The 283,583-nt window shown below is 45.1% G+C and overlaps 11 protein-coding genes, 1 long non-coding RNA gene and 2 pseudogenes across 28 annotated transcripts in view; 5 read left to right on the top strand and 9 right to left on the bottom strand.

Annotated features, from left to right (window-relative positions):
* The window catches only part of SNX27 (sorting nexin 27), a 103,786-nt gene extending 43,587 nt beyond the window's left edge, over positions 1 to 60,199 (top strand). For 2 of the 3 annotated variants that reach the window (XM_022564162.3, XM_089915449.1), the window contains 10 exons: positions 26,565 to 26,757; positions 28,368 to 28,432; positions 30,235 to 30,339; positions 34,016 to 34,094; positions 36,287 to 36,450; positions 44,016 to 44,105; positions 54,387 to 54,536; positions 54,866 to 54,994; positions 55,377 to 55,436; positions 56,335 to 60,199. In XM_022564162.3, coding sequence (XP_022419870.2) covers positions 26,565 to 26,757; positions 28,368 to 28,432; positions 30,235 to 30,339; positions 34,016 to 34,094; positions 36,287 to 36,450; positions 44,016 to 44,105; positions 54,387 to 54,536; positions 54,866 to 54,994; positions 55,377 to 55,436; positions 56,335 to 56,382 — 1,083 coding nt within the window. In that variant the 3' untranslated portion in view covers positions 56,383 to 60,199. The remainder of the gene's footprint in view (positions 1 to 26,564; positions 26,758 to 28,367; positions 28,433 to 30,234; positions 30,340 to 34,015; positions 34,095 to 36,286; positions 36,451 to 44,015; positions 44,106 to 54,386; positions 54,537 to 54,865; positions 54,995 to 55,376; positions 55,437 to 56,334) is intronic. The other variant, XM_089915448.1, reaches the window with a different exon arrangement.
* LOC111169739 (protein FAM117A pseudogene) lies at positions 21,018 to 22,578 on the bottom strand (annotated as a pseudogene).
* Positions 60,200 to 64,349: 4,150 nt separating the features above from the next.
* Positions 64,350 to 80,099, bottom strand: CELF3 (CUGBP Elav-like family member 3). The gene is made up of 13 exons (XM_089915524.1): positions 79,356 to 80,099; positions 78,042 to 78,124; positions 72,872 to 72,920; positions 72,310 to 72,438; positions 72,093 to 72,172; positions 70,858 to 71,001; positions 70,535 to 70,676; positions 70,134 to 70,288; positions 69,657 to 69,822; positions 69,213 to 69,353; positions 68,837 to 68,980; positions 67,973 to 68,109; positions 64,350 to 66,329 (listed from the first exon to the last, which is right to left on the bottom strand). Exons 1-12 carry the CDS (start codon positions 79,498 to 79,500, stop codon positions 67,982 to 67,984), a joined length of 1,506 nt encoding a protein of 501 aa, XP_089771650.1. The 5' UTR covers positions 79,501 to 80,099; the 3' UTR covers positions 64,350 to 66,329; positions 67,973 to 67,981.
* Positions 80,100 to 84,238: 4,139 nt separating this feature from the next.
* On the top strand, positions 84,239 to 97,633 carry RIIAD1 (regulatory subunit of type II PKA R-subunit domain containing 1). Of its 3 annotated transcripts, XM_022564171.3 has the most exons (5): positions 85,123 to 85,262; positions 85,758 to 85,834; positions 91,000 to 91,046; positions 92,172 to 92,299; positions 92,907 to 93,019. In XM_022564171.3, the coding sequence occupies exons 1-4, from the start codon at positions 85,179 to 85,181 to the stop codon at positions 92,240 to 92,242; spliced, it is 279 nt and encodes a 92-aa protein (XP_022419879.2). In that variant the 5' UTR covers positions 85,123 to 85,178; the 3' UTR covers positions 92,243 to 92,299; positions 92,907 to 93,019. The 3 variants fall into 3 exon arrangements, with proteins under 3 accessions (XP_089771618.1, XP_089771633.1, XP_022419879.2); XM_089915492.1 differs by lacking the exon at positions 92,172 to 92,299 and having other exon boundaries at positions 84,239 to 85,262; positions 92,907 to 97,633; XM_089915507.1 differs by lacking the exons at positions 92,172 to 92,299; positions 92,907 to 93,019 and adding an exon at positions 91,631 to 92,156 and having other exon boundaries at positions 84,239 to 85,262.
* Positions 97,634 to 117,371: 19,738 nt separating this feature from the next.
* Positions 117,372 to 123,965, bottom strand: MRPL9 (mitochondrial ribosomal protein L9). Its single transcript, XM_022564170.3, has 7 exons — positions 123,787 to 123,965; positions 123,471 to 123,627; positions 122,878 to 123,002; positions 122,616 to 122,666; positions 120,559 to 120,660; positions 118,007 to 118,090; positions 117,372 to 117,893 (listed from the first exon to the last, which is right to left on the bottom strand). The coding sequence occupies exons 1-7, from the start codon at positions 123,925 to 123,927 to the stop codon at positions 117,768 to 117,770; spliced, it is 786 nt and encodes a 261-aa protein (XP_022419878.1). The 5' UTR covers positions 123,928 to 123,965; the 3' UTR covers positions 117,372 to 117,767.
* Positions 123,538 to 154,651, bottom strand: TDRKH (tudor and KH domain containing). 7 transcript variants are annotated; one of them, XM_089915390.1, is made up of 14 exons: positions 153,976 to 154,497; positions 138,930 to 139,066; positions 137,745 to 137,851; positions 136,943 to 137,132; positions 136,085 to 136,224; positions 135,670 to 135,991; positions 134,625 to 134,785; positions 134,264 to 134,436; positions 133,980 to 134,044; positions 133,550 to 133,701; positions 133,217 to 133,318; positions 132,859 to 132,955; positions 132,568 to 132,655; positions 123,538 to 123,627 (listed from the first exon to the last, which is right to left on the bottom strand). In XM_089915390.1, the coding sequence occupies exons 1-13, from the start codon at positions 154,014 to 154,016 to the stop codon at positions 132,603 to 132,605; spliced, it is 1,740 nt and encodes a 579-aa protein (XP_089771516.1). In that variant the 5' UTR covers positions 154,017 to 154,497; the 3' UTR covers positions 123,538 to 123,627; positions 132,568 to 132,602. The 7 variants fall into 7 exon arrangements, with proteins under 7 accessions (XP_089771516.1, XP_022419992.1, XP_022419991.1 ...); XM_022564284.3 differs by lacking the exons at positions 123,538 to 123,627; positions 153,976 to 154,497 and adding exons at positions 132,227 to 132,394; positions 154,567 to 154,651; XM_022564283.3 differs by lacking the exons at positions 123,538 to 123,627; positions 153,976 to 154,497 and adding exons at positions 132,227 to 132,394; positions 154,529 to 154,628.
* Positions 126,926 to 130,643, top strand: OAZ3 (ornithine decarboxylase antizyme 3). The gene is given in 6 exon segments (XM_022564172.3): positions 126,926 to 127,090; positions 127,385 to 127,445; positions 127,447 to 127,521; positions 128,282 to 128,457; positions 128,944 to 129,029; positions 129,687 to 130,643. Coding segments are annotated over 6 exon segments (561 nt in total). The 5' UTR covers positions 126,926 to 127,070; the 3' UTR covers positions 129,830 to 130,643.
* A 63-nt stretch (positions 154,652 to 154,714) lies between the features above and the next one.
* Positions 154,715 to 254,742, top strand: LOC149750634 (uncharacterized). The gene is made up of 4 exons (XR_016393929.1): positions 154,715 to 155,353; positions 234,932 to 235,051; positions 243,126 to 243,265; positions 252,030 to 254,742. It is a non-coding gene; the product is annotated as an uncharacterized LOC149750634 (long non-coding RNA).
* On the bottom strand, positions 155,194 to 164,265 carry LINGO4 (leucine rich repeat and Ig domain containing 4). Its single transcript, XM_089915460.1, has one exon. It carries the CDS (start codon positions 164,198 to 164,200, stop codon positions 162,428 to 162,430), a length of 1,773 nt encoding a protein of 590 aa, XP_089771586.1. The 5' UTR covers positions 164,201 to 164,265; the 3' UTR covers positions 155,194 to 162,427.
* Positions 168,587 to 191,288, bottom strand: RORC (RAR related orphan receptor C). 5 transcript variants are annotated; one of them, XM_022564206.2, is made up of 11 exons: positions 191,160 to 191,278; positions 188,814 to 188,843; positions 177,600 to 177,685; positions 177,142 to 177,283; positions 175,372 to 175,884; positions 175,015 to 175,136; positions 174,011 to 174,143; positions 173,775 to 173,846; positions 173,453 to 173,563; positions 171,972 to 172,081; positions 168,587 to 168,852 (listed from the first exon to the last, which is right to left on the bottom strand). In XM_022564206.2, exons 1-11 carry the CDS (start codon positions 191,197 to 191,199, stop codon positions 168,691 to 168,693), a joined length of 1,521 nt encoding a protein of 506 aa, XP_022419914.1. In that variant the 5' UTR covers positions 191,200 to 191,278; the 3' UTR covers positions 168,587 to 168,690. The 5 variants fall into 5 exon arrangements, with proteins under 5 accessions (XP_022419914.1, XP_022419913.1, XP_089771566.1 ...); XM_022564205.3 differs by having other exon boundaries at positions 173,739 to 173,846; positions 191,160 to 191,277; XM_089915419.1 differs by lacking the exon at positions 168,587 to 168,852 and adding an exon at positions 168,865 to 170,182 and having other exon boundaries at positions 191,160 to 191,284.
* C2CD4D (C2 calcium dependent domain containing 4D) lies at positions 196,747 to 200,418 on the bottom strand. 2 transcript variants are annotated; one of them, XM_022564232.3, is made up of 2 exons: positions 198,962 to 200,418; positions 196,747 to 197,992 (listed from the first exon to the last, which is right to left on the bottom strand). In XM_022564232.3, exon 2 carries the CDS (start codon positions 197,915 to 197,917, stop codon positions 196,856 to 196,858), a length of 1,062 nt encoding a protein of 353 aa, XP_022419940.1. In that variant the 5' UTR covers positions 197,918 to 197,992; positions 198,962 to 200,418; the 3' UTR covers positions 196,747 to 196,855. The 2 variants fall into 2 exon arrangements, with proteins under 2 accessions (XP_022419940.1, XP_022419939.1); XM_022564231.3 differs by having other exon boundaries at positions 198,980 to 200,418.
* On the bottom strand, positions 207,844 to 215,111 carry THEM5 (thioesterase superfamily member 5). The gene is made up of 5 exons (XM_089915538.1): positions 214,560 to 215,111; positions 213,441 to 213,634; positions 211,954 to 212,092; positions 208,696 to 208,806; positions 207,844 to 208,403 (listed from the first exon to the last, which is right to left on the bottom strand). Exons 1-5 carry the CDS (start codon positions 214,688 to 214,690, stop codon positions 208,118 to 208,120), a joined length of 861 nt encoding a protein of 286 aa, XP_089771664.1. The 5' UTR covers positions 214,691 to 215,111; the 3' UTR covers positions 207,844 to 208,117.
* Positions 223,710 to 261,982, bottom strand: THEM4 (thioesterase superfamily member 4). Its single transcript, XM_022564117.2, has 6 exons — positions 261,389 to 261,982; positions 255,806 to 255,947; positions 236,001 to 236,157; positions 235,301 to 235,411; positions 227,864 to 227,988; positions 223,710 to 224,333 (listed from the first exon to the last, which is right to left on the bottom strand). The coding sequence occupies exons 1-6, from the start codon at positions 261,485 to 261,487 to the stop codon at positions 224,293 to 224,295; spliced, it is 675 nt and encodes a 224-aa protein (XP_022419825.1). The 5' UTR covers positions 261,488 to 261,982; the 3' UTR covers positions 223,710 to 224,292.
* On the top strand, positions 258,489 to 279,072 carry LOC111169722 (kelch-like protein 7; annotated as a pseudogene). The gene is made up of 5 exons (XR_016393928.1): positions 258,489 to 258,800; position 258,864; positions 258,933 to 262,470; positions 272,101 to 272,170; positions 276,425 to 279,072. The product of XR_016393928.1 is annotated as a kelch-like protein 7 (transcript).
* Positions 279,073 to 283,583: the final 4,511 nt, after the last annotated feature.

The following is a 283,583-nucleotide window of genomic DNA, read 5'->3' as shown; positions in this document are numbered from 1 at the left end:
TCTCCATTGTATATTTTTGCCTCATTTGTCATAGATTAATTGATCATAAGTGTGTGGGTTTTTTCCTGAGCTTTCTATCCTGTTCCATTGATCTATATGTCTGTTTTTGTGCCAGTACTACACTGTTTTGATTACTGTAGCTTTGTAGTACAGCCTGAAGCCAGGGAGCATGATTCCTCTAGCTCCATTCTTCTTTCTCAAGATTGTTTTGGCTATTTAAGGTGTTTTGTGTTTCCATACAAATAAAAAATTTTTTTGTTCTAGTTTTGTGAAAAATGCCACTGGTAATTTGATAGGGATTGTGTTGAATCTGTATATTGCCTTGGGTAGTCATGGTAATTTTAACAATATTGATTATTTCAATCCAAGAACATGGTATATTTTTCCATCTGTTTGTGTCATCTTCAGTTTCTGTTATCAGTGTCTTATAGTTTTTGTAATACAAATCTTTTGCCTCCTTAGCTAGGTTTATTCCTAAGTATTTTATTCTTTTTGATATGATGGTAAATGGGATTGTTTCCTTAATTTCTCTTTCTGATATTTCATTTTTAGTGTATAGAAATGCAACAGATTTCTGTATATTAATTTTGCATCCAGCAACTTTACTGAATTCATTGATGAGCTCTAGTAGTTTTCTGGTAGCATCTTTAGGATTTTCTATGTCTAGCATCATGTCATTTGCAAACAGTGACAGTTCTGTTTCTTCTTTTCCAATTTGGATTCCTTTTATTTCTTTTTGTCTCTGATTGCTGTGGCTAGGGCTTCCAAAACTGTGTTGAATAAAAGTGGTGAGAGTGGGCATCCTTGTCTTGTTCCTGATCTTAGAGGAAATGCTTTCAGCTTTTCATCATTGAGTATGGTGTTAGCTGTGGGTTTGTCATATATGACCTTTATTTTATTTTAAAATTTATTTATTTAATTTATTTATTTTGGGCTACATTGGGGCTTCGTTGCTGCGCGCAGGCTTTTCTCTAGTTGCGGTGAGTGGGGGCTACTGTTCATTGCGGTGTGTGCGCTTCTCATCATGGTGGCTTCTCTTCTTTCTTGTTGCCGAGCACGGGACCACGGGCTTCAGTAGTTGTGGCACGCGGGCTCAGTAGTCGTGGCTCGAGGGCTGTAGAGTGCAGGCTCAGTAGTTGTGGTGCATGGGCTTAGTTGCTCCACGGCATGTGGGATCTTCCTGGACCAGGGATAGAACCCGTGTCTTCTACATTGGCAGGCAGATTCTTAACCACTGCGCCACCAGGGAAGTCCCTATATGACCTTTATTATGTTGAAGTATGTTTCCTCTGTGTCCACTTTCTGAAGAGATTTTATCATAAATGGATGTTGAATTTTATCAAAAGCTTTTTCTGCATCTATTGAGATGATCATATGGTTTTATTCTTCAGTTTGTTAGTGTGGTGTATCACGTTGATTTGTAGATGTTGAAGAATACTTGCATCCCTGGAATAAATCCCACTTGGTCATGGTGTATGACCCTTTTAACGTATTGTTGGAGTCGGTTTGCTAGTATTTCTTTTAAATTAATTTATTATTTATTTTTGGCTGCATTGGGTCTTCGTTGCTGCGCAAGGGCTTTTCTCTAGTTGTGGCGAGCGGGGGCTACTCTTCATTGCGGTGTGCGGGCTTCTCATTGCAGTGGCTTCTCTTGTTGCGGAGCATGGGCTGTAGGCCTGTGGGCTTCAGTAGTTGTGGCATGCAGGCTCAGTAGTTGTGGCTCGCAGGCTCTAGAGCACAGGCTCAGTAGGTGTGGTGCACAGGCTTAGTTGCTTTGAGGCATGTGGATCTTCCCGCACCAGGGCTCGAACCCGTGTCCTCTGCGTTGGCAGGCAGTTCCTTAACCACTTTGCCACCAGGAAAGTCCCAGTTTGCTAGTATTTTGTTGAGGATTTTTGTATCTATGTTCATCAGTGATACTGGCCTGTAATTTTCCTTTTTTGTGATATCTTTGTTTGGTTTTGGTATCAGGGTGATGGTGGCCTCATAGAATGAGTTAGTAAGTGTTCGTTCCTCTGCAATTTTTTAGAATAGTTTCAGAAGGATAGGTGTTAACTCTTCTTTAGATGTTAGTAGAATTCACCTGTGAAGCCATCTGGTCTTGGACTTTTGTTTGTTGGGAGTTTTTAAATTACTGATTCAATTTCAGTACTGGTAATTGGTCTCTTTATATTTTCTATTTCTTCCTGCTTCAGTCTTGGGAGATTGTACCATTCTAAGAATATGTCCATTTCTTCTAGGTTGTCCATTTTATGGATGTATAGTTTCTCGTAGTAGTCTCTTATGATCCTTTGTAGAGGTGCTATACTTTTAATCATAAGACAAGTAAGAAGTAGAAATCAAGATTGGGCCCTAAAAATGGAGCAGCTTGGATATTGAGACCTTTGGGGAATTACCTAAGACCTCGAGAGGCTCTGTAGACTTAGAAAAGGAATGAAACTACGAATTGTCCTTTTTTTAAAAATCAACTTTATTGAGCATAATTTACTAACATTAACATTCACCCATGTTAAATGTCTAGTTTCATGAGTTTTAATTAAAGCACATAGTTTTATAATCACCACAATCAAGATATAGAACATTTTCATTGTCCCAGGAAGTTCCCTCATGCCCCTTTGTAGTCAGTCCTCTTTCCCTTCCACTGCCTCTGTCAACCACTGATCACCTTTCTGTTACTGTATTTTGCCTTTTTTAGAATGTCAAATAAATGGAAGCATACAATATGTAGTCTTTCATGTCTAGCTTTGTTCACTTAGTGTAGTCCTTTAAGATTGATACATGAGGGCTTCCCTGGTGGCGCAGTGGTTGAGAGTCCGCCTGCCAATGCAGGGGACACGGGTTCGTGCCCCGGTCCGGGAAGATCCCACATGCCGCAGAGTGGCTGGGCCTGTGCGCCATGGCCGCTGAGCCTGCACGTCCGGAGCCTGTGCTCCGCAACGGGAGAGGCCACAACAGTGAGAGGCCCGCGTACCGAAAAAAAAAAAAAAAAAAAAAAAGATTGATACATGTTGTTGCATATATCAATAGTTTATTCCTTTTTAATTACTGATAGTATTCCATTAGATGGATTTACTACAGTTTATTTATCTGTTCGCTTGTTGTTGCCCATTTGTGTTGTTTCCAGTTTGGGGCTATTATTACTGAAGCTGCCATGAAATAACATTAATGTACAGGTCTTTATGTAGATTTATGTTTTCATTTCTCTTGAGTACATACGCAGCTAGAAGTGGAATTGCAGGGTCAAATGAGAAATTGTCAAACTGTTTTCCAAAGAGGCTGTACTGTTTTTGTATTCTCATCTGTAGTGGAGAGTTCCAGTTGCTCCATAACCTCTTGAACACTTGGTATTTTCAGTTTTTTAAATTCTAGCCATTCTAGTGAGTATAGTGGTGTTTCATTCTGATTTTAATTTTGCATTTGCCTAATGACTCATGATGAGTGTATTTTCATGTGCTTAATGGCTTTTCTTATATCTTCATTGTTAAAGTATCTGCTCTGCTCTTGCCCATTTAAAAAATTGGGCTGGGGCTTCCCTGGTGGTGCAGTGGTTGAGAGTCCGCCTGCTGATGCAGGGGACACGGTTCGTGCCCCGGTCCGGGAAGATCCCACATGCCGCGGAGCGGCTGGGCCTGTGAGCCATGGCCGCTGAGCCTGCGTGTCTGGATCCTGCGCAAAAGGGCTGTTTGTCTTATTTTGTTTTAAGTGTTATTTATGTATACTGTATATAAGTCTTTTATCAGATAAATGCTTTGTAAAATATTTCTCCCAGTCTGAGGCTTGCCTTTTTATTTTATTTTTAACAGTGTCTTTCAAAAAAACAAGTTTTAAACTCTGATGAAGTGTAGTTTGTCAATTTCTTTCTTTTATGAATAACGCTTTTTGTGTTCTAAGAAATCTGCCTACCTCAAGAACACAAATTTTTATGTTTTCTTCTAAAAGTTTTATAGTTTTAGCTTTCTGATTTTGTAATAACTTTATTTCGAGGTATGATTCACATACCATAAATTCACCCATTTAAAGTGTACAATTCAGTGGTTCTTAATACGCTCACAGAATTGTGCAACTATCACCACAATTTTAGAACATTTCCATCATCTCAGAAAGAAACTCTAGGGGCTTCCCTGGTGGCGCAGTGGTTGAGAATCTGCCTGCCAATGCAGGGGACACAGGTTTGAGCCCTGGTTTTGGAGAATCCCACATGCCGTGGAGCAGCTAGGTCCGTGAGCCACAGCTACTGAGCCTGTGCGTCTGGAGCCTGTGCTCTGCAACGAGAGGCCGCGACAGTGAGAGTCCCGCGCACCGCCATGAAGAGTGGCCCCCGCTCACCGCAACTGGAGAAAGCCCTCTCACAGAAACGAAGACCCAACATAGCCATAAATAAATAAATAAATTTATTTAAAAAAAAAAAAAAAAAAAGAAACTCTGTACCCTTTAGCCATCATTCTCCAAACCTCCTATCCCCTCTAGTCCTAGGCAACCACTAATCTACTTCCCATCTCTATAGATTTGCCTATTCTGGATGTTTCATATAAGTGAAGCCATATGTATTTTCAAGGTTTATCCATGTTGTAGCATGTATCAGCCAAATGACACTCCATTGTATGAATATAGCACATTTAATTTATCTGTTCTTCAATTGATGGACATTTGGGGTTCTTTATATTTTTTGCCTCTTGTGTATATTGCTGGTATGAGCATGTGTGTACGAGTTTTTGTGTGGACTCCTGTTTTCATTTCTCTTGGAAAGAAATACTTAGGAGTAGAATTGCTGGGTCATGTGGTAACTCTTACGTTTAACCTTTTGAGGAAATGCCAAACTGTTTTCCAAAGTGGCCGCATCATAGTTTTATTCTTACGTTTAGGTCTGTGATCCATTTTGAGTTGCCAAACTGTTTTCCAAAGTGGCCGCATCATAGTTTTATTCTTATGTTTAGGTCTGTGATCCATTTTGAGTTGATGGTTGTATATTGTATGATATAAGGGTCAAGGTTATTTTTTTCCCCCATATGGGTATCTAGTTTTAGCAACTTGTGTTGAAAAGAATATTCTTTCCGCACTGAAGTACCTTGACATTATTGTTGAAGATCAGTTGAACATATATGTGTGGTTTTATTTCTGTATACTGTTCTGTTCCATTGAGTGTATGTCTGAACATTTTAATATTTATGTCATTTTGATGTTGTTCTCTTTTTAGTGTCTTTTTCATTGGGAATGGGTCATATCTTCTTGGTTCTTTGTACAGTGAGTAATTTTAGATTGTATCCTGGGTATCGTGAATGTTGCATTGTGTAGACTCTGGATTCTGTGATATTCCTCTGAGGAATATTGATGTATTTGTTTTACTTGGCAGTTAACTGTAAGCTGTGTCAGCTGCTGTGAGTTGCACTTCAAGTCTCATTTCAATTCTTTCAGCTTTTGCTGTGCTACTTTTGAGTCTGTCTTGCATATATATCTTTTAGGGAGGGATCAGCCTGAGATGTGTGTGATGTTCGTTCATGGAATTAAGGCATCCCCTTTTCTGGTTCTGTCTCTTTTGGGATTCTCTACTCATTTTGGTGGCATCCATGATTGCCCAGAACCTTTCTCTCTTTCCTCTGGCCAGAAAGATGTCACAGTTTTCCTTGGAGTTTTAGTTGCTTAAGTTATGCTAATTTGTGACTGATGCCCACTATCAGGGCAAAATCCCCTAAAAGCAGGAAACTCCCCAACTCTGTCAATTGCTTCATGTTTTGACTCCCCTTTACAATTTTAGTGTACCATTCAGAATCCTCAGGTTATTGGTTTTTGTATTTTTCCAGAGCTTTTAGTTGTTCACTGGGAGGGTTGGTATATAGAGAGTTTACCTGAAGCAGAATCTTCAGTTCTATCCATTTTTTCTTTATGTATAATGAAGTCATTATGTCTCCTTGATGAATTGACACCTTAAACATCTCTTGCATTGTTCTTTGTTCTGAAGTCTCTCTCTAATATTAACATATAGCCACTAATAGCCACTTCAGCTTTCTTTTGGTTATTGTTTTCATTGGATATCTTTTCCATTCTTTTACTTTTAACCTATCTGTATAATTATACTTAAAATGGGTTTCTTGTAGACACCATATAGTTGTGTCTTGCTTTTTTTGTGCAATCTGGCAATCTTGGTCTTTTACTTGGAGTGTATAGTCTGCATACTTAGTATAATTATTTTATTTATTTATTTTTAAATTAATTAATTTATTTTTGGCTGCATGGGGTCTTCTTTGCTGTGCGCGGGCTTTCTCTAGTTGTGGTGAGCAGGGGCTACTCTTCGTTGTGGTGTGCGGGCTTCTCATTGTGGTGGCTTCTCTTGTTGTGGAGCACAGGCTCTAGGTGCGTGGGCTTCAGTAGTTGTGGCTCGCAGACTCTAGAGTGCAGGCTCAGTAGTTGTGGCACATGGGTTCAGTAGCTGTGGCTCGCGGGCTCTAGAGCGCAGGCTCAGTAGTTGTGGCGCACGGGCTTAGTTGCTCCGCAGCATGTGGGATCTTCCCGGACCAGGGCTCGAACCCGTGTCTCCTGCGTTGGTAGGCGGATTCTTAACCACTGTGCCACCAGGGAAGTCCCAGTATAATTATTGATGTAGTTAGATTTAAATCTACCATATTCTTTATTATCTATATCTCATGTGTTCTTTATTCCTTTTTTCCTCCTTTCTTGCCTTCATTTCGATTAATAGAGTATTTTTAATGATCCCATATTATCTCCATATAATTGTTTTATTTTGTTAGTGGTTGTTCTACATTTACAGGATACATCTTTTTAAGTATTATCTTCAAATAATACAATATTACTTCTCATTTAGTATAAGAATTTTATAGCAATACATTTCATTTCCACCTTCTATCCTTTGTGCTGTTGTTATACATTTTACTTCTATATGTACTATAAAGTCCATGATATTTTGTTGTTGTCTTTGCTTTAAATAATTAAAGAGGGGACTTCCCTGGTGGTCCACTGGGTAAGAATCTGCACTCCCAGTGCAGGGGGCCTGGATTCGATCCCTGGTCTGGGAACTAGATCCCACATGCATGCCACAACAAGGAGTCTGCATGCCGCAACTAAGAGTCCGCACGCTGCAACTAAGAGTCCACGTGCGGCAACTAAGAGTCCACGTGCTGCAACTAAGAGTCCACGTGCGGCAACTAAGAGTCTGCATGCTGTAACTAAGAAGCCCGCATACTGCAGCTAACGATCCCGCATGTGGCAACTAAACACGCCACAACGAAGATCCCGTGTGCCACAGCTAAGACCTGGCACAGCCTAAGTAAATAAATATTAAAAAAAAAATTAAAGAGATTGAAAATGAGAAGAGTTTCTTTATATTCAAGCACATATTTACCATTCCTGGTGTCCTTCATTCCTTTGTGTAACTGCAGTTTCCATCTGGTATCATATTGATTCTGCCTGAAGAATTTCCATTAATATTCTTGTAGTGTAGATCTGCTGGCAGTGAATTCTCTCAGCTTTTGTTGATCTGAAAAAGTCTTTATTTCACCCTTATTTTATTTTATTCTTTTTCGGAGTTTGTAAGTTGTGCTCTGACACCTTTTTAAAATGTGCAGTTATGTCAGGGACACAACTTGACCCAAACTAAGCCTGTGGTAAGAGCTGGGTTTAAAAGGGTCTAGTTTCATTTTCCCTTAGGAGGTTTTTATTTATTTATTTTAAAAATTTTATTGGGGCTTCCCTGGTGGCACAGTGGTTGAGAGTCCGCCTGCTGATGCAGGGGACACAGGTTCGTGCCCCGGTCTGGGAAGATCCCACATGCCGCGGAGCGGCTGGGCCCGTGAGCCATGACAGCTGAGCCTGCGTGTCCAGAGCCTGTGCTCCGCAACAGGAGAGGCCACAACAGTGAGAGGCCTGCGTACCGCAAAAAAAAAAAAAAAAAAAAAATTTATTGAAGTGTAGTTGATTTACAATGATGTGCCAGTTTCTGCTGTACAGCAAAGTGACACAGTTATACATACATATATCTATATATATATCTATATATACTCTTTTTCATATTCCTTTTTTCTTTTTAAATTTTTGAATTTTTATTTTTTTATACAGCAGATTTTTATTAGTCATCAATTTTATACACATCATTGTATACATGTCAATCCCAATCGCCCAATTCATCACACCACCATCCCCACCCCCCACCCCCCCGCTGCTTTCCCCCCTTGGTGTCCATATGTTTGTTCTCTACATCTGTGTCTCAATTTCTGCCCTGCAGACTGGTTCATCTGTACCATTTTTCTAGGTTCCACATATATGCGCTAATATATGATATTTGTTTTTTTCTTTCTGACTTACTTCACTCTGTATGACAGTCTCTAGATCCATCCACGTCTCAACAAATGACCCAATATCATTCCTTTTTAGAGCTGAGTAATATTCCATTGTATATATGTACCACATCTTCTTTATCCATTCGTCTGTCAATGGGCATTTAGGTTGCTTCCATGACCTAGCTATTTTAAACAGTGCTGCAATGAACATTGGGGTGCATGTGTCTTTCTGAATTATGGTTTTCTCTGGGTATATGCCCAGTAGTGGGATTGCTGGGTCATATGGTAATTCTATTTTTAGTTTTTTAAGGAACCTCCATACTGTTCTCCATAGTGGGTGTATCAATTTACATTCCCACCAACAGTGCAAGAGGTTCCCTTTTCTCCACACCCTTTCCAGCATTTATTGTTTGTAGATTTTCTGATGATGCCCATTCTAACTGGTGTGAGGTGATACCTCATTGTAGTTTGGATTTGCATTTCTCTAATAATTAGTGATGTTGAGGAGCTTTTCATGTGCTTCTTGGCCATCTGTATGTCTTCTTTGGAGAAATGTCTATTTAGGTCTTCTGCCCGTTTTTGGATTGGGTTGTTTGGTTTTTTAATATTGAGCTGCATGAGCTGTTTATATATTTTGGAGATTAATCCTTTGTCTGTTGATTCATTTGCAAATATTTTCTCCCATTCTGAGGGTTGTCTTTTCGTCTTGTTAATGGTTTCCTCTTTTTTTTTAAATTTAATTTATTTATTTATGGCTGTGTTGGGTCTTCGTTTCTGTGCGAGGGCTTTCTCCAGTTGCAGCAAGTGGGGGCCACTCTTCATGGCGGTGCACAGGCCTCTCACTGTCGAGGCCTCTCTTGTTGTGGAGCACAGGCTCCAGATGCGCAGGCTCAGTAACTGTGGCTCACGGGCCTAGTTGCTCCGTGGCATGTGGGATCTTCCCAGACCAGGGCTGGAACCCGTGTCCCCTGCATTGGCAGGCAGGTTCTCAACCACTGCGCCACCTGGGAAGCCCTGTGGTTTCCTTTGCTGTGCAAAAGCTTTGAAGTTTCATTAGGTCCCATTTGTTTATTTTTGTTTTTATTTCCATTACTCTAAGGAGGTGGATCAAAAAAGATCTTGCTGTGAGTTATGTCAAAGAGTGTTCTTCCTATGTTTTCCTCGAAGAGTTTTATAGTGTCTGGTCTTATGTTTAGGTCTCTAATCCATTTTGAGTTTATTTTCATGTATGGTGTTAGGGAGTGTTCTAATTTCATTCTTTTACATGTACCTGTCCAGTTTTCCCAGCACCACTTATTGAAGAGACTGTCTTTTCTCCATTGTATATCCTTGCCTCCTTTGTCATAGATTAGTTGACCATAGGTGCATGGGTTTATCTCTGGGCTTTCTATCTTGTTCCATTGATCTGTGTTTCTGTTTTTTGTGCCAGTACCATATTGTCTTGATTACTGTAGCTTTGTAGTATAGTCTGAAGTCAGGGAGTTGAATTCCTCCACCTCCGTTTTTTTCCCTCAAGACTGCTTTGGCTGTTCGGGGTCTTTTGTGTCTCCATACAAATTTTAAGATTTTTTGTTCTAGTTCCGTAAAAAATGCCATTGGTAATTTGATAGGGATTGCATTGAATCTGTAGATTGCTTTGGGTAGTATAGTCATTTTCTCAGTATTGATTCTTCCAGTCCAAGAACATGGTATATCTCTTCATCTGTTGGTATCATCTTTAATTTCTTTCATCAGTGTCTTATAGTTCTCTGCATACAGGTCTTTTGTCTCCCTTGGTAGGTTTATTCCTAGGTATTTTATTCTTTTTGTTGCAATGGTAAATGGGAGTGTTTCCTAAATTTCTCTTTTGGATTTTTCATCATTAGTGTATAGGAATGCAAGACATTTCTGTGCATTAATTTGTTTCCTGCAACTTTACCAAATTAATTGATTAGCTCTAGTAGTTTTCTGGTGGCATCTTTAGGATTCTCTATGTACAGTATCATGTCATTTGCAAACAGTGACAGTTTTACTTCTTCTTTTCCAATTTGTATTCCTTTTATTTCTTTTTCTTCTCTGATTGCCGTGGCTAGGACTTCCAAAACTATATTGAATAATAGTGGTGAGAGTGGACATCCTTGTCTTTTTCCTGATCTTAGAGGAAATGCTTTCAGTTTTTCACCATTGACAATGATGTTAGCTGTGGTTTGTCATATATGGCCTTTATTATGTTGAGGTAGGTTCTCTCTATGCCCACTTTCTGGAGAGTTTTTATCATAAACGGGTGTTGAATTTTGTCAAAAGCTTTTTCTGCATCTATTGAGGTGATCATATGGTTTTTACTTTTCACTTTGTTAATATGCTGTATCACATTGATTGATTTGCGTATATTGAAGAATCCTTGCCTCCCTGGGATAAATCCCACTTGATCATTGTGTATGATCCTTTTAATGTGTTATTGGATTCTCTTTGCTAGTATTTTGTTGAGGATTTTTGCATCTATATTCATCAGTGATAATTGGTCTGTAATTTTCTTTTTTTGCAGTATCTTTGTCTGGTTTTGGTATCAGAGTGATGGTGGTCTCATAGAATGAGTTTGGGAGTGTTCCTTCCTCTGCAATTTTTTGGAAGAGTTTGAGAAGGATGGGTATTAGCTTTTCTCTAAATGTTTAATAGAATTCACCTGGAAAGCTGTCTGGTCCTGGACTTTTGTTTGTTGGAAGATTTTTAATCACAGTTTCAATTTCATTACTTGTGATTGGTCTGTTCATATTTTCTATTTCTTCCTGGTTTAGTCTTGGAAGCTTATACCTTTCTAAGAATTTGTCCATTTCTTCCAGGTTGTCCATTTTATTGGCGTAGAGTTGCTTCTAGTAGTCTCTTAGGATGTTCTGGATTTCTGTGGTGTCTGTTGTAACTTCTCCTTTTTCATTTCTAATTTTATTGATTTGAGTCCTCTCCCTCTTTTTCTCGATGAGTCTGGCTAATGGTTTATCAATTTTGTTTATCTTCTTAAAGAATCAGCTTTTAGTTTTATTGATCTTTGTTATTGTTTTATTTGTTTCTATTTCATTTATTTTTGCTCTGATCTTTATGATTTCTTTCCTTCTGCTAACTTTGGGTTTTGTTTTTTCTTCTTTCTCTAGTTCCTTTAGGTGTAAGGTTAGATTGTTTATTTGAGATTTTTCCTGTTTCTTGATGTAGGCTTGTATAGCTATAAACTTCCCTCTTAGAACTGCTTTTGCTGTATCCCATAGGTTTTGGCTCATTGTGTTTTAATTGTCATTTGTCTCTAGGTATTTTTTGATTTTCTCTTTGATTTCTTCAGTGATCTCTTGGTTATTTAGTAACCTATTGTTTAGCCTTCATGTGTTTGTGTTTTTTACTTTTTTTCCCTGTAATTCATTTCTAATCTCATAGCATTGTGGTCGAAAAGATGCTTGATATGATTTTAGTTTTCTTAAACTTACTGAGGCTTGATTTGTGACCCAAGATGTGATCTCTCCTGGAGAATGTTCCATGCACACTTGAGAAGAAAGTATAATCTGCTGTTTTTGGATGGAATGTCCTAAAAATATCAATTAAATCTATCTGGTCTATTGTGTCATTTAAAGCTTCTGTTTCCTTATTTATTTTCATTTTGGATGATCTGTCCATTGGTGTAAATGAGGTATTAAAGTCCCCCACTATAATTGTGTTACTGTCGATTTCCTCTTTTAGAGCTGTTAGCAGTTGCCTTATGTATTGAGGTGCTCCTGTGTTGGGTGCATATATATTTATAATTGTTATATCTTCTTCTTGGATTGATCCCTTGATCATTATGTAGCGTCCTTCCTTGTCTCTTGTAACATTCTTTATTTTAAAGTGTATTTTATCTGATATGAATATTGTTACTCCAGCTTTCTTTTGATTTCCATTTGCATGGAATATCTTTTTCCATCCTGTCACTTTCAGTCTGTATGTGTCCCTACGTCTGAAGTGGGTCTCTTGTAGACAGCGTATATATGGGTCTTGTTTTTGTATCCATTCAGCAAGCCTGTGTCTTTTGGTTGGAGCATTTAATCCATTCACGTTTAAGGTAATTATCGATATGTATATTCCTGTGACCATTGTCTTAATTGTTTTGGGTTTGTTTTTGTAGGTCCTTTTCTTCTCTTATGTTTCCCACTTAGAGAAGTTCCTTTAGCATTTGTTGTAGAGCTGGTTTGGTGGTGCTGAATTCTCTTAGCTCTCGCTTCTCTGTAAAGCTTTTGATTTCCCCAGCGAATCTGAATGAGATCCTTGCTGGGTAGAGTAATCTTGGTTGTAGGTTCTTCCTTTTCATCACTTTAAGTATATCATGCCACTCCCTCCTGGCTTGTAGAGTTTCTGCTGAGAAATCAGCTGTTAACCTTATGGGAGTTCCCTTGTATGTTATTTGTCATTTTTCCCTTGCTGCTTTCAATAATTTTTCTTTGTCTTTAATTTTTGCCAGTTTGATTACTGTGTGTCGGCATGTTTCTCCTTGGGTTTATCCTGTATGGGACTCTGCTCTTCCTGAACTTGGCTGGCTATTTCCTTTCCCATGTTAGGGAAGTTTTTGATTATAATCACTTCAAATATTTTCTCTGGTCCTTTCTCTCTCCCTTCTTCTTCTGGGACCCCTATAATGCAGATGTTGTTGCATTTAATGTTGTCCGAGAGGTCTCTGAGGCTGTCTTCACTGCTTTTCATTCTTTTTTCTTTATTCTGTTCTGCAGCAGTGAATTCCACCATTCTGTCTTCTAGGTCACTTATCCATGCTTCTGCCTCAGTTATTCTGCTATTGATTCCTTCTAGTGTAGTTTTCATTTCAGTTATTGTATCGTTCATCTCTGTTTGTTTGTTCTTTACTTCTTCTAAGTCTTTGTTAAACATTTCTTGCATCTTCTTGATTTTTGCCTCCATTCTTTTTCCGAGGTCCTGGATCATTCTCACTATCATATTCTGAATTCTTTTTCTGGAAGGTTGCCTATCTCCACTTCATTTAATTGTTTTTCTGGGGTTTTAGCTTTTTCCTTCATCTGATACATAGCCCTCTGCCTTTTCATCTTGTCTATCTTTCTGTGAATGTGGTTTTTGTTCCACAGGCTGCAGGATTGTAGTTCTTCTTGCTTCTACTCTCTGCCCTCTGGTCCACCCTTATGTTTGAAAGATATTTTTACAGGGCATAATATTCTGGGATGATGATTTTTTCTTTCAGTACTTTAAAAGTGTCACACCAAGGAACCAGCTCTTAGTTTTGTCAATTTTTTCTATTGTTTTGTTGTTGTCATTGTTGTTATTTAGTCTCTATTTCATTTATTTCTGCTCTGATCTGTATGATTTCTTCTACTAACTTTGTTTTGTTTGCTCTTTTTCTAGTTACTTTAGGTGTAAAATTAGCTTGTTTATTTGAGATATTTCTTTTCTCCTGTGGTAGGCTTGTATCGCTATAAACTTCCCTCTTAGAACTGCTTTTCCTGTGTCACATAGATTTTGGATTGTTGTGTTTTCATTTTCATTTGTCTCCAGGTATTTTTAAATTTCTTTGATTTCTTCAGTGACCCATTGGGTGTTGAGTAGCACATTGTTTAGCCTCCATGTGTTTGTGATTTTTGCAGGTTTTTCTTGTAGTTCATTTCTAGTCTTATAGCATTGTGGTCAGAAAAGATGCTTGATATGGTTTCAGTTTTAAATTTACTGAGACTTGTTTTGTGACCTAGCATGTTATCTATTCTGGAGAATGTTCCACGTGCACTTGAAAAGAATGAGCAGTTTGCTGCTTTTGGATGGAATGTTCTATATATATCTAATCCATCTAGTTAAGTCTATCTAATCTAATGGGTCATTTAAGGCTAGTGTTCTGTTATTGATCTTCTGTTTGGATCATCTGTCCATTGTTGTAGGTGGGGTGTTAAAGTCCCCTACTGTCTTTGTGTTACTGTCAGTTTCTCCCCCTCTGTGTCTATTAATGTTTGCTTTATGTATTCAGTGCTCCTATGTTGGATGCATATATATTTATAGTTGTTATATCTTCTTCTTGGATTTATTCATTGATCGTTATGTAACGTCCTTCTTTATCTCTTATTACAGACCTTGTTTTATAGTCTATTTGGTCTGATATAAGTATTGCTATTCTGGCTTTCTTTACATTTTCATTTGCATGGAGTACCTTTTTCTATTCCTTCACTTTCTGCCTGTGTGTGTCTTTATATCTGAAGTAAGTCTCTTTTAGGCAGCATATATATGGTTCTTGTTTTTGTATCCATTCAGCAACTCTATGTCTTTTTTTTTTTTTTTTTTGCGGTACGTGGGCCTCTCACTGTTGTGTGCTCTCCTGTTGCGGAGCACAGGCTCCGGACGTGCAGGCTCAGCAGCCATGGCTCACAGGCCCGGCCGCTCCGCAGCATGTGGGATCCTCCCAGACCGGGGCACGAACCTGCATCTCCTGCATCAGCAGGTGGACCCTCAACCACCACGCCACCAGGGAAGCCCAACTCTATGTCTTTTTTTTTTTTGCTGTATGCGGGCCTCTCACTGTTGTGGCCTCTCCCGTTGCAGAGCACAGGCTCCGGACGCCCAGGCTCAGCGGCCATGGCTCACGGGCCCAGCCGCTCCGCGGCATGTGGGATCTTCCCAGACTGGGGTACAAACCCGTGTCCCCTGCATCAGCAGGCGGACTCTCAACCACTGCACCACCAGGGAAGCCCATATGTCTTTTGATTGGAGCATTTAGCCCATTTACATTTGAAGTAATTATTGATAGGTTTGTACTTATTGCCATTTTATTGTTTTGGGGTTGCTTTTATTGCTCTTATTGTTCTTTTCTTTTTTTTTTGGCTCTCTTTCCATATCTTTAGTGTTTTGTTTGGATTCCTTTCTCTTCTTTGTGTGTATATCTTTTATAGACTTTTGGTTTGTGATTACCATGAAGTATATATGTAGCAATCTATCTGTCCATCTATTTATATGATTATTTTAAGTTGCTGATCTCTTAATTTCGAATGCATTTTAACAATCCTGCATTTTTACTCCTCGCCACATTTACTGTTTTTTTTTTTGCGGTACGTGGGCCTCTCACTGTTGTGGCCTCTCCCATTGCGGAGCACAGGCTCCAGACGCGCAGGCTCAGCGGCCATGGCTCACGGGCCCAGCCGCTCCGCGGCATGTGGGATCTTCCCAGACTGGTGCACGAACCCGTGTTCCCTGCATCGGCAGGCCGACTCTCAACCACTGCACCACCTGGGAAGAACCACGTTTACTGTTTTTTTTTGTTTTGTTTTTTTTTTTTGCGGTACGTGGGCCTCTCACTGTTGTGGCCTCTCCCATTGTGGAGCACAGGCTCCGGACGCGCAGGCTCAGCGGCCATGGCTCACGGGCCCAGCCACTCCGTGGCATGTGGGATCCTCCCGGACCGGGGCACGAACCCGCGTCCCCTGCATTGGCAGGCAGACTCCCAACCACTGCGCCACCAGGGAAGCCCACGTTTACTGTTTTTAACATCATCTTGTACATCCTTTTTTGGTGTGTGTATACATTAACTGCTTATTGTGATATTGATGATTACGATACTTTTGTCTTTTAACCTTCCTACTAGCTTTATAAGTGGCTGATCAACTACCTTCATTGTATGTTTGCCTTTACCAACGAGATTTTTCCTTTCATAATTTCTTCTTTCTAGTTGTGGTCTTTTCTGCATAGAGACATCCCTTTAACATTTCTTGTAAAGTTGGTTTCATGGTGCTAAACTCTTGCAGCTTTTTCCTGTCTGTAAAACTTTTGATTTCTCCTTCAAATCTGAATGATTTGAATAATTATTCAAATTATTGAATAATTTGCCAGGTAGAGTATTCTTGGTTGTAGGTTTTTTCTTTTCATCACTGTAAATATATTGTGCCACTCCCTTCTGGCCTGCAGAGTTTCTGCTGAAAAGTCAACTGATAGCCTTATGGGAGTTCCCTTGTGCATAACTAGTTGCTTTTCCCTTGCTGCTTTTAATATTCCTTCTTTATCTTTAATTTTGGCTATTTTAATTACAATGTGTCTTGGTGTGGTCCTCTTTGGGTTGATCTTGTTTGGGACTCTGTGCTTCCTGGATATGGATGTCTGCTTTCTTTCCCAAGTTAGGGAAGTTTTTAGCTATTATGTCTTCTAATACGTTCTCTGCACCTTTTTCTCTCTCTTCTCCTTCTGGGACCCCTGTTATGTGAATGCTATAAGCTTGATGTTGTCCTAGAGGTGTCTTAAACTGTCCTCATTTTTAAAAATTATTTGCCCTTTTTTCTGTTCAGCTTGAGTGATTTCCTCCACTCTGTCTTCCAGTTTTCTGATCCATTCCTCTGTATCATCTAATCTCCTGTTGAATCCTTCTAGTGTATTTTTAATTTTAGTTATTGTATTTTTCATCTTGGTTTGGTTCTTCTTTATATTTTCTAACTCTTTGCTAAAAACTTCTAACTTCTTACTGTGTTCATCCAGTCTTCTCCAAAGTTCTTTGAACATTTTTATGATCATTACCTTGAACTCTGTTGCATAAATTGCTTATCTCCATTTCACTTAGTTCTTCTTCTAGGGTTTTGTCTTGTTTCTTTGTTTGGAACATATTCCTCTATCGCCTCATTTTGCCAAATTCTGTGTTCTTATTTCTATGTATTTGGTAGGTTGGTATGTTTCCTGATCGTGGAGAAGTGGCCTTATGTAGGAAATGCCTATGGGCCAGCAGCATACTCCCCTCTGGTCACCAGACCTCTATGCTTTAGGGGTGCCATCTATGTGGGCTGCATGGGCCCTTCTGTTGTGTCAGGCTGACTACTATGGGTGCCTTGGTAAGCATGGGTGGCCCTTGATCAGGTTGGTTGCCAGGCCTTGCCTAGTGCAGAAGTTGCCAGTGACTGGTGGGTGGGGCCATGTCCTGGGAAGGTTCTGGGGCTGGTGTCAGCCTGCTGATGAGTGGGGCCAGTTCCTGACTTCGCTGGCTGTGGGGCCCAGGGTTTCCCAGAGTTGATATTGACCCACTGGTAGGTGGGGCTGGATCCCTGGGCAGCTGGCCGATAAATATATGGAGAGGTGATGATCAGCATCATTACTAATCATGGAAATGTAAATTAGGACCATAGTGAGAAATCTTTTCATACCCATTCCACTGGCAAAAATTAAGAGGATCTTTTTATATTATTACTGAAAGGAGTAAAAATTGATGTAACTGCTTTAGCTTACAGTTTGGCGTTATCTCCTTATGTTGAATATTCACATACCTTATAACTCTGCAGTTCCTCTTGTAGGGTATACCCAGGAGAATCTCTTATATATGTACTACAGGGGACATATGCACAAATGTTCATAGCAGCATTGTTCATAATAGCCAAAACTAAGAAGTAGTAAAACCCAGAAACAACCTGAATACCCATCAACAGAACAGATTTTTGAAAAGCGAAACAACAAAGTGTTGTATACAACAGAATAAACAACAAAGATATATAACGTTGTGGATGAGACTAAGTGAAAAAATAAGTCCCAAAAGGTCTCATTCTGCATGATAGCCTTTTCATAAAACTAAAATACCCTTCAAAAATTAAAATAAAAAATATAAGGATTACATATAAATGCAGGAAAAAAACTATAAAAAGAAAAACAAGGGAATAATGAAACATGGTTGAGCATAATAATTTTGGGAGTTAGAGAAACAGGGAGATAGGGTGAAGGAGGCAGAGACTATATGGTTAGAAATGTTTTTGTCAAGGTCTTAGCTTTTAGTTTGTTTTTCACAATGTTAAAAATAACTAAATTGGGACTTTCGTGGTGGTCCAGTGGTTAAGACTCTGCGCTTCCACTGTAGGTGGCACAGGTTCAATCCCTGGTTGGGGAACTAAGATCCCACATGATGTGTGGCATGGTCAAAAAAATAAAAGTAAAATAAAAATAACCAAATTAAATATCCAAACAAAGAGTTTGCCAAAATGAGACTGTGTTATGAACCAAGGATTGTGATTAATCCAGTTCTGTACACCTGAGGTCCAAATAAAGAAAATAGATACCATTTATGACCCACATTAGGGAAAACACACACACACACACACACACACACTAAACCTTAGTTTTTTGTTTTTTTGTTTTTTTTTTGTTTGAGCATCACTGAATCTTTTTTTTTTTTTTTTTAAACCTTAGTTCTTTAGGATCATGTTGTTTCCTTTTGCTTTTTTTCTTTCCAAGAAGAAGCCTAAATACTTCAGTATTTGGGAAGAATGCCTTAGTTAAGGATCTCACACCTTTCACCCAGAAATCAGCTAAGAGTGCTGTATCTCCTTTTGCTATTATAAGCAGCTTATGAATAGCAAATAATGTGTCCTTTTGAAGATGACTTTTCAGCTAAAAACAAGATTAAATGGCAAGGTAGCATTGGAAACAATTTGTTGATCATAATGTACATTGAAGATTCATTCAGATCAGTAGCATGGACTAGATCAGGGTCTGTTTGACATTTGTAAGCAGAACTTAGGTGATGTTATCATGGCCAAATTGTCATTCTTTTTTTCTAATCACTTTTGCATTGTATAAGGAGAGTCTCTTCTGTGTGTTCAGTAGCACAATTCCTGTTGGTTACTAGAGGTTTGAGAAAGTGAGAACATTTTAATATTCAGATCCTACATAGAATGAGATGTTACCATTTAAAAGCCTTAAGAAATCTGTAGGTGGGGATTAAGGAAGCAACAAAATAAAGATCTCTGATATCTGGAATTTTGGGTTTTGCTATTGAATACAGAGCCCAGATATTACTAGAATTGCTTTCCCTTCAGTGGTTTGTGCTATTGTGAGAATTTATCAGTTACTGTCTTCTGGCATTCATTCCATAGAATTAATTCATGAGGATAAAGAGAGAAATGGCATGGCGTGGATTTTCAACATTTACATATTGTGAAATTTGGAAATTATTTCAAAGCTGAAGTTTGAAACTTTGACTTGCAGAATCCAGAGAGACAAAATTAGATCACTGATCAGATAAGTTGTACACTTTGCCCACTCGTAATTCATTCCTTTTCCCTTATTGGGGTCTAACTCAGCAAAGAGTATCTCAGGAGGGCTGTAACTTGTTACCCTTGGAAACTGGCTTTGCAATCTGAACATTCTCACTTTTTTTTTAATAGATCTTTATTGGAGTATGATTACTTCACAATACTGTGTTAGTTTCTGTTGCACACCAAAGTGAATCAGCCATATGCATACATATGTCCCCATATGCCCTCCCTCTTGAGCCTCCCTCCCATCCTCCCTATCCCACCCTTCTAGGTCATCGCAAATCACCGAGCTGATCTCCCTGTGCTATGCTGCTGCTTCCCATAACTGTTTTACATTTGGTAGTGTATATATGTTGATGCTAATCTCACTGCGCCCCAGCTTCCCCCTCCCACCCTGTGTCCTCAAGTCCATTCTCTATGTCTACATCTTTATTCCTGCCCTGCAACTAGGTTCATCAGTACCTTTTTTTTTTTTTTTTTAGATTCCATATATATGTGTTAGAATACGGTATTTGTTTTTCTCTTTCTGACTTACTTCACTCTGTATGACAGACTCTGGGTCCATCCACCTCACTACAAATAACTCAATTTTGTTTCTTTTTATGGCTAAGTAATATTCCATTGTATATATGTGCCACATCTTCTTTATCCATTCATCTGTCGATGGACATTTAGGTTGCTTCCATGTCCTGGCTATTGTAAATAGTGCCGCAGTGAACATTGTGGTACATGTCTCTTTTTGAATTATGGTTTTCTCTGGGTATATGTCCAGTAGTGGGATTGCTGGATCATATGGTAGTTCTATTTTTATTTTTTTAAGGAACCTCCATACTGTTTTCCATAGTGGTTGTATCAATTTACATTCCTACCAACAGTGCAGGAGGGTTCCCTTTTCACCACAGCCTTTCCAGCATTTATTGTTTCTAGATTTTTTGATGATAGCCATTCTGACTGGCATGAGGTGATACCTCATTGTAGTTTTTTTTTTTTCCCCGGGAATACTTATTTATTTGGTCTATTAACACCAAGATCTGCAAAAAACAAAAAACAAACAAAAAAACACAACTTCTAAACACAGGATAATAAAACTTGAACATTAACATTCTTCTTCGATTTTGTGTAAGCTCTGCAGTATGGAAAATATACAGACTTCAAACAGCTGCAAAAATAGTGTCTTTGGGAGAAAATAGAGTTTCTACATCGATACAAGAAAAATAGGCATTTTTCTAATCCAGCCCAGTCCTGGGGCAGGTGGAGGGTGGAGAGTCACCACTTGCCACCCGGAGGAATGCCAGTTCTCCCTCTCCCCTACTACCCACCTGGGGCTGGGCAGGCTGGGCTGCTGCTTAAGACAATCTTAGGGTGAAAGCGAGATGAAAATGCCACTTAGAAAAACGCTTGGTTCCCCCTCTGCCAGCAGCTGGATTGGTCAAGTGTTATGGCCCTTTCGAGCTGCTTTGGTCAGCTCCTCCAATGAGAGGGAGGTAGGGGGATGGGACTGAGAGGATCGGGGAATCTATTCGGGTCTCCTCATCTGTGTCTGGGGAGGAGAGGTAAGGAAATCTGTGGTGTCCCCTCTCCTTTAATCATGGCCAGCTTGCTCCATGATAAAGACAAGGGCCCCATACACTGTCCTTCGGACTCACACCCAGGGGTGGGGGACCCAAGACCTTCTGGTTGAGTTTTCCACCAAGTGAGAGGGGTGACAAGAACACGGGTGTGACTTGTGAGCTGCCCAGCTTCTAGTGGAGGAGGCAGGTCCCCTCACATTCGAAGGGGCAGGGGTCCATCGGAAAGAGGACCCAGGGCTTTGACACAATAAATGAAAGTGCTCAAAGGCCAGGAGGGAAGGGCTCCTTCATCCCCCATCTCAGGGGAGCTCGGGAGGGGCCTGCCACCAAGGCACTGGTCTCCATGGTGAAGTGGGGGTGGGGCCCTCAGACCACCAGGGAGCTCTGGAAAAGCGCAGGCTCTTCTGACGGTGGGGGGCACTGCCAAGGCTCGAATGGCAGCGAGGAGGCCTTGGGGGCCTCTGGATCCTTCCGAGGCGGTGGCCTGGGGCTGGCCGGGGGAAGGGGGGACCCCGGGCTTGAGGGGCAGTTACGGAAGATGAAGCCCATGCTGGGGAAGAGGGGCTTCATCAAGCTGACGGGGCAGAAAGCCGAGCCGGTTGGGTTGAAATGGACTTTGTTCTTGTCAGGACAGGAAGTCAGGAAGGCCAGGTCAGGACCTGGGGACGTGGCCTCTTCAAACACCCGCAGTTTCTCACAGCCTTACGGGGGTTCCCATTTGAAGATGTAGCTGTGATTGGACCGAGGGGAGGCGGCAAAGGCAAGGACTGGAGATGGGCTGCCCTCTTCAAGGAAGGCTGGGTGGCCTGGAGGGGAAGCTTTGTCACTGGGGATGGACGTCAGCTCCTCGGCTGCACCCTGGTGTTCCTCACGGCCAGTCTGGCCAGAAGGCTGGGGGGCTGCCAGGGGCATGGAGGGAGAGCTGGCAAGGTTTCCAGGCTCCAGGAGGAGGAGGGGATGATCACAGCTGCCGCTCTGGAGGGGAGCTGGGGCTCGGTGTCCGTCAGGGATTTCAAGGATCCGCAGCAGCTCCTCCTCACCCTGCTCTTTCACAAACACCTCCTGCAGCTCTTGGTTGAGCCCTTCCAGGCTCCGGTGCAGGCAGGGGCTCAGTCGCAGGACAGAGGACCCTGAGGGGAAGCTGGGAGGGGACGCCCTCAGTGCTCCCCGCACAGCATGGTCCCCTTGGAGGGGGGATGCCCGCTCCTTCTCTTTCCCACTGCGGCTAAGCTTTGTCCTCTGCAGCTGTTGCTTCAACTTGGTAATCTCGTTTCGGTGGTCTGTGCTGCCCCAGGACGCTGAGTGCTTGTGTGTACACGAGCTGGCCCGCTCACCTTCAAGCTGTGGCCAGGGCAGGGGGGTCTGGGTGGCCTTGTTATTGGTACAGCAGGTGAAGGCCCCATCAGCATCTCGTGGCCACTGGCCCAGAAGGGAGGAGCTGAGGATGGTGTCCAGGGAGAATGTACGCCGGACCTGGGGTGGCTGAGGCCTACACACTGGCTTTTCTGGGGCCACGGAACACGGGACGCTGGCTGCGCGGCCACCCCCGTCCCGGTGCTGCTGCGGCTGCTGCAGCTGGAAAGGGACGGTGGCCCTGAGCGGCTGCAGCCCAGCCCGGGGGGAGCCAGCGGGGGCTGGGGGAGAGCAGCCCCGCCGGAGGCCCCCTGCCCCTCCGTGCCCTGGCCCCTAGGCACCTCCGCCTCTGCCGCCCACTGCGGCCCCCGCCATCGCCCGCCCGCCTGACTGCTGGCCTGCCTCGGCCCCACAGCGAGCCCCACCCTCTCATTGTACTTTTGATTTGCATTTCTCTAATAATTAGTGATGTTGAGCATCTTTTCATGTGCCTCTTGCCCATCTGTATGAATATTCTAACTTTTGAAGTTTTGTAGGATATGGTCAGTTGGAGAAGACAGTGACCAGTGATCATTAAATTCAGCGTGCTATCGCAAGCTTGACAAACATCATCTAATTCCATGTATGAGCCAGCCAGTCTGAGGGTTTACACTGAGATGGAAAAATCCTAGAAGCACTGTCAGCCTGTGTATATCTTTAGTTCCTATTTGATAATCTTCCTTCAAGTCCAGAGAATATATTTTTTGATGGATGTTTTCATTTGTAATGAGACCATGGTCGTTTCTCATGGATCATGGACATTCATGAGTTGATTCAGCAGGGAGTCAATCATTTTCTTTGCAAATGAGTGTGTCCAAACCAGGGAAATGGATGCTAATGGATCTTGGTTAATTTTAAGGGCAAGTGAAGAACAAAGTAGTCTGTTGTGATCTCTTTTTGTATGTTTCTCATTTGCTAATAAGCACAGTTAACTTAAAAACAGTTTGTGTTTCCATACGAATTGTAAAATTTTTTGTTCTAATTCTGTGAAGAATGCCATTGGTAGTTTGATAGGGATTGCATTGAATCTGTAGGTTGATTTGGGTAGTACAGTCATTTTCACAATATTGATTCTTCCAATCCAAGAACATGGTATATTTCTCCATCTGTTTGTGTCATCTTTGATTTCTTTCATCAGTGTTTTAGCCTGAGAAAACCATAATTCAAAAAGAGACATGTATCACAATGTTCATTGCAGCACTATTTATAATAGCCAGGACATGGAAGCAACCTAAATGTCCATCGACAGATGAATGGTTAAAGAGGATGTGGCATATATATACAATGGAATATTACTCAGCCATAAAAAGAAATGAAATTGAGTTATTTTTAGTGAGGTGGATGGACCTAGAGTCTCATACAGAGTGAAGTAAGAAAGAGAAAAACAAATACCGTATGCTAACACATATATATATATATATGGAATTCAAAAAAATAAAAGAATGGTACTGTTGAACCTAGTGACAGGGCAGGAATAAAGATGTAGACATAGAGAATGGACTTGAGGACACAGGGCGGAGGGGGAAGCTGGGGCAAAGTGAGATTAGCATCGACATATATACACTACTGAATGTAAAATAGTTATGGGAAGCAGCAGCATAGCACAGGGAGATCAGTTCAGTGCTTTGAGATGACCTAGAAATGTGGGATAGGGAGGATGGGAGGGAGGCTCAAGAGGGAGGGGATATGGGGATATATGTATGCATATGACTGATTCACTTTGTTGTACAACAGAAACTAACAGTATTATGAAGCAGTTATCCTCCAATAAAGGTCTATTTAAAAAAAAACAATGGTTTGGCTCTTTTGGAAGCCATTCCTACCTGCATTAAAGTATTACTGAACTGTTAGGCATCCTATTTATAGTTCTGTTCCCTTTGACTTCACATCTAAGTGGAAAGCGGTGGGTGGTGAGAGGCTATTTGATATTACTCTTCTCACCTTATAAGAAACTGAAATTTTAGGATTGAAATTGTCACAAAGGCCTCTCAAGTTGTAGGGTTCTTTCTACCCTAGGAAATGTTTTTCTAGACTTGCGATCACTCAAGTCATCATCATTGAGGAAATCCAGTCATAGTCTTTCTGTGTGTTATCAAAGACCTAGTCTACTCTTCCCTGGAAAAAGACATTGGGGAATACCTAATTCACCAATGCCACTAAGCTAGCTTTACCTCCCTTCCTTCCTTCCTTGTGTGAGGAACTCAGACTGATTTTCAACACCAGTAGGGTTGTAGACTTGCTTTTTAAGCAAAGGAATGATGATGTTCTTGAGAAATTTAGTTTGAGAAGTAAGTATATAAGACCAGGTTGACTGAATAAGACTTTCTTAAGACTGCCTGCCCTTAAGAGAATGTGTGGTCTTGTCTGAGGGGAAGACTGTTTTCCTTTTAATGCTTTTGTACTTAAGAAGGAATACTTGGTAATATGTGTGATTCATTACAATCAGTTATAAATTTGAGCGATAATTATAAGAAGCAAACTCATTGATCAGGATCATACTCATCCCTGGACACTATTTGATAGTGGTTAGAGGCTTTGCTTTCAAGTAGGGGAGGGATCATAGGAGGAGAGTTGTGAGAGAGGAGTTTTTAAATTATTGTTGCATTTAATTTATACTTCCTAAATCACAGAAGCATGGAAAAGATTCTTCCTGAGATTGAAGGAAGGGCTTTGGTGTATACATTCTCAGTGACTAAGTCTTTATTGATTTATTTATTAACTTGAAGTATCGTTGATTTACCGTATTGTGCTAATTACTGCTGCACAGCAAAGTGATTCAGTTATACATAAATATACTTTTTTTTGTATTGTTTTCCATTATGGTTTATCATAGGATATTGAATATAGTTCTCTGTGCTGTACAGTAGGACCTTGTTGTTCATCCATTCTGTATATAAAAGCTTACATCTGCTAACCCCCACCTCCCACTCTATCCCTCCCCCAACCCCCTCCCCCTTGGCAACCACCAGTCTGTTCTCTATGCTCAGTGACTAAGTCTTGATTACATGAGTAGATGACCTATTCTGTGCACATTTAAATTTTTGAATGATTTTTGCTAAGCCAGTAAATGTGATTTGGAGCTAATTTTCCCATCTCTGCATAATTTGATATGTTCTGAGAATACAAAGTAACTTAGATTATTTAATGTTTTTGGATTATGCATCCCACCACTTTCCTTTATGAGGACACATATTTAAGAATTACACATACATACATTCATTTTTTTCATCAAATATTTACTGAGTGCCTACTGTGTGCCAGGCCCTGTTCTAGAAGTTTGGCATGCATCTGTGAACAGTAGACAGAAATCTCTACCTATTTCTTTTTTATTTTTTAAATATTTATTTAGGCTGTGCTGGGTCTTAGTTGTGGCACATGATCTTTGTTGTGGCATGCGGGATCTTTTAAGTTGTGGCATGCAGGATCTGTAAGTTGTGGCATGTGGGCTCATAGTTGCAGCATGTGGGCTTCTTAGTTATGGTGTGCGGACTCCTTAGTTGTGGCGTGCGGACTCCTTATTTGTGGCATGCGGACTCTTAGTCATGGCATGTGAACTCTTAGTTGTGGCATGCATGCAGGCTCTAGTTCCCTGACCAGGGATTGAATCCAGGGCCCCTGCATTGGGAGCTCGGAGTCTTACCCACTGGACCACCAGGGAAGTCCCTCTACCTATTTCTTTATGAGGATTATTAACTGTTTATATGAGGAGGTCCTTAGAGTACATTTATTCTTCAACTTTTTGTTAACCCTGTTTTAATGATGGAAGGGAGAAGAACAAAACTAGGGATATCTGACTTCAGGAAAGGAGTTTTTGCAAAAATGATCTATTTGGTAACAAAAATTTCACTATTGCTTACATCAATTTTAGATCTTTTCTTTGGAAGTGTGGTTCACACACAAATATCAGTCACATTGCTTTATAATCAATTCTAATTTTTTACATCTCTCTCCAAATTTGCCTGCTTGTTCATTCACTTTACTTACCACATTGGCTTTGAATGATCTTTAACTTTCTGAAAATAAAATCTACCCTTAAAATCTGGTAATTGTCTCTGAAGATATTTAAAACAATGTGTTGGAGGTAATTGTAATATCACAAATAAGATCATGGGCCCCCTGAAGGCAATAGCCTTCTTTTGTACATATAATTTCTGGCATCTTTATTAAAAGTAAATCTTGTTTTACAGTGACCTTGAACATATATTCTCTGTTAAGTATGTATCAGAATATACCTAACCGGTATCAATCTGAGCCTGACTGTAGGTGATTCTGTGATTTAATTTGCAGTAAGTAGGCTTTTTTTTCTTCTTCACCCTCACCAGGTATACAATGTTTACATGGCAGGGAGGCAGTTGTGTTCTAAGCGGTACCGGGAATTTGCCATCCTACACCAGAACCTGAAGAGAGAGTTTGCCAACTTTACATTTCCCCGACTTCCAGGGAAGTGGCCATTCTCTTTATCAGAACAGCAATTAGATGCCCGACGTCGGGGGTTGGAAGAATATCTAGAAAAAGGTAAGCCAGCCTATTAAACTCTACTATCTTGAGTAAAAATAGGGTCTAGGTATATATTGCAGCTCCTAAACTGCATAGCTAAGTTTCCTGAAACTCAACAGTGAAAGTAAATCAGGTTTTTGACTTAGATGTTGAATGATCTGAGCTTTGAAGCCAAGAGTAAAATGTTCAGTACAGCAATTAATAGCCTATTTTATTGACTCGCCAAACACTTAACAACAACAGAAAAATGCATAATTATTTTTTGATGCATTAAGGACCTTTATTTATTTATAGGGTTATATTTTTGCACGCAGCAAACGTATACAGACTCAGCAACATGCTAAATTGATTTGGGAACTAGATGGGCAGTATTTAAGACATTTTTATGAAAGTGATTCTTGGTTCACTGGCATGTCCTACTTGAAAATTCCTTATTCCTCTTACACGTGTCCATGGATAGGTTTGATGAGTTGTAGGTAAGCTAATGTTCCCTTTTTCTAAGTAGGTTATAGGTAGAAATATTAAAACTTATTTGTTATCTCAGGACCTCCAAACAATACATTAGGAATCTTTGGATGTGGATGCTGAAACGTTTGTCTAGAAAGGCAGGGAGAAATGACACAGATCTCCTGAATAAGATGGTTCAGTTTGTGGCTCAGAGAAGAGACCTTGTTTTGCTACATTATAGAGTTACATAATTTGCTAGGCATGCAATAGGCTTTTCTTTAAAGTACTAATTTAACAGAATAATGGTCTTATGTGGTATTTAATAATTCTGTGTCCTTGTAGAAGAACTAATTGACCTAGTTGAATTTTTTTTAAACTTTGGTAGAGAGCTTTATCCCTGAAGAAAAACCATTTCCCCCATAGAAGGTAGTTAAACTTCATCTATTTTTAGCTTTTCTCTAACATGGAATGGCCTCCTAACAAGCCTTTGGGAAATGAGAAAGAGTACAATTTTTTTTAATAAAATGAAGTAGAATCAGCAGTGTAATTTATTATCCTCAGGAGAATGTTAGGAAATTAACTCTCTTAGATTTAGATGATTACCTACCTACCTGCCTGTTTTCTTTTCCTTCCTTCTCCCTTTCTCTCTCTCTCTTTTTTTTAGTTGTAGTTGTTTTGAAGTTAAAGTTAGTGAGGTGAGAAGATGAGAAGATGTGCTCAGCTTAACACTTGATTACCTACCCATTTTTTTCCAAAGTGGCTTTAAATGCTTATGATTCTCTTACTGGCCTGCTCCTAGGCCAAATAGATATTTTTCTTTGTATTTTAATTTTGTGTTTATTCCTAATTGACCTTACCCTTGTTCTATTGTCTAGCTTATTAATAGTTAACACAAGACAGCAAAGTTAGATTTACTGAACTTTTATTTCTCTTTTACAGGTAACTTCCTTTGTCTATGTTTAATATTTTTAATAAGCTACATCTTTGTACGTCCTGTTATTCCTCTGTTCTGGTTCATATTTATATAAATGTTTGTTGTGCCGTAAAATATCGTGTCAGGGATGGCATACTACCTCAGCACTGCCTGCTAATGATGATTTATGCTTAAACCTTGATATGTTCTTGACTTTATATTCTTGATTTTAGGGCCTTATGCCAGATTCTGTCTTTGTTTTCTATAGTGTGCTCAATACGAGTCATTGGTGAGAGTGACATCATGCAGGAATTCCTATCAGAATCAGATGAGGTAGGTGAATACCCACTATAGTGACTATTTACCTCTTGGCTCCTTGTGGGGGAAAATAAGTTAAAGATATCAATGATGGATTGAATTGCCATAAATTCTCTAAATGACTGTTTTTTCAACTTCCTTTTGTTATGTGTCCTGCTTATCCTTCAAGACCTAGTGCTAGGTCCACCTTCTCTTTGAAGCCTCCCCTGATATTCAAGGGATACACATTGATTTTTCATTCCACCAAGAACTTCTGCAGTCAGTACACATAATTATCACCTTGTTGCTATCTCACTCTCTAATTTTTCTTTTTTTTTTTTTGCGGTACGCGGGCCTCTCACTGTTGTGGCCTCTCCCGTTGCGGAGCACAGGCTCTGGATGTGCAGGCTCAGTGGCCGTGTCTCACGGGCCTAGCCGCTCCACGGCATGTGGGATCTTCCCGGACCAGGGCACGAACCCATGTCCCCTGCATCGGCAGGTGGACTCTCAACCACTGCGCCACCAGGGAAGCCCTCTAATTTTTTATATATATAGTCAGATGACCCCTTTATAATTTTACTTTACTAGATCATGAGCTACCTGTAGGTAAGAGCTAAATCTTTTTTTTTTTCAGCTTTTTGAATATAATTGTCAAATATGAATTGTATATATTAAGGTGTACAACTTGATGTTTTGGTATCTGTATACATTGTGAAATGATCACCATAATCAAGTTAACTAACCTATCCATCATCTCATTACCATTTCCTCCTCCTTTTTCTCTTCTTTCCTTCCTTCCTTTCTTCACTTCAGATCTAACCCCTTAGCAAATTTCAAATATAGAATATAGTATTGTTAACTATGATCACCACGCTGTACATTAGATCTTCAGAGCAAGAGCTAAATCTTGAACATCTTTATATTCCCAGTGCCTTACCACAATGTCAGGCATTTTGTAGGTGCTTAATAAATATTAATTAAATAGAAGAATGACTATGTAATGCTGCTGTATTAAATAGTGTGTCATCCACTAATTATTTTATATGTATATGTTTTATTTCCCCAGCTAGATTATAAGTTTCTTGCAGACAAGGGCTTTTATAACAAAGTAATGCTTAGGATGGTTTTAGGCAATGAATAGTAGTTTTTTTAAAGTGGTAAATGAAGATGGACTTGTTTCTAAATAGTTGTTTCTCTGTAATAAAAATTACAGGGTCACAAATTTGTTAGAGGAATGTGTTAATTTTCAAAAGCAGTAAGAGAGAAAGACTTCTTTTGAATTAAGGAGGATAAGAATTGTTTACTCTGCTAGAAGAAAATTGGACATCAGACTAACTCAGATTCCTGAGTTTCATCAATTTTTCCTTTCAAAGGTGTCATGATTATTTCAGGGTTCAGAAAGGAACTTAGGATGCCTCTTGAGCCAATCTAGCATGCCTAACCATTTAAAACCAGAGAATATTTGTTGAAACTACTGCTTTTGGTTGTTTTCTTTTCTCATTTGTGAGTTCTGAATGTTTGAAAGTAAGCCAAAAATCTTATCTGTGTTTGACCTAGACTGATTCACACAAGTTTTCTGTTTTGAGATATGAACACATTGGGTTCAACATATTTCTTTCCTTCCTGTTCATCTTAAAGGTTAACTTCTGCTGCAGCCTAAAGTCAGCTTTATGACTTGAAATGTATTGACTTATGTCTTTTTTCCCCTTTTCATTGGAACTCATTTTCTTTCACAAGTTTAGGTTGTTTAGCTAGCATGTTGCAAGGAGAATGAGGATATACTGGGTCATAAATTCTTTTTTTTTTTTTAATTAATTCTTTTTCTGCCTTTTCCCCAGAACTACAATGGTGTGTCTGACGTAGAGCTGAGAGTAGCATTACCAGATGGAACCACAGTTACAGTCAGGGTTAAAAAGAACAGTACTACAGACCAAGTATATCAGGTAAATTAAACTTGAACAAGTAGGCTTGACATTGGTTGGTTTAAAACTAAGAAAGATAGATTAAATGAGTTAATACATATAAGGAGCTTGGAGTATCTGGCATGTAATAAATTTATTAAATGTTAGCTGCTGCTGTTGATGTTATGATTATTAACGTGGAAGTACTTTGTCCTCCTTGAAAGAAAGATACAATAAATATCCCCAGGTTGTAATGGTTGTGATTAGCACCCCCTCTTTTTAATTGTAAAAGACTTTCTAATGTATGTGAAAATAGAATAGTACAGTGAAACTCCATGTACTCATCACTCATATTTAATAATCCTCAAGATTTTGCCACATTTGTGTTATATATCCTTTTTTCCTTTTCTTTGTTTAAATATTTTAAAGCAAATTTCATGTTTTTCGACCTGTGTATATTTCAGTATACATCTCTAAAAAATATGGATGTTCCTCTTACATAATCACAAAGCCATTATCAAACCTAAAAAATTAACTACTTCCATGGTATTAACTAATAATAAATCCATAGTCAAGTTTTCCCAATTGTCTAAAAATGATTTTTAACAGTTGGTTTGTTATAATTTGGATCTAAACAAGGTCCTTATGTCCTTAAAAAACATTTGGTTTTTATGTTTGTTTTAATATAGAGCAGCCTGCCTTCCCTTCCCTTCCCCAACTTTTTTCCCTTATGTTATTGTTTTATTGCAGAAATTGGGTCTGTGTCCTGTGGAATGTCCCACATTCTGAATTTATTTGTTTGCTTCTTTTGTCTATTTGTGTCATTTAATATGTCTTTCTGTCTACTTATATTTTCTATAAATGGAATTTTTCTCTAGAGGCTTGATTAGATTCAGGTTCAGCTTTTTGATGAGAATACTTCATAATCGGTGCTATATACTTCATATTGCTTCTCAACCGGAGGAACACAATATCTGGTTATCCACTTTTAGTGATTAATCAGTAGGTTTACATGGTAATAACCCAATGTCTCCATCGTTAAGTTCTTCACTGATCTTTTATCCAATAAGTGTATCACTGATGATTACTGTCCTAACCAGTGATTTCATTAAGGGTTGCAAAATGCTGATTTTCCAATTTTCTCATTTCTTCACATTTATTTTTTTTTATTTTTTTTTTTATTTTTTTTTTTGCTGTACGCGGGCCTCTCACCGTTGTGGCCTCTCCTGTTGTGGAGCACAGGCTCCGGACGCGCAGGCTCAGAGGCCATGGCTCACGGGCCCAGCCACTCCGCGGCATGCGGGATCCTCCCGGACCGGGTCACGAACCCGTGTCCCCTGCATCAGCAGGTGGACTCTCAACCACTGCGCCACCAGGGAAGCCCTCTTCACATTTATTAACTAGAATTCTTCTGTAAAGAACTTTCCCTTATCAACTGAGACTATTTAGTATCCTGAAATACAGTTTATAGGAAAAGGGGGATAAATATTTAATTCTTCCCTTTTATTGCCAGTTTTTGGCATAAAGGATCAATGCCCTAGCTGATTCCAGTGATGTCCAATGAGATAATTATTTTTTGAGTATCATGTGGCTTTTTAGATACTCAGTATGATTTAATCAAGAACATATATTCTTTTTGGTGCTCACATTGTTCTGTCTTTGGTCAGTGGAATCTCCTTCACGTCTGCTCCTGTATTTTTGTGGTGCAACCCATTTGTTTATGATAGCATCCTTGCTTTTTGGTAGAACAAGATGCTCTGGGCTCATCTTTGTACATTTCCTACACTAGATCTTGAATCAGTCATTTCCCCAAGGAGTCTTTCCTTTCAGTGAGGAATGATATTTAAAGATCATGATCCGGGTGCTGGGTATAATTGTTTCTTTTAGGCCTTTTCATTGGTCTTTAATCCTGATTTGATCAAGATTTTCAGGGAGACTAGTGGGTTTCTGGATATTAGTACTTATTTCTCCTTTGTGGCAAACAAAAACTTTACCCCCCAGATATTTACTGTATACCATGGCAAAGGATATGTACAGGATCTGAGGTATTTCAGAACTTATAAAATGGTGGATTGATTGCAAGGAAAATTAATAAATATTAAATTATATTAATTATAAAATATAATTTTATATTTTATAATTTTCTAAATTTTATAATTTTATAATTATATAATTTATAAATAAATTTATAATAATTTATAAATAAATTTATAAATAAATAAATTTATAGTTTATAAAACTATAATTTTTATAAATTTTATAAATTTTATAAATTTATAAATAAATAAATTTATTTATAAATAAATAAATTTATAATAATTTATAAAATAATTTATAAAATTTTATAATTTTATAAAATTTTATAAAATATTTTATTTTATATTTTTATATATAAAATATAATTTTATAATTATATATTTAATATTATATTATATATTATAAAATATATATTATAAAATATATAATATTTTTTAAAATATATAATTTAAATTTTAATTAAATTAAATTAAATTTAAAATTTAATTTTAAATTATAATTTAAAATTATAAAATATAATTATAATTATATTAATTATAAAATTAATTTTATATAGCTTATTGATGTTTTGTTTCATTTTCAATACTTCTCTAGCAAGGCCTAACTTTTTCTTTCACTTCTCTCCTCACCCTGTTACTGAGACTTCTAGCTATAAGCCATTTTCCAAACCTTGAGAAGATTTCAGTTTCTATCTAGTGCAGTATAGAATGGTAACTTAGAACACTTAGAGTCTCCAGTTTCTGCCTCACATCAGGGATGAACCTAGGTCTGATATGTGAGTAGATACAGGAAGAAGGATATCATATTTGGTTTACTGAGACACTAATACTCAGTAATTTTCTCTTGTTTAATTAACACCTTATTTATACATTTTGGGATTGATCTTGAAAAGGAATTTTGGTACTACTAGTTTGTGTTTTTTGCTTTGTGTTTTCTTGCTGTTATTTGTATGTAATTTCAATTTTCCTTTATTTGCATATGGAGTCTTTCAATTTCTTTTTATTTATCATGTTGGGACCTTAGTTCCTAGAGAGAAGGACTGATACTTGTTTAAAATGTCTCTGTTGTCCCAACATTTTGCTATTTTCACATGGATAAGGATGATGATAATTCTTAGGATATAGAGGTCCCCAGCATGAGACGTGGATCATCTGAAAAGTAAACAAGAATAATTTGTGAAGTATGAGCAAAATTGATAAACAATGTTTTAAGCTCAAGAACCAAAGATATAGATCTTGTATGTTAACAGCCTGTATATTAAATGTAGGCTGAATGTGTGAGACTAGATATTTAAGAATTTATTTTCTTTTTAAAATCTGTCCTTATGTAGCACATTTTTTGTAAGTGCTATTCTAAAAGATCCTCATGATATGAAGTCCTATTTCAGAGAGCAAAGCTGATATTTAAGGAGAGACTGTTATCAGCTTTAATTGGAGGGGAGAAACTCATATTTAGAGATCATAGCTGTTTGGATCAAATAAAGGTATTTTTCTCTTTTATTTCATGCATATATATTCATACATACAAAAAAGAGTAGCTGTGGACCATGAATTTAGTTTATATGAAACCAAGACGGCAAAACCCTTCTCTTCTCCCCGCTCCTCATGCATATACCTGTCTTTTCCCACAGCACTGTCTGATTTTGTTTTCCTGAAACTAATCTATCCTGTTTACACTTTAGGCTATTGCAGCAAAGGTTGGCATGGACAGTACGACAGTGAATTATTTTGCCTTATTTGAAGTGATCAATCATTCCTTTGGTAAGTGCCAGTAACTAATATTAAGTTTTGTTTGAGGATATTTTATCCTAATACTAAGAAACTGAAGCTCCCAAAAGCTGTCAAATTGAAACTGTTTGCCTAGAGAAGAAGATCTTGAAGACAAGGGGCAATCCCACTAATTGGGACTGTTTCTAACAAGCAGACAGGACAAATCCCATTAAGCACAATCCCACTAAGGCTAGATACCTGATCACCCCTTTTTCCTCTGTTGGCAGTATCAGTTACTTACACCCAGCACTGAATCAGATACTTTCATGAGATTTTTAAAAATCAGAGTTCAAAATTAATATATTCCAATGAAACAGCCTTAAAAAGAGGGGATTTTCTACTTAGCCACAGCTTGTTTTAGCTTACTTTATGGTTTTTGTAGATTTTTAAGAATAGCTTTTTGTTTTCAGGAGTTAGAAAGAAATATGTTGATTAAAAGCCTTTGCTTTTTAAAAAAAATTAATTAGTTTATTTATTTTTGGCTGTGTTGGGTCTTCGTTGCTCCGTGCGGGCTTTCTCTAGTTGCGGCGAGTGGGGGCTACTCTTCGTTGCAGTGCGTGGGCTTCTCATTGCGGTGGCTTCTCGTTGTGGAGCACGAGCTCTAGGCAGGCGGGCTTCAGTAGTTGTGGCATGCGGGCTCAGTTACTCCGTGGCCTGTGGGATCTTCCTGGACCAGGGCTCGAACCCATGTCCCCTGCATTGGCAGGTGGATTCTTAACCACCGCTCCACGAGAGAAGTCCTGCAAACCACTTTTGACACGTTTGATCAGTCACAGCACCTTCTCCATACATTGCACAAATCTTTTTTTGCGTTTCAGTTGCACTTTTACCTTTCTTGAAATAATAAAGCATAATATGCCGAAAATGTTGCTTTTTTCTTCCATCTTCAATATTAAAATGACTATACAAAAATTCCCCAATTTTGATAAGTTTTTTTAAATGCATGCTGATATGATAGCTGTCACAGTACAGTCTGTTTCGAATGAAGTTAAAGACAACTAAGCGCTACTGGAGCCATTTTATGGAAAAGACCGAACGAACTTTTTGGCCAACCCGGTGTTTAAGTTTGTGTAAACAGATATCCTCTTCCTAGGAAGTTTTATTGCACTGTGACAGAGATTTTCTCTTATATATTCTTTTATAAAAGCTAGGGATAGTTGCACTGAGACCACAAAGGGGAGGAAGTTGGAAGCCTTGCTTTAAATGACAGATTTCCTACGGTTTATGGGTCTTTTCCACATCATATATATACAGGGCTAAGGCCAGAAACAACAGATAATATTGACTGATCAGAACTTCCTCATCCCGGAAAGGGAGAGAGTTTGGTAGATTTGAGTCGCCTTGCCATCCCAAGTCAAGGTAGAACAACTTTGATTCCCCCTAAAGCAGCTATCTCCCAATTGTTTATTGTCTTCCTAAGTCTCTACAGTCTAACTAGGCAGATATAAATATTACAAAGGATTGCTAAGGACCCAGGAGACTTGGATTCTAATCTTACCTTCTTCTCTAAGCTTTAGTTAACAAATAAAATGGGAAATATTTAATCTGTCTTTTGCTCTGTTATAAAGCCAAGTAAACATCAAGAGAAGAAAACTCCACCTTTTTAAAGAAAAACAATATAGAAATTAAAAGTGGTAGTGTTTTATACCTCTTGAGCATTGTTAGGAAGAGGAAGTAAGGCTACCCAGAAGTCACTTTTCTTTGGTAAATGTCTTAGACTTGTGGGGGGATGTGGAGAGCCGTTCAGCTCTTAACAATAAAAGCTGTTCATTGAGAACTGCCACATGAGAGACTCTGAATGCACCGTAACTGGGTAAGAGGGGGAGGCTTGCTTTAAAGATGTTCAGTGGACATTGCTGTAACTTAACTCCATTATGGATCAGATTTTTTAACTGACTTTGGAGTAGGTGATGTCTGCAAAGTCAGCATGTTAACTAAAAGGCATGTCATTCAGGTGAAAGATTTCAGTTAGCTTGAGGCTCAGTTGGCCAGTCATATTAGAAGGCGTAGATTTGGCTAGGCAAATGATATTTTGTGGTCCCAAGGCAGAGCTCCTGGATGGAACTAAGCTGATGTGCTGGTTAATGATAACCTCCATTCTTGTCTGCTTTACACAGTTCATACTAGGGAGATGCCTTGTATATCTTCTCACTCTAGCTTTCTTTGCTTTGTCTTCTCTTTAGTACGTAAGCTGGCACCTAATGAATTTCCTCATAAACTATACGTCCAGAATTACACATCAGCTGTGCCAGGCACCTGCCTAACCATTCGAAAGTGGCTTTTTACGACAGAAGAAGAAATCCTCTTAAATGACAATGACCTTGCTGTTACCTACTTCTTTCATCAGGTGGGTGAACTGATCTCCCTGGAAAGGCCTGATTTCTTTTTCTGTTTGTATGTAGTGGTCATTTGCCAATACAGTGTGAATCCTTGAGTAAGCTGTTTTGTCTCCTGGATCTTAGTTAAATTTGTAAAATGTTCTGTCCCATTTTGACAAAAGATAAGTTTAAGAAGGTGGGGGGACTTCCCTGGTGGTGCACTGGTTAAGAATCCGCCTGCCAGTGCAGGGGACACGGGTCAGAGCCCTGGTCCAGGAAGATCCCACGTGCTGCAGAGCAGCTAAGCCAGTGCACCACAACTACTGAGCCTGTGCTCTAGAGCCCACAAGCCACAACTACTGAGCCTGTGTGCCACAACTACTGAAGCCCACACGCCTAGAGCCTGTGCTCCGCAACAAGAGAAGCCATCGTGATGAGAAGCCCTCACACTGCATTGAAGAGTAGCGCCCACTCACTGCAACTAAAGAAAGCCCGTGCACAGCAATGAAGAACCAACGCAGCCAAAAATAAATAAATAAAGCCATTAAAAAAAAAAAAGTTTAATAAGGGGATATCCTGGAGTTCAAAATGTATTTATTATTATTTTTTAAAACAATAACAAATGAACATTATGGGGCTATGTTCTTTTTCAAAAAATTTTTCATCACAATTATACATACATAGAGCTTAAAGTATCAAATAGTTCTACACAGGTTATTATGAAAAATATTAGTTATTCCCACTTCTTTTCCTCTCATAGGCAACCACTTTCATCTCTTTTAGCTTGTTTTTTGTTTTATTTCATCTTTTTAAAAAATTTTATTGAAGTATAGTTTATTCATAATGTTGTGTTAATTTCTGGTGTACAGCAGAGTGATTCAGTTATACATATATATTCTTTTTCATAGTCTTTTCCATTACGGTTTATTACAAGATATTGAATATAGTTCCCTGTGCTATATAGTAGGTCCTTGTTGGTTATCTATTTTATATATAGTGGTGTGTACCTGCTAATCCTAAACTCTTAGTTTATCCCTCCCCCAGCCTGTTTCCCCTTTGGTAACCATGAAGTTTGTTTTTTATGTCTGTGAGTCTGTTTCTGTTTTGTAAAGAAGTTCATTTGTGTCATATTTTAGATCCCACATATAAATGATATCATATGATATTTGTCTTTCTCTGTCTGACTTCACTTAGTATGATAATCTCTAGCTCCATGCATGTTGCTGCAAGTGGCATTGTTTCATTCTTTTTTATGGTTGAGTAATATTCCATTGTGTGTGTGTGTGTGTGTGTGTGTGTGTGTGTGTATGTGTATACACACACACATACCACATCTTCTTTATCCATTCATCTGTCCACGGACATTTAGGTTGCTTCCATGACTTGGCTATTGTAAATAGTGCTGCTATGAACATTGGGGCGCATGTATCTTTTCAAATTAGAGCTTTCTTCATATGTATGCCCGAGAGTTGGATTGCTGGGTATTATGATAATTCTATTTTTAGTTTTCTGAGGAACCTCCATACTGTTTTCCATAGTGGCTACCCCAACTTACATTCCCACAAACAGGTATAGGAGGGTTCCCTTTTCTCCACACCCTCTCCAGCATTTGTTATTTGTAGATTTTTTTAATGATGGCCATTCTGATTGGTGTTAAGTGGTATCTTATTGTAGTTTTGATTTGTATTTCTCTAATAATTAGCGATGTTGAGCATCTTTCCATGTGCCTATTGGCCTTCTGTATGTCTTCTTGGGAGAAATGGCTGTTTAGATCTTCTGCCCATTTTTTGATTGGGTTGTTTATTTTTTTGTTATTGAGTTGTATGAGCTGCTTGTATATTTTGGAAATTAAGCCCTTGTCAGTAGCATGGTTCGCAGATATTTTCTCCCAGTATGTAGGTTGCCTTTTTGTTTTGTTTATGGCTTCCTTTGCTGTGCAAAAGCTTAAAAGTTTGATTAGCTCCCATTTGTTTATTTTTGCTTTTATTTCTATTGCCTTGGGGAGACTGACCTAAGAACACATTGCTACAATTTATGTCTGAGAATGTTTTGACTATGTTCTCTTCTAGGAGTTTTATGGTGTCATGTCTTATATTTAAGTCTTTAAGCCATTTTGAGTTTATTTTTGTGCATGGCGTAAGGGAGTGTTCTAACTTCATTGATTTGCACACGGCTGTCCAGCTATCTCAACACCACTTGCTAAAGAGACTATCTTTTCTCCACTGTGTATTCTTGCCTCCTTTTCAAAGATTAAGTGACCATAGGTGTGTGGGTTTATTTCTGGGCTCTCTATTCTGTTCCATTGATCCATATATCTGTTTTTGTGCCAGTACCACACTGTTTTGATTACTGTAGCTTTGTAGTATTGTCCAAAGTCTAGGAAGATTATGCCTCCAGCTTTGTCATTTTTCCTTTTGGATTTCTTTGGCAAGTCTGGGTCTTTTATGGTTCCATATAAATTTTAGGATTATTTATTCTAGTTCTGTGAAAAATGTCATGGGTAATTTGATAAGGATCACATTAAATCTGTGGATAGCTTTGGGTAGTATGGCCTTTTTAACAATATTAATTCTTCCAATCCAAGAATATGGGATATCTATTTCATTTTATATTTACTTCCATACCTCTATTATAATTTGATTATATTATTCCTACTTGATGTTTCCTATTCAAGCAATATTGCTTAATTACCTGCTATTGAAGATGGGACTTTAGCTCCATTTCCTCCCCCACTCCACTACATATTTGTACCTTTACATCTGTCCTATCTTCTTACTATAGTCAAATTACAATATTTGTTAGATTAATATTCAGTGTTTATACTGCTATGACTGTAAATAATGAATTTAGCAGAGCCATATAGAGAATACTATCCTTACTTTTTACTTTCTTTTAAACATGTTGTTTTAAAATTATTTTGAAAATAATTAACCCATTTTATAACACTTTATAAAGTATCCCATTACAATTCTAATTGGGTTTTTGTTAAATTTATAGTTTAACTGAAGAAGAGTCACCATTTTTATTAAATGTGGTATTCCCAACTAAATGTGTGATGTTTCTGTTTTATTCATCTCATCTTTTGTTTCCCCAAATAAAGTTTCTGTTTTATTCATCTCATCTTGTTTCCCCAAATAAAGTTCTGTCATTTTATGTTTCACATATGCCCCTTTAAATTATTCCCAAGTATTTTATATTTTTATTACAATTATGAATGGGATATTTTTTCTTTGTATTGTTGGAACGGAGTAATTATTTACCAGGAGTCAGAATATCTGGTTCAAGTACAAGCTCTCCATTGGGTAAATCCTTAACATAGCTTTGCTGAGATCTGTTTTATGATCTATTAAAGGGTAATAGTAGTACCTCACATTTTTAAATCAGTATCAAAATTTAAACAAAGCAGAGCTTGTGAAATTACTTTTTGAATTATAAAACTGTAAAGCAAAAATAAAATATTTAGGTATATAGAAAGAAAAGCTGTTATTTTTGTAGCAGTATCTCATATGCAACAACTTTTCTGAACTCTTCTGTTTCTTCAAACAATTTTTTAAACAGCTTTATTGAGGTATAATTGACATACAATAAACTGAACATATTTAAAATTTATAATTTAATACTTTTTTTTTACCCCCTTAACCATTTTAAAATGTACAGTTCAGTAGTGTTAAATATATTCACATTATTGTCAGTGGAATCTCAGAAATTTTTCATCTTGCAAAACTAAAACTCTACCCATTAAACAACTCATTTCCCCCTCCCCTACCTCTGGCAACTACCATTCTACACTTTGTGAATTTGACTACTTTAGGTATCTCGTGTAAGTAGAATCATACCTTATTTTTCTTTTTGTGACTTGCTTATTTCATTTAGCATAATGTCCTTAAGGCTTTTTCATGTTGTAGCATATGACAGGATTTCCTTCCTTATTAAGGCTGAATAATTATATTCCATTGTACATGTATATCACATTTTGTTTATTCATCTGTGGATGGACATTTAGGTTGCTTCCATCTCTTGGCTGTTATGAATAATGCTGTCATGAACATGGTTATGTAAATATCTCTTCAAACTTCTGCTTTTAATATACCCAGAATTGGGATTGCTGGATCATATGGTAATTCTATTTTTAATTTTTTGAGGAAATCGCCACACTGTTTTCCATAGCAGCTGTACCATTTTACATTCCCAGCAGTGCACAACAGCTCAAATGATTTTTTTGATTGACTAGGTAAACAGTTGTGCCTTTTGGAAAATAATACTAAATTTTTTCCCTCCCTTAATTTTAGTTTTTTTTTTGTATCATATGTTGATGTTGGGAATATCTCAGGCATCTCGTCAATCCTAAGATGCCATCAGTTGTAAGATGCACTAGTATTTTATGTACTGCCAAGAGAAAAAAGCTACCAATTAAACAACACACGTTGATTATAAGATGCATCCCAATTTTAGGAACAATAAAATGTGAAAAAATGTGCACCTTAGAATTGATGAAATACTGGATAATAATGATAGTAATGTGCCTTTTCCTTAAAAAATTGATAAGGTCAAAATCCATAGTAGGATATATTTAATTTCCGGCTAAGCCTGGCAGACTAAACATACTTTTAAGCTACTTCTTCCTGAAAGCTCACTAAAGTAACATTAATGGATTTTAAGAGGCATAAACCTGCAAAGAGAAGAGGATGAGACACAGCAGATGAGAACAGTCAACAGTTTTTAGAAAATGAATGTTTGAATGAATCAACATGACTTTGGTTATCATGGAAGAATTGGTGAGAGGCATGTGGAAGGTTACAAACAAACAGGCAGTTAACCTAAGAGGAAAAAAAAAATGTACAAGAGAGGAAGCCCTGGTACAGTACGTGATTTAGTTGTGAACAATGTTTACATGCTTACAATAATCAATACTCATTACTGATTTAATTAATTAATTAATTAATTTTTTTGGCGGTACGTGGGCCTCTCACTGTTGTGACCTCTCGCATTGCTCCGATAGCGCAGGCTCAGCGGCCATGGCTCACGGGCCCAGCCGCTCCACGGCATGTGGGATCTTCCCAAACCGGGGCACGAACCCGTGTCCCCTGCATCGGCAGGCGGACTCTCAACCACTGCGCCACCAGGGAAGCCCTTGATTTAATTTTTATTGAGGTGTTGAAGGAAGAAGAAGTGAGAGTGTAGGAGTGGTATAAGAAAGCTAAAACTTATTTATTTATTTTATTATTATTATTATTTTTGGCCGCACTGTGTGGCCTGTGGGATCCTAGTTCCCTGACTAGGGATCGAACCCATGCCCTCTGCAGTGGAAGCATGGATTCTCAACCACTGGACCTCCAGGGAAGTCCCTAAAACTTATTATTTTTAACAACAAGTCAACATTGTCTAAAATTGATAAGTTAGGAATTAGCAGCATAGGCATGACATTTAGAATTATGAAAGGAATATCACAAAAAACTGTTTACAGTGCTTTAAAGTATCTGTGTAATGAGGCTGTGGAATCAGGAGACTTATTTTTATTAGGCATTTCTTAGTAATACACATTTTAAAAAATTATGTATGTCTTTTACCTTAATAAAAAATTTTTAATTAAGGGAAAAAGGAATCTAGTGTGGTAATATTTATGTTTTTCACTCAGGGCTAGTCAAGCAGTATAATCTTGATTAGAAATGAGTGAGGAGAGAACATTTTACTGCCCCATGTGAAAATAGGTCACTTAGAGCTGCTGGAGTAGATGTTCACTCTGGGTAGATGACCCACCTCTGCCCTGGGGAAACATTCATCAATATTTAAGTGCTATTACTAGTCAGACACAGTTCTAGGTATTGGGGAAACTGAATAGATAAACCAGTATTCATTTGTTTGTTTTCCCTCTTTACTTCTCTCCCAGCTTTTCAGTAACTGATTTAAATTTGACCTGGAGCAGCTGAGTCTTTTGGTGATAAACAACAGAATGTTCAGGTTCTTCAGGACATTGGTGGCAGTTCTTATTGAGCATCGCCTCTGTGAATATAATCCTCTCTGACTAAGTGAATCCTTGCTTATACGGCTAGGACTGGGGAGACACTGGCATAATCTTTCCATTAGGCAGTCCCAGGCAGGATATTAATATCCTTGTGTGGTTCTTAGAGGAATTTAACAGCTAAATGATGCTAATATAAATGATAGTAATAGTAACTATTTATATATATTTATATATACTTCACAAAACTATTAACATCTTTTATCTCATTTTGTTGTCCACCTACAAGATGAATGTTATTCCTGTTTTACAGACTGAGAGGGTTTAAGTGACTTACTCAAGTGCATATTCGTCGCTGACAGCGAGAATTTGAACTAGTCTCTTAACTTCAGTCCTGAATTCATTCTGTTATGCAAATATTTTCCCTTAAAAGACTATGGGGAATGATTTCTGCCTTAAGGAAATCAGCAGTTTTCTGATAAAGATTCAAGTGGGCCCCTGCCTGGTGTCTGTGTAGAGTTGTCCTTTCAGTAACTCACTGAGGTTAGATCCTGAATGCCCTAGACAAATGGCTCTATTTGTTCTTTTTCTTTTTTTCCTCCCAAAGATCAGTTTTCCCTTCCATTAGATTTTTTAAGTTTTTCTTGGAGTGGAGGAGGAGTAGAGTAAGGTTGGAAAGGGGATGTATGTTTCATATGGCTGAACCAGGAATAGTTTAGAATTAGCATATTAGAATATTATATCTGGGTACCTTCATGCCTGTATCAAGTCCTCTTTGAAAGTTTTTCGGTTCATGGTCTCAGATTTATCACTTCCTCTCTTCCAGTTGTTACCACCCTAGATTAAGGTCTTGTTTCATTTCATGCTTAAAGTACCACAACATCGTTGATCTCCCTTGTTTCATTCTCTCCTTGGCTTAAATCATTTGGGCAGTCATATACAGATCAATCTTACTTAAAAAACAACAATAACAACAGTTTTTTTATTATTTATTTTAGCTCTCTACTCTCCTTAAGTCTAAATTCCTGTGCCTGCTCTTTAGGATCCTTCATACCCTATTAACCTACCCATTCAGAATTATTTTTCATTGTCCCCTAACATGTACCCTTTATTCAAATCAGGCAAGTCTGTCTCCTGAATGTATTTAAGGTCAAACCCATTCCTGTTTCCTGACTTTAGCTTGTAGTTTCTTCTATTCAACCTCTCCTTTGAGGTCCAACCGAGACTTCCTTGAAAACTACGGTTAGCAATAAGCTCTCCTGTTCTGGCTGCATGTATCACTTACTATTTATGTCACACATTTTTTTGCTACTTCACTATTATCTTTAATACAGTATTGTATACTATCTTGCAGTGTTCTGTAATTCTTTCTCATGTATAAATTAACCAGAATTTAAATCTCTTAACAGGAGAAACCAGATCCCTCATGTGCCTAGAAGAATCCTTGAGCACATACCAGACACTCATTAAATACTACTTATTCCAGTAAATATACCCATGTGGCAGAGTTTACTGGTGATAACCAGATGGATAAGAGTTATTGTGAAAATGAATCTATGTCTCTTTATTTTTATCAAGAATGTACTTGATACTAATTTTTACATTTCTTTCTTCCCTGCCTTGTTTTGGTGACAGGCTGTTGATGATGTGAAAAAAGGTTACATCAAAGCAGAGGAAAAATCCTACCAATTACAGAAGCTGTATGAACAAAGGAAAATGGTCATGGTAGGTTTATGTCCCCATAATCTCTTTATAAAATGCCCCTTTTTATCTCTTTTTTTTATTTTATTTAATTTTATATTGGAGTATAGTTGATTTACAAAGTTGTGTTAGTTTCAGATATACAGCAAAGTGACTCAGTTATACATATATCCATTCTTTTTCAGATTCTTTTCCCATATAGGTTATTACAGAATATTGAGTAGAGTTCCCTGTGCTATACAGTACGTCCTTGTTGATTATCTATTTATCCCTATTTTACATATAGTAAAATATAGAGTGTATATGTTAGTGTGTATATGTTAATCCCAAACCTCCTACTTTAATGCATATAGTGTGTATATGTTAATCCCAAACCTCCTAATTTATCCCTCCCCCCCACCGTTCCCCTTTGGTAACCATAAGTTTGTTTTCGAAGTCTGTGAGTCAGTTTCTGTTTTGTATATACATTCATTTGTATTATTTTTTAGATTTCACATATGAGTGATATCATATGGTATTTGTCTTTCACCTCCTGACTTCCTTCATTTAGTATGATAATCTCTAGGTCCATCCATGTTGCTGCAAATGGCATTATTTCATTCTTTTTTATGGCTGAGTAATATTCCATTGTATATATGTACCACATCTTCTTTATCCATTCCTCTGTTGATGGACATTTAGTTGTTTCCATGTCTTGGCTATTGTGAATAGTGCTGCAGTAAACATTGGGGTACATGTATCTTTCTGAATTTTGGTTTTCTCCAGATGCATGCCCAGGAGTGGGATTGCTGTATCATATGGTAGTTCTATTTTTAGTTTTTTTTTGGTTTTTTGTTTTTTTTACTTTTTTATTGACAGAATTTATAGCAGTTTCATATTACAGAAAAAACTAAGGAGATAGTACAGAGTTCCTATCTTACTTAATATGGTACACTTGTTATATATTAACTAAGGTCCAACAATTATTAATTTCCTTAGTTTTTTTTTACATCTTTATTGGAATATAATTGCTTTACAATGTTGTGTTAGTTTCTGCTGTACAACAAAGTGAATCAGCTATGTGTATACATATATACATATATCCCCATATCCCCTCCTTGTTGAGCCTCCCTCCTACCCTCCTTATCCCACCCCTCTAGGTTGTCACAAAGCATTGAGCTGATCTCCTGTGCTCTGCAGCAGCTTCCCACTAGCCATCCATTTTACATTTAGTAGTGTATATATGTCAATGCTACTCTCTTACTTCGTCCCAGCTTCCTCTTCCCTCCTCAAGTCCGTTCTTTATGTTTGCGTCTTTATTCCTGCCTTGCCACTAGGTTCATCAGTACCGATTTTTTAGATTCCATATATGTGCGTTAGCATACAGTATTTGTTTTTCTTTTTCTGACTTCACTCTGTATGACAGACTCTAGGTCCATCCACCTCATTACAAATAACTCAATTTTGTTCCTTTTTATGGCTGAGGAATATTCCATTGTATACATGTGCCACATCTTCTTTATCCATTCATCTGTCGATGGACATTTAGGTTGCTTCCATGTCCTGGCCATTGTAAATAGTGCTGCAGTGAACACTGGGGTCCATGTATCTTTTTGAATTATGGTTTTCTCCGGATATATGCCCAGGAATGGGATTGCTGGGTCATATGGTAGCTCTATTTTTAGTTTTTTAAGGAACCTCCATACTGTTCTCCATAGTGGTTGTATCAATTTACATTCCCACCAACAGTGCAGGAGGGTTCCCTTTTCTCCATACCCTCTCCAGCATTGATTGTTTATAGATTTTATTTTTCGATATATTTTTAATTGAAGTATAGTTGATTTACAATGTTGTGTTAATTCTGCTGCACAGCAAAGTGATTCAGCCATATGTGTGTGTGTGTGTGTATATGTATGTGTGTGTATGTATATATATATATATATATATATATATATACATACACACACTTTTTTTTTAAAACATCTTTATTGGAGTATAATTGCTTTACAATGCTGTGTTAGTTTCTGCTTTATAACAAAGTGAATCAGCTATACATATACATATATCCCCATATCTCCTCCCTCTTGCGTCTCCCTCCCACCCTCCCTATCCCACCCCTCTAGGTGGTCACAAAGCACTGAACTTATCTCCCTGTACTATGCGGCTGCTTCTCACTAGGTATCTATTTTACATTTGGTAGTATATATGAGTCCATGCCACTCTCTCATTTCATCCCAGCTTACGCTTCCCCCCCCCGTGTCCTCAAGTCCATTCTCTACATCTGCGTCATTATTCCTGTCCTGCCCCTAGGTTCTTCATAACCGTGTTTTTTTTTTCTTAGATTCCATATATATGTGTTAGCATATGGTATTCGTTTTTCTCTTTCTGACTTACTTCACTCTGTATGACAGACTCTAGGTCCATCCACCTCACTACAAATAACTCAATTTCGTTTCTTTTTATGGCTGAGTAATATTCCATTGTATATATGTGCCACATCTTCTTTATCCATTCATCTGTCAGTGGATACTTAGGTAGCTTCCATGTCCTGGCTACTGTAAATAGAGCTGCAGTGAACATTGTGGTACATGACTCTTTTTGAATTATGGCTTTCTCAGGGTATATGCCCAGGAGTGGGATTGCTGGGTCATATGGTAGTTCTATTTTTAGTTTTTTAAGGAACCTTCATACTGTTCTCCATAGTGGCTATACCAATTTACATTCCCACCAACAGTGCAGGAGGGTTCCCTTTTCTCCATACCCTCTCCAGTATTTATTGTTTTATAGATTTTATTTTTCAATATTTTTAATGAAGTATAGTTGATTTACAATGTTGTGTTAATTCTGCTGCACAGCAAAGTGATTCAGCTATATATATATATATATATACACACACACACACACACATATACACATACTTCATTTTAATATTCTTTTTCATTATGGTTTATCATAGGATATTGAATATAGTTCTCTGTGCTGTACAGTAGGACCTTGTTGTTCATCCATTCTGTATATAAAAGCTTACATCTGCTAACACCAACCTCCCACTCCATTTTTCCTTCAACCTCCTCCCCCTTGGCAACCACCAGTCTGGTCTCTGTGTCTGTGTTTCTGTTTCGTAGATAGGTTCATTTGTGTCATAATTTAGATTCCACATATAAGTGATATTATATGGTATTTGTCTTTCTCCTTCTGACTTCATTTAGTATGATAATCTCTAGTTGCATCCATGTTGCTGCAAATGGCATTATTTTGTTCTTTTTTATAGCACTGAGTAGTATTCCATTGTATATATGTAACACATCTTTATCCATTCATCTGTTGGTGGACATTTAGGTTGTTTCTATGTCTTGGCTATTGTGAATAGTGCTGCTATGAACATAGGGGTGCATTTTTTTAAATAAATTTATTTATTTTATTTATTTTCATTTTTGGCTGTGTTGGGTCTCTGTTGCTGTGTGTGGGCTTTCTCTTGTTGTGATGAGTGGGGCCTACTCTTCATTGAGGTGCGTGGGCTTCTCATTGCAGTGGCTTCTCTTGTTGCCAAGCACAGGCTCTAGGGGCACGGGCTTTAGTAGTTGTGGCACTCCAGCTCAGTAGTTGTGGCTCGCAGGCTCTAGAGCACAGGCTCAGAAGTTGTGACACACGGGCTTAGTTGTTCCGCTGCATGTGCGATCTTCCCAGACCAGGGCTCTAACCCATGTCCCCTGCATTGGCAGGCGGATTCTTAACCACTGCACCACCAGGGAAGCCCGCATATATCTTTTTGAATTACGGTTTTGTATAGATATATGCCCAGGAGTGGGGTTGCTGGGTCATATGGTAGTTCTATTTTTAGTTTTATGAGGAACCGCCATACTGTTTTCCACAGTGGCTGCATCAGCTTACATTTCCACCAACAGTGTAAGAGGGTTCCCTTTTCTCCACACCCTCTCCAGCATTTGTTATTTGTAGACTTTTTGATGATGGCCATTCTGACTGGTGTGAGGTGATACCTCATTGTAGTTTTGATTTGCATTTCTCTAATAATTAGTGATGTTGAGCATCTTTTCATGTGCTTTTTGAAAATGCCCCTTCTTATCTCTTAAATCTATTCTAGTCATTTTTGAAAGATGTTTACAACCTGGTCAGTGGCTTAACTGATTTAAAAAGAAGGAGGGAGATACAGACCTTGATATAAAGTCCATTGTGTTCCTCCATTTAGCACACAGAAAGCTTATTGTGGTATATATAGGTATATAACTTTATTATTAATAATAACCAAACAGTATTCTTTTTGATAATAAAAAGTCCTAAAATTAGATGTGTAAAACATTTAATATGATAAAAATAAGATTCTGTAAGAATTAATATTTGGATGTTTAACATTAGAAATTATTTTAGTTGTGATTTAGCAATCACAAAATCATTTGTTTTCCTAACTCCCATCTGTGCAGTTGCTTAAACATTTACGCTCAGTAGTGCGTTTGGTTAGTATGATATCCTAGAGCTGTGTTGATTCCATAGCTGCTAGCCTCATGTGGCTATTTAAATTTAATTTTAAATTCATTTAACTTAAATAAAATTTAAAATCCAGTTCTTCCGATGCATTAGCACATTTCAGGTGTTGAGTAGTCACATGTGGCTAGTAGCTACTGTATTGGACAGCCCAGATATGGAACATTTTCATCATCACAGAAAGTTCTGTTGGAGAGGGCTACCTATGATATTCTTGGAATATTTCAAAATTAGTTTTGAATTGGTATCTGCTGTAAATAGAGGGATGAAAATTGTCAAAAATAAAATTTGTGAAGAACACTTATGAAAACTTGCACCCATATCATCTTAAAACTTCTTTCTTGGCCAATTCAGATAGTTGAAAATTTTCCAGTTATAGTTTTTCATAATAGTTTTCGCACAGTTTTTACACAAGGCAGTAATTGCATTGGTAATAATTCTGATAGGTCACCTGAATTTCTTTTGTACTTTCTGAGAAGTTCTTAGGAGGGAATGTTGATCCATCTAAATTAATTGTATTGGGACTTTCCTAGTGGCACAGTGGTTAAGAATCTGCCTGCCAATGCAGGGGACATGGGTTCGAGCCCTGGTCCGGGAAGATACCACATGCCACGGAGCAGCTAAGCCCATGCACCACAACTGCTGAGCCTGTGCTCTAGAGCCTGTGAACCACAACTACTGAGTTGGTGTGCCACAACTACTGAAGCCTGTGCGCCTAGAACCTGTGCTTGGCAACAAGAGAAGCCACCACAATGAGAAACCCGCGCACTGCAACGAACACCCAACGCAGCCAAAAATAAATAAATAATTTTATTTATTTATTTTTTAAATTAATTGTATTGGAATAAGAATGGAAACAAGTTAGCCACTGAACTTAAGCCCATAGTCTTATATCTAGGTGGAATAGTTATTTTATCACTCATGTGACAAAAAGGGAACCATCCACCAATGTTCTGCATACCAACAGGCTGAAATAGACAACACAAAAATCTTTTAAATAGAATTAAGTTTTGGGACTTCCCTGGTGGTCCAGTGGTTAAGACTCCACGCTCCCAATGCAGGGGGCCTGGGTTCGATCCCTGGTCAGGGAACTAGATCCCACATGCCACAGCTAAGAGCCTCAACTAAAAAGATCCCGCACACGGCAACGAAGATCCCGCGTGCTGCGGGGCAGCCAAATAAATAAATATTTGAAAATAAATAAAAATGTTTTTTAAAAAATAGAATAAAGTCCTGGCAGAATTTTGGTAAAGGGAATTTTGCTATGTGGGAGACAGGATTTTAAAACTCAACTTCCACCTCTTCTTTAAGATAATGGTATTGTCTTCTATATATTAATGCATGATTCTGACCAACACATCTGCATCTTCTACTGAAAAGGGCTATCCACCTCTGCAATAGTTCTTTGCCTTTGTCAAAGCCAGCAGAATCAAAGTAATTTCATAAGGCCTTCTGAATATGGAATACAGATTGTTTCTTTGCACATATAGCACTCTAAACACACTAGCTTCCATTTATACATTTAACAAAAAGTATTTGTTGAGCACCAAGTGTGTGCCAGGCACAGTGCAAAGTGCTAGAGAAATAAATAGGTTTGGGTTGTTCTGTGGCAAAATATAGAAAATCTGAGTTTAACAAGCATAGTAATCTATTATGAAATTATTTTTTAGGCTCAAGTTTGTATCTTGTAATCCTCAGTTAAGAACGCAAGTGCAGTTAGTACATTGATAGGTTTCCCCATGGGTCATCTGAACTGAGTATAAAATATGCTTCTCTTGAAAACCTAGTGCCAGTGTACAAGTGTGTACCGGCCCCATAATACTGCAGTCCTATTTTAAAGACCTCCCCCCTGACAAAAGTTTGGGTTTTATTCAGGTATCAGTGTTCAAAGACATTAGCCTAGTCAATGGTCAATACATTGAAACTACCACCTCAGATGGACCCTTTAGAGCCCGTAGGTCTTGATACCATTATGATAACAACTTAGCACAGTTGATAGGCCTGAGATTAGGCCATATCACTACGATTAGTTGCCAGATCACTGTGAGACCTTCAGCAATTCACAAACTTGTCACTTTCAGTTTCTTTTCTGTAAATTGGGGATGTTCAGGTTGCTAGCTCTCAAGTAGAATCTTGACAAAATACTCCAAAGTTAACAGATAAATAAGCTTTGTGTAAGTTCCCTTGCTCTCCGAATACAGAGGACAGCTCATACCTTTGCCATAGTTTGTAATACCCAGTGTGATCAAAATGTTTTTGTTTTTTACCTGTTTGCAAAGTTAGATTGAATCTCAAATTAGGATGGTTGAGAATATAGTGTACATAAGACTTGTTTTTTCTTTTCTCTCTCTCTCTCTTTTTTTTAAGTCTTTAATACTTATTTATTTATCTTATTTTTGGCTGCGTTGGGTCTTCGTTGCTGCACGTGGGCTTTCTCTAGTTGCAGCGAGCGGGGGCTACTCTTCGTTGTGGTGCACGGGCTTCTCATTGCAGTGGCTTCTCTTGTTGCGGAGCACGGGCTCTGGGCGCGCAGTCTTCAGTAGTTGTGACTCGCGGGCTCCGTAGTTGTAGCTTGCAGGCTCTAGAGTGCAGGCTCAGTAGCTGTTGCACACAGGCTTAGTTGCTCTGTGGCATGTGGGATCTTCCCGGACCAGAGCTTGAACCCGTGTCCCCTGCATTGGCAGGCGGATTCATAACAACTGCACCACCAGGGAAGTCCCTCTCTTTTTCTTCAACTCTCACACAAGCAGTGAACATGTGTAACTTATGTCTTGCCATTGTTGAACTGACAAATAAGAAGTTCCTGGGTTTGGGGTTCCCTGGTGGCGCAGTGGTTAAGAATCCGCCTGCCGATGCAGGGGACGTGGGTTCGAGCCCTGGTCCAGGAAGATCCCACATGCCACGGAGCAAATAAGCCTGTGCGCCACAACTACTGAAGCCGCACGCCTAGAGCCTGTGCTCCACAACAAGAGAAGCCACTGCAATGAGAAGCCCGCACACTGCAACGAAGAGTAGCCTCCACCCGCCGCAAGTAGAGAAAGCCCGCACGCAGCAACGAAGACCCAACACAGCCATAGATAAATAAATAAAATAAACTTATTAAAAAAGAAAAAAAGTTTCTGGGTTTGTGTTTGTCAACATAATTTTTAATGATTTCACACAAGGCAGTATATGTGGAAGTCAGTGTTTCTCAAAGTGTAGTTGCCAGCCCAGTTACATGGGAATCACTTGTCAAGCCTGCTCAAAATGCAGATTTCTGGACCCCACCTCACATTTACTAAACCAGAACCTCTAGGGGTAGGATCTAGAAATATTTGTGAAGATTTTGACAGAAACACCCTAGTGAGTCTGCAACTTTAGGTGCTTGAGAAACACTACCCTTGGAATTTGGGAGAGTTGGCTTCCAAGTTTCCTCTCAGGCCTTTATTTCAATTTTAGATCTGGTTTGACCCTTGGCAGGTTGTTTGGGAGAACAGAGAGTTCTCCAGAGTGGACCTCCATCCCTCGCCTAAAGTGTTTTGCTCTGTTAAGTACTGTCTCTGCTTTAATAACCGTCCTATTTCAGTATTTACCTATCTTGCTGAACATTGAATATTTATAAAATGTCCCATGCCATACCTGTCCCCTTCTCTTGCCTGATGTGCACCATCATCTAAGTGGTATACAAATCAAGGAAGGTAATTTAGGATACATATTTAGCTTCTCAGAATTTAATATGAAAGGAGAATAGACAGGATAATTTTTTGTTTGAAGTACATAGCTACACCCTTATGTAAATATGTTTGAAAACAAAAATTAACTTTCCTTTGGAAATTTGGATGTATGTAAAATTTTAAATATTTCTTCTCTATGTTTTCTGCAAATCGAGGAATGTAGAGATTGCCCACTTAAAACTGAGAAATACTACCTGACCTGATAATCTCAGGAAAACCTTAAATTTCCCCGATGACACCTTACCTTAATGGAGCCTTTAAAATTTTTTTTTAAAGCTGTCATGTATTGAATACCTAATTATGTACTAAGTACTATGCTAGATACTTTTCAAGGTCACAAATAACTGTATGGTGTAGATGCTATTATTATTTCCCTTTTTATGGAAGAGGAAACAAAGGCTCCTAGGATTTAATAATTTGCTAGAGTTCAAATAACTTGCCCAAGGTTACAGAGTTAGGAAGTTATGGGTCCAGGATTCAAGCCTGGGGCGTTCTGGGCCCAGGCTCTTGATCACTACTCTGTGCTGTTTGCTGCTTGTTATAACCCCAGAAGAGTTCTCGCCTATATCATCCACTGCCTGTCATATTTACCAAAGTATAGATAGTAGCCAGAGATTTATTTTTGTTCATAGTGCCAGTAGAAGGCCTAAGCAGTTTATCACTGGTTCAGGATGGATGATGGTCAAGGGGGATGGATGGGGTAACGGAGGGAGACAGAGAAGAAAAATGATGCAAATGAAGTATTTTGGCACTTCTGTATTGACCCTGTCCCTGTGTTCTTGCTACCCCTTTATAAGTTTTCACCTTTAAAGTTGCTATTATTTTCCCCAAGCAGAAGTAAATACAAAGTAGGGAAGGGAGCCTGTGGTGTATTTTTTTTCCCCCTGGGCCCTTAGGTCTTCCCAGACAGTCCCTGGTGGCAGTAGAGACAGTCTTAGGTGCCATTCCTTGGTACCAGAGCCATAGGTTGCCTAGGGTCCTTTTTGTGCCTGTCTCTTCTTTTCTCCTGGTGAGGCGGAAGGCAGCTCTCCAGTGTATTCTAACCTCCGTACCCATCTAGTTGAAATCAACTAGGGTGCTATACCTTTGTCTTCTCTCTAACTCTCTGCGCACATCACCACTATGCCTTGTTCTTCCTGTGTGACATGCAGATGGGGGTGTCACACAGACTTGAGACTATTTGCTTGTTTCCCAGGCAATCACTGAGGAAACCAGGTCAGAGTCCCTGCATCTTCTTTTTTCCTTATCATCTTTCCCTATTTCTCTTCTCTCCTTCCCATTCATTATCTTTTACTCTCTCCCCTCTCAACTCAACATAGTGAGTTAAGTAAGAGAGAGGCCAGCCTTAACTGTAGAGGAGAAGGGACAAAGAGTTTAGAGACCTCTCTGGATCAGTCTTGGAGCATTGTACCTGTGAGGGTCACATATGTCACTTGTTTTGGGTCTAGATGCTTTTTAAGGAGACATATATGCTGGAGACCCAGGGGACAGTGGGGCTAAATGGGACTAGTTGGTAATAGAGAAAGGATCAGAGGCCTAGAAATTAAACCTGGCTTCTAATCCTGGTTGTGCCACTTACTATTACCTGTGACATTAAGCAAGTCTCATTATTATTCTGAGTTTCTGTAAAATGACTAACTTTTAAAGTTTCCTTCAGCTTAAACTTTTTATGAATATGAGATTTGGGATAGCTTAATCCTCATCACTGAGATCATTCTAACTTTTGATTGGAGAAGAGATGAGAAACATTAGCTCTCTTACCTTAATTATAAGGATAGATTTGATTGCATCCCTTAGGTACAGTGAAAATAGAGGGCTGGACTAAATGGCATTGTGAGTTCCCTCTAGTCCTAGGGCTCTTGGTTGCAGTATCTCTTCTGGCTTCATTTATATATAAGTAGAGAAAGAGAGCAGGGTTGGAAGTATGGAGTTGGAAGTTAGAAGGATAAAGGATCATCTAGGAGTCCTGTCCCAGCTTGGCAATGGATGTGAGACCAGAGGCAAGGTCTCCAGGTTGCGAGGTTTCTCTCGGTTCTTTTGTGTGCCATCGCAGCAGCTCCTGATGACGGTGTAGTTCCATAGTAACACTGCTTCTCTTTCCTTTTTTCTCTAGTACCTCAACATGCTAAGGACTTGTGAGGGCTACAATGAAATCATCTTCCCCCACTGTGCCTGCGACTCCAGGAGAAAGGGGCATGTTATCACAGCCATCAGCATCACGCACTTTAAACTGCATGCCTGCACTGAAGAAGGACAGCTGGAGGTGAGAGTTCATTTAGCATGTAGCTGGGAAGTCAGGGGGCATGGTCCAGGAACACCAGGAATACTTCGATACTCACTTGCTATGTTTTAATTCCTCCTTGTGGGGGAACTGATATCAAGACTGTTTTGACTGGGGTAAACAGGCTCTGGATCTACACTGCTCCTCACCTTCACTGGCTGCTTACACTGACTTTTATTCTTCTGTCACAGTCTTTTCCCTGAAATGATGTAGACATCTCTACTGATTTCTTTTCTGCTGTCTGGTTCAGAACCATCTTACCTAAGCTCCCCAGCATTCTCAAACTTATGCTCTTGTTCTCGGTTGTTTAGAACCAGGTAATAGCATTTGAATGGGATGAGATGCAACGATGGGATACAGATGAAGAAGGAATGGCCTTCTGTTTTGAATATGCTCGAGGAGAGAAGAAGCCTCGATGGGTTAAAATCTTCACACCATATGTGAGTGGTAGTTGGGGAAGCATGCACGGGGAAAGTAGATTGGGCTTAAAGTTCTCCTTAAGCTAAATGCGTAAATGGAGAGAGCTGTAGAGCAGTTGTTTTGAGATCTGAACCTGTTTGAATCCTAGAGCCCCAGGTTCTTCCTGGCTTTCCTTTAGGCCTGAGTAGGATTGGCAATTTCATATCCCACTTGACTCACAGTTAACCACTAGAAGGAGCCAGAGAATAGCAGATGAGCCAGGCCTGGGTTTTATGGAGCTTGTTAAGGTTTTTCTCTAGGCTGAGCAAGTTTGGAAGGTGACTCTGGGCAGGAGTTCAAAGGCATGGTCCTCTGGTGCCTGGTCTTGAGAAGCCAGTGAGTGTTGCTCTGTTTTTTTTTCAGTTCAATTACATGCATGAATGCTTCGAGAGGGTGTTCTGCGAGCTCAAGTGGAGAAAAGAGGTAATTCTAAACAATCTTGAATTGGCCTTTTCATCTTTTTTTGTTTGTTTGTTTAAAATGTATAGTCCTGTGGCCAAATACCTGGGGCCCTCATCTCCATCTGTCTAGGAGTATTAGTTAGAGACTGGTTATCCCATGTGAGCCAGGATATTCTTCCAGAGAGGTTATTAGCCTTGGACGCTAAACGGACTGTGCCAAAAAGCCCTCCTTCCATTGTCTAGAGATTGGCCATTGGCTACAGGCTATTCCATCTCTCATAACTTCATGCACCCTTCTCTGCTTGTTTTTTGTCAGTCGCCCTCCGTGTTCTTCCTGACCCAGAAGGGCAGCTGTCCTCAGTTTTAGCCATTCTGACTGGGTGAGATGTGAAAGAGTCTGTCTAGGCTAACCAAGAGTGTGTGTGCATGAGAAGGTTTTTGCTGCTGCTTTCCTGCTGTCTGTATATGCCAGTGCTGGAACAGAATTTAAAACATTCAGAATAATTAGCTACTTACTCTCAAAGAATATGTTCCCAAGGTTCAGAGGGTAAAGTCAGGAATAAGAAAATTTATATTCTTGGTATAGTAGAAAGAACATTGGGCTCTGGGAATCAGATCTGGATTCTCTCCCAGCTTTTTTTCTCTCTGTGATCTTGGACAAATCAGCCTCCCTGGATCTCAGTTTTCTCATCTTTCCTCATCTGTGAGACAGGAAGGCTGAACCAGATAGTTAATATCCTAGGTCCCTTCCAACTCTAAAAGGCTATGATTCTTGATGGAAAGTTATATCAAGTGAAGAGGCCAATCAGATCAAGTCATCCATCCAGTCATACATTTTCTGTGTGAGGGGTTGTCTCTAGATGGGAGGAGATGAGGACACCTAAGGCTTCCCAGTAACTCTTTTCTTTTTTTCCTTTCAGAACATTTTCCAGATGGCGAGGTCACAGCAGAGAGATGTGGCCACCTAGCCTTTCGTTACCCTCTTCCCTTCTCTTCACCCTCATCCTCTTATCCCTTTCGTCTCCCATGTCAGACAGAGTAACCATTAACACGAAAGAAGAGAAAAAGGAAAAAAGTCATTATATTCAAAAGCCCTAAACTAAATATTATTAATAATGCCTCTGAATTTCATATCTCTGGAATTGAGCTGGTAGAGAACAACAGATGGGTCAGCACCAGGAGTCAACTGAGTTAAGACAGGAAAAGAAGTAAGCCCAACCAACTCGCCAAAGGTATCTTTGTCTTTTCAACTGGGCCTCATACCAACAGACTCTCCTTGTACTATATTTTTAGAACTGGAACTATGAACTCCATCCATTTGCACTGTTCAGGCATATATATGTATGTATGTAAAAATTATATATACACAAATCAGCTGCACGTATATACATATATATATTTCTTTTTAAATTTCATATTGATGGCAGTACCTTTTTTAGCTTGTGTTTTTACACACCTTTCACTAGAATTCATGACTTCTCTCTTGCTCTCTTTATTTTGAAACAAACTTTAAAAAGGAAAAAAAAAATTTACAGGGAAAAATACCTCTCCTCATGAAGGACTCGAAAAGTTTACAACCTGCTTGGGTTTTTCCCCCCTTTTTTGTATTGAATGAAGATTCTGGATCATGGGTTGCCATAGAGTCTGAGGAGCAAGGAGCATAGTTTCTTTATCTTCCAAGAGGCTGCTGGGGAGGAGAAAGAGGTGTTTCTCAAGGGCAGCAAGGCTGCAGATTTGCAGCGAGAGTCTAAAGACTTGGTGTGGTCTCTCTTGATTCCAAGACAACTTTCCTGGTCCATCTCTGTCTCTTCCACTCATGGCTTTTAGCCACATTCCACATCTTCCTGCTTCCCGAGGGCCCCCTGTATGCTTTCCCTCAACAGGCCTAGAATGAAGGGGAGGGCGGGCTCAGGAGGTTGACGCCACAGACACCTGAAACACTTAGTGGTCATGATTTCCCATTTCCCTGCTCTTTCTGAAGCAGGGATGGTACTTGGGACCAGAGTTAAAGCTGATACCTTTAGGCACAAAGATTGGACTTAAGTAGGGGGAAGGAAAGAAGAAAGTCCCTATGAATATAAGCTTGTCCCTACTCCATTGCTGACCAATAACCACCCATAACTATTACATTCTCTGTGACTTCCTTAAACGCCCATGTTGGGGAAGGATCTGACAGCATCCCCAAGGCCTTGGGGAAACTTGGAAGGGTCGGTGGCCCGTGCCGGGCAAACCATACCCCGTCCAAGCCAGCTGAGGACCCAGGAAGGAGCAGTAGTAATATGGGTGATTTGGGTTGGATCTCAGCTTTGAATTAAAAGGAACCTGAAGGAAAATCTTTTTGTCCCTCAAAGAGCTCCTCATCTGATCTTGCAGTTAGACCTTTTGAGACCTGAGAGCTACATCCCAGGATCTGGGGCCAGGGCTGACTGGGGTAGAGCAACATTCTCAACCCCCAGCCTCCAAGGGTACTGCATTGGGAGCTCTGATGCAGTCAGGCTCCGATGCCCCTGAAACATTTTTGAGCCTTCTTTACTTTTTTCCTTCTCTACCTTCTAAACAGAAACCTCCATAGAATGGCATCTTTGCTTTGTCTAACTGGGAGGCAGCCATAGTTGGTTGTAGTCAACTCCACTGAGCAGTGTTGGGGTGGCTTGAAGCTTCTGTTTTTGTAACTTGTTTTTGCAGATTGTTGTGAGGCCACTTTGCTTTCCGTCTCACTCTGTTGTCTTGGCAGGCGCTTGCCCCAGGGGGTGTGGGATCGTATAGGACATCCTATCTTTCCTCACCTTCTCCAAACCCAGGTGGAATCACAGAGTGCAAAATGTAAGAAAGCTGAATGTTTAAAATTGCAGAGAGTGATCCCTGATTTGGAGGCTTTGGCACAGAATTAACTTCTTCTGGCTTAAATGAATTTAATAATGAGCCAAAGGACCCTGGAAAGAAGGTATGTTGATTGCCCACTCCAAGATGCTGAAGAGGCTTTTGGCACCAGCTTTGTTCAAACTTTAAAAATAGCAGTTTGCCCCTATTCCTTCAGAGTGGGAGAGGAATGAACAAATCTGGGAGTCCGTGGGAAGCTCAGATGCTGACCTGTGATGTGAGAGTAGCGGGGATGCCTTTAGCATGCATAGACGCTGCTCCTGTGTCGTTCTGACCTGGCACTCACTTGGTGCTTGGAGATTGGGTGAGGGCCCTGTAGGTAGTTAGCCTGTTTAGCCCCTGCTTGAGGCTGTACCACTAACAAAGCCCCAGCTACAGTGAGAAGGGGAAAGCAGGGAAGCCCTGGAGGACAGCGCCTTCTTCTCTCCCACCCACAGCAGCGTCCTGCAATGGAGGCAGAGGTCGCTGTGGCTGTACAGCTCCATCCAGTCAAGCTCTTCTTTGCACGAAGCAGTGTTAGTGTGATACCCTTTCCCCCTTGCTCTGCACTTCCTTTCTTGAATCCCTACCACCTTTCTCAGTCCAGGGTTCTGCCCAGGGAGTCTTCTGCTCAGTCTCTTTTTGCAGTTTGTCTCCGGGAAATAGAGAGGCTCCCCTTTCCCCCTGCTTTGCCCCAGCAGAGCCAGCAGGATCTCCCTGGTCTCTTGTTGTCCTCCCTTCCCAACAGAGAGTTTCTATCCATAAAAACTCAGAGTTTTTATGGATCAGGAGAAAATGCAGGCCCTGAGACACCTATCCCTGCAGAAAGGGTTCCCTTGGGCCATACTTTGGGTTTTCTGCTCCTTATATTTTTATTTTACTCTCCATTTTTCTGCCCTCCCCTTGCCCTAGGTCTAAGCTCAGCACAGGCGAGTGCTCGGGGCAGCTCCTAGGCCTGGACAGCTCTCAGGGAGGAATTAGAGAAATGTTCAGCATCCCCGTGCCTGGCCCATCCAGTTTCATCCTTTAGTTACGCAGGCCAGTAGCTTTGGGTTATCCCTTCTTACATCTCCAAACCCAGTGCTTGGAGCAGCAGCTCTAACAGGAGGTGATACCTCTCTCTTTCATTTCAGAATTTGCCAGCTTAGGGGCCTGGCTCTTGAAGGCAGTTTTCTTAAAGGGGACTGCATCCTGGGTGACCCGAAGTCTCCAGACCTAGAGGGACAACTGTGCCCTCCCTTCTCTGCTTCATGTTCTCTGGCTGGATTGATTCAGCGGTAGAAACCATTTGGTCTTTTGCACCCCAGCATACCGCTAGGTTCCTTCCAGAGTCACTGTGTCACATTAGCTTCCTTTTGGAGGGAGGGTGATGTGGGTAAATACTCAGATAGCAGAGGCAGTGGGTGTGCATCTTTAGTTCCCCATCTTCCAGTTTCACCTCCTGCCCTTCTCTTGCCCTAAACCTGAGCACATCATGCCAGGCCTCACTCATACAGGATGGTGTCAGCTTACTCCTCAGCAGTAATCTAGGGTGTGTGGGAAGCTTAAGGCTCTGGGGAAGAACAGAATCAAAGAGGGGATGATGTGGGTGGAGGCACTGGCCAACTAACTGCTAAACTTGGACACCAGTTTTATATCACATCCCCCTTTGTAAGCCAGTGAGCAGGGCTTCAGTTTTCCCCAGACCATGCACACTTTTAATTTATTTGAGAGAAACTCTAATTGTATTTTCACTGCAGTATCTTGTATTTTTTATTTGTGATTTAAGAAATGTGAAGAGAAAATACACAGACACATAATGGCTAACAGTGTTTCTTTCATTCCTTGTTCTAGAGCTAACCACTCTAAAATTGTTTGGTAATGTCACTTAGTGTAATTAATTGTAACATATTCTTTTAAATAAATTGATTTATTGATGAAACTATTTTTTGGTTTCCTAGACTTACAAATCCTTCGGGTTGTGTGGGAAGAGGTGAAGAAAGACGTTTGAGATTTGAGTTTGAATGATCAGTCTGAAAATGGGAAGGAACATCTGACTAGTTCTCCTGACCAACTAGCTAGTGAGGCGGTTGTTTGAGAGCAGGAGATGGGGAAGGGTGGGAAAAGGAGAAGCTGGGAGGCCCCTGGTCCAAAGTTCTATTTCCAGAAAATTCCTCCTTTGAAAATTCCTTCTTCCCCCTCAACCCTCAGGGTTGGTTGTGCCAGCTTGCACAAACTCCACGTTAAGACTCACAGGACTTCTGTTCCTCAGCCTTATGCAGACAGAGCCTGGCAGAGCCCTTGGGACAGATCTTAGCACTGTCCGCCTGCCCCCAGCCTCATGTATATACTTTTTCATTTTTCAAGTTACTTAGGAAACTTCTCTCTGGAATCTGAACTGAATGGTACCTATTACCCCTAACGAATGCCAGCTCAATACCGTGTCCTCTGGGTGATTATATTCTCCCCTCTGCCCACACTCCTGAGAATAAGCGTGGTCTTGCATGTTCTTTGCTTTTGCGGAGGAATCTCAGGTGTTGTAGCCTGAGTACCTACTCTTAAGGATACCTACCCTACTCTGTGTGTTAGTTTATGGGCTGAATCTATTCTGAAAAGCTCAGCATTTATGTTAGGTTGGATATTTTAAATTATTTTTTATAAACCTTCCTGTTTTGTTTTTCTAATCCCTAGCCATGTGCTTTTGCTCCTTGATTGGAGACCATAAGAGCAAGGTGTAGTTTGACATTTGGTTTGGCAGTTCGGGGGGAGACATTGTTGTGGGTCTCTCACTGAGCCGTTAGCATTCAATAATTGAAATCTGGTAAATATTACTGTGCTAATGGGGAAAAAAAATTTTTTTTTCTTTAACAAGGGAAGAATCCACAGAGAAGTAGAAAGTGGAACTCCAGAGTTAGAATTATAGAAGTTAAAGTCAAACATTTATTGAATGTCTACTGTGTGCAGGGTATTGTGTTAGATACTGCAATAGATACAAAAGCGAAGCAAGAGACACTGTGCTAACTTGCAGCCTCTCAGAGGAATGACCACATGACCTAGCTGTGGAAGGCTTAAGTGCCGGAGGGACTAGAAAAGGAGGGGAGAAAGATCTCTGGGTGAAGGCAATGAAGGAAATCTTTTTTTGCGGTACGTGGGCCTCTCACTGTTGTGGCCTCTCCCGTTGCGGAGCACAGGCTCCGGACGTGCAGGCTCCGCGGCCATGGCTCACGGGCCCAGCCGCTCCGCGGCATGTGGGATCTTCCCGGACCGGGGCACGAACCCGTGTCCCCTGCATCGGCAGGCGGACTCTCAACCACTGCGCCACCAGGGAAGCCCAATGAAGGAAATCTTGATGAAGAAAGTGAACTGTTTAGATTAAGCAGAATTTCAACAAGAAGGCATTCAGCAAGCTTTACTGAGCCATTATGTGCCAGACACTAGTAATTGGGAATGAAAAGACATGGGTGTGGCGGGGATCAAACTTGGCCAGATGAACAACAAATAGTCCTGTTTCATTAGAACTTAAGGTGTGTGTAGGAATAAAACAGAAGATAAGCCTTCGAAGAGCCTTAAATGCCAGGTGAAGTGCTCTACGTTAAAAAAAAAAAAAAAGGGAGGGGGGATTCCCTGGCGGCCCAGTGGTTAGGACTCTTCGCTGTCACTCCCGATGGCCCAGGTTCAGTCCCTGGTTGGGGAACTAAGATCCCACAAGCCACGGCACAGCCAGAAAAAAGAACCAGAGAAGTTTTGTTTTTCATCAGCTCCGCTTTAGAAACACTGATATTTCAGAATACATACAGAGGGATCAATTAGGAGACTGCCGTGATTAGTTAGTAAGTGGAGGCAGTGATAACTTGAAACGAGGGAAATGGGTATGAAAAAACTGTGGAAGTACAATCATTTATGATTTAGCATTAAACACTGAGTTGATGTGAGAGGAGTAAAAGACTCCCAAGATTTCATGGCTAGGTGAACTTTGGGGAAGAAAATATTTTAGCTTTGGACCGATTATAATTCAGGCATGTGTGAGAAATCTAGATACAGGTGTCCAGCAGTTATTTCTTAATTATTTGCTGAGCACCTTCTAATGCTCTGGGCACTGATGAGGATGGTGGGGATACAGTGGTGATAAGGCAGAGTAAATACCTGTGAATGAATTCGTAGACGACAGGTGTCTTCTCTGGAGAGCACGTTGTAGGAGAGGAGGGGAAATGCAGAGACGGGTAAGGAGGATACTGCAGGCCTCCAGTGGGCGAGGGTGACCTGGACAGTGTTGATGGCGGTGGAGATGGAGAGACAGACGTGAGTACATCACTGATGCATTTTAGAGAGAGAACCAGTAGGGCTTTGCAGTTGGGTTGGATATGAAACGTGAGAGAAAGGGTGTGATCAGAGTTTTGGCCTGGGTGGATACACAGTGGTGGTCTTTACGAGCGAGCAAGGAGGACTGAGGGAGGAAAGGCAGTACTGAAACTGAGTTCAGGAGAAACATTAGGTTAGAAACACATAGCTGGGAGTCGTTTTCACTGAGCAGATGGGAAGATGCAACCCCATTTATGGGGAGCAAGAGGGAGCTGACTACTCAGGGAGATAGACCGAAAGAGGGGCCAGAGAAGGGAGAGTCTAAGAGCCGGGAGCTTGAGCCAGGGCTGCTCAAGTTCTCAGATTTGGAGACGAGAATGAGGCTTGGCCATGAGTGGCAATTCCTTCAATCACAAATACAAGCAGCCAAGGCTGTGACAGCCTTTGAAATTTTAGCAGGAGGATGAAAAGACAAAGGCAACCCTGAAAGTCAGAGAGGGTGTCAAGCTACTGAAGGGCCCAATCCTAAGGAAGCAAGACACCTTGCATTACATTCATACATTTTAAAGCTCAGAAAATACAGACGGGATGAGAATGCATTGAAGGAACAATCCAGGGCTTTTCCCCTGCCACATTCTCATCACCACAGTCCCCCGAAGTGAGGATGTTTTTCTAAATGTCTGTTTTTGTTTCTAAAACTAGAAGCCTTCTCCCAATCCCTGCTATTAACCTGTCAGCTCCACTCTTCTGCCTCGAGAAGCTATTTTCCTTCTCTCTTCTCTTTATTCTGCCATTAACATTTGAACAGTAACTTGATTATTTTAGAAGAAACTGGTGCTGAGTTTCATCTTCTTTGGTCTGAAGTTAGGTGATCCTATTGTCATCATTTTCTGTTTCTTCTGCATTTTATTACTGAGGCCTCTTCTGCTCAGAAGAGATGTTAGTGAACTTTGGTAGTTAGCGGAACTATCCCTCCTTTATACCCTTTATACCCTTCCTACTACATTTGAAGCCAGTATGATGTGTGAAAAAGTCTGTGTTCATACAAGAAACAAGTTAGGAGCTTCCTTTTCCGTCTCAGATGGCCTCCTGTGTTTTGCTGTCAAAGGGCCTGGAGAATCCCTGCCCAGATGTTGTTTTGACTCCCCAGAAGAACCCTTTGTGTCTTCTTCATCCCCATCATTCAGCCTGACTTATCTACTGCTCCTCTGGAGAAAATCTGGCTGTAGCCTTGCAGAGAGAGGGGACAGCAGTGAGCAGTGACAGACAATAAGTGTAGTCTTCAATGTTTGTGTGAAGGGCTACCACACTGAGGGGCTGCCTGCGATCTGGAAAGATGCCAGGAAGGAGGAGCCTTCCGAGTCCCCCCAGCTCCCACATCTCAGGAGAACCCACCAGTCAGTAAATCACTCTGGGAGATGCCCTTTGGTTTAAACCCAACTTTCCATCTCTCTGTCCTGACCAGAAACTGTTGCAAAGCCATGGTGAGCAGCTCAGGGGAAAATTCATAGTGTTAATACCAACTCCTGTTACCTTCCTCCTTGCACACCTCTTCCCATCTCTGACTGCATGCACATGTACGTGCGCACACACACGCACACGCACACACGCACACGCGCACACACACACATCTCTATTTAACTGAGATTTGAGATGCTGCGTACTTGGCTCAGAATCCTGACTGGATTCTCTTTCTTCTGAGTAAGTCCCATCCCTGATGTCTTTCCAATCTGAGAGACGTTTTTTCCTGAAACAATGTCCACAGATAGTCCCTATAGTGCTGCACATGTTACTTCTGTTTTTAACTCTTCTTAGTTTGGGGCAGTTTAAGAGAAGGCAGAAGTATGGGGCAGAGTGAGGGGTGAGTTGTGGGGATTTACTCATCCTGGCCTCAGGCCAGATCTGGGCTGGAAAGTGAGCAACTTTATAAGCAGGACGTAATGAGGGTGGGGTAGCAGGTAGCTGCCTAGAAGCAAATGGCCCATATGTTGTGAAGTTAAAGACGATACCTGTGTGAAGCCCAGCCCGAAAGCAATTCACAGAGAGGAATCTAGAAACTGCATGGACCTTAGGGCTAATGCATCCACCTTCACTGCTCCAGCCTGCTAGATACTCCTTGGGATCTTTGCCTCAGGTCACAGAACAGGTAGTTGAAGCTATGAGACAAGCACCTCATGGGCTTTGGGGCCTGGGTTCTATTCCTGCAGCCATCCCTTAGTCGCTCTGTGACACTGGGTAAGTTAACTAACCTCCAAATCCTCCGTTTCCCTGTCTGTAAAATTCTATCCTGCCTCATAGGGCTGTTGGGAGGTTAAATGAGAAAATGCACATTACGGACCTAGAACAGAATCACGTGCAGAGCAGCTGCTTCATAAACGGTGGTGGTATAGTCAGCTCCCAGTAGCCCCACTGGCCGGGTGCTGGGACAGCTCCCTCACACGAACAAGGGAGAAGTGGAGGTCTGGAGTGTGAGGCTGCACGTCCTCAGCCTTCAGAAGGACAGGGCTGGATGCGGGAGAGAGGCCTGCTGACCTGCTTTCTTCCCTCTGTGCCCAGCTCTACAGAGCATTCCAGAATTAAGCCCAAAAGAAGGGCAGAAGAATAGGATCATGAAGCCGTGATCAGTGCCTGGACACTGCTCTAAGGCAAGGGCTGGGCCTTCCTGATAGAGTTTTCTCTCCCAAACCTCACTCTCCTCACGTCCCTCCCACCCCGTCCCCGATGTGCACCATCCCCTACCTTCAACCTCCCAAGACACTTATTTGATGCTTTTAAACTTTTTCTTTATTTAGACAGAAAAGACCAACTCTTTAAAAGTAAAATGCAATAAATAAATAAGTTAAGCATAGAGAAGTGTCTGAAACGGACTCCCCACTCTCCCCGGACCATTCCCACCCCCACCCCATTTCTCTTCCCTAAAACCTCTTTCTAGAGAAAATGATCAGGTAATAAACCCCTTTAGCCCGCCCCACACCCCTCCTCCCAAATACCCAATTACCCCCCAAAGCAAAGGGAGAACTCAAGAGAGAGAGAAAATCCAAGGGAAACATTGTCTAAACCCCCAGAAAGAGAAATGGCAGCGTCCGGGCTGGGCCGGGCTGGATAACGCACGGGTGGTAGTGCTATTTACACGGAGGGGCCAGCAGAGACTGTAAACATTTTTAGGGGTTTGGGGGAGGTCTTTTCCTCGTGAAAGGAGGAGGGTCTCTGTGGCTGACTGGCGGAGAGGCAGCCCTCAGGGCTCCTCCACGTTCTCCTTGGAGGGGGCCCTTGGGGGAGGCAGTGAGTTTTAGGGCTGGGAGCCCAGGGTTCAGGGATATCCTACCTCGAGCTGAGGGTGGCCACAGGGAGTGTGACAACCAGCTTCTGAGAAACCCCGAATATGAGGGCGAGGCTGGGGCGAGGGTGGGCAGGGAGCATGTGGGAGGCCCCTGCTGCCCTCCCGGGCCGCACAGGTAGAAGAGGCCCGCTGCTGGGGGAGGCAAGTGCGAAGGCTGGGCGCAGAAGGCCCGTCACAGGAGCCCCAGCAGAAGGCAGATACCCCAGAGCCTTCGAGCCTGTTCCTTGCTCCCTCACAAAGGCCAAAAGGGCACCTGGGAGGAAACAGGCCCTTCGGGGAGGCGGGGTGGTGGGAGTGGGCCGGTGTCCTGTGCCCCCAGGGCCATGAAGCAGCGTTTGCCCCAGAGCCCAATCAAGGCCCAGGGCAGATGTGCAGAGAGGGCTGGGGCCAGTCGTGGGGCGAGGGGGTGAGGCGCCCCTTCCTCTGGTGTCTCCAGGCCTGTGAAGGAAGGAAACGTGGGTGAAGCTGTGGAGAAGACGGCAGCTGAGGCAGGTCCAAGGCCCTGGGTGGGGAGAGGGAGCTGGGGCGGCTGAGGAAGGCAGGTCATCAGAAAGGCCTCGGTCCAAACTGAACCATCCGGCCCCCCAGCCATTCGACAAGGGGCAGGGATGGAGGAGACGGGAGGGAGGGGCGAATGACACAAGAAACCAAAGGATATTAGGAAGGAAATACTCAAACAGCCCGTGAGGGAAGGAACATGGAAGATCACGGAGACAGGGACTAGAGGAGGAGGGGCAAAGAAATGAGACAACAGGCAGGCAGAGGTGACTCAGAGAAAGGAGGAGGGTGCAGTGTCGGGACAGACACCTGGAAAAAGAGCAAGGGGGCACCCGCAAAAGGGCGGCCAGGGTGGAACCAGGGCTGGACTTAGGGCTGGAGTCTCGTGGGGGCGAGCGAGACCCCCCAGCCCCTAGGGGGCGCTCTCATTCCTTTTTGGAAAGGAACAAAGAAAGCGAGAGAGAAATGCACGGAACACAGACCACAGTCACCAACCACTGTTGACCAAGCACGTCCCGCGAGCTGCCCCCGGCCCTGACTCTGGGCTGGGGGGCGCTTCCCTCCGCGGCCCCCTCCCCAAATAACAAACAATCGGCTCCAAAGACAACACGCTCGTTCCATGCAACTTACAGGGGCCCGGAGCAGGGGTCCGGGGATGGGGGCTTCGGCCGACAATGGACACGGGCCCTGGGCTGGGGGGCCCCCAGGGTGGGAGGAGTTAAGCAGCCAGGATTGGGGGGAAAGGGGGAAAAACAGAAAATGTGGGTATTGTTCTTGGGTTGTTTTTTTTCAGGGGTTTGGTCCAAAGGAGATTAAACAACACAAAAGTAATGAAAGCTCACAGCTCTGTGGCCATGAGGTTGGCGGCTGCCGGGCAGTGGGGAGGAGGGGACCTGTTAAGTGAAATTCACAGGCAGTCCAGCATTCCAGCTGCCTCCACCTGAACCAAAGCTGCTCCCCAGAGCCCTGACACTCGGACTCCCCCCAGTCTGTTCTGTGTACTCTCCCCTGTCCCGTGGGTCTACTGCCACATGAGGGAAATCACCTGGGGTCCAGGGCACCGGGACCTGATGTCCCCACTTCTCAGGACAACAGATACTCTAGGAGCCAGTGATTCTAGGACCCTCCGGTACCTTAAACCAGCCCCCTATTCCCCAAACCCTACTCCCCTAATTCTATTCCAACCTAAAGGAAAACCAGAAAAAGAGACACACAAGACACATGGACACTGACCAGACAAACGAGACCAGATATTGGGGAGGTTCTAGGGAGTGGACACAGACATATACAGACCTGGCTCTCTCTGGGGTCACAGTGTGAGTGTGTGTGCACACGCGCACGCGTGTGTGTGTGCGTGTGCGTGTGCGTGTGTGTGAGAGAGTGAGAGAGAAAGTGAAAGAGAGAGAGACTCGGGTGATTGAAAAACAGCTGAGGAAGCTGCTCCAGATCCCTGCCTCAAGTGCCCAGAGTCAGGGGTGGGCATCCCTGAGGGTGGTGGGAAAGGGGGTGGGGGCAGTCCAAGTGAGGGCCCTGGCTGCCATGTGAAGGGGCTGGAGAGGTCACAGGACGGGAGCGGGACCCACCTGGGGCCCTCAGTAGGGCCGGTTGGCATCCTTAGGCCGCTTTAGCTGGACTTTGAGGCGCTTCATGCCAATCTGGAAACCGTTCATGGCCTGGATGGCAGCCTGGGCACTGGCCGGATTGTCGAAACTCACAAAGCCTGAGGTGAGAGGGGCATAAGGCCTGGCCCAGCGCCAACCCCCCCGCCCCCCCCGCCCTGCCCCACTGTCCTGTGCTTAGGCCGAGGCCTGCTCTTTGCTTTCCCGTCACCACCCTACTTCCTCCAGGTCTCCCAAATGCCCGGAAAACTGCCCAGCACACAGGAGGCTTTCGGTAAGTAGCTGTTGGTTGACAGGCTGAGTGAATGAGTCCAGTCCAGCCTCTCACACACCCTGGGACATTCCTTTCAGCATTCTTTGAGCGGCGGCAGCCCCTTCCTTGGCCTGGGTAGCTCAGAACCTGCCTTTTGAAACCTCCACTCCGGACCCTAAATGACTTCTGAAGCCCAGAGGACAAGCACGTCCCCTTTCTCCCCTGAAGCAGCCTTTCAAAGAGTGAAGGCAGCTAAACCCTGCTCCCTAAGCCTTCCTTTTGACAACTGAACTTCCCCAGTTCCCGAGCCTCTTCCAATCCTCACAGAGCATGGATCTGACCAGTTCTTAAGGAGAAAAGATGTGGTTTTCTGGAGGAAGAGATGGGCCTGGGCAGCAGCTGGTATGGGATGTCAGGAGTGTAAAAACTGGTCCTTTCAGACTCTTGGACAGTCTGGATTTCAACTACTGGGTCCATTGCAACCATAAGTGCCTGCAAATGCATCAGATCTTGACCTCATCTGGAGTTTGGCCAAAATGTGCTATATTTTATCTTTTAGATCATCATATTCTTACCAAAACACTTGCTCTGATTGGTGGCCCGGTCAACAAAGACTTTGGCTGAGATGACATGGCCAAAGGGGACAAACATCTGGAGGATCTCTGAGTCAGTGAACTCCTGGGGCAGGTGGTAGATGAAGATGTTGCAGCCATCAGGGCCTGGGTGGCAGCGGAGACGGAAGGAAGAGCTCAGTGACTGGGAGACAGACTCAAGGTGCAGGGGGCTGGGGAAGGCAGCCCCCAACATGTGGGCCAGGGCGCCAGCCACCTCACCTGCCGCCCTCCCCCCAGTTTCATCCCCACACATGGGGCCAGAGCTGGCCTTGGAGCCCACGACAAGGGCACCCCAGCCCTGAAGGCTCTTGGCTGGGACTCCCTGCCCAGGCCACACCTTCCCGTTGCTGCTGCTGCTGCTGCTGCTGCTGCTGCTGCTGCTGCTGCTGCTGGGGGGGAGGCGGAGGCTGCTGGGCCACCAGGGCAGGAGGCTGTGGGAACGCGGGTGCCACCAGGCTGTAGGCTGCCGGGTAGGCTGCTGCGGGGGGAGGACAGAGAGAGCTAATGGGGTTCCTGAGAGGCCCCTGCCCCACCTGGCCCTCCCAGCCACCCCAGTCCCCCTCTCCCTCGCCCAGGCCGATGGAGTGGACAGGGCTGAGAGGTGTCATAGGGGGAGCTGCCTCAGACTGTGCCCGTAAAGGCGTGTCCTCACAGGTATGGCCTGCTGGGAAGTCTGACGGGGTGGCTGGCAGACAGCACAAAGCCCAGGCCCAACTTCTGGGCCTCTTTTGCTCTTACCAACCCTTCCACCCAGGCCGGGGCCTGCGCTGGGGCTCCTCACCTGTATAGTGCTGCATCCCCGCGTAGGCCTGCTGCAGGGGGTCCACGGGGGCCGCGGGGCTCTGGGCTGGGGAGAGCAGCACTGACCGTGAGGGTGGGGCTGGGATGCTGCTGGGAGCCCCACCAGTGCCTCTTGGAGCAGAGGCCAGGCAGGTGGGGAGGAGAGCCTCATGGGAGAGCATGGGATGTGAAATGAGAGGGTGGAAATGCACAGAGCCGTAGGGAGAGGGGAGAGCCTGGCGTTAGCAAGACTTGAGTCTGTGACTGGCTGTGCAACCCTGGACAAACTCACTTCGCCTCTCTGTGCCTCAGCTTCCCTGGCTGAGACCAGGAAGGAACATCCCTGCCCAGGGTGACAGAGCAGGAGAAAGCGCCGTTATCACCCCACAGCCTGGAGAGGGAAGGTGTGTCATGCCTGTCGGCAGTGAGAGCAATAGCTGGGGCGGTTGCTGGGGAGAGGGGTGGGTAGGCAGAGAACCCCACCTGGGTAGGGGTGAACCCCGTTGGGATACAGAGCATCAGGGGCAGGCTGCCCAGTGGGCTGGGTGGGCACCGGGCTGTAGCCGTTGACGCCCAGGGCAGCAGGGATTGCAGAGACGGGCGTGGCAGCGATGGCAGGAGGGGTGCTGGTTCCTGGGGAAGAGAAAGCGGCAGAGACAGAACAGAGAAGCAGACACACACATACACACAAATGCAGAGAAGCAGTCAACAAGTCTGAGGGCAGAGGGGAGGAAGCAGGCTACTCTCTGACCCCTGAACCCCTCCCAGCCCCCATGGCTTCCCTGAGTGATGCCCTGTGCCCCCCTCCCCTCCCCCACCACGTGGTAGCTCCCCTGACCTGCCCCACTCACACCCAGCCCAGCCCTGCCTGGACCTTACCTGAGGATGGGGTGATGGGGGTGGCGATGAGGCCATTGGCATTGATGGCGGCCATGTGCTGCATCTGCACGGCAGCCATGGTGGCCATGGGGCTGAGGTAGGCACTGTGAGCCGCTACCAGGGCCGCCTGCTGCTGCATCAGCTGGGGACAGGGGAAGAGAGGAGAGTGGGGCCAGCCCCCCTGCACCCTGGCCTGGCTCCCCTCCCAACCCTGGTCCTGGGCATTGGTGGTGGGGGCGGGGGGGCAGGATGCTGGAGAGCGTGGGGATGGGCCCGGCCCAGCACAGGGAGGAGGGGTTGGGGGGCGTGAGGGCAGTGCTCACGGCCTGGGTGTAGGCGCTGTAGGCTCCGAACTGGAGGGCGATGGGGCTGAACATGCCCAGCTGGGTGGCCACCTGCTGCATTCGGCGGAGACCTCGCTCCTTCTCCGTGTCAGCAAACTTCACCACCAGGCTGGACGAGGCACCCTGGGCACCGGCCCCCCATGTGGTCAGAGGGACAGAGTCGGGGTCTCTCTTCCCCAGAGCCCTCACGACCTGGCCTCAGTTCCACCACGCATGGCTTGGCCTCTTTGGGAGGGCAGCCATCATTGTGCCTATGTCAAAGCGGGGAGACTTTCATCCCACCCTCCCCCTGTGCCAGACTGTACAAAAGACTAAAAAACGTAGAGGAATGTGCTGGGAAAGGGAAAGTGCTCCCAGAATGCAAAGGGCAGTCCTGGCTTCTCCATGAAGATTCTGAGCCGGAAATCCTCCCCAGGGTAGATCAAGCCACAGCAAACGTTTAACCTCAAGCTCGTCTTGTCTGGTAGCTACCCCACCCCCTTACCTCACCCCATGCTCCCACATCCCAGTCCTCACGGTGTGCTCAGGGATGCAGCCTTAAAGTTTCATACCAGCCTATGCCAAATAAAAACCAGCCTGGAACATCTGCAAGGACTGTTGTGGAATCCTAGGGTCTGGAACGCAGTTCTCTATCTGATGCTGCGTCCTCTCGCCCAGGTCCCTGCTAAGTGCTTGCCCAGCCTCTGCTGGAGAACCTCGAGTTATAGGAAGCTCACCTCCTTGGGAGCTAGCTAGTTCCTTTTTTTTTTTTTTAGCTAGTTCCTTTTGAGAGGTTTGTTCTGCTGGGGGAGCCCTCTGCGAGATCAGTCAGCTGACCCACTGCTAATGTGTGGGGCAGCAGGATGAATGTGCAGAGGGCACGTGGGGCCTCTAAACAAGTGTCCCGATGCCCAGCCAGTGAGGCGGGGAAGCGGGGGGGGGGGGGGGGATGCGATATGGGAAGGAGGGAGAAGAGGTGAGAGGTGACCAGGGCTGAGGGCTGGAGGAGGCAGGAGAGGAGGGGCTGGGAGATGTTATTGGAAAGGGGAAGCTGTCCCTAAGAGGTTTGATTCTTCTGCCAGAAAATTCTTTTTGAATAATAGTCATTCAATAATAGGCAGTCCATTCTGGATAGTAAAGACCCTATCCAAAATGGACTGCGCCCTCTGAGCCAGGGTCTGGCGTGGGCCCAGCCAGGCTGGAAGAGGCCTGAGGGCTGGGGCAACGGGACTCACCGGCAGGGTCCGGCTGCTGTGAAGGGTGTTGATGGCTGCCTGGGCCTCGGCGTGAGTCTGGAACTTCACGAAGGCGCAGCCTGGAGAGTTCAAGAGGGAGGAGGAAGGGGTGAGTGCCCACCCTTGAGGGCCCCGACAGTCCCCATTGCCCACGGAACCAGTGGGGGAGGGGCAGGAAGGCGGAGTGCCCTGCGGGGAAGGGGTATCGGTGGGCTACCTTTGCTGGTGCCGTCTGGGCCCCGGAGCACAGTGCACTCGTCTATGGTCCCGAAAGGCTCGAACATCTTCCGGACGTCCTCATCTGTCTGCTGCTTCCCTAGCATCCCCACAAAGAGCTTCCGGTCTTCTGGCGGGTAGGGCACAGGAGGAGGGGCAGGTTCAGGGCCTCCAGGCTGCTTTCCCAGCCCTGCTCCAGCTTGGGACAGGCAGAGAGACCCCTCCCCTTTGCCTTCAGCTCTTCCCTGGAACTCCCCTCACCCCTGACCGATGGCTCTAGGGCATGAAAGAAGGGATGGTTGGGGGATGGGCTGCAGATACATAGACTGTGCATACCAGTTCTGAAGGACTGACTTGCACTCCACTCTGGGCCTCAGTCTTGCCGTCTCTGCAATGGGCTGGATCACATCCCCTCTGGCCACCCTGACTCCTATGCCCATCTTGACTGGGAACCCTTCAGAATTCTCAGACTTTCTTCCTCAGAAAGCCTGCCCCTCAGCTACTCCAAGTCCTAGGCCTGCGGATTGAGGGAAAAGGATTGAGTCCCAAGGTACAGAACCTACCTCCTCGGCTCTCGCTGTCGGCTGGCTTGACCTGGATCGGCCTGTTCATCTAAAGGAAAGAAGAGAAAGCAACTGCTGGGGACCTCCTCTGACCACCCCAGGAGGCCTCCCCAGGCCAGGACCTGTGGAGAGGCTAGAGGGAGTAAGCCCCAGGCCCAGCCCTCTAAAGTGCTGATGGGAAGGGAGGGATGGGGCTTAATCTTGTTTAGGATTGGACCTGAGGGGATTAGAGGTAGTGGAAGGAGAGGATGTAGAGGAGGCTGCTCCTGGGGCACGACTCTAAGCTCAGGTAGGGCCCCAGATGATTCGGCCAGGGAGAGGTGCTGCCCTCCTTAGGGGGAGAGTGGGGCTGCCCATAGGACCCGGGTCCTGAGTTAGAGCCCAACTAAGGGCTGTTCAGCAAAAGCTGCCTCAGTTCTACAAAGTAGGAGCAACAGAGGCCACCCCCTCAAGCAGCCCCAAGGAAGACTCTAGACTGAGGGAGACCCCACAGATGCCCCGACTTCCTTCTGACCCCTAGAGGTGTGTTTGCCTCTCTTTCTGCCCCCCTACACCCCTTGACCCCAGGGGGAAGGCACTCGGGCAGCACAAAGGGAGCAGATGCCCAGTCTCCGTGGCAACGGGAGAATGCGCGCCATGGCAACCGCCCACTCAGCCTGATTTATCCGTCCCCGTCGCCCAGGCGACCATGGTGACGTCATCACTTCTGCTGCTCCACACACCCGGAGAAGGAGTGGGGAGGGTGGGTGGCAACAGGGTATGCTGGGGGTGGAGGATTTGGTGGGGGCTGGGAGGTGGGGGAGGGGCCCAGGAGAGCTTCCTGATTCTGGAGGGAGGCGCTGAGCAGGCCCTGCAGGGGCCATACTGTCCAAGCTCCTGCCTTCCTCCTCCAGATCAAATCCTTGATGTCTCACCACCAAGACAGCTCTAAAGGAGGAAATGCTGTCCTGTGCTCTTTCGCGATTCTCCGGGTACCCGGAAGTCCTCCTGAGCTCTACCCTCTGCCTACTCCTGCAGCATCTCCCTTTGTTCAGCCTCCAGTGGAAATGCAGACAGTTCCCCACTCCATGTTCCTGTCTGGTAAGAGGACTTGGGAATGACTCCCGCAGGTTGATTTCCTTAACCAGTGTGGGGAGCATCTTAGGAACTGGAGAGGGAGGGAAGGACTCAGTATTTCACATCTGAAAATATTTTGCTGTTGAAGGCTTTGACCCCTGGGGCCACACCTGGCCACCCCATTCATCTGATGGTGGGGCAGCCCTAGTTCTAGTGACCAAAATAATAAGTAAACAGAAGAAAACATTCATCCAAATTCTGAGGGTGGGGCCAAAGTTACCCTCAGGAAAGGCACTGGACTTTGAGGACTGGCTCTGCCACTCACTGGCTGGGTGACCTTGGACAAGTCATTTCTCTCCTCTAGGCCTCAGCTTCCTCATCTGTAAAATGGGCTGGATCAGGCGATCTAGAGTCAGGTTCCCCTCAGCTCTAGTATTCTATCCTTGAGGTCTTGTGTGTCAGCACTTAACACAGAGAAGTGCAGAAATGATAGTTGCCCCTGCCCCTTCTCACACTGCACCCTGTTCCCAGGTGTCACGCCATGCCAGTCAGTCTGGCTGGACTCTGCAGGTGAGGTATTTTCAGCCCGGATCAAATCTAGGCCCCGCCTCAACCAATACTTCCTCCCTGTCCACCCCTCCCCCCCAATCTCTGGATCTGAGAGCAGCTGGGGGTGGGGGTGGGGGTGGTGGAGGGGGAACAGTCACACAAATCCTCTGGCCAATCTGCCCCAGCTTTATCCTCCACCAATCTGGGATTATCCCATCGGAGGTTCAATCTCCTCAGGAGCGCGTGTGAGTTTGTGTGTGTGAGTTTGTGTGTGTGTAGCAAGGGGTGGGGGTCAGACACTCAGGACTCTTGGTCCTTCACTCCCCTTCTCTCCCGTACTCCGGTCAAAGCCATCAGGAAGTCCTCTTACAGGCAGGTCAGCAGCCAGCCCCCCAGCTCCCACTACAGGAGAGGTAGGATTGGAGTCACAGCTTCGGGGAATTCTTATGCTCGGCACTAACCCCTTCCCAACAGGCCCCTGGGGACTTGTTGCTCTAGTTGGGGATGGGGAACCTGGGATCCAGGGAGAAAGGATGGTGTTCCCTCCCTGCAAGGCTCCCAGGCACAAAAATAGCATATCAATAAGTATCCACAGCTGATATGGATTCGCACAAAAACACACACAAGTGCGCAGACCACAGCACAGACCACGTTGACGGAAGGCTCTCCCCACTCCCTCACAGACAGACTCCTCCCTCAGTGGCCCCCAGTGCCCCGTTCCCAGCCTCTCCTTCCTGGCCTGGCACTTCCTGTGGGAAGCTCGGCCTTTGTTAGCTCAGCTCGGGCACACCTGCCTCCTCCCCTGAGTCCAGCTGGGCCCTGTTTACCGGGCAACCTGGCGCCGGGCGCCTCTCTTCCCTAGCTACCACCCACCAGGTGATAAGCCCTCCCCAGGGCCTCCCAAAGAAGAAGGGGCTATTTATACTCCTACCAAGTATCCCTGAGGCCCCTACCAACATGATCACTTGTAAGTAAGTCCCTCTCACCAATAGCTAAGACCCCACTTCCAAGAAGAGCTCCCCATGCCTACAGATCTAATTTTCCTGAGGGCACAGCCCTGGTGCCCTGCCACTCCCGACTCCAGACTTGCGCCTGGTGTCCCAGACCACACACAGGTCCTCTCCATGGAGCCAGAATCCACCTGCCCAAAGGCAAGATGACGGGGAGGACCCATGTCCCCAGAGTGGGATTTTGGCCCAAGTAGAGGGGGAAGCGCAGGCCAGACAGGGGTCCTTCACACCACCACCTCCAGGAGGTCACACCCTGCTCCTAGGAAGAATCCAGGGACCTGTGACAGAGCCTCTCCTGGGAACTCTTAGGGGAGAGAGAAGGAAATGGGGTTCCATGGCCATAGGCCCAGCTCCCATTCTTTCTCTCTGCAGCCTGAATCATCACTCAAATATGGTGGCACCTTCCAGATTCTGAGCTGACAAAGATGGGGAGAAAGGAGAGCGGGTAAATGCCCCCATTAAAGAAAGAACCTGCAGTCAGAGGGCATGGAGATTAGACAGTAGGAGGAACTTCCCAACAGTTGTGCAAGAGCTGGCACACTGGACACACACACACACACACACACACTCACACTCAATGACTGTCTGAGGGGAAACACTGCTGCCAGAAAGGCAGGTGGCTGAGAAAAGATCTGGGGGCACAAAGGGTCAGGCAGAGCTTGGTTATAGACATCTGCTCCCCCAAACCCCCAGCACGGGGGTCCCCTTGGAGGATAGAACCCCTCATTTCCTACTAAAGGCTCTGTCAGGTGCCTCTGGATTCTGTCCCCTGGGGCAAGGGCCAAAGTGGAGGACTCAACCTCACCTGGGAGCTTGGGGCAAGGCTCAACAATTATTAACTGGGGCTCCCTTCTCACTCGCCTCCCACCCTGGGCCTTATTACCTCAGGAAGAGGAGGCAGCGCCTTTCCACACCCAGGGCGTAGCCCTGCCTGAGCCACACAGGCAGCTGGAGGGGGACAGAGCCAGGGCAGAAGCCCCCAGCTGGCACAGATGGCCCTGGGACTCCTGTGCACCCGGCGCCGTCTCTCTCACCCATGTCCCCACTCCAGTATCCCTGCTTTCTACCTTCTCCCTCGTCCCTCTCTGGTTTCCGCAGGGGCTCTGAGAGATAGGAGACAACAGAAAAAGACAGAGAAACGGCAATGGAAATGAAAACTGTTGATTTGTGGGGGGGCCTCCCCAGAGGAAAGAGAGAGGAGAGTTGTGAGGTCATGTGATGGGAACAGGGCTTCATGTGCCCAAACACACACACACACACACACACACACACACACACACACACGCTTCTTAGAGCCCGAGCCTGCTCACACATACACAGATCCTTAACTCTGTGGGTGATGGCTGTTCTGGGCTACCTTGCCCCCGACTGGATAAGATAGTGGGGTGAAGGTGGGGAGCTGGCAGCAGATCTGCTTTCCTATAGTGGTATTTAGGGTTGAGGGCCACAGAGGGTCACAGGGCCATGGAGGGTGTGAAGTTGGGAGTGGTGGAGACAGTTCTAATTTTCCTAGATCCCCCCCGCCGCCCTTCCCATCTGTTTTGTCTATTCCTCTCCCAGGAAGAGCTAGAGGATCGGGCTCCATCTCCATTCCCACACGAGGGAAGGAGAAGATGTGACAGGTGTGTCTCCAGCACTCAGACTGTGTTTAGCAAATGTTGGCTGGAGGGAAGGGTGGAGTTAGCTCTCAAGAGGTACTTTCCAGGGAAGACAACAGAAGCCGATAGATACAGAAAGGGAATGGCACATCCTTTCCCCACAGGATGGGTAACTGGGGGGCAGTCTGAGATTTTTTATTCCTGTCCGTGCCAGCCCAGGCCTGGGATGAGCTGCAAGGCTGCCTGGGAAGAAGACAAAGAGCTCTGACCTTGCAGGAGGGAGGCCATGTCAGAGGCACCCCCTGCCTCCCTGGGCACACTTGGTGGGGTCAGGCCTGATCTTCCACACTGATGGCTGCCCCTGCCCTTGTCTGCTGCCCGCAGCCCCCCTCCTCAGGGCTTACTCCCAGCCCAGGCCCACCAGGCCCTGACCACCCTGATGCCCTGTGGCACTGTTCCCGCGGCTTTTCCTGGGAGACGTGAGGTGAGCTTGTTCGACCTCAGAAGTCAGCACAGAGATGCCAGGCGGGCAGGCACCAGCTGCCCATCTCGGGCCGCAGGCACCCCTCCCCCATTTCACAGGCAGATTTCCTCCCCAGAGCCAGAAAGAGTGCCTCCTGCTCACTCGGCCCTGCACTTGGTGTCCAAAGTCTTCTCCCCATGCCTCCCAACCAGCTAAGTCCCTCCTCTAAGTGCTGCCCCAGGGGCAGGTTGGGAAGTGGGGAAAGGGCTACCTCTGCTCTTTGCAAGGGTTATATCTACTCTGCTCATCGCCGTTTTCCTTCTCTCTTGGTGAGAAGACATGCGTGCATCTTCAGCAAGGAGGCGGGGTGCTACAAGGAGGTAGGGGCTTCCCGGTGATGAGAGGAGGTGGAAAATACACTCAGTGTCTTGGGAAGGTGGTGCCCCTTCTAAGGCCCTTCTCAGCCCCCTGGCCTTGAAAAGGCCGGGACTCACCCCTGGAAGCGTCTTCTGTTCGTGCAGGGCGCTCTGGGCCTTCAGGGCTGAATCGCGGGCACAGTATGTCAGGAAGGCACATCCTGAGGAGGGGCAGGGGCAGAGAGACCGGGTCGGGGGTAAGTCCCCGGTCTCCCCTCCCTAAAAGGCCCCCTACCCCCCACGAAACTGAGGACTGGGAAGCTTGTCCCTTCTTGCCACCTTCTGCCTGCTGGGGTGGGGAGGTGTCTGAGAGGGGGTGCACATTCGTCCCCGGAGCCTCTGGGCTGATGAGCACAGGGCAGAGACCCCGAGACCAGGAGGCTTACATGGTGGGGTGATGGAAGAGGGAGAACGCCTGGGCTGTGGGAGCTGGGGCTTTGTGTGGGGGGAGGAGAAGGGGCATGTGATCTCCAGACAAGTACGTGTAGTGTGGTTTTCTGTCTTCCTTAGCTGGTCTCCTTTCCCCTTTCTCCTTTGCCTCCACCTCCCTCCATCTTGGTCATCATCAGCCCTGTCCTCTCCCATTTTCTCTATTTCCTCCTTTCTCTCCAGCTCCATGGGAGGCAGGTGGAGGGTGGAGAGCTGACTAGAGAAGGAAAGGGAAGAGTGGGGAGCCGGAGTCCCTGGGCCGGTGGAGGGGGAGGCAGCGTGGCCCCTCTGACTCCCAGTGTCTGGGGCTCTCCAAGGCCTGACCCCAGGCCTGACCCTGCTTAGCTGCACAGCCCTTTGGCCTGAGGCACATCCTCTTTCACCCCCAGCTCCCTTAAATTTCGAGTCCCTATGCTTCCCAGATCTTTACCAATCTCTGTCCTACACTGTTTCCCAGGTCCCCCTCTTTAGTTCTGGAGCTGCCCTGCCCACTCCACGAACATCCACTCTTTCCAGGTTGAGCACCTGACCCTGTGTCCCGACCCCCATCCCAATAGTATCTGAGGCTACTAAGACTCTCAGTCTTGTGCGTGCTGCCCCCCTCCACACACACACCCCTGCCCAGCTCCTTATCTCTCAAACCAGCTCTCTCGTTCCTCCATCCTTCCTTGAGTTCATCCACATCATCCCCCTCAACTTTGGGGTCCGCATCTCTGCAGCCACCTTGACAACTCTTCCCCCAGAGAGGCTCTCTTTGGTCCTCCACCTGGGGTCCCCTGGTCACCCTAGCTGAGTTCTCTTCTAGCTCCTCCATCCACACTCCCCAGCCCATGAACTCTTTTCCTTCCAGATCAGCCTTCTCCAGCCACTCCATCCCTCCAGCCTGGCTTCCCCACCTCCTCCCAGCCTCCCAACCTCCCAGCCCACTCCCTGAAGCCTCTCCAGCCTGGCCTGACCCCTCACCCTTGTGCAGCCCGGTGTACTTGTCCTTGATGACAGTCAGCTCGAAGATCCGACCAAACTGTTCGAAGATGGGTTTCAGGTCCTTTTCCTCCAGATGCCTCGGTATCTGCCCCACAAACAGCTTGATGGCATCCGGTTCCTTCATTGGGGCGGCCCAGGAGAAGGGGCCGAGGGGAGCAGGGAGAGGCCCGAAGGCCAGGGGGAGCTGCCCAGCAAGGAGGCAAGTGGCCGGGGCTGGCTTTCCCTTTGGCCTCAACCACAGTGCTGAGCGGAGGGGCCGCTCTTCATACAAAGGAGGCCCAGGGAGTTGAGGGCTCGGGGTCAGGGGTCTAGGCAGACACTGTCATGCCACCAGGGGGCATAGCCCAAGCAAACGATCTCCCTCCCAGAGATCTGGCAGATATCCCAGGATGGGGGGCAGTGTGGCCAAGACCTGGCGGGTTAGGGTGGTAGCAGGGGCGCTGGGAACTGGGGGTTGAGATTAGAGCTGGAGGTGGAGGAAAGGGCCTGAGGAGGGTGATTGGGTTTCAGGCTGAGGGGTTAGGGTCCTGGTATGGTTGCCAGCAGCGTTGGGGGTGGGGGGCACTCCTGATGTGGGGCAGGTGGAGCTCTCGTTGGCTTCCCTGGGAGGACACCTCCCCTGTGGCTGATCCTTCTGCTGGGTCCGAAGATCCCTGATGCCAGATGCTTGATCTCTGATGGCGGCAGGGCGCCGGGGGTCCCTTTGGCCCTGCCGCCTCCCTTCAGGTCCTCCCCTCAGCCCCCCTCCCACCCCCACCCCGGTCCCCGGGCCTGGGCTGCTGCTGGCTGCTCCCGCCGCTGGGGCTGCCTGCTTTCCCGGTCACCTGGGTCCCGGAGCTCTGCTCTCCGGCCGCGCTCTCCTCAACAAAAACCTCCCCCCTCCACACCCCCCTCCCCACTCCCACCTCCTTTCCCCTGACATCAGTGATGTCAGTCTCAGGGGTGGAAGACAAATTCTCTACCCTGGAGAGGGACGCACAATCCAGACAAGAGCCACGCCCTCTTCCTATCTCCTTCCTCCCTGACTCCCTTCCCACCCCCAGAAGAGCAGCTGGTCCTGTTGATAATAACCCTTCCCCCATCTTACTCCCTAATCACGAGTTGGGCATGGCACTAAGATGGAGAATTTATAGAGGAGCCCTAAGGTGGGTTTCATTGTTCCGGGGGCTGGAGCTGTCCCCGGTGCTGGAAGAGAAGACCCAGGAGAGGGGAGCAGGGGGGAGGAAGAGAGAGGAGCTGGCATCTGGGGAGACTGAGAGTGGGGAGCCAAGGGAAGAAAACAGGGAAAAGAAGATGGCATAGAGATGGCTGGGCAGATTAGGGGCGGGTGGGGAGAAGGGTGTAGCTGGGGAGGGAAGCAGGTCGCAGAGCCTGGGGGAAAGGGCAGAAGGGACCCAGAGAGAAAGATGGAAAGGGGGCTGTGGAAGAGGGAGCAGGGTGAGATGAGTGCAGAGAGGGAACTGTGTTTTCCAGAAAGGGAACCAAGAAAAACTCGATCTTGCTGGCATTTGCCGACGCCCCCTTCTCGCCCTCTGGGGCGTTTGTGTGTATAAGTGCGTGGGCAGGGAGGCAGCAGTGGTGACAGCGAGAGCTCGCACTTGGAAGCTGTTTGAAGACCAGGACACTGTTTAATTCAGCTTTTAGTGTCCAGCACAGTGTCTTGTTCACACGTAGTAGGAGCTTAACAAATATTTCTCGAATAAGTAGTCAATGCCAAGAGCCTCTGATGAGAGTAGATTCCTGATTCCTTCCATGGGCAGAATCACAGCTGGCAAGTTCCCCTTTAGGGCAGAGGAAACCCCAAAATTCCTTCCTTCTGCTTCTCCCCTCCCCCCCACCCCAGTTATGTTCCCTGACTGGGACTCTCTAGTTGAGTCAGGTAACAAAGAGGGATGGGGGAAGCATATTTGGGGGCCATTACTCCCCTAAACGGTTAAACTTCTACAGATGATCGGTTTGCCCTGTGATGCTGAGGGAGCTTGACCCCTCTGTACACCGCGCTCACTTACAGCTCCCCCTCAACGCAGGGAGTATCTGCTGGCATCAAACCTCTTGGACGGGGCAGCCCTTGCCTGCCATCAGGTGCTTGCCGACCTGGGCTCACAGCTTTTGTGGAACTCCTTGCCTCCTGTCACCCCTTCTTCACCCCAGAATGGGGCTGATGTCTCCACAGTGGTGCTGGTGTCTCTGAAATCTGTCCCACCTGAATCCCAGCAGCCCTGCCTCAGCTCTCTGGACAGGCAGGCTTTTCTTCTGGAAGGGAATTAATAGTACCATCACTTAGATGGCTCTTACGGTGTTGGTCCGTGTCATAGGCATTGTTTAAGTGCTTTATATTTACTAACTTGTTTAACCCTTAGCACCACCCTATGATGTAGGTTCTATTGTTACCTTCCAGTAAAGATGAGGAAACCAAGGCACAGAGAGATTAAATGACTTGCCTAAGGTCACACACTGGAAAGAGGTATAGCTGAGAGTGGAGCCCGGACAGTGTGGTTCAAAGTCCATGCGTTTAACTTCCCTGTCAAATCTCCTCTTGGGAATGGGGGGAGTGGTTGAGCCTGGCCTTTCTTCCTCTTGTGTCTTCATTTGAGCCCTGGGTGAGAGCTATCCTTCTTTCTACTGCTTGATTCTCCATTCACCACCATCCATCCTTCCCTAGCATCATTTCTGTGGCCTGAAGCCACATTCTGACAGGTATGTATGTTTGAGTGTGAGTGTGTGTGTGTGTGTGTGTGTGTGTATGTGTAGACGTGATTACACTTCATGGTACGGATGTCCAGATGCTCCCAATAGGGTCCTCTAAAATGGGTGGGTAGGGGGAGATGGAAGAGGACCCAGTGCAGGGTGGTCAGAATATGCGATGGCAGTGCCAGGGAGTCAAGAGTGCAAATACATCTGGAAAGTAACTTTCCACCCATCTCCCCACCCCCACTGCTCCTTCCCTTGCCTCCTAATCTGATCTTGGTATTTATGGAGATGCTAAACAGATCACGCCCTCTGAGGATGGAGCCTAGGAAGACCCCGTGGCCCTGTTGATCTCATTACTCTGTGTCTTGTCAGCAGATCTGCCGCCCTGCTGCTCATTCAGGCTTGGGGCTAATCATATTAATTGAAATATTAAACATTCACAAAAATGAATTATAATGAACTCCCCTCACTCCTCCTCCCAGTCAGCAATTGAGGAGACAGCTGCAGGCAGCAAAACGCCTCCAATCCTTCGCTTAGTTTGTGGTCCCCAGACGGAAGGCTTCAGTCTGAGAGGAGAGGTGGGGTTTAGGAGAGAAGATGTGGGAACTCTCTTCAGGCCCTCCTTGCTGGGCGACTGTGGGCACCTCTCTGTTGTCCTTCAGGCTGTAGGGGAGGAAGCCCTGTGGGGTGAAGACTGGGGGGGAAAATGACCCAGAGGCACATACCAGGGAATTGCTCTCCAGGAGGAGGTGAGGCTTCCAACTAGGTTCCTCCAAGGTACTTTCTCTGCCCACCATCCCCAAGCTCACCCTCTTTCTTATTCTCTGCACTCAATGTTAAGATGCCCTACATTAAAAGATTATTGACTTTATAAAGAGAGAGCTCACTCCTGGTTTTAGATTCTTAGGAAACGAGACATGCTAAATAATTGGGGTACTTTTCAGAAAGGTCAAAATGTAGTGATGGTATGTGTGGGCAGAATGGCTACTCATCAAATACTTGCTGGCCTCACTAATTGAAAACAGAGTGAAGACTTCTGTAGCAGAATCTGTGAGAGTGTACAAAGAATTGATTATATAATCTTCCTTCCCTCGAGTGGCTTCTACCTCAAGTGGAGAGGTAAGAAAGGCCAACACAATTTACAATAGTGAGAACTGAGGTGCTGTTAAAAAAAGAAAAGTAGCCTCTCTCATTTACACATATGTGTATTTGGGGTTTGGGCCATGGGATGTGGTGAGTCAAGAAAGGCTTGACTGATTCTCAAATCACAAGAAGACCATAGCTTAGCAGAAGGAAGACATTAATTATTTTATGCATGGGGGTGGGGGATGGAGGGAATTGTGCATGTATATGCCTCTGTGTGTGTGTGTGTGTGTGTATGTGTGTGTAGATTTGACAGTCCAGACCAGCACCATTTACTGTAATGCAAGCTGTATCTATAATTTAAAAGTTTCTAGTAGCCACATTAAAAAAGTGAAAAGAAAAAGTGAAATGACTTTTAATAATATATTTTATTTAACCAGTATATTCAATGTATTATTCAATGAGTTTATATGATATATCCAAAATATTCAACATGTAATCAATGTAAGGATTATTAGAGATATTTACATTTTAAAATACCAAGTCTTCAAAATCCAGTGAGTGATTTATACTTACAGCTCATCTGACACTTTCAGCAAATTTCAAGTGCTTAATAGCCACAGGTGGCTCGTGGTGACCACATTGGATGGTGCAACTTAGAGGTTCCAACACTAGCTTCTCTGGGGGGTGGAGGGGTGGGAAGAGACAGGTCTTAGCCAACAGGAACTATCACCTCTGATTAACCTCTGCTCCTGCCTAAAAAAATCACTTCTGACAGATGGCAGCTTATCTACCTCTCACTATAACTCTCGCTCCTAAAAAACAATCAAAATGATTACTACCCAGATGGGGTTTCTGAGAAGAGGTTTGTAGCCCACTATTTAATTTACCTCTTGAGGTGTTTTTCCTGGCTTGGGAACTGCCAACATTTTCACTTCTTTTCCTCAGTCTTTTTTTTTTTTTGGCCATGTTGTGCAGCTTGCGGGATCTTACTTCCCTGCCCAGGGATTGAACCCAGCCCCAGCAGTGAAAGCACGGAGTGCTAATCACTGGACCGCCGGCGAATTCCCTCCTAGTCTTTTCTGAGAGGCAGATGGCAGAGAGACCCCCTCCCAGGCCATGGCCTAATGCTGGGCTTGTTAAGCTCTTTCCTTGCTCCTTGGGCAGTTTTCTCAAATCTGAAAAGACTGCTTCCTTTTGGGCTCTTCTCTGCCTCTCACAAGGTCTCTGCTGCTCATGATCTCCGAGGGGGTGTAGAAATTCAGCACTTGCGTGTATTGTCAGACAGCCTCCTGCCCTTTCTAGGTGCTATTTTCAGCTCTCTGGCTTTCTGTCTCACGTTCTCTTCTTAATTAGATAGCAGAAGAACACATCTTGAAGACCAACTGCCTTTCCCCTCCCCTACTCCATTGGGAATGGGAGACATGATTTAGAATTTATAAGGAGCAGTTAATCTACACAAGAAAGTCAGTCCAAGAGGGGAAACTTCTGGCAGCATGTCCCCAGGTCCTTTCCAGCATTTTTAGTCTGAGAACACTCCTTCCTTTGTAGAACTCGGTTCATTCCATCCCATGGGGTGCTTTCATGTTGTGTTAAGAATCCAAGACTTCAGGGTCAAGTGTCTGCACTTGAAGGATGGAAAGGTTTGGCTCCCGGGCCGGTGGAAAGGGAAGAAGCCTAGATTTTCCTTCCCTACTACTAGGCTTTAAATGAGAGAGTCAGGAACCAGATTCTGGGAGACTCTGCCTTAGGAATCCCTTTTCCAGTTATGCTCTAGAGCTAAAGAAAAAACTATTTGAGGTTGGGTGGGGTCAAAAAGGGCTCATTTTCATATGCAGTCAAGCTGGGAATTCAGTCCCCGAATCTGGGGAAGGGGATCCTTTAGACACCCTCCTGAGCTTACTCCTCGGCTTCAGAGTGGCCCCCTTATTGCTTCCCTCAGCCCCGCCCCTTCTGGAGAGGGCGGGGCCAGGCCGGGGGTGGGTCCTCACCAGCCGCGCCTCCCGTCGCCTTGACGACCGCGACAAGATGGCGACCCTGCCGGGCGGGATTCAAGGGCTGTACCCCGAGGCGCTGAGTCCCGAGCAGCTGGAGAAGCTGCGCGGCTTCAAGGTGGGTGCGGCCCCTGACCCCCGCCTCCATTAGAGTGCAGCTCCCCCTGGGTAAGGGCCCCAGAGAAAAGGGACGTGGAGCCTGTTCCCAGATAAAGGGGCGGAAGGCTGGGTGGGTGGGGACACACCCGGCGGACCCTAGGCTTCTGGAGCCCTGAACAGAGCCCGACAGGCGCCTGAAAGTCCAGAAAAAAACTTAAACAGGGATGGGCCAGAGAAATGGACCGAAATTGACTGCCGGATACTTTAACTTAGATACAAACAAGAACTTCCCAACGGTAGAGACCCGACCTTAGTTAAGGCCCCTAAGCCTGAGCCGGAGGCAGCATTGAAGATGTTGATCTGTAAGAAGACAGATGGCTTAAATGTTCAAACGTCCTGGGAAGAGACCCGGCTTAAGTGCGCACGTTGTTTCCCCAAGCCCCCCACACCTCCAGGGCTTGAGCCCTGAAATCTTTCTCCTCATGAAGCATGACCTTTTGCTCTTCCCCTCCAGATTCAGACTCGGATTACTAATGAAAAGTACCTAAGGACCCACAAAGAAGTGGAGTTGCTCATAAGTGGTTTCTTCAGGTAGGTGGTTTTCAGACTGGCCTTGAGCAAATAGTGGAAATCTCGTTGGGGATAGATGAGTGTGAGTGACCTCTTTCTTTAAACACTACTTGTTGCTTCCTTTAGGGTCTGAAGTTTAGAAAATATCCTGAGATTGAATATTTTCTAGCGCCGGGGTCTGTGGCACCCAGGGTTTTCTTGTTATCTCTAGAGGTTTCCTTCAGTTATCTCAAAATTCTCAAAAAATATTAATATGCATTCACTTTAGCTCTAAGGATAAATACATACCTTCCAACACTTGGAAGAGGGAATTTGGCATTGAGAAACTCAGCAGACAGCCATTGGGTGTAGAACCCTATTCTCTATCAGAGGCCTTTAACAAGGTCACTAGAACTTAAAAAAAATTCAGACGTCTGGCCTTTCTCTACCTGAGAACACTGGTGTGGAAAGACTCCCAAGGGTTGGAAGCCACTCCCTTGTAAGTCATGGGGAAAAGAAAACCATTTTCCACCATGTCCTGGAGCACCTTTTTCCTTCCCCCACACTGCCTTTCAGCATGGCATTTGCTTGAGTGAAAATGTTCCTAATAGGATGAAAAGCAAAGAACTGAGGGGAAAAAAAATCATGGAGCATCAATGGATGAATACAATAGAGCTATGCCGAATACTGTTTGGCTACAAACAGATAGGCACGATTTAAATAATAATGGCTTCCATTTCCAGGCACTGCTGTTGGTTTCCTACATTAGCAGTTATCACATTGTATAATTGCATTTTCTTTCTCTCCCTGGACCAAAGCTCTAAGCTGGTGGAGCCATGTTTGTGTCCCCAGGGCCCACAGTGTATGACATTTTGGTACATTTTTGCTGATCCTCCTAGCAACTCTACAAAGATAGTTTATTATCACTTCCATTTTACAGGTGAAATACCTTCCCCAGATTGCTGAACCAGAATCCAAACCCCTGGTTTTTCCACTGTGTTGCACTGTAAGCACACAGGAGCTGGGGAGCCAGAGGTAGGGCTCTCCTTTGTCTTTTTAAAAGTAGGCCTGGAGGGGTGTCTTTTTTCCATGCTTCATTGTTCTTCAAAGTGGCACCCGATTCTCAGAGGGCAGATAGGGGAAGGGGAAAGGGAAAATGGAAACCTGTCTGTGAGGTTTGGTTTTTTTGGGCCAGGCTTAAGGCTTGGGCAAAAGATAGTTTAGGGGTCCTCTGTCAGTGTCAGCCCTGGAGATCAGGCCATCACTTTCTGTACCTTTTCTTCTAAAGGGAGATAAAGGATGACATCTTTCCTATCCTGGGGAGCTTGCAACCCAAGTTAGGAATGATTCCAGCAGCGAGATTGGGGATAGATGTTAAAACCTGAATTAACTCACCATTTGCAATGTTCACAAACAAAAGGATTAGAACCTTTGGGGGTGGTGAATAAAGAGGGTGTTGTTTTAGTCACATGGCAGGGGTGGCCCTGCTTCTCTGCCCAGGAACAGTTTCCAGGAGGAGATGGGTGTCTGCAAGGACAGCTCTAGGCATCTTCCCTTTCCTTCCTTATCATCCCCCTCCCTGGGCCAGATAGGCCACCAGGCTTCTCCTTTTGCTGTCCTGGAACTCCTCTGTGAAATCCTCCTGGCGCCTTTTAGGCCTTTCTCTTTCTGAGGGGGAGGGGAGAGGGGAGAGGAAGTGTTTGAACTTTGAGGGTTTGCTTTTGGTTTTCTTTTTGGTGTGATTGTTATTTCCTTTGGATAATACCAGAGTGAACCAGAATCAGCCCCTCGTCTGCACTGGATGCTTCGGATGGTCCTTCCTGTGAGAAAAGGGGACAGAGGGAGAAGGGGGGACAGAATCCTGGGCAGCATGCCTGTCCTCACCTGTCTGCAGGTCTCTGCTGTACGCTCACTGCAAGCCGTGAGAAGCCCCACTCTGTTTTTGTTGGGAGGCAAGCTTACCACTTGGGTTTTGCAGATCCTAATGATTTATGGCCATTCAGCTACAACTCTCCAGTCTATACTCATATATACAGTATATGGAACTCTTAATGCCTTGAATTTTAGAACCGAAAAATGTTAGAAATAGGGATCTAACTTATTTTAGGCATCCAGAGATCTCAGGTTTTAGGCTGGAGATATGATAACAAAGTGTGAAATTGTAGACAGGTTTTATTAGGTGTTTTTGTAAACAGCCAGGCAGATGAATCTTCCCAAACCATAGCACAGATCATATCATTCCTTGGCTGGAAAAATCTTCAGTGGATCCACAATATTGCCTTTTTTTTTTTTTTTAAACATTCTATTGAAATATAAAGTACAGACAAGTGGCATATCCTAAACTGGATGAACTTTCACAAGCTGAGAACACACATGATACTAGCGTCCAGATCAAGAACTAGAACCTGACTAGCACCTCAGACCCTTTGTGGCCCCTTTCAGTCACTTCCTCCAAAAAGTTAGCTAGTATCCTGACTTCTAATCGCACAGATTCATTTTGCGTTTTTGTGTACTTTATACAAATGGAATTCCACAATATGTGCTCTTTTGTGCCTGGCTTCTTTTGCTCAGCAGTATCTTTTTTTTTTTTTGCGGTACGCGGGCCTCTCACTGTTGTGACCTCTCCCATTGCGGAGCACAGGCTCCGAACGCGCAGGCTCAGTGGCCATGGCTCACGGGCCCAGCCGCTCCACGGCATGTGGGATCTTCCCGGACCGGGGCACGAACCTGCGTCCCCTGCATTGGCAGGCAGACTCTCAACCACTGCGCCACCAGGGAAGCCCCAGCAGTATCTTACATTCTCCATTCTCATTGCTGTGTAGTATTCCACTGTGTGACTCTACCACGCTTTGTTTATCCATTCCCATTGTCTCTTTTTTTTTAAAATTTTATTTTTATTTATTTTTGGCTGCGTTGGGTCTTTGTTGCTGCAGGCGGGCTTTCTCCAGTTGCGGCGAGCGGGGGCTACTCTTCATTGCGGTGGTGCATGGGCTTAGTTGCTCCGCGGCATGTGGGACCTTCCCGGACCAGGGCTCGAACCCGTGTCCCCTGCACTGGCAGGCGGACTCTCAACCGCTGCGCTACCAGGGAAGCCCGTCTCTCTCTTTTTTTAAAATATAAATATGTTTATTTATTTTTGGCCACGTTGGGTCCTCGTTGCGGTGTGCGGGCTTCTCATTGTGGTGGCTTGTCTTGTTGCGGAGCACGGGCTCTAGGCCCATGGGCTTCAGTAGTGTGGCACTCGGGCTCAGTAATTGTGGCTCGCAGGCTCTAGAGCGCAGGCTCAGTAGTTGTGGCACATGGGCCTAGTCGCTCCGCGGCATGTGAGATCTTCCCGGACCAGGGCTCGAACCTGTGTCCCCTGCATTGGCAGGCGGATTCTTAACCACCGCGCCACCAGGGAAGTCCCCCCATTGTCTCTCTCTTTTTTAAAATATTTATTTATTTATTTATTTTTGGCTGCGATGGGTTTTCCTTGCTGCGCGTGGGCTTTCTCTAGTTGTGGTGCATGGGCTTCTCATTGTGGTGGCTTCTCTTGTTGCAGAACACGGGCTCTAGGCACGCAGGCTTCAGTAGTTGTGGCACACCGGCTGAGTAGCTGTGGCTCGCGGGCTCTAGAGCGCAGGCTCAGTAGTTGTGGTGCACGGGCTTAGTTGCTCCACGGCATGTGGGATCTTCCCGGACCAGGGCTCAAACCCGTGTCCCCTGCGTTGGCTGGTGGATTCTTATCCACTGTGCCACCAGGGAAGTCCCCCCACCATTGTCTCTTGAACTGAGTATGAATGTCTCTCCCTGGTCTTCAAGGCCCTCCATACTAGGGCCTCCTTCGCTTCCCACTACTCCTTGCACGTGCCCCCACTCCAGCCAGACTGGACCTCTCTGATCATTCCACCACCCTCTGCAGGGGCACTGACACTCCCTGAGTGCTCTTCTAGACCCTGGGGAAACAAAGGTGGATACGACCCAGTTCCTACCCTCTGGAGTTCACTGTCAATAGGACATGGGCAGTTCCCTTTAATTTTGGGGCCTTTATTCCTGCTGCTCCTTGGTCTGGAAGGCTCTTGTCCCTCAGCCCTCGTCCCATGTGTACCTCAAGGGCGCTCTCAAACGCCAGCTGCTCTGTGAGGATTTGGGGGTCTTGCCGTAAGGAATCACTCTCTCTCCTGTGATCTCCCAGCACGCTATTTCGTACCCTCCTGTAGCACTACCTGGAGGTTACTTGGCCTTTTGGACATTTGGGAACTTACCCATTTCCTTTCACTTGACTGTAATTCCTTTGAGGTGGGGCTATATTTTATCTTTTTAAAATCAATCCCTCATATCTTAGTGACTTACACAGAATTTGTGCTCAACAATTCTCAAATTGAATTGAAGGAGAAGAAGGGAAGCAAAATTCTTGAAGCTTGGGAGGCAGAGGCCTCCTGGGCAGGGAGGGCCTTCCATGCCGGTGGGGCAGGGCAGCCACGGCCACAAGGCCATGTTGTAGAGCACTGGCCTTGGAACCACAAGACCTGGGCTTCCTCTGCTTTATTTACTTGCTTTATGAACTTGGGCAAATGGTCAACCTTTTGAAAGCTTGCTTTCTTCATGTGTAAAATGGGGCACAGTCATTGCTGTTTCACAGAGTGTAGAGTGAGATAATGTTTATGAACGAGCTTTATGAGCTATAAAAGTCGGTGGGCTATAAGGCAGTTTCAGATTCCCAGTGGCACCGGCGCCGTGGGTTTTGTCCCAGTGTCCACTGTATGCAGGGCCAACAGCCATCTCAAGTCCATCCTCTCAGCGTGGTTTACTGTGCCCTCCCCCCACCCGTGGCGATTCCTGGTTACACTTCCTTGGAGGGTGGTGGGTTGCACATCTGTCCCACCACACGTGAGTCCCTCGAGGAGGAGGCAGCGAGCTCTTCAACTTGCCGCCTGGCCTGGGCCTGGTCTCTGGTTCTGTGAAATGTTTGTGGAGTGAATGGCAAGCTTCACTTGGCTGCAGCACTTGCTGTCTTGTGAGGTGAGCATTCCCTAGGCTTCTTGCCATTTAGAATGTCTTGCTCCTGGCCTCAGATCCTGACTAGAAGGAAAATCACGAAGGAAAGGGTCCTTGGCAGGAGTCCTCTGGCTTTCCGCCTGCCAGGACGGGTGTGTCTCGGGTCATCTGCCCTGACAGTGCAGGACCTGCTTTACCTCCTCCCCTTATCCCTTGATGTTTTCCAGAGAAATGTTTTTGAAAAGACCAGACAACATTCAAGAATTTGCTGCAGGTGAGTAAGGCAGCATCCATTTTGGGCGTTTGATAAACGAGCACCACGAGTGTTACTGTGAATTTAGACTCGGACAAGCCCAGGATTCTCCCTGCAGAGTCTGGGGTGCTTCTTTATCCAGTGTCTCCCAAGGGAGCTTTTTTCAAAAGGCTCTTTCCTCAATGTCATTTCCTCAAAATGAGGACAGGTAAGAAACGAGGCAGAACTTCCTCGTGGTAAAGATTGTTAAGAATTTTGAGATTCCCTAAGGAACAGACTGGCAGCTCTTACCCTGGGAATCTTAAAGCGGGGTTCTCAACCCTGGCTGCACATTAAAATAATCTGGGGAATTAAAAAAAATACTGATGCCCAGGCCCACCCCCAGAGGTTTTTATTTAATTAGTCTGGGGTGGGGCCGGGCATCCACAGGTTTAAAGGCTCCCCAGGTGATTCTAATGGGCTCCGCTGCCCTGAGATGGCTTGAGGTCAATGGTATTTAAAGGGAAGGGGCTGGGCTCGATGATTTCTTGGGTCCTTTTAGCCCTGGGGTTACAGCCTCAAACCGTTTCTGACTGAATCTAAGTATGCCTTTGCTGTCGCAGCAGATGCTGCCCCTGATTCACGTTATGCTGGGTATATAAAAATCCTCTTCTGTCGTCATCCTGCAAGAGCCTGGCTCTCCTCTGAGAGGATATTCTCAGAGAGGGCGTGATGTCTCAGAGACAGGAGCCAGCAGGCCGAGCTGAGACAAGAATAACACTTGGTATTTATTTGGGCCCCAAGATGGGCCTGGAGCAGAAAGCCAGAAACTCCCTCAGCCCTCTCATGGCTCCCTGCGCGTCAGCAAGCTGACAGGCCAGCGGCAGGGCGGTGTGGAGGGGACAGGGGCTGCCCTGTCAGCCCTTGCTGGGAATGCTGGAGCTGGAGGCTCAGAACTTCTGGGTGGGGGGGGGGGTGGCACGGGGGCGGGGAAGACAGTGACCTTGGGATTTGCTGTGGCATCTCATATTACATTGTAAAGCAGGACCACCAGTAACAGTCCTGCTAAGACAGAGCCTTCCTGGCTTTTTAGCAGAGTGAGCTGTCTCTCGCCTAGTCTTTTTCCCTTGGGTTTAGATGATTTCTTCTTTTTAATTCTTATCCCAGACTATTTCACGGATCCAAGACTTCCCAACAAGATTCACATGCAGCTAATTAAGGAGAAGAAAGCGGCTTAATTAGCAAAATCATGATGCTCAGCTGTTGAGAGAGAACAGAAAGCATCCAGCCTCGGGGTGGGTGTTAACCTCACTTACAGTCAGAGGCTTCTTTACTCCTGTGAAAATAAGCACTGGTTCCTCGGCCCAGGGTGTGAAAGAAACCAAACAGAGATGCTGCAGAGAAGTTCCGTGCAAGTGTTTCATTTTCCTGACACTACTTTAGGGAATGTGAAGAGAGGCCCAGGGCTTGTCTGGCATGTCCGTGGCAGGGAGAGACATCCGTCTTCTTAATCTAGTGACATGGATCAAGAGAATGGAAGTTGAGTAGTTCTGGAGGAAAGAGAGAGCCAGGGAAATGGGGTGGGATCCATTAGTATCAAGAGCCTGCTCTCAGGCTGCAGAATTCCTGTGTGCTCCTGCAGGTGGCCTTTTCCTTGTGTCTTTGGCGGCGGGAGTAGAAGGGCTTTCCCACTGCTTCTGGAAAGGGTGGGGGCAGTTTCCCTCGTTGCATTTGGATTGGGCGCTTTCCTGCCCCCTTCATCGTCAAACCAGGCTACGCCGTGAGGGCCATCACACATTTTTCAGGCAGGATTTCTGAAATGATTTTGAAAGTTGGCATTTTTAAATGTGAGGTGGGAAAAAGCCACACTCCTGATTTAGCAGCACCATTTCTGTTTTGCAGGGTCATCTGGAAGCGAGAGAGCCCTGTTGCCATCAGTGTGGGTTTCCGGGCTGTGTTTGCTGTTGCAAAGGCTTTTAAAGATGCTCATTAAAAACAGACCTCCCTGTTCTCTCTGCTTTATTTCACTTAGAAGGAAGAAGACATCCTTCACGGGAGGCTGCTCTGCCCCCACTCTGACCGGGTAGGTAGCAGGCCTGTTTCTCTGTTCGTGGCAGAGGCCTCTGAGCTAGGTCAGTGGGTGTTTCCACATGTGCCTCAACCCCGTGTACTCCCTGCCCCTTCAGGCCACTCACTCCCAGAGCCAAGACCAGACAAAAGGGCAGGGGTGGGGAATCCTGAGAGGAACACAGCTGGTCATGGTTGTACTCAAGCAGAGTCCACGCTTCCAAGGTGGCTTTTGTTTTTTATCTTACCTCTGGGGTTACTGTACAAAGTGTACAGGTGATGATTAACTTTTATTTCCATAGAAGCAATAGAGGAATTGGGTTGGGTGGACGGCAAGAGCGAATGAGATTAGACACAGAAAACCCATTCAGGGCCATGAATATTGTGAAATAAGAGCCCCATGGGTGACTCAGAGGTGGTGGACTTTGTTCTTGAGGATTTTTAGGAACAAGCTGCCCATCCATTTGATTTTTAGCTTAGAGGCAGGAGAGTGGGCCGGTTGGCTTGGTAAGTCCTTTCCAGGCCTAGGAGGCGTGGAAGTCTTGCATGTGTGTGTGTCCTACCTCTCTGGCCTCCAAAACTCACTGGTTCCACTGTAGGAAGGACCTCTCACCTGTGTGTCACTTGTCAACTTCACTATGGCAACAGAAGCAACAAATAATACAGACCGAAGTGGGGGCTGTATTATTTTTATTTCCCTTGTCTCTGCTGTCTTGTTCCCAGCTACCGTCATCTGCAGTAGTAGAAAGGGCAACAAAATGGGGCGTTTAGAGAACTATTAAAGCTACACATAATAAGCTATGGGGTAGGAACCTGAGGAGTTATTTTCAGTGCTTTCAGAATCACACTTCAGCAGCCATGGCTCTGACAATGAGGTATCCCAAACACACATCTACTAAGGATCTCTGATGTGAAGTGTTATGTTAGACACTCTTGGAACCTTTTGTAGGGGAAGAGACCTGCAACAGTGTGGGGAGAGAGCAGAGTGTTTTTCAAGATGCTTGAGTGCGTGATTTAATACATGAGAGTACAGCGGCTCGTGCTTGGGGAGTTTCCTGGTAGAGATAAGAAATGCATTTTTAGGTCATAGTGCACCTTCTCTGTGTGAGACGGTGTGCTCGGTCCTGGGGGTAAGGCAGAGCGATCGTCCCTCCTGTGCAGCGGTTCATGGTCTGGGAGATGGGCTGCTTTTCTCCCCAAACCTTAACTGTCTGAATATCTCACTTTTTAGACTGAAAGCTCCACCAGGGCAGGGACCAAACCTAAAAATCGAACTTGGTCACTGTTGAGTTCCGGACCCCTAGCACAGTGTCTGAATGTAGCAAGTGCTTGGTATGCATTTGTGGAGAGAACGAATGCTTGTATAGTTGAATGAGCAGTCCCATTACGTCGACTGCTATCAAGACTGTTGTATACCTATGATGGAAGTAGGGACATGATACGGGAGGCGGTGGAAGAAGGAACACCTGGTCTTCTTGCGAAGTGAGGGAGTGAGGGAGGCCTCATGGAAACTGGCATGTGATGTGTAAGAAGGGATTTGCTAGGCAGACGTGGCAAGAGGCATGGGGTAGTCAGGGTGTCGCGGTGCTTACATTCTGCTGAGCAGGATGCTGGTGGCCTGCTGATTTTTTTTTTTTTAAATAAATAAATAAATTTATTTATTTATTTATTGACTGTTGGGTCTTCATTGCTGTGTGCGGGCTTTCTCTAGTTGCGGCGAGCAGGGGCTACTCTTCGTTGTGGTGTGCGGGCTTCTCATTGCGGTGGCTTCTCTTTGTTGCAGAGCACAGGCTCTAGGCATGCGGGCTTTAGTAGCTGTGGCGCGTGGGCTCGGTATAGTTGTGGTTCGCGGGCCCTAGAGCGCAGGCTCAGTAGTTGTGGCGCACAGGCTTAGTTGCTCCACGGCATGTGGGAATCTTCCCGGACCAGGGCTCAGAACCCATGTGCCCTGCATTGGCAGGCGGATTCTTTACCACTGCGCCACCAGGGAAGTCCTGGCCTGCTGATTCTTATTACTCCTTTCTTCCTTGCTTCCAGAGCTGAAGGGGGCAAGAGAAAAGGAGGGGGAGCAGCTGTTGGGTCAGTCCCGAAGCAGTGTCTGCCGTACCCTCCCTCCCTGACTCATTCTCCACGTGGTAGCTCGAATGATCTTTTAAGAAACCTAAATCTGTATGTTACTTTCCTGCCTAAACCCCTTTAGTGGTCTTCTGTGCACTTAAAGTCCGGATGGCCTTCCAGGGACTGCAAAGCTTCACGTAGCCCCTCCACCTCTCGGTCATCGGCTGCTCTTTTCCTCCCGCCTCACGGGGCTCCAGTCACACCAATCTTTTCTCTCCTCCCCGACCATGCCAAGGCAGTTCCCACTTTAGGGCCTTCGAACTCTGCCTGGATTTCTCTTCCCCAGAACCTCACAGAGCTAATGGTCCAAGTTAGGATGCTGTGTGCTGGAAGCAAGAGAAGACTCTGCTAAGCGAGCAGGCCGTGCTTTCCTCACGTGGCAGACCCGCAGGTGGCGGCTGCTGGCGTTGTTTCAGGGGCCACCTCTCTGCCGTTCCTTCCCTCCCTCATGGTCAGAGGAGACGCAGGAGGACCAGGAAGGGACTGTGCCAGTGGTACTTGTCTGTCTTCTCAGGAAAGCAAAAGCTTCCTCAGGACACCCACTTCTGCCCCCCAGCTTCCACTACCATCTCACTGGCCAGAACTGTGTACGTGGCCCCCTCTTGAAGGGAGGCTGGGAAGTTGAGGATTTAGCCATTGAACAGTGCCCTAGATAGCTTCTAGTCACTTCCTCAGAGAGCCCTTTTCTAGGGAGCAGACTGAAGTTGCTTCCCCCAGGCATTTAAACATTGGGTCGTGCGCAGAATTAATATGGTTATAGCTTCAGTGGGGTTGACACAAGTGCGACTGCAGTGGGCTTAGCAGCAATTGTGAGATGAGGTTGTGGAGGTGGATGCACGCTGCCCGTGGAGATGACCTTCTAGGGGCAAGGCTGTGAGGCGGACGGAGGAAGGGTAGTAGCTAGAAGGGGAGGCAGTGTTGAGGACGGCCTTTTGTAATGGGAGACGCTTGAGCATCCAGGGGTTTGACATTTTCCACATCTTCGGGTCTATTTTACTTTTAGGCTAAAAGACATTAGGGGCTTCTTGGAAGTGTTGTGCAGATTGGCCCTGATGTCCAGAAGTAATGGGAACTAATGGGCAGGCCTAACTTTGCCACCACGTGACCTAGAGTGACCTCTGTGTCAGGTTCCTGTCCTCACAGTTGGAGCAGAAGCTGTCACAGGCGTGCAGCAAGGATGGCCTCCGGCTGGCTCTCGCTGGGTGGGAAGGCAGGGCCAGAGCTGGAAAGCTCATCGCTCTCATCTCCCTGGATGGGCCTCTGCTGCCCTCTCCTGGGCAAGACACCGCTCCGCTCGGAGAATGCCCGTGCCAGGCCTGAGTGGAGTGAGCAGGAGGGAGAGAGACAGGGCTGGGAGTGGGAGAATGGTCACAAATTTCCAGATTCCTATAATAGAAAGTTTCCTCAGAAGTTGCAAAATCCAGGGCCTAATCTCTGGCAGTGCTGTTTCATGAGCTCCTTAGATGTTTCCTTCTTAGAAGTGTCATAAGAAAGAAACCTTGCAAGGTTGATTATTCATTCACTTGTTTGATCACTTATTCACTCGTTTATTCAGCAAACATTAGGGTACATTATATACTCAGGCTGCAAACTTTTGGAAGTCAGATACATTTTCCTCAAGGAACTCGAAGTCTAGTGAGTGGAGATGGATTAATAGATAATTATAATCAGTTTCAAAAGTGAAATGATAAGAGAAAAGGGCAAGCCACTGCAGGGGCACAGAGGAGGGATACCTGACTGGCGCTGTAGTGGCAGGTGGGCATGATGGGGGCTTGGCCAGAGAATGTTTCCCAGCGTGGGGGCTAAATGCTAACAGATGATTAGAAATTACAGGCACCAAGTTACTGTCTAATATCATATCTCCCCGTTATTAAATCTGAGGGACAAGTCTTGCTTCTTCCAAGGAAACTTCTTCCTGAAGCCTTTCCTCACTGTTATCTTAGATACCACTGTTATCTAACAGTCTCGTAGGGCCTTGGTTTTCATATCTGTAAAAAAAAAAAAAAAAAAAAAAAAAAAAGTGGGGCACGCTACTAGATTTTATCTTTGAGCTTTGTTGTCATCGTGAATCTGAAATCCATGAATGCTAACATTTGCTTTGTAAAAACAGCTCCCTGGGAGCAGGCTGGCACATGCATATGGACATACAAACCCAGAAATTTTTCAGCATCCATGGGAAAATTCGGCTTTAATCCAAAAGAATCAAATGTGCTTTGCATACAGTAGCTTTTCACTAAATGCTTGTTGCAAAAGAACAGGCTCTTGGCACTGTTAAAGCATTCCTGTTGTCCCCTTGGGCTGCTGAGTTTCTTCATCTATAAGGGGGATAACATGTCCCTTGTGGACTTGTGCAAGTGTCATTACACATGCAGGCACCATTCCCATGTCTGGCCTATGGTAGGCCTTCGTAGATAGCAGCTATTGTTTCAGTGAGGTAGTAATTTAACCTGGCACAGGGGACAGTCACTGAGGAGAGTCACAAGGAGAAGAGGGAGTACACGAAAATTAAATGCAAGTTGATATGTTGGAGTTTAGGGCTATTTTGTGTGAGACTGAAGACTTAGCACTTTCTCCAGAAAGCTTCTTCAAGGCCCAACACAACAGTTCACTAGTCACACTCCTGACCCGTCCCTCACAGGCCCCAAGTGGCCTGGAATCTGAGGCGGGTCCTTCAGGAGCAGGACTTCACAAAGTACCCTATTCTTCAGTCACTGGGCTGGATAAGTGACAGCACAGAGCCCTCAAAGAATTGCAGCGATAAGCACATCTCAGGAGACTGGAAGAACAAACTCCTAATGGCTGTCTGGTAGCTGTAGGATAGGTTAATTGTTCAATTAAGATGTATCTGCAAACTAAATCTGATGGAAAAAGGCTAAATGGATTACTGCGTTTTGTTTCCACACTTTATGATTAGAGAAATGAAAACCAGATGCCAAAGGGGAGGACTGAATTGTAGAATTTGTTCAAGTAGAAATTGCCTTAGAGATCAGCCAGTCCAGTCTTATTTTACAGATGAAGAAACTTATCCACAGATGACAGAGTGGCACAGGGGGCTGACACTCTCCTGATTTCCAATCTAATGTGATTCCAGTATTTCACGCTAGGAAAAAAAGTACCTAGACTCCTTTAGCTTGGAGAACAAAAAATGGCTGGATGACAGTTCAGGAACATGGATGTAGTACGCCTCTGGGCAATTAATCTATCATTCTAACTGTAGTTGAGGTCAAAATCCATTCGTTTATCAACAAACATTTTGAGTGCCAACTATCTCTCATTCAAGGTCATTTCCGTCTCCATGATTTTCATTTTTCAGTTTGCTGTTCTGTATATCGACTTGCACTAGATGTTATGGGACGATCTATTGAGTGTAAAGAAAAGTAGTCCACCCCTTAGAGAGGAAGGTAAGATGCACACTGTATTCTTGGTCACATGTATTCAATAGTTCATAGAGATGTTAGGACTAATATATAGTAAAATCTTAATACAATGTCTGTTTGGTTTTGGAATACACCGTTTTTCTCCCCTCGGCTGATGACCCTTCCAGTAGTAAAGTAACTGATTGTAAGACCCCACACACCAAACCATCTAAGAGGGGAGAGAAGTTGTCTATAGCTGTCCCAGGTGAGAAGTATCAAAAAATATATATATTCTACTTCTCGTATTTAAAGGTCCTATAGTGGATGCCATGGTGTGCCATCCAGATACCCCTCCTTAGGACTGAAACACTCAACCCTGTGGCCTTCCTTCCTGCGCAAGGTGTGGGTAGTTTTGGTGGCTAACATTTCTAAGCTGAGACCCCTCTAGAAATTGCCCTCAACTGAAAAATCATCCAAGGTAGTGCCCCATCCTTAGACGGCCTGTATTCACTGGTCAGTATGGGAGTTCAAAGGCCTGATTCCCTTGCCTCTATGGGGGACAGCACTGAAGGGTCACCACAGCTCCATGGCTCCTTCTGTCCAGTCCTGTGGCCTTCACTTCTAACAGGTGTTGTTGATCCTGACAGCACACCCTAATAAACTTCCTTTACTCAAATCTCCATCTCAAAGTATATTTCCCAGGGAACCCAGCCTGGCAACAGTTGGTGCCAAGAGTGCTGAGGAAGCAGATTCCAAAATGTGACTTTAAAGCCAAGTCACCTGCTGGCCAGCTGGCAATGAGGACCCAATCGCTGGTGGTGGGTAGAGCATGGATGGCCCCTGGCACACTGGATGGGTGCAACTGTCAAAACTTTCACTAGCGGTGCACTGGGATGGGATCCTGGTGGGAGGCAATGCATTAGTGGGGGAGATATATCAGGTTTGAGAAGTTAGAAAGACAGTGGAATTGGATGGCTGCTGCTGGAGGCCCTCAGTGCACTGGAGAAAGACAGTGAAAGGCTGAGGGTGATAGTCACTAATTGAAGCCTGTGAAAGCCAGAGGCCCTCCTTGGCAGCTTGTGAGAGACTTTTATTTCCTGCATCTAGAGGACCCAAAAAGCTGAGAATAAAGTCTAGGATTTAATTATAAGAGTAGCAGAACTCTAGATAAGTTTTTTGGTTTTTTAATTTATTTTATTTGTTTTTATTTTTGGCCATGTTGGGTCTTCATTGCTGCGTGCAGGCTTTCTTTAGTTGCGGTGAGTGGGGGTCACTTGGTATATGATGGAAGAAGGTATCAAAGGGGTCAAAAAAGTTGGCAAGTTAGAGCGAATATGCCAGTTTTATATGCTACATCAAGTGAGAAGAGTCACCAAATGATTATGTTCTATCAGAGGGCCCAAAGGATATTTTATTTACTGAAGTGAGAAAGAATGTGCTGGTGAGATGAGCACCAGTTTCATTGAGACACTCAGGGATGGCCTTGCTCCGTAGGCAGGACTGAACTGTCACAGAACCAGGCTCACTGATAGTAATGGGGACCATAGGACGCTGAAACGGGCAAGTGGTGGGTGCCTAGCCATTGGCATCAGAGTGGCTGAATTACTGTACTGAGCAGAAATGTTGGAGAGGCTGCTAGGGTCTGACCGGCAGAGGGCTTTGGAGATCATTAAAGAAATACAGCTCTCTTGGGAGCAAGATAGGTGGCACTCAACAAGGATATCGCCCAATCTGTACAATTAAGAGTAATTGAGGATGGATGATCAGGAGACTGAGGGCAGCCCCCCCGATAAAAAGTTGTAATTCCTTGCTGTTTCTATACCTGAGCCAGCTTAAAAAATAAATCTTTATTGAAGTATTTATTTACATTAAAGTTCACCAATTTAAAACATACCTTGGGCTTCCCTGGTGGCGCAGTGGTTAAGAATCTGCCTGCCAAGACAGGGGACACGGGTTCGAGGCCTGGTCCGGGAAGATCCCACATGCCACGGAGCAACTAAGCCCGTGCGCCACAACTACTGAGTCTGCGCTCTAGAGCCCACGTGCCACAACTACTGAAGCCCGTGCACCTAGAGCCCGTGTTCTGCAATAAGAGAAGCCACCGCAATGAGAAGCCCGTGCACCGCAATGAAGAGTAGCCCCCACTCGCTGCAACTAGAGAAAGCCTGCACGCAGCAACGAAGACCCAATGCAGCCAAAAATAAATAAGTAAAATAAATTTATTTTTAAAAATACCTTTAATAAGTTTTTCAAATATATACAGTTGTTTAACCATCACTACAAGATAGGTAACATTTCTGCCACCCCACAACATTCCCCTGTGCCCTGTGGTGTGCTGGAGCCAACTTATACCAGTTGTGGGATCCAATTGTTAGCTAGCATTCTCTCCCCTACTCAGTGTTCAGTGATGTCATATTGGTCATGTGAAACTGACAATGAAAGAGGTATTTACACCATAGACACTGGCAAATGCCACAAACCAGGGCTCCCTTCTCACTGAAAGCTGGTGGTTAAACATTTACCAGCCCATCACTGCTCATGCCCCTTTGCGGTCAATCCCCATCCAAAACTCTGGCTCCTAGCTACTACTGATATTTTGTCACTAGATTTTGCCTTTTTAATAATTTCACATAAATGGAATCATACAGCATGTAGTGTTTTGTATCCAACTTCTTTCATGTAGTATATATTTAGATTTATCGATGTTGTATGTATCATTAGTTTGTTCCTTTATCTGCTGAGTAGCATTCCATTCTTTATCTATGCAGCAGTTGATGGTCATGTGGGTTATTCCATTTGGGGAAATAAAGCTCCTACGAACATTAAATACATTATTAGTAACTTTTTATTTCTCTTTAGTAAATACATGGGATTGGGACTGCTGAGTTAAATGGTAAGTGTATGTTTAACTTTGTAAGGAATTGCCAAATTCTTTTTCTTTTAATTAATTTTATTTATTTATGGTTGCGTTGGGTCTTCGTTGCTGTGCGTGGGCTTTCTCTAGTTGCGGCGAGCGGGGGCTACTCTTCGTTGCAGTGTGCGGGCTTCTCACTGCGGTGGCTTCTCTTCTTGCGGAGCACGGGCTCTAGGCGCACAGGCTTCAGTAGTTGTGACTCATGGGCTCTAGAGTGCAGGCTCAGTAGTTGTGGTGCACGGGCTTAGCTGCTCCGCGGCATGTGGAATCTTCCCGGACCAGGAATTGAACCCATGTCCCCTGCATTGGCAGGCAGATTCTTAACTACTCTGCCATCAGGGAAGTCCACCGAATTCTTTTTCTAAGTGGTTACCCCATTTTGCATTCCTACCAGCAGTGTATAACCAGTTTCTCTGTATCCTCACCAGGATTTGGGTGTCACAATTTTTTATTTTAGCCATTCTGATAGGTATATAGTAATATTTCATTGTGTTTTTATTTTGCATTTTTCTGGATAATTATCTTGAACATCTTTTCATGTGCTTCCTTTCCCTTGATTATATCCTTTTTGGTGAAATATATGTTCATGTCTTTCGCCCGTTTTCTGATTGGACTGTTTGTGGATTTTTTTACTTTGAGTATTTATTTAGATATGTTAGATATATGGTTTGCAAATATTGTTCCCCAGTAGCTTGTCTTTTTATCCCCTTCACGTGGGCTTTCCAGGAGCACAAGTTTTTAACTTTGATGAGGTCTGAATTCTTGATTTTTCCTTTTATAGAGCATGCTTTTGGTGTCAGATTTAAGAACTCTAATTCCACGTCTTGAAGATTTTCTCCTTTTTGAAAGTTTTATAATTTTACAGTTTACATTTAAGTCTGTGGCCATTTTGAATTAATTGTTTTTAATAAATTAATTTATGGCTGCGTTGGGTCTTTGTTGCTGTGTGCCAGCTTTCTCTAGTTGCAGCGAGTGGGGGCTACTCTTCATTGTGGTGCATGGACTTACTGCAGTGGCTTCTCATGTTGTGGAGCACGGGCTCTAGGTGTGTGGGCTTCAGTAGTTGTGGCACGTGGGCTCAGTAGTTACGGCTTGCGATCTCAATAGCGCAGGCTCAGTAGTTGTGGTGCCCGGGCTTTGTTGCTCCGTGGCATGTGGGATCTTCCCAGACGAGGGCTCGAACCCGTGTCCCTTGCATTGGCAGGCAGATTCTTAACCACTGCACCACCAGGGAAGTCCTGAATTAATTTTTGAATAAGGCGTTAGACTTAGGTTGAGTTTCATTTTTTGCCTATGGCTGTCTAATTGCTTCAGCATCATTTGTTGAAAAAGCTATCTTTCCTCCATTGAATGGCTTTGGTATCTTTGTCAAAAAAAAAAAAAATGTTGGGCATATTTGTGTGGGTCTATTTCTGGGATCTCTATTCTGTTCCACTTATTGATGTGTCTATCCCTCCACCTATAATACACAGCATTAATTATTGTTGCTATATAATAAGTCTTAAAATTGGGTAGACTGATTCCTTACACTTTATTGTTCTTTTCCAAAATTATTTTAGCGATTCTAGTTCCTTTGCCTTCCAAATAAATTTGGAACAGTATTGTTTATGTTAACAAAAAATGTTGGAATTTTGATAGTAAATTTCATTAAACCTGCATATCGATTTGGGGAAAAATTGACATCTTTACTAAGTTGAGTCTTTTGACCCATGAACACAGAATGTCTCTCCATTTATTTAGATCTTTATTTCATCAACATTGTGTAGTTTTTGGAATATAAATTTGTATTTGTTTTTTTATTTATACCTAAGCAGTTTTTTGAGCAATTGTAAATAGTATTTTTAATTTTGGTGTCCACATGGGGGGTGTGTGTATGTGTACCATGTTAATTTGTTCCTAGGAGTTTTTTGGTTAGATTCATTAAGATTTTCTACATAGAAAATTACAGCATCTGCAAATGGGGACAGTTTTATTTTTTCCTTTCAAATCCGTATGCCTTTTTACTTCCCTTTCTTGTCTTATCGCACTGTCTAGAACTGCTAGCACTATTTTGAACAAGAGGGATGAGAGCAAATATACTTGCCTTGTTACTGATTTTAGGAGGAAAGCACTCAGACTTTTCACCATTAAGTATAATGTTAGCTGTAGGCTTTGTAGGTACTCTTGTCAAGTTGAAGAGGTTTCCCTGTTTTCCTGAGAGTCTTTTTTTTTTTTTAAATCATGAGTGGGTGTTGAATTGTGTCAAATAATCCTTCTGAATCAATTGATATAATCATGTGATTTTCTTCAGAGTCTTAATGGTGGATTACATGGGTTGATTTTTGTTTTTTTTTTTTGCCGTACGCGGGCCTCTCACTGTTGTGGCCTCTCCCATTGCGGAGCACAGGCTCCGGACGCGCAGGCCCAGCGGCCATGGCTCACGGGCCCAGCCACTCCCGCGGCATGTGGGATCCTCCCGGACCGGGGCATGAACCCGTGTCCCCTGCATCGGCAGGCGGACCCTCAACCACTGCACCACCAGGGAAGCCCCATGGGTTGATTTTTGAATACTGAACCAGACTTGCCTCCCTGGAATAAACTCCACTTGGGCATGATGTATAAATCTTTTTATACATCGCTAAAACCTATTTGCCGATAATTTGTTAAGGATTTTTTGATTTATATTCATGAGAGATATTGGTCTATACTTATCTTTTTTTTTGTACTGTTGTTGTCTGTCCCCTCCCCCTACCCCCCCCCCCCCGGGTAATATAGCTTCATAAAATGAATTGGGAGGCAATTCTTCTATTTTGTGAAAGAAATTATATGGAATTGGTGTTAATTTTTCTTTAAACATTTGGCAGAATTCTCCAGAGAAACTATCTGGCCCTGGAGAGGTTTTTTTCTTTTTGGTGGGGACGAGAAGGGGGCAGTTTAAAATTATTAATTTTCTTAATTGTTACAGGTCTATTCAAATGATGTATTTCATATTGGGTTAATTGTGATAGTTTTTTGCCAAGGATTTAATCTGTTTTGTCTAAGTTATCAAATTTATGTGTATAGTGTTCATAGTATTCCCTTCTTTTTTTAAAAAATAAATTTATTTATTTATTTCTGGCTGCATTGAATCTTCGTTACTACACGCGGGCTTTCTCTAGTTGCAGAGCGGGGACTACTATTCATTGCGGTGCGTGGGCTTCTTATTATGGTGGCTTCTCTTGTTGTGGAGCATGGACTCTAGGGTGTGCGGGCTTCAGTAGTTGTGGCACACGGGCTCAGTAGTTGTGGCTCGCGGGCTCTAGAGCGCAGGCTCAGTTGCTCCGTGGCATGTGGGATCTTCCCGGACCAGGCCTCGAACCCGTGTCCCCTGCATTGGCAGGCAGGTTCTTAACCACTGTGCCACCAGGGAAGCCCTCCCTTATTTTTTTGATATTTGTGAGGGCTTTAGTGATATGCCATGTTTCATTCCTATATTTGTAATTTGTGTCTTTTTCTTGTCACTCTTCCTAGTGGTTTGTCACTTTTATTGATTTTTTTCCTCAAAGAACCAACTCTTTGTTTCACGGATATTCTCTACTTTTCTTTTATAAGTTTCATTGATTTCTGTTCTTTTTCTTATCTTTTTTAAATTTCCTTGCTCATGATTGTTATGGGTTTAGTTTGATCTTCTTTTTCTAGGTTCTTGAGGTGGGAGTTTAGATGATTGATTTTTAGACCTTTCTTCTTTTCTAATGTATGTGTTTAGTGCTATAATTTTCCCTTAGCATTGCTTTAGCTGTGTGCCACAAATTTTGATATGTTTTCATTTTTATTCAGTTCAATGTATTAAAATTTTTTTTCTTGAAACTTCTTCATTGACCCATAGGTTATTCAGAAGTGTATTGTTCAGTGTCTAAGTATTTGGAGATTTTCCTCTTATCCTTCTATTATTGATTTCTAGTTTGATTCGTGGTAGTCAGAGGACACATTGTTTGATTCAATTCTTTTAAATTAGTTGAGATTGGTTTTATGGTCCAGGATATGGCCTATGTTGGTATATATTCTGTGGGAGAATAAAAAAATGTGTATTCTGCTGTTGTTGGTTAGAGTGTTCTATAAATGTTGATAAGGTCCTGTTGGTTGATGGTGTTGTCGAATTCTTCTGTATCTTTGCTGATTTTCTGTCTAGTTGTTCTATCACTTGTTGAGAGAGGGGTATTGAAGTCTCCAAATATAATTGTGGATTTGTCTACTTCTCTATTTAGTTCAGTTCATTTTTGCTTCACTTGTTTTTCAGCTCTTTTGTTTGGGGCGTATACGTTTAGGATTGTTATGTTTTCTTGGTGGATTGGTCCCTTTATTATTATGTAATGATCTTCTTGGTGGCTGGTAATTCTTTGTTCTGAAGTTTGCTTTATCTGATATTGATACAATGATGCCTGCTTCCCATTGCTTAATATTTGCATGGTATAACTTTTCCCATCCTTTTACTTTCAACTTGCCTATATCTTTATATATATATCTATCTTCCAGTTTTATTGAGATATAATTGACATACAGCACTGTATAAGTTTAAGGTGTACAACATAATGATTTGACTCACATATATCATGAAGTGATTATCACAGTAAGCTTAATGACCATCCATTATCTCATATACAAAATTAAAGAAATAGAAAAAAATATTTTTCCTTGTGATGAGAACTCTTAGGATTTGCTCTCTTAACTTTTATATATAACATACACCAGTGTTGATTATATTTATCATGTACATTACATCCCTAGTACTTATTTATCTTAAAACTGGAAGTTTGTACTTATTGACTGTTTTCATCCAGTTCCCCTTCCTCCCATTGTATCATTATATTTAAAGTGAGTTTCCTGTAGACAGTATATAGTTGGGTCACATATTTTTTCATCCACATTGTTGATCTCTGTCTCTGCTTGGTGTATTTAGACCATTTACATTTAATGTATTTATTGGTATGGTAGAGCTTAAGTCTGCCATTTTATTTTTTATTTTTGTTTGTTCTGTTTTCTTTTTCCTGACTTCCTGAGGATTTCTTGAAAAAAATTTTTTAACATCTTTATTGGAGTATAATTACTTTACAATGGTGTGTTAGTTTCTGCTTTATAACAAAGTCAATCAGCTATACATATACATATATCCCCATATCTCTTCCCTCTTACGTCTCCCTCCCACCCTCCCTATCCCACCCCTCTAGGTGGTCACAAAACACTAAGCTAATCTCCCTGTGCTGTGCGGCTGCTTCCCACTAGCTATCTATTTTACATTTGGTAGTGTATATATGTCCATGCCACTCTCTCACTTTGTCCCAGCTTACGCTTCCCCCTCCCCGTGTCCTCAAGTCCATTCTCTAGTAGGTCTGCATCTTTATTCCCATCTTGCCCCTAGGTTCTTCATGACCTTTTTTTTTTTAGATTCCATGTATATATGTTAGCATATGGTATTTGTTTTTCTCTTTCTGACTTACTTCACTCAGTATGACAGACTCTAGGTCCATCCACTTCACTACAAATAACTGAATTTCGTTTCTTTTTATGGCTGAGTAATATTCCATTGTATATATGTGCCACATCTTCTTTATCCATTCATCTGTCAATGGGCACTTAGGTTGCTTCCATGTTCTGGCTATTGTAAATAGAGCTGCAATGAACATTGTGGTACATGACTCTTTTTGAATTATGGTTTTCTCAGGGTATATGCCCAGTAGTGGGATTGCTAGGTCATATGGTAGTTCTAATTTTTGTTTTTTAAGGAACCTCCATACTGTTCTCCATAGTGGCTGTATCAATTTACATTCCCACCCACAGTGCAAGAGGGTTCCCTTTTCTCCACACCCTCTCCAGCATTTATTGTTTGTAGATTTTTTGAGGATGGCCATTCTGACTGGTGTGAGATGATATCTCATTGTAGTTTTGATTTGCAGTTATCTGATGATTAATGATGTTGAGCATTCTTTCATGTGTTTGTTGGCAATCTGTATATCTTCTTTGTAGAAATGTCTGTTTAGGTCTTCTGCCCATTTTTGGATTGGGTTGTTTGTTTTTTCGATATTGAGCTGCTTGTAAATTTTGGAGATTAACCCTTTGTCAGTTGCTTCATTTGGAAATATTTTCTCCCATCTGAGGGTTGTCTTTTCATCTTGTTTATGGTTTCCTTTGCTGTGCAAAAGCTTTTAAGTTTCATTAGGTCCCATTTGTTCATTTTTGTTTTTATTTCTCTAGGAGGTGGGTCAAAAAGGATCTTGCTGTGATTTATGTCATACGATGTTCTGCCTATGTTTTCCTCTAAGAGTTTGATAGTGTCTGGCCTTACATTTAGGTCTTTAATCCATTTTGAGTTTATTTTTGTGTATGGCATTAGGGAGTGTTCTAATTTCATTCTTTTACATGTAGCTGTCCAGTTTTCCCAGCACCACTTATTGAAGAGGCTGTCTTTTCTTCATTGTATATTCTTGCCTCCTTTATCAAAAATAAGGTGACCATATGTGCATGGGTTTATCTCTGTGCTTTCTATCCTGTTCCATTGATCTATATTTCTGTTTTTGTGCCAGTACCATACTGTCTTGATTACTGTAGCTTTGTAGTATAGTCCAAAGTCAGGGAGCCTGATTCCTCCAGCTCCGTTTTTCTTTCTCAAGATTGCTTTGGCTATTCGGGGTCTTTTATGTTTCCATACAAATTGTGAAACTTTTTGTTCTAGCTCTGTGAAAAATGCCATTGGTAGTTTGATAGGGATTGCATTGAATCTGTAGATTGCTTTGGATAATATAGTCATTTTCACAATATTGATTCTTCCAATCCAAGAACATGGTATATCTCTCCATCTGTTTGTATCACCTTTAATTTCTTTCATCCGTGTCTTATAGTTTTCTGCATACAGGTCTTTTGTCTCTTTAGGTAGGTTTATTCCTAGGTATTTTATTCTTTTTGTTGCAATGGTAAATGGGAGTGTTTTCTTGATTTCATTTTCAGATTTTTCATCATTAGCGTATAGGAATGCCAGAGATTTCTGTGCATTAATTTTGTATCCTGCTACTTTACCAAATTCATTGATTAGTTCTCATAGTTTTCTGGTAGCATCTTTAGGATTCTCTGTGTATAGTATCATGTCATCTGCAAACAGTTACAGCTTTACTTCTCTTTTCCGATTTGGATTACTTTTGTTTCTTTTTCTTCTCTGATTGCTGTGGCTAAAACTTTGAAAACAATGTTGAATAAGAGTGGTGAGAGTGGGCAACCTTGTCTTGTTCCTGATCTTAGTGGATATGGTTTCAGTTTTTCACCATTGAGGATGATGTTGGTTGTGGGTTTGTCATGTATGGCCTTTATTATGTTGAGGTAAGTTCCCTCTATGCCTACTTTCTGGAGGGTTTTCATCACAAATGGTGTTGAATTTTGTTGAAAGCTTTTTCTGCATCTCTTGAGATGACCATATGGTTTTTATTTTTCAATTTGTTAATATGGTGTATCACATTGATTGATTTGCATATATTGACATATCCTTGCATTCCTGGGATAAACCCCACTTGATCATGGTGTATGATCCTTTTAATGTGCTGTTGGATTCTGTTTGCTAGTATTTTGTTGAGGATTTTTGCGTCTATGTTCATCAGTGTTATTAGCCTGTAGTTTTCTTTCTTTGTGACATCTTTGTCTGGTTTTGGTATCAGGGTCTTGAAAATTTTTTAGAATTACATTTTGTTTTTGAGTGTATCTCTTTGTATAGCTTTTTAAAAAAATAATTGGCTGCTATATGTATTATATATACATAACTTATTATAGCCTACTGATGTCATTATTTACCAGTTTGAGTGAAGTATGGAAACCCTACCTCTCTTTAATTCTCTGTTCTCTCTCTCATTTATAATATAATTGCTTAACATGTTTCCTCTACATACCTTTAGAACCAGATCAGACATTGTTATAGTTTTTTCAACTGTCAAACATAATTTAGAAAACTTAAGAGGAGAAGGATGTCTGTTGATTTTACCCACATTTTCACCATCCCTGCTATTTCTTCCTTCCAGATATTCCAAGGTTTCTTTTTTATTGCTTCCCTTATGTTTAGAGAACTTCCTTTAGCCATTCTTTTAGAGTAGTAAGTCTACTGGTGACAAACTTTTAGTGTTTATTTGTCTGAGTGTCTTAATTTCCCCTTCATTCCTGAAGGATATTTTTTTCTGGGTATAGAATTCTTGGTCAACAGTCCTTTTCATCCAGCATTTGAAAAATAGGGTATCACTTCCTTCCTGCCTCCATGGTTTCTGATGAGAAATCTGCTATCATTTGAATTGTTTTTTTCCCTTATAGGTGAAGTGTCATTTTTCTTTAGCTGTTTTCAAGATTTTTTTGTCTTTAGATTTCAGAAGTTTAATTATGATCTGTCTTTGTGTGGATTTCTTTGGGGTTATCCTGTTTGGGGTTCGCTTAGTTTCTTGAATTTGTATGTTATGTCTCTTAACAAATCTGGGAAGTTTTCAGCCATTATTCCTTTGTGTACTTTTTAAGCCCTGCTTTTCTTTCTCCTCTCCTTCTGGGACTCCAATGACAGGAATTTTAGATCTTTTGTTATAGTCTCACAGGTCCCTGAGGCTCCATTCTTTTTTTTTTTTTTTTTTTTTTCAGTCTGTTTTCTCTGTGTTTTTCATATTGGGTAATTTCTATTGTTCTGTCTTTCAGCTCACTGATATTCTTTTCTCTTTCTTCTTCATTCTGCTCTTGAGTCCATCCACTGAACTTTTCATTTCCATTATTACATTTTATAGTTCTAATATTTCCACTTGGTTCTTCTTTATATCTTCTGTTTCTTTGCTGAAGCTATTTTTTCCCCATTTGTTTAAAGCATGTTCATAATTGTTTGTTGAAGCATTTTTATCATGGCCGCTTTAAAATAAGTCAGATAATTCTAATATCTCTCATCTCAGTACTGGTATCTATTGATTGTCTTTTATCATTGTTTGAAATCATATTGGTTCATGGTATGATGAGAGATTTTTAAAAATTGGAATCTGGACATTTTTCTATTATGACACTCTGAATCTTAATTTAAAACTTCTGTTTTAACTGACTTCTGTTTTAACTGACTTTCTCTTACACTGCTTTGGCATAGAAGGGAGAAGTAGGTCTTCATTGCTGCCAGGTAGAATTTCAGATTTCACACTTCACCTCCATTGACAACCAAGGGACATAGAGCTTCTCTTTGCTGTTAGGTGGGGGTGTGAGTTCCAGCTCCCTGCATGGTCTCCACTGATACTATGGTGGATGTGGCCTCATTACTGCTGGGTAATGGTGAAAGTGCTGACTCTCTACTAGGCTTCCTCTGACTTAACCATGTAGGAGAGGAGAAGGGTGCCTCTTTCCTGCCAGGTGAGAGTGAATTCCAGGTTCCCTGCTGACACCATGGTCTTTACTGACACCAGGGAGGGGTAGGAGGACTCATTACTGGCTGGTGGGGAAGAAAGTCATAGTTCCCTATTTGATCTTCTGTGACACCACCTGGCAGGGGTGTTGGGGCCACTTATAACCTTGTGTTATAACCTTGTGAGGATGGAAGTCTAGGTTCCCCACTCAGCCTTGGCATGGTGGGCAGTAGGACCACAGTGTTGTCTGTGGTGTTTGGCTAGAGTGGAGCAGTTATTGTCTAAAAGTTTTCTTGCTAGGCTGCCCCTTTCCTTTGGCTAGCAGGAGCAGGCTTTTATTGAGGCTTATTATTATTTTTATTTTATTTGTGGCCCAATTTGGCATTTCCAAATTGCTGGTTCTTCAGCTCAAAGTCCGGGATAAATGAGACAAAAAGAAAACCCAAGGGAATCACTGCAGTGTTGTTCCTTGGGTCCTGCCATTCCTAGGCAGTTTGCTTTCTTCTTTCCACCTCTCAAAGTTATCTTATGTTTGTTTTATGTATAATTTCTAGGGTTTATAGTTGTACTAGGAATGGTGAAGGTATATCTACTCTACCTTCCTAGAAGTAAAATTCCATCAGTGTATTTTTCATGTCAGGTATTGTATTTTTCATCTCCAGAAGTTCCATTTGGGTCTTTCTTATATTCCATTTCTCTCATTATATTTTATTTGCCTTTAGTCTTAAATGTGTGAAGCATATTTATAACTGTTTTAATTCCACCATCACTGTCATTTCTAGGAAGATTTCTCTTGGTTTGGGGTAACATTTTCCTGTCTCTCTTTATGTCTCTTTTTTATGGTAATATTTAATTGGGTATCAGACACTGGGAATTTTATGTTGTTTAGTGTTTATTTTTTTTAAAGATATAGCTGTTTATTTTTATTTTTTGGCTGCATCAGGTCTTAGTTGCGGTATGCGGGATCTTTGTGGCGGTGCATGGGCTCTTCATTGGGGTGCGAGGGTGTCTCTTTAGTTGTGGTGTGCGGGTTTTCTCTCTCTAGTTGTGGCGCATGGGCTCCAGAGCGCGTGGGCTCTGTAGTTTGCAGCACACAGGCTCAGTAGTTGCGGTGCGTGGGCCTAGTTGCCCTGTGGTATGTGGGATCTTAGTTCCCTGACCAGGGATTGAACTCGCGTCCCCTGCATTGGAAGGTGGATTCTTTACCACTGGACCACGAGGGAAGTCCCAGATTTTTAAACAAATATTTATTTATTTGGCTGCACTGGGTTTTTAGTTGCTGCGTGCAGGATTTTTGTTGTGGCATGTGGGATCTTTAGTTGCGGCATGCAGGATCTAGTTCCCTGACCAGGGGTCGAACCCAGGCCCCTTGCATTGGGAGTGTAGAGTCTTAACTGCTGGACCATCAGGGAAGTCCCTAGTGTTAGATTTTATGTTTGTTGCATTTCTTTCATGAGTGTTGGTCTTGGTTCTGGCATACTTGGTATTAGTTTGATCCTTTCAAGGCTTGCTTTCAAGCTTTGCATGATGGTCCAGAGTAGCCTTTATTCTAATGTCCTTTTGAGGACTCCACCTGGTGCTCTACCCACACTGGCTTGTCAGGAACACAAAACATTCCCAATATTGTGTGAGCTCTGGGAATTGTTTGGCTTACTTCTTTCTGGTGTTTCCCCCACGCCCGGCCTCATGGAGTTTCACCTGATGCACGCACAGATCAGTATTCAGACAAAGATTTGAGGGGACCCCGCTGCAGATCTTCAAAGCTCTCTGTATCATCCCCTCATCTACAGTGTTCTGCTTCTCAATTTCTCGCCCACTTATCCTCCATCAACTCTAATCTCTGTCTTCTCCACTCACTGAGACTGCTGGCTTTACTTGGGTTCCCCCTTCTGCACTGCCCACAACAGTACGGTGCAGGAAACTACCTCTAGGCTGTAAACTCAGGCAGTCAAAGGGCTCACCTTATTTGTTTCCCTTTTCTCAGTTAACAATGTTCTGCCCTACCTGCTTTCCAATACCTATAAACATTTCTTTTTAAATTTTTTTTCTGGCTTTATAGTTACTTCTAGTGGGAGAGCGATTTAGGTAGTGGTAATTCCTTTATGGGTAGAAGTGGAAATCTGAGTCAGTTTTTCAGCTGGAAACAACTAATGAAAGATGTGGTCCCCAGGAGAAAGGACCATGAAAGATCATGTCAAGAGTATAAGGTAATAATTCCCCCAGTCCTATCCTGTAGGGACTTATGACCATTTATTTGCATAATACACTTTGGAGAAAGAGGAATATCCAACTATTTCAAGACTGTTGGATACAGGGTCCTATTTGACTTTGAAACCAAGTATCTGAAACATCATCATGGCCCCCTGTTAGAGTGGCAGTGTATGGGGGCTAGGTAACAAATGTATTCCAGGCCCAGGTCTGGCTCTTAGTAAATCTACTGGGTTCACAGATCCACCCAGTGGTCATTTCACCTGTCCTTAATTGGACAATTGAGATGGACATAGTTAATAGTTGGTAGACCTACATTAACCACAACAGGTTAAGAGCTATCATAGTGAGAAAGGCCAGCATATGAAGTTCCTGAAATTGCCTCCACCATCTCAGGCTAAAATAATGAATTAAAAAATATCACATTAGTGCCCCTCTTGAAGACCTAAAGGATGCAGGGATGGTGGTCCCCACCATAATGGCATTTAATTCACCAGTCTGGCCTCTGCTAAAACCAGACAGTTCCTGGAGAATGACAGTGGATTATGGTAATCTCAGTCAAGTAATTTCAATTTTATCTGCCGTGCCAAATGTGGTTTCTTTGCTGGAGCAGATTAACAGCCTCAGGTAGGCAGTAGGTGACCGTTAATCTGAGCAATATATTCTTTTCCATCTCTATAAGAAACAAGGAGCAAAGTTTGCTTTCACTATTGAGATGAGCAATAAAATACAATTTACAGTCTTGCACCTGAAACATGTAAACGCTCCCACATCTGTTGTAATATAATCTGAAGAGACTTGGACCATCTGGACGTTCCACAGAATATCACATTACTCTATTGATGACATCATGGTAATTGTACAGGATGAGCAAGAAAGAGCAAGTCCACTGGAGGCCTTGATAGGATAAACATTCTCAAGTGGTGGTACATAAACCCTGCAAATGTTCAGGGACGTTTTTAGAGATTCAGTAGTTTGGACAATGCTAGGACATTTCCTCCAAAGTAAAGGAGAAATTTTATATCTCACACATCTCGCCACTAAGAGGGGGCACAGTGCCTGGGTAACATCTTCAAGGTCTACAGATAGCTTATTCCCCACTTGGGAATACTGCTCTGACTCATATATTGGGTGCCACAAAAGATAGTGAGGCCTAGAGCAGGAGGACTCTGCAGCAGGTCCAGACCGTGGTGCAAATGTTCCTGTTGCTTGGTCCACAAGACACCCTATTAAAGGCGTCAGTGATGGGAAAAGATGCCACATGCTGTTTACGGCAAGCCGCAATAGCAAGTCACACATAGACCCCTACCGTGCTTGAGCAAGGCCATGCCTTCTGAAAGGGTATTATATACCTTTGAAAAGATAGCTCCTGTCGTGCTACTGAGTCCTAGTTGAAACAAAGTGCTTCAAGTGATCATGTAGCCAAAAATGCCTGCTATGACCTGGGTTCTGTCAGACCCAAGTCATAAGATTGGATGGGTCCATCAGCAGTGCTTCATAAGATGAAAGTGCTATGCATAGCACTGGGCATAAGCTGGGCTGGAAGGTCAAAGTAGCTGCATAAGCAGGTGGCCAGACCCCTGTTACCCACCACTATTGCACTGCTGCTGCTTTTTCAGTTCACATCTATAGCCACATGGAGTGGAGGAATCCCTCATGACCATATGACAAAAGGCTGGGCTTGGCTAATATATGGGTTGTCTCTGTAGGTGGAAGTAAGCTGAAAATACTGTGGATGTACTATGGCCCCACTTTGGGGTAGGCTTGAAAGGCAGCAGTGAGGGGAAATCTTCCCAATGGGCAGTGCTTCAGGCAGTACACCTGCCTGAGGAAAGAACATAGACTCACAGACAATGGTGAATGACTTGGCTGGTGGATCAGGAGCCTAGAAGAAAAATTTGAAGGCTGAAGACAGGGAAGCCTGAGAAAAAGGTATGTAGTTTACTTGGGAATGGGTATAGTGTATGATGATCTTTGTACTGCATGTTAATTCCCACCAGAGAACATCCACCACAGAAAAGTTACCAACCAACCAAGTAGATTGAATGACTTAGCCAGTTGATGTTAGCCAGTCTCAGTCATTGGCACCCCAATGATGGCAAAATGGGCCTGTGAATGGAGAAGCCAGGATGGAAGCTATGCATGGGCCCAACATCATGGCCTCACCAAGGCTGATCTAGCTACAGCTACTGTGACTGACTGTCCAACTCATCAGCAACAGACACCAACATTAAGTCCCTGACATGTCACCATTCTTCAAGGAAACCATCCAGCCACTTGGTGGTAAGTTGATTACATTGACTCCCTGCTACCCTGGAAGGGGCATTGTTCCATCTTGACCTAAATTGATGTGTATTATGGGTATGGGTTTACCTTTCCTGCCACCATCATCTAAGGGCTTACAGAATATTTGATCCGCTGGCATGAGATCTTGCATAACAGTGCACTGGAACAAGAGACCATGTTATAGCAAGGAGGTACAGCACTGGGTACATGATCATAGGATCCATGGTCTGATCATATACCACACCATCCAGAAGCAACCCACCTGATACAATAATGGAACATCTTGTTAAAGGCACAGCTGAGACACCAGCTTGGAGATGACACCCTGTGAAGATGAGACACTGTCCTCCAGGATGCAGTATATACCCTGGATCAACAGACAACCTAGAGTGCTATCCCCAAGTAAAATATATGGGTCTGGGAAACGGGGGCTGGATGTAGGAGCAGCCCTCCATTATCATCACTCTCAGTGACCCAACTGGGGAAAACTACACCTCCTATCCCAACTCTGGGCTCTGAGGACTTGATCAGGTAACCCATGTGGACTAACAGAAGTATAAATTGGGGGTGGGGTTAGGAAGAATCTAGAATGGGTAGTGGGAGGTAAGTACCAGTTGTAGACTTAAGCTACAGCAGCAGGGGCTGTAGTCTGTCCCAGATCTTCCTCTAAGTTTTCCCAGGAAAGGAAGCCCATCAGGATCCTGAAGGGATCGTTTTAGAACTTATGAACAAACTGACCTGACAGCACAAGAAGTGGACTGTAGTGGAGACTGTGGTGTGCTGCCCAGATTGCTCCCTTCAGCACCGAAGCCCTCACTTCCCAAGCTGCTGAGAATGTGCACAGCTCTCATCTGAGTTCCCCTCTGGGAACTGCCTGTGCCTGAAATCAGTCACCTCACCCAAGACCCTTTCCTGGTCAGCATGGGGTTCTATAGGCCTGGCCACTTGCCTCAACATGGTACACACCTAGATGGCTCAAGCCACCCTAGCTTGAGCTCCCTGGGGGACTAAGGCCTTTGTTGAGACTGCGTCAGCTCAACTTCTCCCTCTACCGAATTTTGCTTCCTTCATGCCCCAACAGGTGTTAATCTAGAGGACACCCCCAGTAAACTTCCTGCGCCTAAATCTCCAACTCAGTCTGTTTTACCAGGAACTCACCTCATGACAAGTATCTGAACACTTTTTGAGATTCGCTATGTGGACTGTTGTCCTGTGCTCAGTTTCAGAGAGCGTCATCGTGGTGGTGGTGTGGAAAGATGCAGTGTTCAGTGAGCTTTCCATTTCAAGGACAGCAGGGATTGATGGCAAATCTGACAATCAAATGGCAACTGCAAACAATACCAGTGCTCGACCTGTCACAGAGTTCTGGCAAGTGTGAGGTTGGATACAGATATTAGTACAACTACTGACGACAGAACGCCCAGTAGCAGGGATGGCTTTCTGTGCATGAAAGTAGTTGGCTTGGCAAGGCAGGTGAGCTCAAATAGGATGATAGAAACCAATTTCTCTGGTAAGGGTAGCAGTAGAGTCAATGGTCTCATCTTTATCCTTCCTAAACTGCAAAGTCTCATATTTATTTGAGTGACTCTGGCACAATCCGCTTGTCAACAGTTGGTCTTTTTTCCAGGAATGGACCTTGAACTTACACAGAACTATCTACTTGCCTCATCTCCTATTCCGTAATTACCTACGAACTAGCCCCATATCTTAACCTTGGTCTGGAAACCAAGGTATTTTCTTTTTCAAAATTTCAGGAAGTGGTTGAAGAAATAAAACAGAAGTTCCCTTTTTAAACTTCTTTCATCCCAGCGTCATTTTCTCCGACAATTTCCCTTAGGCCTTATTCACACTCCACTGTGCTTATTTGTACTGAGGGCTGTATTAGCGTACCTAATAAGTTTTAAGACCATAAAAGGCATATCAACTTGTTGAGTAATTTTGTCCATAGCAACTGTGGGCTGTAGCCTGCAAATGTATTCTCTTTTTTTCTTTTTAGCAGTAAACCCCAGTGGCTCAAGAGGACATCCCACACAGAGGTCCTGTCCCCAGTCTACTCAGTCCAGTAAACAACACCTAAAAAGAACACAACCTCTTTATTTTTTTTTTCAGATACAAACGTTTAGTTTGGATGATGAGAATGAGCTATCTCTATCATTTATTCCAATGAATTCCAATGTAGGACGAGGCTAAATAGATCTAGACTCTTTTGGTCTATTAATATTTAGCTTATCAAATCTACAGCCTGGTATTTCTGGAGTAGGCCTGCCCCAATAACGCTAGATGTGATAACTGCTGAAGATGGCAAATATGGACAATTCAACGTATATTCAGTCTAGTCTGCTGTCGCTGTCTCCACATGCTTTCTAAAATTCCATGTTTGGTCAGAGCTGGGAGTGATATCACGGTGCTGGCCCATCTTCGCTCCACCTCTCCTCTGATTCTGCTTTGCTGCTTTCGAGGTAGAACAGGTTCAGATGGTCTGGGAGCCTGTGGAGCTGGCAGCTTGCTGGGCTAACCAGTACTTATATCTTTTGGTCTTGGGCCTCTCAAAGTTCACCACAGACATAGGTACCCTCACAGTGTCAAGCCCATTTACCTGTACACAAAACAACAGGAATCTTCAGATCAGTGGGGCAGATACGAACTAACACCACCCAATCCCAGCTTTCTACCCAGTGAGAAAAAGGAGACAGGATGTGAAACACTCACCGTCACCTCACACCAGTACTCGCCCCTCTGTGTGATAGGCTCTTCTGGTAACTTTAATGCATGTGGGGCAACCACAACACCAAGCTGCAAAAAAAATCAATCACAGCCAAAGGGAACTCTGTTTACATGGTTGCCACTCCAGGCAACCTCTAGATTTTCCTGTACATGGGTGAATATAACGGGGGGGGGGGTTACCCTGGCTGATCCCATGGAAAGGCACAAACCTCCATAAATAGTGGCAGAATAACTCAGTCCTAATTTCTCAGAAAGGGAGGTGGATTCACAAAGAGAAACAGGGCTTGAGATCAAACTCACTTCACCCACAAAAGTAAAAATTCTCCAGTGAGTCACATTTCCCCAGGTTTTCCCTAGCTAGAGAAAATAAATGATCCCACCATCTTCTCCTATCAGTCTTCAGAATCTATGTGACCATCCTCAGTTATTTCCCTCCCACACCCCTGCAAACCAATCAAGAACGCTTTCCCTAAGTTGGACAGCCGCATGTAAATCAGCGACGTTAGAACACTTCCTCACACCATACACAAAAATAAACTCAAAATGGCTTAAAGACTTAAAATGTAAGACAGGACAACATAAAACTCCTAAAAGAGAACGTAGGCAAAACATTCTGACATAAATCGTACCAGTGTTTTCCTAGGTCAGTATCCCAGGGCAATAGAAATAAAAGCAAAAGTAAACAATTGAGACCATTTACAAGCTTTTGCACAGCAAAGGAAACCATAAACAAAACGAAAAGACAACCTATGGACTGGGAGAAAATACTTGCAAATGAAGCTACTGACAAGGGCTTAATTTCCAAAATATACTATCAGCTCAAACAACTCAACAAAAAAACAACCTAATCAGAAAAATGGGCAGAAGACCTAAATAGACATTTCTTCAAAGGAGACATACTAATGGCTGACAGGCACATGAAAAGATGCTCATCATCGCTAATTATCAGAGAAACGCAAATCAAAAGTACAATGAACTACCACCTCACACTGGTCAGAATGGCCATCATTAAAAAGTCTACAGATAACAAATGCTGGAGAGGGTGTGGAGAAAAGGGAACCTTTCTACACTGTTGGTGGGAATGTAAATTGGTACAGCCACTATGGAAAACAGTATGGAGGTTCCTTAAAAAACTAAAAATAGAGCTACCATATGATCCAGCAATCCCACTCCTGGGCATGTATCTGGACAAAACTATAATTCAAAAAGATACATGCACCTCTCTGTTCACGGCAGATCTATTCACAATAGCCAAGACATTGAAACAACCTAAATGTCCATCAACAGATGAATGGAAAAAGAAGATGTGGTACGTATATACAATGGAATACTACTCAGCCATAAAAAAGAATGAAATAATGCCATTTGCAGCAACACAGATGGACCTAGAGATTATCATACTAAGTGAACTAAGACAAATGCCAGGGCTTCCCTGGTGGCACAGTGGTTGAGAGTCCACCTGCCGATGGGGGAGGACGTGGGTTCATGCCCTGGTCTGAGAGGATCCCACATGCCACGGAATGGCTGGGCCCGTGAGCCATGGCCGCTAAGCCTGCGCATCCAGAGGCTGTGCTCCGCAATGGGAGAGGCCACAGCGGTGAGAGGCCCGCATACCACAAAAAAAAAAAACAAATGCCATATGATATCACTTATATGTGGAATCTAAAATATGACATAAATGATGTATGAAACAGAACTTCCCTGGTGGCACAGTGGTTAAGAACCCACCTGCCAATGCAGGGGACATGGGTTCGAGCCCTGGTGCGGGAAGATCCCACATGCCACGGAGCAACTAAGTCCATGCGCCACAACCACTGAGCCTGCACTCTAGAGCCCATAAGCCACAGCTGAGCCTGCGTGCCACAACTACTGAAGCCTGCGTGCCTAGAGCCCGTGCTCCACAACAAGAGAAGCCACCACAATCAGAAGCCTGCGTACCGCAACTAGAGAAAGCCTACGTGCAGCAACGAAGACCCAACGCAGCCAAAAATAAATAAATAAATAAATTTATATTAGAAAAAAGATCTATGAAACAGACTCACAAACGTAGAGGACAGGCTTGTGGTTGCCAAGGGGCAGGTTGCATTGATTTACATGAGGCTGTCCAACTTAGGGAAAGCGTTCTTGATTGGTTTACACGGGTGTGGGAGGGAAATGACTTGTGGTTGCCAGGTGGGGGAGGGATGGATTGGGAGTTTGGGATTAGCAGATGCAAACTATTATGTATAGAATGGATAAAAAACGAAGTCCTACTGTGCAGCACAGGGAACTACATTCAATATCCTGTAAAAAACCATAATAAAAAAATATGAAAAAGGATGTATATATATGTATAACTGAATCACTTTGCTGTACAGCAGAAAATTAACACAACATTGTAAACCAACTATACTTCAATTAAAAACAAAAAATGCTTTCTGTAACTCCAGCTGGATGATCATACCCTTTCCTAACAGAGGGATCAATCCTGGGGTAGCTGCTTCTTCCCAGGGGTAGTTTCCACCCTCAGGGGTACAGCAGTGTTTGGGAATACTCACATTTCTGAGGAAGTGGCGGGCAACTATTTCAGGGTTTAGCTCCCATTTGACATTGTTCTTCATCCCTACCTGCAGGTGACATCTTCTCAGAAATTTCACTGTCTGAGAGGAATTATACACAGAAGATAGGTTAGAGTTGTAATCAAAGGAGAGGAAACATGTTAGCAAGAGGCCAAGAGGCACACAGTCAGAAAGGCTAAGCACAATTTCTGCCTCATAGCCAAGACAGGTGAGATGATGAATACGAAAGATAAAAATTCTCATTGTCTCAAGGCTGATATTATGGAAAGACGTTTTAGCGATGCTCTGAAAGGAAATGCTGCCTATACGTGGCTATTCCTAAGCAAGGAGAAACAGGCCATGTCAAAGTTAGGCTCATCAGGGACTTCCCTACTGGTCCAGTGGGTAAGACTCCGTGCTCCCAATGCAGGGGGCCCGGGTTCAATCCCTGGTCGGGGAACTAGATCCCACATGCACGCTGCAACTAAGAAGTCTGCATGCTGCAACTAAGACCTGGCACAGTCGAAAGAAAGAAAAATTTTTTTTAAATTTTAAAACTGTTTTTAAACACCGCCCCCCAAACCAAGGTTGGGCTCACCAGTGGGGGCTGCTGGTATATCTCAGGATGGAATGATTTTCACAGACTGTTTTAACACAATATTCTGGCCCTTCAATCCCACCCCTACACCATAACAATTCCTCCCTGCTTACAGAACGAAGTATAAATTCATTAGCTGAGGATTAAAGATGTTTTGTAAATCATGCCCCAACCCTCTTTCCAGTCATATATTTCCTAATAGAAGTCCTCTGTTTTAGCTAGACTGGTCTACTTTCTATTTTAAAACATGCTTTAACTGAGATATCACCTCACACCTGTCAGAATGGCTATCATTAAAAAGAACACAAATAACAAATGTTGGAGAGGATGTGGAAGAAAGGGAACTCTCATACACTGTTGGTGGGAATGTAAGTTTGTGCAGCCACTGTGGAAAACAGTATAGCGGTTTCTCAAAAAACTAAAAATATGACCTAGCAATTCCACTCCTGGGTATATGTCTGAAAAAACCAAAAACACTAATTTGAAAAGATACGTGCACCCCAATGTTCACAGCCGCATTATTTACAATTGCCAAGATATGGAAGCAACCTAAGTGTCCATCAACAGATGAACTGATAAAGAAGGTGTAGTATATATGTGTATATATACACACATTAAAAAATATGTATGTGCATACACATACACACACAATGGAATACTAAGCCATAAAGAAGAACAAAATCTTGCCATTTGCAACAACAAGGATGGACTTGGAGGGCATTATGCTAAGTGAAATAAGTCAGAGAAAGACAAATATTGTATGATAACTTATATGTGGAATCTAAAAAATACAACAAACCAGTGAATATAACAAAAAAGAAACAGATGCACAGATATAGAGTGTAAGACAGGCTACAAGGATGTATTCTACAACATGGGGACTATAGCCAATATTTTATAATAACTGTAAATGAAGTGTAACCTTTAAAAATTGCATAAACTTTTTTTAAAATTAAACAACAACAACAACAACGTGCCTTAACTATCTACTTTTTCTCCCTTAAGAATACCTTTCCCACCCTCCTGGTCTATCCAAAGCCTACTAATCCCATAAGGCCTAATTCAATCCCATCTGAAAAAAATCCTTTCCCAATGACCCTAATCCATTTTGGTCCATGTCACTCATAATTTACTGCCTTGAGTTTATCACTTTCTCATGTGTCTATTTTCTCTCCAACTTGTCTGTAAACAAGCCCGAAGGCAGAGTCCTCATCTCACTTTTCCATGGGTCCCCTGGTACCCAGGTTGGGGCCTCCCTCAATAAACTAGAGCACTTCACCCAACAGGTCAGGATATCCTAGGATATCTCAATACCAGTTATGGTAGCCACAACACTTCCCCTTGCCCCTACCTTGTGCTTGAAATCAGGAGACTTCAAGGAAATCAAGAAGTCTTTCAGGAAGAGGTTGGTGACTTTGTAGGTGACCCATAAATAAAGATTTTCTATGTTTCTACTCACCGTCTCACCTGCCTTGGTCTGGATCTTCTCTAATTTTCCTTCCTGTCTCAGCTAGAAAAGAAAGTTACAGATGAAAAAAAAAGAAAAATGAGTTTGTGGTAACTAATAACAAACTCTTGCTATGCTTGGCATAGGCTGGGCTTCTGAATTCCTGTTCTAGCCCCTACTTCATCTGAAAATGAAGTAGGGGCTAGAAGAAGTTGCTAGAGGTAATCTTAAGGTTTTAATTCCTCCAAGTCCCTCTGCCGTCTTCCGGGCTTACCAATTTCTCCTCTTCAAACAGCTTCCTGTTTTCAGGAGATGCATATACAGCCAGTCCTTGAGGAAGTAGTCGATTACGGCCTACAGATTTTTTCACTGAGACCAGGTCACCTCGGACTCCAAGTTCTGCCAACAGAGAACAGAGACACTGGATCAGAATTATCGAGCAGTCCCTAAAAAAGGAGATGATCAAAGGAAAAAAGACCTCTTATTCTCTCACAGTGCTTATTCTTCCTAGAAGAAATATTAATATTCGCTAGGACAACACTTAAGAGATTTCTAATTCATTTCTTTAGGACCTGATTTAGAAACTTAATATTCCCTGTACAAAGTGAAGCACTGTCCCATCACGGGATTTCAGTATCTGTAGCACATACTCTCAGGTCTCTTTCTCCCCACACACTGTTAATGATGCTGCTGCATTCATGTTCTGATTTTCTATGTAGGAGGCCAATGTCACCATCACAGTACTTCTTATGGCTTCCTCTTCTCAAATATGAGCTGGTCATTCCCCCAAATTAGTGAAAGGGCAGAAAAAAGCTGATGCCAAACAGGACCAGCCTGAGACAGGAAGCACCTCTGCCTGGGCCTTACCCTCCACCGACTGCGTGAGGATGAGCTCCAGGTTGTCTTTGGGCCGGTGTTTCGTGTCCTCCGCCAGCTTGTAGACGCGGTGCCGCCGGTGCAGGCGCGGCTTCCGGCCCTCTCCCGCTAGCGGCACCTTCCACCACCGCTCCACAATGACCGTGCCCTGGCGGCCGGGGGAGCGAGGGTGAGCGAGTCTCCACGGAGAAGCCTCCTCCTCTGGCCGCCGGGCCCTCAAGGAGAGCCCACCACCCGCAGGCCGGGGCCCCACCAGGTCTCAACGCGCCCCAGTCAAGGAGCCCCAGAACGCACACCCGGCCCTCACCCGACTGTGAGACAGGCTGAAGTCGCGCTCCAGGCCGGAGGTGCCCCCTTCAAGTCGCGGCCGGAGGAGCTCCCAAACCCCTCCTCGCACCAGCCGCTCAGTGCCCGCCCGCAGCAGAGCTCTGCCTGCGGCCGCCGCCATGTTCTCGGGCACGGATGGAGGCGTAGAAGGCCCCCGGCGCCGGTGGCAGGAAAGGCCCCCACCGGGTGCCCGCGGCGCGCCTGAGCCGGCGCGGCTCTGTCCGAGCTGAGCCCAGGGGAAGCCCGGGGAAAGCCCGGGCCCGGATTGGGCTGCGACTAGGCTGCCTCGAGACCGGAGATCTGGGATGAATGCTCCACGATTCAGCATGCCTCTACTCCCTTCTCCCAATTTCTTTTCGGGGGAGGGACACCCATAGCCACTGGCACATAGTGGAGTGACTGTTAGGTGCACTGACACCGGGAAAGACACCCTTTCCCTCTTGGCTTCACTTTGTCTTTAAGATGGGGGCTTCGACTGAGCTCTAGTAGCTCTCTGAGGGCACTTCCAATTCTGACATTCTGTGATAACTGGATGCTGAGGGGAGAGGGTGCTGCTCTCATTTTTCCTTACTTCAAACCTGCCTAAAAGTGGTGGAAGGATGGGATCCTCTGGAAAACTTGCAAGCCCCAGGAAGCCGTCTAATCCTTAATCGTGACACTGCAGTATTTAGGCTCATGTTTAAAGAATTCTAAATCACAAGGGAGACGGTTCCCTCCGTGGAGGGTCTCAGTACTGGGGAGTAAACCATATAAATGGAGTGAATAGGGTCTGTTTGGCAGAAGAGATTTATGGAGAGATGCTCTATACATCCTGTTATTTGACACATAAACAGCCTTTGACCATTAGTCCCTCCTCCTAATTACACTTTCTTAGCTTCCAGGACACCAATTTGTTTTTATTTCCTTCCTACTTCACTATTTTCCTTCACAGTCTCCTTTGCTGATTTCTCTTTTATTCCCCACTTCTCAGAGGGCCCCCAGGACTCAGTTTTTGGATCTTTACTCTTCTCAATGTACACACTCTTGGTGATCCCATTCAGTCTCATGGCTTAACGTACCATTTATACGCCAATGACTTCAAATTTCTGTCTTCACCCTAGTCTTCTAAACTCCAGACATGAATATCCAACTGCCTGTCATCTTCCCCTTACATGTCTAATGGACAATTCAAAGTTAACATGCTCCAAACTAAATCCATCTCTATACCCTGCCCCATAGTGCCTCACCTGCAGCCTTTCCCCTCTCAGTTGATGGTAACTCCATTCTTTCAGTTCTTGGACTCAACTTCTCTCCTACGCCAGGAAATCCTGTAGGTGCTACCTTTACTATTTCCAGAATCCAGCCACATCCCATCACCTCCAATGCTCCAACCTGGAATAAGACACTATCTTTCTCCTGGATTACTGCAATAGTCTCCTAACAAACATCGTTTAAAGCTCTACAGTTTATTTACAACAGTCAGAATCTTTCTAAAAACACAAGTCAGATCATGTCTCTTCTACCCAAAACCTGCAATGACTTTCCCCTTTACTCAGAGTAAAAGAAAAAGGCCAGACAATGGTCTATAAGGCCCTACAATGACCTGGCCCCATTAGCTCTCTTCTTTTTCTACTCTCCCTATAGCTTATACTACTCCACCCACAGTGGACTCCTGGCTGTTTGTGGAAAACATTTGACACATTCTCTTTAGGGCTTTTGCACTGGCTGTTGCTTTGACACAGAATGCTTTTACCCTCAGATGCTCGCTTGGCCTAAATCCCTCACCCCCTTCAGGTCTTTGATTAAATGTTACCTTTTCAATGAGGCCTATTTAGATCACCCTATTTATTACTGCAACTGCGCCACCTCCTTCACACCCCTGATCCTTCTTTATTCTACTCTATTTTCCTCCATAGCAGCTATCATCTAACATATGAAATCATTTTCTTGTGTTTAGTGTTTAGGTTTGTTCTTTCACTGTTAGAAGTTCCATGGGGCAGGGGATCTTTGTTTTGTTTACTGTGTATCCTAAGCTCATAGTAGGCCCTCAATAAATATTTCTTAAATGGATGAATAAATGAATATGCAGAAGTCTCAAACTGGTGGCCCCAGAACCAAATTTTACATACCATGTTGATTTTTTTAATCAACAATTTTTATTTTTTAAGTTAGTAGCCAATATTTTTTTGAAATTTGAGAAATTTATCACAAAAATCAATCTTTCCAGTTTCTGTTGAAAAATCATATGATCTGGTACCACTGAGTCTGCATTCCTGCATGGCAGCTGTTTGGAGCTATTGTGTCACTTGTTTTTAGGGTGTGAGCTTTTTGTTTTGTTTTGTTTTTTTCCGGTAGGCGGGGCTCTCACTGTTGTGGCCTCTCCCATTGCGGAGCACAGGCTCCGGACGCGCAGGCTCGGGGGCCATGGCTCACGGGCCCAGCCGCTCCACGGCATGTGGGATCCTCCCGGACCGGGGCACAAACCCGTGTCCCCTGCATCGGCAGGCGGACTCTCAACCACTGCGCCACCAGGGAAGCCCAGGGTGTGAGCTTTTCATTTGGCTTCAGTCCCGCCCAGCAGCTCCACTAATTTCCATTAGTTGTCCAGGTCCCTGCAGGCATTTAGTTTGCAATTCCTACCCTATAAGGCAATGAGAAAGTTCAACAATGGGTAGCACCACTGGCTTATTAAAGGTAGGGATGATAAAATATTTAACTGATAGGAACCAGGAACCAACCAGTCAGGTCAGATGCTGGATCAGGGCCTTAGAAGCTTCCTGCAGTGTCAGACCCCAACCCTTTAGTTGCTGAAGTGTGTGTTCGCACATGCACATGCCAGAGAGGAGCCCACATTGTGTGGGCACAAGTGGTCAGCCAGGGCTGTTTACCAACCACTACAGAAGCCAAAGTATTTTAACTTCCGGTGTAGCTGTGAAGTGCATACTAGTTGAACAGGAGCCTTGGGGCTACCTAAGAGGGTAACGGGGTAGGGAGCAGCAGAGAGGAGTCCTCAGGTGATGTAAGGGCTGACCCTTTGTCCATGTCATAGTGCTCACCGTGTCACAATGGCACCAGTTGCCTAAACCTCTGCCACCCATCCCTGAACCTCACTTTGCCTCGGGGAGGCACTGAACTAAGAAACTGCCTCGTAACAGGTTGCGCCCCTCTATCTACTCCCTTTCTTATATCAAGAGGGGAAAAACACGGAACTACCTCTACCCGATCTGGTCACCATACGCCTATTACCTTTACCGTTACAAATACCGGATCACCCTCCGGGAGAAGATGCTGCCTTGTTATAAAAGGTACTTGTTTTCATCTCTACTTGCAATTGTTTATATACACTGTAAAGAAAAAAGAATTCGAAAGAACTTCCCAAGTGGCAAAAGATGATAATAGCAAAATAAGGTAGAAGGCTGGCATGGAGCTTCATAAACGTTTTCTATCTGGCTGGCTTGGGAAAATGGAAACAGATAGGTTGGTTCACATAAGATACAGAAGGTGGTGCCAGAGCCTGGCCCTGTGTACCTGGAAGTTAAGAGTCTTTCCCCATCTCAGACTCAGAAATAAACTAATTTGGACCTCTTTTTCCCAATCAGCATCACTTATAAGGAACAGGAGGACTTGACACTCCGACCCCGTTGCTGTCTTCAGTGCTCCTGAGTCCCTAGTAGGCCTTCACAGGGGCAGAAGCAGCAAGCAGGGTGATCAAGACCAGCTTAAAGAGCTGTATTCGGTAAGTGGACTGGGAGCTGGTGCTGTGACATGGCAGCCCCTTGCGGTAATGATATCTTGCAAAGGGACATTAGCTAGTTGGAAAATAAATCATAAGAAGCTAGAGCTAGATGAGACCTCGGAGCTCATGTGTAAAAGCTACTTTATAGACAAGGATTCTGGTCCAGAGATCTTAAGGCAAGGTCCTAGGGCTGGTGGTGAAAAGCAGGATGGGAAAAGAGAAAGTGGAAACAAAGATAGACTGTATTAAGACATAGCTAAGCTGTGTCCAGCTTAGTCCAGCTAAGCTGGACTAGAACCCAGAACTCCTGCCCTTGCCTTTGTATCATATCTCAATAACATGCCTAGGTATGAGCTATGCATTTTAAATAAGAAATGGGAGAATTTAGAGAAAACATATGATGGAAAAAAGTAGAAGAGTATTATCAGTGAGACAGTAAATAGATGGCACAGCTTTAAGCTCTCTGATGTAAATATGTTTCTGAATGGTTAGAGCACACCGAGTGAGGTCAGCAGGCAGTAATACTCCATTGACTCCAGATTCCAAATTATTTGTATCAAAGAGGACTCCATGATAGGAACAGAGTTAGGTCCCAGGACTGAGGAATATTGAGTAAGACCTTGGCTCCACTTTTCCCAGGCTCTCCATCGGCCCCTGCCTTGCTTCCACAGACACACCCAAACTGGCCTGAGATATGATTTGAGGGTTAGGTGAGCACAGAAATAGGAGAATATTACTCTCATTTTTACTCCTTTTCCAGGCTGGGAACCTGACGGTGCTGGCTACTGACCCCCTGCTTCACCAGAACCCGGTGCAGTTAGACTTCCACTTCCGCCTCACCCCCCAGACCTCTGCCCATTGGCACGGCCTTCTTTGTGACCACAGACTCTTCCTAGATATCCCATACCGGGCCTTGGATCAAGGCAGCCGGGAAAGGTGACTGAGCCTGTATGGGGGAGAGGGGAGCAAAGAGGTTAGGGGATTTCGCTCTTATGTCATAGTCAGGTAGTGGGCATGCTAACCAGTGAGGGCTTATTCAGGAGCTGGATACATTCAAACCACTGAACAAGCCTGTGAGCTGAGCCAGGATCTGGGGTTCAAAGGGTAACAGCCCATGGGAGGTTGCTAAACTGATTCAGAAACACAAGTGGGAATGCATAAATAGTTGAAAGGAAGTGCTCTCTGTTTGTCTTTATAGAGTGGCCCCTTCACCCCAAGCCCCTTCCATGGCATGGGTGTCAGTCCAGTAGTGTATAATCCCTTGGCTTCAGAGAAAAAAATCTATCAAAACTAGTTTAGCAACTTTCATTTCCCGGCTTGGGTCAGGAAAAACTAGTAAGATTTCTTCTGCTGCAAGTAGGCATCTTTCTGGATTTTGAGTTTGCCGAACATTACATTGACCATTTTCCCTCTGGTCCCTAGTTTGACTGCAACACTGGAGTATGTGGAGGAGAAGACCAATGTGGATTCTGTGCTTGTAAACTTCCAAAACAACCGGAATGACAGAGGTGGGGATCTGCTCTGTCCTTCCTGGCCCTTTGTGCTGAAGCAGCTGACAAGTGACTTTTCCTTGGTAGACCTTCTTCCCCTCACTCTTTAAAAAAGGGCATGCTCAGGCAGTTCAGGGATTCAACACCCACCCCCTACTCCCCGCCAAGGAAATTAAGGCATCTAGCATTCCGTTCATTCAAGTCATAACTAGACTATCAGGAAGGCCCTGCACGTAGATTTCAGAATCTACACTGAAGGAGCACTGGTGAAACTACAAAGAAGCCATTCAAGGGATCTGGCTGGTAGGACAGAAAGGATCTCAAGTGTATTAAACACCTATAGAGTGAAAGGGTCAGGCATTAGGCCAGGAGGATAGGAATATAATTAACCAGATGCTAGGCACACGTTACGGAAACTACACCTCCTCCCTCAAGGAGTTTATACTTCATTGGATAAAAGACAAAGGTGGTCAAGAGTTTACTATACCTTCCTGGTATAGTAAACTCCAGCCAGGTTAGAGTCTAGGTTTGTTTGACTCCAAAGCACATCATCCCAGTGCCTGCACTACACTGTTTCCCACACCCCCCAAGTCATTCGCTACTGGAAGAAGCCAAGGCTGGGGGAACAGTTGTACTGAGTTTCAGAGTGTTCTAATTTCCTCTCTCTTTTCACAGGTGCCCTGCTACGGGCCTTCAGCTACATGGGCTTTGAAGTGGTCAGACCAGATCACCCGGCCCTTCCTCCCTGGAACAATGTCATCTTTATGGTGTATCCCCTTGAAAGGGACCTAGGCCACCTGCCCAGTGAAACTCCCTGAACATGCTTATTCTTACTCTGTGAAGGGCTCGGAGCCTTGATAAATGAGAACCAGGGGCCCAGGATGTGATTCAGAACACCTTCCATCTTAGGAATAAAGGGTAGTGCAATCCTCAAGTGTTCACTGTTTCTTTGAGCCTCACAGAGCTGAATTCATTGTAGGATAGATAGATAAACATTTGATGACTGAAAAGATCAAAGGGGCCTGAGCCAGAGAGAGAAAGGACCCAAGGATTTTAAGTTTTTGCCTTTCCTCATTTATTCTAACCATCTGAGCACCTGCCAGGAGCAAAACCAAGCACTAGGGAATTCAGGAAGACTTAAGCCTTACTGGGAGACTTTCACCCATATATTTTGGTTCAAATTGGAGACAAGTGCTATTTCCTTTCCTTTGATGTGCAGGAAATCAGAGAAGGTACATGGTTCCTGTGGCATTGGCTCAAGGGGAGGAGCATCCCAGGAAGCAGAAAACAGAGAGAGTTATACTGGAATAGGGAACCCATCAGAATGCAATGTAAACTGACAAGGCTTAAAGGCCATATTAAAGGAACAGGCTTTCATACACAGTAACAAACTACAGTTAAGAATGAGACGCGGGCCTCCCTCGTGGCACAGTGGTTGAGAGTCCGCCTGCCGATGCAAGGGACACGGGTTTGTGCCCCGGTCTTGGAAGATTCCACATGACGCGGAGCGGCTGGGCCCGTGAGCCATGGCCGCTTAGCCTGCACGTCCGGAGCCTGTGCTCTGCAACGGGAGAGGCCACAACAGTGAGAGGCCCGCGTACCGCAAAAAAAAAAAAAAAAAAAAAAAAAGAATGAGACACTACTCATTTTCCAGAGCAAGAAGTCCTATGAATGATTTCTATCAGGGGACCTCTCAAGAGTAAAGGCTGATAAGAAGGTCCTACTGTATAGCACAGGGAACTATATTCAATATCCTGTGATAAACCATAATGGCAGAGAATAGATAAAAAAAGAATGTCTCTATGTGTATAACTGAGTCACTCTGCTGTACAGCAGAGGTTGGCACAACAGTGTAAATCAACTACACTTCAATTAAAAAAATAAATATTCCAAAAAAAAAAAAAGGCGTAAAGGCTGAGGAGACTGCAGACTAACTGGCCTCATGACCCTGTTGTACAGCAGCTCCGATTCCAGGGCCGAGCCTGCTTCACTGAGTGAATGCAGCCAAGGTCTGAGATGTCGTATCAATGGCAGCCCTTCACTGATTCCTGTGGGACTGCCCAAGCTACTCAGAGATGCTCCTTCACTGAAGCCTTTCTGCTACTTGGTACTGAGACTTTTCTAAGACAATAAAATGTGAAAATTGTGTCTATGGGAAAATATAGTTACCATGTGTATAGGGGTGGACGTCACTAATTCCTAGATGTAAAAAATCCTGCATATGATAGCCTCACATACTAGTTTTAAGTCTTCTACGTTACCTTGCTGATCTTTAAAAACAAAAAAAAGTTCATTTGTCATCATTCTACCACCCACATTACTTCCAAATACCTTCACAGTTCTCACTGGATCCTCAAAATACTGTCAGAAACGGAGAGATGCTATAAGGAAACAGGCCCCATAAGTTCACAGCAAAGATCTATCCCTAGAACCCATGTTTCTAGAATCCTAGTCTACTCCTTTTAGGTGGGGTCTTAGTGAATGATTAATTCTGAAGTTGCTTTACGGCAAGAATATGATCTGTGCCTGAGAGGGACAGATGTTTCATAGATGGGCCCCTCTGTGTGAGGTGTTTGGCAATTTTCACCAGATTTCAGTTCACAAGATACCCACAGACTTGTTTCCACCTTGTGATTCAACCAGCATTTAGTTTTAAATAATTTTCTTGAGAACTTTATTCAGCAAAGGAACCCCAAATGATTTGAACAGCTACATGAGCTCTATGGCTGCGTGTGTATACATATATATTATAGATACTATACCAGCAATTTAGAATATTTCCTGAGTCACCTCTCTCCTTGTCTACTTGTATTTTAACCAGTTTACTGGGAAATAGTTGGAGCACTGTTTCAAAAACCTTGTCTCCAATAACATATCAGCAGTTGAGGCTGGGAGGCAGTATCCTCTTCCCACTTCCCGAGGCTTTTCAATATAATTATGCTGAGTTTTGCCTTTGCCTCCTGACTCAACTGCAGTCTTTGAGTTCACCACTTAAAAAACTCTCCTTAACCAGTCACCTGATGAGGTGAGTCAGGAGTCTGCAGACTCATCATTTCCAATAACCAAAACCTGGCTGTTTCCCAGCCTCCAAAGGACACAGCCTAGCAGTAGTGTGCTTTGTGAGTGGTCGAGGGGAGCTAGCTGCACACTGAGCAGGCTGGAAGTAGCGCAGCAGGACTCAAACACTGGAAGTGGCACAGGGGTGGCGGGGGAGTAGGGGCATGTGTTTGTCTCCCTCCACCCCTCACACTTTCTGGTAGTCCAGTGGAAGGAGCAAATGCATTTGGTCCACAGCAAGCCAGATCGTGTATATAATGAAGGAAGAACTGCACTGATCTCTATCACAGGCTCCTCTCTCCAGGCACCAAATCTTATGCCAAATCCTGCCAAAGACACAAAGACACAAAAAGCTTGAAAGGGCTCAGTCTGAAAGTAAAGCTACAGGAAAGCAGCTGCAGAGAAGTAGTAGTAAGATGGGCTATGGGGAAGAGGCAAGGCCCCTGTTGTCACCCTCATTACTTTCCTGTTGCTACAGATAGATGATAGCTCTACTTACCGCAAAGTGGATGGCTGAGGCAACTGAAGGTGACTTCAGACTACGTAGTCATCTTCAAGGTTATCATCACCAGACACAGAGGCAGCTTCTATTTAGCGGAAATGGGGATAAAGTTAGACACTGCCCTAATTTAGCAGGCACTGCCACTGAGGCTCAGGGGAAAAATGGGCTTCTTGGTGCTCGATGACCACCTTGGTTAAGAGGTAAGTCTTAACAACCTCCCTAGCTGGAGAGGCTGATTAAGAAATGGTAACTTCCAGAGATGCTCTAGGGAGAAAATGCTGTTTGTACCTAATAAACTGAGGCAGGACAGGGTATGTGCCATCTCTCCAGGGCTCTTCTTGGTCTCAGTGACCGTGCTGCGGAGAGAGACATCTGTTTCTGTGGCCTGAAGAGATGAAAACAAGAGAAAAAGGAAGAATGTGTTTGGCTGGTGGGAAAGGAGAAGCCGCCCCATCATTTTGCTCACAGAATCCGGTTTGGCTGCTGAGGCACACAAGGTCTTCTCTGAACAACTAGCGGAGCAACTCAGAGTCCTTAAGAGAAGAGAACGCTCTACAAACTCTCATGCACGACTAGAAGCCCTCTTGTCTCAAGGCACCAGATTTGCCCCAAAGCAGCACCCTGAATGACTACAATGCTCACTCACCACATTGTGCAACGTTACTGGGACGGCTCTGTTTTCTTCCATGTCTTCAGGAAGCTCAATTGCGTATCCTTTACGAACTAATTCTAACCCAATATCAAGTTTCTGAGAAGAAAGATGAAAAGGGAATGATGTTCTCTCTGAAGGAAGGGCAAATCAGAGGAAATAGGGCAGAAGAGCTAGGATTGATACTTTAAAAAATTCCTTTGGTGGTTCAGTAAGCAGGATCTTATGAGTTAGGAATATCATCAAATAAGGGTTTCTGGGAGAGAAAAAGTAAATGAGGCTATAAATACACTGAAGAGACAGTGAGCAACGTGTGAACCTCAGTCTTACCTTCCCATTGCTAGTGTCGTATAAGTGGATCTTGGGCCAAGTTGAGATCCCAGACTGGACGTAGCTAGAGATCTTGGCCACCAGGGGCTTCCACCCAGCACAGTGAGTGAGTCTGTCAAACTCATCCAAAGCTTCCTCTTCCCATTGTTCACCTCATAAAAAATCGTAGAGAGAGCCTAAGAAGGGGTCAGTGCTGACGGGGGTGGGATTATGTCCTGGAGGAAAACCGGAACTACCTTTGTCTACTTCAAAAGGCACCTATGTCTGACTGCCAGGCACGTTTCTGACCGTTGCTTTCTAGCACTGGTGATGAAAAGGCACCTGAGCCCCCAGAACTCAAAAAGCCTGGGAATGTGAGACTCCCTCCCACGTGCTCTATGAAAGTTATTCTATATGGAGGCAAAGTCAATAGGTAATAGGACTAATTTACCTGAGGGGGCTATCCGTGCCAGACTACACTCTATTGCTTGAAATGGAAGGCTTAGGAAGTCACTCCTAAAATGAAAGAAATTGAAATTAGAATCCTGGTGCCAGAAGGGCCTTCTTATATTCCTGGCTTCTAGACAGCAGTTAGCCCTGCAGAAGATGATAATCATCTGAGCACTGTAAAGAGGTTCTCTTCCAACGCCCCCTGGTGATAAGTGCCAACAGCTCACCACCCTACGGCCGGGACTGAGTCAGTAAGTGAGACTCCAGCCTGTCCCCCACGCTGACCTGAGCACCCTGAGGTCTCTCAGTGGACAATATCCATTATCTCCAAAGTCAACGAAGTAGAGGTCCAGGTTCCCATTCTCCAAGGTGCCAAGGACCCGGGCTCGATACCAGGAACCATTTGTAGGTAAAGGTGCTGCGACAATGTCTCCTACATGCACAGTCAAGTCTTCAGGCTACACAAGGGGATGAGGAGGCAGGAGAGGGCAGAGTTAGGAAGGGGTAGGCCAAAAAGTAAACCGTGGATACCAGAAGGAAGGAAGAACAAGCCGCTGCTCCACAGAAAAGGGAAGAGAATATGTCACAATGAAAAAGATATGCCCGCTTTCCATCAAACCCCTGCCCTGTCCCTATGGCAACTCACCAGACTATTTTCATAGTGCTGGGTCATCTCCCTGACAAGCTTATCCAGTTGCAGGCTGCGGGAGCCAATGATTTGGATCCAGAAGTGGTTAGGATGTTCAGAGGCAGAGACATAGACTTCTAGGAATTCATCAGCATGGAAACTGAAGTCTGGACTGGGGACTAACCACAGGGATAAGCAAGTTAAGCTGCAGAATCATTATTACCTAATATGGTGACCATTAGAATCATCTCTGGTTGAAATGGGAAGACTGCATCAGGAGGGTGAGAGGTACAAATACCCAGTGGCTACCACCATTTAAAAATGGCTAGAGTGACAACTAGATGCATCATACAAGAACATCCTGAAGAAAAATACTAAGCTATGTTCTGTTCCTTTCTATGTATCTGAGTAATAAGAGTTCGGTCACATTCTTAGTCATCTGCCACATATTCAAATCAGCCACCAGTTATAATGAAGGGAAATCCCCATATGCTAGCTGCAGCATGGACCAGGGAGAAGATACATGGACAGATGTGGGCCTGTTCCAGATCCCTTTCTACCACTGACTCATTATGTGACCCTGGACAAGTCTATGAACCTCTTAGGGGCCCTGGTCTTCCCTGCCCATCCTAGTACCTATACATAGAAGAAACAGCCCACAGCCTTTTTATTCTTCTTGAATGAGGTAGATTTTTTAAAACAGTAATGATTCAGGAAAAAAACTGGACTCAGTATTTTACTTATTTAAATAAATAGGTCTGGAGGAAGAATACCATGTAATTCAATTATTTGATCTATTACTCACAGACTAGTTTCCTGTGAACTAGCATATTTCTATATTGTTTTCTAAAATTATTAGCTGGTTTGTATTCAGAAAAAAAGTATTTGTGCTTAGTACTAATCCCAAGTAAAATACTGCCAGAAAGTCCTATCTGTGATTAAAGACTTGTAAGTGTAGTCGAGAAAATAGAATTTTTTTTGTTTGTTTGTTTCCTATTTTGGGTTATCTAAGCCACTTTTTCTATCTTCCATATGGCTCAGGGGTTCCCTCTTTCTTACATACTTTCAAACATGGATGTCTCTGGACTGGTCTGGGCTCCAAACTTCTGAAGGTTGTCATCATTAGGTTTCCTGCAGGAACGCTCTTCTGGTCCTACAACAGACGTGTCGCCACCTCCTTTGCGGGGAGGAACTGCCAGAGGTGCAGCCTGCTCCAAGCTAGTGCCAGTGTTTTTCCATAAAGCTGGCTTTCCAGCCCCAGCTGGCTCTGTCACTTCCTCTCTTCTTACGCTGATTGGCTGCTTCCGTGGGACTCTGGTTTCTGCAGAATGAGCAATTCTCTTCCTAAGTTCTTCATCTTCTGAAACTTTCTCCAGTATCAAATGCTGTGGAAAATAAGACAAGGGATGATATCTACGTGGCCAGATATTGACCTGGGATGGAGTCTTAGATACAATTCGAATCTATCAGCTACTTGCCTTAGCTGCTGCCACCTCCTTCTGTGTTCCTGAGATTTTTATAAGTCTTGATAGTAGCAATGTCCCCTCTGATTCTTTGTCACAGTTTATTTTGGCTCCCGAGGCCTTACAGATAGAACGAATTGTCTCGCCGCCTCTCCCTGCATTGAATAATACATAAAAACCTGTCCTTCCCTCCTCAGTAACCTTAACTACTAGAGACACCACTGTTTTGTACATACTAGGAGGGGAGAGTCAGTTCTCATTTTCAAACTAAACAGAATGGAAGATAGTGAATGGAAAGCAGGAGCTACTGAAATCTGTACTATACTAAGGGGAATACTGGATTATTTGCTCTATCCATTTTATTTAAATTCTACACATTGGCTAGGTTAATGTGGTCATGTCACTTGCATTTTTTGGCCACTCGGCATACTTTACATCCCCACTTCATTAGAAGATACCCTACACGGTGTGTGAAACACTGGACCAGGGACAGGACATTTCTCTGCTTCTGCCAGCAGCGTAAGGAATGCTCCATGGGAAGGCATAATAGGTGCTTTTTAGAGCATTGTCTTGAAAGATTTGGGATAAAATGAGCATCCTTAGCTTCCCTTTAAAAATCTGAGGTAAAAACATTTACCTGAACCCTTCTGGAACCTATCTGTAAGGTTCAGATCATACAACTTCTTGAGATAATGAGTTTTGCTTTACCACTGTTTTACTTCTGTAAAAAAGTAAAGCTCTGGTCTCAATGTCCCTGCCTTTTTTTCTCAGCAAGGTGAAGCGAAGTAGGTCAGGAGAAACCCTTGGGAAGGTGTGAAAGAAAGGCAAAGGTAAACAAAAAAGGAAACAGCAGAGGAAGCTGTCCAGTGGTACCTATGATTCTGCCCACAGATCTCTGGGGAACTGAGAGCTGCTCAGACACTGGGGTACTCTCAGTCAGGATCTGATGAATTGCTGCTTTGGCCTTGCACACCTGAACAGGAAAACCACTGATAAGCAGCACCCGCTCATCTCCTACATCCTCCGTGTCCACATCGATCCGAGCACCTGTCTGTTTTCGTAGCTGCAGAGAAAAGGATATGTGGTAGTACACTCTGGACGAGCTCTCATCTGGGTCAGCTAAGGATACTCTAAACCTACCCCTGGAGGTAGACGGAACTGGACACAGTAATCAGTGAAATCAGGGTGCTATAAGCAGTCCTCAATTACGTGTACTTATGGAAGGAGATTAGAGACAAAGGTAACCCCAAATAGCAGTTAATCCAAAACAGTTTCTCTGTGTTTAGAACACTCTTTCCCCCTAATTTGGATTAGAGAATCAATTATTTTATTTCATTGACATTCCAACTGAACAACAGGAGATGGTAAAAAGAATCAGGGAGCAATTAATTAGTTACTGTCAATTAATGAGAGTTCATAATTCCACAGTAGAAAGGAATGATTCAAGCTATACCAGGCTGAGAATCACCCAATTAAAAATCCCCATTTCAAGTTAAGTCACCCATTCTCTAGGGAGAAGTACTCATCTCTAGAAGGAAAATAGCAGTTACCTAATAAGTTCCTGTATTTTTTCTGTTTAAAATATACATAGTGTGAGTGGGTTTTATGGAATGGGGGCAAAGAAGGGAAAGCAGAATCAATCCCTGGGAAAGCCGTTGCCTGCTCACACAGTTACCTGTTTAATATTGGCTCCTTGCCGGCCAATGATGAGCTTCACAGCCTCCTGGGGGACTCGCATCTCTATCTCGATGTCATCCTCCCCAACAAATGTCAGCCGCTCTTCTGCATAGATCGTCAGATCATACTTAGATAATACCCAAAGCTACTACCTGCCCTCCCCTGAATCTAGCTATCAAAGAGATGTGGATGCAAGAGATAAACTGAGGATCTCAACCATAAAGAGAAGGAGAAGTAGCATCTGAGTGGGAATTAAAAGGTCCTGAAAGACCAGAAGATGGGCATTCTCTCTGGGCTACTGTTTTCATATGCTAAAACACGAAAAGTCATTTGGTTCTGCAAGGAAGGAGTGATGGATTCTGGGCAAACTACTTCCCCCAAGACACGACTCCTGGAGAAGAATGAAGGCTAGAAGTTGCCTGAGGAGCCCACTAGGTTCAGAATTTCTCTCGTCTGTACGTAAATCATTTCTCTAGGTTCTACTCTCTAGGTCCAACCTGTGGGGAAACTGGACCGGACAGTTAGCCTTCTAACAATAGAAGGAAAATATAAACAAGTGTATGGGTATAAAAAAAGGAGAAAGAAAGAACCCATTGTAGTGCTGGTATTGCTGAAGGGAAGAGATCAAAAGAATTATAAAATGAGTTCTTTATTTCACAGACTAGCTTCACACTAACATAGAAGAGAAAAAACTTTGTTTCAAAGATCCCTCACAGGGACTTCCCTGGTGGTGCAGTGGTTAAGAATCCACCTGCCAATGCAGGGGATGCGGGTTCGAGCCCTGGTCTGGGAAGATCCCACACGCTGCAAAGCAACTAAGCCCATGTGTCACAACTACTGAGCCTGAGCTCTAGAGCCCGCGAGCCACAACTACTGGAGCCCACGCACCTAGAGCCCATGCTCTGCAACAAGAGAAGCCACCGCAATGAGAAGCCCGTGCACCACAACGAAGAGTAGCCCCCGCTCGCCGCAACTAGAGAAAGCCCGCGCGTAGCAACGAAGACCCAATGCAGCCAAAAATAAAAAATAAATGAATTTATTAAAAAAAAAAAAGATCCCTCAGAGAAAGCCAATTACATCCCAACAAATGATACCCAGTCTGGAAGGAAAGTTTTCATTTCAATTTAACAAGGCCAGAACATAGTTTAAACATTTCCATATGTACAGTCACGGATTCACATACCTCTGCTTTCCCTATATCTGCGGTATAGGATATAGGCAACCACTGCACTGGCTGGGATCCCGAGGCCCAGTGCTATTTTCTGAATAGTGGACAAACTTGTCCAAGAAGTCTGTTCAGTGGACATTTTCTGCTGCCTCCTAAAATAAGCAAATGAAGGAAAAGGAGCTTTCATACAACTTTTATGACAGGTAGAGAATGGGAACACATTACAATATTAAGAAGAATATTACTGCCTAATTTCCCATTTCAAGAGCTTGAGCAGTCTCAAAGTCTACTTCATGTGAAAGTCTCGGTATTTTTGTTTTTTAAAGTTAGCTAAGGGACACATATACATACAACTAAATAGAAGGTTACTTCTCCCTCCCCAATTCCCCCAAAGAGAACTATACACTGATCAGTTTTAAAAGACAAAGGAACAAAAAATTAAAGGAATCAAATATTTTTAAAAATTTAGTTTTCATATCAAACTATTTAAAATTCCTTATATGTGCACTTCTATACCTCCTGGTCTTTCCAGAAGCTGTTGTCTCTGCAAGGAATGGCTTTCCAGGCCTAGTTTCGGGCTTTGCTACTTCTACTTTTCTTTCTTGCAAGTGTGGTCTATTTACTATCTGTACTCCGTATTTCTACTTACTCCTCATCTAACAGTGAAATGGGTTCTCTCCTGTTCCTTCACCAAAACTACAACTTCCCAAGTAATCAACCTAGATGGCACATATAAGCCTTAACTAATCTTACCTCTGTGCCCTCTTTCCCATGGTTCTTCCTGTTTACCTGGAGGAGTCTTCTGAGTTTTGAGCTTGTCATCCAGTGGCCTCTATCCATTGCTATTGTCAGTCTGCTCTCTTTGGGCAATTTTATCCATACTTGAAGCTTGAACTACTACCTATACGCTAATGAGCCCAATATTGTACCTGAATTGATTCAGAAGCTCATCAAATCTCATTTAGACCACTGCAATGCCCTTCTTGCTGTTAGTCTCTCTCTGACGCTGTATATTCATTTTGCTGCCTAGCATATATATTTTTAAAATTTATTTATTAAATTTATTTTATTTATTTATTTTTGGCTGTGTTGGGTCTTCGTTGCTGCGCATGGGCTCTCTCTAGTTGCAGTGAGCAGGGGCCACTCCTCGTTGCGGTACGCGGACCTCCCATCACGGTGGCCTCTCCTGTTGCGGAGCACGGGCTCTAGGCACGAAGGCTTCAGTAGTTATGGCACATGGGCTTCAGTAATTGTGGCGTGTGGGCTCAGCAGTTGTGGCTCGTGGGCTCTAGAGCGCAGGCTCAGCAGTTGTGGCACACGGGCCCAGTTGCTCTGCGGCATGTGGGATCCTCCGGGACCAGGGCTCGAACCCGTATCCCCTGCATTGGCAGGCGGGTTCTCAACCACTGCGCCACCAGGGGAGCCCTGCCTAGCATATTTCAATATGTCCCTCACTCTATTTCCTTATTCCATGTACTTTCTCACCCTCCCAATTATTTCATACCGCCTCTTCTCAAACCTCTAGTGCTTCCTTCTCCATCCTCCCTCTCAACTGATGTCTTTGCTTCCTATTTCACTAAGAAAGTAAAGCATTCAGAGAAAATATTAACAAACTTCCAAACTGACCCACCTATCTCCATCTGTGCCTAAATATTCTATCTTCTTTCCTGTGGCCATTGATGAACTATCTCTGCTCCATATAAATGTTGCTCTCCTTCCTTATCCTGCATCATTAATGTTTTCCTCTCTGCTGAATCTTTCTATCAGCAGACAAACATGCTATTATTTCTCCTTTCTTAAAGAAAATCCTTTCTCAATTCCACTTACTCCTCTAAATACAATGCATTTCTTCCCTTCCTTTTATAAGAAAACTCAAAGAGCATCAATACTTCTGTGTTCGATTTCTCTTCTCGAATCCACTCTTACTGCTCTTGTCAAGGTCACCAGTGACTTGGACTTGCTGAATCCAATTCTCAGTCCTCCCTTTAGCCCACACCCTTCCCAGGGTCTGGCACAGCTGGTGACTCCCTCTTCTCTGACACTTTCTTCCCTTGGCTTCACATCACTCTTTCCTGGTTCTCCTTCTCCCTTTCTGGCTGCTCCATCAGTCTGTTTTGCTGGTTCCTGCTCCTTTTTCTAACCTCTAAACACTGGAGTGCCCCAGGGCTCTGTACTTTGCCCTCTTTGTTCTACCTCACTTCTCTGGGGATTTCATCAAGTCTCAGTCAGTCTTGGCTTTAAACCTCATCTATATGCTGATTTAATCCCCAAATTCACAGATCTAGTTAGAACCATTCCTATGAACTCCAGGTCTGTGTATCCAACTGCCTATGAGATGTCTCCATTTGATGTTTAATAGGCATCTCAAACCTAACAGATGCAACACCTAGCTCCTGATGTCACCCTCTTCCTGTAGTCTTTGCCATCTCAGTTAATGGCAACTCCATTCTTTCAGCTCCTCAGGCTAAAAATCTTACTCTTCTTTCCCTCAAACAGCACATCCATCCTGTCAGCAAATCCTATCTGTTTTACTTTCAAATTGTCCAGAATCTGACCACTTTTTAACCTCTCCACTGCTATGACCACCATATGCTCTAAACCACCATTATCTCTTGTCTAGATTATTGCAACTGCTTCTTATGTCCCTGCTTTTGCCATTGTCCAGTTTATTCCCAACACAACAGCTGGAGTAAGTCAAATAATGCTATTCATCTGCTCAAATCCTTCCACAGTTTTCCATTTCACTATGATTAAAAGTCAGTCATTATAATAATCTGGAAGGTGTTCACTTTGTCTCCCCATTAGAAAGTTAACTCCCCAAAGGCAGGAATTTTTTTGTTTTGTTTTGTTCCTCAGTACTTAGCACATAGTAGCCACTCAATAAATATTTGGTCAATAATAATTTGTTGAATGAATACACATCCTCTTATTCTTCAGCAACTCTCCTGCCTATATGTAAGCTCAGTGCCATGAAAGGTTCTTTATAATCTAATCTCTGCCTACCATCTTCACAGCCTTATATTCTAAACCTACCCCTACGAGGGGAACAGGATGTACCCTCTTAAGTATTCTCGCTCTGACACATGTCACTTCCGTCTTCATAGTCTTACTCCCTAGCCCATCAATACACTTACAACCATTCTGTTTTTCACTTTAATAAATCACATGTGGGCTTCCCTGGTGGCGCAGTGGTTGAGGGTCCGCCTGCCGATGCAGGGGACGCGGGTTCGTGCCCCGGTCCGGGAAGATCCCACATGCCGCAGATCGGCTGGGCCCGTGAGCCATGGTTGCTGGGCCTGCGCGTCCAGAGCCTGTGCTCCACAACAGGAGAGGCCACAACAGTGAGAGGCCCACGTACCACAAAAAAAAAAAAAAAAAGGAAAACAAAATCACATGTGATGAAATAAAATTTCATATTCTAAGGCAAGTCAAGGATAATTTAAACATAAAAAATTTTCTCTGCCCTTTGGCCTCCTCTCTCTACTGGAGCTAGAGTCAGAAGCAGCACACATTTGATCCACCACACTGTCCCCCTAACACTGTTCAGATCATATCTCATATCTGAATTAGGTTACCAAATTAATAATGGGAAATCGTGCCTCAAAGGCCAAACAGCTCCTGTGCAGACAGACAGCCACCTATCGGAATACCAGCTGGGTTTATGTATGCTTGCAAGTACTTAATTGGAAATTAGAGGAAACCCCACCCTGAAATGGCCAAGATTGGGTTCTCTTTTTGCATTCCCAAACTGATTTTTTTGCATGCAGTTAAAGCTGGCAGTCTCCTGGATGTCTGCCTGCAGTCTACTGGAAACAGTGGTAAGAGTTTCTCTTTTACAAATTAGGTTAGCAGGGAGAAATATTTGTATAGGGCTAGCTTTTTGAAGCTTTGGATCCTCTGAATTGGAAAAACTTCTAAATTGTTAAAATTTTAGAGAGCTCTCATCTTAAACTATTGTACCCATTTTAATTGATATGCAGAAGCCCCAAAAAGCTCCAAAATTTCAAAATAGCCTCATTGAAAGAACTGTAGAAGGCTAATGAAAGATTAATGGTACCTAAAACTTTAACTACTGCTCCCCTCTATCCTCCTTTTGAGTACTCATTCTAGTAATCCTCTATCTGAATTGCCTTTCTACTCTGAAGACACTATTAAATGGTTACCTTTAGAAACGGGACCACCTGAGGAATGTAAGTTGGTGCAGCCACTATGGAAAACAGTATGGAGGTTCCTCAGAAAACTAAAAATAGAATTACCATATGATCCAGCAATCCCACTCCTGGGTATGTACCCGGACAAAACTATAATTCAAAAAGGTACTTGCATTCCTATGTTCATAGCAGCACTATTCACAATACCCAAGACATGGAAATAACCTAAATGTCCGTCGACAGATGAATGGATAAAGAAGACATGGTACATATATACAATGGAATACTACTCAGCCATAAAAAAGAACGAAATAATGCCATCTGCAGCAACATGGACAGACCAAGAGATTATCATACTAAGTGAAGTAAGTCAGAAACACAAAGACAAATACCATATGATATCACTTATATGTGGAATCTAAAATATGGCACAAATGAACGTATCTACAAAACAGAAACAGACTCACAGACATAGAGATCAGACTCACGGTTGCCAAGGCCAGGAGAGAGAGGGAGGGAAAGGGATGGGCTGGGAATTTGGGGCTGGTAGATGCAAACTATTACATTTAGAATGGATAAACAATATCTTCTGGGATAAACCATAATGGAAAAGAATATTAAAAAAAGAATACATATGTGTAAAGCTGAGCCACTTTGCTGTACAGTAGAGATAGGCACAACATTGCAAATCAACTATACTTCAAAAAAAAAAAGAAAAAGAAATGGGACCATCTGAGGCTGTAGGCCATAGTTAAAGAATTTCTTAAACCCAGGAAGGATCCTCAAAAGTGTTTGTAAATGGATTACCAAGATGGGAGTCCACCGGTCTGACTAAACTGACCATAGCTGATATTCAGAGCCTGATAGGAATTTTACTGGGGGGGGGGGGTCCTTGTCCCCTAAGCTAAATGAGGGAACGTAAAATTCCAACAGAGGTGAATGGGTATGTCAGTCCTTTCATTGAGGTAGCCACCCAATTCTTTGAGGAATTAAAAACAACTGTCCTTGTTTTAAAATTCTACTCTTTACAGGAACAGAGATGTGGCTCCAGAAACAATACAAAACCCACCAAACCTTTCACCACTCCCCAACCTCACCTATTAAGAGGCTTGTTTCTTTTTAAATTAATTTTTTATTTATTTTTGACTGCATTGGGTCTTCATTGCTGTGCGTGGGCTTTCTCTAGTTGCGGCAAGTGAGGGCTACTCTTCGTTGTGGTGCACGGGCTTCTCATTGCAGTGGCTTCTCTTGCTGCGGAGCACAGGCTCTAGGCACGTGAGCTTCAGTAGTTGTGGCTTGCGGGCTTCAACAGTTGTGGCTTGTGGGCTCTAGAGCGCAGGCTCAGTAGCTGTGGCGCACAGGCTTAGTTGCTCCGCGGCATGTTGGATCTTCCTGGCCGAACCTGTGTCCCCAGCACTGGCAGGTGGATTCTTAACCACTGCACCACCAGGGAATTCCCGAGGCTTGTAAGTATTGAAAAACAAAAATCTAGCCTTTAAGGAACAAAGTCCTCCTAGGAGGAACTTGCCTTTCTCCTCCTATGCCTTTGAGATGCAAATATTCTATTTGATCTTCTCCAGGAACTCCTACCTGGACCATCTTTTTTTTTTTTTTTTTTCTTCTTTTTTTGGCCGGGCTGCTGTGGCTTGTGGGATCTTAGTTCCCTGACCAGGGATCGAATGGGGTCCCCTGCAATGGAAGCGCAGACCGCCAGGGAATTCCCCGGACCATCTTTTTAAAACACAAATTTCATGCAAATCAAAACTGCAATGATGTACTACCTCACACTGTGCAGAATGGCCATCATTAAAAAGTCTAAAGGGTGTTGGGGAGACAAGATGGTGGAACAAAGGGACTTGAGCTTACCTCATCTCACAAGAACACCAAAATCACAACTAACTGCTGAACAACCATCTACAAAAAAGATTCAAACCTACCAAAAAGATATTCTACATCCAAAGACAAAGAAGAAGCCACAATGAGATGGTAGAAGGGATGCTTTCGCGATATAATCAAATCCCATACCCACCAGGTGGGCAACCCACAAACTGGAAGATAATTATATCGCAGAGGTTCTCCCACAGGAGTAAGAGTTCTGAGCCCCATGTCAGGCTCCCCAGCCTGTGGGCATGGCATCAAGAGGAGCCCCTAGTGCATTTGGCTGTGTCAGTGGGGCTTGAGTGCAGGAGCTCCACAGGACTGGGGGAAACAGAGACAATACTCTTGGAGGGCACACACAAGGTTTCACATGCACTGGGACCCAGGGCAAAGCAGTGACTCCATAGGAGCCTGGGCCAGACCTACCTGTGGGTCTTGGAGGGTCTCCCGGGGAGGCAGAGGTTGGCTGTGGCTGACTATGGGGGCAAGGACACTGTTGGCAGAGGCCCCAATGAATATTCATCATTGTGAACTCTCCCAGAGGTCACCATTTTGGCATTGAAACCTGGCCCCATCCCATAGCCTGCAAGCTCCAGTGCTAGAACGCCTCAGGCCAAACAACTAACAGGATGGGAGCACAGCCCCACCCATCAGCAGACAGGCTGCCTGAAGTCGTCCTGATTCCACAGCCACCTCTAAACACACTCCTTGACATGGCCCTGCTCACCAAAGGGACAAGACCCAGCTCCACCCACCAATGGACAGGCACCAGTCCCTCCCACCAGGAAGCCTGCACAAGCCTCTGGACCAACCTCACCCACCAGGGGACAGACACCAGAAGCAAGAGGAGCTATAATCCTGCAGCCTGAGGAACGGAGGCCAAACACAGAAAGTTAGACAAAAGAGAGTAATGATAGTAAAGATGATCCACAATCTTGGAAAAAGAATGGAGGCAGAGACCAAGAAGATACATAAAACGTTTAACAAAGAGCTAGAAAATTTAAAGAACAAACAGAGATGAACAATAACTGAAATGAAAAATACACTAGAAGGAATCAATAGCAGAATAAATGAGGCAGAAGAATGAATAAGTGAGCTGGAAGACAGACTGGTGGAAATCACTGCCACAGAACAGAAAAAAGAAAAAAAGTGAAAAGTCTAAGAGACCTCTGGGACAACGTTAAAAGCACCAACATTGACATTACAGGGGTCCCAGAAGGAGAAAAAAGAGAGAGAGGGCCTGAGAAAATATTTGAAGAGATAAAAACCCAAAACTCCCCTAACATGGGAAAGGAAACACACAAATCCAGGAAGCCTAGACAGTCCCATATAGGATAAACCCAAGGAGGAACACACCAAGACATATAGTAACCAGACTGACAAAAATTAAAGACAAAGAGAAAATATTAAAACCAACAAGAAAAAAGCAACAAATAACATACAAGGGGAATCCCCATAAGGTTATCAGCTGATTTTTCAGCAGAAACCCTGCAGGCCAGAAGGGAGTGGCATGATATATTTAATGTGATGAAAGGAAAAACCTACAACCAAGGATACTCCACCCAGCAAGGCTCTTTTCAGATTTGGAAAAATCAAAAGCTTTACGGACAAGCAAAAGCTAAAAGAATTCAGCACCACCAAACCAGCTTTACAACATATGCTAAAGGAACTTCTCTAGGCGGAAAAGAAAAGGCCATAACTAGAAACAAGAAAATTATGAATGGGAAAGCTCACTGGTAAAGGCAAACATACAGTAAATGTAGGAAATCATCCACACACAAATACGATACCAAAACCAGCAATCATGAGAAGAGGAAAGTACAAAAGCAGGATATTGGAAATGTATTTGAAATTAAGAGGCCAGCAACTTAAAACAATCTTGTATATATATATAGACTGCTATATCAAAATCTTATGGTAACCACAAACCAATAATCTACAATACACACACACACACACACAAAAGAAAGCAATCAAAACACAACACTAACGATAGTCATTAAATTACAAGAGAGGAGAACAAAAGAGGAAAGAAAGAAAAAAGACCTACAAAAACAAATCCAAAACAATTAATAAAATGGCAATAAGAACAAACATATCAATAATTACTTTAAATGTAAATGGATGAAATGCTCCAACCAAAAGACATAGACTGGATGAATGGATACAAAAACAAGGCCCGTATATGTGCTGTCTACAACAGACCCACTTCAGATCTTGGGACATGTACAGACTGAAAGTGAGGGGATGAAAAAGGGTATTCCATGTAAATGGAAATCAAAAGAAAGCTGGAGTAGCCAATATGCATATCAGACAAAATCGACTTTAAAATAAAGACTTACAAGAGACAAAGAAGGACAGTACGTAATGATCAAGGAATCAATCCAAGGAGAAGATATAACAATTGTAAATATATATGCACCCAACATAAGAGCCCCTCAATATATGAAGCAAATGTTAAGAGACATAAAAGGAGAAATCGACAGTAATACTCTAATAGTGGGGGACTTTAACAACCCACTTATATCAATAGACAGATCATCCAGACAAAAAATCAATAAGGAAACACAGGCCTTAAATGATACATTAGATCAGATGGACTTAATTGATATTTATAGAACATTCCATCTGAAAGCAGCAGAATACACATTCTTCTCAAGGGTACATGGAACATTCTCCAGGATAGATCACATACTGGGCCACAAAGCAAGCCCCAGTAAATTTAAGAAAACTGAAATCATATCAAGCATCTTTTCCAACCACAACAATCACAACGCTATGAGATTAGAAATCAGCTACAAGAAAAAAAGCTGTAAATAACAAACAAGTGGAGGCTAAACAATATGTTACTAAACAACCAATGGATCACTGAAGAAATCAAAGAGGTAATCAAAAAATACCTAGAGACAAATGAAAATGAAAACACGATGCTCCAAAATCTATGGGACACAGCAAAAGCAGTTCTAAGACAGAAGTTTATAGCAATACAATCCTACCTCAGGAAACAAGAAAAATCTCAAACAACCTAACCTTACACCTAGCAACTAGAGAAAGAAGAACAAAACCCAAAGTTAGTAGAAGGAAAGAAATCATAAAAATCAGGGCAGAAATAAATGAAAGAGAGATGAACAGCAGAAAAGATCAATGAAACTAAAAGCTGGTTCTTTGAAAAGATAAACAAAATTGATAAACCTTTAGCCAGACTCATCAAGAAAAAAAGGTAGAGAGCTCAAATCAATAAAATTAGAAATGAAAAAAGTTACAACTGACACCACAGAAATACAAAGTATCATAAGAGACTACTACAAGCAACCATATGCCAACACATGGACAACCTAGAAGAAATGGACAAATTCTTAGAAATGTATAGTCTTCCAAGAATGAACCAGGAAGAAATAGAAAATATGAACAGACCAATTACCAGTACTGAAATTGAATCAGTAATTTAAAAACTTCCAATGAACAAAGTCCAGGACCACATGGCTTCACAGGCAAATTCTATCAAACATTTAGAGTAAAGACCTATCCTTCTGAAACTATTCCAAAAAATGCAGAGGAAGGAACACTCCAAACTCATTCTATGAGGCTACCATCACCCTGATACCAAAGCCAAACATAGCTACCACAAAAAAAGAAAATGACAGACCAGTATCACTGATGAACATAGATGCAAAAATCCTCAACAAAATACTAGCAAACTGAATCCAACAATACATTAAAAGGACCATACACCACGATCAAGTGGGATTTATTCCAGGGATGCAAGGATTTTTCAATATCTGCAAATTGTTCAGTGTGATACACCACATTAACAAATGGAAGACTAAAAACCATATGATCCACCTAGAGGGGTGGGATAGGGAGGGTGGGAGGGAGATAAAGAGGGAGGGGATATGCGGATATATGTATATGTATAGCTGATTCTTTGTTATAAAGCAGAAACTAACACCATTGTAAAGCAATTATACTCCAGTAAAGATGTTAACAAAAAACCAACATATGATCATCTCAAAAAGAAGCACAAAATGCTTCTGATAAAATTAAACACCCATTTATGATAAAAACTCTCCAGAAACTGGGCATAGAGGGAAACTACCTCAACATAATAAAGGCCATATGTGACAAATCCACAGCTAACACCGTACTAAATGGTGAAAAGCTGAAAGCATTTCCTCTAAGATCAGGAACAAGACAAGGGATGTCCGGTCTTGCCACTTTTATTCAACATAGTTCTGGAAGTCCTAGCCATGGCAATCAGAGAAGAAAAAGAAATAAAAGAAATCCAAATCTGGGACTTCCCTGGTGGCGCAGTGGTTAAGAACCCACTGCCAATGCAGGGGACATGGGTTTGATCCCTTGTCCAGGAGGATCCCACATGCCGTGGAGCAACTAAGCCCATGCATCACAACTACTGAGCCTGTGTTCTAGAGCCCGAAAGCCAAAACTACTCAGCCCGTGTGCCACAACTACTGAAGCCCGCGAGCCTAGAGCCCATGCTCTGCAACAAGATACGCCACCGCAATGAGAAGCCCACGCGCTACAGTGCAGAGTAGCCCCCGCTCACCTCAACTAGAGAAAGTCTGTATGCAGCAATGAAGACCCAATGCAGCCAAAAATAAGTAAAAAATAAATAAATAAAACATTAAAAAAAAAGAAATCCAAATTGGAAAAGAAGTAAAACTGTCACTGTTTATAGATGCCATGATACTATACATAGAAAATCCTAAAGATGCTACCCCAAAACTACTAGAGCTCATCAATGAATTCGGTAAAGTTGCAGGATACAAAATTAATACACAGAAATCTCTTGCATTTCTATATACTAGTAATGAAAGATCAGAAAGAGAAATTAAGGAAACAATCCCATTTACCATCACATCAAAAAGAATAAAATACTTAGGAATAAACCTAAGGAGGCAAAAGACCTGTAGTCTGAAAACTATAAGACGCTGATGAAAGAAATCAAGGATGACACAAACAGATGGAAAAATATACCATGTTCTTGGATTGGAAAAATCAATATTGTCAAAATGACTATACTACCTAAAGCAATCTACAGATTCAATGTAATCCCTATCAAATTACCGATGGCATTTTTCACTAGAGCAAAAAAGTTTTAAATTTGTATGGAAACACAAAAGACCCCGAATAGCCAAAGCAATCCTAAGAAAGAAAAAGGAGCTGGAGGAATCAGGATCCCTGACTTCAGACTATACTACAAACAGCTCATGCAGCTCAATATCAAAAAAGCAAACACCCCAATCAAAAAATGGACAGAAGATCTAAATAGGCATTTCTCCAAAGACATACAGATGGCCAAAAGGCACATGAAAAGATGCTCAACATTGTTAATTATTAGAGAAATGCAAATCAAAACTACAATGAGGTATCACCTCACACTGGTCAGAATGGCCATCATCAAAAAGTCTACAAACAATAAATGCTGGAGAGGGTGTGGAGAAAAGGGAACCCTCCTACACTGCTGTTGGAAATGGAAATTGGTATAACCACTATGGAGAACAGTATGGGGGTTCCTAAAAAACTAAAAACAGAACTACTATATGACCCAGCAATCCCACTCCTGGACAGGAGAAAACCATACTTCAAAAAGATACAGGCAGCACTATTCACAATAGCCAAGACACAGAAACAACCTAAATGTCCATCGACAGATGAGTGAAGATGTGGTACATATACACAATGGAATATTACTCAGCCATAAAAAAGAATGAAATAATGCCATTTGCAGCAACATAGATGGACCTAGAGATCATCATACTAAGTAAAGTAAGTCAGAAAGAGAAAGACAAATACCATATGATATCACTTAAATGTGGAATCTAAAATATGACACGAGCTTATGTACAAAACAGAAACAGACTCAGACTTCGAAAACAAACTTATGGTTACCAAAGGGGAAAGCAGGTAGTGGAGGGATAAATTGGGAGTTTGGGATTAGCAGATACAAGCTACTATATGTAAAATAGATAAACAAGGTCCTACTGTATAGCACAGGGAACTATATTCAATATCCTGTAATAAACTATAATGGAAAATATGAAAAAAGAATATGTGTACATATGTATAGCTGAATCACTTTGCTGTATACCAGAAACTAACACAACACTGTAAATCAACTATACTTCAATTTAAAAAAAAAAAAGATAAAATGCAAGTTTCAGGAAGGGTGTAGGTAATTTGGAACTTGTCAATGACAAAATCTTAACTGTGTCTCCATAAGTATTAGCAAAAAGGTTTAGCCATCTAAACAGGTGACTTTGATTTGTTCCATGTGCCAGAAACCCAATTTGAATCCAACAGCTTGTTACTGATGGGTTTAATATTTTTGTCCCTGATACATGGTTGAAATTTTGGAATGAAAACTATGGGGTATCTGTTTCTATCTATGTGTGTTGTAGATGTGTTGTATTGCCAAAATTAATTTGTACAAGAACTCTATTTAACTGGCTTAAAGAAAATTAAGCACTTATATAAATACTTAGAAATATAAAAGAAACTGGCCGGAAGGAATTTCGGATTCACATGATCTTGTAAGCAGATAGGGTAAGAGGTCCCAGGGCATGGTTTTCTTGACAGTAGAGAAGCCATTTTTGGCCCAAGTCATTATGTGATCCAAGCCTGGCCACAATGCTAGTCATTGAACAGGTCTCAGTAATTAATGATTTTAAGGGAACAAAAGAATGCAGAAACAATGACTTATCAGGCAAGAGAAGTAACGATGGCAAAGATAATATATCAGTTGTAAAGACTCCTGGTTCTGTTTCAGTGGTAAAGATTAGCCTGAAGCACTGAACCACCAGATCAACTGGCACCTAAGGGATGATGATGCTGACTTTTTCTGACCCTCCCGACTTCAATCAACTAAAGCTTGGACTCTCATCCACCCAAACCCCTTCATGAATATGCATGTACTCTTACTTAAAACTTCCCCTATTTTGCTATTTGGGGAGACACTGCTTTAGAAAAGATCCTCAGTGTTCTCCTCACTTGCTGCAAGAAATAAATCCTTCCTTCTCCCGATCTTTGGCTTGGTTGTGTTTTTTTGGCTTGACAGCCACCAAGAGGTGAACCCAGTTTTCCAGTAACAATCTGGGAAATATTCAGTATTGAATTAATATCAGGTATTAAAGTTAGCTTAAGCTTGTTTGTTTAATTAACAATATATACTTTTAGAATCATCAACATTAAGTATAATACCTTTATTGTACCTAGGTTTACTGGAAATCAAACAAGACCTTATTATATCTGTTGCAAAGTTTGCTGGCAAGAAAATAACTTGATATGATGAAACTTTTAAGTAAATAAAATAGAGGTAAATGAGATAAGAACTTTTAGGTAAACTCTTTAGGAATAATTATGTTTGGGAATGTCTATTTAAAATACTCTCTAGATTTCGATAATTTGAAACTTAAGAGTTTTGCTAAATTAAGTTAAATGATGTAAGTCTACTGAATAGATAACTCCCAAATAAAATGAGATACTGAAGCATTAGTTACTGAACACAGACTTCCTTTTACAAAGAAACTAAAGATATTTGAAACTATTGAATATGTTTGGTGCCACACTAAGACACTTACTATAAAAAAAAGCACGTGTTTTCTGGAAACCATAAATACTATTTATAAGCTTGCTAATCTACAGAATGCTAATGTAAAAGACAGTTAATAATTGCTTACTTCTTAGTTTTCATTAAAAATTAGGGTTTTAAGAGCTGAGATTTCTAATTAATATACGTAATTTAAGCTACTAGAATAAGCGAAACATTTCAGTATACAAGGAAAGAGGAGTGTTTTCAGGAAAAAGAAGGTATGAGGAATGGAAATACATTCCTGTATTTGCCTTTGAGATCTTTGTCACTTTGATTCAGTGAATACATATTGTTCCACAGTGACCTATGATCCTACTTGACCAAGTGTTTTAAAACTTTTTGATATTTCTGACAAACTTCGCAAAGATCAAATTCCAAATAAAGTTCGTTTGACCTCTAGCTAACTTTGAGGTTTTCCAAAGGGTCCCTGGAACACCTCAAAATGTATTTCTCTCCAACTCAGAGAGAGGATAGAATGACCCTAGTATGACCCGCTATACTGAATTGGGTTTCATTGCTACTGGTTTCCATAGTACACCAACCATCCCTTCATAACACATGCATTGCTTGTAATTCTTGATTAATGGCTATGTCTGTAGTGAGAATGAACTGAAGGCAGCAACAGCAGGTGTAGGGAGACCAATTCAGAGGCTAGTCCAGGTGTCAGTGATAGAGATGGAAAGAAGTAGACAGACGGTTCAGAGAGTTTTCAAAGGTAGAACACACAAGACCCAGCAATTGATTTATGGAAAGGTTAGAGGGTGAGCCAAGGAGCTGGCTACCAGGTTTCTCATTTGAGTAGATGGTAGCATTTGAGATAGAATACTGATGTTTTGGTGGTGGAGGGAGTGTGGGTGGCAGGAAGATGAATGTCCGTGACAAGGATGAATTTATCGGGTGACGTCTATCTGAACCAAAACCTAAATTTTACTAACACCTCTTCAAATATTACAAATGAAGTCTGTGCTAATTTTGTTATCAGCTGATGTCTCACAGAAAATCTACTTGATTAATATTAATCAAATATAGCTTTGTTTACAATTTACATATTCTTTCATATTGTTAAGTTTCTCTTAAGAAAAATAAAAGTGGGAAATATGATGGAAATGGGAATAACTGTATAGTACCAAATGCTAGCTTATGTTTGATTTTATTACTGCAAATTGAATGTGAAGAGGAGACTAGAACTTAAGAGCATAGCTCCTAGGGGAAACCAGGTAAAGAGGAGACATGTGGGTCATTTCAAGGTTGAGAAATATGGCTAGACAACGCTTTTCAGAAAAAGCTAACTTTGAAGTTTCCTGACATTTGTATTAAACAGTTGCTAACAACTATCTGATATGCATTTCAAAACACAAAGTGAGCTCCATGGGCAAGGATCTATCACTCCAGTATCTTCTAACAACCAGAACTTACAAAGTACCTAAAACATGGTGATCGGCTTGTTGAACTGAAGCAGCTCATTCGATTTTCTCATCCTTGCTACATTTATTTTTAAAGCAGTGCGTGAAAGAAGCCTCCACCCACTTCTCGCAAGCTGAGGAAAGAGTAGCTCTGACACGGGAGTCTTGAGCCAAAACCCACGATTCTATCTGTATTAAGAACTAAAGAGGGAAGTTGGAAAAACAAATAAAACCCCCTTACTCTGATGACTGTAAATAGTCATCCTATCAGAGATAATTAAAGAAAAAGCTGTGGAAAATAAAAGGCAAACTGATAAACTGATGGTGACTGGCTTGGGGCAAACCCTCCCGCACTGGCGCAAGGGTCCGTCGTGGCTTAATCCCGGGACGAGCGCATTTCCCCTGGATACGGTTACTAGGCTCGGGGTGCGGTAAAGCTTTCCCCACACCCTCGCCTCGTCCGGGGGCGCCTCCCTTTCCCAAGCCCCACATTTCCGCCTTCTTGTTGCCACTGGCGCCCCTGGCCCAGCCTCCCTCACTCCCCAAACCTCCGCTCCCGGTCCCCGCCTTTACTGCTCCTCGAGTCAGCCGTCGCGCGCTTCGCCTCACACCTCAAGCCTGTCGCCGTCGTCTCCTCTCACTCGCACCGCCACTCGGAACCCCGCGGTCCTAGCTTCAGCCGCCACTTCCCCGCCCCCGCAGCCCGCCCACACCAATCAATGCCCGGTTCGCAGCCCGACCAATCAGTCTTCCCCCCCATAACCAATCCTCGCGGGGGCTGCCCCTGAGCGACGGCGCTGCTGCGTGCTGCTACCCAATTACCCGGATGGAATTCAAAGCCGGCCCACCAGGTCAGCCAATAGGCTCCAGGGAAAGCCGACATCGTTAATTGAGATTGCACCTGCTGAGTATTAAACAGCCAATTAGAGGCTCGCGGAGTACTCCCTGCCAATCTCTAGGCCAATTACCGAGGAGGCTTCCATCTCCTAAGCCTGTGGGGAAAAATCGCGCTCCCAAGGTGCGAGGGGGTGGCATCACTTAGCCGCATCACCGTTCGCGCAAAATTAGTGCCTTTGTACAAAGCCAGTGCGACCCCACAACCCATTGACCATTGGGGCAGGCGCCTCCTGATGGGCGATGCTCCGCCACTTGTTTCTTCTGCGATCTTTTGCCTCGATCGGTCCCCATACTGTGACAGGGACTCAGGAGACACGGAAAACTTTTTTTTTTTTTGCGGGAAAACATTAAATAGGCTTCGTAGAGATGGAGAGAAAGCCAAGGGGAAGGAACTGCGCGGCAGAGAGTGAGGGGCTCACTCTACTTCTCTGTCGAGGAGTGAACAGCCGAGGAGCACCGACACTGCAGCAGGAGAGGGACCCGAGTTCGGAGCACCCTGTGGTAAGGGAGCTGTGGGTAGGGCGGTCATCAGGGGCCCCCCCTTTCCTGGGGATTAAAGGGAGACCGGTCGGGACAACAGGCGCGAAGGCACAAGTCACCGGGCCGTTTCTGTGGGGGCGAGAAAAGGGAAGGGTTTCTGCAGACGGCGGTTTGCTTTGGAAGAGTGCATTCCAGCCGCTGTCTGGGTCCTTGGACCGTTAGAGACGGTTGGACCCTGCTACGGACTCTGAGCCGCCGGGAGCCTCGCGAGCTGGACCTTGGTCCCTCCCGGCCTCCAGTCCCCGCTACGCACTAGGGGCTGACCCTTGACAGGGGTTGAGCGCTCCTTGTAATGCGGGGATCTTTCGCACCAGCTTCTGTCACAATGCCTGGCGCATGATACGCACGCAGTAAATGTTTGTTGAGTGAATGCAAGATTATATCTCTGGTCAGCTAAGGAGATGCCAGTGGGCCTCAGTTTCTCGTTTTGTGTTAATTTGAAAAATATATATGTGTTTTGAGTAAGTAGTACATGCACATTCTACAAAGGAATAAAAGGTCTGTCTTCCCTAAGAAGCAACCGGTTTTACCAGATTCTTGTGGATTTTTCACAAGATATTCTATAGTAAACATGTATATATTAAATATATTTATATATATTACCCAGTCGGTAACATGTTATACATTACTATTTTGCAGTTTCTTTTTATATGGTCTAGATATCTGTCCATAGCAGCACGTAGGTATCTGCCTAATAGTTAAGTTTCATAGTAAGCCTGAGGGATGTATTAAGATATATTCAATCAGTCCCTTTAACATTATACTGATACCCAAGTATATTTTGTTTGGCTCTTGTATATCAGTACAATAAATACTTAGGGCTGCAAACACTGAGAAGTTTTGTATTGTTTCTTCAGTTGGATAGATACAATTTCACAAATTCTCTTTCTCCCACAAAGATTTTTCTCATTTTCATTCCACCAACAATGTTTGAAAAGGATTTTGGTTAGTATTGCCAAATTGCCTTCCATGCAAGTTTTACCAATCTTCTCTCCCATCAGCAAGCTTATACAGCCTGTTATCAAACTTTTTGATTTTTGACAGTCTGATAGTGTAAATGGCATCTCACTGCAATTTAAATTTTCATTTCTCTTATAAGGTTGAGCATCTTTTAATATGCTTAAGTGACAATTGCTTTCTATTTTTCTGTAAATTGTTCATACACTTTGTTCATATTTCTATTGGTTGTCAGGACTTTTAATATTTGCCTTTTGTTCATGTGTAAGTTGAAAATATTTTTCCCCTTTCCCAGTTTGTCCTATGTCTTGTTACTTTCATGGTGACTTTTTTGTTATGCAAGTATTTTTTATTTTTATGTAGCTGAATTTGTCAGCATTTTCTTTGATAACTTCTGGGTTTCATATCATATTTAGAAAAGCATCCTATGACCTAAGATTATTAAGAAATTATCCTATGTTTTCTTTAAATATTTTTATAGTGTCTTTTTGCATATGTAAATATTTGATTCACCTGGAATTTATTTTGGTGTTAAGGTGTGAAATAGTGATCCAGTTTTGTCTTGTCCAACCCTTATTGAATAACCCATATTTCCTCCATTGTTTTTGAATGCTACCTTTCATAAGATCCAAATTGTCATGTATTTGGGTCTATTTCTGGGTTTTTCATGTTCCATTGATCTCTCTATTCATGTTCTAGTACCATACTGTTTTTTAAAATTGATGTACATTATGTGTTATTTTTACCACAATTTAAAAAATTGATGTACTATATATACACAGAAAAGAGCACAGATGAAAAGCATACATGTTGATGAATTTTAAAAAATGGAACACATTTGTGTAACCAACACCCAGATCAAAAAAGCAGAACATTATCCCTTCCGAGTCACTACTCTCCTCAAGGGTAAACTTGCTTCTGACTCCTAGTAGCAGAAACTAGTTTGGCTTGTTTTGTTTTTTATACAAAGAGAATCACACAGTAAGTACTCTTTTGTGTCTGGTTTCTTTTGTTCAACATTATTTTTGTGACATTCAGCTATATTATTGTGTATAGTTTTAGTCCATTCATTCTCATCACCGTGTAGTATTATATTTGGGAATATACCACAATTTCCTTTCTGAGTATACTGTTAATGTTATTTTGTGGAATCACATATTTTTAGATTACATAAGGGAGAATTGTTATATTTATGATATAGAATCTTCCTATAAACATGTGTAAGTCATTGATGTCCCATCAGTAGCATTTTAAAGTTTTTGTCATGTAAAATTTACATATATAGTTTCTAAGATTATTTCTAGGTATTTGAGTGCCTTGATTGCTATAGCTATTTTTACTTTTAAAAAGGTAAAGAGTAGTTCAGACCTAAGGAAGAGTGTCCATTGTTGCTATAAAAAGCACAGGCCTGGGCTTCCCTGGTGACGCAGTGGTTGAGAGTCCACCTGCCGATGCAGGGGACAAGGGTTCGTGCCCCGGTCCGGGAAGATCCCACATGCTGTGGAGCAGCTGGGCCCGTGAGCCATGGCCGCTGAGCCTGCGCGTCCGGAGCCTGTGCTCTGCAACGGGAGAGGCCACAACAGTGAGAGGCCCGCGTACCGCGAAAAAAAATAAATAAATAAAAAGCACAGGCCTACTTTATGGGCTCATCATCTTCCAGCTCAGCAAAGAAGAGGAAATGAAGTGGAAGTCCAAAAAGAGGGATTAAAATTAAAAATTAAACCGCAGGATTAATAATCAGAGCAGTGAAAAGCCAGGTGTAATCACTTTTCCTGGAAATTTTCTGGAGGGTGGACTTCTAACTGGTTGGGTAGGGAGACTGGGGAGTAGAAAGGAAAACTTTAGGTGAGATGATCACTCTCAAGTCACTGTGTATTTGGGATTTGTCATCTCATTCCCCCTCTAAGAGCCCAAACCAGGATTCAAAGACTGAGTTGTGAGAGACTAGGATTGGGTGAATTGTGATTTCTTTATTCTCATCTCCCGCTCTGAAGAACCCAGTTCGGTTTCCCTGAAGGGTGTTCTGAACAAGGTGCAGGTGGCAGTAGGTGAAACTAATTAACATAGAATGTGGGTTGTCTGGAGAGTGCAGTGGGCAGGTGTTTCCACTCGGCAAGCCAAAGCAGGAAAGTAGACTTTAGCTAAAGGGCTGGGCAGGGAGGGGTTCTCAAACGCAGTAGCCTTGTTTAGAGCCTTGGCTGCTTACAGAGTTCCCTTCCTGGATAACAAGTAAACCATTCAAATGATATTCAGCTATCTGAGGTTTCGGAAAACAGCACACTCCCTTCGTCCATTGTAGGAATCGCTCCTTCCCCCGTCACTCAAGGCTCTTCACCAGAAACCAGCAATTGGGAATGTGGACCTTAGTATCAGAAATTATACTGGTGCTACTCTTTCGTCTTTCGATCAGATTGATGAATTGTGACAGAGTGTCCTAGGAGAGAGACATTCTCCTCAGCTTCTCTGGCCACCACCATCCAGCTCTAAGTCTCCTTCCTTAACTCCCCTTTACAAAGCAGTTTGGAGGAAGAGGACTCAGGAGTCCTCTGATCTCACAGGCTCGCCGGCCTGAATCATCACCACACTCACTGCTAAGAGCAAAAGTCCTACCCAGAGTCTCCTGCCTCTCTCTGAGAGATGGATGCTGGGGGAGACTGAGAAGAAAGATTAAAAACTAACAACCAATCCTCAGCTTCCTGAATCAGGTGCATTAGAGTTACTGAAGGAAGGTGAGGACCAACAACTGACCCCAGTTCCCCTTAAAAGAGTTGTTCAGAGTGGGTGGGGCTGGGGATGACCCCTGGATTCTACCTTTCTCACAGGTCAGTTCCTGCAGCAGAGAGACTCTGGGGAAGGGGGTTATAAGAGCAGACAGTGACTGAGCAGTATGGCAGTGTGGTGGAAAGCATTTGGATTTTGAGTTAGCCCTGAGTCCAGAAGCAGCTCCCTTACTAACCAGCTCTGTGTACCCGAGCAAGTTAATCTATTTGACCTTTAGTTCCATCAGCCAAGATTCCCTGTCTTATAGGGTTGATGTGAGGATTAAATAAGAAAACATACATGTAACCACTAACACAGAATAAATGTTATTTTTCTTTTATCTCCACCACTGTCCCTCCAGGGGAGAAGTGCTCATTGCAGTAACCTTGTTACGGTAACTAGCATCCCTCTCTGAAGGTGTTCTGGAAAGGCCATGTCCGGAGAGCAAGGGGTGGTAGTGGGGGAACCCCACAGGCATTTCCTCTAGGTTGAATGTGCTTCTCGAGGGACACTTTGCCCACCTCTGCTGAGGAGGCCCTAGTCGACACCCAGAGTTACAGTGTCTGGAGCTCTGCTGTCCAATATTGTAGCCACTGGCCACATGTGGTTACTGAGCACTTGAAAGATGGCTAGTGTGACTGAGGAGTAGAACTTAAAATTTATTTAATTTCAATTAATTTAAATGTTAAAACCAATACTTGATTTAGTTATTGGAAAACTTTTAATATGGAACAACTTGGATGTGTGAATTGACTTTCTCAACCGTGAATTTTATGAAACCTAACAACAGATCAGCTATTTCTGGTGAGAATTTAGTTATCAAATTGGAATGTGTTGTAAGTGTAAAATATACACTAGATTTCAAAGACCTAATATGAAAAAATAATGTAAAATATTTCATTACTCATTTTTATATAGATAACATGTTGAAATGATCATAGTTTGGGTACACTGGGTTAAATAAAATAGAGTATTAAAATTAATTGTATCTGTTTCTTTTGCTTTTTTAATGTGATACTAGAAAACTTGAAATCACATAAGAGACTCACATTCTGTTTCTGTTGGGCTGCTCTGGCGGCTGTGGGACTCAGGCAGCAGCATCTCCCAATCCAGACACATGTCATCCATTCCCCACTGCCTCAGGGGGCTTCCCAGAGTAGATTTCTCTGAACAGCAATGCTGCTTCTGCCCTTTTCTGAATTGCAGTGTGGGCAACTAGTATGAGAACCTCTAGCACCTGACCCCCACAAGTCCCAATCTCACAAGCTACTGGTGGAAGATTTTAGAAATGAGGGAGAGGGCTGTGCCCAAAGGTTATTAGACAACCTTTGGGCTGTCTAATAAACTGGAGAGGGGAGGTTGCTGCAATGCTAAGGGAATTGTGTGTGCACGGTGCCAGGAGCAAGGTTGGAGGCTCTGGATGCTCAAGATTGTGTGATTCTGCAGCCTCACTCTCCAAACTGCCGGGTTCTCTCTCACATTCACCTCTGCCCACAGCCCCCTGCCCCCAGATTCCCACCTCTGCCCCACCGAAGAGCTTGCCTGCTGGTGAAGTCTGGCTGCCCCCATATGGCGCCAGCTTCTCTCACCTGTCAGGGACAGTTTGGGCTGGGAATCTCCTAATGAGTCTCCTCAGGGCAAGGACAAGGGTAGCAGGAATGGCTAGGAAGCTGATGACGCTTTGCTTTTTGTTGGGTGAGGGGTGGGTGGGGGCTCTTGAGGGTGGAGGGGAACTAAGGACGCTGTGCAGATGCTGCTGGAGAGAGAGAGAGAGAGAGAGAGAGAGAGAGAGAGAGAGACTCCAGGGACCTCGTGACTCTCCACTTCTCGGCCCGTCCTCCCTGCTCCTTTCCTCTCCCTTCACTCCTCCCCTTCCGGTGATGCTGACGCTGCTGCCCCGTCCCTTGAGCTCTCAGCATCTCTACTTTTTCTAGCTCTGCTTTGGCCTCTCTTTGGAGTACACTCAGAGGCAGTCAGCATCTCCTCCTCCCACTCTTCCTCTGCATCTGGGGTCTCCATAAGACAGCGAGCTCTATCCAAAGACAGCTTCCCATCGGGGCTGCACTAAACACGGAACCAGGGGAAACTGCTGAAGGACGGTGGAAAGGCAGGTGGTTCCTGCTTCTTCTTCTTCCCTCCACTTTTCACTACAGCTTGCAGTGCCCCTCCCACCTTGTTCCTTCAAACCTAGTCCTGCTGTGTTCTGGGTCTCTCTCCTTTGACAGCTGCAGATTCTTGCTTTTGTTAGTCATTTTCTAGGAGTTCTCTTGCTTTCTCCATCAAGGGCACTAGGGATCTGCAATACAGGAATGTTAGGGAGATTCCAACCAGAGTGAGAAAGAAGGGAAGGAGCTGGGTGCCCTGGGTTGAAATTTTTGCAGAGGGATCCTTTGGAAGGCAGAGGATCTCTCCTCCAACTCCGGAGAGGGAGAGTACAGGGGAAAGGGTTGACACTGAAATGGGCTGGGCGTGCTGATATCTCCAGGCACGGCGGGCAACCTTTTGCGTAAACCCCTGGTTGTCAGGCTCGTTAGATTCAGGCAAGGCCATTAGGATACAGGCTCAATGGGCAGGCAGAAAGGGTAGGAAGGGGGAGATCTGACAGAAATAAGGGGTGGAAAAGACTGAAGAAATCTCCAGAGATCACATTTAGTTGTGGCTGCTACTGTCATGGCCTTTTGGCAACAGGTTTAATGCTGTGACGGACAGAGGCAGGTGGTGGGGCTCATGCACACTCAGTGCCAGTGTGTAGTCTGTCCTCCTTCCCGTCTCACACTCCCCTGTCACATCCTCTTCTCCTTAGCTTGAGGTCATTGGCCCTAGTTGTTTGCCCCTAGAGAGGGGACAGAGCAGGAAAGAGAGAGAGAGAGACCACCTGGTTGAGGAGCAGAGACTCCAAGAAGCAAGTGGCACTTCCCAGCCCCATCTCTGAAGTAATCTATTGCTGTGGTTGGCGATTGGTATTGGTTATTAAGGTATGTGTAGGTGGGTGTGAAGGAAGCCTGGAGCTTAGACTAGCAGCCTGGAGGGTTATATTTCCTGCTTTGTATGTGGTGGGGGGAGGACTGGGCTGACTACAGGGTCTATATCTTCAGCTTCCTGGGACCCTCAGGGAAGAGATGACAATGCTATCCTCAAACTGCAAAAGCACAGGGAGGCCGGCTATCAGGAGGCGGCATTAGCTGCTGGCATGGTGCAGGCAGGAGGCGTGGGAGATCTATGCTGTTTGGGACTAGCTTCTGGTCCAAGCAGCCTTGGTTCCCTTCCCCTTTGGTATCTGAAGCTGGCTTGGATGGGTCCCCAGTGTGGAAGGAAAGGTCAGAAGAGCTTGGCAGTGACCCGGTTACCCCCAGAGTTCTTATCCCCAGAGGCTTGGGGTGCCACAAAGTCAAAGGTCATGTGATGTTTGACCCGGCCTTTGCCTTTGCTCCAGAGGGCAATGAGACCAAAGCACAGGGTTACCGAGGTGAGGAAGGGGAGGAAGCCAACTGCCAGCACCATAGCTATGCCTCTGCTATCCAGGAAGAAAGGCCCTGGGATCCCTGGCATGGTGATGTTGGGGTCAGAGAGAGTGCTATTTGGTGGTTCAACTTGGATTACTTCCAGCCAGGTCCTCAGGGAGTCATTCCCAGCTACATTGCTGACCACACAGACATAGGCCCCTCTATCCCGTAGCTGCACAGAGCGGATCTCCAGCGTCCCATCCTCCAGGACCCTTACTCTCCCGGCCCTTCCCAGCCAAGCCCCCTGAGGCCTCATCCAGGAGACGATGGGGGCTGGGTCTCCATCTCCAGAGCAGGAGAAAACGGCATGCCCCCCCTCCTCTGCAATGACCCATCGTGGCCCGGACTTTCGGATCAGGGCTGGTTGGCAAGTGAAGTGCCCTGGAGGTAGGATGTCTGAAAACTCCCTCAGGCTCTTCCCCTGGACGTTCTGGGGGCCGGCACAGGCAGGGGGGGATGTGCCAAAGTCCAGGCGGCGGCGGAGCCGGAGCAGCCAGACGAGGCGGCAGTCACAGGTCAGGGGGTTACCAGACAGCCTCAGGGTGACCAGTTTGTCTGGAGAAGAGAAGGCTGTTTCCTCCAGTGTCTGAAGGGCGTTATCCGCCACGTCTAGGAGGTGGAAGGCAGTCAAACCATGGAAGGCGTGGGCAGCGATGGAGGTGAGGCATGCCCCTGACAGTCGGAGCTCCTGGAGCCGCACCAGGGGGCTGAGCCTCCGGGCCGGGATGGCAGAGATGGGGTTCTGAGACAGATCCAGGACCCTGAGGAAGCTCAGGTGGCGCAGCGCTTGGAAGGGCACCGAGCTCAGGTTGCAGCGGGTGATGGCCAAGCTGCTGAGATTGACCCCAGTCAGGCTCCCAGGCTCCAGAGCCTCCAGAGGTGGCCAATGATGGATCTCCAGCTCCTTTAACTGCCCCAGCCCTTGCAGCGCCCCTCCCGGCAGCCTCCCAATATCTAATTCTCGGAGCCTTAGGACCCCTAGCGCTGGAAGGCGGGCCAGGGCCGGGCCAGGCACGGTGCTGAGGTTGCAGCGCTCCAGGCTGAGGGTGCTCAGCTTGGCCAGTCCAGCAAAGGCTCCCGGAGCCACAAACACCAGGTGGTTGTCCCCAACCTCCAGCTGCTGGAGGCTGCCTAGCTCCCCGAAAGCTCCATCGAGGAAGAGTACAATCTGGTTGAGGCGAATGTCCAGCAGCGTGAGGGAAGACAGGCCTGAGAAGACCCTGGGGCCCACGATTCGCAGACGGTTGCCCTGCAGCCTCAGGGTGAGCAGGCTCTGCAGACCATGGAAGGCCCCTGGCTCGAGGGTGGACAGCTGGTTGTAGCTGAGGTCCAGTTCCTGGAGCAGGCCCAGGCGGGAGAGCATTCCCCGCTGAAGCCCCCATAGGCGGTTCCCACTCAGGTCCAGGAGCTCGGTGTCCAGCGGGAGTCCCCCTGGTACAGCCTCCAGTCGCCGGTGGGCACAGAGCACTGCCCGGGGTTGGGAGGTACAGTCACACACAGCAGGGCAGCCGCCGCTACTGCCCCCAGACAGGAGGAGCAAGAAAAATATGGGGGGCCAGGCTTGCTTTGGAGTAGTGGCCGCAGCCATCCCCTCTTCAATCCTGGAATAGACGATGACATGGCCCTTATTGGAAAGTGGCTTCAGATGATGGGGACCCTGGACTTCCCTGGGCCTCCTTAGAGGAAAGAGAGATATTGAGCTACCCATCTCAGCATGGCCAGCAACTAGGGTGCAGATCTGGGAGGAATTCTGGTGCACACCTCCCTGGAGCCTTCTGGAGCTCCTCTAAGGGGACTCTGTACTTTCCTCCCCCTCCCAACCTGGGTAACAGGCCAAGTGCTTACTAGCTCATGGAACCCTAGTCAAGTGAGGAAAGTTTTAGGGGAGGGAGACAGGAAGCAACAGGGAAGTAACTTTTGAGTTTCCCTACATCTGTGAGATCCAGAAATACCTCAGGTCCCTTCTCCCTGATAGCTGCTCTCCCAATCTCTGCTCTGTCCCTCTCTGCCCACCCTTCTCCCAGGTTATCTACCCACAGCTTTGTCTACGGCTTAAGGGGGATCATATCCCTGGATCCTGATTGGAGACAGGCATCACCTTGACTAAGTCATCCAAGGCTGGGAAGCATGTGGGCCTCAGCTCTGTCCCCCAGGCTCCACTTATTGCCTCTCTGCACTCCTCCAGCCTGGCCCAGGGCCTGAGGCCCCAGACTAACAAGACCCAATCTCCCCAGAACACCTTGTGGACGACAGCCAAGCTGCACATTAGATATAGCACAGGATGCAGGGGGCACGTGGATCCCTCACAAGAACCCCAAGGGCAACCCCGCCTCCCCTATAGGTGACATTAGGGTGTGAGGGACCCAAGAGATGCCCCAGTTTTGTTGCTTGGTCCTCAGACTTAGGCTTCTCTCATACCCCTCCTTCGTGGTGTTTTGATTCAAGCCTAGTGTGTGAGTCTGAGGGAGATCTCTTGTCCCCTTTGGCCTCTGCTGCCTGAGAAAAACACAACAGACAGACTGAGAGCCAGGTAGGCATAGACAAGTGAGGAGAGACAGCGCCTGGCCAGACGCTATGGTGGGGACCAAGGGAGCCCTTGGCTGGCACAGCAGCTCTCTGGGCACAGTCTGTGTGCACAGCCTGTCAACTTAAAGTGGTTTCTGGGTGCCAGGGGCCTGGGCAAAATCAGGCGGATGACCACTGGAGCCTGACTGAGGTGATGGAGGAGAAGAGGTCCCATAGACTCACCCTGTTTAGTGACAACAGGGACCCCAAGGGAGGGGAGGTATTGGAATTGGCAAGGGATGCTACAGAGATAGGACCAACAGAGCCAACTGAGGCAGAAGGCCTCGGTTTCTTTCTAGCTGCAGATCCCAATCACCTTTGACCTTTCAGGCCTCAGGCTTTCTGGGCCCTACAGGGTCAGCTTTCTACCCCACGGCCCATTTTCTCCCAGGTGGAACTTAGGAGAGGCAGTTTAAGAGATGGTGTGATTTCTTCCCCTTTATTTCCCATTCTATGCCCTCTCCTAGAAGGATCGTTCTGGTGGCTACCCTATAGCTAATTCAGAGGACTGTAGTAGTTCAGAAACTGAAGAAAGAGGCCCAAAGAGCAGAGGGACGTAGGACACCACACTGAGGCTTGGGCATGAGAAGGAATGGCACGGCAGAGGCTGCTGAGCAGACTCCTCTGTTCCCAATCCCAACCTAACAGGCATGGCTGGCATGCTAAGAGTTCTCCAGGCAGAGCAATGTCCCAGCCACCCTCATTCCCCTGGTAAGTCCACCTGACAGCTGGCTCTTTATCACTACTGCTGCAGTTCCTGCTCATCCTTCTTTCCTGCATTCAGCAAAAGTGCAGTGAAGCGTGTAACCTAGCTTCCCTCCTTGCCACTCCTGTGAATGTCCTCTTAGTCGCCGAAGCCCGCTGGGCCAGGGGCTGGGGATCTGGCCCCTTCTCTTTAAAGGTCGCTAATGTAATCATAAACTTCCCTTGCCAATCTCCACGGCTACAGGACTGGCTTCCAGCCACTTTGCAGGAAGAGATAGGTGTCAGGACCACTACTTTCTCTCCTTGTATGGGCTGGGGTCTGGGGCATCACCCTCAAGGAACAGGGAGCTTTCTTCTTCTTGTCTCTATGTGGCAGTCCAGAGACACGTCTGATCCTGGATATCCTCTTTAAAGCAGACCTGAGTGAGGCATGGGGACCTACACCGGGAGGGGGCTCTCTCTTGGAGGTAAGATTTCTGGAATATCCACACGGATTGCAGGAAAACCCTTCCCAGAGGTAGAGAGAGCACCCGGGAAATGGAGGGAGGTCTGCTTGGAGTCCTTCCCTCCGGAGAACCTGGGCCATCTTAGTTTTCCCATCAAAGTCCTATGGGGCCAGGATCGACGGTTGGCTGGGCCTGGGGTGGGCACAGACCCTCTAGTCTTGACGGGTCTGGCCTTGTCTCTGAGAACGTTATGGAGAAGGGCAGCTGCAGCTCTGGGACAGGAGGTAGGTGCACTTACCAGAGAAGCTGGAGGGTGGCATCAAGTTGGGCACTGCCTCTGTGCGGGGCTGGGGGCCCGCCCCACTCGAGCTGCACCTCTGCCCCGCACCTCCCGTTGCGCCTCTCTGCCCGCTGCCCCCCTGCCCGCCGCTGCTGCTGTTGCTGCTGCAACGGCTGCTGCCAAGACCGAGGTAGAGAGAAGAGCCAGAAAGCATTTCTCCTTTTTTTTTTTTTTCCTCTCTCTCTTTTTAAACCAGGCAAGAATGAGTCTGCAGCAACCCTGTTGGTGCAAAATAAATAAATAAAGCAACCAGGGAGGGCTGCAGCAGGCGCCACTTCAGGATGGCAGAGGAGGGGGGGGAGCGCAGAGGGAGGCTCCGGAGCCCCAAGGGGTGGAGGGGTCGGTGGTGGAAGCTGCTGGGCAGCTCCGCAGGGTCTCTCGGGCATCCTGATTCCCCCCTGCGGAGCTCTGGGGTCAGGCACTTTCCGTAGGGTTGTCTTTCAGTCTCCCAGATGTGGGGCAGTTCTGTGCAACCTCTCATTCTAAATGTTCCCTGTGGGTATCATTTGTGGGGCAAGTTCTCAGCCCAGAACACCCACTGCGGAGCTTAGTCTGAGATGGCTTCGGTGGGGGGCTCCTGAGGACCAGCCCCCGCGCCTCAGTGGGGGACCTCTCAGGGTGGGTGCAGAATCCTCACAGTGCAGACGGCTGGCAGGGCTGGGAACCTGGGTCCTCACACAGGAATGAGATTGCAGAGCAGCAACACCTCTTGCCTTTGAAGTCGTTTTATAAAGAAGAGCACAGGTTAGGGTTTATGTTTACCCTCCCCTGAGAGAAAAAAAAAAAAACAACCCTCCTGACCACCTGCTGTTTATCCCTCAGAGGAGGGCTCACAGCTATTTATAAAGGCAAGAGAAGTTCTCGGGCAAGATCACGGCTGGAGAAACAGGTCTCCTTGACCCTGCCAGACTTGGTGGTACCCAGGCATAGAGAGGTGGAATCGCATCTGCTGCCTTTCGCCATAACGAGAGCAGGGCTGGAGGACGGGGCCCAGACAGTCCTCCGAGGGTCTGTCCTTGGCCTTCTGACTGTGTCCAGCCATCTCTTCTTTTAGGGTTTCCTTTGACAGATGACAGCTGGGGCTGGGATAGAGTTTGGGCCACCCCACGTCTAAGATTGGTGAACTGGGGCACCAGGTGAAAATGCTCTGGGGTCCCTCAGGATTGGGATATTCCCTGAGGCCACTAAGTTCCTCTGATCTGTGACCTCAAGGAAGACAGAGACTGTGTCAGATTAAATGCGTCTATAGAGCTGCATGATGAGTATGTGTTTCACATGTATGTGGACGTGTGTCTCTGATCACATTTGTGTAACCACTAAAGTCTATTTTTAAAGTGCACATAAGAAGTTTGAGTTCTAACTCTGTCTGTCTGTCTGTCTATCTGTGACGCTCTTGGCCTTCATCATACCCTATCCTTATACCCAAATCCCATAAAAATATTATCCCCAGCCCCTCCCTTATCCCCATCCCATCCTTACCCTCCACATATCTAGTCTCTTTTAGACCCCAGGGTGCCCAACGGTTTCCTTGCTGAGCTGGGAGGAAGGGGGAAGGCAGAAAATCTAACGATCCAGATTCATGTTATATACAGGTCCTTCTGGGCTCCAGATGCCAGTCTCTGAGCTTGATGCATCTCCCCAGCCAAAGCCCCCAGGGAAATGCAATGAGGTATTTCAAAGGCCTATTCTTAGCTTCTGAGCCCAGAGTTGAGTTCTGTTTGTCCAGGGTGTCCTGGATCCCCCTGTTGTCCTGAGGACACCTAGGTCCTCTTAGAGGTCCTTGTATCCCACCCCAGGTCTTCCAGAAGCTGAGAGAAGCCAGGACAAAGCTGAGGCTGGAGATGGTGTTCCTCCATCCCCACCCTCTAGCTCTTGGCCCGCCGCCAGGCAGGCTGGTGGGCAGAAAGCCAGTCTCCGCATTTGCTCACCCCCCCAAAAACAGGCAGAGACCACCCTCCAGGGCGCACAAGAAAGGAAAAGCCCAAGGGGAAGGTGAGCCACGAGGCTCTAGGGAAGGGAACGTCACTTGGACAGCCCCTCAGGTGACTCGATTTCAGTGCTGAAGAGTTCCTTGTAGAGTGGAGGGAAAGCAGCTTGGACCACGATGGGGTGGAGATGCTGGAAGGTTTGCAGCTTTTCCACATGCTGGCTACACAGGCTCCGAAGCTTCCCCTTGGGTGGCAGCTGGACATGGGTTCATGGGGAAGGAAGGTCAGTACTACAGCTCTGTCCCCAGAGCAGAGAAGTACCCCCATCCTTCCTGGGCTGGGATAACCCTCCTTGCTTTCTCCCTGCACACTTGGCACTTGTGGAACAGCCAGATCCCATTGGTAGGGGTAGGTCTGTGTTCAGGCAACTGGAGGCTAGCGAGAGCTGCTATGGGACAGGTACATGTTTTCTGGCTGAAACTCCCAAATGGTGTTCCTTCTACTCCTAAGATGAGCCCTGTTAAAGACTCTCTAACTCATATTTTATGCTTTTATAATAGTGAAATTCTGTCACTCTCTGTTATGTAATGTTATGTGCCTCTTTGCCTTTGTTGATACTGTTCCCCTCCCCTGGAATGCCTTTCCAATTCTTCTGTGCTTGGCTAATTCTTACTCACCTTCAGTGTTACCTCCTCTAGGACTATTTCCCTGGGTTAAGGGCCCTTCCTTTGGGCTTCCCTCTGTGCAGCACTGAAATCCCATTTTACGAAAATGATCCAATTTGTCTGTCTCCCTACCCTAGATTTAAACTCCTTAGGTAGGGTCTCTCTCTCTCCCTTCCCTCCCTCCCTCTCTCTGTATCCTCTGTAGCTATCAAACTGCTTGCACATGGCAAATGCTCAGTAACTGTTTGTTTGGACTAAGCAATTTCCAAGCAGGTACCCAACACTGCAAACAGTAAACCAACACTGCCAGCACTCAGCCGGTGGAGGGGAATGAAAAAGGCCCAGAGAGCCATGAGGAGATAGAGGCAGGGAGACCTCACTGGAGAAAGGCTGAGAAAACCATTTATCGTCTGCAATTTCCTGTATAAGCAAGTGAACCTTAAAAATACCTCTCACCAGCCACCCCCTTTTCCCCAGCTTAGTTGCCTAGGAAAGGGCCAGTCAGGGAAGAGCAGGCAGCATGGGATCCCTTGAAATCTCTTGAATTCATTCTCTTTTCATTCCTCCTGCTTTATTTTGCGTTTGTCTGGGCTATTGCAATAGCTTCATTCATTCATTCTCAAATATTTGTTGAGACCCTTTTGGCTAGGAACTGTGATGGGCTGATCAGTGAAGAAAATAAAATCTCTACCTTTATTAAGTGTATATTCTAGTGAGGGAGCCAGAAAATAAACATATGTTAGAAAACGTCTTTAAAAAACAATAAAGCAAGGGGCTTCCCTGGTGGCGCAGTGGTTGGGAGTCCGCCTGCCGATGCAGGGGACGCGGGTTCGTGCCCTGGTCTGGGAAGATCCCACATGCTGCGGAGCGGCTGGGCCCGTGAGCCATGGCCACTGAGCCTGCGCGTCCGGAGCCTGTGCTCTGCAACAGGAGAGGCCACAACAGTGAGAGGCCTGCATACTGCAAAAAACAAAAAAACAAACCCCCCCCCCAAAAAACAAAAGAAAAACAATAAAGCAGAGTGATGGGTAGAGGGCTTTTTGTATGGGGTGGTATGGGAAAACCTCTCCAGAATGAAGGGCTGGAGCAGGCCATTTGGAAAACTAGGGGAAGAACCTTCCAGGCAGCTGGAAAAGCAAAGTCCTGAGAAGCAACCGGGCTTGATGTGTTCAAGAAATAGCGAGGAGGCCAGTGTTGCTGGAATGGGTGACTGAGAGGGCAGTGGAAGGAGATGAGGTGAGAAAAGAAGTCGGGGGGCCAGACACATCATGAGGCCAGTCGGCCACGGCACAGACTCTAGATTTGATTTTCAGCATGATGGGCAGCTCTGGGAGTGCTGAGAACAGTGCTGTGTGGCTGCTGTAGGACAGACAGGGATGGAGCAGGGGTCCAGTTAAGGAGGCCTCTTTAATGGTCCAAGTGAGAACTGACAGCTAGGGGGTAACAGTGGGAGGTGATGTATTCTGAAGGTGGATCCAACAGAGATTTGCTTTCCAACTGCTCTCTCAGGTTCTCCTCCCCCTAATCTATTCTACCAGACTTGAAGTTTATTTAGGTCAGAGCCTGTCGTATAAGTCACTTCTGTATTCTCGGCACCTAGCACTCTGCCTGGCACATAGCAAGTGCCCATTGCCTGAACCGTTACATAAATGGTTCCTTTACACTGGTTCCAAATTAAATTGCCTAAATAATAGCTCTGATGATATCATTCGTCTAGCCTTTGGTGCTCTCCATTGCCTGGAAATAAAGTCGTAACTCTTTAATATGGCCTTGAAAGTCCTCTCTGATTTGCTCCTTGACCTAATTTTCAAGCTTGTCTTCTGCTACTTCCTTGCCCCCATCAATCAATCCCAGCTCCTGACCTTACACTTTAGTCAAAATGTTCCATGAACTATTCTCTGTATATGCATTATCTTGCCTCCTTATTTTTCTCCATATTGTTCCCTAAGCCTGGAATGCCTGCCCCACCCCCTGAAGGCCTGTTAAAATCTTACATATTTCATGGCCTAGTTTAAGTGCCACCTTCTCTGGGAAGCATTTATGACCCACTCCTTTTACCCTCAAGTTATTTTTAATCTCTCTTCCATGCTCTCACATTTCCCCAATATCTCTTATTGTAGTACTATATTAGGGGCACAGGGATACGGTAGAAAAAGCCCTGGGATTAAAACTTACATTTATCGCTTATGATTGCATAAACTTGGACAAGTCATTTAAGTTTCCTTATCACTACAGGGAGATTTTAACACCTATCTTACTGACTGAGTTGTCATAAAGATGAGCATATCTGTGAAAGCACTTTGTTAATCCCATTATTATTATATCCCATAACACATTCTCCTCTATCTTAGGGTCATTGGTACACGAGTCTCTTCTTCACAGCAGATTAAAAACTCTTGGTGGGGGTAAGGACGGCACCTCTGTATCTTTCCATTCCACAGTACAAGCACATGCTGGGTAAGTGGTGGCTCTATTAAACTGAATTGTTCCCTGGAGGTCCCTCCCAATTCCAAGCTCCCTAACTTCCCATCTTTACCCACATGGAAGTGACTGACCAGTCCCCTTGCCCCCAGGCTGTTGCAAGCTCTCTCACACAACTTAGCACTCAAGCACTTCCTCCTCTGGACCCTCAGACCGTGGCCCTCGCAAGCCCTGATGTCACAGACCTGGCACTGGGCCTGACCTCCTCTGTCCCAGGGACTGCTCCTACCTTTGCCAGGATGCCGTGGCGATGAGTCTTGCAGAGATGATGATGAAAGGCCAGCTCCAGACTGTACTGCAGCTGTTCTACTTTCCTTTTCTCTTGGAGCCCTGGCCGGTCTGAAGGAGGGGATGGGACCATAGCAAGAAAAAGAAAGAACATGGACGTTAACTTCCCCAAAAGGGTGTGTCATTCTGGACATCTGTGCTGAATATAGATCTTCCTAGCTGAGTGAGAGAGAGTGTAAGTGTGTGTGTGTGTGTGTGTGTGTGTGTGTGTGAATGTGTGTGTCTTGGTTTGATAATGGTAAGCTATGGGGCCTTGGGCTGGGCTAGCTTTCTACAAGGAAAACTGGAGAGAGAAGAAAGGAATGAGACATTCCAATCTCCCAGTTCCAAGCTGCTCTATCCCTGGTACCCTGATATTTCACATAGCTAATTCAAAGCTAGGCACTAAAACTCTGCTGTGGGGAAGAAAAAAAAAAAAAGTTCTCTCTTCTTCCCCGCCACCTGGCAGGGACGGCTCCAGATAGGAGATGGGCTTTGTAAAGCCACCTAGGTCAGCAACAAGGCCTCTGCAGCAGTCTGTGGCCAACTTCAAGAGACAAACCACCTTTTGCCCTGACTCCATAAAATACCCGGAAGTCATCTTTTAAGTCTTTATTTTCAGTTCAAGGGGAATGTTTAGGTCTCTACTCATTGGCAGAGCCAGAAGACTGATAATCTTGGTCTGCAAACTCAGGTTAGCAGCTCAAGCCACTTCCCCAGGTTCTCTGAATCCTTAGCATTCAGCTGGCTCACCAGCCCACTACATTCCAGCGGAGTGGACATCCAGAGTCCTGCCATGATGGCATGTTGTCTTTTGTTTTGGTTTGGTTTTCGTTTCTGTTTCTGGCTGCGCTGCGGGGTTTGTGGGATCTTAATTCCCCAACCAGGGATTGAACCCATGCCCTCGTCAGTCAAAGCGTGGAATCCTAACTACTGGACCGCCAGGAATTCCCGATGGCATGTAGTCTTGAAATGAGTTCACACAGAGCAGTGATTCTCAAGCTTGGTGGCACATTACAATCACTTGTGAGAGGCTGTTAAAACTTCTGGTGTTCCGGCAGCACCCCAGATCAATGACCTCAGAGTCGCAGCAATCATTTTTAAAGCTCCCCAGGCGATTCCAACGTGCGGCCGCAATGGAGTCACTGACAGGGACTCACAAGCAGACTAATTTCTCCCAGGGAAATGGCTCACTTCCGCTCTTCCTCACGTCTCCCCACTTCTCCAACCCCGCCTGCGCTGCTCTTTTCCCTCTGTCAGGCTCCCCTGGATCTTTATTTTAACTCATATTTTTACAGCAATATTCGGGGCGGGGGGGAGGGCTCATTCTGCTCTTTAAAGTGACTTCCCAGATTTAACCACAAGCGAAGGTCCAGACTCTTCAGTATCTGTTGCGCCCTCCCACTGCCTGAATGTCCTTTACCCAAGCCCAGTGACACTCACTGGCGTTGATGAGGACGAGGGCCGTGTAGAGGGCAATCTCGTCCTCGGAAAAATGCAAGGCACTCAGGGAGTGGGAGAAGTCAAAGATGGAGCTGATGAGCTCGCTGCAGCCTGGTGGGGTGGAAACGAAAGAGTGAGCAAGGTGGGTGAGGCCACAGTGCCCGAGGACACCCGCCCCTTGGTGTTTGGAGCAGAGCAGGCAATCTGTCCTGAAAAGAGGGTGCCCTGGGTCTCCGGGATAGGGTTGGCATCCGACTCCTCTCTCTCATTTCCCCCTGCCCCTCACCCAAGGCTCGGAAGAGCTCCATGCCACCGTATTTGCCTTCAAAAAAGACTGTATGGTTGTCAGCATTGTAGGCCCGGCACATCCTGACCAGCACTACTTCCATGGCTCCTGGGGAGTGGGGAGAAAGGCAGGTACACCATCAAACATGGCCAGGAATCTGTCTCTGTCTCCCTCAGTGTCCCAGTTCCCTTAAGGCGCCTCCCTCCACTCAGCCCTGCCCGTTTCCTCATCTGTCCCCACTGCCCCCAGGCCCGCCCCCTCTCCCTGGGCACCTGCTTTGAGTAGCACGATCTGGTCATTCTGGCAGAGCTCCATAAAGCCCGAGAGCCTCTTAGCGAACTCCACCACGTACTGAATGGCCTCGGTGAGGCGGTGGGCACAGCGTTCCCACATCTCCCACATTGACTGCAGGGAAGGAGGGGGTCCCACTGTAGCCCTCTTTATGACCCCGGGACCCCCCCAAGGCCCTGGGAACCCAGACAGATAAACTGCAGGGGGTAGATTCTGAACCGCCACATTCTCAGCACCCGTGTTTTTAGCCTATTCTTAGCACAAATGTGCACTCCAGGTTAATTCCTGTCACTTGGACGCGCTTAGCGCCCACCAGCCACTGGCGCAGAGTTAGCTGTTGTGGTGACTTAACAAACGTCTGAGATACAGCTTTTGCCCTCAAAGAGTGTGCATCTTGTCGAGGTGACTAAGACATACCAAACAGGTGCTTTTAGCGCAGGAGCTGTTGTCAGAGTGACAGGAGGGAGAGAACAAGCTTTGGAGCCAGATGGATCTGAATTTGCCTTCAGATCCACTACTTTGCGACGAGGAGTAAGTCTACGAGCTCCTCTGAGCTCAGTTTCTCGGTCCATTAAGAACAGAGATGGATGCCAGCCTCATAGGTTGGTTGTCCTTAGGGTCAAGGATAATTTATGTAAAGCGCTCAGCACAGTGCCTGGCAGAGAAGGAGCCCTTAACAAATGCTGCTCAGGATTCTGACTCTTGTCGTCGTCGATGGAGGAGGAAGGAGCTTAGGCCGAGGTCTGTTCGCCAATGTCGGGGTGATGGGGGAGGTAGGATGAAGGACGTGTAAAATGACCACAGGCAGGAGCTGAGGAGAAGCTCTCATCCATCTACGAGGGTGCGTACTTAACAGCGGTACCCACTGTGTCTTTCTGGGATACCCTGCCTCGCCCCAGCCCACTTGTGTGTGCAGGTGGCTGTCTCTGGACCCCCCAGTGGTGGTGGTAGGTCCTCCCTTCCTTGCGCGGTCCCCTGGCCTCACCTTCCTCTGGTAGCCGGCCACCTCCTCTCGGGAGAAGACGGTGGAGCGCTGTCCGAGCAGGTCCTCCAGCCGCAGCTGACACGTCTCTCGGTAGGACTTACAAACGTTCTGCACCAGATGCTCTGGGGCCGGAGAAGGAGGAGGAAAACAGGGCCTCGATCTCAGCCAGCTCCTACCCTTCCCATACAAGGGGCACTCCACTGCCTGGCCTAGCGCTGCTCTGCCTCCCCCTGAGGCCCCTGTGCACGTCTGGTTTACACGGGGTGCTGACTTGGGGTGCTGACCCCCCCTTCTTGGAAGCCCCTCCCTTATCTTCCTCCCCCTCCCTTCTCTCCAGCTACCTCCCCAGGGGCTCACCAATCTCCGTCAGGGAGGCATAAGGCGCCTCTGGGGTGCTGCGGAAACTGGGGCTGAAGTAGCTGTCCGGGCCCCGTCCTGGTTCCCCAAGCCCAGGGTGCCTGGGGTCCTCGAAGTGGAGTCCACGCCTGTCAGGGGTCGGCTGGCTGCCTGTGCCATAGCAGTTCTCTCTGCCCTCGGTCTTGCCCCGCTCAGGGCTGTATTCCAGGTGGTACGAGGCCCCGTTGAGCCCGGCCTTGGCCAAGCTGTTGGAGTAGGAGGGCCCGCAGCCTGGGGCTCTCAGGAGACTGGGCGGACAGGCTGAGGCCTCCGGCAGGTCAGGCGAGGAGCCCAGGGGCAGCTGCCCATCTGGGAGCCCCAAGGTGCAGGTGAGGGGGTCTGCTCCTTGGGCTCCTGCAGGAGGGGTCTTGGCCGCTTGTTCTCTTTGCTGCTGTTGCCGCTGTTGCAGTTGTTTCTGCACCTCAGCATGTAGGCTGTCCCTTTGCTTCTTGGACATGCGGCCAAACTTGACAGCTGAAAGAGGTTCGGGGATCAGGAGTTTTTGAGGGGGGAGGACAGGGTACAGGGCAGAGTGAGTAGGCATCTGCGTCATCACAGGGTTAACTTGCTGCTCCCTGAATCGCTGACTCCAAGCAGAGCAGAGCTTCTCCAGTCCTGCCTAAGAGCCTCCCTTCAGGGCACTTTTGTTCAAGACCCCTCCCACCTCTCACTCTGGTTTGCTTCGGGGCTCGGTGCAACCCAGACATTTCAGTCTCCCGGGCAAACGCTCCTGGCTCGAATCCAGCTTCTACTAGTGGCAGAATTCAAGCAATGAGTCCTGACTGAGGGCCCTGGCCTCCTGATATGGGGCTGGGGGTGGCTGAGTGGGGGGCCTCGAGCTATATTGGGGTCACCGCGCCTGTCTAGGAGGGTCGGAGGAAGAGGAGAGCAGAGAGCACAGGTCTCCCTGTGGTCAGGCCTGCAGGCTCCCTGGTGACCTAGATACTCACCACAGCCCAACCCAGGCTCCGCGGCTTGTTTCTGAACATCCTCTTCTGCTGTCTCTTTCCTGCCTTTTCATTTGCCCTGCCACCCCTCCCAGGTGTGGGGACACAGCCCCTGGTCGCCCCGCCTGCCCCTCTGCAACCCTGCGTGTTTCCTTTCACTTTGTTATTTTGGGCGCTGAAAAGTGCTGACAGGCTCCTTCTGGCTCCTCATCACCTCAGGTCTCCCCCGGCCCCCGGCCTGGGCTCCTTCTGCGGTGTTGCCGTGGGAGCGGTTTGGGGGCTGCGAGGGGGCAGTGGCCGAGGAAGGTGGAGAAAAGCCACCAGGAACAGCCGGCCTCCCCAGCCTCAGCCTTCTGGGCTGTTCTCAGGCCAACTGTGGTCCCATTCGCAGCCATCGCCCCCTGGCCCAGGCTGGGGATGGGGCACTACGGAGGGAGATGGAGCTGGAACTGGAGCCATGGGGCAGGAGGGAAAGATGTGGAATGCGGATGGGATCTGGGTCACAGGGGAGTCGGGTGAGGAAACTCCATCCGGAGGAAGGAGCAAATGAAGAGTCTGGGACCTTGGGGAAAGGAGGGTTGTTGTAGCAGAGCCTGAAGCTGGGGGCTGTGAAGACCTTTGATGAGGGTAGCCTGCCCACTGCCTCGGTGAACAGTGGAAGAGACAAGGGCCTGCCAGAGGGAGGGACGGAGCCCCCAAAGGGCGTCCTAAGCCCTGTCTGGCACAGCAGGTCAGGCTGCCCCTCTGGAGACTGAAGCCCCGGGGGCTGCGTGCTTGGCCTCACCGTCTCGGGACATGCCCAGGGCCAGGCATTTCTGCAGGCGGCAGTGCTGGCATCGGTTTCGGCTAGTGCGGTCAATGGGGCAGTTCTGCTGACGGGTGCAGGAGTAGGCCACGTTACACTGCTGGCTCCGGCGGAAGAAACCCTGGGGGAGGCAGGTGGAGACCAGGGCTGCTGATCTGGGCCAGGCCCAGCTCAGTCCCAAGTGCCTGCAGCCCGCAAGCTCTAGCCCCACCTTTTCCAGGTCTTACACGACGCCTCAGTTTTCTCTCCTCCATTGTAATCTGTCCTGCAATCACTTCCCTAGTTGAAGACAAGGCCCTCCTGTGCGCAGGGCTCTCCAGGCAAGGTGCCACCCGGGCAGCTCCCTAGCTGTCTCAGACCAGCCCTGCAGGCAGAACAAAGGCCACCGAGCCCCCTCTCCCCATCTCTGAAGAGACTGTGTATGTGTGTGTACTCACCTTGCACCCCTCACAGGTGATAACCCCGTAATGGATCCCAGATGATTTGTCCCCACAGATTTTGCAAGGGATCACTTCAATTTGTGCTAGAAGAGGGAAAGAGCAGAGGTCAGCCCAGGAGCCGTTGGTGTATCCTACCGCCTGGACCTGGGGGGCAGATACAGGGACACGGTGCTCCCCTTGCTTCCCTCCCCCGCTCCAGCTTGCTGTTTCCCTCTTGCAAGACGGATGAAGGAGTGAATGCCAAATGCCACTCAGCAAAGTGTCTGTGGAGGCTGTTTTAGTTTCCCGGGCTGGCCGGGGGTTGTATCAGTTCTACAGAGGCAGAGAAAACAGCTGCAGAGGCCACCTGTTCAGCCCCTCAAGATGAAAAGCTCTAGTTGCCTCCCTCTTGCCTGGGGACCTAGGAGTCCTCACGGCTTCACAACACCTGCTTCCCGCCCAGGGGGCTTCCTCTGTGCCGCCCTCCCCCACTGGGGCTCGGCCCACAGGGGCAGAGTGTGGGGCATGGTGGGAAGATGTGGTCCACCAGGCAGGAGGCACCTGGGGGACAAGTAGAGATGCCAGCCATCCTCGGCTGGGCAGTGAAGGCTCAGGGAGGGGCTGTGCAGAGACCAGGGGCCGAAGGGGGCAGGGTCCACTGGGTGGGCCCCAGAGAGGGTAAGGAGAAGCCGAGGTGGAGCCCAGGAAAGTGGGGTCAACAAGCCAGCTCTGCTGGATGTCTGAGAGCCAGGGAGCGGATCAAACAGGCCTCCTAGGTTCCTGGCCCCAGAGCAGAGGGTGGCTGTGCGTGTCTCCACGTATGAGAGTGTGCATGCTAACGTGTGTACGAGGGCCTCTGCGTCCAACTGTGTGCGCACAAATCATGAAGGTTAACACTGGCTGGGACTACGGACCATCAAATTCAACCTCTTTTTTTCCTTCACAGATGAAGGAATAGGCCAAATGAGATCAGGTGGTTGGCCCAGGTTCATACCGCTAGGTTACCCAGGAGCTGGGTCTATATCCCAGCTCCCCATAGCTTTCCATTCGGCTGTTCTGTGTATATGACTTTTGGGGCACACACATCAGTGGGCATGTTGCATGTTTGAAGGGGTGCTCGTGTGTGTGTGTGTGTGTGTGTGTGTGTGCGTGTGTACACATGAAAGGTACATGTGGTTCGTGAGCCAATAGGCATGTCTGCTTGAGCCAGTGTGCACACGTGCATATTTGTTAGTGTTTGTTCACTGGCTGCCAGGACCCCCCTCTCTCCCGCTGAGCTCACTATAACCTACCTCCCCGCTCCCTTCACTGCGGTTGGTTACTGGCCCCAGGTTTGCCCCATCCTTGTCAATGCCCACAGCTCTCTGCTGAGTTTCAGGGACCAGGCATTGGCCTCCCCCCAGCCAATCTTTGAAGGCACTGGGCAGAGCTGGTGTCCCTTTCATCACTCCTAAGGGCATGTGGGTCTCTCCTTTGCCATTGCTGACCTGCTGCCTCCCCTCCGAGGGGGCATGCCTGGGGTGGAACACGTCATAAATTCGTCTAGGACCGTAGCCCCTTCTCATCTCTGATCCCAAGGGTCAGAGGAAGCAGCTGCCTGCCTATAGGGCAAATCCACAGTCCTGTGAACTCTCCTCTGGTCCAGGCCTGGACCCTGGTTGTGTGTAGGACCTGCTGGTGTGAGGTGGGGAGGGTGACCATGGCTCCGTGGCACTCCCTGAAATCTTGTTTCCATCATCCCCTCAGGCTAGCCTTGAGCTGAGTCAGGGCAAGCAGCTGCCTTCTCGCGGGGGACGGGGTGCACAGGTGTCTAAAGTCCCTCCGTTAGCGCTCGAGGCTTCTCCTCACCCCCAGCCCCACTAGTCTGCCCAGCACCCACACTACAGGCTGTGATCATCCAGGACAGACAGCAAGGGAGCTTTGAGATTCTTTCCAGCAAATTAAGAGCAGATTGGTATGAATGGAGGGAAGAGAGAACAAGGGGTGGGGATTGGGTGCCTGGAAAAGGGGCAGAGAACGTGGGGGCACATGCACATCTGGCCACTGGATTCTCTGGGTCTCAGTTCCCTTGCCAGTAAAAGGTAAGCATAGCCTTCACCACCTGGCCAGGGGGTGACGGGCGGTAGCACCGTGGGTATGTGGTATCACCTGTGGAAAGCGCTGCGTGGCCGCGAGCACTGTGTGTGCGGGCTACCACCAAGCACAGCAGTGGGCGCAGAACCCAGAAGGCATTTGAGGCTCAAGAGAAGTGCTTGTGCCCTGTGGAGTCTGCTCTTGCCTCTCCCCAACGCGTTTCCTCTCCAACACCGTGGGATCTCCCTCCTCGGTGGCCTTAAGCCCAGAGAGGGCAGAAACCAACATGGGTCACCCAAAAAAGTAAGCGGGAGGGAGACTAGGCCAAGCCACAGTGGGAACTCGGGCTCCAGCCCAGTCCTCAACCACAGGCCTCCCTGCCTCTTCCCTTCTCCAAGAGCCACATCCGTGTGCGTGTGTGAGCTGACCACACGGGTAACTCAGACACATCTCTCTGCCCCACAGCCTGACTCACTGCTGGTCCTGGCCCTAGGAACCTCACAACAGTGTCACCAAGACCTCGCCCTTCTCATAGGATGATGTGGCCAGCCACAAACCACCTTCACAAATACCCATGTTTGGGGGACACCAGAGTTTAGACCCCAGCCACCAGGCCAGCCACTCCCCCATGCTCCCCAACCATAGTCCGAGACAGAGGTGCACAGTGAGGCAGGCACACAGGGAATGAGACAGGCACATAGGATCAGGGGTTTCAGGCTAGAGGGTCAGACCCTCTAGTCTCTGAGCTAGAAAGACCAAGAGTTTTGGGACCCGGAGACAACAGAGACAGACCCAGAGAGAGAGAGAGCCGCAGAAACACAGAAAAACCCACACTCGTGCCCTGGGCCCATGCCCAGCCCCTGGCCCTCTCAGCACTGTCAGGCCCTCTTATCCTACTCCTGCCTCCTGGCCCTGCCACCTGTCCCCCCGCAATGCCATCTACCCAAAACCTCAAAGAGAAAGTACCGGTGCACTTGAGTGTGACTTGTGGAGGAGGGGAGGGGAGAGAACGGGAAGAGGACTGGCAGAGGTGGAGGTGGGGTGAGCCAGAGCTGAAAAACACCTCGGATACCTCACCTTCAAAACCTCCCCCTTGAGCCCTGTCCCTGAAGCAGCAGGTGGTGGGAACGCAAATTGGGGAGGGGAGCTGAGTAATCACAGGATTACTCAAGCTGTTTCCCGGGAGCCTGGCCTGCCAGGAACTTACCATCTAAGGGCCTGACAGTGCCAGGAACTAGAACCAAGCCGAGGTCAGGAACGTCTAGGCCAGCCCCTGCAGCACGGCTCCCGCAGCAGCCCTCACTCTGCCCAGCCTCACCTGCTGCTTCGGGAAGATCTTTGTAGCTCACACTGTAGCTCTCTCCCAGGGCCCACCAAAGGAAACCCTCCAGTTCCAAGGAGGGAGAAAGGCCCCTGTGCACACGATACCTCCTGAAACCACCTAGTGACTGCGTGACTCTAGACCTCTGAGTCTTAAACAAGATCACCTAGCGAGCTTGTTAAAATGCAGGTCCCCACACGGCAGGTCTGAGGGGGGTCCAGGCTCTCCCATTTGAACAAGCTCTTGGTTGGTGCCCAAGCTTGCTGGTCCTCACCCTACCTTTCTGAGTAGCAAGAATTTAGTCCCTCTTCCTGTTTATGCCTCTTCCTGGGGCATAAGGGTGGGGTTGGTGGTCTCTTCCCCAGCTCATTCTTGTATCTTCCCTGCCATCCAGTGTGACCTCTAAAACTTTATTCTGACATGGTACTAGGTAAAGAAAATGAATCTCTTCTGGACTGCTTCGGGGATTGAAGGATCCCCAGGGAGCTTCCTCTGAGCACCTCCTATGCGGGGAAATATGGTAGAGACAAAGTAGGCTGTCCCCCCTCCCTCCAGCCTCCTCTAATCTCACCTTTCTCACAGCTGCGAGATTCATTGATAGGGCTCTTTGAATGCATCCAGAGCTTGGCCCTGTGCCACCTTAGGAAGCCAGCCCTGGGCCCTGTCCAGGTGCCCTACACCACAGAGAGGAAGTGGTGGGAGCAAAGGAGGGGCTGCAACCCAGGGGGATCTCTCCCCTCAAACCCCGGAACCACCCCCCAGCTCTGGTAGAGAAAGGATGCAGCCAGAGGACCCAGATTAGCTGGGGTCCTCATCTTCTCCTGGTGCCCCATCAGTCTAAAGCTAGGCTTTTCCTCTTTTCTCTTTCTCTCTCCTTTTCTCCAATGGACATCGATTAAGGCCGAGTAATAAAGATAGACATCAGCACTGGCTGAATTCTTATTCTGTGCCAGGCGTTACATACATTTTTCATTTAATGGTCACAGCAATCCTGTGAAGTAGGTACTATTTGTATTGTCCCCATTTTACAAATGAGAAAACTGAGTCCAGGGGAGAGTAAGCGGCTTGACTAAGGTTACACAGCCAGAAGTGGCAGATCTGGCATGTGAACCCAGGTCTCTGTAACCTGAGAGCCAGTGTCCCCAACCATTGAGCCATATACTCTATAAGGATGAGACGCCCAAATGCACTGGGCGGAATGGGACGGGGGACAAGGTTACCGGCTGCAGGGGAAAGTGTGAAGTGAGGGGGTGGGCTAGGAACGGAATTCGGGGAGGACACCCATGGAACTAAAGCCAAGATTCATGTCTAGTCTAAAGATCCAGAGAGACGTTATTCCCTCTGTCCCACACCTTCTGTGGTGCCAGCCCCCTCCTGCTTTTACCCTCGGCTTCTAAGGCCAAGGAGGCATGGCTCGCCCATCCCACCAGAGCTCCTGACTTGGGACTCCTCGGGAGACCACAGCTCCCTTGGGGTGTGGACTGGCTTTCACACATCTTGGTAGGTCTCTCTGCAGGAACAAATGAGTGAGTGAGCAAGAGGAATGTATCTCTTTTCTTAGCTTAGGGCCCCCTCACCCCACAGCCCAAACTAGTCCCTCTCCTCCCACGGAGACCACAGCTCCGGCCAGGGAACCCCTGTGTACCCCAGCCTGTCACCAGCTTCCCTCCTTTCTCAGCTCTCAGTTCCCACAGCTTCTGCAAAGCTGGAAACCACGGCGGTGGGCTCCGCCACAAAGAGCAGGAGGGGGAGGGTTAGGTTGGGGGTCAGGAGACAAGCAGTTGTACCTGGTGAACGCTCCTCCCTGCCCATGGTGAGAATTTTCTGCTGATACACCCAGATCCCAGGCTGAGAAAGTAGTGAAGCTAAAACTCAGGTGGGCGAGGGAGAGTCTGGGGTTTTGAAAAGCCACGAAAGACAGCCAGCCACCTGAAACCCCCCCTTGGTGCCCTGCCACCCCCGCAGTCTGGGACAGGAGAAAGGAGGGGAAACAAAAAAACCGAGTGAAAACAACCAGTGGCTGGGGGGAGGACATGAATCACCAGGAGGAAGCTGTGAGGGGTGGGAGCCCAGACGCCACAATCAGTGGCCTTCCCGGCCTCCGGGCTGCATCTCCTCTCCAGAGTGCCTCTGCTTGTGCAGACACCAGTGGACCCAGGAGGACCCTGGCTCTGGCCCCGAGGCCCTGCTCTGTTGCCGTCCCTCCTCCCAGATAGACATCTCCATCCTTCCTGAGCCCAGAGTCCCAGGGAGGGGCAGCATTGCAGCAGCAGAAGGAGTGGAGATTAGATCTCAGAAAGGACTAGTCACTGGAGGAGGGGAGGAGACCCCAGGGCTGCCTTTCTTGGAGAGCTCTTAGCATGGGAAAGTCCCCGTTCCCTGTTTGAGGCAGTGGCCTGGGGGCAGGGGAGGGAGAGGGAGCCCCTGGGAGGGGCAGCCACGCCAACACCCACATTTCATTGTGGTGGGACGGGCTGGGATGCTCCCAACATCTAGGGCCTTGGGCTGGGGGTGTTTGGGAGTCCCGTTAGGAATGGGAAGAGGGGAAAAGGCGAGGGTGCAACAGTGATGCGAGGAAGGAGGGGGCCCTTTGTAAAGGGCTCTCAGGCTGAGGTCTGTGGCACCTGGGAACTTGGACTTCTTTCTGGCCCATGGCTCCTCATTATCATGACCAGACTGGAGATAGATCAGGGCACAGCAAAGACAGGCATGCAACCTCGTACCCCTCGTCCTCCCACCTCCCCATCCAGGCCGAATGCCGGGGCCTCATGTCTCTTGGCTCCACACCGGCCGCACCCCAGAGTGAGCTGACGGGGCCACCCTCCCTCTGGCTGGCTGGGGAGTCTTTCTGGCTAATGGACATTTCCTCTCTACTGACCAGCATGTTGCCATGGCAGAGAGCCTGTTTCATTCCTTCAGAACTTCTAGAAATCCCATGCCTCCCACTTTCTGCCTTCCTAGACCCAATCAATACTCAGTGTCTCCCCTCTCCTGCCAGCTTTCTTTCCTCTCTGCCTCTCCCTGCGTCTGTGTGCCCTTCCATCTTTGCACTCCAGTTCTGTCTCAGGCTAGACACCGCAATGTTTTGACTCTCCTGGCATTTCTCCAGTTATATCTCTATCTGGACATCACTCTCTCCCCATGTGTTTCATAGATCTTTTGTCATTTGAGTTTGGCCTCTGCATCTCTCTTTATTTCTTGATCTATTTCTGCTCCTTGTGTGTCTGGCCCTTGGGTCTTTGGGTGTGTCACAGTCCCAAGACCCCAGTGCTCTGCCCGCCCCAGCTAAGGTCAGAGAACATGGTGATGGCTGGTACTCACTAGGGGGTCAGGGCAGTCAGATAATCGGGGGCTATGAGATACCCAGGGATGTCCTAGTGAGAGGGACCAGTGGTACCAACCCCCAGATTGGAGGAGACCCCCTCTCTTGCCTACTGCCCAGGGGGATATCATGTAGAGCTGACCAAGTGTCTCCCCCGTCTAGTCCCAGGAACTCCTGCCCTCCTGCCAGGCTCTGAAACACATCTGATCATTGCTTCCCAGGGTGGATTTGCTGATTTGAGACCATTTCTGGGAAGACCGGTTTGCTAACCTTTGCTGCTAATGGGAAGAAGCTAGAAGGGAAACTGAAGCCCCAAGAGGCCCTTCTTCTTGTGGAAGATTCTGGCTCTTCTCCTCACCCCTCCTGACCTGCCCCAGCTCATACACATGCACTGGAGTCTCCGTCCCAAATGTGGAAATGAAGTTCTTTCCTATCCTTGATCGCCTCTGTGTACCCTCTGGGAGAGCTGAGTTTCCTCCACTACCCTTGGAGGTGCTTAACTCAGAGACCAGCACTCTCTCCTTAGTCCTGGGCCCTCAGAACTGGGCGCTTCTCCAAAGTTGGTTCTGTTTTAAAATTCAACTTACTTGTTTTAAGGAGACAAGGGCCCAATGACTTGCCTAAGGCTACAAGGCTAGTCTGTGAGAGGTGGCACCAGAACATGGTCTTTAGACTCAGCCCACGGGTCTTTCCAGGATCTAATATGGCCTCTCTTTTGTGGGTTGTGGGAAGACCCCAGGTTGAGGCTGGGGGTACCTCAGGCCTCAGGCCACAGGGGCATGGGACTTCCCTTTTCCTCCTTCGCCCTGTGCTCTGAGAGGTCCTCTGGCTTCCCTTACAAGTGCGAGTTGCCCACCCCTGCTCTGCTAGATGGCACAGGGACCCCAGACATCTGCCCACCAGCTGTTGGCCCATGGCTCTGGGCCAGGAAACGGGTGAAGCTGAGGGCTTTTTGCTCCCATCTCCACTGTGTGATCCTACTCATCAAACAGGCATCTGAACCTAGGGTGGGGGTCTCTCTCTCTCTCTCTCTCTCTCTCTCACACACACACACACACACACACACACACACAGCCCTGGCTGGATTCCACTTGGTCATCATGTTCCTGCACTGGGCGGAGAGTGACGGAGAGGCCTGGATGCTGGGGTTCTGACCGCCTCTGCCTGCTGACCTGGCTTTACCCTCACTGTCCCACCGCTTCAGGGTACAGCAACTCCTTCGGACTCTTTTCTCACCCTACTCTCAGGCCGTTTGGAGGCACGGAGGGAAACACTGCAATGGGAGCCAGGGGAGTGAGTTCAGGCTGGCTTATAATTACCAACCTCCACCTACTACAGCTGTGTGATCTGGGGTGAAGCACTGGGCCTCTCTGGGTCTCAGTCTCTTTTTTGTAAAACGAGGGTCAGGGTACCTCAGATACTCTTGGAGATCCTTTTCAGAGCCCATGACACAGGAGTTCCTCAATAGTCCCTTTACTGTGGCTGCTCTAAGAGAACTGCTCAGGGAGCCAGACTCCCCGACTATTCCACCCATCTCCCAACAGACCTTGGCCTTGACCGGGACACCCCCTGCCAGGGAAGAGCACTCAGCTCTGCTCACACTGTTCCCAAGGTGCCCGTCCTTTCCAGAGGGCCCCAGGCTTCCCCTCTCCCGGGTGGCCCATTCACTTACTTCTCATGACTGAGTCGTGGGCTTTGCCGCCTGGGCTCCCTGTCCTTCTCAGCAGGGGTGTTCCAGGGATGGGGCGCAGATGGCAGTGGGGCTGCGGGCCGTGGCTCTGCACCTAGCTCTCCCCCAATGCTGCTGGGCAAGGGGTTTAAGATCTGCACCCCACAGGTGGCTGAGTGACAACCCCCCCAGCTCCACCCCCCCACCCCTCTGGGGTGTAGTGGGTAGGATGACAGGCGCCCCATGTGGCCAATCTGGGCCTGGGGCAGAGTGTGAGGGGCGGGGCAGCCAATCGCAGGGGGCGTTGGAAAATTCCAAAACCACAGGCGAAAGACACACGCGGTAAAAGCTGTTTCCACCCGCCAGGGTAGTTCTGGCTGGGGAGCCGGAATGGAGCTCACACGAGCCTGGGGCCAGGTCCCTACTCCCCCTCCCCCCGAGGATCCCAGAGCCTGACCCTCTTTGCCAGGTGACTCCAGGGACAGGGATATTTCTAGAGGTAAGTCACAGAATGTCTGCCTGGGGCCACCTGCGACCCTGTGGACTGCCAAGAGCCGAGCTCAGTGAGATGCAGTCTGGGAGGCTGCCCCACCACCTACCATGCTCACGCCCTCCCTACAGACACGGTGCATGCCCTGGGCTGGGGAATAAATGATAATAGTAGCAGTAGTAATCATCAGACAAATGCCACGATCTGTAGGAGGGGTCAGTCCATCAGAAATGTCCTCAGGAGCAAGACCGCTGAAATCAGAATGTGGGTGATATGATGATAATGCTTAGCCATATGCCAGAAATGGTTCTTAATGTTTTATGTGGATTAGCTAATCCTCAAAAAATACTTTATGTGGTAGGTACCATTATACCTATTTCAAAGATGAGGAAAATGAGACACAGAGGGGTTAGGTATCTTGCCCAAGGTCACACAGTTAGTAAAGTGGTGGAGTCAGGATTCAAAATCAGGCAGTTTGGCCCCAGATTCCACTTGAGGAATGGGAAGTTTTCTCTGGTTCAGGTCTGCTTACGAGGGTCTCCTGGTGTGCAAATCTCTCTGTAGAGTTTCTTGGCCTTGGGGTCCTTCTGTGGAGCCAGTCAACTTCAGAGGCTCTCTGAGCCTCATAGCTGCTCCGTGGGGTACCTCAGCCTCGGGGTTCCCTCTTCAGGATCCCTTAGTAATCAGGCCCCCTCTTGGTCTGGGGCATCCCTCTCGGGTTCCTCCCTCCTTGGGGTTGTCTCGGACCCCCTTTGGGGGGCTGTCTCAATTCTGGAGCCCATTTTTCAGAGCCTCTGGGCCTGGGGGAGGTGTTCATCTCTCCTGGATTCTCTGGGCCAAAACTCCTAAGAGGTCTCTGATCTTGCCGGGACTCCACGACTCCTCAGCCTGGCACAAGCCTTTCCCCGCTGGCCTTCCTCGGGCTCTCAGGAGCTGGGCAGTGGGTTGGGGGAGGACACTCATCGGTGGGGGTGGGGTGAGGGGGTGGTTGCACGGGGCCAGTGGGTTGCGAAGGGGTAAGGGGGTGTGGTCCTGGCCGAGGTTTCTGCGGTAAGGGGTTAAGGGTAGGAATGGAGCTGAGCCTCTTCCAGTTCCAGATGCTCCGAAAGTCCCCCATCTCCCCCCACCCACATATGGTCCCTGGTCCTCACCTCCCCCACCTCCCCCACGTCACTCCTTGACCCGCTTTCCTCCCAGGGCCCTGCTCAGCATTTCCGTGGGGCCCTGTGGCTAGGGGCAGGCGAGGCACAGATCAGGATTGTGCTGAGCAAAGCAACCCCCCCACCAGAAGGATGTAGCCTCCCGGTGGCCCCCCAGCCCCTGTGTGACCAGCTCAGGGAGGAGGGTGATGCTTTTGCCCTCTGAGATCTCTCTGCTTGGAACAGGGAGCTCTAGCAATTTTGACAGCAGGAGGAGTCGCAGTGAGCTCTCAGGGGGAACTGGTAGGCAATCCAAGGGAGGGCCATAGAGAAATGCAGGTGGCCTCTCCTACCCCAGAGTTGTCCTCATCAATTCAAGGATGTTTAGAAGGCCTTCCTCAGAGTGCCCTCAGGCTGGTAATGGCATGTGGATGGGACATGAGCTTTGAGACCAAGGTGCAGTGGGTGCATTTTCTGGGGGACTAGCCTCTCCCACGAACTAGGAGGATAGATCTGATGTGCTGAGAGTTCCCTAGAGAGGATGTTACTTGCTAGTATCCATTGGGAAGTCCTTCCTGAGCTCTAACCCCTTTCTCACATGCTGTAGCCTCAGTCTTTCAGGGCCCCAGGACCCAGAGTGCTCCTATCTATGTGTTTCCTACAGAGATGAAGGCTTTCCTGCTCTCTAGCCCTGCACAGGCTGGCCCCAGGCTTGTTCACACCTCGGGATGTGTTAACCACTGAGATGAACACCAAACCTGGCTCTGCCTCCACAAAGCTTGGTGCAGGCTCCCGGAGTCCCTGAGGCCACCCTGCCTCCCCATCTCCCCGCTGGCCCAGCGATCTGCCCCACCCCCTTGCGTCTCCTGTGCCTCTGTCCAGCAGCTAGCTTCCTCTCCTTCTACCATGGCCCGCTTTCACTGTTCTCTCCTTGTTTCTTTGCGATGTTCCCTCTCAGTCTTCAGGCTTCTTTCTTACCTCTTCCGATTGCCCTAATCTTGAGGTTTCTTCACCTCTGCCCCTCCTTTCCCCATCTCCCCATCTCCCCCATTTTTCTAGGCTCCACCTCCCTTCAGGCCCGGACATCTCTGCCCAGCTGCTCCATCCCTGCACAAGGCACGCACCTTTCTTTTACACGGACCTCCCTGGAACCCTTGCTAAATTCTTTGCCATCTCTCCACGCCCCAGCACCAGTTCCTACCCCAATTCTCTACTCACAGGTGTGGGTCTTCTTTGCAGCCAGCAGCTCTGTGAAGAGAAGAGAGGGGGTCAGGGCCAAAGGTTGAGGACCACGGAGGACCGAGAGACACTCCCCAATGCCCAGGCTCTCATCCCCACCCCATTCCTTCTCAGCAGAGCCTGCCATCTGAGGAGAAGGTAGGACCACCCTCCAGTGCACCCTTCTCTTCACTCTCTGCCCTACGGTCACACGAGGCCTCTTCCAGGTCCTCAGAAGTGCCAGGCTCCTGACTACTCTGGGACCGCTCCACACTATTCCTTCTGCCTGGAATGCCCTTCCCTTGCCCCTCCTCAATCTAGATAACTTTTCATCCCCCAGGTTCCTGATTATGTCTTTTCCTTGGAGAGCTCCTCCTGCCCTTGTGCTTACACACTCAGCACGAGCATTTGAGTTCCTGGTACTCACCACATCATCTCACTGCTATAACTGTGAAATCTGTGAAACGGGGCTTTCCTGCTAGACAGTGAGCCCCATGGAGGCAGGGACCGTGTCTGCCTTGCTCATCTTGTTATTCTGTTGTGCCTGCCCCTTAGAGGTGCACAATAAATACTCCGCAGCCCAGCCAGAGTTCAATCTCTTGGTTGCTTATTTGTGCCTGAGAGCAGCTGGGAATTCCAGAGGTGTGGTGGTTGAGGGTACGGGAGTGAGGATGTTAGGGGGAAGAGGAAGGGAGAGCTGCAAGCACAGACCCCTGCTATGCCTCCTGCAGGCTCTGGCTCCATTGGCTCACCAGCCTGCAGAGGATGGGATCCCCCCCACCCCGCTGCTGTGTGTGCCTGGTCCAGGGGGAGGGCAGGCAGTAGGGAGCACAGGCGGGTTGATGCGGGGTGGGCAGGGAGGCACAGACCTCCAGAGGGGCAGCTGCTGGGGGGAAAGCCTTAGCTGGAGCATTGTTGGAGTGGGGAGGAGCGTGTCATTCATTCATTCATATGGTTAGCTTTTATTAAACACCTACCAAGGGAGCCCCTGAGAAGAAGCTTCCCCTGCCAGGCCTTGGTGCATTTCTTACATCCACACAGCGGCTTCTCACAGAGCACAGGGCCAGTCTTTCATTTCAGAAAACCCTGCAGGTCTGCCTTATGCCTCTTATAGTTTCCCTAACTTCTGACTCTGCTCTCTTGTCGTTTTTTTCCTTCTACTTGTCCAGTCCTTGACACACCCCGGCTTCGGTTCAACCCACCCGCGCCCCCTACCCCCACCCCCCGCGCGCGCGCGCGCACACACACACACACACACACACACACACACACACACACACACACTGTCCCTCTGCCCAGGAGATGCTTCTTACAAGCAGGATTCCTCTACTGGGCTGGGTGGGGGCGGGCGAGTGGACTTGAAGGCCTGTGTTCTGCTGGGGGTGGGGTGGGGGGAGGACTGCCCAGAGAGGGAGTGGCTCCATCCGGCCCCTCCCGCCTCCCCACCCATCCTGCCTGGCTCCACCCAGCTTCCTCCCTGACGTGGCACCGTCTCTTTGGCCTCCAGCCTTGCGCCTCAGAGCAGGCCTGGGGTAGGGGTGGTCCCCGTGCTTGCCCCGGCAGTGGAGTTCTTCCTACACCAGGTGGCCCTGCAGCCTTTCCCCCTCAGCACTCACACCCTGACCTAGCACATGGCCCTGGGATCCTGCAGAGAGGGTCTCTGAGTTAGACCATCTGCGGGCCCAAGGACCACCTGACTCTCCGTCCCCCGCTGCCCCTGGCTGAATGCCCCACATTTTCTGCAGAAATGAGACCCCATCCCCCCAGGCCAGTGGGGAGGAATGTGCTGGGCTGGTGGGCAAGGGCGGTGGACAGGGTCCTATTGCTTTCTCGCCGACCCTTTGTCATCCCTAAAGGCAGGACGGCTTCCTCCGTTGCTGAATGAACAGAAGAAGGTGGAGTGGTCAGCCTCCCACTGCTGCTTGGGGTCCCAGCCAGATGAGCAGTGTCTGCCTTTTCTCCCGGGGGTGCTCACACTTGGGACGTGGACCCTTCCTCCCTCCAGCTTCCCTGACTCTGCTCCCCTTTCCTCCCCCGTCCCACCTGTCTCTTCCTTCTTCAGCTCTCCCCTTCTTTCCCCTCCCTGTGCTTCCTGTCTCTCCCCCTTCCTATTTCTCCTCCTCTGTCAGGTCCCCAGCCCCTCCTCCCATTTCTCCTTCAGTCTCTATGGAGACCTGTCCTTTCTCACCAGCCTGCCTTCCCCTGCCGACTCATCTTTCTCTCCTTCTCTCTTTGCTTGCCCCTCCTCCCTCCTCACTTCCCGACCAGTCTCTTGCCATCTCTCCCTCTCCTCTAAACCTCCTGGCAGCCCCTTCCACCTGCCTGCAGGGCCCTAGGGCCTCTTACCCTGCGAGGCTCGGTGGTGTCTCTGTGGGGCCCTGTCCATGGGGCAACTCCCTTGGTGCCGTCCTTGCTGCCCTGGCTGCCCAGGAGGGCAGGGAGCAGGGCCCAGGGGAGGGAAGAGGGAGGAGGGAGAGAGCACCTGGCCCAGCATCAGGCAGGGGAAAGGAGTGGCTGGCAGAGCATCCTGGCATCAGGAGGGGACAAGGGGAGAGACGGGAGGAACAGAGTTTGGAGCCTTGAGGAGAAACAGGATAGGTGATGGGAAGGGGGCTAGCATTTATCTATCACCTTCTGTGTGCTGGGCCCTTTGCCGGTCACTTTATGTAAATCTGTGATTTTCTCCAATCCTCCCAACATCCACCATGAGGCCGGCATAGTTGCTCCAGATAGCTATGTGATGCTTATAAGGTAAGTAATGCTCAAAGATAGTCATGAGTTGCCCAAGGGCTTGCACAAGGACAATAAGTGGCTGAGCTGTGATTTGAACCCAGGTCTTTGTGACTTTAGAATCATGTGCTTTCTACTTGACCAAGACAGGTGACAGGAACAGGGGAAGTGGGGAGAGATGAAGACGGGATGGCTTATTCGGGGGATGGTGACTCTTCTACAGGATGAGGTCAGACTCATCTCCATGGTTCTTGGGTTCCTTGAGGCCTCTGCTTGCTTAGCCTCTGCCCTTTGCTGCCTTCCCTAGAATTCCCTGGCTCCCTGGTGCCTCCACATCCTCCTGGTCTGCTGGGGCTGTGGGCAGGCCTGGAGGAGTGTGCTGAGGCAGAGGAGCCATGGGACAGGAGGGGAGACACGTTGCACTGCACTAGTTGCGGGAAGGAGACCCCCCCCCCCAGACTGGGCAGACCCACGCTGAGGAAGGGCTCTGTGGAGAGCTACAGGATACTGCTTCCGCGGGACCCGGATGCCACTAATCTCCTGCACAGACTCGGCCCAGAGTTTGATTAGCTGGGCCTGGCTCTCCTGCTTACCCAACAGGCTGGCTGGCCAGAGGCCAGGCTGCAGTGGGGAGGCTCCCTGGCACCTCCTCCGGCTCTCACTCCCAGCTGGTAAACAGCAGAGCAGGAGCCAGCCACGCCTCAGCCTCGTGACTGCAGCCCACTCCTCCCCGGTGCACGTGGCATCTGGCGTGGAGAGGGCAGGCAGCTGTCCCTTCCCTCACCTGCCCTCCCACCTCACCATCCTGCACTCGTGCCCCACCCTGGAACCGCACGCTCCGCTACCATCAACACCTCTGTTCCTGGGTAGCTCCCAGAGACTCCGGAGGGCTGCAGCTTACGGGACAAAGGTCAGAAGTAGAAAAGGACTTTCCAGCTCCCAGGATGGTTGACAAGGGTGCAGGGAGTGAGGAAGAGTGGAGTGGAAACTTTTGGGGACCTTCCTGTACCGAGAGTCTGAGGGCGTGTGTCTGTTCCTCTGAGACTCTGATTATCCCCGTGTCCTTTTGGTAAATGCATGGCCCACGCGTCTGTGTATACTTCTCTGCACAGAACAGGATGTTGGTCTGTTTTGGGGCTCAGCCCCTTGGGCAAGCTTGGAGTAAGAAGTAAAGCTCTCTAAAGCACCACCCAGGCCAGTGCCCAGCAGACAAGTAGAGCCAGCAAGCGGCAGAGGGGCAGGGTGCAGGGGGTGCTGGGGCAGAGTGTTGCTCTGCTGTCCCCTTCCCTGCCCACGATTGGCTTTGCTTCCTCTCAGTATCCTCTCTCTGTGTCTCTGCCTGCCAACCCCTCCATGCCTATGGCTCTTCTGTTTTCTGTGCCTCGGTAGCTCATCCCTCTTTCTATTTTCTCCTCTTTCAGCCTCTCTTCCTCTGTGACTCTGGGTCCCTCAGGATCCTTCTTGACCTACCAAGCATGGGCATGGAGTAGAGGCCGTGCAGAGCGCCTGGGGATGGGCACTTGGCCCTGGCATCGTGCCAGGCAGCCCTGCCCACCCCAGATACGGTAGGTCTGGCTGCCTCTCTCAGCCATGCCACTTCGTGCCACTGTGTAAGGTGGGGAGGAAGTGACTGGTGGTTGGGAAGACAGGGTCCTGGCTCTAGGCCTAAGCTAGTCTCATGCTTCCCAGCGTATCTCTATGCCTTCCTTACCCTAAGCATGGATGGCTGGTGTTCTTTCTCCCTGGGGCAAGTAGGTACCCTGATCATCCTTTTGGGAAGTCCCCCCCTCATGCCTACACTTCTTCCCTCCTGCTCTAATCACAGCTTCTTTTCTGGAGGAATCAGTCCTTTCAGAGCAGGGCAGTGGTTATTTCCTCCCCAAATACATTCTCACATTCTTACGCAAGGAAGAGGCTGATAGGGATCAGAGAATCAATTCACCCACCACGTGCCCAAGTTCCCTTATCAGGGGAATCTGAACGCCAGGGGCAAGCAGCCTGGGGGTGTGGAGGGTGGTGGTGGTGGCTTGGAACTGGGGAGCAGTCACCAACTTCTTCTTCCCTTCCTTCCCACCCCCTAGACCACAGAAACCACTTAAAGCTCGTGCAAGCCTGCCCCTCCTGGGAGGGCCTGGGGTGTAAAGGTGGAAAGTTTGTGGGGCCTGGGCAGCCTGCATGCCACATACCACCTCAGCTCCATCCTTCGAGGGCCACCCACTCTGGGAGGCCTGATCCAGTGGTTAAGAACACCTTCCTATGTGTCCTTTCTAAGAGGTCCATGCCTGGGGGAGACCTCAACCCGCCGGACGGACTCAGGGAGGGGGCACAGTCCCCTCAGCCATTAAAAAAAAGGACATCTCCGGCTCTATAAACATCTGTAGATCTCACAGTCACCACACCTCCCCTTTCCTGTTACAAAGGCCACTGTGGGTGGAGGGACCAGTGGGAGTTTGACCTCAGCTCCTGGCCCTGAACTCTCCATGTGACCCTGCCTGTAGCACTCATCTGTCAATTAACATCTGTGGTCATTTAGACTTGGACGTTGCAAGGAGGGTTGAAAAGCAGGAGCTCTGATTTTTGGAGCCGAAAGACGGGTAAGAATGTAGCCTACTATTAGTCCTCAATTACCACATTATTAAAAAGGGGACAGTAATATCTGTCCAGACTTGTGTCTGTGAACATGCTTTGAGGCCAGAGCAGTTTGCACACAGGAGGGGTTCTTACGACCTTATTTGCCCCAGGGCATGCTTCTGTGGCTTTAGTTTAGCCTGGAAGTTCCTCCAGGGATATTGTGGTCCCCATGGGGGGGTGGGGAGGGGGGAGGGTCACAGCTGTGGATACTGAGTGAACTGCTCCTGACTGGAGTGGACTTGAATTCTCACCTTGCGAGCCTCCTCTGAATGGCAGGTGAGGTAGGAGGTCTGGATGGAGCCACAGTCCTAAAACTTCCCTGCAGTCAGGGCTGATCCTCAGGCAAGTTTACTTAACCTCTCTGATCTATCTTCTCCGTAAAATGGTAACAGTAGCCGCCTTACTGAGTGGTTGCAATGATTAACTGGCATAACAATAAAGTACAGAACCTACTGGTACAAAGTACTGTGGTTAAAAAGCAATGTTTCGGTCCCTCCCTCCCTCTTTCCATTCTTACAATCTTCCTTTCTTCTCTTTGTCTGACTCCCTTCCTAATCTCTCTCCTGCTTTATTTTTCTCTAGAACATATTACCAGGTAACATTTCTACATTTTGCTTATTCATTTTGTAAATTGTCTGATACCCGTGTCTGTTTTTTTTTTTTTTTTTTTTTTTTTGCGGTACGCGGGCCTCTCACTGTTGTGGCCACTCCCGTTGTGGAGCACAGGCTCCGGACGCGCAGGCTCAGCGGCCATAGCTCACGGGCCCAGCTGCTCCGTGGCATGTGGGATCTTCCCGGACCGGGGCACGAACCCGTGTCTCCTGCATCGGCAGGCGGACGCTCAACCACTGCGCCACCAGGGAAGCCCCCCGTGTCTGTTTTGATCACTGCTGTATCCAATGCCCAGAACCTCCTGGCCTTCCCTAAGTATTTGTTGAAGGACTGCATGAATGAAGGGTAAATGGCCTCTACTTCTCTTTCCAGCTACTTTCAAATGGGCGTCAAATCCAGTTACTCACCAAAGGTTGTTAGGGGAGGATTTGGGACTGAAGTAGGACAGTACTAGGGATAGAGCTGGATCTATGGGTGGACTTCACAGGCTGAAAAGATCGGAGAGCTGTCATCCTGGGGAAGGAAGTGACCTGACTGGGAGGTGGCAGCTGGCACTTAGGGATATTATAGTGAGGTGATTAAGAACCCAGAGTCTAAGGCCAGACTCTCTGGGTTTGAATCCTAGTTCTACCCCTCACTGGATGAGTAAAACCCAAGGTCACACTGGATAAAAATATTAGCAATAGTACTTAACCCTCAATGGGGTTGTTGGCAAGTTGTTGGAACTGTTCCTTGCGTGGCGATTATCTTGGCGCAGCTGTTAGCACTTAATATTATTTGATCAATGCTACCACCTAGTGGACATCTGGAGCAAGATTTCCCTGGTCTGGGGGGTTGAGGGTGGGGTGGGGAGGGATCTAATCAGGGGAGGGAGAAGGAACCGAGGGGTGCTCTGAATGCAAGTGTGTGTGTGTGTGTGTGTGTGTGTGTGTGTGATGCTAGCATTACACATGCTGAGGTTTATCTAGATCCAGCAGGCAGGCTTGGCCCTGGTTAGGGCCACCGGGCAAAATGAGAAAGCGGGGAGGGAGAAAGAAGTTAGGTTGGCACTGCGCCTCCCTTCCTCCCTCCCTCTCCCCCTCCCTTCTTTCCTCCTCCTCCAAGCCTGGCCTGAGCCAAGAGGAACCAGCTCCAGGGAAGGTGGGGGAGAGAGAAGAAGGTCACTGCTGACGTCAGGGACATTCAGGTAGGAGGTAAACACAATGTGACCTACATTTATCCATTTTCCACATTCTGCCCCTACTAACTGGGGTAGCGTTTTCTGGGCACCCCTGAGAACAGTTCTCACAGTCCAGTGGGACCCCCTTCTCCCCCAGGACCTCAATCCCTGGGACATTCTATCTTGGTCTTTCATTACCCAAGCACTGTTCTAGCTCCTGGCTCCAGCTTTACCCCCAAGGGTGGCACAGGTGTGGAAGGGACAGGCAAGAGAGAGGACACCTAAAGGCATAGCGTGCTAGTCTTACATCCACTGACTCACTTCCAAGACACGGAAATTTCATCTCTCTTCAGAACAGATGGGGGGGTGGGTAGATGGGTGGGGTAGTGCTGCTTTCCCCTGTGCAGCCCCAAGGAACCCCCAGCGGAAGGTGGCTTTTGCTGGTTTCAGTCACAGAGTTTTTTTCTGGAGTGACTCAGTGATTGGAGGGCCCCCTGAAGGGGTAGGGACCTGGTTGAACAGGGAACCTAGAACCTACTCAGGCCAGACCTACTGAACTAGTGTCAGGGTCTCTCAGGAATGGAGCCCAGGATTCTTTCTGCATGTTTACCAAGCTCATCCAGGATTTCTGATGTCTGGTTATTGTGATGCTCATTCAAGTTTGAGAACCACTGCTTAAGGTCTGCTCCAAATCAGACAACTGAATGAGCTTCCTCCATCCCGTGTACGGCCAGGGCAGAGGGAGGAGGGTAGGCTGCAGATCTGAGAGCGCAGGGTGCCAACAAGTGGGAGAGATACCGCCAGAGACAAACATATTTTATTAGCAAAAATAAATGCATGCCGGGCAGATGGAAAGAATGAGGACTGCAGACCCGGCGGAGACCTCCTGAGGAAGAGACAGTCTCTCAGGCTACAGGCTGAGATGGGCAGGCGCCAGGGAGGCTCCGGGACCTAGCCCACCACGCAGGGTGGGCAGCAGGGCAATCAGGGGCGTCTCACACTCCCCCAGCAGCACGTCCCTGCGGAAGCCTGCTCCCCTGTCCAGCACCTTGGCCCTCAGACTGTGGACGGTCAGGTCAGGCGGGCCGAGCCCGTCGAAGAAAAAGTCTTCATTGAAGATGGGGTTGGCGCTGCATTTGACCACGCGGCTCCGCTGGTCCCGCGCCCGGGCGCGCGGCCGCAGCCTCAGCACCACACAGCAGCCGCCGCCGCCGCTCCCGGGGCCGGCCCGCGACCCGGGCAGGCCCTCGGCGCTCACCAGGCGCAGCCGCAGCCGCCCGGGCCAGGCCTGGTACTCGGCGGATAGCCGCAGCTGCCCGCCCAGGGGCTCGAGGCGCAGCACGCTCTCCTTGGCCGGCCGCAGCTGGAGGCACAAGAAGTCGAGGTGGAAGAGCGGCGGCGTGGGCGGTCCCGCTCGGCGCGGCGCGTACGGGCTGGTGTCGGCCGAGCTCGCCTCCTCCGGGGACAGCGAGCGCGGCCTGGGCGGCCGGGGCCGGCCGGGGCCTGGCCGCGGCGAGCCAAAGGGTGACGAGTCGGGCGACGAGGCCGTGTCGCTGTCGGGGGCCCGGCAGAGGCGCAGGTCCGGGGAGGAGACGTGCAGCTTGGACTTTGCGGGGGGCAGCCCCCCGGCCGGGGCGGGCGGCGGCGAGTGGAACAGGGACTCGCGCCGGCGCGTGTGCGGGCTCTCGGGCAGGAAGGCCCAACCTTCGCGGCCTGCCAAGTGCGGCAGCGAACAGGCCTCGGGGAGGCCGCGCCCGTCCACGTCGCGCCCGCTGAGGGGCTCGGTGCCGCCTGGGTCGGGGAGCCGAGGCGGGATGAAGAACTGCGGAATGCGATCGGGGGTGAGGACGTTGGGGCAGGCGCGAGCCAGCGGGCACGGGGTGCGGCGCTTAGGAAACAGGCCGGAGGGCGCCCACCGGGCCCTGGGCTCCGCGGCCCCCACCCAGTAGCCAGCTTTCTCCAAGAGCCACATGCGGTGGGGTGGGGGGCTGAAAGTCCGAGTTCCACGAGGCCGAGAGGGTCCAAACCCAGCGTCTCAGGTGGGGGCCTGTACAAGGAAAGAAGGAAAGCCCAAGGTGGGTGATGCTGCAAACGAGCACCGGGTGGTCTGCCGCCGTGCCCTTCTTTACGGGCCCACGGGGTGCACAAGCCCCTGTTTGAGCGGGGTGGGGGGAGGATGGGGAGGGGCAAAGGGCGGCAAAGTCGGGGGGTCCGGGGAGAAATAGAGGGAGCCCAGGGCTAGACAGTCACATTTTCGGATCAGGCCTCGGACATCCGAGTACACAGGCTCTCCCATTGCTTCCGCTGGTACTGAAGATGTACACCCACTTCAGAGTTAGAAGGCCTAACACACCCACTAGGAGCCTAGACTCCTATTAGGAGAATAGAGTAACACCCTCATTAACAAAAGGTCTGTAGCCGCAGACACCGACCCGGGTTCGGAACCCCCGCTCCTATACACTCTCCCCCTGAAGAGACACCGCGACCCTTGGAGGGTTCACCCCCTTCTCTCATGCCCAGTCCAGAAGACCAAGGCTCTCCTCCAGTGTCTGATCTGGCGCCCCTTGGGACTACCCCCCTTTCCCCAGCACCCCATCCCCGCAGGCTGCACTCCCGGGCGGCACGGCAAGCTTCTCCAGGCTGAGCCATCCTTCAGCCCTAGCCACACCTGCCTCCTCTCGCGCCTCCCTCGCCTTCCCAAGTCGTTCCAGGCCAGAAGCAGACTCACTGCACACTTGGCTGCTGCTGCCCTGCGAGCGAGCACTTAGGGCCGGTTCAAGGAGACGCACCTCTCGGGAGCACAGAATCCCACCCCTCCTAAAGCCCTGACTGTTCCGCTCCCTGCGTCCCAGCCCTACCGCATCCCGAGTTCTGCCGCGAGGGCCCAGCCGTTGGGCCGCCCCTCCCACTCCCCACTCCCTTTCTCCCTAGGAAACCAGTGAGCACAAAGACAGCATTGATCCTCTGCCACCCCCTGAGCTGACTCCAGGAGGCCCCGCCGCCAGCGCGCGCTTACCGCACCCCCTCGCCGCACCTCAGGGAGCGCGATGTTCCGACTTTCTGCCTGGGAGTCTGAGCCCACGGCAGCAGGCTCGGTCAGGCGCCCAGAGTGCAGGCCTCACTGGTGGGCCGCCTCTGGGTCCTGGCCTCTGGCCAGGAGGCGTTCAGAGCCCCGGGGTGGGGGAGCAGCTTCCTCTCCAGCTTGCTACCCCAGCCCAGTCCTGGGAGGAGCTGGCAGGGGCCTCCGTTGCCTACGTACGACCTCTTTTCCTGGATAAACACAGCTCTGTCTTTGCGGCCATCAGGCCGGCCTTCTTAACTCCTCCCTTCAGGTTGCTAGCAGCAAGCCAGCCCTGTGCCCTGGGGCCTTCTCTGCTGGGCCCTGGCTGCTTGGGAGTTGGGGAGGGCTGCAGTGAAAAGGGAGACAGCCATTAGTGGGCTGTGGCCTCCATCCCTTAATGCTACGCTGGCCCCACCCAGCCCTCCTAGGTGAAAGCCACAGGCACTGCGACACAAATGGTAACTTCTGCAAAGCCCTCCTTGCTGGAATCCTGCCTTGACCCCCGTTGTTCAGTTCTGGAGACATCCCAGTTGCTCCCAGACAGAGTGATTTGTAGTGACTGGTTCTCTCAATTACACTGGACCAGGGAAAAGGGACCAAGCTTGAAATTTCTGGACATAGAGACACTGAGGACAGAGCTGTTTCCATCAGTGAGTCAAGGTCAGGCTGTGTCCACCCACCCCCCATCCTTGTCAGAAGTGTGTTAAACTGTAAACATGGAGGATGTCTCCCCCTTCCTTCCCCTCCTTGAAGGCAGATCCTAGGAGACACAGGCCACCACTGACAAGATGAGACCATCAGCTGTACTCCAGGCACACTCACTGTCCTTCATGCACTCCTTAGGATGTTTGCATAAGCTATTTCCTCCTCTAGGACCACTTCCCCTTCACCCTTCAGATCTGGAGGCCCTCACTGGCATGCTCCCATTGAAATTAGGGGGTTCTCTTGTCTACTTTCACAGCATCCCATACTTTTCCTTTATGGTACTGTTCACAGTTTTGTTTTCTTTTTTTCTGTGATTTATTTCTGTGATTATTTAACGTCCTCCTCCCTTAGCAGACTGTAAGCATCACAAAGACAGAGCTTAGAACAAGGCAGGTGCTCAAGCAGGATTGTTGAATGGATGAATGATATTGAGCAGAATTGTGTCTGAATTAGTTCATTTATCCCTTCATTGTGCTAGGTGCTGGGGAGACATAGAATGGGGAAGCAGACAGGCAATAACGACAGCAACAAGACAAATTGTGAAACTCAGGAAACAAGATGATTACTCTGACATCTGATACTTGAGGGTTTGGGGGGAGCAAATGTTTCTTTTATGGAGATCCCTGGTGGCACGCAGACCCTCCAATCCTGTGGCTGCTGACTCAGCTCAGCCCTGGTGTCATTTCTGGGGAGGGTGGTCTGTGTGGAGTGCTGCAGCCAAGAACTCACAGCTGTGGCATCAGTCAGGTGGGTTGGGGATCTGAGCTCTGGGACTTACTAGCTGTGTGACCTCTGGCCTGTAACTTAATCTCTCTGGGGTTCACCTTTCCCATCTGAAAAATGGAGAGAAAATACCTAACTCTCAGAGTTGGCATGAAGATTAAATAAGATCACACACGCACATCAGTTAGGCTGACTTCTGCTAAAAGTACCTGAAAAGAGAAACCCCACTTCAATCTGACTTGGCAATAAGGACATTTTTGTCTTCTATGATAAGCAGTCCAGAGGAAGGGTAGGATTTAAGGAAGTTTGATTCTGTGGCTTCATTCATTCATTCATTCATCCATAGTTATTGACTACCTACTATGTGCCAGGCACTGTATACTGCGCTCTGGGGATATAGCAGTGAGAAAACAGAGAAATCTTTTGGCTAGATACTTTAGTCGGGGAAGGAAGACCACAGACAAAAATAACTGAGTAAAAAATACAGTTTATTAGATGGAAATCACTGTTGGGGAAAAAATTAAATTAGGGGAGGATCATAGAGGGTGTCAGGAGAGCACGGAATTTTAAATAGTGTGGTCAAAGATGGCCACCTTGAGAATGTAACATTTCAATAGCGGTATGAAGGAAGGAGGAAGGCTATCTGAGGGAAAAGCATTCTAGGCAGAAGCAATGGAAATGCAAAGGCCCTGAGGCAGAAGTATGCCTGGAGTGTTCAAGGAGGCGAAGAGGCCAGTGTAGCTGGAACAGAAGGAGTGATGGGGAAGTGAGGTCAGAGAGAGCGGGGCCAGACTCTTTGGGGGCTTGTAGCATTTGTAACAATTTTAGCTTCTTCTTGTGGCGAGCTGAGGAGTGATATGACTTGACTTATGCATTAAAAGGGTTGCTCTGGTGGCTGCGCCGAGAATAGAATAAAAGGGGTAAGGCCGTAAGTAGGGAACTCAGATAGGAGAATATTGAAATAATCTTGGCACAAGATGATTGGGGCATGGATCTGTGTTGTGGTAGTCAGTTTCTGGATATATTCTGTAGATAGAGTCAGTAGGATTCCCTGATGGATCCATCCCCATTTAAGAGAAAGAATTATCCAAGGTTCTTGGCCTAAACAACTGGAAGAATGGAGTTGCCATTTACTGAGAGGGGGAAATATCAGGGGCTCAGTTTTAGATCTATTAAACGAGGAGATGTCTGTTAGACATCTAAATGGAGATGTTGAGTAAGCAGTTGGATATATGAATCCGGAGCTCAGAGGAGAGGCCCAGACTGGAAGTATAAATGTGGGCACCAAGAGAAATGTAGATGGAATTTAAAGTCACAAGATTTGATGAACTGAAGGTAGAAAAGAAAAAGGATCCAAAGACCGAGTCCTGAGTGCCCAACAGTTAGAGTGGGAGAGGAGGAGGAACCAGCTGTGCCAGATGCTGTGGGAAGGTCCGATAAAATAAGCACTGAGAGTTGACCATTAGATTTAGCCCTGCAGAGTCATTAGTGACTTTGCCAAGACCAGTTTCAATGGAGTGGTGAAGGCAAAAGCCTGATTGGAGTGGGCTTGAGAAAGAATAGAAGGAAGAGAGCAAAGACAACTCTCTGGAAGAGTTCGCTAAAAGAGTAGGGAGTAGTGGGGCAGTGGCCAGAGAGGGAGTAGAATCAAGAGAAAAAAATTTAAATGACAGAAATATGGTATGTTTGCTGATGGGAAAAATCAAAGAGAAAAGGAAAACTGATAATGCAGAAGAGAGAAAGGAGAATATTTGGAGCAATATTGCCAAGTAGACTAGAAGAAATAGGTGTCATGCATAAGAAACACAGCTGAGGGTGGTCCCCTGCCTGCTGTGTGAACAGTTCACCCACAGTTACTGGAGGGGAAGTAGAATAAATTGGTAGAGGTAGTAGGTGGAGAGGGGTGGTAGTAGGAGCTTGCTCTTTCCGAACGCTTCTGATTTCTCAGTGAAACAGGAAGCAAGGTCTTTAGCTAAGAGTGATGATGGGGGAGGAGGTGGTGCTCATTTGAGTAGAGAGGACTAGGAAAGAAACAGTCGCCTAGGAAAGCAGGAGAGTGAATGATCTAGGAAACTGCAGGAGGACTGCAGGGCAGTATTACGGGCCCACTTTAGGATAACGATCTAGGCTTTAAAGTGAGACCGGACAGCAAGGTTGTGTGGGTTTTCTCCAGCTGTGTTCAGCTGTGCAGTGCGCTGGGGGAAAATGGGCAGAGATTTGGATTTAGCCAGGGTTATGCTCAATCTTTGACAGTTCATTTTCCTCCTTTCTCTTGCCTTCCCTTTCCTTCTCTTGGTGGATATTAAATTAAGGATGCACACAAGGGTGTACAGCAGTGGGATTGAAAACTGACCGCAGATAATCCACAACCTGGCTGTGTTAGTTGGGGTCTGGTGAGGAAAACAGCAGTTGCTAGATGGTTCAACAGAGGGAGTTTGACACAGGGAATTTGTTACCAAGGTGGTGGAAGAACAAAAAAGGCAAATAGGAAGATGAGGGCTGTCTAGCAGGATCTGTAACCATGGAGACACAGCCACTACTTGAGTTGCCTCCCAAAACAGAGAAGGGGAGAAATACCCTTACGTCTCCTTACTTCCCACCTTCCAGTCTTCCACCAGAGCCTTCCAAAGCCAGATGACAAAGGAGACTGGGAAATGTATATTGCAGGCACTAGCCCTCTGCAGTCTAAGGCAGAGTAGGGGAAGGGTGGGGATCTGAGAGCAATCAAGCAAATGACTGACACACTGGGTAGCCAAACAATAAGACATCAGACCAGGAACTTGGAGATCACCTCATCTACTCTTTCATTTTTATAGAGCAGGAAACAGACCCAAAGAGAAATAATGGCCAAACAGTAGCAGAGTTGAGACTAGAACCCAGATCTTCTATCTTAAAGAGCATGGTTCTTTCTTGTACCTCAGGGGTCTTCATAATTGAGCAGAGCTTCTCCCTTGAATGAGGACCCAGGGTGTGGCCTCCTCACCTCTTCCAGCACCATTGCTGCCACTCAAGAACTATGTAGTGAGAGGGCTTCCCTGGTGGCGCAGTGGTTTAAGAATCTGCCTGCCAATGCAGGGGACATGGGTTTGAGCCTTGGTCTGGGAAGATCCCACATGCCGCAGAGCAACTAAGCCCGACCGTCACAACTACTGAGCCCGCGTGCCACAACTACTGAAGCCCACGCGCCTAGAGCCCGTGCTCCCAAACAAGAGAAGCCACCGCAGGGAGAAGCCCGCGCACTGAAACGAAGAGTAGCGCCCGCTCGCTGCAACTAGAGAAAGCCCGCGCGCAGCAACGAAGACCTAATGCAGCCAAAAATAAATAAATAAAATTTATTAAAAAAAAAAAAAAAGAAAAGGAAAAAGAACTATGTAGGTGACCCAGGGCCTTGACCTCCTTTTTCTCGTCAGTGCCACTGTAGATGGCCACTTAGAGGACTGGGCAGTACAGAGTGCTTTCCTGGGTTCAAGCCAGATGAAGAGACACAGAGGGGACAGACCGTTCCTCCAGGTCGGCAGACAACTGCTACAAGACTCCCTGGGCTTTTCGGCTAAATTGTCCTGTGTCCTTGAGCGGTGGCCTCAGGCAACATGACTTGGCCACCAATGCTCACTGTAGGTGCTAGCAGGTGATAGGGTTGGTGTCATACTGTGTCTTGCAGCTCTGGCGCCTCACCCAGGACCCGTGATAAATGACCTAACTCTGTGGTCTTAGTTTCAGGAAGACCTTAGGGGCCCCTTCTTTAAGAGCTGGTATGAACTATTGATGTCCCTTGCCGTCTGGAACTGGTTGGTCTTACAATTGCCTTATTCACTCTTTGGTTGCTCTTGGCACTTGATTCAGACATTTGGAGAACACATATCCTTCAAGCAGAATAAGCTGATTCGAGCAGAATAACCTGCCACATTTGCCTGGATGGCCTGTTGGATTCCACCCCATCTGCCTATGTGGTAGCTGTAATTCCAATGAATGCACTACACATGGAATTGGTTTTTAAAGTGTGGAGGCAGAAACTCCCCTTGTTCTGCCTAGAAAGCTGCAATACTTGGCCTCCTGGGAGAAGAGAGGCATCTGTCGAAGCCCTCGACACTAGAGAAGTATCCAGCAGCTGATGACCTCATTCCCCTTACCAAGATCCCTGCCTGCCTGCTTGGCCTTCTCTAGTCAAGGCTAACGCTCCCAGCCCGGCTGTGGGGCCTTGCCTGAGAGCCTCCTACCTCTGTAGATTTCCAGCTTTTGCCTGTTTCTGTTAGAAGCTGGCCCCAGTAGAGAAGTGACAGTGTGCGTCCAACCTCTGCCATCCTCAACACATGACCTCCAAAGTCATCCTGGGTGTTGGCATCCAGTTTCCAGATGAGAGAAGAGAGAAGCAAGCTGTACTTGAGTTTCCAAGTACCACTGTTTCGGTTTCCTTCGTTTACTTGACTGCATAGGAAGGATAGAATATATTTCCCTTCTTCTCTTGGGAGTGTTTAAATGAAGATTAGGTCCTTTTTGACTGTGAATAAAGGACAATATGTTTTTGGTATACACTGATTTAGACTCTGGGCTTAATAGGTTATCAAAGGCAACTGTGAAAGCGCAGGAGAAAGAGTTTTTATGTGAGTATATGGGGGAGGGCATAGTTGGCTGCCACAAGATTTCTTGTTATGGCCTCTAGTAAGTCTCCCGTTTTTGGAGGGCAATGGATCAAATGCCTTCAAATCCACGTCAACCAATCTTTTGCTCGTTACTCAAGACAGATGGCTTAGGAAGTGTGTGGTCTAGTTACTAGAAAGAGAACCTGATCCACCCACCTCTCCACCACTGCTGAATTTGGGTCCAACTCTCTGACCCTGTTCCATGCCACAAAAACTTCCTTCTCTCTGATCCCCTGAATCCCCAGCCCTAGTCCCAGGTCCTGGAATCTTAGCTGAGGCCTGAACTTGAATTCTTCACTTGTCAGGATGAGGGTTTGGACACAGACCCATCCCTCCTCTGCCTATCCTCCTTTCAAACTGAGGCAGTGGCTGCTAGCTACTTACCAAACCTATTTCTCTTTCTTCTACGACATATAGTTACATCATATTTTCCAGCCAACCTCCCTTGCAGTTTGGTGCGGTCTTGTGACTGAGGAAACACTTTGAAGTTTGGCCCCCTAAACCTCCCTTGTTATTCTCTCTTCTGGCAACTGGATGTCAACACCCAGGATGACTTTGGAAATCATGTGTTGAATCATGCTTGTCAGTCAGGTTCCTGAATGACTGCTAGACACCAAAAATTGGACTTTGTGTGAGTGAAAAGTACAGTCTATTTAAGATACAGGTTAGATTATGGAGATGTAAAGGTTTATCTGTCTCAGCACTTGGCATTACCATACCTAATAATAAAATCCTTTATGACATGTCACTTGGAGCTCTCATTCTTTGGTAAAACTCCTCTAATCTTTGACCTCTCCCTGGACATCCCCTCCACCTACTGGGCTTGATGGAATCCTGCCTATCCCTGTGGAAGCTGCTCAGTTTCCCACCCCTGTCCTCTGCAGGCCCAGAGGAGGTACAGTCTTCTCCTGGGTGGCCATTGCCTCCTCCAGTCCATTGTTCTTCCCCCTCACATCAAACCTTTCCTCCTTAGAAATGTGCACCCCTTCCTCCGGACCTCTTTCCCCACTGATGGCCTTGCCTCCTATTTCACTGAGGAAGTCGAGGTGCTCTGGCATAGATCCTGGCAACTTTCCATCCTGCTCTGCACGCCCCACTTCTTCCTTTTGGTCTCAGAGTCATGTTGATGCTGTCCCGTGACTCCTGTCTCCACTGTGCTCTTGATCCATCTCTAAGACCATATAGCTGTTCTGTTGGAGGACACCTCTCTCTCTCCTAGGGTTTCAGCCTCTCTCCACTGGCTCCTTCCAAAACAATTTATAAATATACTCAAATCTCTTTCTTTAAATAACGTAACAATGACAACAACAACAAAATTCCTAGAAAGAGTCATCTAGCTTCACTCTGTTATTCCCATTCAGTTTTTCATCCACCATAATCTGGATTTTGTTCCCACCTCCTGGCAAAGAAGACCACCACCTTCCTCTCTGCCAAGTCCAAAGGCCTCTTTTTAGTTCCCATCTGCCTTGCCTTCTATTTAGCATTTGATACTGTTGACCTCGCCTTCTTAAGGATGGTCCATCCTGTCCTATTCTTAGCTTCCTTAGTGTTTTTTTTTTTGTGGTACGTGGGCCTCTCACTGTTGTGGCCTCTCCTGTTGCAGAGCACAGGCTCCGGACGCGCAGGCTCAGTGGCCATGGCTCACGGGCCCAGCCGCTCTGGGGCATGTGGGATCTTCCCAGACTCGGGCACGAACCCGTGTCCACTGCATCGGCAGGCGGACTCTCAACCACTGGGGATCACCATGTGATGGGGGTTCCATGGGCACTTCCAGCTCAATTCGTGTGAAACTGAGCTCATTATCTTCCCCCACCTCAAAACTGCTCCCCTGTATTCCCAATGATGCCACCTGGAACCACCAAGCTGGAAACTTGGAGTCATCCTTGAAGGCTCCCCTTCACAGATCCACTACATACAATTAGTGGCAAAGTTCTGTACTCTTTTGTTTGCAACATATTCCATATCTCTCACCTTCATGGCTTTGAACCATGTCAGGTCCTTCCTATCTCTAGTTTGGAGCCCTGCAAGGGTCTCCTAACCAGTGCTCCCACCTTCAGTCTTGCTGACCTCTTATTGCCACCAGAGTCATCTTTTGAAAAAACAAAACTTTATGTCACTCCCAAACACTTTAAAGGCTCCCTGTTGCCTACAAGACACAGTTCAAGCTCCATTGCAGGGTTTAAGGAGCCTTCCATGGCCTGCACCTGCCCTGACACCTTCTCTTTCCCTAAACTCCTGCCCCACTCAACACCTTGCTGTTCTCCAAAGTCGCTGTGCTCTTTCATCCCTTTGTGCCTTTGCTCGCAATAGTCCCTCTGTTTGGAATAGTCCCCTGCCTGCCTGGTGGATACCACTTAACTTCTGAGACTCCGTTCAAGCACAGCTTCCTCTAGAAAGCCTTCTTTGATCGCTTTCCTAGAGTAAAATTGCCTGCCCCCCCCCTTTGTGTCTGCACTGCACCCATAACCAGAGCCACGGTGGGGTGGGAGGAGCTGATGGGGCACTCTGCTCCCGGCCCACAGTTGTGCATCTCGAGGCCGGGGGCCCTGTCTTTCATCGCTGTGTGCTTGGTGCCTCACCCAGTGCCTGGTCCCTGGCAGGTCTCAGTACATCGCTTCTATTGGTGCTGGATGGGAAGGTGGGTATGTGGAAGGCCCTGGAAGGATTTTCATTTCCAACTGCAGAAGGGTCTTGGACTGCGAACGGGGCTGTGAGACTTTATTTATGCAAAGGAAAGTGCCTTCTCCCTCACTTCACCAGTTACTTCCCGGACACCCCCTGCTGCTCTGGGGTGTGTCCCAGTAGGCAAGGCGGTTGGCAGTAGGCTCTCCTGAAGGCATAGTGTGTAGTATTGAGATGAATCCTCTTCCAGCTGCAGCTGGAGGAAAGTACCTGCCAGAGAAGGGGGAGCCAAGTGGCAGGAGCCAGAGCATGGATGGTAGGAGCTTGATGGGGTGCTCAGAGCATGTGCACCCAGTTACTCAGTACCTGGGTCCTCTCCTGTGGTACAGGTTGGGCCACTCATACATAGAAAAAAAAAAACCTAGTTGGGTTTTCCCTCACTTTGTCTGTGTCTCCTGCAAGTACCCAACCCCACTCTAAAAAGCTGGACCCCGGCTTGGGACTGGATCCTTAACATTCCCCTTCTGTTTGTTCTGGGTGTCGGGGTGGCAGGACAGGGCCTGGGGCTGAGGCTCTCTCTACCTGAAGCTTTGGCGTAAACGGTCTGCTGGTCTGTGCTCTGGGCAACGCAGGATATGTAAAGCTTCTGGTCCTCAACCTTTTCCACGCCAACGTTCAGCACAGCCAGAGAGCCCATACGGATCAAGCTGGGAGAGGAGGCGGCTTAGCCCCTCCCTCACATGAACCCCTGGCCGCCATCCCTTTACCTCTCTGTCCCCCCATCCTTCTCTTCATCCCGCCCTGCCTCAAGGACTAAAGTGGTTCTGGGCTCAGGGCCCATCTGCCAGCAACCAGAGTCTGACAGCAGAGGTTGCATTCCGGCCGGGAACCAGAGGACCGTGTGGCTGGGGAAGGAGAGTGACAGGCAGGACTTCTACACCTCAACTGCCACGCATGGCTGTCCCCTCAACGGCCAACACCCCAAGGATCCGTACTTACTTTTTGAACCTGGTGTTGAGATTTAGTGTGAACAGCCCCTCTCCAGCCAGGTAAGCAGTTTTAGAGAAGGTCTCGTCTATCATGGCTGCCAGTGACCCTCCGTGGGCAAACCTAGTGGTGGGGGCAGGGGGCAAGGCCAGGGCTGGAACAATCCCACCTCCATCTTTCCCCAGGAATGGAAAGGAAACAGATCTGGATCCCGTCTGATCAAACCAGTCAAAATCAGCTGACTTGTCTTCCATGTCGCTGCAGCATGTGTTAGCAACCACTGATACCATGATTTTATTTCACCAGGAAAAAACTTTTTTTGTTGTTAGAGTTAATGGAAAAACCTTTTTCAGATTCATCAGCTAATTCCTGGCGGCAACTACCATAATTTGGAAAGGTGCACTCCTACAGGGAATGATAAAGGCCCTGAACTTTTGGGCTTTAGTCTCTAAACCATGACCTTGGGCCAGCTCTCACCTCACTAGTCACTATGGCCAGTGTTGAGCCCACATTTCCAAGATGGGTAAACGTGGAACTTAACCTAGGACCTATCAAGTGCTGACGAGATAGACTCTCGAGCAGTGCAGCCGGTGGAAAGCTGAGAGCCGGCTTCAGCAGGATGTTGCCAACACTTGCTTTATGTACAGCACATAAAACTCTCATTCTCACTTGTGTAAGCTGACCTTCGTGCCAAAGCTCCATTGCTGGTTAAGCTGGGGACAATAGAAAGGCACCCAGCTGGGGGCCATGCAACCACACCCACCTGGTTTGACTCCTTGCCTCCATGTTCACATGTTTGATCTTGTGCAAGTGGCTAAACCTTTCTGAGCTTTAGTTTTGTCACTGTGAATTGTGAATAAAAATAATTTCTATCTCATCAGATCAAATGAGGTAATGTTTACAAAACCTCACGTACGCTTCTAGTCACCTCCCTTCTCATATTGCTTGAAGGAGGGGAAGAGTTGTTGCCGAAGAACCCCTAAGCCTGCTCTTCCCTCGTTGTCCTCACTGGCCAGGCAGGAGACCCATCTGCAAGTGTGTAGGTGCTTCAGGGTAGCTCTTGGTCAGCCAGAAGCCTACCCGGCCTCACTGCCTAGGGGCTGGGTGGGTACTTGTCAAGATAATAGAAAATACATATATTGGTCTCTGTCCTTGATTCCTGGCACAGAGCTCCTGAAAACCTCTATTTCCTGGGTGATAAGAGTGTCTTTTCTAATGAGGCAACTCCCGGCTGGCTCCTGGTTGAGGGCTGGTCACCAGAAAGACCAAGCCATGATTGGAAGCTTGGAATTTTCAGCCCTGCCCCCCGCCCCTCCCCCAATTCTCTTGAGAAGAGAGAAGGGCTGAAAATGGAGTTAATGATTGATCATACCTATGTGTTGAAGCCTCCATAATAATTCCAATTAGTATGGGTCTCAGAGAGCTTCCAGGTTGGCGAACACATCCACACTAGAAGAGTGACGCACCCCAACTCCGCAGGGACTGGAGCTCCTGCGCTTGGGATTCTCCCAGACCTTACCTTATGGGTTTCTTCCACCTGGATGTTCATCCTTTATCATATCTTTAATAAACTGGTAACTATAAGTGTTTCTCTGAGTTCTGTGAGTGGTTCTAGTAAATTAATCCAACCACAGGAGAGGGTTCTGGGAACCACCAATTGTAGCCAAATCAGACAGAAGTTGTGGGTAACCTGGGGACCTACACTTGCCATTGGCATCTGAAGAAGGGTGGGAGCAGTCTTGTGGGACTGAGACTTTAACCTGTGGGATCTGGCACTACCTCTAGGTAGACAGTGTCAGAATGGAGTTAAATTGTAGGACACCCAGCTGGCATCACAGGACATTGCTTGTTGTGGGGAAAAATCTGCGAGCATTTGGTGACCAGAAGTGTCGGAAGGGAAGTGTTCTGTATGAGAGTAAAGGAGACTCACAGGAAAGACAGACGTAGCAGGGAAGAACTGGGTTTTTCCTTACCCAGGAGATAGACTGAACTGGGTTTTTCTAATTTGGCGCTCATTTCTTCTCTGGACCCCCTCAGTCCTCTGGCCTCAGTGTTGGGTGGTCCTCCTCTGACTCCACGGCCCCACCTCCATGGGGCCCTAAATAAAATCAGCCACACTCCATCCTATCCCTGCCTTCTTGGGGGTGTTCCTCTTCAGAACGGAGGGGACCCATGGCCTGGGTAGAGCTCTGACCTAGTCCCCCAGTGTCTGCCTGCGCTAGTGTGGAAATCAGTGTCCCCATGGAAGATACCTTAAGGATGGCCAAGGTGACAAAGGGCTGCAGTCTGAATCCATGGCCTGTAGAGGTGCTGACATCTATTAAGCTCTTTGAATTCTGTTTAACTGCAATTGAGTCTCTCTCAGGCCTTGGGACCCTAAAGCTTCTCCTTCCCCCTCCTCCCTCTTCTCCCTTGCAGGAATTCTGAAACCAACAATAGCATTCAGTGAGTGTCTAAAGCAGGAACAAGGGTGGAGAAGGCAGACACCCGTGGACATGGTGACCCAGTATTCTTGGGCAAGAAGCTCAGGGCCAGCCTGGTTTCTCTCGTGAATGTATTTATGTCCAGTGTGAGTTCTTTCCTGGGTCTATTGCCAGTTTGGAGGCAATGGAGTACAGTGGGAGAAGCAATGGACTTGGAGTCCCAGCTCCTGGATTAGAGACCTGGTCCTGACCTTGATTGCCTGTGCTACCTTGGGCAAGATAACTTACCTCTGTGTGCCTCAGTTTGCCCATGGATAGAAGGTGAAGTTTGGATAGATGGCCTGATAGCTATATTGTGCTTTATGGTTTACGAGCACATACATATAGGCCCATAATATCATATCTATCAGCTCTTCTGGAAGGTAGATATTATTGCACCAAGATTTAGGTAAGGAGACCAAAGGCTAGAGGTTAAATTGCTTGCTCGGTGTCTCCAAGCAAGCCTGACAGAGCAGGACTGGGAGCCTGGCTCCTAATTCCAGATCCTGTCTTCTTCCAAGTCCAACACATCCTTCTCAAAGTGGCTTCTAAGACCCCTTCTTACTGGAAAATTCCCAGACCTGAATAAGGAGGCTCTTTTTTATCTGCACAGTGGGGACTGGACCAGATGACAGAATATCCTTTCAAGTCTGATACTGTGAGACTGGAGCCCAGAGCTTCCCACTCCCAACCCAGCTCCTTAGAGAGAGGTACAGATCCCAGAGCCTGGTTGCACCCAATCCATCTCCTGAGCCAAGCCCAGGAAGCAGCCAAAGATGTCCCCCACTGGGCCTGCCTGTGGCCTTACCCTCGGGGCCCCTCCAGGTAGGGGCCTGGTTGGAAAAGACAGACGGACTTCTTCTTGGATGGGTGGAAAAAGATGACATACTCGTAGCCTTGTCCTTCCGTTTTGATACACCTGGTGAAGATGTGACAGTCACTTTTGTCTGGGGAGAGATGGGGATTGACACAGCTGAAGAAAAGAGTGCGTGAGGGCATGGGGCCCAGTCAGGATGAAGGGCCAGTCGTTCAGCAGCATGGATGGAGCCCGGCCTCAGGTATAGGGTTGAGGAGAGAACCAGAGGACATACAGGCTCTGCTCTCAGGGAACCTTCAATTGGAGAGCAAGGTACGGACCTGTCCTCAGGGCCCTCGGTCTGAGGGGGACACAGCCCTGTCCTCAGGGAGCCCTGTGTCTGTGGGGACACAGCCCTGTCCTCAGGGAGCCCTGGGTCTGTGGGGACACAGCCCTGTCCTCAGGGAGCCCTGTGTCTGTGGGGACACAGCCCTGTCCTCAGGGAGCCCTGGGTGTGTGGGGACACAGCCCTGTCCTCAGGGAGCCCTGGGACTGTGGGGACACAGCTCTGTCCTCAGGGAGCCCTGGGTGTGTGGGGACACAGCCGTGTCCTCAGGGAGCCCTGAGTCTTGAGGAAGAAACCCTCATGAAGTTCCCTGGCTGAGAATAGGTGTAGGGTCGGGGCAAGAGACCTTAAACATTGAAAATTAAAGTGTACGGCATTTAATTCACATATAATTCAAAATAACAATACTGAACAGAAAAATAAGTGCAGCAGAGTCCCCCAAAGTTCTGATTATTTTTCTCAAGGCGACTATAAGAACTATATCCTTTTTGGATGGAATCCAAAGTCTTCAAAAAATTTTGGTGCACCTGCTTTGTTTTTTCCCTAAACCCAATGTACCACCCATTCATCACTGGGCTGGAAGAACACATATGTGAATGAGAGAGACAAGTTAACACACACGCGTGCTCACACACACGCACACACAGAGAGATCAAAGTGGAAAACTCTATCACTCGGATCCGTGGGTGTTTCAGGAGAGCCTCTGGGCCTAGCAGAGCAGGGATGGTGTGCGGAGGTCTGCAGTGGGCAAGGGGGAGTCCTCAGACCTTTGTGGGGTGGGGAGGAAGACTTGGGATAAGGCTTGAGAGCAAGGGAAGCAGTCCTGGTGAGAAGGCAGCGGGGCAGGGAGCTGAGTCAGCAGTTCTCCAGTGGGTGCACTCTGGGCTGGGAGCAGAGGTAGCTGCTAGGGTGTGCTCTCTTCCCCTGGGAGGAGGGGAGCCAGGGGCCTGAGAGGATGCTTTTCTCATCCACCTGCCTGGGGCTGCAGCGGGAGGGGTGGAGTTAGCAGAAAAAACTTCTGGCTGAGAACTGGCACAGAGCTTGTGAATTTCCTTTTCAAGCGGCTCTGACCACAGGGAAGGGGGCTGGCTGATCTGACCCTGGTGGGCTGGGTTGCATGTGTGCCAACGGGCCCTCTGCGCCCAGGCCTTACCTGAGGAAACTGTTAACACTAATGGGAGCTTGAGCCCCTGGATGTGGTTTCTGTTGGACTTGAAGGAGGGCAGTCTGATCCAGCCATCGGCCTTAGTTTTCTCCAGAAATTCGTGGTACAGGTTCAGCATGTCTGGACACCAGCTGGCATTGGGGAGGGCATAATTCTTCAAATCTGTCTTCTCCTGACAGAATCTTGAGACCTGGGCAGGAAAAATCAGGGAGACTAGACAGCTTCCTGGGAGGTGGGCTGCTGCTTGGGCTTCGGGACCTGTTGGTAGTGTGCTCCTGGGTTCCTGGGCTCCTCAATCCCTTCCGCCAGTGTTGACTTGAGGGAGATGACCCTTGGGGACTCCTGTGGGTGACCAGGGAAGGGGACACTAATGTGCAAAGGAAGGGAAGGAAAGGCATGGGGGCTGACAGAGGCACGCTGCTCTGTGGTGGCGCATTAAAATTGTCCCGTTTTAAAGCCTGTGAGCTGTTCTTTGAGGCTGAGCACAGCTAGTATTAGCCCCACCTTGCAGATGGGGAAACTGAAGAAACACGGCTAAGGTTGCCAAGCTTGTGAGTGTGCGAGCTGATGGTCAGACTAGAGCTCATCCTGAGACACTGTCTACCCTGGGGGTGTGACCACAGGTGAGGACCACTGTTATCACCCCCTCACTTCAGGGGCTACTCCAGCTCTGTCCATAGCCGTGGGCCTGCCCGGGGAAGGGGGCCTACTTTGAAACCTGTTTTGGGCGCCCACAGTGGTGCGGTACCTTCTGTGGGATGAGGAGGGGTCCTCTGTGATGCCGGATGCTCACGCACCAAACGCACCCATGGGCAGTCGGCCACACACAGGGTCCTTTGTCTGGGGGTGTCACAACTCAGCTGCAACAGTCTGAGTGCCATAGGAGGAAAGTAAGTGGTGGCCACACAAGATTCAGATCAGGTTGAAAGTAACCTGGTAGTCTTAGTTATGGATCTGGGCTACTTGGTTTCCTTTGCCAAATCAAATAGCTCCCAACAAACTGCTCACCTGCCCCGGCCACAATCTGGGAAGAGGAGATTTGGGGTGCTCCCTACACCCGCGGCCCCTAGGAGAGGGGCTGCCCATCTGGCTGAACGGGGCACGCACTCACTCTCCAGGGAGTCCATGGAGGATCCGAATGCTGAGGCAGGGCTGAACGTGGGCAGGATGTAGGGGCCGCCAGGAAGGGCTCCGTGGTGGCCAAGTCTTGCTGCCACCCGGAGGCCTCTTCTTATCATGGCTGAGCCCCGGGATCGGATCAGCAGGGCTGCGGCAGCGAGGCGAGTGAGTGCACTTTTCCGGCTGCCCCTTGGGGCTGTCGGGGCAGCCACCTCTGAGAGAAGCCTCACTCTTTGTCACAAGGCTTTCATTAGCAAGCTGCCACCACAGATGAATAGGCAAGGCTGGGCTGGTTTGATAACAACACCCATAGATGCTTGGGGACTTTACCTGGTCCAGCGTCACCCACCCCCACCCCCAGCACTTGGGGAGGGGCAGATGCTGCTTGGGCATGAATGCATAGCAGGGCTGGCCTGAGTTCAGAAAGAAATATTTATGAAAGGAGCAAAAAAGTACATAATGAAATAGTATAGCATATATGAAGCTTTGGAGAGTTGCCCCCGGAGTTTTTCCGGGGAGAACTCAGTAATATTCCCAGAAAGATAAGGGAGGTCTAATCCTTGATTGGAGGCTACTGGTGGAGTGTCTGCGTGTGTTGGTGGAGTGTTTGTGGCAGGTGCTCTGCAGCAAGACTCTGAAAGCTCTGGTATGATCCTGGGACTCAGAAAACCAACTCGCAGCCCTCAGCCACTCCCTTCTTCTATCTCATACAGAGGGCAGCCCGGGCAAGCCTCCACCTGCTGGTCCCTGGTGAGGACAGGGTGGGGAGGCGTGGGGTGGGGTGGGGGGAGGCCTTGGAAGGGGAGGCCAGAAAATCATTCAGGGAGGGAGCAGCTCAGCAAGGGCATTCTGTGCTTTGGGAACCCCAGGGAGCGGGTGATGGCAGCAGACAAGGCTGGGAGTGAGGCAGGCAGCGGGGCAGAGGAGGCTTTGCTGATGACGAGCCTGGAAAAGAGCCAGCTTTGGGTGGGGGAGTGGGGAGGAGTGCTCAGTGAGCATCTGCAAGGGTGCGTGGTATTTCTTGTACTGAATTAAAACTGCCAGTTTTCAACTAAAAGTCCCAGATTTTAATGCACTAGAATAAAGTGTGTTCTAAAGGTCAGAACTATGCAAAGACGGAATTATAATGATGATGATGATGATGTGTTTGGTAGGTTCTGAAAGATCGTACTGATTTAATATGGAAATTTAAAGACTCTATCCCACCTCCCGTAGTTAGCTGTCCTAGAAGACTAGGATACAAATATTTTCCTCATCTCTTGTCAAGGTTTGAAGGAAACTTCTTCAAGGACTGGGGGAACCCAGTTTTTTGGTCGATTTAGTCTCTGGGTCTAATCATAGATATTTGAGTTAGTTGTCAACATTTAAAAACAGGGAGTTGGGACTTCCCTAGTGGTCCAGTGGTTAAGAATCCACCTTCCAATGAGGGAGACGCGGGTTCCGTCCCTGGTCGGGGAACAAAGATCCCACATGCCATGGGGCAACTAAGCCCGTGCGCTGCAACTAGAGAGAAGCCCTTGCACCACAACTAGAGAGGAGCCTGTGTGCCACAACAAAAGATCCCACATGCCGCAACTGAGACCCAAAGCAGCCAAAAATAAATAAAATAAAATAAAATTAAACAGGGAGTTTCATACAAAGCAGATAAGTGGAAAAATCTGGCAACAGGATCTTCATTCCTATGCAGTAGCCGTGGGCTGGAGAGGATGCCCCGTATCCTCTGGCTTGCCCCACCCTCCCCTGATACTGAGCATTCCTTCATTCCCTCTGCCAGCCTCTATGTGTGATACTTGATTTGGGAGATGGGACTCGAGGAGGAGACAGGAGTGAAAAGAGGAATCTTAGAAAGGGTAGATGGACTGAAGGGGAGGCTGAGGAAGAGGGAGTAGGGAGAAGGAGAGTGATCCACAGGGGGCCCCGGAGGCTGGAAGCTGATCCCAGGAAGGTTGCCCGAGGAGGAGGCAGGGGCTGTCATCCCAAGAAGAATCAGTAACTGAACCTGGGAAAGGAAATCCTTGTTTCATTGCCTGAGTTCATTGTCTGCTTCCTGACACAGAGCTCCTAAATCCCTTGAAGTTTCCTGGGTGACAGGAGTATCTTTTGTTCCAATGAGGTGACTCTGAGTGGACTCCAGATAGCCTCAGGAGGGGGGGTGGTCACCAGAAAGACCAAGCCATGATTAGAAGCTTGGGATTTTCAATCTCACCTCCCATCCTTCAGGAAGGGGAGGGGGTTGGAGACTGACTTAATGATCCATCATCCCAACGTGATGAAGCCTCCATAAAAATCCGCAAATTAAAAATAATTCCGGGTTGGCACACCCCACCTCCATGGGGACAGAAACTCCTGTGCTCAGGATCCTCCCAGACCTTGCCCTATGCATCTCTTCACCTGACTGTTCGTGTGTATCTTTTATCATACCCTTCATTAAATCGTAAGCTGGTAAACGTAAGTAAGTGTTTCTCTGAGTTTGGTGAACTGTTCTAGCCAACAATCAAATCCAAGGAGAGGAGGGCTCATGGAACCTCTGATTTGTAGCCAAGTCAGACAGAAGTTGTGGGTACCTTGGTGACCTATTACTTGCAACTGGCATTTGAAGTGGGGCACAGTCTCGTGGGACTGAGCCTTTAACCAGTGGGGCCTGCACTAACTTTGGTTAGTGTCAGAATTGAATTATAGGGCATCCAACTGGTGTTGCAGAGAATTGCTTGGTGTGGAGGAAAACCCCACACATCTGACATCAGAGGTGTGTGTGAAAGTAAAGGGGAAACACAGGGAGCTTTTCCTGTAGGCACCCTCCTACTTTACTAGTTGTTTTGCAATTTTTGGTTAAATCAAGTTTCAAATCCTTACATCATTATGATTACAAAAATTTTGTTCTCAGCCTTGCCATATGCTATAGTTACTTTTTATTTCTTGTATAACTTTTATTTTCCTTGAATTGATAATATCCAAGGTTCAACTGGATGCTGTGGTCCAGGAGAATACAGGGAAATTAAAGGACAGTGGTTGAGATGACCAGCCTCCATTTCCCAGCTGGGAGGGGGGAAGAGTGAAAATAAAAGAAATGAAGATCTGGCGATGTCTGTGATATTTAAGAGCAGGAATAATGGGATCAAGGGTATGACAGATGGAAGGTAATTAGAGAGAAAGATATCTGAGGAGAACGTCTATGGTGATGGCAAAATCGTATGTGGGGTGCTGAATTCTGGTGGCTGGCACAAGACGGAGGAAGTTGGTTGTCCAAGGCCATCTAGGAAGAGACAGATTAGGATTGTGAAGAAAGCGCTCTTTTCCCCCTTTTGGACTCCTTTCCCACCATTTCACACATCTTGTGGATTCTTTCTGCAACACAGAGCTCTTCCGACACGGGGGCTGGGAATTCAGCTACCCAGGGAGGTGGAAAGGTGCTTGGCTAGTGCCTCGAACATGGTCTTTGGCCACAGCCCTTCTCCTTCTGTGTGAACTCAGCTCAGAGAGAACAAAGAACACTCGGCTCAGAGAAAAATCTTCTCCCCAGACCTGGATAAGCAATTAGAAAACAGGGAAGTCAGTGAAGGTTCAGCGTAATTCAGAACTCCTGTTGGATTCTCATTTAGCTTGTTATCTGCCTGGTGCATTTCCTGTTTGGGACCTTGTGGGGGAGTGTTGAGTTTGGGGCTTCTCTGGCTGAGACATGACAAATCCCCAGAAGCACATCGTGGGCCTGACCTGGCAGGTGGTGCCCAGAAGAACCAGCGGTGGTGTGCTGGTAAGTGGTAAGGGATTAACAGCTCCTGGTGGGGCGGAGAACTCTAGTTGGTAGCATTTGCCAGCTTTTGCTGTGTAAATATTCCCATGGTGGCTGATTTCAGGCTACCGATATGATGCCACTGACCCTGACCATGAGGCTGGGAAGAGGTGTGCTCAACCAGCTCTTGCAAGCTGGTAGGCATTGGCTCCGGCACACCACTGAACTGGAAAATTCTTTGGCTTGGAGCGAAGCAACACGGGTAAACAAGGCCGTGGTAGGTTTGGCAGGTCACTTCTTGGTCCCGGGTCCTCCCAAATGTAAACTCGTGCCCTCTTCTCTCTTTTCAAGCTCCCTTCCCTCCCAGGACTGACTACGCAGTAGCACTGAGTCCCCCCGGCCTGCCCTCCTCCCTTGCTGCCCGCCAAACAAGTTCATAGGACATTTTTTTGTTTAAAGATTTTTGTGTTGTTTCAAGACATTTAAAGAGGAAAATTATAACATTTCCAGAAATCTTACAAAGTCCTCCTCATCTTGGGGGGACCTGGAAGCCTTCTCAGATCATTCGGGACATGTGGTGGATCTCCCCTGATGGCCAGCAGGGCTGGCCGGCTCCCTGCTGTGATGGGGGGTTCCCAGCACTTTGGAGGGGTTCTGTCTGGGATGACACCCATCTGGCCTTTCTGGATGCGGAAGGAACTTCCCTGGTAGCCTTCCTGGACACCATTGCTATTTGGTGCACTGTGAACTCAAATCCTTCCTGAAGACTCCGCCCTATAGGCTCACACAGGGCAATTTCTGGAGGGCTCCCCGACCGCCCATCTCCCTATCAGTTCATGGCTGATCTCCAGACTCCCGCCCAGGCTGGTCCTGCCCTCAGGGACACTTGGTTTCTTGACCTTCTTATGAGCTAAGCGTCAGGGGGCAGGCTGGAAACGAGCCGCTGTGCACTCAGAGAGCGATGGGCAACGAGGGCCCCAAGAGGGGGCTGTGCTGGCCATGTTCCATTCAGGAGTTGCCACCACAGAATCCAGGCCCAGTTGCCAGCTCTTCTCATTTTCCCAAAAAAGCCAGCACAAATCCAGATTTTTATGTGAAAACTTCTAACTTTTAAATGTTGCAACTAATGTATAAAAATTTTGCATGAGCCAGACTCTGGTTGGATCTTGTCTTGCACGCAGCTGATCATGTCCCCTGGTTCTAAGCTCATTCTTGGGCCTTTCTCACATCGCTCTTCCAGAAGTTTCTTGCTTGTCTGCCCCAGATCTGTCCTCTCTGAGTCCTCCTAGGTCAGCTGTCTTTTCCTGGTTCCCTCTGGGAGGGACTTTCCTGAGATTCATTTTATACTCTGGTGCCCACAGTGGGCCCTTTGGAAAGGAAAATATGTTGGAACTGATTAATCATTTGGCTCTACGGTGCTTCAGGGTTTTTGCTTTATCCAGTTTCTAAGGTTCTTGGTCTTTGCTGTGGGTGGGAAGTGCTAATGGGAGGCTCGGCCTCAGACTGATCAAGACAGGAGAAAAAGCTGTCTTCACCGAACCTGGGACACCGGGTGGAGTTAAAAGCAGTTGTTGCTAAGTACTCTGCCCAGAGGGGCTCTGGGTGGGCTGCTGGGATGCTCACCTGGGAGAAGAATAACACAGGGAAGGCAGGGCTGTGGCAGAAGACCCCATGCCCAGGGGAGCTGGGTAGCTGATGGGCAGCTGCTGGCTCCAAGCGCTGCTGCCTGGTGTGGTCACTGGGCTGAAGGAGGGGGGCCCCCCCGGCAGAGTACAGGGTCAGGGAACTAGGCCAACCGAGGGAAGCCTGAGCTCCTCCCAGAAACGTGAGAGCTCACCCAACTGCTCAGCTGGAACTGATTTCCTATTTGTGAAATGCTAAGAGGCAGAGAGAGGCAGGATCTCTAAGCTCAGAAAGTGACAAATCCTGAAGGAGTGTGTGTGTGTGTGTGTGTGTGTGTGTGTGTTTGTGAGCGTGCACATGTGTGCTCACAGGCCTGGCCAGGCCTGCACCTGAAATTCCCCCTTTCTCATACCCGATCACTTGAGAGGTGGTACCTTCAAAACCAATGGGACAGTCACATCTGTTTTCCAAGCGTGGGGTACAAAGTAAGGTCACATTCATTTTATTTATTTATTTATTTAACATTTATTTATTTATTTGGCTGCGCCAGGTCTTAGTTGCAGCCCACGAGATCTTCGTTGCCACGTGCGGGACCTTTAGTTGTGGCATGTGAACTCTTAGCTGTGGCGTGCAGGATCTAGTTTTCTGACCAGGGATCAAACCTGGGTCCCCTGCATTGGGAGCACAGAGTCTTAACCTCCTTGTGGCACAGTGGTTAAGAATCCGCTTGCCAATGCAGAGCCCTGGTCTGGGAAGATCCCACATGCCATGGAGCAACTAAGCCTGTGCGCCACAACTACTGAGCCTGCGCTCTAGAGCCCGCGAGTCACAACTACTGAGCCTGTGTCCCACAGCTACTGAAGCCCACCTGCCTAGACCCATGCTCTGCAACCAGAGAAGCCACAGCAATGAGAGGCCCGCGCACCGCAACCAAGCTGCTCGACGCAGCTAGAAAAAGCCTGAGCACAGCAACGAAGACCCAACACAGCCAATAAATAAATAAAATCATATTTTTGCTTTTACTAGAAACACCTTATCATAATAGTATTTTAAATGAGATCAATGAAACAGAATACATATGAGATCAATGAAACAGAATACATATGCTTGTAATGTGACAGACAAAGGACTCCTGGAATGTAAGTGACAGCTCTGCTGTTTTCTTGTGTTTGCTCTTCAAAAGTTTGCTTTACTCAAATTTGATTTTACAAAAGACCTATATTAGTACCTGTTTTCACTAACTGAAAGGTACCTGAAGAGGATTTTCGCTTTTATGAAAAAAGTTGAAAAGCAAAAGTAGCATTCAGCATTTTACAGCCAGCCTTTTATTTTTTTTATTTTAAAAAATTTTCTTGGCTGCCGTGCTGCATGGCATATAGGATCTTAGCTCCCTGGCTGGGGATTGAACCCACGCCCCCTTCCATTGGAAGCACGGAGTCTTAACCACTGGACCGCCAGGGAAGTCCCTACAGCAAGTCTTTTAGATGCAGTGGGTACCCTGAGCAGCAGCAAGAGTGGCACTGCCAACTCCTTCCCAGGGAACTACACTCAACATCCCAGCAACAAGCAGCCACAGCTTTGAAGTGTGTTTGTGAGCATCTGTGCTTTATCTCAATTTATTTGCAAGATGTGTCCTTAGGTAATTGCTTCTTTGCTTTACACTATTTCAGTTTATGAAAGGTTTCATAGGAACACTGTACTTTGGGATAATGGGGGAAACATGTACTTGCAGTTTTCTCAATTACTTAAAAAAAATTATTTATTTGGTTGCACCGGGTCTTAGTTGTGGCAGGCAGGCTCCTTAGTTGCAGCATGCAAACTCTTAGTTGAGGTATGCATGTGGGATCTAGTTCCCTGACCAGAGATCGAACCCAGGCCCCCTGCATTGGGAGCGCAGAGTCTTAACCACTGCGCCACCAGGGAAGTCCCTGTACTTGCATTTTAAGTATTACCTTTTTTAACAGCTTTGTTGAGATAAAATTTAACATACAATTCACACGTTAAAGTATATAATTCAATGCTTTCTGTATATTACATTAAATATTAAAAGTTGTGGTAAAAAAAATATAACATAGAACTAGCCAGTTTAACCACTTTCAAGTGTACAACTCAGTGGCATTAATTACATCCACAATATTGTGTAACTATCACCTCTATTTCCAAAACTTTTTCATCATCCCGAAAAATTCTGTACCTATTAAACAATAACTCCCTATTCCTCCCTCTCCCCAGCCCCCTTTTAACCTCTATTCTATTTTCTGTCTCTATGAATTTGCCTACTCAAGAGACTTCACGCAAGTAGAATCATACAATATTTGTCCTCTTTTGTATGGCATATTTTGCTTAGCATGTTTTCAAGGTTCATCCATGTTGTAGCATGTGTCAGAATTTCCTTCCTTTTAATGGCTGAATAATATTCTATTTTATGGATTTTACTTACCCATTCATCTGCTGATGGACATTTGGATTGCTTCTACCTTTTGGCCACTGTGAATAATACTGCAATGAACACTGGCATATAAGTACCTGTTTGAGTCCCTCTTTTCAATTCCTTTGGAATGGCTGGGTCATATGGTAATTTTATGTTTAGCTTTTCGAGGAGTTGCCAAACTGTCTTCCATAGTGGTCACACCATTTTATATTCCCACTAGCATTGTCTGAGGGTTATGCCAACACTTGTTATTTTCCACTTGGGTTGTTTCCACCTTTTGGTTATTATGAATAATGCTGCTATAAACTTTTGTGTACAAGTTTCTGTGTGGACATATGTTTTCATTTTTCTTGGACATATACCTAGGAGTAGAATTCCTGGGCCATATAGTAATTCTATGTATAACCTTTTGAGGAACCACCAAACTGTCTTCCATAGAAGCTGCACCATTTTATGTTCTGACCAACAATGTAGGAGGGTTCCCATTTCTTCATATTCTCGTTGACACTTGTTATTATCTATTAAAAAATTCTAGTCCTCTCAGTGAATATGAAGTGTGGTTTTGATATGCATTTCCTTAATGACAAATGATGGTGAACATCTTTTCATGTGCTTGTTGGCAATTTGTATACCTTCTTTGGAGAAATGTCTAATCAAGTCCTTTGCTCATTTTTAAATTGTGGGCTTTTTTTGGGCTGAGCTTTAAGAATTTTTAATATATTCTGGATACTAAACCCTTATCAGATATATTTTTTGCTAATATTTTCTCCCATTCTATAGGTTGCCTTTCTACTTTCTTGATAATGTCCTTTGATGCACAAAAGTTTAAAAATTTTATGAGGTCTTGTATGCTGCAACTTTGCTGAATTCGTTTATTAGCTTTAGTTTTTTTTGTAGATTCTTTGGGATTATCTACAGATAGACCCTGCCCCACCACCCACCCCCAGCCCAATTCATATGTTGAAATCCTAACGCCCAGTGTGATGGTATTAGTAGGTGGAGCTTTGGGGAAGTGCTTAAGGTGGAGCCCTCATGAATGGGATTAGTGTCCTTATCAAAAAGGATCCAGAGAGATCTCTAGCTCCTTCCACCAAATAAGGACACGGTGAGAAGGTACCAGATATGAACCAGTAAGTGGGCCCTCACCAGAAGGTGACATGTTGGCATCTTGATCCTGGACTTTCCATTTTAACTGTGAGCAATAAATTTCTGTTTTTTATAAGCTACCTGGTCTGTGGTATTTTGTTACAGAAGTCCAAATGGATTAAAACACTTAGGAAATGAATACAGGCTCCTTCCAGTGATGCTATTACCAATACTATGCTATTGGTAAGATACAATGACACAGCCTATGTTAAAATGGCACAGTAGTTTAATCCTTAGAATCCAAGACAACAGATGTGAGGTATCCGATCCTACAGGAACTAGTTGTGTTTCCTACTGTAGCCAAAAAGATTTGTTTAGATACAACAAAGCTGGTTTTGTAATTTATAATGCACACACACACAACACACACACACACACACATATTCGTGCACCCACATATTTATTCCTTCCTTTGGTTTTCTGGCATTTCCAGGTTTGTGGTAAAAGTTTCAATATGATTTTTTTCTCCAGAATGCAACGGATCAGACATCACACCTATGCAAACTTAAGGAGCCCATTAAAATTTTAGGAGAACCAGACACTTATCCTAAGGAGACAGAAAGAACTGCTGATACTCTCACAGGGAGTGTCTCTGTGTAAAAAAGTTTGGAAGGTGGAAATGGAGCTCCTGGAATTGTATTCAAAAGGCTTGTTTAGGAAGGTCCGTGTTAGCAGGCTTCACCCGATGGGGGATTCAACAGTGGGTGAGTAGAATAGGACTGAAGACAACTGCTTCTTCTGCAGGAGGGACAGCCTTACGCAGATTGGTGTGGAATTCACCAGAAGCTCTTTTATATCAAACTTTTTTCAGGATCCAGCTTTATAAATAAGCCTAAACAACAAAATAACAGAAGATGATTATAAGTCAACTGACTTCAATCTATCTGATGGGTCTTCTCTAAGTAGAAATACATATATACACACACAAAAGCACTTTGATTCATATTGGCACCTTCAGGATATCTGCCCACTCTCATTTTTCAGCCAAATTAAGAATCAACTTTTGGGGACTTCTCTGGTGGTCCAGTGGTTAAGAATCCGCCTTCCAATGCAGGGGATGCGGGTTTGATCCCTGGCTGGGGAACTAAGATCCCACATGCCGCAGGGCAACTAAGCCCACGTGCCGCAACTATTGAGCACGCAGGCCACAACTAGAGAGCCCACGTACAGCAACTACACGGCCCACGTGCTCTGGAGCCTATGTGACACAACTAGAGAGAAGCCCCGCTCCACAATGAGGAGCCTGCGCAGCACAGTGGAGGATCCCGCAAGCTGCAATGAAGATCCTGTGTGCCCCAACCAAGACCCAACACAGCCAAAAACAAATAAAATAAAAATAATAGAATTTAAAAAAAGGAAAGAACCTTAAGAACATTTATTAAAAAAAAAAAAAAGAATCAACTTTTGATTCTCACAATACTGTATTAGCTCTCCTGGGTAACCAGGCCCTCTGCCACTTGGTCATTTCATGGTTCATTACCACTTCCATTAGAGATAGTCAAGAAAGTGAAAGGAAGTAAAATTAAAACTGAGCCATCTGTTACCTTTATGATACTGAAAGGTTTAGTGAGACAGAAAGTATAAGCCACAGCCTGGAATAGGATTTTTACATTGACTGTGGATTCAAATTATTCATGATCTTCCTCCTGCTTCTTTTATCTATCATTCCAGCAAACAGCTGACACTTAAGGGAAAAATGAATTTCTTAAACAAGATACAAGAAGCATTAACCATAAAGGAAAAAATTTAATAAATGTGACTATATTTACATTAAAAACTTCTGTTCATAAAAAAGATAACTTAAAGCAAATAAAAGACAACTTATATACTAGAAGGAGATATGTGCAACTTATATAGCCAACAAAAAGATTCGTTTTATAAAAAATAGATAAAGAATTCCTATAAATCAGTAAAAAAAAAAAAGAGGAAAAAAAACCAATAAAAGAGGCTGAGAAAACAGGAATTTCACAGAATAGGAAACAAATATGGTCAATAAATATATGAAGAGATGCTCAGCTCCATAGGTAATCAGGGAAATGCAACTTTAGATCAAACTGAAATACCATTTTATAACCATTTGATTGGCAAAAATCAAGAAATTTGACTTTACCAATTGCTAGAAAAGATAGGGATCAACAGAATGTCATATATTGCTGGTGGGAATGTAATTTGGTACAGCTTTAGAAAACAATCTGGCATTTCCCTGTAAGGCTGAACACTCTTATACCCTCCAACCCAGAAATTCCACTCCTAAGTATATGCCAAGCTCTTGCCCATATACACCAGCAGGATACATGACTAAGAATGTTAATAGTAGCGCCATTCATAACAGTCAGAGGCCCACCATTAGAGGAAGAGATAAATCCATTGTGGTATAGTCACACAATGGAATATTATACTGCAGTAAATGAGCAAACTTCATAGCCAACCACATGGGTGAACTTCAGTAACATGAAGCTGGGTAGAAAAAAAAATCAAGTCCCAGAAAAGCACATATAGCACAATCTCTTTTCTACAAAGTTCAAAAACAAACAACTAAACAATATATTACTTAGGCACAAATATATTCTTTTTTTAAAATAAATATATTCTTAATCAAACTTAAAAAAAAACCCAATAAGGTAAAAGGAATGAAAATCACAAAATTCTAGATCAGAGTTACCTCTGAAGGAAAAATAGGAGGATGAGGTAGGGAAAAGTAATTAGGTAGGGATATAATATTATTAAGATTCTGGTTCTTGTTTGATTGCAGGTTTCAGGATGTTTATTATTAAATTAGAAAAATAAATACATTAGTGAATGAGTAAGTAAAAGATGACCATTCACGTACCAATAATGGCTCTGTATCCTAAATCAAGGATTCTGAGTAACCCAAACATGTGCATCTGAGGTCCATTAAAATAAAAAATAAAAACAACAAAAAGGGACTTCCCTGGTGGTCCAGTGGTTAAGACTCCATGCTCCCAAAGCAGGGGGCTGGGTTCGATCCCTGTTCAGGGAACTAGATCCCGCGTGCTACAACTAAGACCTGGAGCAGCCAGATTAAATAAATAAATAAATAAATTAAAAACATAAATAAATAAAACAAAACAAAAAGCATTGGATATCTAAATTAACTTGTCTAAGTCTGAAGCTACTGAAGGTGAGGCCTCCAGGACCCCTCACTTGCAAAGGCCCTGTGACAGCTGACGATATACAAAGTTACTCATTACAACAGTATTTGCAAGAGCAAGACTGAGAAAATATCCATGTCTAGTATCTCTAACTCCAATCCAACACAACAGTGCTCATTCTTGTTAACTCTTTTTCCATATCTGGAACTCCTCTGATGTGAGAAACCTAGCTCCCGTCACGGCTGCCAGCCTGTGCAGACGCCACCCTCTCTCCCTGTGGGCTCTGACACCCACGCTGCTCCCCATAGGGACTCCTTCCTTCCCATAGTTGGGCTCTGACATCCTGTGCTGGGCCACTCCCCTGTGCAGGCACCCTCCACTCCACTCAGGCTCCCAGACAGCGATGGGCTGCTGTAGCCACCCCTCCCTGTGGCTTCCCCCTTATCCCCCAGCCTACCATGCCTGACTCTACCTAATAGCTTTAGAAATATTTAGGAAGGAAGGAAGGGGTGAAATGGAAGGAAGAAGAAAAAGGCAAGAGAATGGGAAGAACCTCTCTACTTTTTCTACACTGATGATAACATAAACACATTCACTGTCCTGTAGCTTGTGTTTTTCATTCAATATATAGTAATGATATATAGCTCCATGTCATACAAAAATGAGTTTCCTTATTCTTATTTATGGCACCACAATATTCCACAATATTTTTTATGGTACACACAATATAGTTTATGGATGAACTGTAGTCTCTTTACCTAGTCTCCTATTGATAGATATTTATATTTTGCCAATCTTTTGCTAGTCCAAATAACATTGCATGAGTAGCACAACTACTGGAACCCTAGAGCAACCTTACACATTGTAATGTTGCACACATATTAGTATAACTATGGGATAAAATCCTGAAAATGGGTCAAAAGGTACATGACTATAATTTTGAGAGATATACCAGCTCTCTACCAGCAACCTTACACATTGTAATGTTGCACACATGTTAGTATACCTATGGGATAAAATCCTGAAAATGGGTCAAAAGGTACATGACTATAATTTTGAGAGATATACCAGCTCTCTACCAGCAATGAGTAAGAATACCTTTAACTTGTTCTTTGCATGCAGGGAATTAAGAATTTCTTGGCATGTATGGGTTATAAAACCAAACCAAAACAAAACGAAAACCCCCCAAAACAAAAAAAACCCAAAATAAATTAAACCAAACCTAAAATAGAAAGTGGCAGCTTCTTACCTGTTGCCTCTGAGTACAGGATCTTCTCATCAGCACTTCGAACATTACAGGAAAGAAACAATTTCCTCCCCTCAATTTTATCAAGTTGGCTATTTATCACAACAACAGAACAGAGGGGGATAGGTCTGCGGGAAAAAAAAAATGAAAAAATCCAGCTTTAATCAGATTTATGTGGCATTGAGGGATGATCAAGTGCATGACAGGGGTGGAAGTTTATGATACCTGGTATCAGTGGGTGCTGCTTTAGATAAAGTGCTGACACCACCAGTTGCTCACACCCCCTTCCTCCCAAGCACCATTGCTCTCAGGTGGCTCCTGGGCACCCAGTCCAGAGACTGCTGTTGTGGGTTAGGTTCAAAGAAATCACCAGATGATTCCAGCTCTGCGATGGCAGAGGCTGTCCCATCTGAAGGGAGCTGAAATCCTTTAAAGAAACGAAAATAGGACCATGGGATGGTCCCAGTCAGCTTCTCTCATTTTCTCTGTCAATCTCTGTCAGTTTCTCACCCAATCCCCTTTAGAGTAACTGTCACTAGAAAGACACTGAATAACAGACTCCTGGTAACAGCTTAATGTGCTAATTCAGTGCTGTCCAACAGAACTTTGCGATGACAGAAATGCTCCACAGCTGAGCTGTCCAATATGGTAGCCACAGATGGCTACTGAGCACTCAAAATGTGGTTATTGTGAATGAGAAACTGAATCTTTACATTTATTTAATTTCTATTAATTCAAATTTAAATTTATATAGCTATATGTATCTAGTGGTTACAATCACCTCTGGGAATCTTAGAGATATAGTACTATAATGAAACAGGTATCTCTTTAAAGGTATAATTTTAGTTGGTAGAAACATAATGTAGAGTAGGGAGGTGTGTTTTATGTTCCTATAGTACCATCATGTGGGTGAAGGAACTACTCCATGTGGAAAGGAAATTAACACTCTGATTATCCCTCTGTCCAGTTTTTGCTCCCAGTAGATTTTCCTGAACTTCTCGATGGAACAACTGAGCTTTGCCAATCCAGGATTTACTAAGACCCGGGGGACATTAGGTGTTCTTGCCTGCTCAGCATCTCCCTTTCCTACTAACGTTGCATCTTTCATTTATCCATCTGTCCTACCCCTCACCACACTCTCTCATTCACACACCTACCTTCCCCTTTCTTTGGGGAATCACCTCAATTTTCAGCCCATGTAGGTTAACTAGAGTTGACAGCTGATTCTTACCCCCCTGCCCCCTGCCCCCCCCGCCCCCCCAGTGACTGGTTGTGCAGGTGGGCATGGGTTGAAACTGTCAATCCTGGAGCTTGTGCTGCAGCCCTTGGGGCTGGGTTCTTTTTCTGCTGGAGTTGCTAGGCTTGCAAGATACAAGCCTGCCTGGTAGCTGTGGCACTACATTGGGAAAGGCTACCCGAGGATGAAGAAGTCCTAAAGGAAAAGTGTGGCTGAGACACAGGCACAGATTCCTAATGGCATCATTGAATACCTGCACCCAGCCATAACTGTCTTCTCAACCATGTAAGCCAATATGTTCCTTTTTTCCTTAAGCTATTGTGAATTAAGAGATCTATCTCTGGGACTTCCCTGGTGGCCCAGTGGTTAAGAATCTGCCTTCCAACGCAGGGGACACAGGTTTGATCCCTGGTTGGGGAACTAAGATCCCACATGCTGCGGGGCAACTAAGTCTGCGTGCCACAACTACTGAGCCCGCGCGCCTCAACTAGAGAGCCCGCGTGCTGCAATGAAAGATCCCACATGCCGCAACAAAGGTCCCACGTGCTGCAACTAAGACCTGATGCAGCCAAAAATAAAATAAATAAATAAATAAAATAAATATTAAAGGGCTCCCCTGGTGGCGCAGTGGTTGAGAGTCCGCCTGCCGATGCAGGGGACATGGGTTCGTGCCCAGGTCCGGGAAGATCCCAGATGCTGTGGAGCGGCTGGGCCCGTGAGCCATGGCCGCTGAGCCTGTGCGTCCGGAGCCTGTGCTCCGCAACGGGAGAGGCCACAACAGTGAGAGGCCTGCGTACCGCAAAAAATAAATAAATAAATAAATAAAAATAAATAAATATTAAAAACATTACCACCACCACCGATACATTAAAAAAAAAAGATCTATCCCTTACAATGAAAAATTCCTTGAATAATAAGAGAAAGGAAAAATACAAAATAATATAATAACTGTTTATAGAGTATAATTTTCTAAAGTTCACATGAATCTCAAGGGACCCTGAATAGCCAAAGCAATCCTGAAAAAGAAGAAAAAAGTTGGAAGTCCCACACATCTTGATTTCAAAACATATTACAAAACTACAATAATCAAGACAGTGTGGTACTGGCATAAAGACAGACATATAGATTAATGGAATAGAACAGACAGCGTAGAAATAAACCCTCTCATATATGGTCAAATGAATTTCTACAAGTGACCAATACCACTCAATGGGGAAAGGACAGTCTCTTCAAAAGTGGTGCTGGGAAAACTGGATATCCACATGTAGAAGAATGATGTTGGACCCTTACCTTAAACCATATACAAAAAATAATGTGAAATGGACTGAAGACCTCCATTGGGGAAAAACTTCATGACACTGGGTTTGGCAATGATTTCTTGGATATGACACCAAAGGTACAGACAACAAAGTAAAAAAAATAGACAAATGGGACTACATCAAACTTAAAAACTTCTGTGCATCAAAGGACACAATCAACAGAGTAAAACAGCAACCTAAAAAATTGGTTGCAAATCGTATATCTGATAAGAGGTTAATGTCCAGAATATATAAAGAACTCCTACAATTCAACAACAAAAAAACTCACAAAAACCTGATTTAAAAAATGCTTCTTCAAGCGAAGGACTTGAATAGACATTTCTCCAAAGATGATATACAAATGGCCAACAAGCATATGAAAAGATGCTCAATGTCACTAATCATTCAAAAAATGCAAATCAAAGCACAGTGAGCTATCACCTCACATCTATTACGTTGGCTACTATTAAAAAACAAAACAAAACCCAAATAACAAGTCGTGGTGAAGATGTGGAGAAACTGGAACCCTTATGCATTGCTGGTGGGACTGTAAAGTGGTGCAGCAGCTATGGAAAACAGTATAGTAGTTCCTCAAAAAATTAAAAGTAGAATTACCATGTAATCTAGCAATCCCACTCTGGGTATACATCCAAAAGGACTGAAAGCAAGACCTCACAGAGATATCTGCACACCCATGTTCATTATAGCATTATTCACAATAGCCAAGAGGTGGTAGCAACCCAAATATCCATCAACAGATGAAAGAATAAACAAAATGTGGTACATACATACAATGGAATATTATTCAGCCTTACAAAGGAAGGATATCCTGTTATATGATACAACATGGATGAATCTTGAAGACATTATGCTAAGTGAAATAAGCCAGTCATAAAAAGACAAATACTGTATGATTCCACTTATACGATGTAACAACAGTAGTCAGATTCACAGAAACAGAAAGTAGAATTATGGTTGTCAGGGGCTGAGGGAAGGGGGATATGGGAAATTATTGTTTAATGGGTATAGAGTTGCAGTTTTGCAAGATGAAAAAGTTCTGGAGATCTGTTTCACAACAGTGTAAATATACTTAATACTACTGAACTGTACATTTAAAAAAGGTTAGGACACTAAATTTTATGTTATGCCTTTTTTTTAACTATAGCTAGAAATTTAAAAAATATTTTAAAAATATAAGGCATGAAAGATGTTAAATCTAAAGTATCAGAGTGAACTCATGACCTTATTAAACATTAATAACTTTCCAGCTCTGACACTGTAATAGCCTAGCAGCAAGGTCATCCTGCCCACCATGAGAATACACGTGGAACAATCTAATATTTTTCTGGTCTTTAGCACTATTCTCCATTAAAAGGAATCAGGGATCTTTGTAGACTAGCTATTCTATGTCTTGGCACAGATGAACCTTACTGTTGTTAGAAGTAAAAGTAATGATAATAACAACAATGTTAATGATAAAAATAACAAGCAGCTAACACTTACTGAGTACTTGTTATGGGGCCAGATTCTGTCCTAGATGCTTTGCATGGGTTAATTCATTTATTGCTCACAATGACCCTATGAGGAAGGTATTATTATCCTCTTTTTAAAGATGAGGACATTGAAGCACAGAGAGGTTAAGTAACTTGTTGAAGGTCACACAGCTAATAAGTGGCAAAATGGGCATTTGAACCTGTTCCAATGTCTGTCCTCTTAACTAGTGATTATACTGTCTCTCAGGAGACAAGAGTACTTAAAAGCTAGCACAAGGAGTCAGTCTAAAGAGACTTCTATTGGCCAAATGTAACATAAGCATAGAAAAGAGGGTGATAATTGTAGTTAACTACATTATGGAAAGTTCCTAATGATTCTCAAAAAAAGGAAAAGCTAGCTCAAGGAGTATAAAACCATAGCTATAATTCAAGGACAATTATGATAGGATAAGTTTAATTTTTTAAGCAGTTTACACATAGAGAAGAGTATTGACAAGTAAGTGTTTCTTCTATGAAGTATGTATCTGTCTTATATGTATTTTACTCTGTAGAAGTAGGAAATGGTAGACACAGAGTAAGGGGTGTGTACAGGTAAGGTTTGGGGAGGCTGTATTCAAAGAATTATGCTTACACACACCATGGCATAAGCGAACCAATAGTTTTCTTAGCTGTAAAGTGTGGGTAGAGGTATGTAGAGGATACCTATGCTCAGCAAGGAGTCTTTCACGTGTTTGTCAAAAAGGCTTGAGAGTCTGCATGAACAAGGCAAAGACTTGTACAGCCCTTAGCATCTGCATCAGGACTGTTACCTCTTATGTTCCCCCAAAGTGTGTGAGGTGCAGGTGAGCTGACAGGTGAAAAGAATATTTATGCACATTCAGTGGATTTACATCCATGGATGTATGCCATTTGGGTGTTCAAAGTCCTGCATAATCTCCATAAGAACCCCCAATAATCCCCTCCTCCACACCAATAGGCAGAGAACTGTGAGGAAGCCAAACAATTCTGGAAAATGCAAGAATTATTCCCTTAACAAAATGCAAGAATTATTCCCCTAACAGAAAGGACTGATTACAGAAAAGAACCAGCTAGAAAGAAGGTGAATGTCTTGTCCAGTTGAAGATCCCTGAAAGAAAACTACATAGACACTTGTCCTATCTCCTGAGAGATGTTACCTCTGCCAATTAAATGAGATGCACTTAATTGTAGGTAATCAGTAAACCAAGGCAGAATAAATATGACTAAGACAAGTAGATTTAGATACTAAATAAGGGGAAGTACTAGGTTGTAAGGACAGGTGTAGATTTGGAAAGTCCCCCGACACAGCAAGGAATCCTCAACTCCAAGAGGAGCTCAGCCTCATGAATTCAGGCTCATGTTCCAATCATCTTCAAAGGCAAAATCCCGTCACATCAAGAATCACCAGGTTGACGGATTAGAACCTACAAATTTCGCTGATATGAGTTGGTTTCTTTACAGTCTGACACAATTGCCATAAGCCTGGGGAGTTTATAAGAATGAGTTATTCTAACCTCAGGAAAATATAGGTATTGACAGCCAGAAGAAATTAATCAAACCCAGAATGAAAGACATTTAATAGGCTAAGTGTAGCTGAAATAATAAGTTTTGTAATCACTGAGATAATTTTGCTTAGAAAAAACTACCATACTAGGCTTGTTATTTTCTTTACTGAATTAGTTAAATCTGATTATGTTTTTAATTAATGCTTTAGTATTTAAAATAATTTATGTTGTATTATTTATAAGCATGGATTTATTAATACGTCTGTGGTTGTGTTAGTTGCTGACAATGAATTTATTTGAGGTGATAGTGATAGCAGTTAAGGGACCACTTTCCCAATCTCCCTTAATGCTAATGAGATTAAATGGGTGTGCTGTGTAGTACTTCCAGGAAGTCTCTTTGAAAGAGAGAAGACAGCTCTTCCCCACCTTCCTCAATCCTGCTGTGTAGGACATGTGATGATGGCTCTTGCTGCCACTCTGGACTGTAAAAAGATGAGCTACAAAGAGCCTGCATCTCTGGGAACCAGGGAGCTGCCATACTAGATTTCTTTCACATGATAAATTTCTATCCTAAGTCATTTTTATTTTGAAGTTACTAATATTGGCAGTTGGGGGGGAGGAAGTTAAAGCAGCTGGCCTCCAATTTATTCACTCTGTGTGTGTGTGTGTGTGTGTGTGTGTGTGTGTGTGTGTGTGTGTGTGGTGGGGAGCAAAGAGAAACACTCCTGGGAAAAAAAAGGAGGCAAATGACCCTGTCTAATTTTTTCTCACTGGGCCTGCAGGTAAATAGACCAGGAGTTGGCAAACTATGTTTCACTGGCCAGCTGCCTGTTTTGTAAATAAAATTTTACTGGAACACAGCTATACCCATTTATTTATATATTGTCTGTGGCTGCTTTTGTGCTACAGTGGCGAGTTGACTAGTTGTGCCAGAAACTGTATGGCCTGCAAAGCATAAAACATTTATAGAAAAAGCTGTGATGACCCCTGAAATAAACTAATGATATTTGCTAGGGGGAAGAGTCCTTTTCTATAGAATGCCCTGAGTAGGATATGCCTGGCTAAGTATTACTTAAAATATTCAATAAGTAAACCCATAATCTATGAAGCATGGCTCCCTGATGACTGCCACATAAGCCATACAACTCTCTGGGGTATAAAATGGAGATGTTCCTACATGCTTCCTACTGTGTGAAATAATAACCCACAGAACCTCATCTGGAGATCTCTATTGAACTCTGTTCTTAAACTCTGTTCTGCCCTATTGCTCTCTTTCTCTGTGCCTATGCCAGTATCCATACTATATGACTTAGAGATAGATATAGCTGCATAATTGAAGAATTAAATAAGCTCATGCTGAGCTTTGTTTTTGACGGATACCAAACTTTTCTTGCTGCCCTTTTACTTCTTTGTGCGAAGTTATGTAAAACTTACGTTTTGTTATGTAGTGGATGTTGGTGCTTCACTCAGATCCCCTTCAATCCTTTTTTTCACCTTTGTTTTTTGGGTATTTTTCTTAGAGCCTGCTTTGCTCAAACACAGTGAGCAAGAAGTACCTGGGAATTTATAGTCCCCAGGATAGCCCTTATCCTATGAAGAACGTGTGAGAGAATATGAGGACTCCAGCTCCCTTGCCTGAGGTAGGGAAAATACTGAGGCACACATTTCACTCCAGAGTTCCTTACATGAACAGGCTGAAGCTACCCTTTGCAGGACTGAGCGCCTAACCTTGGGTGGCTTCTTCCCCTTCCCTGTCCTTCTTCTCCTACACCCTAGATAGTTTTCTCTGGGAGTACTTCCTTTCTTGCATAGAAATCCTTTGCTCAGGGTCTGCTGCTGGGGAACCTGACTTATGACATCTAGGAAGCAAAGAATACCCATGACTTTACCTTTTAAAATTGATGTTGAGATTGGCAGTCATGACAATTCCCCCAGGTATAGCTGCACACATACCAACAGTAGCATCAATCATTGTTGCAATGGCACCTCCATGAAGGAATCTAGTTACAAGAGGAAAAGAGAAATGTGTTCACAAGTTCTGAAAACAGCCCCTTAAGAGAGAAAAATTATCCAAGCCTCCCATATAATCTACTTCTGAAAGTTCCACTTAATTCATGTTCAATGTACTGAATGTCAAATTATATCCATGTTCTCACCTTCATTTTGTTCATAGCATAACACTGTAGTATTTGTAACAAAGCCAGAACCTAATGATAACCAGGTCACAAGCAAGCAAAAAGCTAAAATCCAATTTAGAAAATTTATATTATGTTTTTATTAAACTAACTATACACATCATTGTTTAAAAATTTAGGAAATGAAGATAAACAGAAGAAAAAGAAATTTAAAATTATAAGGCTATCTAGTGACAAACCAATATTAACATGTTAATGATACTCTCTAAAATTATACTCTTTTGCCCTATGTCCTATACTTCTGTCATTTAATAATTTACAGTAAACATCTATCCGTGTCAATAAATATAAATCTACATTACCATTTTAATGTCTTCATTGTAGTCCATGGATACAGGGCGATACTATAAGATAACAACCTCTTAGATCCACATTTCTAGGCTATCATTCTTACCCAGGTACCCCTTGTAGATAAGGACCTCCTTGAAACAAGCAAACTGTCCTTTTCTCATCATCATTATAGAATATCACATATTCAAAGCCCAGGCCATCCTCATAGCCTCTGGTGAAGAGCTGGGCCTGTGACAGTTGTTCTTTCACAAGCTTTGAGTCTGTAAGCAAATGAAGTGGATGGGCACATGAGAAACAGGTATGAGAAAAATACCATGACAGAGACAAATATCTGTACCCTGCAAGAATCACAGGTCAATGGATGATTGATTAAAATGCCAACCAGGTGCAAAACTGAAGGGGCTGGGAGGGTCCCAGAGAAACAGAATACAGGATCTTTGCTCCAGTGGAATTAGTGTAACTGGGAACATAGTAAAAATAAATGAAATCAAAACAAAGTACTAACACATGGCAGTCATGAAATATAGTACATAAATACAAAGGGTATATGGAATAAAATAGTAAGGTATAGACAGAAATCCTTCTTAGAATAAGTGTGACTTAGATGAGATTTAAAGGAAGTGAGTAATGTAACAGTAGAGAGGTTTTCCTTGCAGACATGAGTTTAGCCGGAGCAGAAGATAGTTATCATACTGAATCAGAAACAGAGGCAGGTCAGCCCAGTATTCAAAGTGATTATGACTCCTGAGTCTCCAACTCAGGGTTAGAACCATTAGGGCTCATGAAATCAAATTAGTGGGTTGTAGGCAGACTTTAAAAAGAAAATGAATGCTTCACATGTATCCTGGATAAGTACTAGTGTGCTCATTTAGATATGTTTTTTTCAATTATACAACTGTGCACAAGTTGTGTGTTCTGGGTTGTGAGTCAAAATGTAGGTAACTTCAAAATAAAGCCTGAAAGCTGCTGCTGAGGGAAGGGCATGTTTGTCCTTTAATACCCATTTTAAGATTTAATTCCCCAAACTCTTAGCTTTCTTTCACAGCTCATCATGATTTGCCATGTATAACGGTGATTCTTTTATTGATACCAAATTTACATTTACAAACTTGGAAAAGGATATGAGATGAGAAGATCTGGGAGAAGTGGGGAGGACAAGGGAGGATATTATTTAGGCCTTGAGCATCTGGGGGCAGGCACACTGTCTCTTGGACTTTGTGTGCTCAACAACTGGCAGATAGGCACATACTATATGCGCTCTAGCAGTGGTTGAGAAACTGAATGATTTGGAGGGCCAGACAAAGAAACTTAAAATTGAGAATCAGTCTTGTGGTACAGTAGAAAAGAACCTTGTTTTGGAAGTTGGGAAATTTTTCATGACTTAGCTTTGGCCTAGAATTTGCTCCCTTCTCCATACTTTATCCATACAGTGAGGAGATAAACCTAAATGACCTATAAGATCTGTTCCAACTCTAACACTCTGGGACTTCAGGATAAGATAGGCATCAAACCCTCCTAATTTTTTAGCTAGGAGTTCAAAATTTCTGGTTTAGATTACTAAACCTTGAGGTTACCTCATAAAAATGGGAAAAATAAAGATGGTGGGGAAGTCTGTTAGAAATGCAGAATATTGGGCTCTACCCCTGACCTACTGAAGCTGAACCTACATTTTAACAAGATTACCAGGTGCTTCATATTCATGTTACATCTGAGAGGAACTGATCTTTTAAGACATGGGATAACACTGAAGGTAGCAGAGGAGTAACATGATCAGATCTGAATTTTGAATCACTCTGCTAGCTGGATGAAAGGAGAGGGATAAGAAAGATGAGTGAGAAGATCACTGAAACACTATAAAATCACAATCACCCAACTTTTCTGCTTGGTGGGGTGATTTTCTCCAGCTATGTTCAGCTACGTGAGGGCCTGTGCAAATAAGAGATGGCAGATGTTTAGATTCATCCAGGGCCGGGGTTTTCCTAGATAAGTATGCTACAGAAGCTCAGATAAAAGAGGGCTATGGGGACAATGAGAAAGTAGAGGACTCAATGAACTGAAGGTATTAATGAGGCCAAAGAATTTTTTCTGTGGGGGCTTTGAACAAGTAAGCTGGAAGGAAAAAGGTTATGGTCAGAAAAAGGATGTCTAAATGTGTGGATTTGGAGGTTGTGCACTTTCTGAAGATGATAAGGCTCAAGATGTCCTCAGGAGTGCATTGCTGGGGCTGTGCAAAAGAAAGGTCATAGGTGATGAGAAGGTAAATAAACTGAGGAGCCATGGCGTGGATGGTGGGTTGCTGAGTTGGGTAGAGAGGAAAAGAGTTAACCAGGTGCTGAAATACTCAACATATAGGGAAAGTTGGTAGATGACAGCTACAAGAAGGGAAAATTGAGGGTGATAAAGTCGGAAAAAGTGAGATGGTATAAACCTCAAAAGGAATGGGTGTTTTCTAACAAGGAGGGGAAATAATAATTTGAAAGCAAGTATGGGTAGCAAGGAGGACCTCAAACTCCTCCCTCTTCTGAGAGGGTCAAGTTTCTGATAAGAGACAATAGGTTGGATGAAGGGATAAGCAGAAACATGTGGGAACTGAACCCTGGAAACTACTGACATTTAAGGAGTGGGTAGAAGGAGAAAGGGAAAATTGGTCAGAGGTTTGTGAAAGCCAAGAGACAAAAAACATTTCAAGGAGAATGAGATTAACAGTTAGGTCCAGCACAGTAAGGGCTAAAAAATGCTCACAAAATACGGCAATTAGGTCGCTAGTGGCTTAAGTGAAGAAATTTCAGTAGAGCTATTAGAGTAGAAGCCAGATTGCACTGGGTTAAGGACATTCAATTAATTTTGTGATATGATAAATAGTTAGAATGGAATTAGTAACACAAATTACTAATTTTCCCCTTCATTTGTAAAACAGTTAATTCTTATTTCTCTCTATATTGGTGGTTCTATAAAGAAACTTATGAACTCTACAATTTTTCTTGGTTAAGGTAGTTTTATTTTTGTTTCATTCATTTCTTTGGCTCTGTTGGGTCTTCATTGCTGCATGGGCTTTCTCTAGTTGCGGTGAGCAGGGGCTACTCTTTGTTGAGGTGTGTGGATTTCTCATTTCGGTGGCTGCTCTTGTTGCAGAGCATGGGCTCTAGGTGCGTGGGCTTCAGTAGTTGCAGCACATAGGCTCAGTAGTTGTGGTGCTTGGGCTCAGTAGTTGTGGTTTGAGGGCCCTAGAGCATGTGAGCTTCAGTAGTTGTGGCGCAAGGGCCTAGTTGCTCTGTGGCATGTGGGATCTTCCTGGACCAGGGACTGAACCCGTCCCCTGCACCAGCAGGCGGATTCCCAACCACTGCATCACCAGGGAAGCCCCTGTTTCATTAATTTCTTCAGAAAATATTGAAGTATTCAGCAAATACCATGAGGAAACTGAGGCAAAAAAAGGTAAAGTAACTTGCTCAGGATCACACAGCTTCAAGTTGTAGAACCAGAATTTGAACCCACTCACTATATTTCAACCATGAAATTAGTTGTCAGATTTTGGATGGCCTCTAAAGCTGTGTGACTGAATGAGATTACCAACAGAGTTTAGTGAAGCAAGGAGTACTAAGGATTGAGACATGGGGCACCCTAACATTGTTTGAGGACAAGGAGGAACTGGCAAAAGAAACTAAAAAGGACGAACCAGTGAAGTAGAAGACTGTGGTGTCCTGGAAGCCAAGTTCAAGGAGAAAGGAGTTATCAGCTGTGCCAAAAGCTGAGCAAGGTCATTGGTTAGCAACATGAAGGTCACCGGTGACAGTAGTTCTGATGGAGTGGTGGGAGTGAGAGTCTGCTTGGAGAGGTTTAAGAGAGACCAGGAAGAGGGAAACCCAGTTGTGGCATGTCTGTACACTGATGAGAAAGATCTAGCAGAGAGGGATATCCTTAAGTAGGCCAAAGGGATAGACTACAGTGCACCAATAGAAGGCTTGGCCTCTCATAAGAGTATGGTCAGTTCATTCATAACAGGAAAAAGCAGAACATCAGGCACAGACGCAGGGAAGAGGGTAAATGAGGTAGGGGTTGCTTGGAAATTCTCTTCTGATTGCTTTTATTTTCCATGAAATAGGAGGCAAGATCAGCTGAGAGTGAGGCTTGAGAAAAAGAAGGTAGGAAATAGTCATCTAGGAGAGCAGGAGAGCGAGTAGACGAGGGAAAAATGAAATATGGTTGTCAGGCAATGTTAAGGGCCTACTTGAGGTCATTAAAAAAAAAAAAACATTGGGCTTCCCTGGTGGCACAGTGGTTGAGAATCCGCCTGCCAATGCAGGGAACACGGGTTCGATCCCTGGTCCGGGAAGATCCCACATGTTGCGGAGCAACTAAGCCCGTGTGCCACAACTACTGAGCCTGTGCTCTAGAACCCGTGGGCCACAACTACTGAGCCCATGTGCTGCAACTACTGAAGCCTGCCCTCCTAGAGCCCATGCTCCACAATGAGAGAAGCCACTGCAATGAGAAGCCCGTGCACTGCAACGAAGAGTAGCCCCTGCTCGCCGCAACTAGAGAAAGCCCGCATGCAGCAACAAGGACCCAACACAGCCAAAAATAAATAAATAAGTAAATAAAATTAACAAAACAAAACAAAACAAGAAAACATCATGGGAGTTCCCTGGCGGTCCAGTGGTTAGGGCTCTGTGCTCCCAATGCAGGGGGCACGCGTTCCATCCCTGGTCACGGAACTAAGATCCCGCAAGCTGGGTGGTGTGGCCAAAAGAAAAAAAACAAAGAAAAAACCCTCCAAACATCACAATCCCCAAACACCTACTAAAGGTATGTTTAGATGATTAAAAGACAATCAGTAAAATAAGAAATATCTGTATAAGCTTCATGCAGTCAGGAATCCTATCTATGTACTCAGGCTTGTTTCAGGAATACAACACTTTGCACAGCACAGATACTCAACAGATAGTTGTTGAATGAATATATAAGGGACGTTGTGAATAAGAAAGCAAAAAGGTCTTTACAGGCTGACTCTAAAAATGAAGAATGTATATATATTAGGTATATATATAAAGTTCTTCAGTTAGGCTCAGTAAGTCAGCCACATAGGTGCAGAAGAGGGGAGACAATTCAAATGAAAGACACAGGGTGTTAGCTGACTGTCAGTCAACAGTGTGACGTGGCTACCTACTTAGTGCTAATGTCTTACTCTGCATGGAAAGACCATAATTTGAGTTTCAATCTTAGTTCTGGGAAGCATATACTAAGGATCTGAGAAACTGGAACATGTCCTGGGAAAAGCAACTAGGAATGTGAAGGAGACTGAAATACCCTCTGGGAAAAAAGCCAGAAAACAACAGAGAAGATTGGCCTGGCAATGAGAATTGGCAGGTACACAGGAGTGAGATACATAGATGTGATTCCTAAATTCCAATATATATTGATATATTCTAATCCATATAAAATGATGCCAAATGAAAGGATTATACTTATTCTGTGTGTTCCTAGATGGTAGAACTAACTGAATGGATGAAAGTACAAGAGAGATTATAGCTCAATACAGTTAGAGCTGTCCAAAATGAAAAAAGCACCCCAGTCCCAAGTACTCCATGATTGGAGGGGTTCAAGTTAAGTCCAGATGACTGGCTGTAAGGTTTAAAATAGAAAGCAAGAGAAGACAGAGAAAGGTTAAGACTATAGTTGTAGCTCCCAAACCGTTTTCTATTCCAAAACAACTGAGGTTAACCTTTTGCAAGGAAAAGTTACATTTATAAAGGAAATCTCCATTTGTATGGGTGTCTCCCTCTCAGTACTGGGAAGAGAAGAACAACTCTAAATCACAAGAGAATCTTTTCAATGGAGAAAGCAGCAACTTACATCTTTTCTTGGTAATCTCCTCACAACACCCCCTACCCCCAACACCCTCCTTTTGTCTTTAGCTGAAAATGGTATTTAAACTGGTGGTTTAGGACTTCCTGGTGGCACAGTGGTTAAGAATCCACCTGCCAATGCAGGGGACACAGGTTTGAGCCCTGGTCTGGGAAGATCCCACATGCCACGGAGCAACTAAGACTGCAAGCCACAACTACAGAGCCTGAATGCCACAACTACTGAAGCCCGTGTGACTAGAGCCTGTGCTCCACAACAAGAGAAGCCACCGCAATGAGAAGCCCATGCACTGCAACGAAGTGTAGCCCCTGCTCGCTGCAACTAGAGAAAGCCTGCACGAGCAACAAAGACACAACGCAGCCAAAAGTTAATTAATTAATAACAAAAAATAAACTGGTGGCTTAGGCTACCTTGGGGAGTTACTCACTTTTCCCTGGGCATCTCCCAGGTATACATGAGGTATATGTGCTAATAAACTTCTGGTTTTTCTTTTTTCTTTTTTAAAGAAAGCAACAGACAGAAAAGAAGGCAGTCCACTGTTCCTCCCAATTCCTATATGATGGATCTCCTTTTTTTTGTTGTTATTAAAGTGCATTTAGTTTTTTCACAACATGTATCACCATCTGACCTACTTTGTTTTTGTTTTTTAGTGGTTTGTCTCTCATCACTAGAGTGTTCACTACAGGAGGGAAGAGATTTTAGGTAAAAAAAAAAAACAAGTAGAGCATCTTAAGCAGGTTCCCTGGTGTGTGTTTCTTCCCTTCCTTCTTATCTTTCTTCGTCCTACAAATATGTATAAGGCACTTACTATGTATCAGGTACTGTTCTAAGCACTGGCGATATAGTGGGGAATAAAACGTACAAAAATCTCTGCCCTTATGAAATGTCAACTATGAACTGGCATTTTCCGTTGGCACTTGCCATCCACCTTTGCAAGGATTAAATCACGTGCTGCTGCACCTGCTGACTTTCGACACCCCCGGAAAGGAGCTCAGGGTGGAGGACAGAAATGAGGCGCCCTGTGCTCTGGGAAAAACTGGCAGAACAGGTCTGCAGATGGTTAGGTATTTTCAGGAGCCGATTTTATGAGCCCAATTCTTGTATCTCCTCATATCTAGAAAAGCACTAAAATCCTTCATGGTGACGTCTGCTCCTTGTGACTAGCAGTAACCTTCACTAGAGACTTGCTTGATTGCATGCATTCTCCCTCCACCAAAATCACATATATACTGACCTTCCGCCCCTACCTCTTTGGAGCAGTTTTTCAGAGCTATCTGAAATGCTGTCTCCTGGGCTGCAGTCCTCGTTTTGCCCAAAATAAAACTTAACTGGCAACTCTCACGTTGTGCATTTTTTTTTCAAGTTGACAGTTTTATGGCAACCACGAAGGAACCCAGAGTGGACTTCTCTCCTTCACCTAAACTGTACGAGGAGCCGGAGCCTTGGTACCAGCAGAGGCCCCTTGCACCCATCTGCCTCCTTGGAGAGTCCAGATGAATTTGGGTAAGTCTCTCCTGGTTCTCAGATCTCCTGTGTTGGTTGATGATCCTGAGTTTTATTTGGCAGAGTAGCAAGTACCTGCCTCCTCCCAGTTGAAAGATATGTGGTGGGGGCCCTGGTTAAAAGATACCAGGGAAATATCCACCCAGTTGAAAGATACTGGGGGAGGCTCAGTTGAAAGATACCAGGGAATACTCACCCAGGTGAAAGATACTGTGGAGGGGGAGCTGGTTGAAAGATACCAGGGTTTGCTCAGTTGTAGGAGACTGAGTGGTCTGCACTGAGTAGTTAGGTAAGAGGCTGATCTGATGCTTTTCCTCAGTTCAGCTGCCTTAATAGAATTTGTCAAGTTAAAAGTGAAGATATTACATGAGAGCTTTGCTCCGAAGAAAGGGCACAAGACTCCTCCCAGCCTGTTCTGGCTTTTTCAGGCGACTGAGAAATTTACGGGAGTGGTGGAGGCAGGGTCCTCATGCCATGCAGTGATCCCATAGGGAAACCTACTCATTAATTAAAAGGCTTCCTCATCCAGGGGCATGCATAAGAATTGGCCATTCAGTGATCCGAGCACCTGCGGTGGCATTAGACCACTGAAGGGAGAAACTGAGACATGTAAGAGGGCTGAAACAACTCCGGGGTGATGCCTGGAGGAGCTAAGCTCACAAGCAGCACACTGGCCCACCACACAATTTCACTAGTAAATTTTATCCCTGACAAATTCAACTTAAAATGGGAGATAGAGCCTCTCAAACACAGAAACAAGGGGCATCAGAAAGCCAGCCTCTGACTAACACTCCAGGCAGGTTTATGTATGTACAAAACTCGTATTTGCAAGTACCTACTTAATTGGGGAAATATACCAAAGGAGATCTCAACCTAAAATGACCAAATTGGGGTTCTTTTAATATTTCAAAATTAATATTTTTGCACACACAGTTAGAAAAAAGCCAGCCACGAGCTCAAACAGACTGAATGGAATGGTTACTTTGATTGGTATCTAGAAGCTTCTAAAAGAGGAAATGATAGAGTAACTTCTTTTCAGGAAACCAACAATTAATTACTTGAAACTATATCAGACCAACTTTTAAAAACCATTAAAAAGAAAGAAAAGGGGGTATCTATGAAAATTATGAACCTTCAATTGTGCCAGTTAAGTACACAATGCCAGTCGAAGGTTAACCAACCCCCATTTAATTCCCAACTAGTAGAGAAAGCTAGCTTGAAGGAAAAAAAGAACCTCAAAAAATGGAAACATATCTCTTCAGAATTCTGACCCTGAGGAACAAGTCCTACTAGGAGAACTTGATTTTCTCTCCCTGTGCCTTGAAACTAGGGCTCTCAGGAACAATTATCTTATATAGACCAGCTCTAAGTCCTGAGTCTGAGGAAAATACAGGGAACAAAGCCTTTAAAATTCTTTCTTATTCCAACTGTTAGTTATAAACTAGTGAGTTTTACATTTTGATATCTGATTCATGACTAAGTTTAGAAAATGAAGCTATACAGATCTCTCGTTGTGTCTCTCTAGATATATGTATGTCTCAGTATGTGTGTCCCTTTGGATAATGCTGCTGAGGTTAATTTGTAAATGACCTCTACTTAACTGGCTTAAGAAAAAGTAAGCACTGACATTCACAGAAAGATAGACAAGATGAAAAGGCAGAGGGCTATGAACCAGATGAAGGAACAAGATAAAACCCCAGAAAAACAACTAAATGAAGCGGAGATAGGCAACATTCCAGAAAAAGAATTCAGAATAATGATAGTGAAGATGATCCAGGACCTCGGAAAAAGAATGGAGGCAAAGACCAAGAAGATGCAAGAAATGTTTGACAAAGACCTAGAAGAATTAAAGAACAAACAAACAGAGATAAACAATACAATAACTGAAATGAAAACTACACTAGAAGGAATCAATAGCAGAATAACTGAGGTAGAAGAACGGATAAGTGACCTGGAAGACAGAATGGTGGAATTCACTGCTGCAGAACAGAATAAAGAAAAAAGAATGAAAAGAAATGAAGACAGCCTAAGAGACCTCTGGGACAACATTAAACGCAACAACATTGGCATTATAGGGGTCACAGAAGGAGAACAGAGAGAGAAAGGACCCAAGAAAATATTTGAACAGATTATAGTCAAAAACTTCCCTAACATGGGAAAGGAAATAGCCACCCAAGTCCAGGAAGTGCAGAGAGTCCCATACAGAATAAACCCAAGGAGAAACATGCTGAGACACACAGTAATCAAATTGGCAAAAATTAAAAACAAAGAAAAATTATTGAAAGCAGCAAGGGAAAAACGACAAATAACATACAAGGGAACTCCCATAAGATTAACAGCTGATTTCTCAGCAGAAACTCTACAAGCCAGAAGGGAGTGGCATGACATATTTAAAGTGATGAAAGGGAAGAACTGACAACCAAGATTACTCTACCCGGCAAGGATCTCATTCAGATTCGATGGAGAAATCAAAAGCTTTACAGGCAAAACAAAAGCTAAAAGAATTCAGCACTACCAAACCAGCTCTACAACAAATGCTAAAGGAACTTCTCTTAAGTGGGAAACACAAGACAAGAAAAGGACCCACAAAAACAAACCCAAAACAATTAAGAAAATGGTAATAGGAACATACATATCGATAATTACCTTAAATGTGAATGGATTAAATGCTCCAACCAAAAGACACAGGCTCGCTGAATGGATACAAAAACAAGACCCATATACATGCTGTCTATAAGAGACCCACTTCAGACCTCGGGACACATACAGACTGAAAGTGAGGGGATGGAAAAAGTTATTCCATGCAAATGGAAATCAAAAGAAAGCTGGAGTAGCAATACTCATATCAGATAAAATAGACTTTAAAATAAAGAATGTTACAAGAGACAAGGAAGGGCACTACATCATGATCAAGGGATCAAACCAAGAAGAAGATATAACAATTATATATGCACCCAACATAGGGGCACCTCAATACATAAGGCAACTGCTAACAGCTATAAAAGAGGAAATCGACAGTAACACAATAATAGTGGGGGACTTTAAAACCTCACTTACATCAATGGACAGATCTTCCAGACAGAAAATTAATAAGGAAACACAAGCTCTAAATGACACAATAGACCACATAGATTTAATTGACATTTATAGGACTTCCATCCAAAAACAGATTACACTTTCTTCTCAAGTGCGCATGGAACATTCTCCAGGATAGATCACATCTTGGGTCACAAATCAAGCCTCAGTAAATTTAAGAAAACTGAAATCATATCAAGCATCTTTTCTGACCACAACGCTATGAGATTAGAAATCAATTACAGGGAAAAAAACATAAAAAACACAAACACATGGAGGCTAAACAATACGTTACTAAATAACCAAGAGATCACTGAAGAAATCAAAGAGGAAATCAAAGATACCTAGAGACAAATGACAATGAAAACACGATGATCCAAAACCTATGGGATGCAGCAAAAGTAGTTCTAAGAGGGAAGTTTATAACAATACAATCCTACCACAAGAAACAACAAACATCTCAAATAAACAATCTAATCTTACACCAAAAAGAACTATAAAAAGAAGAACAAACAATACCCAAAGTTAGTAGAAGGAAAGAAATCATAAAGATCAGAGCAGAAATAAATGAAATAGAAACCAAGAAAACAATAGCAAAGATCAATAAAACTAAAAGCTGGTTCTTTGAGAAGATAAACAAAATTGATAAACCATTAGCCAGACTCAACAAGAAAAAGAGGGAGGGGACTCAAATCAATAAAATTAGAAATGAAAAAGGAAAAGTTACAACAGACACTGCAGAAATACAAAGCATCCTAAGAGACTACTACAAGCAACTCTATGCCAATAAAGTGGACAACGTGGAAGAAATGGACAAATTTTTAGAAAGGTATAACCTTCCAAGACTGAACCAGGAAGAAATAGAAAATATGAACAGACCAATCACAAGTAATGAAACTGTGATTAAAAATCTTCCAACAAACAAAAGTCCAGGACCAGATGGCTTCACAGGTGAATTCTATCAAACATTTAGAGAAGAGCTAACAATCCTTCTCAAACTCTTCCAAAAAACTGCAGAGGAAGGAACACTCCTAAACTCTTTCTATGAGGCCACCATCACCCTGATACCAGAACCAGACAAAGATACTACAAAGAAAGAAAATTACAGACCAATATCACTGATGAATATAGATGGAAAAATCCTCAACAAAATAGTAGCAAACAGAATCCAACAACACATTAAAAGGATCATACACCATGATCAAGTGGGATTTATCCCAGGGATGCAAGGATTCTTCAATATATGCAAATCAATAAATGTGATACACCATATTAACAAACTGAAGAATAAAAACCATATGATCATCTCGATAGAGGCAGAAAAAGCTTTTGACAAAATTCAACACCGATTTATGAAAAAACTCTCCAGAAAGTGGGCATAGAGGGAACCTAACAAACCCACAGCAAACATCATTCTCAATGGTGAAAAACTGAAAGCATTTCCTCTAAGATCAGAAACAAGACAAGGATGTCCACTCTCACCACTATTATTCAACATAGTTTTGGAAGTCCTAGTCACGGCAATCAGAGAAGAAAAAGAAATAAAAGGAATACAAACTGGAAAAGAAGAAGTAAAACTGTCACTGTTTGCAGATGACATGATACTATACATAGAGAATCCTAAAGATGCCACCAGAAAACTACTAGAGCTAATCAATGAATTTGGTAAAGTTGCAGAATAAAAAATTAATGCACAGAAATGTCTTGCATTCCTATACACTAATGATGAAAAATCTGAAAGAGAAATTAAGGAAACACTCCCATTTACCACTGCAACAAAAAGAATAAAATACCTAGGAATAAACCTACCAAGGGAGACAAAAGATCTGTATGCAGAAAATTATAAGACACTGATGAAAGAAATTAAAGATGATACAAACAGATGGAGAGATATACCATGTTCTTTGATTGGAAGAATCAATATTGTGAAAATGACTATACTACCCAAAGCAATCTGCAGATTCAATGCAATCCCTATCAAACTACCAATGGCATTTTTTACAGAACTAGAACAAAAAATCTTAAAATTTGTATGGGGCTTCCCTGGTGGCGCAGTGGTTGAGAGTCCGCCTGCTGATGCAGGGGACACGGGTTCGTGCCCCGGTCCGGGAAGATCCCACATGCCACGGAGCGGCTAGGCCCGTGAGCCATGGCCACTGAGCCTGCGCATCTGGAGCCTGTGTTCCACAACGGGAGAGGCCACAACAGTGAAAGGCCCACGTACCGCAAAAAAAAAAAAAAAAAAAAAAAAAAATTTGTATGGAGACACAAAAGACCCCGAATGGCCAAAGCAGTCTTGAGGGAAAAAAATGGAGCTGGAGGAATCAGACTCCCTGACTGCAGACTATACTACAAAGCTATAGTAATCAAGACAATATGGTACTAGCACAAAAACAGAAATATAGATCAATGGAACAGGATAGAAAGCCCAGAGATAAACCCATGCACCTATGGTCAACTAATCTATGACAAATGAGGCAAGGATATACAATGGAGAAAAGACAGTGTGTTTAATAAGTGGTGCTGGGAAAACTGGACAGCTACATGTAAAAGAATGAAATTAGAACACTCCCTAACACCATACACAGAAGTAAACTCAGAATGGATTAGAGACCTAAATGTAAGACTAGACACTATAAAACTCTTAGAGGAAAGCGTAGGAAGAACACTTTGACATAAATCACGGCAAGATCTTTTTTGTTCCACCTCCTAGAATAATGGAAATAAAAACAAAGATAAACAAATGGGATCTAATGAAACTTAAAAGTTTTTGCGCAGCAAAGGAAACCACAAACAAGACAAAAAGACAACCCTCGGAATGGGAGAAATATTTGCAAATGAATCAACAGACAAAGGATTAATATCTAAAATATATAAACAGCTCATGCAGCTCAAAATTAAAAAAACAACCCAATCAAGAAATGGGTAGAAGACCTAAAGACATTTCTCCAAAGAAGACATGCAGATGGCCAAGAAGCACATGAAAAGCTCCTCAACATCACTAATTATTAGAGAAATGCAAATCCAAACTACAATGAGGTATCACCTCACACCAGTTAGAATGGGCATCATCAGAAAATCTAGAAACAGCAAATGCTGGAGAGGGGGTGGAGAAAAGGGAACCCTCTTGCACTGTTGGTGGGAATGGAAATTGATACAGCCACTATGGAGAACAGTATGGAGGTTCCTTAAAAAACTAAAAATAGAATTACCAAATGACACAGCAATCCCACTACTGGGCATATACCCAGAGAAAACTGTAATTCAAAAAGACACATGCACCCCAATGTTCACTGCAGCACTATTTACAATAGCCAGGACATGGAAGCAATCTAAATGCCCACTGACAGACAAGTGGATAAAGATGTGGTACATATATACAATGGAATATTACTCTGCCATAAAAAGGAATGAAATTGGGTCATTTGTAGAGATGTGGATGGATATACAGACTGTCATACAGAGTGAAGTAAGTCATAAAGAGAAAAATAAATATCATATATTAACACATATATGTGGAACCTAGAAAAATGGTACAGATGAACTGGTTTGCAGGGCAGAAATTGAGACACAGATGTAGAGAACAAACGTATGGACACCAAGGTGGAAGAGTGGCAGGGGTGGGGAGGTGGTGGTGGGATGAACTGGGAGATTGGAATTGACATATATACGCTAATATGTATAAAATGGATAACTAATAAGAACCTGATGTATAAAAAAATAAATAAAATTAAATTTAAAAAAAGTAAGCACAAATCAAACAATTCTAAATACAAGAGAAATTAAGCTAAATGAATTTCAGGTTCATGTGAACTGGGAAATATTCAGTATTAAATTAATATCTGGTATTAATGTTTTAAGTTTGTTGATCTAATTAATACAGACATGTTTTTAGAGTCATCAACATTAAGTGTAATACTTTTATTGTACCTAGGTGTAATATAAGCTAAATAAAACCTTGTTATATCTGTTACAAATATGTCAGCAGGGAAAGTAACTTGATGTGAAGAAACTTTTAAGGAAAGAAAATGTAAATGAGATAGGTGCTTTTAGATAAACTCTATTAAGAATAATTATGCTTTACGAATGTCTATCTAAAATAGTCTCTTCAGGTTCTGGTAACTTGAAATTGTAGAGTTGTGCTAAATTAAGTTAAGTGATGGAAGCTTATTGAATAGCTAGGTCATTCCCAAATAAAATAAGATACTGAAACATTAATTACTGAACATTGGCTTCCTTTTACAGGAAACAAAAGGTATTTAGGATTATAAATGAATATGTTTCGTGCCACATTCTCTAAAGAAAGCAAATGTTTTTAGAAAATATCACTGGTATTTATGTTCACCAATCTACAGAATGCTAACGTAAAGGACAGTTCATAATTGCTTACTTAGTTTTCAAAAGAAATTAAGGTTTTAAGAGCTGAGGATTCTAATTTAAACATGTAACTAAAGTTAATAGAAATAATAAAGGAAACATTTCAGTATACAGTAGGAAAGTAGGATGTATGTTTCTAGTAAAGAAGTCATGAGGAATGGAATCGCATTTTTTTAAGGGAAAAGGAAGTAGGCCTGACTTATAGCTGGCTGTTTCTGAATGGGAAATAAAGTGATGGATACAGAAAGTCATAAAAAGGTTTGTGGAAAGGGGACCCCAAGAAAAGAGTTTTGTGCATGGTCTGGATTGACTAAGGTTAAAATAAATTTAATTGAGTAAATGAATGTTATTTATTTATTTTTTATTATTTGTTCATTTATTTTTGGCCATGTTGGGTCTTTGTTGCTGCACGTAGGCTTTCTCTAGTTGCAGCGGGTGGGGCTACTCTTTGTTGTGGTGTGCAGGCTTCTCATTGTGGTGGCTTCTCTTGTTGTGGAGCACGGGGGCTCTAGGCATGTGGGCTCAGTAGTTGTGGCTCACGGGCTCTAGAGCGCAGGCTAAGTAGTTGTGGCGCATGGGCTTAGTTGCTCCGAGGCACGTGGGATCTTCCCAGACCAGGGCTCGAACCCATGTCCCCTGCATTGGCAGGCGGATTCTTAAGCACTGCACACCAGGGAAGTCCCGTAAATGAATTTCAAAAGTAAGCGGGTGCAAAACTTGAATTTGTTTTTTCTCTCTCAAGAGGGCAAGATTTCTGACAATGTTGAAACGCCTTTGATAACAGATTTCAAGTTTCTTTACCTTATAAGTGACCTGTTCTGTATTTGCCTTTGGAATCTTTTATTGTTACTTGGGCTAAGTGAATAACTATTGTTTCACAGTGACTTGTGATCCTATCTGACTGAGTGTTCTAAATCCTTTTTGATATTTTTTGACAAAACTTCCTAAATCAAATTTTAATGACATCCTTTTGATCTCTAGCTAACTCTGGGATGCTTCAAAGGGCTCCTGATACATCCCAAAGAGAGATGTTAAACTAATTAGATTCATTTGGTATGTTAAATTACATGGGAAGTAATGTCAAACGAGTAATAAATCTTCTTAGGTTATATTGTATGGTAAATGTTACTAATAAAGATATCCTAGAAATTATATGGAGTTCCTAAAATTCTGATCTGTCCTGGTAAAATGTTATCAGTCATAATTCTAGTTATTATCTTAAAGTGTTGTATGTCACAGTAGTAACCAAGTTTCTTTGTTAATTGCATTGTAATCAGATTTTAAACGTGCCTTAAATTTTCTGTCATTATAGACACTTACAGTTTCACTCTAATGCCTTTGCAAAAATGCTTCTTCTTCAAGAAAACTTATAGAAAGGACTTTTGGATAAATACAAGTTTCTGACTTTCAGACCATAATGCTGAACTGGGTAAGAAATTGAAGAATCTAATGAAAAACCTGATGGCTTCATAAAGCTGTTAACAAAAAGGATTAGTTACATAGGACTGAGTGAACTGGTGAATATGGTTGTAAATTTTATGGTTTCTATCTGAAAAATTACTGGTTTAAATCTGTGTTTTCCAGATGTAAGGAAAACCTTCCCCTCAAACTAATTATGACTTATAGTAATTTGGTAAATTATACCTTTGTAAGCAGGATTGAAACATTTATCTTTGCTATCTGTCCGCTCCAGACACTGGAAACTCTCAGGTTGCCAGTAGCTTTATCAGATAAATTAGGAAGGCTACCTCACTAACAGGTACAGAAAACTCAAGGTATTTTGGGACCTTGAAAAGGGAGGAGTTCACCTAGATCTGTTAGGTGAAATCTGTGATAAGCCCTTGGTGACTTTCTTAGCCCTGAGAGGTATTTTAAAAGTCCAGCCTGAGACTCCTTATAAAGGTTTCAGCAAGCAAAAAGCCTATATGATCAATTATAGTTATATATCATCAGGCCAAGTGTATTGAGACAAGATTTATTTTGCAAACAAATTAGTCTTAATTTGGTTATATTTGGTAGAAATGAGGGTAATTTTAGAGAGAAAAAGATGTTTCAATGAATGTTAAATCCCAGTTTTGTTAATGGAGGTCTGTATTTACTAAGACTCACTTCCAGGGTAGTTCCTTGTTGTTATGTTATACTGATATAAAGTTAAATTGTATTATTAAAAGCACACTCTAAGTTTGTTTTTGAAGCTTATCTCAGTAATCTATCTTTGGATGAAGATCATTTGCCCTATGACCTGCAACCAGGGGACTATGTATATTGGAAAAGACATCATTTAAAGGACTCACTCCAACCCAGATGGAAAGGCCCTCACCAGGTACCCTTAACTAGCTCATGTGCAGCAAAACTAAAGGGATCCACTCTTGGATTCATATTTCCCACTTAAAAAGGGCTGCTGCACCGGACTGGTCTATAGAGAGGACTGCTGACCTCAAACTCACCTTAAAACACCGCTCAAACAGAGGAAACTACACTCACACCAGGATGAGAAGAAGACAACATCAGAAGCAGACAGCTTACCCAAGATGCTGGACCTGATTCGTATTATCATTTATAAAGCTTTCTTGACTTCTCAGACCTTTGCATATAAATCAAATGTTTTCTATCATGGACACGATCCTATGCTAGTTTAAAAAATCAATCCAATTGTTGGGTTTGTGGCCAATCACCTTTGTCTAGTACTTCTGGATTACCTTGGTGGATTGCTCTACTCCAAGGCTCTAATTGGATGGTCCTTAGGAAATTTATTTCAGAAGAAAGAAAGTTCAGTCCTGTTCAGGCTACTCTTGATATTACTAGATGGGATCCCCTCACCTAGACAGTTAATAATACCTGCTCTGACCCTGGCCATAAAAAAATGAATTTTCCTCTAAAGTTACTCAAGCTCAATCAGAGCAACAGCAAAATTTCAGCCAAGGAATAAAAGCTCCCGCAATTATGGGATGGATTTATGTGGTTAACACCAGTCTATGGTCATTTAAGTTTTAAGGCACCCTTTTACCTTGGGAACAATCAAATTATACTAAGGATAACCAGCGTAGTAACTAGGAAATTGGGCTGGGAGCCTTATGGACAGTGACAATACACCATTTCCCTGAAAGATAACGATTGGTACAGAACAGACTAAGTCAGGTGAGCTGAAGATATACTGGGCTGTACCTAATGGAAGTTCTTGGCTTAATTCTCACTTATGACTTTAATAATATTGCTAGCTATGTTATTTTCCTGTTTTACAAGATTGTTGTTTCTTGCATTACCAAATGTGTGACTGAGCCTCCAACAAAAATATATAGTTTTATATGAGATCAATGATTGTAATACTGTAACTCTAGATATGGGATGATACAACAAGAGGGAATTTTCCTGGACCATAACAGATTAGTAAGACAGGTGGTCCAGAGTCTTTAGTTACTGTTAAAAGACCTAGTCCAGTAATAGCACACTGAGTGGCCTATCAGCAAAATCTTCACCAGACCTAGGAATGAGCCTTCCTAGCACCGTGGGACGAAATGGTCATGAAATGCCTCCCAAATCATGGTCGAGTTTATGACCATGAGGAGGCGCTGTCAACTACAAATTGGCACTTGCCATTGGCACTTACCAACTCCCTTACAAGGATTAAATCGTGTGCTGCTGTAGCTACTGATTTTCAACACGCCCTGAAAGGAGTTCAGGGTGGAGAGCAGAAATGAGGCGCTCTGTGCTCTGGGAAAAACTGGCAGAATAGGTCTTCAGATAGATATTTTCAGGACCGATTTTATGAGCCCAATTCTTGTATCTCCTCATATCTAGAAAAGCACTAAAATCCTTCCCGGTGATGTCTGCTCCTCGTGACTAGCAGAAACCTTCTGCAAAAAAATATATGCTTGATTGCATGCGTTCCCCCTTCACCAAAATCACATATATACTGACCTTCCCCCCCTACATCTTTGGAGCAGTTTCTCAGAGCTATCTGAAATGCTGTCTCCCGAGCTGCAGTCCTCATTTTGCCCCAAATAAAACTTAACTCGCAACTCTCACATTGTGCATTTTTTCTTAAGTCGACAGAAGCAAACACTCTAGTGGTGAGAGACACACTGTTAAATAAACACAAGGCATGCCAGATGCTGTTAACTGCTGTGGAAAAAATAAATGTACCTTAATAAATGTATATTATTAAGTGAAAGAAAACAATCTGAAAAGGCTACATACTGTATGTATTCTGGAAAAGGCAAAACCATGGAGAGAGTAAAAAGATCAGTGGTTGCCAAGGGTTCGAGAGGAGGGACAGATGAACGGGGGACACAGTGAATTTTTAAGGCAGTGGAACTATTCCGTATGATATATGTCATTATACATTTGTCAAAACTCATCAAGTATTACACAGTGAACCCTAATGTAAACTATGGACTTTAGTTAATGTATTAATACAGTCTCACCATTACAACAAATGTACTTTACTATCGCAAGATGTTAATAAATGGAAAGCTGGCAGAAGGAATTAAGGGGTATATGGGAACTCTGTTCTTTCCACTCTTTTTTCTATAGACCTGAAACTACTAAAAAAAAGAAGTCTATTAATTAAAACACATACACACACACACACAAAAGACAGGAAGTGCAATGTGTATGTGTTGGAGGTGGGGTAGTTTGCCTTGGGAGTTTAGAGTCTGGGAGATGACGGGATGACTTGAGTACTCTGAGCTTCTTAGGGTGACAGAGCCATATATTGGGATAAACAGTAAATTGAGGTTAGTGATGACAGCCTCAAGACAGAGAGGTGATGAGAATGTGGTAGGGTGGAGTCTTTCTGGGGCCCCTTCCTGATAATGGTGATGATGATGCCATGGTGGGGGCATTCTTATTAATGGCAACAGACTTCATGCTCTCCCACAATCTGTGAAATTTATTGAGATTTCTGGCCTATAAAACTGGAGAATATAGCAAACCCCCTGCACTATCCTCCTTCCTTTTTCAAGTGGTAACAAGTACTTCAATCTGTTCTTAGTTTTATATTTGATATTTAAATATTCTTTATGGGAGTGTACCTATTCCTACCAAGAAAATAGGTTTTGAAATCTTCACTCTTTTGAGTATATTTACTTTTATATGAAGGTAAACGTTCCCAGGAGCCGTCTTCACATTTCTTCATGAACTGGTCAAAGAGGAGTCTTAAGTCCTTGCTCCAGCTGGGGTTGGGGAGAGCATGGTCCTTAGGAATGACTTTCTCCGTAGAAAACCACCTCTAAAAGAAAGGAAAAAAAGGAGAGTAATGGGAGGTACATCCTATTTCATAACATATTCTCTTATTTTCTAAGACTATCTTGCTGCTTTTCCTCTTCCCAAAAGCTTGGTTTTTTTTTTGTTTTGTTTTGTTTTGTTTTTTGCGGTAGGCGGGCCTCTCACTGTTGTGGCCTCTCCCGTTGCGGAGCACAGGCTCCGGACACGCAGGCTCAGCGGCCATGGCTCACAGGCCCAGCCGCTCCGCGGCATGTGGGATCTTCCCAGACCGGGGCACAAACCCGTGTCCCCTGCATCGGCAGGCAGACCCTCAACCACTGAGCCACCAGGGAAGCCCCAAGCTTGTTGTTTTGAAGTGGAAACAAATTTCTAGGATCACCTGGTCCTCTCTCCTTGGGAGAATTGGGAGATTGAGAGAGGATAAATGATTTGCTCAATGTCACCCAACTAGCCATTAGCAGAGTTGGTACTAAGCCCAGGTCTTCAGACCCCCTTCTTTTTTTTAAACCTTAATCCAACACAGGTCAGCCACGTCAACTACAAACCGGCACTTGCCATCCATCTCTACAAGGATTAAATCACGTGCTGCTGCACCTGCTGACTTTCGACACCCCCGGAAAGGAGCTCAGGGTGGAGGACAGAAATGAGGCGCCCTGTGCTCTGGGAAACACTGGCAGAACAGGTCTGCAGATGGTTAGGTATTTTCAGGAGCTGATTTTTTTTTTTTTTTTTTGGCGGTACGCGGGCCTCTCCCGTTGCGGAGCACAGGCTCCGGACACGCAGGCTCAGCGGCCATGGCTCGCGGGCCCAGCCGCTCCGCGGCATGTGGGATCTTCCCGGACCGGGGCACGAACCCGTGTCCCCTGCATCGGCAGGCGGACTCTCAACCACTGCGCCACCAGGGAAGCCCAAGAAAGGAGTCTTTAAAGAATCATGAAGGTGGTACTTGAGTGGCAAAGTACTTTTTCCATTATGGGGAGGCTTAAGGAGTTTTAAGCAAAGCAGTAACATGAAATTAGGTTTTAGAAAGCTCCCTCTGATGTAAAGGATGAATTGTAAGGTGAGAAGCAATGGTAAGGAAACCAGTTAAAAGACTGTTGTAAAGGTCCAGGAGAAATGTGGTCAGAAGGTGAACTAGGTAGAGAGGAATGAAAAAGATTTAAGAGATATTTAGGATATTGGGGCCAAGGATTGTGGCATGGGTTTGATCCCTGGTCAGGGAACTAAGATCCCACATGCCATGCGGAGCCAAAAAAGGGAAAAAAAAGATTGTTGCCTTTAGCTGAATCCCCCAGACTTTCAAAGTTACAATCAGGTAGGAGAGCCCAGGGTCAAGGGAGTCATTCTAATTCCTAAAAGCCTTTATTATCTCTGTTGCACTGGTCCATGAAAGGATGCTAGAACTGATCAAACCTAGAGTTCCCTATTTAAGATGAGACCTATGGATGCGGTAAGCCCAAATTCACAACTCCAAAGCTTACACATCCTATTCTACCTCTTAATTGACAGGTATTAGTCAATACATATTAATTTATGACTAATTGTGTGTGTTAGGTTACTTCCAGAATTTATGTACTTTAAAAACTACATGATTGGGGTGGGTAGGGAGGGTGGGAGGGAGGCGTAAGATCATGGGGGAAGAGAAAGTAGAAGAGTTTTGGATGATTCTTGACTTGTGGTTTGAAGGTTGGAGTGGATAGAAGGAAAAGAAAGGGGAGGTTTTTGTTAGTGTTCATGTACACGTCAGGAGGCGGAAAGTAGGAGTGAAACCATTAATTTTAGTTTGGGGCATGTTGAGTTTGGGACCACAGATGAACACTATGATGTTGTGAGAAATAAAAATAATGAAAGTTTCAGTCCAAGGAGATGAGAATTAAGAGATACTTGAAGTAAAGGCACCTGTAAATACACAGCATAGACTCTGGGCATGAGGGATGTGAGGGATAATCACTATTTTTTGTTGCCCTGAATAGAGGAAAGGTCTTGCTAGATCTCTGATTATGTATTTTTCAAGTGGGACTTAAGTTACAACTTTTTTTTTTTTTCAGTACACGGGCCTCTCACTGTTGTGGCCTCCCCTGTTGCGGAGCACAGGCTCTGGACACGCAGGCTCAGTGGCCATGGCTCACGGGCCCAGCCGCTCCGCGGCATGTGGGATCTTCCCGGACCGGGGCACGAACCTGTGTCCCCTGCATCGGCAGGCGGACTCTCAACCACTGCGCCACCAGGGAAGCCCAGTTACAACTTTTTAATGTGTCTCTTTTTAAGATTAAGTTACTGAACCAAAAGAAGCATGATTTGTAAGCCCTGTAAATACTACTGTTATAAAGCCTGAAATATTCTCAACATAGATTACAAGACACCAACATATTAAAGAAACGAATCTATCTTTGTTGTGAGATTAGCACAGGGCATTTTATTTTCCAAAGTGCACTATGGTACAGGATTAATAACCGATCTGCACTCATTATTCTTTAAAAGTAAGCTGGCACAGGCTCCTTCTCTGGGCTTCGGTTCTGTGGGAGGCGCAGCAGAGCCCGCGTCGTCACTTCCCGGCGAGCTTGAGGGGGCCACAGGGCCTTGTCCTACCGCAGTGGTCCGCCGCTGGCTCGCTGGTTCGGGAGCAGGGCGCTGTAGCCACCCATCCCGGTCAAGGTGTTTGATAAACAGAAGCCCCAGAGTATCGGGAGCCTGCAACCCTTCGCCTGGAACGGCGGTTCAGGCGTGAACCGTGCTGACAGAGGATGGCAGCCTCCGGGGTGGAGAAGAGTGGCAAGAAGACCGAAAAGAAACTTGCTGCTCGAGAGGAAGCTAAATTGGCAAACTTCATGGGCGTCATGAATAACATGCGGAAACAGTGATTTAAATCCACCACCCAACTATAGTTGAATCTACGGTCTACCCAGGGATTTATACCCAGGGTCAACTTGAAATCACGCTGGGAGGCACTGACTGCAGAACCTTGTTGACAAGCTACATAAATCCAAAGAAAACACTGTGTGATGTGATCCTTATGGTCCAGGAACGAAAGACAGCTGTTCACTGTGTTGTCCCTGCTGCAGCCAGTTATTTTTTAAACTCAATGTTCACAACTAACATGCTTGAATCAAAGTTCTTTGAAGTAGAACTCAAAGATGCTGAATCTGACATTATTAAATAACTTGTGGAATTCACTCATAGCATTAGAATTTCTGTGAATAGCAACAATGTTCAGCCTTTGTTAGATGCAGCAAACCAGTACTAGATTGAACCTGTGAAGAAATGTGTGTTGATTTTTTTCAAAGAACAAGTTGATGCTTCCAATTGTCTTGGTATAAGTGGGCTAGCAGAGTGTCTAGACTGTCCTAAATTGAACGCAACTGCAGATGACTTTATTCATCAGCATTTTACTGAATTTTATAAAACTAATGAATTTCTACAACTTGATGCCAGGTGAGTTACACATCTCCTCAATCAGGACACTCTAACTGTGAGAGCAGAGGATCAGGTTTACGACGCTGCAGTCAGGTGGTTGAAATATGATGAACCTAATTGCCAGCCATTTATGGTTGACATCCTTGCTAAAGTCAGGTTTCCTCTTATATTGAAGAATTTCTTAATTAAGACAGTAGAAGCTGAACCACTTATTCAAGACAATCCTGAATGCCTTAAAATGGTGATAAGTGGAATGAGGTATCATCTCCTGTCTCCAAAGGATTGAGAAGAACTGGTAGAAGACACAAGGCCCAGAAGAAAGAAACATGACTACCGCATAGCCCTATCTGGAGGCTCCCAACCACAGTCTTGTAGATACTTTAACCCAAAGTTGAAAAGAGAAGTATATTCTGCACGAGCCTGGAAGTGAGACTGTAACTTTAGAATCCTCTTTTGACATCTTTGTTCTTATAAATGGCCCACACTTAATGCTCTTTTTTATATTCAACCACAAGTCTTTAGACTTCAAGTGGAAAAATTTAAATAACTGCCAATAAAAACATCCTCATTCCATCAATTATTACTTATTCCCTAAAGCTAACACCATTAGAATCCCATTACAATATTTATTAAATGTTTCTATTAGAAGTGCCAGCCTCTCCTTTCTTTTTGCTAAAAACTTCACCTTAAAATTTTTTAACCATTTACTATTACTTATTTTAATATAAGTTGGTTGTCTTTATTATTTCTAATATTAAAACAATCAAGGAAGCTGATTTCATTATAAATTATTATTAGTTACCTTGACTCTCCCAAAGTGAACATTATTTCATTATTCATTCAAGCAGACTGCTTAATAATAAGGACTGTATAGAAATTGTTTTAACATTCTTGAACTTGGGACTTCCCTGGTGCTCCAGTGGTTAAGAATCTGCCTTCCAATGCAGGGAACACGGGTTGGATCCCTGGTCTTGGGGAACTAAGCTCCCACATGCGGCGGGGCAACTAAGCCCGTGCACCACAACGAAAGATCCCGCATGCCACAACTAAGTCGCAACAAAGATCCCGCGTGCCGCAACTAAGACCTGATGAAAGTTCTTGAACTTAACATTTTCAGAGATGTTAAAATGGTTTTAACTATCATTAAATGGGATCCACTTGTGTGTGTCCTTTACGAGTCCAAAATGATTATTTTCATTGACCTGATCTCCTTCAGAGAGGACAATTTAAGCAGTACCACTTAATTTAATTATCTAGAATTAAGCCAATATCCCTATAAACTATTATCTTTAGATATTCCTTGGATATAGCTGGTGAGAGGCAGCAAATATCTGTATTAATTGCTGACTGAAAAATGGTAAGACGGAATATCTTAACAGTTTTTCTAGTAGATAAGTAAAGTAGTAGATAAACTAGTAGTAGAGAACTAGGATTAAACCCTTGTTAGAGACGTACGCTTCTCCTGAGGGTATAATGTAATGGTTAGGAGGCAGACTGCTTCGGTTCAGATTCCAACTGTACCACGTGTTTTCTATGTGACCTTGCTTAAGGCACAACCTTTCTTTATTAATATTAGTAGCAGCTGTATTCCTTGACCTGCTAACATGACTCAAGCATCCTGCACACTTATTCAAAACGGGTCACCCCACCTAGAAGGGGGGATGGGAGGGGAGGCTCAAGAGGGAGGAGATATGGGGATATATGTATACGTATAGCTGATTCACTTTGTTATACAGCAGAAACTAACACACCATTGTAAAGCAATTATACTCCAATAAAGATGTTAAAAAAAAAAAAACCAACAAACGGCGTCACCCTCCTGTGCAGTTTCTTACGGCTTGAATCTCAGGACTGAAAGATCCGGTGACCCCGTTAACATTGATGCCTCTTGGAGCTGATGTTAGCTTTTATTCTGAGGTCAGCTGGCTGAGGAAATGGATAAAGAGCTGAACATATCCATATCACAGGGTTGTTCCTGACGGAAAGTCCCACCCCTCTGTCCACTTCCGCCGCCCAGCGCCCGGGACTTACCCGCGCGAGTACCGGGTCTCTCGCAGCGGGGAACGCGCCTTCCCGCCTGCCGCGCAGGGCCCGGAGCGTGCGCAGTGCCGCGGTGCAGCTCCTCAACATGGCTCCGAGCGTGCGCGGGGCTCCGGCCGCCGGAAGTGCGGCGGCTGGCTCCCGGGCGTGGCAGGGGCCAACTCACCCAACCAGCCACCCAACGGCCCGCTCTTCCTCTTTAACTTAGGGGAGCGGAGGGCGGGGCGTGAAGGCAGCGGGGGCGTCGGTCTTTTCGTCCGGTAAAATCCTAGGCCCTCCTCGGGCGCCGGAGCCACTTCCGGAGCAAATGTCAAGCTTCGAGAGGGCGGCTGGAGAGGCGCGCGCGGCGCCGGCGGCTCGGCGGCCTGGGGAGGACCAGGAGGCCTGGGAGGGCGGGTCCGCGGCTACAGCTCACGGCCCTCAGCCCCCTCAGCCCAGGTGGCCACGCGCTACTAATGAGGATTCGCTGGCTTTTTTCCCGACTCGCGTCGGCCGACCAAATTCTGTGCTCTCTGTTCCCTAGTAGTTCTACCTCGCGCAGAAGACTTAAGCCGTCAGGTGGGTAGGAGCGCACACAGCGGATTGTAGGAATAGAATATTTTCTTGGAGGCCATGGACAAATCCATGGTTGGGATTGATCTGTAGAGAGACTTCTGGGTGCAGAGGACATAACGCTTAGAAAGCTACGTTCTCCACCTCTTGCGCCGCCCCTCCACACACACCCTTAAGGCTCCGGGCAGAGCTAAAAGTCCTCGAGTCTGGCTTTTTCAACTAGAAATTGTAGCAACACCTGACGGATGTATTCATCTCTTAGCTTTGGAGACATATCTGAGCTCCAAGCCCCACTCCACCACCTAACACCTTGTACGCTCTTTAATTGTACCTGGGCCCTTGTTTCTTCACTGTTGTATTAAAAAGAATATATCAAGTTTTACTTGTTGCCAGGACCTTCTCTTTCAGTAGGAGTCACCGAAGTTAGAAGTTACTTGAAGTTACTTTGTATTCACCTCAGAAAGAAAGTACCCCCAGGCCAGTGGTGTGTTGAAGGTGACTTGAACAGTCTCATTAAAATTGTAAGTATTCGGCTAGCCAATCCTTAAACACTGCCATTATTAAAATTTAAATTATATAAACTTACAATTAAGTAATATTAAAAAAATGAAGGTATTGTAATGACACTCCCCAGTGAGTCCCCAGCAAGTGTCCTGACCGGTATCTTGGAGCCAGTAGGAGACCAAGTTTGGTTCGAACACAAACAAAGTCAAAGAATGAAGAGGTGGGAGTTCAAGCTCTCGAGTACGTGCTGTTCCCCAAAGGCGTTTGGCTGGGGCTGCTTTGTAGGGTTCTTTTGGATTGCAGGGGCCTGTGCAGCACTTCTGGACAGGGGCCCAGAGCTGAGGTGCCAGGCCTTTTCACACTGGGAAAAGGTGCCTTTTCACACTGGGAACTCTGGTCTGAAGGGCCTGGTGTAAGATCTCTGCATGCAACACCCTGTGAGCAAGTGAAACTGGACTAAGCACAAAGAAAAAGAAAAAGGTTAAACTTTGTCTTATTACCCAGGAATTGGGTAATAAATATTTTTATTTCCCAGGAATTGTTAATGGGCTTGGCTGGTGACAGTATTAGATACTAAAAACTGTAACTACCTAATTATTTTTACTACATTTTACTATTGTATGTGCTCTTGAGGTTATTTATCTTTATCTCATTTGTATGGGGGGGAATACTAGGCACACATCTTCCCAACATCGCATTTAGTCACATCACAGTGGTAGCTTAAAATTGACTGACTGGGAGTATTCACTTAGATACTGCAAATGAGGGCCTTCCTTTCTTACCTTATTAAATATTTACCAATATACCACAGTCTTAGTCCATCCCGAGGTGAAGTTTTAAGACTCTTAATGGTTACTAGAATAACGGGTTACTAGAATTGCTTACCCCCAGCACATCATTACACAGTATTTTCCCACCAACAGAGCTTTGTAACTACTCACATAGTAAAGGTGGGACTGGAGGGATTAGTATCAGGAGAGATTTATCAGAGATAAATAAACTTGGCTTTGGGCTTGGGTCTAAGTTCAGAGAGGCCCCTTCTACTTTTTTTTTTTTTGTGAGCAATTAGTATCAGATATTTTCCTTGATTACATGAACTTCTCCATCAGTTTGTCAGTAGGAAAGAATGCCCGGTGTATTTTAAACCCACCATATTAACTGGGAGTAAGGGTATAGCATTCTGAGATAGAGGGAATTTGAGAGTTAAGGCGTGTAAGAACGACTCAAACTGAAGATGATTTGGCGTAAGGGGTGGCTGTTGATATTCTGTAATTTTAGGAGACTATCTCATGGCCCCCCTTCCCCCAACACACGTACCATACCCTCTATCTCTAAGAGAAGTTGTCTCCTTTTCAGTATAGTATTCCAGTTTCCTGAGGGCGTGGACAGTGCCAAATTGTCTTGTTAATTGTAGTACTTCTTTTAATAGCTCACACACATTACTTCAATACTTGTTTAGCAGCAAGAGCCCGAAGTATTTTTTGTGTTTATTGTCTTTCCATGTGGTGCATGCAGATAGAGGCGCATTATAAAACAAACCCATAAATCAAGATGACTTCTGTTAGTGAATAAGAAGATAGGTTATACAGATAACTTAAAATTGTATATATGTACAAATTACAATGTAGTTAGAGTCCATCAAAACCCATAAATAGACTCCAGCCCTGCTAAGATTGTAACTGTACCAACAGCTCTTCTAGGTCAATTTCACTCAGTATAACTTTCAAATTTGTCAGGTAGTGGCAGTGCATTTGGATCCATCACCCACACTCTGACCTGGCTTCCTCACCAGGTATTTATCAGAGGTATTCATGTTGACAACACATGAAATGTCTGGCCGAGTTTGGAAGGAGATGGGGCGGATGACGGTCTAGGAATAGGATTGGTAGTCTTGGAAATGGAAGTTTTTCTTGGATGTTTGTGCGGCTTACGCAAAGAATAAATTTTCATCCTTGTTTTTGATAAAACTGTGCTTTAATGAAATAAGCCCACTGTGTGAAACTTGTGTTTTCACCATTCTCCTTTAATACTGTAAACAGCTTTATAGAGGTTTAATGGGGGCATATAATAAACTGCATGTATTTAAAGTGTACAAGTTGGTGAATTTTGCTACATGTAGACACCTATGAAAACATCACTACAATCAAGATAATGAGCCTGTCACCCACAAGTTTCCGTATGCCTCCTACCCTCAAGGCAAACACTGGTCTGCTTTCTTTCTTTTTTTAAAAATAAATTTATTTATTTTATTTTATTTGTTTTTGGCTGCGTTGGGTCTTCGTTGCTGTGCGCGGGCTTTCTCTAGTTTCTTTGAGCGGGGGCTACTCTTCGTTGTGGTGTGCAGGCTTCTCATTGCGGTGGCCTCTCTTGTTGCAGACCGCAGGCTCTAGGCAGGCGGGCTTCAGCAGTTGTGGCACGCAGGCTCTGTAGTTGTGGCTTGTGGGCTCTAGAGCGCAGGCTCAGTAGTTGTGGCGCACGGGCTTAGTTGCTTTGAGGCATGTGGGATCTTCCCAGACCAGGGCTCAAACCCGTGTCCCCTGCATTGACAGGCAGATTCTTAACCACTGTGCCACCAGAGAAGTCCCTGGTCAGCTTTCCGTCACTTATAGTTTACAATTTCTCACGTTTTAAATAGAATCATATAGTATATACTCTTTTTTAACATCTTGATTGGAGTATGATTGCTTTACAATGTTGTGTTAGTTTCTGCTTTATAACAAAGTGAATCAGCTATAAATATACATATATCCCCATATCCCCTCCTTCTTGCATTTCCCTCCCACCCTCCCTATCCCACTCCTCTAGGTGGTCACAAAGCACAGAGCTGATCTCCCTGTGCTATGTGGCTGCTTCCCACTAGCTAGCTATTTTACATTTGGTAGTGGATGTATGTCCATGCCACTCTCTTACTTCATCCCAGCTTACCCTTCCCCCTCCTCGTGTCCTCAAGTCCATTCTCTATGCCTGCGTCTTTATTCCTGTCCTGCTCCTAGGTTCTTCAGAACCATATATATATTTTTTAGATTCCATATATATGTGTTAGCATATGGTATTTGTTTTTCTCTTTCTGACTTACTGCACTCTGTACGACAGACTCTGGGTCCATCCACCTCACTACAAATAACTCAATTTCATTTCTTTTTATGGCTGAGTAATATTCCATTGTATATATGTGCTACATCTTCTTTATCCATTCATCTGTCGATGAACACTTAGCTTGCTTCCATGTACTGGCTATTGTAAATAGTACTGCAGTGAACATTGTGGTACACGACTCTTTTTTTTTTTTTGCGGTACGTGGGCCTCTCACTGTTGTGGCCTCTCCCCTTGTGGAGCACAGGCTCCAGACGCGCAGGCCCAGTGGCCATGGCTTACGGGCCCAGCCGCTCCGCGGCATGTGGGATCTTCCCGGACCGGGGCACGAACCTGTGTCCCCTGCATCGGCAGGCAGACTCTCAACCACTGCGCCACCAGGGAAGCCCCATGACTCTTTTTGAGTTATGGTTTTCTCAGGCTATGTGCCCAGTAGCAGGATTGCTGGGTCGTATGGTAGTTCTATTTTTAGTTTTTTAAGGAACCTCCGTACTGTTCTCCATAGTGGCTGTATCAATTTACATTCCCACCAACAGTGCAAGAGGGTTCCCTTTTCTCCACCCCCTCTCCAGCATTTCTTGTTTGCAGATTTTTTTAAATTTTTATTTATTTATTTTTGGCTGCATTAGGTCTTCATTCCTGCACATGGGCTTTCTTTAGTTGTGTCAAGCAGGGGCTACTCTTCGTTGTGGTGCATGGGCTTCTCACTGTGGTGGCTTCTCTTGTGGAGCACGGGCTCCAGGTGCGTGGGCTTCGGTAGGTGTGGCTCGCTGGCTTCAGTTGTTGTGGCTTACGGGCTCTAGAGCACAGGCTCAGCAACTGTGGCACATGGGCTTAGTTGCTTTGCGGAATGTGGGATCCTCCCGGACCAGGGATCAAACCCGTGTTCCCTGCATTGACAGGCAGATTCCTAACCACTGCACCACCAGGGAAGCCCTCCATATGAATTTTAAAATAAGTTTGTCAGTACCTACAAAAAACCCGTTGGGGATTTGAATTGACATCTTAGCATACTGAGTCTTCTCATGAGCAAGTTATACTCATCAACAAAACTTCTCATGAACAGGTTGTATATCTCCATTTATTTAAATCTTTTGTGATTTCCCTCAGCTATAATTTGTAATACAGGTCTTGTACATCTTTTGTAATATTTATCTTTAGGTATTTCATATGTATTGATGCTATTGTAAATAACATTTAAAATTTCAATCCCTGATTGTTTATTGCTTATATATGGAAATACAATTACTGTTTAATATATTGACCTTATATCTGTAAACTTGCTAAACTCATTTACTAGTTCTAGTAAGTTTTGTTTTTTAAAATTTTTTTTATATAAATTTATTTTATTTTTGGCTGCGCTGGGTCTTTGTTGTTGTGTGGGGGCTTTTCCCTGGTTGCGGCGAGCGGGGGCTACTCTTCTTTTTGGTGCACAGGCTTCTTGTTGCAGAGCATGGGCTCTAGCCGTGCAGATACTTCTAGTAACTTTTGATTAGATTTCTTAGATCTTCTACATAGACAAACATTTTATCTGCACCTTTTTAATAGATTCCTTAGATTTTCTACATAGATGATCATGTTATCTGAGTTTTACTTCTTCCTTTACTCTCTGGACAGATTTTTCTTTTGCCTATTGCACTGGCTAGAACCTCATGTACAGTGTTGAATAGTAGTGATGAAAGCAGATATGCTTGCCTTGTTGCTGATCTTGGGGAAAGTATTCAGTCTTTCACCATTAAGTATGATGTTAGCTGTACGTTTGTTGTATTGATAGATGCTCATTAACACATGGAGAAATCCTTCCTATTCCTCATTTGCTGAGAGTTTTTATTAGGAGTGGACGTTGGATTTAATCAAATGCTTTTTCTGCATCTATTAAGATGATCGTGTCATTTTTCTTTTTTAATTTGTTTAATATTGTGAATTACTCTGATTGACTTTGAATGTAAAACTAACCTTGCTTTCCCCAGATAAGCCACATGAGGGATATTGGTCTGTACTTTTCTTTCCTTGTAATATCTTTTTCTGGTTGTGATATTAAAGTAATGCTGGACTTATAGAGTGAGTTGGGAAGTATTATCCTCTTCAATTTTTTGGAAGAGTTTGTGTAGAATCGGCACTTTTTTCATAAATGTTTGATATAATTCACTAGTAAAGCCACCTGGGCATGGAGTTTACTTTGTGGGAAGGCTTTTAACCATGCATTCATTTTCTTTGGTAGATGCAGGGCTATTCCTACTGTAAGAACCTTGCAATAGTGTAATTTCTTCTCTTCTGGCCTTTATGCTCTTTTTGTCATGCATTTTACGTTTGTAAATGTTAAAACCCTCACAGTACATTGCTATTATTTTTGTTTATGCAGTCATTTGTCTTTTAAAGAATTTTAAATAATAAGAAAAAAATCTTATTCATTTAACCATGTAGTTTTAATTTCCGGTGCTCTTCATTCATTTGTGGAGATCCAGATTTCCATCTGGTATCTTTTTCTTCTGCTTGAGAACTTCCTTTATTTTTTGTACTGTGTGTCTGTGTGTGTGGTGTGGGGTTCTTCTAGTGGGTAGTGTGGTAATGAGTTCTTTCAGCTTTCATATGTTTGAATATATCTTTATTTTACTGTCACTTTTGAAAGATTTTTGTTGAGTATAGAATTCTATGTTGACAGTTTTTTTCCTGTCAGTATTTTAAAGATACTGCTCTACTATATTCTCACTTGCATTCTTTCTTTCTCTTTTAAAAAATTAATTTATTATTTTTATTTTTGGCTGTGTTGGGTCTTTGTTGCTGTGCGCAGGCTTTCTCTAGTTGTGGCGAGCGAGGGCTACTCTTTGTTGCGGTGTGCAGGCTTCTCATTGGGTGGCTTCTCTTGTTGCAGAGCACGGGCTCTAGGCGCGTGGGCTTCAGTAGTTGTGGTGCTCGGGCTCAGTAGTTGTGGCTCACAGGCTCTAGAACGCAGGCTCAGTAGTTGTGGCTTATGGGCTTAGTTGCTCTGCGGCATGTGGGATCTTCCCGGACCAGGGCTCGAACCTGTGTCCCCTGCATTGGTAGGCGGATTCTTAACCACTGCGCCACCAGGGAAGCCCTCGCTTGCATTATTTCTGATGAGAGATCTGATGTCATCTTTATTTTTGTCTATATGTGAGATGCCTTTTTTCTTTGAATGCTTCTAAGATTTTCTCTTTATCACTGTTTTTTTTTTTTAAACAATTTGGCTATGATGTGCCTTGATGGTTTTTTTTTTTTTTCATATTTCTTGTGTTTGGGGCTCATTGGGATTCTTGGATCTGTGGATTAATAGTTTTCATCAAATTTGGGAAATTTTTGGCTATTATTTCTTCAACTTTATTTTCAGTTCTCTTCTCTCTCCCCTTTCTTTTAGGGACTCCAAATACTTGTATGTTAGGCCACATAACATTGTCTCACAGCTCACTGTTGCTCTTTTCTTTCTTTTTAAGTTTCATTAAAAAGATTCTCTTTTCTGTGTTTCATTTTGGATAGTTTATATTGCTATACCTTCATGTTAACGAATCTTTTCTTCTGAAATATGTAATCTGCTGTTAAATCCCATCCAGTGTATTTTTCATCTAAGACATTGTACTTTTATCTCTAAAAGTTTGATTTGGGTCTTTTTTTATATCTGCCATATCCCTACTTAACCTGTTGAACTTATAGAATACAGGTATAATAACTGTTTTAATGTCATTTTATGCCACTTCTAGTGTCTGTGTCAGTTCTGGGTTGGTTTCGACTAGCTGATTTTTCTCCTCAATATGGGTTGTATTTTCCTGCACCTCTGCAAGCCCGGTGATCTTTATTTAGATGAGGAAGAACTGAATGCCAGACATTGTGAATTTTACCCTGTCAGGTGCCAGATAGTTTTGTATTCCTGTAAATCTTGAGCTTTGCTCTGGGATGCAGTTAATTTACTGGGAAACAGTGTGATCCTTTTGAGTCTTGCTTTTAAGATTTGTTAGGAAGGACCAGAGCAGCGCTGAGTCTGCGGCAAGGTTTCTCAACCTCAGCACTGTTGGCATTTTGGACCAGATAATACTTTGTTGTCCTGTCCACTGCAAGATGTTTAGTAGCATCCTTGGCCTCCCCACTGGATGCTAGTAGCACCTTGCCTCTAGTCCTGACAAATCAAAAATGTCTCCAGATGTTACAGACATTGTCCCCTGGTTGGGGGCTGGGGAAGCAAAATTACCCCTGGCTGAGAACCATTAGTCAAGGGTTAATGATTTCCCACTACTGAAGAAAGACCTTTTTGATACTCTATCCAATGCCCTATGAAACATGATGTTTTCCAGTCTAAGCTGTTGGGAACAGGCTCTCTTCCTGGCCCTCTGTGAGTGCTGGGCACTGTTTACTCTCATTCTTTCAATAGTTCTCTCCTCAGCATCTGTGGGATAGTTTCCTCACACAAAGGCACCAATCAATACTCTGAATACACTCTGCAGATCTCCGGAGTTCTTTCTTTGTACAGGTCTGTCCTCTCTAGCACTCTGTCCCACAAACACTAGCCACCTTGGGTTCCCCATACTCTCAGCTGCACTTCCTCAACTCAGGAGTCCAACAGGTTCACCTGAGTTCCCCTCCCCTGTGTGGCAGCCTGGAAACCCTCTTAAGTTAAATCGTAGGGCTCTCTCCTCATTTGTTTCCAGTCTCTCAGGGATCACTGTCCTTCATTGGCTGCTGTCCAGTATCTTGAAAATTGTTGTTTCATATATTTTGTGTGGTGGTGGTGTTTTTTGTGGGGAGTGGGGTAGGGTCAGTGTTCTTTAAGGTGAGAGGGTAAATCCAGTCCTTGTTACTGCATCTTGGACTACAAGTTGGTCCTTTAATTTTTAACCTTAAACTGGGTGCCTTATTTCCTGGTAAACTTCCCCCCCACCCCCGGTAAACTTTTACATTACTTTTTTTAAAACTGCAAACTTAGACCTCTTTATAAAACAGAAGTCAGAATGAACGTGAACATATAAGCTATAGTGGACCTTAGATATTCTTGAGAGTTAAGTTTCAAGACCTTCACAAATCTCCAAAATTTCCAATATTACCATTGAGGGGGAGCAGAATATGTGACCCCAAAATATACCACTTTGGCATGTGGATTTTAAGTTGATGACAAACAAGGCCCAACAGACTTTGGAAGAGCTGTTTACCTTCCCCTTAACTGCCTAAAAGAATTTAGATTGACAGCAGGAAAAGAGCTAATACCAAAGATAACTTTTTATCAGAGAGACTTAGCTATGTGGTATGGCAAACATTTGTTTATCAAATATTTGCTCACCAAACATTTGCTCTTCTCATCCTCCTGTGAATTGCCTTCCTCCCATTTGAAGCCCCAGACCCTTACCCCTTCTTCTTAGCTGAGGGTGGCATGTAAACCTCAATTGCCTGAGTATCTTTGGGCCTCCGATATGCATGAAATTTGTTTTTCTTCTGTTAATCTGCTTTATGTCAATTTAATTATTAGACCAGCCAGAAAGGAAAAGTTTTCCACCCCTACACTGTAATATACCATCTCCTCTAAAATTTAATAAAGTAGGGAACCAGTGGTGATCCATTGGTTAGGACTCAGCGCTCTCACTGCCGGGGGCCCCAGGTTCAATCCCTGGTTGGGGAACTAAGATCCCGCAAGCCACAGGGCTCGGCCAAAAAAAAAAAAAAATTAATGAAGTATAATGGAAAAAATTTAAGAGGTACCTTAATGAACCATGAACATACATGAATTTTTAAAATTATTATACTTCTTATGTAATGAGGGGACCAATGAGATGTACAACTATTTTAAAGTAGAATTCAAAGAGCAAATACATAAATGCAATCACATGCTAAAATGGATTTGTTACTACAAATATAAATTCACAAGGTAATAATTGCAAATTATTGCAAATACACAAGACAGAGTCAGCTACCCTCATCAGGAGTTATTTGCACTGTTGTCAACTCTCAATGTGAACATACATGAATTGTGAGTTAATCTCAAATTTATATTTCCTGGTTATAAATCTAGGGATCACCCTTGACCTCTGCTTGTTTCACATTCCTATACCCCATTCAGTTAGCGGACACTTGAGTTAACCCTGTAAGCCAGTGGTCTTCACATTTTTGTTTTTTTGCTAGAATAACCTGAAAATAATTTTGAAAAATTATGTATTCTCATACATCTTAAAATTGATATTTAAATTTTTTCTCATAAACTTAGTTATAAGGTTTATAATTTTTGTGTATTGTATAATGAATATGTACTTTAAATATATTTTTGTCAAAATCTTATGGCTGCATATTTAAGTTTTGGAAAATGTTTGCCATATGAACTAATTGGCAAAATCAACCCTCACTGGAAAATCAGTCAGTGAAATCAATCTTTCTATTAGAAAGAGTCTGTAATTTTTCAATTCAAATAGTGGTGTTAATATGTATCCCTCTGATAACCATTTCACTTTTGAATTTTAAATTAAATTCGGAACCTTGCATTTATACGTAGCCTGGATGACAGTAAGATGCTGCCTTGTTTAATATTTCTTGCTGAATTTCTCTCTGATTTGTTATCACAGGACTCTTCCTCAGGAAGGACTTATTCTTGACTTCTTATCCCTGGGACAATGCACCAAAGTGAGATGCTGGGTAGGTGAGGGAACATAGTGGGAGAAGGGTGGCTGTGAAAGGGGAAGTTGGAAAGCAGACTGCAGGCTTATTTTCAGGCAGATACAATTCATTTGCATCATTACTATTTTGGTGTAGTATCTAGAGTTGTTGTGTGGTTTCTTAAAATGATTTTCATCACTTGGGGGAAAGGGAGATTTCTACCTTGGGTGGCCAGGTAGAAGGTGTTATCATTTCCCAACTATCACGTGCTGTAGCCATACAAGTCCCCTTTCAGCTCTGGGAACATCCCAAGCTCTTTCCTGCCTCAGGGCCTTCTTGTGTGTTCTTCAGCTGGCAGTGCTCTTTCACTCCATTTTCTACGTAGCCAACTCCAACTAATCCTTTGCTGTCAGCATAATTGTCACTTTCTTAGTGAGGCCTTCCTTGGCTAGAGGGTTTACTGTGTGTCAGACACTATACTAAGTGCTTTACATATAATATTTTATTTAATATGATTAGGTCCTCATTAAATTCTTCCATAATGGCTGGAACTTTTCCTTTAAAGCACTTATTATAGTTTGTAGTTAAATATATATTTCTCTGCCTCACTCAGGAGACTATAAGCTTTCTCTGTGTCTCTTTGGCTCACCCCTACATCCGTAGTGTCTAGTACAGTAACTGACTGATCATGGGCACTCAGAAAATAGTTGTTGAATGAAAAAATGAATCGGAAACATTTGGAAAGAGGGCTGGGGCTTTTTATTTTTCTCTCTGAACCCTCTCTCTTTAGGTTATCTCATCAATTCTCAATTTAAACACCATCCATATGCTGATGCTCCCAACTTTTTACCTCCAGTTCAAAGTTCTCTTTAGTTAATCATCTGGATAATTGTGTGAAAGAACCATTATTATCCCTATTTTACAGATAAAACCCCTGGAGAAAATTACATGGTCCAGTGCCATCATCAAATGTAGGATTTCATGGATGTTATAATGCATTCCTAAGAAGGTTCTGCTATATTGTTCTCATTACAGAGTGCTGGATCAGTCTTTTTCAACATTACTTTCATTGAATTCAGAGTTAAAGACTCCCGTAAGATTTGTTATGTAAAGACACCTGGATTGGTTGATCCAAGCTGTTAGATAAAGATTCTGGTAATGAGTGGCGTCTGTTGTACTGGATAAGAAGGATTCTTTACAGAATTCTGTTTAACAAAGCTTATTTTTGCCTTGGTATGCCATGAGTAATAAAAAGCACCATTTATAAATACTTACAAATGCCCAATACAAATTTTAAGGCACCAACATGTACATAAAGAAACAAATCCACTTCTGTAGTTGTGGCATTACTATAGGCCATACTTTCTTTACTTTTGTATAAAACCATTTAGGATTAGACACTAACCCAAATGCCTTAAGAGTCTTGGAAAGGAAAGCTACAATAGATTAACAGTAACACTGTCTCTGTATGAGTTACTAAATCCCTGAGCAGGTGAAGTCTGAGTTAAGTCTTGAGGGGCAGATGGGAGTTGGCCCAGAACTGAGGTAGGAGAGGACAGGACATTGCACGTGCTGGGTGTCCAGGCATCATCCTCCATGCCAGAGGACAGCATGGGGGTCACTCAAATTCAGGGAACTACCAACAGTTTCTGTGAGGTTTGGGCATTATTGGGACAGGGGTGTAGGGAGAGATGAGGCTGGAGAAGCAGGTGGGGCCTTCAAGATCCTGAAGGATCATTACCACCCATACTAATATGCTGGGGGTTTACTCTGGGCAGCGGGAGCCAAGGAGGACTGTTATGTCCTCTGAGGGTCATTATCTGATCGATATTTCGGAAAGATCATGATGGAGACTATTAAAATTGTATTGCAATCAGGAATATACTTTAGACTCATGGGGGTGGGTGGGAGTGAAGGGATTTGGTAATGGATGAGACCTGGGGCATGGAGAGAGGAGGAGTCAGGGTGTCACTCGGTTTCTGAGCTTGGATGGGGGATGGTGGAAGGTACTCTTTGAAGTGGGAAAAGAAGTGTTTGGGGGCAGAGGGAAGAAAGGTGAGCTCTGTTTTAGAGATACCTATGGAGATGTCCAGTGTGCAAATAGAGAAGTCAGGAATTTGAGAGAGAGACCTGAAAATGTCTTTTGATTTAATGACACAGAACACATTAGCGACCTTAACAAATACTGCTTATGTGAAGTGAGGCTGGAGGCCAGACTGGAGGTTGCAGAGGGATGAGTGGCATGTGGACAAATTCATACAAACAGAAATAGAATGACTGAAGAGGGGAGAGGGCAGCAGCCAGGGGTGAAGAAAGGATTGTTTGTTTTTTGAAATAAGGATCTTTCTTTGTTTTTTTTTAAATTAAATACAGAGAAAATATCAATTGTACATGCTGAGAAAATTTAACAACACAGAAGTTATAAAAATAAAAGTAAAAACTTGTCAGCCTGCTTTTTAACCAGACTCTTCAGCTGTGGGCCTGGCATCTACCATTAAGCACTCTCCACTTCTGGCCCATTTCTGTTTAAACCTGTTCAAGCCTCTTTCACCCAAAACAACAATCAATAATTATAGTAGAAACCCTCACTCCTATACTACTAACCCATTGCTATCCCTTCTCTTTCTACCATGGCCAAAGTTTTCAAGAAGAAAAAACAAACACATTTTTCAACTCTTTATGTTCAAGCCCCAGGTACTGTTTGAATTGTCATCCACAACTACTAAATTTAGTAGATATTTGTCAAGCCTTGTCTTATTTAATCTCTTCACAGCATTTAATAGTATTGATTACTTTCCTTTAAACTTCCTTTTCTCTTGGTTTCCTCAGCATCAACTCATCCAAGTTTAATTCCTGTATCTCTGGAAATTTGCTTCTTTGTGGAATCATTTACTTTCTTATTGAATTTTGTGACATCTGTCCTCTGCCCTCTTTTCTTTTCATGTGGCATGATCTGGCAGCCTTAGTTATTCTTTAACTACATTGTGGAACAAAATTTGGGTTCAAATCAGACTCTGTCCCTTCCTGACTGAATGTTTGGTTTTTTGAAACAATGACCAGTTCTCCAATTTTCCGATACCAACTGGGTGTTCTATAATTTATTTTTTTTAATTTATTTTTATTTTTTTGTGGTACGCGGGCCTCTCACTATTGTGGCCTCTCCCGTTGCGGAGCACAGGCTCCGGATGCGCAGGCTCAGCAGCCATGGCTCACGGGCCCAGCCGCTCCGCGGCATGTGGGATCTTCCCGGACCAGGGCACGAACCCGTGTCCCCTGCATCGGCAGGCGGACTCTCAACCACTGCGCCACCAGGGAAGTCCTCTGTAATTTAATTCAATTATGACTCCAACTATCTGGAGTCAGTACAGACCCTGGATTCAGGGCTCAGTCTCACAAGACTGCTCCCACTTCAGATGCCCGCTGCAAATGGGGTGCCCAGGTTACTGCCACTTCTGCCTGGCTGACTATAAATTCAGGGATTCTCATGTCCCTCTCCCTGTACCCCCCACCCCAATTCAATAATTCACAGAACTCAAGAAAGCATATAGTTTCCATAACAATTTTATTATAAAGGATATATAACTCAGGGACAGCCAAATGCAAGTTCTAGGGTAGAGGTGAGAGGGTGGAGGGGCATTGGTGCAGAGCTTCCATGCCCTCTCAGCATACTACCCTCCTAGCACATCAAGTTCACCAACTTGGACTCTCCCCCAAACCTTGTCAGAGTTTTTATTGAGGTTTCATTACGTAGGCACAATTGATTTACTCATTGGTCACTGGTGATTGAATTCAATCTCTAATACCTCTCCCCTCCCCAGAGGTCAGGGGGTGGACTGAAAGTTCCAAGCCTCTGATCACATGGTTGGTTCCCCAATCCTGAAGATAATCTAGGGCTCTGCCCTGAGTAACTTCATTAGTATAAATTCAGGTATGGTTGAAAAGGGCTTGTTATGAATAAGAAAAGACACTCTCACTCAGGAAATTCCCTTTATGTCTGGGGTATTAGACTCTCTTAGCTCTTTTTCCATCTCTGGCTGTTCCTTCTGTCTCCTTTGAAAGTTCATCCTCTTTCATTAAAACCTTAAATGTTGGCAGTCTTTAAGATGTGCTTGATTCATTCATTCATTCATTGAGTTTATTCAATAAAGTGTTTATTGAACATTTACTGTATATCAGGTTCTCTTCTCAGTGCTAGGGATAGAGCAGTCAACAAAATATACAAATATTTTTAAAAAGTCATTTATGGGGGCTTCCTTGGTGGCGCAGTGGTTAAGAATCTGCCTGCCATTGCAGGGGACACGGGTTCGATCCCTGGTCCGGGAGGATCCCACATGCCACGGAGCACCTAAGCCCCTGCGCCACAACTACTGAGCCTGCTCTTTAGAGCCTGTGAGCCACAACTACTGAAGCCCACACGCCTAGAGCCCGTGCTCCGCAACAAGAGAAGCCACCACAATGAGAAGCCCACACACCACAACGAAGAGTAGCCCCCACTCGCCACAACTAGAGAAAGCCCGTGCACAGCAACAAAGACCCAACTCAGCCAAAAATAAATAAATAAATCTATTGGAAAAAAAAGTCATTTATGGATGTTATGATGCATTCCGTAGAAGGTTCTGCTGTATGTTCTCATTGTAGAATCTGGCCTGGTCTTTCTCAACATTGCTTTTGTTGAGTTCAGAGTTAGAAGATGATCAGAACTAAGGAAAAAGATTAAAGCAGGAAAAGCTGATAAGGAGTACTAGAATTGGGGATTGGGTTACAATTAAATAGGGCAGTCAGGGTAAGGCCTCCCTGAAAAGATGACATTTTTAACAAAGACTTGATGGAAATGGGGGAGCTAGCCATTTTTGTATTTGGGAAGATGACAAATGCAAAGGCCCAAGGTGGGCGTATGCCTGATTTTTCAAGGCATATCAAAAAGGCTACTGTGTCTACATCAAAGTGAGTGGAGTGTATGGAAAGAGCTAGTGAAGGCCAAATTATGTAGAGCTTTGTTGGTCATTGTAAGGATTTTGGCTCTTACTCTGAATGAGATGGGGCACCACTGGAGGGTTTTGAGTAGAGCAGGGACATGATCTGACTTACACGAGCTAACAACAGTGTTACCTTGGCTGTTAGGTAGAGAAGAGACTGAAGGGGTGACTTTCTTCCCTCAACCCCCAAGCCAATTTCTTTCCTATCCCACTTTGGAAAGCAGTTTCTACCATCCAAGCCCAGGAACCTGGACGGCATCTGACTCCTCCTTCTCTCCCATACCTTACATCCAATCAGTTACCACTAATCAGGGAGACCAGTCAGGAAGTTATTGCAGTAGTCTAGATGAGGGAGGATGTTGGCTTGGACCAGGGTGGGAGTGATAGAGGTAGTTATTCCAGATGTAATTGAAGGTAAAGGCAACAGGATCTGCTGATGAATTACAAGTGGAATGTGAGAGAAAGAAACAAGTCAGGATGATACCAAGGATTTTGGCCTAAGCAACTGGAAGTGTGGAATTGTCCGCAGTTGAGACGGGGCAGACAGTAAGGAACAGGTTTAGGGAAGAAGATCAGGAATTCAGTTTTGGATGTATTAGGTTTGAGATAGACAAAAAGACCCATGCAATAGAATAGAGTACATAGACACAGACCTACGCATATGTGGACACCTGATTTACAATGAAGGTGTCATTGCAACTTGGCAGAGAAAATATGGTCTTTTTAACAAATGGTGCTGGATCCATTGGATGGCTGATGGAAAAAAAATGAGCCTTGACCCTATTATATCGCATGCACAAAAATCAGTTCCAGATGGATTGTATATGTAAACATGAAAGGTACAATAGTAAAGCTTCTGGAAGATAACATGGAAGATATTCATGACTGTAGAGGCATTATTTCTTAACAAAATACAAAAATCGCTAACCATAAAGGAACTATATTGATAAATTGAACTTCATTATAGTTAAGAATTCTTATTAATTGAAAGATACCAGTAATCATGAAAAGGCAAGCCTCAGAATGGGAGAAGATATTTGCAAAAACACACATCTGATGAAGGACTTTAAGTATAAAGAACTCCTACACACCAGTAAGGAAAAGTCTAACAACACACGTACATTAAGACTTGACCAGGCACATCAAAAAAGAGGATATGCAAATGATTAGTAAGCAAATAAAAGGGTACTCAGCTTTCTTAGTCATCAAGGAAATGCAAATTAACAGGTACACACCTATCAGAATAGGTGTGTATAGAATAGCTACTAAAAAATAGAATAGCTGCTAAAAAAAACCCTGACAATACCAAATTTTGATAAGGAAGTGGAGAAACTGGAATCCTCATGCTCAGCTAGTAAGAGTTTAAATTGACAAAACCACTTTGGAAAACTGTTTGGCTGTATTTACTAAGGCTGAACATATACACTCCCTATGACCCAGCAGTTCTATTCCTACGGTATATACCTAACAGAAGTGACTGAAAGAGACAAGGAAAAGAATGTCCATAGTAGCTTCTTTTATAATAGCACTGAAGTGGGAGCAACCCAAATATTGACCAGCAGTAGACCGGAAAAGTTGTGGTAAACGCATACAGTGTCTTTACTGCAATGATGAAGAATAGACCCAACAGCCTGGTCAGTCTCGTAATATTGAGAGAAAAAAGCTAGGCACGCAAGGGTATTTTTAAGTTTCATTTATACAACCTTTGAAAACAGGCAAAACTAAAATGATAGAACTCAAGATGGTTTTACCTTTGGGGAGGTAACACCATTGTTGATAAGGAGGGGGCACAAGGGGATCCACAAGGATGCTGGTGATGTTCCACTTCTTGAAATGAGCAGTGGTTACATGGGTATATCCATTTGTATAAACCCACTGAGCTGCATGTAAGATTTATATCATATTCTTTTTTTTTTTTTTTTTTTTTTTTTTGCGGTACGCGGGCCTCTCACTGTTGTGGCCTCTCCCATTGCAGAGCACAGGCTCCGGACGCACAGGCTCAGCGAGCCCGCTCCGCGGCATGTGGGATCCTCCCGGACCGGGGCACGAACCCGTGTCCCCTGCATCGGCAGGCGGACTGTCAACCACGGCGCCACCAGGGAAGCCCATATATCATATTCTTAGTGTCTTGCAGCTCATTTTGGTCTGTTTTGTGGGTATGTTTTTCTGGATGCTCTGTTGTTTGTAGGGATGTTATTCTGTTCCTTACTCTTTTTTTTTTTTTAACATAACAACTTCGTGAGAATTCAACCTAAATCCTTTTTTGTGGCTGACTTTTATGTATTCTTCCTGAACGTTTAGAATGAGGCAGGAAAGCTTTTTATAACTTCACAAAGACCCCTCTGTGTTTTGGTATAATGTTAAAAATATGAAGCCTGCTTTCTGAGATCTGTGGGATCTGTTCTTCCTGGACTTTGATCAGGACCTTGCCTCTCTCTTGTCCTTGTCCTGCTCAATTTTGATTCTACTCCCTGCATTTTCTCTCCAGGAGGGGGCCCTGTTCTAGAAGGAAGCCCTGGGAGTTGAGTTCTGAGAGTTCATAGGGGCCAAACTGCCGCAGCCTCCTCAGTCCTTACTGGGTACACTTTGTACTCTCCCAGTTTCACCTGTGCCTTCTGTACCTGTTGCTCTTTTGGAGTTCTGTTCTCAGGTCCATCATACACTGCCTCATTTCTTCCTTCTTCTCACACATGCTGATACAGTGCAGGTTTTGTGACTGTTGATTTGTCCCTGCTTGCTTTCATTTGGGGGTTCATGGGGATACTTTATCATTAAAGCTTTACTGTGAATGTCCGTAGGGTTTACTTTTGCTTTCTAGTTGCTTATCTGTTTTTATGTGAGGATTCAGAGATTGAAAAGCTGTGCTGCTGCCACTGCTGCCGCTATCTTCCCAGAATCTCCTGTATGTATATTTTTAAAAGACTTTATTTTTTAGAGAAGTTTTAGGTTTATAGAAAAATTGAACAGAAAGTACAGAGAGTTCCTATATATACTCCCTCTCCTCCAGTTTCTCCTACTATTAACATCTTGCATTAGTGGTACATTTGTTATCATTGAAGAGCCAATAGTGTTACTTAACTGAAGTCCATAATTTACATTTGTGTTCATTCTTTACATTGTATAGTTCTGTGGTTTTTGACAACTGTGTAATGTGATGTATATTATATTTCTATAAGAGTTAAAAAGCAGAATCACCCTCTGCTTAGAAGCAGCTTACCTGTTTCTGGTACTGAGACCTTAAGACATGGATTTATACAGAGGTTCTCATAGAGGGGATTCTATTCAATATATAATGAAGCAAATAACTTTCTCAAAGACAGCAAAAAGTCTCTCAAGGGCTCTACCATGTAATGTCTCTCAATATAAGCAATGGCACTGAAGTCCAGTGAAAGAAATTCAAGGTGAATGGAAGAGACCCAGCAAGGGAGGCAAAACAAAATAGTATATGTATACAGCTTTCTGATAATCTGGCCTAACTCAGAGGGTGATGTACAAGCATACCTCATTTTATTGCCCTTCACAGATATTGTATTATTTTTTTTTTTTTACAAATTGAAGGTTTGTGGCAACCATCTGTTGAGCAAGTCTGTTGGTGCCATTTTTCTAACGGCATTTGTTCGCTTTGTTTCTCTGTGTCACATTTTGGTAATTCTTGAAATATTTCCGACTTTTTCATTATTATATTTGTTATGGTGCTCTATGATCATTGATCTTTGATGTTACTATTGCAAAACAGTTATGACTTGCTAAAGGCTCAGATGATGGTGAGCATTTTTTAGCAATAAAGTATTTTAAAATAAAGGTATGTACTTTTTAAGACATAATGTTATTGCACATTTAATAGACTACAGTATAGTGTAAAAATAACTTTCATATGAACCAAAAAACTCATGTGACTTGCTTTATTGTGATATTTGCTTTATTGCAGTGGTCTGGAGCCGAACCCACAGTATCTCTGAGGTATGCCTGTTCTGAGACTTATATATACTTTAGGTAATCCTACATAAGAATGTTGATAGATATTGAGAAGCAACAGCAACATTATAGAGCTGTTTGCTTATTAAATATTCTTTCTCCAGCGCATGCCATTTTTCAGGAGGCTTGAGAAACTGTAAATCTGGATTTTTAGGCTAATATTCTATATGGGGAGAGGTGGGCTTTAAGCATGGTTAATAGTCCACTGACAGCTGTGATATCTTACTAGTTGTGGAGACATGCATTGGGCATAACACCAGATTCCTTATAGCATTTTTATTACCCTCTTTTTGTGTCTCTGTGGAACTGCTTACAGCTATATATTCCATAAAGTTTGTGGTTTTAATCCTTCCACTTAGATTATAGTAACTCTGCCTTCCAATTCCTTCTTAAAATTTTTTTCCCCTTTCATTTCTTTTAAAATTACCTTATAGTATCACTGAGCACACACAAAAAGAACATCACAGAATTTGCTGACAATTTTGATCAATATGTTCTCACCAAAATGCACATTAACCTTAATAGCCAAAAAAGTTTCCTCTTGATGCTGGAACAAACAAAAAAACTTAGTGGCTTAAAGTGACAAAAATTTATTATCTTATAGTTCTGGGGTCTTTGAAATGGGTCTCTTGGGGCTAAAATCGAGATGTAAGCAGGGCTGGAGGATTTGCGGGACAGTCTGTTTCCTTGCCTTTTCCAGCCTCTGGAGGGTGCCCTCATTCCTTGGTTTGGGCCCCCAGGCAGCAATTGTATATAAATCAAACCTCTCTTTCTGTTATCACGACTCCTTTAACTCTTCTGCCTGCCTCTTTCACACCTTAAGGACTGTTGTGATTACACTGAGCCCAACCAGACAATCCAGGATCTCAAGATCCCTAACTCAGTCACATCTGGCAAAGTCCATTTTGCCATGTGGGGTAACATATTCCAAGGTTCTGGGGACTAGATGTAGACATCTGTCAGGACCCACTATTCTGCCTGCCACAAATACATTTAGATAATTATCTATTTCTTCCATTTACTTTTTAAAAATTGAAGCATAGTTGATTTACAGTATTATATTAGTGTCAGGTATAAACATAGTGATCCATGTCTTTATAGATTATACCACATTTAATTCTTCCATCCTGAATCTTCTGAATTTCTGGTCAGTAAAATTTTTGGTAATTAGAAACATCCTTTGAGTAATTAGGAAAATTTTATACATCATTATTTCCTAATATACTTTAAGGCTAGTTTTCCTTAATAAGCTAATAGGTATGTTTATCTCAATACCTAATAATAGTTTGTACCTTTAACTGATGACCACTGTCTTATTAGGGGCTTAGAAGAACTTCAAAATTTAGTCTGCTGGGCCTCACACAGAGATAGATTTCTCCATTATTTAACCTTTTTGGTTTCCAAATTGGGTATAAAAGAGCCAACAGATATATAAAATGAGATCTTGGCGACTCTTTCCTCTTCCATAAAAAGAGTGGTAAGATGCTTCTCTCGTATTTCTACAATTCTTATATCCATGGCAGGACTAAATATGCTAGAGGATGATGAAGTATGTTTAGCAATTCAAACTAGCTCAGAAGTTACCACCAAGAATACCTATCTAACTAGTTCTCCTTGAAACCTGGACTGCAGTGCTTGTCACCGTCAAATCTTCTGCAATAGCAGAGGGGATAGACTTTTGAATTGTTACTTTTGGGTGCTCTGCCAGTGTGGCTGTGCAGCAGACACATGAAGAGTGGCTAAAGAGCAGTACCTGTGTCCTCCCCCAATGGGATTAAGGTCAGAGAAAGCAGGTTCCAAGGCACAGAAATCTATTGTATGAAAAGTCTGTAGGTGGAGGCTCTGCCAACTTTCTAGGGCTGCAAAACAATAGCACTGTGAGCTGTAAGGGCCCTCCTGGAAAATGCGTCACACGGAGGACAGTGCTTTCTCACAGGGGAGCTGACAGCTGCAGGTAGCAAGGGTTCTACCTCTAGAACTTCTCACTTCAGAGCACAAACCATAGAAACTACAACCATCTTTAGCATGGAGGAATAGGCGAAAAAACAAAAGGAGAGAGGGAGGAAGAATAAAGAACATAAGACTATTATTTACATTTACTTGGTTTCTGGTATGACAAGGGATATAGAGCTCTTAATATAATATTTCAATATTTTTCTCTTTGGAATGAGGTAATAAAAGCTACCACTTACTGAGGAGCTACCAGGTACTAGATATTGAATGAGGCACTTTATACCCATAATATCTCACTTTATCTCATAGCAACTGATAAGGTCTGTCTTGATATCTCCATTTTAAAGGTGAAGAAATAGCTTCAGGAGATTAATGAACTTTCCCAGGATCACACAGTTAGTAAGTTATAGAGCAGGAATTCAAACTCAGGTCTTTCTGACAATATAAATCATGGTGAAATATCTCATTTCATAAATATGGGGAATTCCAAGGCATAATCTCAATATCATTCCCAGAAACATACACTTGTTGAAGCCTGTAGTTGCTCT

Source organism: Delphinapterus leucas, chromosome 1 (genome assembly GCF_059928025.1).
Source record: "Delphinapterus leucas isolate spDelLeu-1000000601 "Yukka" chromosome 1, BTC_Dleu_Yukka2, whole genome shotgun sequence".
Classification (NCBI taxonomy): Eukaryota; Metazoa; Chordata; class Mammalia; order Artiodactyla; family Monodontidae; genus Delphinapterus; species Delphinapterus leucas.
This window is presented reverse-complemented; position numbering and strand designations above follow the sequence as displayed.

Excerpts from the sequence above, each read along its gene's own strand:
- CELF3 (XM_089915524.1), bottom strand. The coding sequence starts at position 79,500 with ATGAAGGAACCGGATGCCATCAAGCTGTTTGTGGGGCAGATACCGAGG. Across the intron at positions 72,173-72,309 it reads CCCAGACGGCACCAGCAAAG|GCTGCGCCTTCGTGAAGTTC; the intron begins GTAGCCCACCGA and ends TGAACTCTCCAG. Across the intron at positions 68,110-68,836 it reads CAATCAGAGCAAGTGTTTTG|GCTTTGTGAGTTTCGACAAT; the intron begins GTAAGAATATGA and ends CTCTCACCTCAG.
- THEM4 (XM_022564117.2), bottom strand. The coding sequence starts at position 261,487 with ATGTTGAGGAGCTGCACCGCGGCACTGCGCACGCTCCGGGCCCTGCGC. Across the intron at positions 255,948-261,388 it reads GAGACCCGGTACTCGCGCGG|AGGTGGTTTTCTACGGAGAA; the intron begins GTAAGTCCCGGG and ends CCTTTCTTTTAG. Across the intron at positions 224,334-227,863 it reads CCTGTACTCAGAGGCAACAG|GCTTATTTATAAAGCTGGAT; the intron begins GTAAGAAGCTGC and ends TTTGTTGTTTAG.
- TDRKH (XM_089915390.1), bottom strand. The coding sequence starts at position 154,016 with ATGAGCTGCTTCAGTTCAACAAGCCGATCACCATGTTTTAG. Across the intron at positions 135,992-136,084 it reads AGGAGGTGGCAGCAGCTAAG|CATTTGATACTGGAGAAAGT; the intron begins GCAAGTAGCTGA and ends TATTTTCCACAG. Across the intron at positions 134,437-134,624 it reads AGCACTATGAAAATAGTCTG|CCTGAAGACTTGACTGTGCA; the intron begins GTGAGTTGCCAT and ends CCCCTTGTGTAG.
- RORC (XM_089915413.1), bottom strand. The coding sequence starts at position 191,199 with ATGGACAGGGCCCCACAGAGACACCACCGAGCCTCGCAGG. Across the intron at positions 177,686-188,813 it reads TGCAAAGAAGACCCACACCT|CACAAATTGAAGTGATCCCT; the intron begins GTGAGTAGAGAA and ends TCCCTCTTCTAG. Across the intron at positions 173,564-173,738 it reads GGAGCTCTTCCGAGCCTTGG|GCTGCAGCGAGCTCATCAGC; the intron begins GTGAGGGGCAGG and ends CCACCCCACCAG.
- C2CD4D (XM_022564232.3), bottom strand. The coding sequence starts at position 197,917 with ATGTGGCTCTTGGAGAAAGCTGGCTACTGGGTGGGGGCCGCGGAGCCC.
- LINGO4 (XM_089915460.1), bottom strand. The coding sequence starts at position 164,200 with ATGGCTGCGGCCACTACTCCAAAGCAAGCCTGGCCCCCCATATTTTTC.
- MRPL9 (XM_022564170.3), bottom strand. The coding sequence starts at position 123,927 with ATGGCGGCGGCCGCAGGCAGAGCTCTGCTGCGGGCGGGCACTGAGCGG. Across the intron at positions 123,628-123,786 it reads TCAGCCTGTCTCACAGTCGG|GGCACGGTCATTGTGGAGCG; the intron begins GTGAGGGCCGGG and ends CCCGGCCGCCAG. Across the intron at positions 120,661-122,615 it reads AGACCAAGGCAGGTGAGACG|ACAGTGAAATTTCTGAGAAG; the intron begins GTGAGTAGAAAC and ends AATTCCTCTCAG.
- RIIAD1 (XM_089915492.1), top strand. The coding sequence starts at position 85,179 with ATGGCGACCCTGCCGGGCGGGATTCAAGGGCTGTACCCCGAGGCGCTG. Across the intron at positions 85,263-85,757 it reads AGAAGCTGCGCGGCTTCAAG|ATTCAGACTCGGATTACTAA; the intron begins GTGGGTGCGGCC and ends CTTCCCCTCCAG. Across the intron at positions 85,835-90,999 it reads CTCATAAGTGGTTTCTTCAG|AGAAATGTTTTTGAAAAGAC; the intron begins GTAGGTGGTTTT and ends GATGTTTTCCAG.
- THEM5 (XM_089915538.1), bottom strand. The coding sequence starts at position 214,690 with ATGATAAGAAGAGGCCTCCGGGTGGCAGCAAGACTTGGCCACCACGGA. Across the intron at positions 213,635-214,559 it reads ATGGACTCCCTGGAGAGTGA|ATTCTGTCAGGAGAAGACAG; the intron begins GTGCGTGCCCCG and ends CCAGGTCTCAAG. Across the intron at positions 212,093-213,440 it reads AGTGTTAACAGTTTCCTCAG|ACAAAAGTGACTGTCACATC; the intron begins GTAAGGCCTGGG and ends ATCTCTCCCCAG.